Raw genomic sequence first — 288358 nt, 5'->3', positions numbered from 1 at the left:
CGCCACTGGAAAGCAACCCTGGACAGCATAATGTCTCTATTGGATGTATACTCTTAAGGGAAAACCACGTGACCTCCTTGGTTCTCGAAAAAGTTACTGCTACATCGAAATTTGAGGCTCCTGGCCTAAATGCTAAGTCATCAGTTAGGTTTTTATTTAATTGACAAAACTATGTGATAATTAATTTTAAAATGAAGCTATTTATTATCGCGACTATTTTTCAGTTTTCATTTCCTTTGGTTAACGATTGAGAGTTTTGAAATTGTAAACTGACTATATTATAAATTGTGTAAACTAAAAGGAAGGGAAGACACCAATATCTTTTCCTGAAAATACACTACTAATATCAGCAAAAAAAAAAAAGATGAAGGCCGGGTTGGTATTAACTCTTCGAAAATGAGAAAGTGAAGGGGAAAAAAAAGGTGAGGGGGGAAAAAATAAAACAGGTACTCAAAGCACTTATTTTCGCTAGCTGTAAATTTTGCGAAAATGAAGATATCATTGATTTCGTCAGCTGAAAATATCGCAAATTTTATACGAGCAGAGCCGAAAGTTGATCAGATGTATAACGTTCAAACATTTCGCGTCACCTAAATTTTCGCGATTTTGACAGGAACGCGAAAATTGCGAATAATAGTGCTTTCACAGTATATGAATCGTTTCAAAAAAAAAAAAAACAATTGGCAAGAAATAGTAGCTTTATACGTTTTCCAGAAATTTTTTTCAAATGCATGGAAGCATTAAAAAATAATCAGTAGTATTTCAGAAAATATGTATTGTTAGAAAAAAGGTTAAAAAACTATTTCAAAGTTGCTTACGTAATGGGGTCGTTTCCAAAATTTTAAAAGTATTTTTTTTCTGAAAGAACATGTTTAAAAACATCGGATTTGACCATTTTAAAATAATTTGTCAAAGTTTGCTATTTTAAAAAAAATATTTGAAATCGGTGCGCAGACTCAATTTTATTTTTTACGCTTTTGCGCATGACATCACAAACGATGAACTGCCATTCACTGTTCATCATTACACTGTTCATCATAGAAGTGAATTAAATATTGCGCAGAGCGCAATATTTAATTCACTTCTTTATTCTCGTGTACCGGCAACGATACGATTGATAGCAAGCGTAGAGCGTAATACTTAATTCGTTTCTGAATTACTATAACGTAGAAACGCGGTAGACAGCAAGCGTAAACATTCAGCTCGCCAGTGGAATGCACGCCAAATCACATTACTTGTGACGTCATAAAGACCACGCCTTGTTTAAAAAAATCGGCCATTTAAAAAAGTTAATTAAAAAGTAGCTGTTGAAAAAATAAAAGTATTTTCTGGGTCAATATTATTATTATTATTTTTTTTTTTTTTTTTTTTTTTTTTTTTTTGCGCATTCTATCAACTTCAGTGACTAAAAGTAGTATTTTTGATTGAAGAAAACAACTCCATTAGTTTGAATTTTTCTCTAAACGTGAATTTCTTCTTTTTTTTTCTAAGTAAGGATTTTGTGCCTCAATTCCCTGAAACTAAGGATTTTATTAACAAACAAACAATAATCCTACTACTAGTTACAACGAAACGACGATGCCTTGTATCCATCCACCTCTCAGGCCTATTCACAACTGAAACAGGATTGCCGGAACTACTTCGCGTATTTATTTGGATGTCAGTGATGGGACACTAAGCAGCCGTAAACAATCCATATTTAATATAATTACGGGCTTCAGTTCGGCATTTTCGGTGCTGTTTAAGTAATTACCGAACAAGATATTAATTGTAATGATGTCAGAGAATTATCTCTCCAGACAGACACATACATCAACTCTTAGCTGACAATATATGCGGGATCAAACTAAGCTAGATGAATAATGTATATTTTAGTCATATATATATATATATATATATATATATATATATATATATATATATATATATATATATATATATATATATATATATATATATATATATATATATATATATATATATATATATATATATATATATATATATATATATATATATATAGGTGTGTATGTGTGTGTGTGAGACGAAGTGAAATAACGGGGCAAAGTGAAATGGTGAAATATTTACTTTATTTTTAACGCCACCTATTTGGTAATAACTTAATGATGTAGTAACACAAGTCGGCTATTCAAGTCAGGAAAAAGTGACCTCCGAACATCAAAACATATGATAATAGAAGCAATTTTCAAAAATTGATACTCATATTGAAATATTTTGTTGCGAGTTTAAAAAATTGATTTTTAAAAAATAAAATGATCAAGTTTATTGTAATTAAAATTTCAAATATTAATTGTGATCTACTAATATCGGGTGCAGTATTTGTTTATTGAATATTAAGCTTATTTTTATTTTAAATTTTATGTACAATTAGTCAAATACATGCGGGGCAAAGTGAATGAGGTGAGCAGATCATTTTACTTACGCATTCATATATTTTACGTTATCACTTACGCATTCATTTACTAATTAATTTGTTTTCATTTCTTAATTGAATAATTCGTTCATTCATTCACTATTTTATTCAATAATTCACTAATTATCACATATTAATCAATGCATTATTTTCATTCGTTTATTTTTCAATTATCTATTCATTTATTTATTCGCTCATTCATTTGATGAAAAAAAAAATTGTAATGATCAAGCAGAAAGTATTTTATTAGAGAAAATATTTTATTTTCCACTTAGCACCGTAAATTCTTAAAGGAAAAATTTTCCACTTTTTCTCAAAGTACAAATTTACTGCCAACAATAAAAAATAATATTGTAATGCAAGTTTTATCATTAAATGTATTGTTTTTTCTTGATGCACAGTAATTTTCAAAACAAATTTTCAATTTTTTCATTTTGAAAAAAGTAAGTCATATTAACTATTTCACTTTGTCCCACATTCCCCTATTTCAGAGATTAAAACGTGGCTTAAATTTCTATCAAAAAAAAAGCTTACATTTCTATCTGTGACATGAAATTAGTCTGAATTCTGACTATTTAAGTGGAAAAAAAGAAATGCAAGAGCCAAGTTCCTCTGTGCCCAGGGGAGCACTCACAAATTTTTCAATTTAGGAATGTTCGAATTTACATTATAGAAGTCTAAAATAATATGGAAAATTCTGCAGGCAGCAAGCACTATGAAATATGCAAGCACATAAGTTTAATAACGTTCCTAATATAGCTAATCAATTATAGTTGGGGCAAAAACCTAACATGTCAGCCTCGTAATGATATGATTAGGATCTGCGTGACCTTCAAAATGCTGCCAGGTTAGGTTTGCCCCAAGTATAGTTTTTGATTTGACAGCAGCAAAGGGAAAAGATATATTTTTCGCGAACTTTTATATTGCAATTTCAATTAGAATCCTGACGCGGATATCAAAAATATGGGAAATTTGAAACAAGAGTTTCCTAAAATGTTCGAATTTTGAGCTCTAGGAAGTGTTCAATATATTTTAAAATAAGGAATAACTACTTGAAATTGCACAAAATTGCAGATCACAACTGACCGAGTTTCGGGATGACAAGGAACCCCTTTTTCAATGCAGAATAAGTGAGCTTATGGATGTGAAAACATCCGACAAAAGGTATTTGGTATTTATTCAACTTTATTTTTTTTGGCATTTTGTATTTTTGCTCCCCCCCCCCCCCCCCCCCCGTCATTCGAGATCATCATCTTTTTGTTGAACACTTTTAGACGGAAACTGAGTATGCATTCTTTCCTTTTTTTTTTCTTTTTCCGACATCTATCGCTACTTTCAGTTCCAGTTTTATTATAATTAAATATTAAGGCTGACTCTAAAAACTAAAAAATACATAATCATTATTTCACCATTCTTCTGAAAGCTGCATTTTTTTTTTTTTTTTTTTTTTGAAACACCTTTAAATACCACCCACTTGTTTGAAAACTCCTGTTAGGTTTTTGAAAGAAGATTTAAAGTAAAATATTGCATTCACACTTGACGAAAATATCTACTTGTCAACCCAAAATCCATCTCTACGTTTAACTGATGGAAGTACGCTTTACATATTTATTCAAAGTTCAGCAACGAATATTAAATAGTCATAAACTATGCATATTTAATATAATCGCTGGCTCAGTTCCAAGCATTCCCTGCATTATTAAAGTGCTTATAGGGACACTGTATTAATTCTAATGATGATATAGAAGGATTATCATTCGCGTCAGTCCTAAGACCGAAAGTTTATATCACTAGTAGGATAATTACGGGAGGCGGGCAGGACGTATTGAATGTAGCGTTCGAAATTAGCTTTATTTGTCCCCGGTGCTATAATTTAATGCAAATTACTTCAAATAATTTGATAAACTCAACGGATTGAGATTAATACGGCAGATATAGTAAGAAAGTTGTCATTTAAAAGACATTAATGTAAATACCAGGTTGAATGGCTTGTTTGAAATTTGTAGTTTGCTATTTTGCGACTGCCGAGAATATTTTCCATTATGTGTTTTCTATTTCATTAATATCTTGATGGGATTTTAAATAATTATATTCTGTACTTAGTAGCAACAACACCCAATGTCATAAACATTTTTACAAAAAGGGGCCGTAAAGTTTCTTAATTATTTTCTGGCTCGATCTAACTTTTATGCCCGAGTCCAATGAAATTTTGAACCTTTCAAAAGATTATGCTACCAAGGGCGCTCCAATGGGAGATCACGTGAGGTGAATCTGATCTCCCATAAATTTCCTTATTCGGCAAACTTTGACGTTTTGGCAAAATTATCATCCTTCGACAAATTGAGAAGTTCCGCTTTCCCAAAAATTTAAGTTCGGGTGCCCCTGCATGCTCCATTAAGAATGTAAACATAATTAATTTAAAACGATTTTAACTATGCTTGAATGGGATTGTTTCAATCAGTCAAAAGTACTACTTTTAGTCACTGATGTTGATAGAATGAGAAAAAATTAACATGGAGCGAAGAAAAACTTTTATTTTCAAAGCGTTTAATTTTTAATTATCTTTTTTAAGTGTCCGATTTTTCAAACAAGGCGTGGTCTTTATGACGTGACGTCAGAGTAATAAACTTTGGCGCGCTATTCCATCGGCGCACTAAATGCTTGCGCTTGCTGTCTACCGCGTTTCCAGGTTATAATAATACAGAAGCGAATTAAATATTGCGCTCTGCGCTTGCTATGAACCATATCAATGACAGTACATGTGAGTAAAGATGCAAATTAAAGATTGCGCTCTACGCTAACGGCATTAGTGAATGGCATTTCATCATTTGTGATGTCATGTGCTGAAGCGTAAAAAATAAAATTGAATCTGCGCACAGATTAAAAAAATTGATAAAAAATATTAAACGTTGTCAAATTATTATTTTAAAAATTTTCAAATCTTATGTTTTTAAACATGCTCTTTCAGAAAAAAAGTACTTTTAAAATTTTAGAAACGACCCCATTACAAGTGACATTGGTTGATTAAGCTCTAAATAGAAATACTGATTGCTTCAAAAACAAAGATTAAAGAACTTAGGTAAACGTGGTTACTATTACTCAATACCAGTGCATTGCATTACATTGGTTGCTGTTACACCGAAAAAAGTTATCTACTTCGTAGTCAGATGTCTATCACAAATTAATAATTGATCAAACTCTGACTTTTGCTGCTGTTGTTCCGAGGTACTGATATGTATGCTACATTATTTCTAACTAGCTGTAATATCCGGCGGAATTTGGCGGATTACTCAAATTCGAGAAATAATAGTGTTAAGGAAAAATGTGGGTTTAAAATTTCCTTGATACATTTCGTATTTTCGCAGAAAACTGGAAATATTTATTACTTTAATATAGTTCTCTCCCCCCACCCCTTGCTGCAGAGTGAGTTTAAAGCTTGACAACGGAGGACCACGGCGGATGACTTCGAAGTGGAAACATAATTTGTATCGTTTGTAATTGGTAGAATCAGTCAGAATGCGCCGAGTAGTAAGTGACGAATTCTCGCTCTATTACAAAATACAACCTACTATATTTTTGAAACATCCGCCATCTAACCGTGGTCAAGCTTTACCAGCTTTTTGCGAACGTTGCACATAGGAGTTTTTGGCCAGTAAAACTGGACAAAAACCAAAATCCAAAAGTTTGACGAAAATTGTTTTAAACCTACTTTACTACAAGTCAGATAACTGTTCCATCAAAGGTTAGCAGTAAAAATCTCACCAGCTGCATTTCCGTTGGTGTACGCTAGTCGGAACTTAGACATTGTTGGAACCTCTCGCTTTTGCTTTCGACGCTTTTCATGCTAAGTCTCTGTTTTATTGTTACTGTATTTGAATATGACGGGATTTAGTAAAACAAACTTTTAAATATGGAAAAGGGAGGTATGTAGCTCCATCTAAAATCCTGCTTCGTTGAATTATTTTAACATTTGTGATTTTCTTACTCTGTGAAATTAAGTCAAAATTGGGTGTTTATTTTTCACTGAAATTTTTAGAAATTAAAGTTTTTTTTAACTTTCCGGGTCGAGTCGGGCTGTACTTTTGTTATAGGCATAAAGTATACACTGCCTGCTATGATATTTTGTAAAAACATCTTCCGCCTATTTCCGCCATTTTGATTTTAAGGAGTTTAAAGTTGGTGAGTAAAAAAGGATTAACTATTTCAAGTTCGGAGATTTTTCTTATTTCTTTATAAATACTTCTGAAACTGTTAAGTCTTTTACTAGAATAGGCTTATATGATATTATGAAAGAATTCAAAGCCATCATACTGGATAAAAAGTTTACATTGTCGGAAGGAAAACTTGAAGAATTAGGGAAATAGGTAGATCATATTGAGTCGTGCTTTGAAGTATTTTTAAACCGAGTTCAATTGTAAAGAGGCATCTGAATTCTATATTGATGATCGTTTCTTGAAAAATAAAGAACAATGGCTAAGATATTTCATTACTGGTCTGCGCAAAAGCATCTGCGCAATTAGCATAAACCATCAAAGTCCTTTCGAAAACTAAATTGTAAAACTAAAGAACTGGAAATCAGGTACATGTTGAAGAGATGACAAGTGTAATTGGTATAAGTCAGTGCACTATAAAAACAGTGATAAATCCAAAATCATAAAATAACTAAATTCTTTACCAACCGGGATCAACCAAACTTCGAAAAAACTATGATTTCCTCTGTAATAATCTAACTGTTGTTATGGAACAGACACCTCAAGAGGCTCTCGCAATCTTTGCAGACAGAGACTTCCCTAGAGGGAAAAAATTAAAATGATAACAAAAGCAATTACTTCTAGATGTTCAATTGCAGAAAGTGTTTAGAAGGAATGTTACCCGATGAAAACCCAGTACGAGTAACAGATACCGTTTTTGAAATTCAACTTCACGTACTGCTTGACCACAACGGGTTATGACTGTATAAATATATTAGTACAGAGGAGGGGGGAGAAACGTTTTCAGAGGGAAAAAAGCAAACTATGGTACACTGATATAAAAAAAAAGGGATACGATGGGTGCCAGCAGACTCAGTATGAACAAAAATTTTAAAACATTACCGAAAACGATGCACATATTAAACAGAGCTCATACTACTAATTGTAATTATTGATGGTGAAGGAAACAAAATTACAAAATACTATTCCTTCCTCTGTTGGATTTTGTCGACCCATACGAGTATGATTATCATCCTATGCCTTTGATTATCAATTTTTGATGCCAGGTGCTGAAGTTTACCTATCAAGCGATCCAATCAATTAATTGCTCAGTTTTCAAGAAGGCAATTGTAACCCGCAATAAGCCCGCGTAGCATCACCGAGTGCATTTTTCACGGTAATTTTCACGAGTGGATTGTAACAGATGCAGACTAAACAGACACTTAGGAAATTCTAAACCCTACTAAAGAAGTGGTAGTAGACCCAGGCAGCTCTAAAGAACAAAGTCGTTTTCCATAGAAAGAGTATATATGATGATCGCAAGATGCAAGCACGCAGTAATAATACTAGATGAGCAACCATTTAATTGCAATAAGTCTATAGAAGAGAAAAAAAGATAATAATTTTCTAAGAAATATCTTTTTTCCTTTAGATAAACACCTTATTTTGATCGAGTAGCAAGTTTCAATGCATTATATGACAAAAAATTGCATCAAATAATTTTGTCCGGTTTTTTGATACAAATACTCCTATGTGCGTTGGAAGAAAACACCGTTTTCCATGGATGTTCACTCTAAAATTCTTATTAATGTTTCGAATTTTTATTAAACGTAACTAAGTCTCAAGAGAGTAACAAAAGAATCACATTTAGTCTGCTAAGAATAAAATACATTACACAAATTTTAACAGAAAACAAAACATTGCATTTGGAAAAATTAATCTAAAAAATATTTTTATTGACAAAATAGCTGTTTCGAAATCGTAATCCATTTTATCCATTGAACAGAAAACCAAACGCTTTTTGATTTAGAGCGAGAAATGTATTTAATAATGTATGCGATGTTGCATAACTTTTAAAATGGAAAAAAAAAAAAAAAAAAAAACGTACTAAAAAAAAATCGCAAACTTTTTTTTTTATTAAGTTTAAAAAATCGTAAGAAAGAACGAAAACAAACAAAAAAAAAATGCTTTGAAGATCTATGGAATGTTTCCAGCATTTGCCATTTAATTTGAAGAGGAAAAAATTACTTCTATTTTAAACAGTCGTAATGTATGTTTCTAAAACTGATGCATTAATGTAAAAACGTAATTTTTTAATTCCATAAAGTTTTTACGTCATAAAAATATGGACTGAGTAAAACAGAGCCAGAGACAGAGGGTGTAAATAAAAATATTTCATAATCTTATGTTAATTCAATTGCAACTATTCATTAATGTAACTTTTTCTTCTTCCCTTTTTTATCTTTTTTTTTTTTTTTTTTTTTTTGCCTTGTCTGCCTTGCTCTTGACTAGAAAAGGATTAATAATAAGAAAAAGAAGGCAAAAAGATTCGTCCTATCAGTTTAATGCATTTAGAGTTGAATTTCGTTTAATTATGTTCCATTAAACCTTTTGTTTCTTTTGAAATAATGATCTTTCAAATCGAAAAAGAGAAAAGGGAATTAAAATATTTTAAGGCTTTCATCTTGTCATTCCAATAGGTGAGAGGTTCTAAAATGTAAGTCATAAGTACCCGGAACGGTTAACTCTTATATTCTTTGATTCAAAAGTTAATAAAGAAAGATTATGTCACCTGTTTTCGTTAGAATTTAACAACTGATAAATTTCTTCACTCTTCAGAATCCGTTAAAATTAAGAATTAATTTTTATTTTCATTTATTTATTTCTATTGTTCCCATCAAATGTCAACATGCTATATTTCTTAGAACTACATTTCAATATTTTTTTTTAAATGCACAAAAATATAAATGCGGAAAAAGGACTTTGTTTTCGCTTTTAGCATGTTTTAAAACACATCAGACAATTTTTTCAATCATACTTCTCGAAAACAAATTCTGTTCGGATTAACCGGAATGGTGTCGTTTACGAAACTTTATAAGTACCTACTTTTTTCAAAAAAAAAAAAGCATGCTTAAAAACATAGGATTTGCCCATTTTTTAAATAATTTGAAACTTGAAGATTGTTTAACAATTATTTTAATCTGTGCTTAGATTCAGTTTCATTTTCTTCGCTTCTGCTCACGACATCACAAGTGGTGAAATGCCATTCACTGGTGCCATTAGCAATCTTTAATTCGCTTCTTTACTCACATGCACTGGCAACGATATGGTTGATAGCAAGCGTAGAGCTCAATATTTAATTCGTTTCTGAATAATCATAACGTGGAAACGCAGTAAACAGCAAGCGTAAGCATTCAGCGTGCCAGTGGAATGTGCGCCGAAGTTCATCACTTGTGACGTCACAAAGACCACGCCTTGTTTAAAAAATCGGACATTTTAAAAGAATAATTAAAAATTAAACGTTTTGAAAATGAAAATTTTTCCTCGCTGCATATTTTTTTTTTTTTTTTTGCTCATTCTATCAACTTCAGTGACTAAAAGTAGCACTTTTGACTGAAGGAAACAAACCCATTTCAGAAAAGCGGGGTTTGAATTAACATAGTTCTACAATACTAACGTCATAACGCGCCACATGAAAATCGAATTCCATCCATATGTTTCGATGTTATAAGAAACAAGTACTATTTTCTCTGTTCTATTCACTCGGTCACACCTTTTACACTGAAATGGTGACTTAATTTGCATGTGAAGAATTAATTCAGAATCCTTCAGTTTTTTTTTTTTTTTTTTTTTTTTTTTTGTGCTAAGATTCATAATTCTATAATTTTCACCATTAAAAAAAATCGTGGATAAAGAGCCTTTAATTTCTTTAATTTAATATTAAACATTTTTATCTTCTAATAACCTTAAAATGATGTGATCAGATTTTGTTTTCTTATATACACATAGTTTTCTTCATACGCTCTTTCTCCTAAAATAAATTATTACCCTTAGTTTTGAAGGTTTTCTTTAAGTCGTACTAGAAAATAATAGTTTCTATCAAGTCTTGAATCTTTATAAGCTTTAAAGAACTCAACACTTGAATCAATAATATAAACTCAAGAATTAAAAATTACTGTAAAAGCACTTATTTTCGTGAGCCCGTTAAAATCGCGAAAATTTAAGCTTCGCGAAAATTTTAAACTTTTGGTTCTGTTTGCATAAAATTCGCAAAATGTTCAACTCTCGAAATCACCGATATCTTTGTTTTCGCAAAAATAAATGCTTTTATAGTACTTTATAACGGAACTGCGCGTTACAGTCGGACATCAAAGGTAAGCTCTAAGCCTACAAAAATACAAAAAGGAAAACGATTATTTTGATTAGTTCTGAGTCTAGCACTACCCTTTAGATCATGCCGACTTTCTCGACCAAAAACACAAATTCGTGTGTTTAGAATGTCCGTTAGGGGTCGTCCACAAATGATGTCATGGTTTGAGGGAAGGATGGGGTTCATGATGTTACAACAGTGTGTGACAAGAGGGAGGTATAAGATTACAAGAAGTGTGATATGACACATTTTGGTTGAAACAAAAAGTTTTAAAAGTAGCAGATTTAATATTTCAATTTTTTAAAGTTTCTTGAGATTTTTTTTTTCATCTAACGTTTGTTTTTAAGAGGCAAAAACACTATTTTCTTCAGCTGATTTTGTTTTGTATTCTCATCGGTTTTATTTCCATCAATGCATGCTTAAGGTTTCAATTGATTCTTAGTTAAAAATTTAAATTTAAAAGATTGAATTGAGACCGGCGTTGCAAGGTCTAACTTGAAAATAAAAGTTGTGTAAAGTGACGCATCTTTAACAGTAAATAGATTTTATTATTATGTGTATTAAGTATTAGAGGGATACGCCGATAAACAAATTGGCTGATTACCGATTACTGCTTAATCAGCCGATTAATCGGCAGAACCGGTTAATGATCATAACGATTATTTTAACATTTCCATTTTCTCCATCATATTTTTTCAATTTCGACTTCAGAAATAGTTAATAGTTTAATTCTAAAGATGACTTATTTTTCTTCTCTTTTTTTAATTTTCCAAAAATAATTTCAAAATTTCATCCAAGTTTTTCAAGCCAATTTTCTTATTATTAATAACAAAATTGTCTTATGTTAACTACGCATGAACATTAAAAAGTATTAGGGGTAGCCTGTGGTCAGCAGACTAACTTAAGAGCCCTTTTAATTAGGGTCACCCGGGGTAAAATGGGTATAAAAAACAGCATTTTTGATTTCAGTGACCCATAGCAGAAATATCATGAAATATAATTGTGTTTTTGTTCAATATTCTATACATTGTGTATCTTAGGTCTAATTTGGACATAGTTTGTGTTAACTTTTTATTTTAAATTTAGTGTAAATGGGTATACCTATTTTACCCTGTGTATACCCATTTTACCCCGTGCTTCGGGGTAAAATGGGTATACACCGGGGTAAAATGGGTATATGCTGTTTGAAGTTGAAATACACTGTAACTAATGGAGATTTTTTTTTTTTTAAATTTGAGTATAATTTCATTGGAGGATAAAAACTTTAATCCAAAACAACCACAAAAAATATTTACAGAACCAAATTTATGAACAAAAGGCGCATCGGCATTGCGGTTTGGCTGAGGTAGTATTTTTACAGCTTTGTGATGCCTGCACAACATCAATGTCATCTTTCTTGAGGAGCACATAGGATAATTTGGCAGATGATTTTGTAGCAAACTTCTCAGTATATTTACCTTCAACTGACATTTCAGTGATTAAACCTATAAATTCCACAAATTTAACAACGGCCCTGTCGTCAATTGCTGGGATTAACAACTAGGAGAACCACTAGTTTTCACTTCTACTTCATTAGTTATTTTATCAAATACTGTTTATGTTTTTTTTAAATATCTTTATTTTATGTGTATTTATTTATTTTTTCTGCTTTTGTTTGTCTCTTGCCTGTTTGTGTACAATCTTGCAGCCACCTGCTCTGTAATTACAACATCTCCCACCTTTGTTTACTCTTTTTTTTTTTTTTTTTGGAAATTTTTCATTTCCTTACCAGTGTTAAAAAATGGCTGTGAACCAAGAGGTATAGCTGGAGGATTTAGTTATTCGGTACAACTTTGCTATGAGGCATAAGGATTCTGTTGTGATTGTATGTGAGGTTGTACTTAGACTATGTTCTGAAGCATGGGATTGGTGGTTTCAAAAGGTAATTTAAAAGACAGCATATTAGCTATCAATACTTACTGTGTTTTATAATGTATAGCAATGAACCATATACATAATAAACTTACAGTAAATTACTAACCTGCAGTAATCATGAATTATTATATCGATAATATTTGAAAAATATAATATCTTTCTGTACTAATTGGCATAAGTTATAGTAATTAAAATAAAACAAATAAATGCAGATTAATTATTTATAAAACTTTTTAAAAACATACTTTTAGTTTAAAAGATTAATAATATCTAACATTTGTCTTGCAAATATAATTTAAGTTTTTTAATCTTCATGCATTCTATATCTTTAACTCGAAAATGTTTGCTATACCCATTTTACCCCGTGCAACTAAAAGTACTATAAAATATTTGTAAATATTAAAATTTACTTATTTTTTGAGTTTTCTGTTAGAAAAATTCTTTTTCTATCAAATTCAAATAAAAAACTTACGAAACTCTTCCTGTAAATTTTTCTAGGAAGAAGTTTATCACTCACTATTAACGCATTGCTTTGTGTTCTGAAAAATAAAACTGTTGCTAAGCCTGGTAAATGAGTTGCTAGATTATTTTTCCTCAAGTGAAAATGTTGCCTGATATGTAAACATTTTCATCATATTTTTTTATTTTCAAAAAATGTTGTCCAGTAGAATAAAATCAAGAAAAATGCAACTATACCCATTTTACCCCGGCTACCCATTTTACCCCGGGTCCCCCTATTTATTTTTTAAAATTATTAGTAGCTATTTAATCCAAGACTTTTATGCTTAATAAAAATTATAAGGTTGTCTGGAAGTATTATGCAAAAAGGAAAAAGGTATCGACACATGAAAAATGCTGCAAATTGTACACGTGTTAATTAATTAAAAATAGAAACAATAAATTTGTAAAATGACATTACTTCAACCCTTTACATTACTTGTAATAATAATAATAATAACAGCAATAATGATAATAATAAGAAGAAGAATAAGAAGAAAATGTCCATATTGTTTTTTAAATAATATGATATTTAATAGCAATTAATGTTTTGTTGAATCAAAAATCAATAGTTCAAAGCGTAAGTTGTTAAATGTATGATGTGATCATATATGTAGTAAGAAGTAGCAAAATAACTGAACAAAAATTGTTATGTCATCAAAGGCTGGGGTGAGGGTGTCTTTACTAATAATAAGGCTGAATGTCCGGATGTCTGTGACGCGCATAGCGCACAGACCGTTCCGCCAATTTTCATGAAATTTGGCACAAAATTAGTTCGTAGCATGGGGGTGAGCACCTCGAAGCGACTTTTCAAAAATTCGATTTTGTTCTTTTTCTATTAAAAATGTAAGAACATTTTACCGAGTAAATTATCATAACGTGGACGAACAAATTACCATAATGTGGACTACCAAATTACCCTAACGTGGACGAGCAAACTACCATATGCTACCATGGGCGAGCAAATTAACATAGCAAATTGGTGAGAAATTCATCATCTATTATTTGTAAACTAGCTACGTCGCCCGGCTTTGCACGGTCTACCTCGAAAACAAAAGTTATATCAAGTGACGTGGGTTCAAAAATGAGGTTTGAACAAAAAAATAAAAACAGCAAAGTTTTGCCCCAGATTACGGAAAAATAATCAAAAAGTAAACATTTTAAATCCCCCGATTACAGGAAAAGCCTTTACAACCAAAGCCAGAATTTTACTTGTTCATGTTTCGATACAACTTTTATTGATATTATCTTTTTCTTTTTCTATCGATACAACTTGCTGTTCCATGTAGGACTCTTAGGAGTCGTTCTTCTTTTAAACATTTTTTTTTTACCAGAAGGAACTATGTAGATAATTTTTGTCTTTTTAAATTTCACAAACTTTTTAACATTCATTTTCGTAATTATATATTTTTAACTTGTCATTTTACAATTTTAAGTCTTTATGTTTTAATATTTTTAATCTACAATTTGTTTCTAGTGCTATTTTTATATTATTGTTGCCACTGTAACTGGATTTTTTCTGTAGTGTGCAACTCTTTTAATAAATAAATAAATATTCGAGAAAAAATGGCAACAGATCTATCTCAATAATTTTCTTTACGCTGCAAATTTTAATAAAAGCATTGTTACTGAAAGTTGAGATGAAGCACTATATAATAATTTGAATGGAGAAAAGCCTTCTAAAAATGGGGATTTTGTGTCGAAATCTAAGTATTACAATTAATAGTTTTTAATTGATATCTCCGTTAATTATTATAGGAGGATTGTGTTAAATGGCTAAACATAAGAGACGAGAAAATTAGAAACTATCGATACCTGGTTCGATGGTCAGTTCACTGGCGTTCGGGAGAAGTAACTTGAACGTAGACACATAGATACATAGGTACATACATAGATACACTCAGTTTTTAATTATATAAGATATACAGGCGAACTAAATGACCTTTTAATGTTCTTCTACGGGCAATACCGTGCGGGTACCGCTAGTCATAACATAAACTTAGGAAATGGTCCTTTAAAGTCCTTCAGTTTTTACGCACTTTCTGAACTATTTGTTTCGTTTTTACTTTGTTCAGTAATAAACTTTCATGCTACATGTTACAGGTTTTTTGCAGAAAGTTACATTTATTTATTGTTAACAAATGCATTTATCAGTTTCTCGTTGAAGGTATGATCAAAAAAAAAAAAATATTTTGGGATGTAATTTTTTCCGAAGTGGCCGATTATTCGGTATTACCGATTAATCAGCGCATCCCTATTGAGTATGTTGTGAACTTTAATCTTGTTTCATACAAAATAAGTACACATATTATTCTTACTATAGCTATACTCGCAAATGTGTGTGTGAGTTATTAAAATACACAGATTTGGCTCAAAAATTAAATTTGAAATATGATTCACAATAAAGTGCTTTCTTTCTGAACTGTCAAGTATAAAAAGAAATTTTAAATTACTTACCAGAAACTTTAACTAGACATTCAAAAGATAAAAGTTAACCTAAATATTATGTGCTGATAACGAGTTTATTGAAATTACAGTGTGTAACAAAAAAGAGATTTTTTGCTCTGTAAAAATACAAAGAGAAAACTTGATTTTGCTCTTGATTTTCTGGAAGTCATCAAACTAATTGGGAAAAACAGGTTAAGATTCAAGAAGTTCATTTATTTCTGAAGAGAATGGTACATAGCAAGTGACAGAATATTAAGTTTTAAAATTCAAGTGTCATGTCACCTTTTTCCTGGAATTCACTTACTGTTAAAAAAACGGTGTTTGAATTCCTGCTATCGAGCGCGAATACACCACAACTGGTCAGTAGGATGTCCCAAAAAAAAACGAAATTCAGTGTGACAAGTCGCACACCCTCTAATATTTTTCCTTATAGGTCAAGGCAATGGTAAAAAAAAGTTTCATATAATTTAAACAACGGCAACTCGCGTGCCGATTCGCGCCCGAAAGTGTAAACCAGCCCTGTTTACTAGGCGGTATAAAATTGTTTTTTTTTTTAATTGGAAGTTCAAAATTTCATTTTGATAAAACGTTGCTCCTATAGCCCCACATGTACCACAAAAATATTTATCCAAATTAAAAAATATTTAGGTGTCCATCGGGAGGCCTAAAATGTATGATTTTCTTCAAAAAATGGATATTTTCAATTTATCTTTTAAAAAATTATATATACATTTCAATAAAACATCAACAACAAAAATCATTAGCGAACACATTTTCAAATCAACATTTGCATATGAATAATAAGAATAATAATATGTTTAAAATGAAAAATTAAGCATAAACTTGAAAAAAATTATATTTTGAGCACTATGTGGGAGATTTCAATAGAGCAAAAATTTCTATTTGGGGCTAATCACCGAGTTTACTGTTTACATTTTTTCTTCTTAAAATATATCCCACATTTTCATAAAAAATTATAGAAAAAAAATCAAATGTTTGAATAAAATTACAAATTTTAGGCCTCCTGCTGAACATCAAATATTTTTCAATTTGGATAAATATTTTTGTGGTACACGTGAGGCTATAGGAACAACGTTTTATTAACATAAAATTTCAAACTTCCGAAAAAAAAAAAATTTTTTTTTCGATTCGTCGTAGTACACACATTTTCAGGCGCAAGTCGGCACGGGTTGCCGTAGTTCAAATTATATGAAACTTGTTTTTACAATTGTTTTGACCTATAAGGGAAAATATAAAAGGGTGTGCGACTTACGGTTTTTTTTTTTTTTTTTTGTACACCCTACAGGTCAGTTTTTAATGTACATGCAACCTACCATGTGACACGATAAGGGGAAGGTATGTCAAAAATATTGGAAACAAAAAGTGTGGCATCATTTATATATATCGTCGCCTCAAAGCAACACTAAGACATTTTCAAAAAACAAAAAAACAAAAATGGGTTTATGATCTTGTTTATATTACCAATGTGCCTTTATTTAGTGGAGTGTCAGAAATTTTTTTATGTATTCAAATCTTTTGTGTGCAAAACATAACTTTATGTTTCAGAAGTTCCAAAACTCATCTTAGTTTAGTTCAACACTAGGCTAAATCAGATATCCTTCTGTTTTACTAAAATACGAGCACCAAAATATTAAATTTGCTAATGTTGCTCTAACATATTATTGCACGATAACTTTAGTTTATTTTTTTCATGATTTAATAGTTTTTCTGCAGCAGGCAGGTGATAATTTTATTTTCAATTATAAAACGCTCTTAAAAGCGGTTCGAAGTTTTTCAGTATTGTTCCTCTGTTAGGCATGATAATATGTTAATGCTAGTCTCCAGTAGAAAAAATTCTATTTGATTGAAATACTGTCACGATTTAAAGCAAAATATATTTGAAGTTTATTTGCTATCTACAAATGATTGTTGCGTTCTAAAAATAGGAGAGAAAAAAAAATGCGGAGTTGGGGTGACACCATTATCAAAAGGTAAATATTTAGTTCAACTATAGCATTATTACAGAGTTGCATACTGCCGTAGGAAGGTAAAAAGCAGTGTCTGCAAATGTTTCATTGCTTTTTTTTTCATATTTGTCATCTATTGTACTTTAGTTTTATTGTGCAAGCTTGCTGACTTGGTTTCCATTGAAATAAAGCACAAAAAAACGTCAAAATCTAACAATTCCTTATTGTTAGTATGGAATTCAAAACACGTTTCTTCAAATATCTCAAAACCTCATTTCTGAAGATGCTTTCCTTTGTCACGGCAGTATAAAAATCTATACATTTTCTATAAGAATGTTCTTTGGAAAGTTTTCTATAGAATTCTATAGACGGTTTTATAGAAGAAATTATTTTTAAAAGTTTTTAACAGAATTAATTCTATTCACAATTTTATAGAAATGTATTTCTTTAGTGATAGAAAAAAAGGCATCATTTTGTTTTATGTAGGGATTTTCATTTATTTTTTTGTGTCTGCTTAGCGAATATTTTATTTAAATTGATATTGTTTAGTTAAAAAAATGCAAAACACTTTTTCTGGCAATTTTTATATGCATAATCTGTCCAATTAAAATATGTAGGCATCTGTCTTTGTGTCTGTCTGTCTGTTTGTCAGTGTGTCTGTTTGTAACTTCTTCTTCTAGAGTAAACTAAAGGTGAACAAATAGCTGAAATTCTTATTTAGCGCTCATTAGCAGTAATTTTGTTTTTTCGCAGGATTTCATTTTTCTTTTTCATTCTTTTTCGTGAATTCTGGATTTATGAATGCTTTAAAACGAATTTTAATTCTTTAGGATTTATAGCTAGAAATTCATTTTGCAGACGATCGAAAAAAGGGTCCTTGACGGTTTTTTAAATGTCAGTTTTCCTTTCATTCTTCATTTTCCCTAATCTTTTTTCTCTTTTTTTTTTCGTCATTCAATGCTTTTTCTGAAGTAGGAAGACTTTATTGTAGACTTTTACGATAATCAAAGTCCTTGATCTAATTTTCATAAGGACTGTTAGCTCTATAATGAGGGTTTTACGGAACTGCTGTTCTTATTCTAATCGGGGTTTTTAGAAATATTATCTGAATTCGAATGACGCTTTTTTTGAGGTGGGAAGGGGGCATTATTTAAAGTTTGATGGTATTTTTATGAAAATCTATTGACGTGATATTTGAAGTTTTTTTTTTTAGTCTGGAAAAGTTTTTTTTTTTTTTTTGGAATTATTTTACTAATCCTGTTTAGAAGGGATTCCCGAATTCAGTATTTTACAAGACTTCTTTTCCTGAAAACGAGTATAATGCTCGTATAATTGTCGTAGGAAGAAGAACTCACGCAAAAAGAGAACAAGTTCTACTAAATCCAGTTCATACAGAAAAATCATCCATTCCAATGAAAAAGAAGAATGATCTGGTCTCCGTGTGCGAACAGAATATGATTCCAAAGAAGCAATATTTCTTTACGTCTCTATAGGGATCCGCGACTAATGACAATGATAATAATTGTAATTCTGAATAATATCTGGTTTGGGTGTACTTCCAATAAAACTTTATAATAGCATTAGACTTTTTTTAATTTCTAAGCACAACCACAAAACCGCTTATTTCAGCATTACTGATGAGTTGGAAGCAGCAAAACAACAGCTTTACATTTATCTTAGCCAGGGCTGCGGAGTCGAACTCATTTTGTGGTAAATGAGTCGGAGTATGGCTGATTTTGTGGTAAAAGAGTTGAAGGTATTGAATTCAAAGACTCGGAGTCGGTCATTTCCCCCCAAAGTCCGCAACTCTGTCAGAATCGGAGTCGAAGGCTCTAAAATTCCCGGAGTCTGAGTCGGACCTTTTCTCTCCGACTCCGAAAGCCTGATCTTATCAGTCTCTTAACTGAAAATGATTTTTAAGTAAAACACTAGGATATCTTGCTATTCGCTTTTATATCCTAGTTGTCTTCAAGAGCAACAGTAGGACAAGTGAATTTAATTATTTTCCTATAAGATTAATTAATTTTTTCAGTATGCCCCTCAAAATGTACTCAAAAGCTAGGGGAGTTCCCAATTTTTCTTTTTTTGAGCAATCACGATTGCTTATTGTTCTCATTTGACTGTTTTGATGTCCTATCTTTCTATTTTCCCACCGCCACCCTCAGCACCCTGTCACCGTCGACCGGCTCCTCACGATGCTGCTCCTATAGCGAAAGCCGTCTCCAGGTTGCATCCATGTCCTACACCCAAGCACATACATACACAACTACACACACACACGCACACATATACACACAAACACATACACACATGCACCTACACACACGTACACACACACACAAACACATACAGACACCTACACATACACACACACACGCACAAACATACACACACACATACACACAACTACCCACACATTCATGCCTGCACACAGACACAAACACATATGCCTACACACATACACATACCCCCACACACAAACACACATACCCCACACACAAACACACACGCCTACATACACACACTTGTGATTGCGAAAAACATAATTTGAATTCAAGATGTCAAAATTCAAATTAATTTCTTTTTTTTTTTTTAAATCAATGAATTACAACCTCAGATATTCAGCATTGAAAAAAACCTCAAACTTTCAAATCAATTTTACTAGAAACTCTCTTTTTGAACATGTCCTACTCTTGCTCTTCTTACAGACAACCCCTAGCGTCAAATTCAAAAGGAAAAAAAATGTCACTTCCTGGCGGGAAAGCAACGCTAATGGGTTCCAAATTTCCAAATAACACACCACAGAAAATGAAGTTGAATGATTTCCTATCTACGCCACGACCACCCATGAAAAATAAATAAAATATAATTAGCATTTTCCAGATTCTGGAATGACAAAAAGAAATGGCACAAGGAATGAAACGCGGGGGTTGGTTTCCAACGTCCTTGAGCTCAGCTCATGCAAACAACAAATGCAATGGACGGGACCTATTTTCTTTCAGTGAGAGCAGAACCAAAAAATAATTGGAAGTGATTTTTGCTTCTGAGGGACTGGTTTTTGTGAGCATATGAAGACCGCAGAATGTTTATATCAACAGCACTTGCATGTTTGAAAAAAAAAAGAAATAGAAAAAGTAGTTCGAAGAAACTAGACTCCTTGATGATCGTTAAAAGAGACTTTTAAGTTTCAGATGAGCAGTCTAGTAAGTTGGGCCAAATGGTGAAGTTGAAATCCGCCCCCTCTCCTACCCCGCATATGAGTGAAGCGTACAACGAAGAATCGGGGACTTTTTAGCTATCATTTAGGAAGAGAAAACAAGTATTTGTGTGAAGAAAAATCTTTGGTGTTTATTTTATGAAAAATAAATGCTGAAGTTGCTTTACAATTGCAATGAAAGGGTGGTTTTTACTTTACAACGAAAATTGGTTCTTTTGTGGAAAAAAATCCTGCAATTCTTAAAATATTTGTATTATGTATTTGATTATGGTTTTACCTGCTTTACTACGAAAAGAAAGCACATATGAAGCAACAATCCTCTCTTCTAGCAGTTGATATTCAGAGCCCCCCCCCCCCCCTTAAAAAGCAGCAAAACACACATCAAAGGTTCGGCCTGCCTTTTTCAGCTATTATTTAGGAAGACATAACAAAGCTTTCTCAGAAGAAAAACCTTAGATGTTAATTTCTTCCTAGAAAAATTCTACTTTTGCCAGCCGAGTAGTTAAATCCGTGTTTGGAAATCTGTGGAGAGCACCTCTCTGGGGAAGATTGAATAATTATAAGGAGAGCGCGCAGCAGTAACTAAGATTTTTGAAAAAAATAAATAAATAAAATAAATTGGTGTCAGGGATGCCCTGACCTAAAATTTTTGAGAGGGCAGAAATTCTCAATTCGCCAAATAGAACTCCAAATATTGCCCAATGATAGTAATTTTTATGAATTTAACTCCAAATTTTGTCGAATGATGATAATATTGCCAAATTTAGCTCCAAATTTCGCCGCACGATAATAGTTTTGCCGAATCGTCAGACAAAATTTGCCAAATAAGGAAATTTTTGGAAGGTCACAGTGACCTCCCATCGATTGGTGTCAGACCCTGATTGGTGTCAAAAAGTAAGAACCAGCCAAATGGCATCACTATGTATGTATTCTAGTTCGGGGGCTCACAATAAGAATAGCGAATTCTTATCTATGGCAGCATGATTTGAGGACACTTGCGTTCAAAAGTAGCCCCCCCCCCCCCCCATTGGATTAACATTTCATTAAGGAGCTGTCCATAAATGATGTCACATTTTCTTTAAAAAAATTTGACCCACCCCCGTGTCACTTAGCATTACTCTTCACCATATCCCCCTCCCCTTCCCATATGACATGTCACGTTGTTTTTCACAAGCATTTTGTTATAAAAATGTGTGACGTCACATTCTTGTTGTCCCCTCACTTCCCTCTTGCCACAAAGTGTCACAATTTCCCGACCCCCCCCCCCCCCCCCCAAAGCGTGACATCATTTGTGGATGGACCCTAATGTTGCTGTCTTTATTGTTATTATTATTACTAATAATAAGGCTGAAAGTCTCTCTGTCTGGATGTCTAGATCTCTGTGACGCGCATAGCGCCTAGACCTTTCGGCTGATTTTCATGAAAATTGGCTTAAAGTTAGTTTGTAGCATGGGAGTATGCACCTCGAAGCGATTTTTCGAAAATTCGATGTGATTCTTTTTTATTCCAATTTTAAGAACAAAATTATCATAAGATGGACGAGTAAATTACGAAATTATCATAACGTGGAAACGTAATACGGGCACAAGCCAATTGGCAAGATACGAAATTATCGTAACGTGGAACTGTAACATGGATACAAGCCAATTGGCGAGAAGATTCACCATACATTATTTGTAAATAGACAGGCAAACCAAAAGACCTTTTACTTTTTCTATGACGGGCAAAGCCATGCGGATTTCACTAGTTTTAAATATAGCTATTTCAAACAGCTATTTTTCTGTAATTTTGTACAATTTGCTAACTGTAGTAAAGCAATTAATCCTCAGATTATAGTAATATGAAAATACCTAAATATGGTTTGCTGCACAAAAACTGCTTTATATTAGACATGGTGTTATGTATTCCTACCCTATTAAACAAAGTGAAACACCAGGATAGCTTTTGTGTTATAGGAATATTCCGAAAAATGAAGGGGGCAAAAAAAATTTTGTGTGATAAAGTGGGCGCAGATCTAAAAAGTTTGAAGTCCATGGCGAGATCTTTTCTGCTGAGCTAAAAATTATATCCTACTGATGTACTAATATTTTTGTGATTGTCTCTTAAAGTTGGTGCAATGTTTTGGGTTTAAGCAATATCAGTCGGATGAGTTTTTCGCAATAACTGTACGTCGCGGTATTTAAAAAAAATATATCTTTTCAAAGGTAGGTGAATAAAATTTATTGGATTTTAACGCCACTAAAATTTCATAATAGAATCAGTATTTGATAAAACTTTCGTTTATTAATGTGAAAGTATAAAATTTCTCATTCTTGAAAATTGGAGTACAGATAAGTTCTCGAAAAAATGTTGGATATACTTTGTTTTTTCTCCGGAGAGGTATAATTCAATATTTAAGTCTTGAAGAATTCCTGCTAATACGCTTAAGCTAGATTCTTTTTTTCTTTTTTTGAAAATGCTCTTACATATTTTCTTTTCTTTTTTTTTTTTTTTAATTTCTTTCTTTCTTTATACTTTTTTTTTTCGCAAAGCAATTTTTGTTTCTACTATGATATCTACACGGTAAAAATGTGGGCGCCTAAAATATAATTTTCCGACTACAGCAATGGATTTAAATGATTATTTAATGAAAAGAATGACAAGTTTCATTTGAAATTTCGTGTGTTTATTTGTGTGTGTGTGTGTGTGTTAAATTAAAAGCTAGTTAAGTGGTCTAAACTGATCATTTTTAGGTCTAACGAGATTTCGTCTACACAGTAAAAATGTGGTACAGTTCTTATTATTTTGTTATTGTTCATATTAATACTATTATTATTTTCTGTTTTTGATAGGCAACGATTAAGGAGTAAAAAAATAGATTGAGAACCTTTAAAAAACATTGTTTTTCCTTTCTTTCTTTCATTTATTTTACGCATTCCATTTTAAAGTTTTATCTTGGGCGAAACTTTTGGCGTTCTGTATTTTGTTTCTCATATGCATTAAAACACTGCTGAGTGATAAAATTTTCCCATTTTTAGCCCTGGTCCTTTCTAACATAAAAACAAAAAGAAGCTTCTAAAATCAAAGGAATTTTTCATTTATCGCGGGAGAATCACTTAGTTTTTAGAAGTCATCAAACAAAATAACCGTTTTTTGTATTGTGCTGGTACAATTTCCATAAAATTGCACACTTTCTATTTTGCAATAAAATTTAACAAAAAGCCGACGGAAAGATTAAAATATGAGCAAAATGCATCAGCCAAAGGCAGAAATCGTCAAGTAGAGTTTTGCTAAAAAATAAAAACAAGATATCCGACACCTGTAGGTGATAGAAGAGAGCACTATCTTCTGCGGTCACGGAGGCTCCCCTTTTCTGAGAAGAGTTTCCTGGAAGGGTTCTTTGATTTACTGTGGTCACTTGAAGTGACCTCCACTCACCGCTGTTCGAGCGATAGTCACTCAAAAGTCAAAGCACCGCACCGGAAATTGGGTTCAGAAAAACTCTTTTAGCTTTTAAAAAAAACGAAACATGGAATTAGAGCAAAAGCAATACGTTTGCCTATGGGGTTGTTTCCTTCAGGCAAAAGTGCTACCTATACTCACTGAAGTTGGTAGAATTAAAATAAAAAAAAAACATGGACCCCAAAAAAATACCTTCATTTTCCCAACATTTAGTTTTAAATTAATTTTTTAAAATGTTCGATTTTTCAAACAAGGCGCAGTCTTGATAACATCGCAAATGATGTGATTTAGCGCACATTCCACTGGCTTGCTGACTGCTTGCGCTTGCTGTCTACGGCATTTCCAGGCAGTGACGGATCCAGAACTCGAGCAAGGGGAGGGGGCTAACCTCGGTCCGAGGGGGGGTCATCGTTTTAAAGGGTCCTTTTCACGTTTTTGAGGATATTCTAAATCTCGGTGGGAGGGGGGGTACACGGACATACACCCTTGTTTAAACAATGAAATTTTCTCTACAAGGGTCCCTCTCCCGAAAAAATTAGGACTTTAAATACGGTTTTTACTTAAAATAAACTTATATAGTACACTGAAGAATATGAATAATTTCGCGAACATATTAAAGGTCTGAAAACACTATATGCACCTCAGTTCGATATAAAGCTACAAATTACCACCCCATGTTCAGAACTAAGACGGGATTGCAAGCAAACACCGAAAATGTCAGTTATGGCATCCAGAGATTGCAGTTGCGCTCTAGCTTTATGCTCATGAGTCTGGAGTAGCTAAAACCATGCTCAGGCAAAAACCTCTTATAAAGCTGAGTAGATTATCACATTGATAGATAAAATGCATTCGCAAAACAGAAAAAGGTGTGCAAACATGGTACGGCTCCCTATCGAAAAAATGGAGACAAAAGCTAGGGTATAAACAATATTACCCAGCTATTGCTAGAAAAGGTAGTAAAATGAAGCGGATGCGTGAAGGAAGTCAGGACCCTCCCGTAGAAATTTGAAAAATTGATGTCGAAAACGCAATTTTCGGAACGTTTTGGTGGTAAAGTTAGGTGAGATGGGGTTGAGGCTCCTTCTCGAGTATTTTCCCTTACTATAGCCAATTTCAAGCTTTCTTTATTGATATTAGGGAATCAAATGCTCTTTCCAGAATATTGCACAAATAAAAGGTTAAAAACGCAACTGTATACTGTCTGTGATGGTCCAGGGGAGGTCCGGATCTACGTACCAGCAAACCTTGCGATGCGGGGGGGGGGAGCGCACGTCCTTAAGGGGCCCAACGGCCTAAGAAATTGAATGAAGAAAAGTGAAAAGAAAAAAAAACTAGCATTAAAACTTATTAACATTACACATACACTGCTGGCCTCTGGGGAGGGGCTCTAGAGATTTTGTTGCAGGGGGGCCCAAAAGTTGTAGATACGGGTCTCGTCCAGGGGCTCTCTCTGAAAGTTTTTCCCTGTAGAACTATGGAAATCACGATTATAGGTTATCTTTGTGGACGTTAGGAGAGGAACTCTTTGGTGATTTACTTTGAAAATTTTTCTAAATTGGAATCTTTAAGAAGGAGTTTTACGCAACTTCTGGTGAATTTCCGTTTGTTACTAGGCGGTACTCCTCCGGAAGTTTTTCGACATTGAATACTCCAATTTAGGCTATGACAGGTGACGTTTAGGAAATGAGGATAGACCTTCTCTGGAAAAGTTTCTTCAGTGAAATCTAAAAGACGCAATTTTAATCGATGATTGGTTAAGTTTAGAAAATGGGAATGTTTGGAGGCTTTCTATGAAAATATTTTAACAAAGTCTTCAAAAGGCTGTCCTTGGTGGCGTTTCGTTTGGGAAATGGAAAAAGTTCACGTGCTGTCGCTGGAAGTATTTTGACCCTAAAGATCGAAAAAAACTCAACTGTACGCCTTCTTTGTCAACATTAAAAGGATCTCCTAACGTCACGACAGTGATGTCAAGTCTTTTTTCCGGATTTTTTTCCAAAATTGAAGTCCTAAAGATATGACTTAAGGTTTAGGTTTGGGAAAGATAGAGGAAAGAGGACCCCCTGCCTCCTCTTTAGTCTATTGGCCTCCCCCCCCCCGAAATCTCTTTCAAGAAGTTATTTTAGGTTGCATGTGAAGAAAAAAGGTTCGGGGATTCTCCCGAGGAATTTTCTAAAACGAAATTTAAAGCTATCTGTGCTGAAACTAGGGAGGAGGTGCTCGAGGGGACCCTCCGGAAATTTATAAAAGTTGCAATCTTAGAAGAGCAAATTTTGGCTCTGTTTAAAGACGTTTAGCGTGTAGAGAAGAACTTAGGTATCTTCCTCGGCCAAATTTAGAATTTGAAGTTTCAAAGACATAACTTATTCTATATTTTATAGTGATAATTAGGAAAAGAGTGAGTGTTCGTAGATCTTCTCCAAAACTTTTTCAAAATCAAAGTCTTTAAAACGCATTTCAGGCTCCCTTGGGCGATGTTAGAAGTCGCGTTGGGGTTCGGGGGCTGTCTTCTGAAATGTTTTGATATTAAAGTTCTGAAAACACAATTTTAATTTACGTTTTGATGGAATGGGTTGTCTCCAAAGGAAATGTTTCAAGCTTGAAGGCCTAAAAATGAATCTTTTTAGCCACAGTGTTTGAGACCTACTCTACATTAAAACTAGAAAAGTAATATTAAGCTTTTTTTATGGTATTATTAGGGGAAGGAAATTCGGGAGCCGTTCTCCATCCGAAAAACGTATTTTAAAGCTCACTTCGGCGACGATAAATATACATAAGAGCAGTTTCACACCTGAAGTAGTTTGAAATTGAAACAGCAAAACAAAATTTCATTCTATGTTTGTACAAAAAAGGGGTGAATAATATGTAAATTGGAAAAAAAGCTAGAAAATTTTATCCAGAAATATTCGAAAATAGTGTACTAAAAATACAATTTTAAGTAACCTTTGACGACATTAGAGGGAAGTGGGGGCTCACCCAACAAAACGTAATTAGAGGCCAAAAAACAGTTTTAGGCTCTCTTTGTAAAAATATTGCAGTATTTAAAATCTCAGAAAATTTGGTTTTATCCAGTGCAAGTTCTGACCTCATTGGGAGGGGGGTGTAGTTCCATTAGCCTGATAACGAAGTAAAATATATAACTGTGAATTTGAAACTGATAACTTCAGATTAAAAAACCTTGATAACATCAGGACGAAGCTACTTCCTACAAGCCTTCCCATGATATTGCAAATCACATTGTAATCTATTGTACTTTTGGGCCGAATAGGAGAAGGAGCTACAGCTCCTTTAGCCCTCCCCCCCCCCCCTCCAACTCACCGTCAATACGCCACAGTCTATAAATTATTTAAATATAATGCACATTTAAATTCGGAAAAGTATTGAAATAGTTGAAATCTTTGAAATTTCGGTTTTATTTAGAGTTATTTCTGACCTCATGGAGGGGGGGGGGTTAGAGCCCCCTTAACCTGGGGACGAAGTTAAATATATATGGCTGGTTTAGTTTAAAAGTTATAACTTACAAATTTGAAAAAAAAAAAAAACGATTGCAGAATGAAACTAGTTCTTCCAAGCCTTTGCATTATATTGCAGATCACATTTTAATCTGTTTTAACTTTTGACCAAATGAGAGAATGAGAGGGACTACAGTCTCCTATCCCCCCCCCCTCTAATAATATGCCACTATAAATAGTAGTTATATAGAAATGTAATGCATATTTAAATTCGCAAATGTATTGCAGTATTAAAAGTCTCTGAAATTTCGATTTTATCTAGTGTAAGTTCGGACCTCAAAGGGAGAACTATAGCCCCCTAGCCACCCCCCTTGGATCCGCCACTGTTTCTAGGTTATGATAATTCAGACGCGAATTAAATATTACGCTCCACGCTTGCTATCAACCATATCGTTGCCACTACACATGAGCAAACAAATGAATTAAATATTGCGCTCTGCGCTAATGGCAACAGTGAATGGCAGTTCATCACTTGTGACGTCATGCGCAGAAGCGTAAAAAATGAAAGCGCGCCGATTAAAATATTCTTTTAAATGATAAACTTTGTCAAATTATTTTAAAAAATGGTCAAATCCTATGTTTTTAAGCATGTTCTTTCATAAAAAAAAATACTTTTAAGATTTCGGATACGACCCCATCCACGATGATGACGTTGTTACTTTACTTTTGCTTTTTGAGCCAATATATTTCACTTTTATTTAATTTTTAATATGATCTGAGTCTTCTCGTAAAAATTTCATTTTTAACATTACTTTAATCGAACTGCGCTAGAGTTGTTCTTCATGTAGAATCATCTTGTTTCATTTTGACTTTTTCCTTTTTGTAGGTATCTTCCGAATCATTCTTAAATTCTTCTATGTGCTTCAGTTTAAGTATTGCCTTTTTTAAAATTGTTCCTAGCTTCTTTTTATGCATGCACTATAAAAAAATTCCGAAATGTCACGGATTATTTCTAGGCAACGTTCCGGATTTACAATAGTTCCCTGTGAAAAACAAGAAAATTGAGAAAAAGTTTCCTGAATTGCTTCAAGTTTCATGAATGCAGATTTCACATTGTCGTGAAAAACATTTTTAGCTACCAATGTGAAAATATGTTCAGCTTATTTATTAGATGCTTCACCTTCAGCTCAATTATGGCCCTCGCAGATGGACTGAGCTCCAAACTGGGGGGGAAAAGTCTGGATACGGCTAGAATTGTTTGCCAAAAGTCGTTCGGTACTTGTGTCAAATTCTTCCTTATTTATTTCATGATTTTCCCGTATTTATTTCAGGAACGTTCCTAATAAATCCGGAAGGTGCCAATCTTTTTATTGGAAACGTTTCTGAATTCTTCAGAAAGATTATAGGTAAAATTCAGGAAGGTTACCGACATTTAGCAGAAAACTTTCCTGTTTCTTTGATAGATATGTCACTGGTCGAAATTATGCACGCTATCTAGCTGCCTTTTTTTTCCAAGAATGTTTCAGGGGTTCCTTTTTTTTTTTTTTTCGGTGATGTTGGCTGATTCCATACAAAGTATTTCCCTCGAAACTTTATAAATACTACGAAATGTAAAAGCTTTTTGAGAACTGTCTTTTCCTCCACCCATTAATTCGCATATTTTTTAGATTGAATTGTTTCTTGTTACCCTAGATGTCAACTGTAAATGCTGTTTTTTATTCGGTTAGCAATCGCATCGAACAGGCCAGGCCCTTACTAAAAAAAAATTGTGACTCCACATTCGTAAACGAACTTTTAGAAACGGATTAAAGAAAACTGTCAGCTTTCAAATTTTACAAATTGTGTTGCTTTCGAATTTTACAAATTGTGTTGCAAAATGTATTTTCAAGTTATAATTCTTTGGATAGATTTTTATGAGGCTACTTTTTAAACCATATTGTTTCAGAGAAAAAAAATTAATTTATCTACGAATGGAATTTTTGTTATACATGTAATTATATGGAATACAATTTATTTTCCCTCAGCAATGAACATGTAATTTATAATATGTAAGTATGAGCGATATTAAAAAAATAAATTCCTTAACAATCTTCAATATTCTGATGCATTGGTTTTGATTAAACAATTAACAAATTTTTATTTAGTATGCTATCTATATGAGAGGGAGGAAGGGTAGAGAAATGCCTTTGCGCCAAGGAATAAAAGTTGGTTAAACAGCATTACAAATGCACAAATTTTCAAAAAATTGCAGCCATACATCAGCACGCATCTTTTTAATTGAAAAGAGGATTCCTTCCAAGGCTGTGGAGTCGGAGTCGGAAGTCGAAGTTTTAAAATTTCAAGAGTCAGAATTGGAGTCTGCCATTTCCTCTCAATGTCCGCAACTCTGAGAAGGCTTGCGGGGGTCGGAGTCAGAGTCGGACTGATTTTTGGATAAAGGAGTCGGAATCGGAGTCGGAGTTGCAGGCTCTGAAATTTCTGGAGTCGGAGTCGGTCATTTTTCCTCAACTCCGCAACCCTAATTCTTTCTAACTTCGAAACACAGGTGTGTTTTTTTTTTGCGAATTTGTACATTTACAATCATAACGATATTTAGTTTACTACTTAATGCTACCTTCAGTAAACTCCCGATTATCCGCGGAATAGGGTGGCACGGTTCCCGCGGAAAAGCGAAAACCGTGAATAATCCGAATAATAGGTAAGAAACGATACTTAGTGTATACAAGCTACAAAAAATTAACAACACTCTCTCATGCATTTAAATTATAACTGAAAACATTGATTCATTGCATTTACAAACATTGAATATGAAAAATACGAGTTAAATCTGAAAGGGAGCAATAACACAATCACAAAATCCAAAAAAAAAAAAAAGTGAAAAGATCTGCGAATAATCCGACTGTATACATTTAAATTTATAATCCATCTGATTTTTTCCCCTTAAATTTATTCATGCATACCATACCGAAATAAATCATATTTAATTTGACGATAGTTTCAAATTGAACTGATCTGGAACTCGTTTGAAATTTCATCACGGGAGGTTTCCATTTACAGTTACGTACATACATAATTCGGAAATATCTCCTGAGCAGTTATCTTAGTGTTATGTGTATGTATAATTCTCTGACGTATTGCAATATGTCGCAATCAATTATGAGATTTTATTGTAATTTATTCTGTACGCGACTTATTAATTCTATCATTTATATCTTCATAACAAGTAATTCATTCTTTTTTAATATTCTAATTATATTTGTTAATTTTTATTTCTCTCCGCTCATTTATTTATTAGTTTTATTACTTTACTTTAAATTATTTATTTACTAATTTACCTAATTTTGTTCTTACAAGGTGCACACATTAAATTGCGAAATATAAAATAATATTCTCTACTAGTAATAATTCAATCTTTTGCTTTTAAGCTTTTTTTTTTTTTTTTTTTTTTTTGAGCTTGCTGCTCTAAAAGTAATAATTCAATCTTTTGCTTTTTTTTCCTTAGTCATCCTAGCTTTGAACGTTATTGTCGAAAACTACCGACATCTTTCTTATAAACAAAAATATAATGATAATATTTTGTGAAATTATTTCTGCTTCATAAACTTTTCTGTTATGAAATATCTTCTTCTATTTTCAATAAAAAGACGAACCTAGGTGCAAATTTTCTGAATAATAAGAGTTTCCATTACATATCCAAATGTTTTTTTTAACGTATGACTCATCTAACGATATTTTATACATTACATTTTAAATCAGAAAATTCTGTTTTCTTCGTTTCATTGCTTGTGATCCGGAAGGAATAATAAGAAACAAAATTTGAGCACTTCCAAGAAATCCATTGCAAATCTCATAGCTGCCAGATTGTCCCATTTCATCTAGAGGAGAAAAAAAATGGTCTTTCTTTGTTTGGCAAAAATTCTTGGAAGAAAATCTTACGTGCTTACTAATTTTCTCAACACCGGTCTTTTTCCCTTTTGCAAATATAAAAAGAAAAAATTTAAATAAGAGAATCAAAATTATAGACTGCTACTGAAATGCCCCGCTGCATTTCAAGCTTTGGGAGGCGGAGTTTCCAAGATTCCATCAACCAATCCCCTTTCATCGGGACTAACTCTGAACTTCTCATCAAATAATGATTCGGTTTATTTTGCTTTACTCGTTCTTCTAATGCTTAAATTCGCTCCTCAACTCCACAACAGACGACAATAGAGCAAGTTTTATTCTGCGTTCTGCAATTTTACTTTACTCGTTCTTCAGATGCTTAATTTTGCTTCTCAACTCCATAATAGACGACAATAGACGGCGATGCGATGCCATGAAGAGTCCGCATGGAAATGTAGACAACAAAGTGGTGTCCATTCTTGTAGTCTGAAATTTTATTTTAAATAATGGGGCCACGCTGTGTTGCTCCTAATTGTGATAACAGCCCTGGAGTGTCGCTTCATGCCTTTCCGAAAGATCCAGAAATGCAGAAAAAATGGAAATACACGCTAAAAATCAACGAAAGAACGAGGAGGATTGCGGCCTCAATGAGAATTTGCTCCAAACATTTCAAGAATTCGGATTATAAAACCGCTGCCACCCGAAAGAAAAGAAAGTTGAAGGATGACGCCGTTCCAAGTATTTTTCATATTGAAGTAAGTAAAACTTTAAAAAATACTTCCTAAACATAGCTTTAAGGTCAGGTTTAATTTTAAAACAAATTATAAACTAAAAAAAAAAAAATCGTGATGACCGGTAAAACAATTAGAAATGGAAGATAAGTAGAATTTAGAGTTACAGAAGAAGAAGAAAAACATATCCATTCCCTGCGTTTCAATGTTTTTTACCATTATTGCGTTTTGCTCCATTATTGTGTAACGCTGATCGTTGACATGCAGACGAAAATTTTTATTTTTGTGTAGATAAATAAATCCTGACTTGAACACTGTCACATATTCGCAACTCCAACGAACTATAGGGGGCACTGTAGCCACTTTCTAATGGCGAACGAAAAAGGTACAACAAACGCACGTGGTAACGAAGAAAATGCTAATAAGCCTAGTAAATTTTGTTCGTATACATGATTTTTTCGCTTTATTCTTTTTAAATTAATTTTCAAAGTCTTGTTGATATTCTGTCCCACGTAGAAAGAAATGAGAATTCAAGAAGCATTACTAAACGTTAGAAATTAATGCAAATTACGCAGTTCGTAGTTCTAAGCAGCCATTTCCACGATGTTGAATTCGATATTTATCAATTCTTGATAAAACTAAATAATAATTGTGGCCTGACAAGAATTACAACTAATGCTCGAAAATTCAATTATATGACAATACGAATTATTATCAAAAGAAGATGATGCTTCTTTGCCTTGCTTGGCTAGCGCTAATCGTTTTGCATAATTGTAGCTGAGTTATTTTTCTCAAATTCCCGAATCGGATTTAAAAATTTTCTGTTTCGAATTTCTAATTTCTGAGTTATGATTTAATTATGTCATGCTATGCAAATCATCAACAAAATCCTCACGGATATATGGTGGTAGCTTTCTTTTCAATTGATCTACTATTATTTCTTTTTACTTATCGAATTCTGTAATCTTTCAGCCATTTTATTCTACTCATGATAAAAAAAATAAAAATGATTGAACGAACATGGGCGGAATCTCGCCAAGGGTACTTAGCTCGCACAATACTAAAACTACAACCCTAAAAAATTTGGCGAAACCTTTCAGCTGAGAATAAAAGCAATAAAATAAATTCTTTCTCGGTTAAACATTTTTCATTTCGTTCTACGATACTATATTCAAGAAAATATTTTGCATATTGTCTATTCCAACTAAATGCTGCTGTAAAATATGGTTAGTTAAATTAATTTAAGATTTAAAAAACCCATATTCTTAGAAATTCACACAAAACAATAAAAAAATTTACCTGGTATAACGTTATCCAAGTTTTCTTAAGTGTTAACGCTTTCACCATTTCTCAATCAACTCACTTTTTTAGAAGGAAATAAGGAAAACTAACATTATTTTGAGAAGCTCGAGAATACTACTAAGGGACGAAACAATTTATGTAGCTGAAAGCAATCTAAGACACTTCGATTGCGTTAATAAATACTCAGAACAAACTGCCTGTGTTTACGTCAACAGACACACGTGGAACGCAATGTGGCAATGTTTTAGTTTTTTCGTCACTTTTGTAAATCACCGCAAGGTAGCGTATTCGAGCGCTGGAGTTGCGAATAGTGATTGTTATACCGGTATATCGAGTACCTGTATTTCGAGCTATTTTGTAATTTCGTAGTACCGGTATTTGCTGAGGTAAAATACCGGTATTTTCGGTATTAGATGAAAATAATTTGTTTTTATCTAAAGAATTTAAAATTTAACTAATTTAAAATCTACTGTTATTTCAAATGTACATTTTTTTCCGACGAAACGTCCAAAATAAATCTATTGATGCAAAAATTTGACTTAAACACTGATAAAAAGAATATCACTAAATGAAAGTAGGGAAAATATTACAGAACGATATTTTCATCATTAGATGGTGTGATGAAGCGTATTTTCGCGCGCTTATGTATGCTACGTTCTTTTTTTTTTTTTTTTTTCTATTTCTTTGATCACTAACTTTCTCTTTTCTGTCTAATTTCAATTGTAATTTCGAAAATATTTGTAGTATGAATAATTTATTTCAACTGTCAATTGCAGCAATACTTTATGATATGTTTAAACAAACACTTGTTCCGAATTTTGAGTAACACTTTTTCTTATTAGTATAACAAATGATAACTTGTTGTCATCTTTATTGGTTTGTTGTCTTCACTATTTAGTTTTATTGTATTTAGAGATGAAATTTAGCAATTATATAAACTGCCTTGAAAATTTGCATTGAGGAATGGCAAAAGGACTGATATATCTTCATAATTGTAAAGAATATTCACTGGAAATCGAACACGAATTTAAAAAAAAAACTAACAAGATCGTATTTAAGTTCATTGTAAGTTTTAAACCAAAAGGCTAATAAAAAGCAAACACAAACCCATCCTGATAAAGAAGAAATCGTTGAAGAAAATGTTAATATTTGAAAAGAAGTACCTCTCGAAGAGAAATTACACCAAGCTGTAAATTAAATACACACACACACACACAAATAATTTTTCCAAAACCAACACTCAAGATACCAAATTAATTGAAAATGAGAACTTCGAGACAATTAGAGGAGGTGTATCACGCATTATTAACAGTACCTCCGACTTACGTGAATTCAGAAAGAAGATTTTCAACTGCAGGAAATTTGTACTAAAATGGCACGCTTGACTAATGCATCTATTGAGACAGTCCAATGGATGCATTAGGTTTATTATTACTATTGATTTTGTTAATATGACATTTCGTTCCTTCATTTTATATTGGTTCACAACAAGTTTGCTTCAACAATGCACTTTTAACACAAAATTATGAAATATGGCAACGAAACAATATGTTTTTGATCCTTTTTTTGAGAGATTTATAATACCGGTATTACGGAATCACGTTTAAAAAATACCGAATAGCGGTTGTATTTTTGGTCCTGTATTGCAATCACTAATCACATAAGGTTACATTTACGAGCACTTGAAACTTAAAACGAAGAAAAGCTTTTGATCCAATACAGTGGTGCCCAACCTTTTTTTTCCCCGAGGAACGCACCTAATATTAAGGTGAATCTCGCAATTCAGAACACATATGAGGCAGTGAGCAGTAAAGGAATGTAAGTGTACAGTTTTTCAAGTTTTGAGTAAAACGCGTTTAAAAATAACGTCTTAGGTAGGCTTTCATTGAAATTTTTTTCTAAATCCTGCGGTACAGCAGCACCTATCAGGGCTACTAATACTATCTCTTGCCCCAAGACAGAGGAGAGGTTCCTCTACTATTTGTACTGGTTATCTCCAAATTTTTAATTTTGCCACTTACAGAGGGTGGTCGAATTATTATACTCAAACAAACTTTTCTATATTTTTATTACTTTTTATTGTAATTACATAGTCTTATTATTTGAACACATTTTAAAGTTCATTTAAATGTTTAAAGTTTATTCTGGCAAAACTTTACTTCGTTTTTTTTAATTTTTTTAAATTTATTTATTTATTTATTTTTACTGTGATAAATGTCAGTGTCAGTGTCCGCTAAAATTTTAAGTTACAAGCTTCTTCTTGTAAGCGATTTTTGGAAAAAAATAACCGTTTTATCTGTAAGGGGAGATGGGGCACGTTGGTCCACTTTTTCACTTTTCATTTTTTCTCTTATCAAAAATTTTACCCGGAGTTTAATTTCTACAATAAGTTTCACTAAACACTTCTCAACACCACAGATTTTTTTGGAAATGTTGAATTGATAAACTTTTTTACATTAATTTTTCAATGGAACCTAGTAAAGTGGACCGACGTGCCCCACGGGTGGGGTACGTTGGTCCGCCTGGTGGGGCACATTGGACCGCATAACTCAAACAACATTTGTTATTATTTTAGTGACAAATACTGTTAAACGTAGTTCCTACCATTTTATCTTTTGCGTGTAGAGTGCAAACTATAAAGTTTAAAGATCAATATTACATATTAAATTGATTTTAATTGATGAATCATCTTTCATTTAAAACAGCATTAAGCATTCACTATTAGTACACAATTATTTTTTAAAAATCAAAAGAAAAATCAATTATTGAGTATTCATGGGACAATTAATGCATATTAAAGTTAACTAAAGATGCGTTCAATGATATCTGGGAACATAAAAGTGCTACTTCCAGAGCTTTGGAAGTATAGCACTCTTGTTGGACTGGGTTTTGGAAGGATAAATCATATGTCACTTTTATGCAAAGTAGCATCAATCTTTACTAGGGGGAAAAAACTCTTTTTTTCTTCATTGCATTCCATGAAACAACTCCAAAAAGAAAAGAATCCTGTTTTATTAATACCATATATTTCAAAGAAAAAGTACAATAAAATTGACTGCTTTAAGTTAGCATATCTTTGTGTTCTAAAAAAAAATGTAAAAAATGAAATTAGATAATCTTAAATAAAAGTATACGTTTTTATTCCTTAATCAATTATTTGCTTTGTTTTGTTTCTATGTAGAATGCTTGTTTAGCAAAGAAAAAAATTGTTTAATTGTAGGAACTTTATTATAGCATGTATTGCATATAGTACACTTAGAAAACAATTGTCTGCAAAAATTTAGAAGTATATTTGAAAACACAAACAGTAAAAAAGTGCAGACGTGAAATAGCTCTTTTGGTAAAACTAATTTAGTATAATTTTTGTTAAGTAATTATAAAATAAATCTTTGCTTTTTTTATCCTAAGTTATTGTTATTATTATTTCGAAACATGTGTAACATGAAATGAAATGAATGTATGATTACAAACACTTTAAATATTGTTATAATTATTGAGATTTAAGAGAAAAAAATTTTTTTTTTAATTATGTGGGGTAGGTTGGTCTGGTCTAACGTGACCCACAAAGAGTGAACCAACCTACCCCACGTTCTTGGTCTGAAAAAGAGATGTCATTTTTTTTTCTTTTTGACAAAAAATGAAAAAAAATGCCAATTATTGTGACCAAAAAGATCTTACTTCGAGAGAGGAGTTCAATTTTTTCCCCGCAAGCTTGATGAAAACCATTAAAAAAAAAAGTAATAAAGTCACAGTTCCCTGAAAATTACTCAGGACTACTGAAATAACACTTTCTGAAATAAAATTTGTTCAATATAACTGCACCATGTCATTTCATTATAGGTTTAGTAGGAACACAGGTGCTATTTGTTGGTCATAAAATAAAAAAATATATTAATAGTATTAAAATAATTGAGACCGGTCCAACACGCCCCACTGTCCAACGTACCACACCTCCCCTAATACAAGGTAATTCCAGTAGCCAGATCATGCATTGAAAGCATGCCACGTTGCATCCAAGCCTTGATAGCAGCAAAGGGTGGAATTACTAAATATTAAATAATTATTTTTTTCCTATTTATAATATCGATCAAAAGTTACTTTACGTTTAATATGTTTAATTAATGTTTTAAATAAACTTTAAAATGTGTTCAAATAATTTATTTATGTAACAACAATAAAAAACAATAAAAATACAGAACAGTTTGCTGGAGTATAACAATTTGGCCACCCTCTCTACATCCCTATGCTTCTCACTGCCTCATATAAAGTTCTAAGATAGTTAATTTTGTTTTCTGAATAGCGTCGGAAATCACGGAAAAGGAAAAAAAAAGTAATCAAGAATTGTTGTTATCTTTTACATGCTTATTTTATTAATAATGGATTCCATCAGTTTCTTAGAAGGCAATTTCCGATTATTTGACTCCAAACTTGCAACAGGGACATTTCATGTGACGAAACGGGACATTTGGAGTAATTTTGTTTGTAGATTTTGTTTCATAAATACTAGTAAAACAAGCAAGAACTTTTATTTTTGATAGCAACACTAAAGATTTAGCATAAGAATGGAGTTGTTTCCTTCAGTCAAAAGTACTACTTTTAGTCCCTGAAGTTGATGGAATAAGCAAAAAAAAATAATAATAATAATATGAACCCAGAAAATACTAATATTTTCCCAACAGTTACTTTTGCTTAATTTTTTCAAACGTCCGATTTTTCAAACGTAGTCTTTATGACGTCTCAAATGATGTTTTGACGCATTCCACTTTCGCGCTGAATATTTACGCTTGCTATCTATCTACCGCGTTTCCAGGTTATGATAATTCAAAAGCGAATTAAATATTGCTCTCTACGCTAGTAATCAACCATATCGTTGACACTACATGTGAGTAAAGAAGGTTTTTAAATAAAATAATTGAATTATATGATGGAACGGGACCCGCGTACGAGTCCCGTTCCGTCACAGACATTTTATTGCGTATCGGACATTTTTTTTTTTTTAAATCATTGTGTTACATTGTTCTTATGATTAAATCTTTACTGTTGCTATCAAAAATTAAATTTCTAGCTTGTTGTATTTGTATTTATGAGACAAAATCTACAAACAAATCTACTTCATATCATATATCCCGTTCCATCACATGGAATGGCCCACCAATCAGTCGGACGTTTCCAGAACATAGTTTTTGATTCGTAATATTTTTATTTGTTTTTTTTAACATTATTTTCATTAATTACTTTTATTAAATAAACTAGAAAATTGCCCGTCAAGATATGACGGATGAAAATTGCTTCTACATTTGAACGAAGCAATTGCCTGCTTGGTGATATTTTGATAGTTGAAATTTTAACCCTAGCTTCAGTGAATTAATCTTAAACTCCAGTGGATAGCGTTTATTGTTGACCGCTTTTAACTTTTTTCATTCCCTTGAAATGAAAATCAAGGCTTTTGAATGCATAAATGGATTTTTTAGTTTTCTCTCTTGATTCTGCTTTGGTGACTAAGAAAACTTAGTAGCTGTGATTGTCTTTCCCTCTCCGTTGTTTCTCCAGTTACCTAGAAAAATAGTAAATATATTTATTTTTTATGTGTTCTGGCCCACAGGCTCATTTTAATGTGAAGTGAGTCATTCGGAGTCTTTTTTTTTCTTAATTTCAATTTTCTTATTTAGAATGAAGTTGATTTCCTTTTTAAAATAAAAAACATGTTTTCTTGAAAAATTTTAGTTAAATGTGCATCAAGTGATAATTTAGACCAGAAATAAGCGAGCTACGGTAAGCGGGCCAGCTCTGACCTGCTTGCTTTATTCATACGGCCCTCATAAAGAAACTATACGACCCTCTGTAGTTAATCGAATATATATTACATGCCCTCCCACTCGACAACTCCCGTTTCTTGGACACGTGTATGCAATAATCGACAGTTTTTATGTTTCATTAACTTCACCCTTCCCCACTTTAATTTCATCACAAATGTGCAGTTTTATTTCTTAATGTTAGTTTGTTTTTCTATGGGTTAATCTTTTTCTCTTTTTTTTTAATGACAAATAGCAGAGATATAAATACGCATTTCTGCAAATTAAATTTAAAGATAACTCTAAAATAAATCCTAAATTCAAAAAAAAAAATTTACATGAAATTGCAAAATATTTAATAAAATTAAATTCATAAACCTCTGAGATTCTCCACAGCAAAAATAAATAAAGCAACGTTGATGTAAACTAATTTAATCAATGAATTTAATAAAATATAATTTCATGTAAGTAAATTCAAAATCTTGTTATAATAATTGTGCCGGCTTTTTTTTCTTCTTCTTTTCCTTCGCACAAAGTGCCTCGTTTTCAGACGAAAGGTTTTTCCCGTTTAATTAAATTTCCTGATCGTAATCCCCTTGACATTTTGTTCGAAAAACGTATTTGTTGAACATAACAGGTTAAAAATTTAAATGAGATGAAATTTAATTTTCCAGAAAAAAATCTTCTATCAGATAAATATTTTATCAGAAAATTAGTCAATGCGTTAAAACTGTTGGGAGAAATAAGAGATAGGTGACATCTCCCCCTCCTCTCCCCCATCCCAGAATTTTCTTATTTTCTTTATAACTGTTTAGAGTGCGATGAAGAGCGACATAAAAGTGGCAACACCGGGATATTCTTGATCATTTACTCAGTGGTCAGTAAAGAGGCGAAATTACTGGTTACCACCGGTCACAAGGGTGATTAAATGAAACAAAATGTAGGTTCAAAATTTTTTTTTTCATCATTTGTGCTATGTTAATGTGTTTTTTGCATGATTATATATTATTATTTTAAATTATTATCTTACGCTATAAACTAACCCTAATTATAGCTCCTTACTGAGTGGTGGGAGCTAGCCAGGCTATTGTTATAGCGTTTACTCCCATCTACTCAATCAGGGAGTTTCGAATAGACAGGGCAAAATATAATGATGCTTGCAAATTCTTTTATTTTATTTGTAAAATGAGTTTTTGTTAAAAAAAAAAAAACCTTGATCATAATATAAATTGAATTTTATTGAATTGAAACTGTCAATCCCCACTCGATTGGTGCATTAAAAATAAATTGATGGCCCAAACATACACAAAAAGCATGAAGTAACTGGTAACTTCTTTTCCACTAAAATCAAGAGCCAGCATTTATGAGCTAATTTATGAAAAATGTATTACTTACATTAATTTATTTATTTCGGATTATTAACTTCAGCAATTTCAAAAATGCAGTGAGACCCCGATTTTACGTTTCTCAAGGCACTGGGCAATAAAAACGTAAAATACGGAAAATGCATAGAAAGAAAAAATTAAAGATAAATAAACTTAAGGTAATGAAGATGACTCTTTTAAAAGGTATAATATCTATGTTTCGCTAAAAGAACGTTATTAGACATACCATTTTAAGATCATTTTAACACATTCAGTTTCGAATTTTGGTGTTTAGGATAAAAATAGTTCGAAATACTGGATTGTTTTTTAATCATTGAGTTCAAAGTTAATGCAGCATCATCAAAGATTGAAATAGTTTGACCAAAGAGAAGACGGGAGTTTTTGAAATGCTTTCCTGTGTGTGTGTTTTCATAATTAACTTTCAGCAACGTGGATTAGCATTTAAAAGACACAAAAGGAAAAATATTGCTCACCTTAGAACATTTTTTTTCCTTTTTTTATTTCCCAGAAAAAGCATAAAATGCGGGAAATTCCATAAAAAACAAACTTAGAATCCGGGTTAAATCAACATTATTATTACAATGAAACCTCGAATTTACGTTTTTCAAGGGACTGGGTTTAAAACGTAAAATACGAGGAAAACGTTAAATGCGGGAAAAAACGTAGATTCGGGGGGGCGTAAAATTGGAGTTCCGCTGTCAGAAAAACTACTTACGGGAAAAAGCAAAAAATGCGGTGGAAACGTAGATTCGATGGACGTAAAATCGAGATTTTACCGTATATACGCTGTAAATTCCCGGTATACATTAGAAACACGTTTGGAATTTTTTTAATTCAGAAAAAGTGCTCCATTTGCTAGAATGGGAATTGAAAAGCATTCCAATTGTATTACGTTGAAAAGAAAGAATACAAAAATGTGCAACGAATCTGTTACGAATGTGTCCCACTAGGGATATTCATTAAATTTAGACTTGGAAACACATTTGATAACAGGTTAGGAGTATATTAGGGCACACCTGTGAAATCGTCTCTCTCTCTCTTGGACAAATATAACTTCAACAATTTTATTCAACTAAAAGTCAATAGAATATCTCAATATAATACTACTAGAAAATTTGTTGCAATGAATTGCTGTTGGACGGTGTCGCAAAGACCGTCTATTCTGTACCGTCTAACGCTGTACTATGTGGGGGGGGAGGGGGGGGGTAATTCATTTATTCTCTTTATACCAAGTAACGAAAAAATATATAAAGCAGTTTTCTCCAAAAGGTTCATTGTAAAATTTTGGTTGATATCATTTTCTATTTTAAAGAAATACATTGTAATTAATTTATTCATGTTATACCAAGTATGAAAAAAATATGTAAAGCATTTTCTTCAAAAATTTTAATTGTCAAATGTTTGTGATCATATATATATTTTTTTAAATCTTTTGTTGACATTTTTTACATGTAATGAATAAAAATAAAAAGAAAGATTTTTTCAAACTGATATTTTACCCAAACTTTTAAATTGCTTCATTGGTCGAAGGTGGGTGAAAAAATTAATTTATTCTCCGCATACCAGGAAACAAAAGAATAAGTAAAGTGTTTACTCCAAAACTTAAATTAGAAAATATCTGATGATATATTTTTTCATTGAAAAATATATATATTTTTTTTTTGCATGCAATGGATAAAAAAATATATATGTTTTCAAATTGATAATACAAATCTAACTTTTAAGTTGGAAATGGATTTAAAAAAAAAGAGAGAGAGAGATTTTTTTTCAAACTGTTATTTTGATTTAACTTTTGAATGGAAATCCAGAAATCGTGTAAAATATCTGTATTGAGTTCGTCTAAAAAAAAATAATTTCAGGAGAAAGGACAAAATAAATGTAAAGCAACGCGTTGTTCTCAGTTCACGTTACTTGAAATGAAATGAAGCAATGTACATTAATTCGCCATGAATAACACGGAATGCGTCATTCCTTGCGTTTTATCTTCCCTCTCATAGTTTTATTTTTTTCTGTTTTGTTGTTGAAATATTCCTTACAGCCCTTCTGAAGAAAATATTCTTATTTCTTTCGCAAGAAAAAAAGCAACTCTTGATATTCCATATATATTTGAAAAACATTTTTTTTTCTTTTCGTGTTCTAAGGCAGATGATGAACATATTCTTTTCATACGACGATAAATTCGAAATTGCTTGATTTGTATTTTTCTCTTTTGTTGTTTCAATGCAGTTTATATTTGCCATTTTGAAATAGATCTTAGGAATAGTAAAATAAGAAATAACAACGTTTAATTGCACGACTTTCCAGATTGCTGCATACACGTGTTTCGGGCTTACAAGAAAGCCTTTTTTCAACGCAAAATAAGTGAGCATATGAATGGGACGTTTTTTCCTCCATAAGTTCATTTATTTTGCATTGAAAAATGTATTCCGTGTAACCAGGGCTGTGGAGTCAGAGTCGGAGTCAAAGAATGGGAGTCGAAATGATTTTAGGGTAAAAGAGTCGGAGTCGGGAGTCGAAGGTTTAAAATTTCAACGATCGAAGTCAGTCATTTTCCCCCAAAATTCGCAACTCTGACAGTGCTTGAGGAGTCAGAGTCGGAGTCTGACCGATTTTGATTTAAAGGAGTCGGATTCGGAGTCGAGGGCTCTAAAACTCTCGGAGTCGGAGTCAGTCATTTTTCCTCCGACTTCGCAACCCTGCTTGTTACCCCGAAACACGTGTGAGCAGTAATCTGAAAAAACAACAGCGTTTAATTGCACAATACTGCAGGTTACTGCGTACACGTGTTTCGGAGGAACAATGAACCCCTTTTTCAAAGCAAAATAAGTGTGCTTATGGATGAAAAGATCCTGTCCATGAGCTCACTTAGTTTGCATTGAAAGAGGGGTTCCTTGAGAGTTCCTCAGAAATGTTCCTGGGAAGTAATGGGCAACTAATGCACCTAATTTCTGCCAGTAACATATCTTGCAAAAAACAGGAAGGTTTTCCGCTAAAAGTCAGTAACCTTCCTGAAATTATCCCTAAATCGTTCTAAATAATACAGAAAAATCTCCGGTTAAGCTTGTCATGTTTTTGGAACCTTCAGAGAAAACTTAAATGAGCATTAAGTAGTAGCTTGGCGCCTTTCTGATTTACCAAGAAAGCTCCAAAAGCATTATTGGAACTAGGGCTTGCAATTCTTGTATAGCTGCGGAATCCAAAGACTTATTCGCTCTCATTGGGAGCTTAGGCAATCTGGATGGGCTGTAATCGTTCTTCGGCCGATATACTTATACTAACAGTTAAACTTTAAACTGGTAGCTAAAAATATTTTTCCCAACCGTGAGAAGTCTTCATTGGTGCAACTTGTAACAATTCAGGGAACTTTTTGACGAAAATACTTAATTTTCACAGGAAATTTGTGAAAAACTGTGAAATCCCGAAATATTCCATGGAAATTCCCATTATCGTTTCAGATATTTTTTACAGTATATGTTGGGTTATCTTGCAGACTATTTTTTGATTTTAAATATGCGTCGCATACTTTTGAAAACATTCTACTCCCGGGGTAACGTACTTAAGCCAGGTCTAAGACAGAACTACATATTAGTGTGTGAAATTAAGTTTAGCTACCAGTTTGAATGTAATCTAAGCTAGTGGCAAATGACATCTGCCACTTCCGCGGTTACTGACATTCCCAGTCTGATGAGTTCTTAAGAAGGACAAAACTGCAAGGACAAACTCTTGATAGTCTCCGGGATGTCATATTCAGACTGTCGATATTTTGCATACAAAAGATACTGATTTCATACAAAAAATTACTCCTCAAAATGCTAGCAGAATTGCTCAAAATTTTAAGGGGCGCTGTCTTATTATTAGAAAAAGTATTGAGAAATCTGTAAAAGTGTGGGAATGAAAAAAATCCTAAAATTTTACGCAAAATATCGCAGCAGCGAAAAAACATGTCATGTAAATGTAACTAGCGTACTTTCGTAATTATTATGTTTTTTGTTAGATTCTTTTGTATTTTAAAAAAGTATTTAATTTTTATGATACATTTTGAGTTAGGTTTTGTTTTGTTGTTGCAAAATAAGAATTATTTTCCGAAATATTGTTTCGACGTTCTTACAAAAGAAGTGTTCAACTCTTTATTATAAAATAACAGATTTTTTTATAAAATACCAACCACTTTTCATAATGCACTCAAAAGGACAGAATAACTTTTCTGGGTCAGAAAGGACAATTTAAGAATTCCTGCAGTTTTCGAAAATTCCATGAAAATGACACCACAAACGAAGAAAAGTGCAGCTCAAGTCATGAAGATAATTTCTTATCATTATCTAGCTTTCAATCCTAACTTTGAGTGTTGAAACATGCATATTTCTCTTATTGGGAAAGTTTGGTTTGAAATGACTAGAACCGCACTTTTCTTCGTTTGTGGTGGAATTTTCTTGGAATTTTCGAAAACTACAGGAATTCTTAAATTGTCCTTTCTACCCAGAAAAGTTATTTTGTCTTTTTGAGTGCACTATGAAAAGTGCTTGGTATTTTTTAAAAAATTCTGTTACTTTATTCTTTTTAGTGTAAATGTATTTCAGAAATAGAATAATTTTACCCTCACGAAACTTCACCTCATTTTTTCATATAAATGCTCGGTACTAAAAGGAAAAAAAACCCTATGTAAGTGTCTAAAACTTTAAGCAGTTGGCACTAAAATTTAATCCTTGTTCCTCTCTAGGATTTATGCTTGCTAATTTCAGAGAAGCCTTGATTCAAAATTTTCATTATGCTTGCTGTTGCAAGGCAACAAAATTCGTAACACTGGGTTTTATATTTAAACATTTTATAGGAAAATTACATAAAATTTGTTGTTTTCCATCCTAACTGAAATAATTATTTTATTTTAGAATTTTAATTTTTCAGCGCTAAGTTGTACCTTAAGATTAAGCAAATTATTTAGTGAAATCCCAAAGTCTCTAAGTGGTGTAATTGCAGAGATATAAGCAAAACCAGGCCTCAGATTTCTCCGTGACAATCAGGCCAAGTATAATAAAAGTGCTTAAATAGGCTACACGCGCGCGATTTATGTTTCTTCATTCATTCGATCACATTTCCTTGCGTCACCGCAACTAAGACGAAATATGTATTTCAAAATCATGATTCAGATGATGAAGAATATTGATCATATTCTTCGGGAGATCAACTGTGAAGACAGAAACAATAATTTTTTTGGAAAATATCAAACATATTCAATAGTTCGTGAAGTATTTTTCTGAGCATAAAAACATTTTACAGTAAACGGAGTTTCAAACAATAATAGAATCACTTGAAGAAATGGAACTAGAAGTGATTGAAATTAATGTACTTAACAGGGGTGCCCACAGGAGGGGGGGATTATGGCGCAAGTTGAGCCATAAAAATTTTTGGGAGGATTTTTAAAATTTTACTTATTGATTTATTTTTAATTTAAATTATCTAATAAAATAATAATAATTATTATTGTATTATCTTAAATAAATAAATAAAAAATATTTTTAAAAAGTAAATAAAATGAAAAAAAGACAACTAAAAAATAAGAAATCAAAAAACTATCTTTTTAAAGTAAATAAAAAATAGCTAAAAATGAAAATTTTAAAAAAGGGAAAGAGCGTTGAGAACATTTGGGGGGGGGGGGCTTGTGTCGTTGAACTAAGGGGGCATCCTTGTTATTTAAAACAGCGTAAAAGAGTAACTGACTGTAAGTTCTATTCAAATGATTAGACAATACGATTATCTTACACTGAATATCGTAAGATAAAAACAAATACTTCCGCTCTTACCAAAACTTTTGGCATAATTTCACTTTACTTTGAGAAAAATGTACTTGATGTTGCCAAAATGAAACTCAAGAAAAATGCATTAAAAATGATAGTTCAAGTTCAAAGAGTAATACAATAATTCACTCTTGAATGAAATCACTCTCTTCTTTAGAAATTAATTTAGATAACCAAAAAAATATTGAATTGAGCAAGAACATATGAATGTATTGAGTCGAAATTAAGTGAATGGACTGAGTATCTGTAGGCAGAGATTAATTTTAAACAAACAAAAAATGATGCGGCAGTCCTATAGTCTTTAGACATTACATATCGTCGCCTCAGAGCAACACTAAGGCATCTAACCCCAGGAATAAGTAACAGTATCCTACTGTTACTCTGAGGCGACGATATATAACTTACTGCGGACGGATTTTCATACGCAAATACTTTGAATTCCGTCAATCAGGTAAAAATTTGTATGAAATTTAAAATTTTCAAAAGCTGAGTTTCCTTGAGAACAGGTGAAAATTCAGTCACGCTTGAAAGAGATAAGAAAAAAAGCTGCATACAAAAGCTGCACACATAAAGTCTACCGCGTACCCATGTTATGATAATCAAGAAGCGAATTTAATATTGCGATCTATGCTTGCTATCAACCATATCGTTGCCAACACATGTGAGTAAAGAAGAGAATTAAATACAGCGCTCTGTGAATGACATTTCATCATTTGTGGTGTCATCGGCAGAAGCGTAAACAATGAAAGCGCACCGATTAAAATATTTTTTAAAAAATACTAAACATAGTCAAATTATTTAAAAAATGGTCAGATTCTATGTTTTTAAGCATGCTCTTTCAGAAAAAAATACTTTTAAAATTTCGGAAATGACCCCATTAGCAATGGATTAAAGTTTGTTTTGTTCTTTCATTCTTATAAGTAAATATTTAGTACATAAAAAGTAGTCAAAAACTTTGTACTGCATAGTGAATAAAATATGACAACGTATATAAAGTACAAATACAAAATGAACCTTTTTTAACCTTTTTTCATTTTGTATTTGTACTTTATATACGTTGTCATATTTTATTCACTAAATATTTAGTGTTCCAGAAATTTACTGGAGAAATTTTCTTTTTTTTTCGGATAAATTTCCGGTATTTTATAATATTTAATGAATGAAAAAAACAAAAATGTTCAATAAATAATGTAATGAGTCTGAAAAAAAGGAGAAGCGATTGAAATATTCGTTGGCCAAGAAATAAATAATTAATTAAAATTCACGGAAACTGACATCGGTTAAACGGGGGCACTGGTAAAAAGAGTTTCGAACAGACGAAGTTTAACTATACTGTTTGTTTTTTGTCATAAAAGTGTCTTTTCTTCTCAACGAAAGCATAAAAAGTGCATCAAGGTTTTTAGGAACATTCTACTAAATCAATGCCACAGCAAATCTTTTATTGATTCCTTTCTATGCTTCACCATAATTTCTGCAACAAAATACTATTATCTTATTTTCCAAGGAGCAAAATATTCGTATTTCATACTTTGACAATAAATAAGTAAATAAAATTTTCGGAAACCGGCATCGGTTAAACTAGATTCCGGTAAAATGAGTTTCGAGTAAACGAGGTTCAACTATACTGTTGATCTTTTGACATAAAAGTTCCTTTTCTTCCTAAAGAAAGCATCAAAAATATATTACGGTTTTTTTAGGAACGTTCAACAAAATCCCTGCTACTGCATTCCTTTCTGCTTCCCCATAATTTCTGCAACAAAATAGTATCGAATTTTCCAAGGAACAAAAGATTCGCATTTCATACTTTGAAAATAAATAAATTAATAAAATTTTCGGAAACCGGCATCTGTTATACGTGGTTCCGGTAAAAAGAGCTTCGAATCAACGAGATTCAAATATACTGTTGGTTTTCTGCCATAAAAGTGCCTTTTCTTCCTAAAGAAAGCATCAAAAATATATCAAGGTTCTTAGGAAAGTTCAACAAAATCACTGCTACTTCATTCCTTTCTATGCTTCTCCATATTCTCTGCATCAAAACATTATCTTATTTTCCAATTTTTATTAAGGATTCGTATTTCATACTTTATATTATATGCGACTTATTGATTAAAGGTAAACTTAGTTCCTGAAATGTTTACGACAACAGTTTTTTAGCTTGGAATTGCCTTGCGAAAATAATAATATTTCTTCTATACAGCGAAAGATAAACATCTCAGTCTCATCTTTCGAACTGATTCTTTTTCCATCTTCGTGTAATTATTGTACTTACTCATTTTAACATTCATTTTCTGAAGCTATTGAAAATAAAATGAATGTTTTTCACTTTTTTTTTTTTTTTTTTTGCTTTCCACTAGATTTGGTTCTTTTTATACGTCTTTACTTCTTCAACGCCTGCTCTAGGAGTTGGGGGGGGGGGGAATCGATTATGGAGTCTTTTTGAAAACGCGAAAAGCCTTTATGCATTCTTCAAGCGAAATAATTCGTATCTCTTTCTAAAAACATTTCGAACGCAGGTAAAACGTGCCTTTTCTATTTTTTAATTATTCGCTTTTGATGAAATATTGTTTTCAAGGATTCATATTACTAATATCTATAATTTTAACGTGGTTCTTCAGAAATCTAACTATAAATATGCCAAATAGCGAAACTGACCTCATTTCGTATTATTGCATTTTTGGCGATATATTACCAAGTTGAAGACAAAACTTGACGATGTATTGCCAAATGATTGCCAGAGTTTATAACATTACTTAAATCTACATTGAAATGAACAACGACGTTGTCACAAGAAGAAAACAATTGATTAAAGAGCCGACAACGAAGCTTCAAGTTGCAATCAAAAAGGGGATTGATTAACTAGTAGAGAATCTACATAAGAAATTTCAACGCTCTACGGCGTGTAGTTTTTGAGCTATGCGAGATACATATGCACGTACATATGAACGTACATACGCACATACTGACGTCACAAAAAAAACTGATGATAATGAATTCGGAGTTAGTCAAAATGGCTATTTTGGCTATCCATACGCTCCTTGTTAATTTTGCACGAAGGGCTGCCCTGGCAACTAAAAAAAAGTGAATATTGCAACTGTTTTAAAAAGTTGCAGACTATGACGACTATTTTAGTCTAAATTAAGACAAAAACGACTATTTTGTAAAAAAACTGATACGATTTCAGTCTAACAGCGACTAAAATGAAAAAAATACAACGGATGTAAAAAAAATAAAAAAAAATAAAATGATATAGTTGGGGGGAAAAAACACGCTTTTGTAGCAATGTGAACTAAAAAGTAAAAAATAAACTTGGGATGTTAAGTGTTATAAAACAATTGGTCAAACAATAAACTTGCAAAGACAACAAAGAAGAAATGTAAGGCAAGTGATATGAAGCGACTCACGCGTTTTCTTCTTTAAAGTTAATTTTTTGGTGAATCATATTTATCGCACTTAAAAAATAAAATGGAAATTTAGATCGAAATCTGAAGGATGTTTTTCCGTAAATACAATACAGGTCTTCTCTCCCTCATAGAAGTACAATTAACTTGTGGAAAGAAAAGACACCCGACAAAAGTACCTATAGAAATTCACCGCCTTTTCATCAAAAAGTGCTTTGATTTTTTTTCTTTTTTTTTGGGGGGGGGGAGGGGGCAAGAGAGACTGAAAAACAGGTTCTCTGTAATTCCAAGACACGAATCAGTAATTACAATACTATTTACATGATTTTGACGTTTTTTTTTAAATCTGTGATAATGGAACGTATTTCGCAACTACTCCACCAATATAAACCCCGTTCTAACGCATATCCCCGTTCGGGTTATAGTAAACACAAAACCGTTGGCGAATTTTGCATATCATTTCAAACGCTATTCTCTCAGAAATATGCTTCAAGTTTTTGCAATCATAATTCACAGCTCACAATTTCCTTGTTTTAAAATAAAATTAACTCTTTTGGGACAGCATAAAAGAGACAAGTCCAAATCCTGAATTATCTTCCACAACTGCTGACGAAGCCATTTTGACTAGGGAATACATTTTTGAATGAGAGCTTTGGAATTAATATGTGTTATAACTTCTCAAATCTGACGGCTTTCATGGGAATAAATTATGCATGCGCTTATCGATTTTCGAAATTTCGAAGCCATTTCTCTTGGAATGAAGATGTCAAGTGTGGCCACTCGCTGCAAAATTCGTTGGTATTCGCATTCCTAATTATTATTATTCGAAGTGTGGCTGTTTAATTTTCTTTTAATTTAACTCACACTTTTATTTACAGCCATTCAGGGTAACTTTGAGCCAAAATTTCTCTACTATAAATTTCACCATTCGTATTTTAGTAGTTTTATTGTATTTATTTTATTTTTAATTATTTTTTTGCTAGCAAAAATACCCGGCGTTGCCTGGGTCAGTAATAATTGTGATAAACAATCGTTACTTTCATTCGTTTTCTGTTTTTACTGAAAGAACTCAAAACACACCGCTTTGACGTGATTAAAAATCGAGCTTCTTCCATACAAATACAAGTAAAATAGCAAAAGAACAAAATAGTATTCAGTGAGAAATGAAAGCACGACATTTAAGCATATAAAAATTTGAAGAATTTCCAAAATCTTAAATTTCACTTGCTTAAAAAGATTTATCAGTTAATATTTGTTTCTTTCTTCTTCTTTTTTCTTTTTTCTTTTTTTTTTTTTTGAACATAGTCTAAAAAAAATTTCTATATGGATATTCGCAACTCCAGAGCTCGAATACGCTACCTTGCGGTGATTAACAATAATACCGTAAAAGGTAAAACATTCCATTCTACGTGCTTCCTTTAGGGTAAATTTCAGGCTTCTGATAGTTTATGGTGTATTGTAATTTCAAAGGAATAGAAAAGAAAGCTTGCCGCAAACAAGATGAAAAATTATTGTCATTCACAAAGCGTCAAAGCAAGTTATAAGTTACGGCTTTTGTATGTTTTACCTTTTTTATCCGCCATTAGACAGTGGCTGCAGCGCCCGCTATAGATTATTGGAGTTGCGAATTGAAATACAAACGGTTAAAAAAAAAGTAGCTGCCCGTGAAAGTACGGTTTGAGAGTGCGGTGTTTCAATGCATGAACTTGAACGTTAAATTGCAATTTAATTTCATAAGTTTATACGTTAAAAAAAATGCATTATTTATCTTTTTCATGAAAGGCATTTTATAATTTTAAAGAAATATTTTTGTTTCTAAAAGTTCTGTACAGCAGAGTGCGTCTTTTCCTATGAAGTCGAGTCGGGGTTGAACTGTCCCTGTGGCCCCATTTGTCCGAGTCATTTTGGGCATCTAAAACTGGTAAACTGCAAACGCGATAGGCACGGGCGGCTTCGGGGTGCAATGCAATGCAATGTACAGCAGAGTTTTAACTGCATGAGAAATAAATAAAAAAAAAAGTTAAAATTAAAACTTTAAAAAAAAAAAACATTTAGAAGCGAAGAGTCAAACATTTGAAGAAGAAAAAGATTTTAAAGTGCATGATACATGTGTATGTTCATTTCTGTTTATATATATATATATATATATATATATATATATATATATATATATATATATATATATATATATATATATATATATATATATATATATATATATTGCACCCCAAAATTTTTTAATTAATTAATTTAAATTAATTAATCGGTCGCACCCCCAAATTTTTTGAGAGGAATGATAAAAAACGAGCAAATTCAAATTACATAAATCGCAAACCAATATTCAGGAAAAAAGAATCTTGCTGTTTCTCCGTAATGGTTGAAGAAACTCGACATATTTTCAGACATGAGCAAGTGTTTTCCATTTTTTTAAATAATTAGAAATTCATCAAGCTTTTACCGGCCTTTTCAGAACAGAAAAAACTGATGAAGAATCATGGTTAATTTTAACTAAAGACGTAAACCTCATATCGGCTAAATATTTCTCTCTTGTGTGCTCTGTGTAGCGACGGATGAGAGGTCCGTGCAGTGGTGTGGCCGCATGATTTTCACTAAATGCCTTGGTATTTTACATTCATTGTTACGCTCACATTTTAAGTGTGTCTATTAAATGAGTGTTCATCACTTTCTTCTTCTAGAAACACATTTCAACTGCTCAATGCATAGTATACTTCCATAGATACGCCTTAAAAATACATACTATTTTTGAAAAAAATATCTCACCATCAACAAATATCTTTTCTGTGGGTTCTTTAACAATGCAATCTCAGGGTAACACAATAGAGCCTTCAAGAGGCAACACGAGATGGTCTTTTAAACCATAAAAACCGTTCTCGATAATTTCAAAGCAGTGATTTTGGAAAAAAAATTCTTTTAATAATGAAGAAGATAACGTCCTTTAACATGTCTTCATATGAATTTTTATAAGTTTTGTTTGTATTGCGGAGAGTTTTGGAACAATGCTTTACTCTATCGAAACATTTCCGATCATAACCTTAATTTTTGGACTGTTTAAGTTTCAGTTTAAGCTACAATTGAAGCTATTAATAAATTTTTGGTGGATGTATGTTTCAACAAAGCGTGGACCTTTTCAAAAAAAAAATCTTACTCCAGAAAATTTTAAAAAGGTGCAAAGAATATTCAAATGAATTTAGAAGAAGTGACTAAAATGCACATGATGATGTAAAATCAAACCTTGATTTAACATATTGTATAAAATAATAGATTCAGTTTCTAATGAAATTAACACAAGATTTGATGATAAATATTTTCCTCTATATTAGCTGGATTGAAAACAAAAAATAGTTTCAATTATGAGTAAAATTTATAGCATGAGGCGAGAAGAATTGCTTAGAGACTAGCCTAGAATAGACTATTCAATGATGAAAAATGAAGATCATCACAATTTTTAAAGTTACCTGGGTGATTTTGAAGAGCAAGATGTGAAAGGTGTGTTTTCATATACGTAACTTTGTTACTATAATTATTTTTCAAATATTCTAATCAGTTCAGCTTGTGTTTCAGGAGTTTAGAGAATTATTTTCAAAGCACAATGGGGGGAAAAAAACTTAGCTGAAAAAAGGGCATGACACTGGGCAAGGGCATTGCTGGATTAGTAACAAGATTTCCTGTTCTTCCGTATTTTAAAAATCAAGCATCAAAACTTTATTACAAGATGAAAACTGTAGTACCAAAACACTTGGTATGATAACATATTCTAAATCAAACTACGAATTTTGTCATAAAAGTTTAAATTTTTTTGAACGCTTATCTTTATTAATTCTAAACCCATATCATGATTACTTGCTGTTAGCCAATATGTGTTTTGGTTCCATACTGTGGTAATTCATATTTAAGAAACTCGACCCCCCAAATGAAATGCTGAATTGCCGCCCCTGATATATATATATATATATATATATATATATATATATATATATATATATATATATATATATATATATATATATATATATACATATATATATATATATATATATATATATATATATATATATATATATATATATATATATATATATATATATATATATATATATATATATATACATATATATATATGTATTAGGGTGGTCCTTATTTATATGGGAAAAAAATTTTTTCGGAATTCAACAAGTGACGCCCCCTAGTTTTCTGACACTATAATAAAAAGTAATTGGTGCAAAATTTGAACTCGATCGGTCAATAATAACACGTGCCCCTAGGACGTTGAACTTTAACACTTTTGATAATTTTCCCACAAATCTTCGAGTTTTTACTTCAGACCCCGTACATCGTTTCTCCTATGTTTGCAAAATATTTTTACAGCGAGGTAGCACTAAAATTAATTTTTTAATTACTTCATATCATCTAAAGATTTTACATTGAATAAGAATGAAATATTGCTTTAGAAACTTTACCTTAATCGTACGCTTTTCTCAATGTATCTCAATCGTGTGCATTTTTTTTCCGATAGTCTTGGAGTGTCTGTAAAATACTAAATTGCTTTTGTGACTCATATTTGGTAAATTGATTGTGAAATTCTTCGATCAATTGTGCTCCTCTATCAGTTGTATCATTTACAACTTTCAGCATTTTAACGATATCTCTTCCCTTTAAATAGCTTCCTTCATTTTGCCATGAATCAGGATCAAATAGGAAAACATCTTTTGGTGTTTGTAACTTATCAAACAGTTTTATTGACTTGCAATTGATTCTATAAAGAGGATGATCTTTACTAAGAAAGTATTCCAAACCATCTACTGTTATTTGAAATTTTTAATAGTCATCAGACACGTCTTCCTATTCAGCAAGCATTTTTTTTTTTTTTTTTTTTTGAAGTAGTCTTTTCCTATTTTCAAAGTTAATTCCTTCATCCAATACGGACAAAGTTATTGGTCCCCTAAGTGATTTATGAATTTTTCAATCACTGCTTCTGCTGCATGTTTGTCATCATTTTGTACGCTGCAGGTTTTTTAGACACTAGACTTTATATTAATTTAAAAGGCCTAGAATGGGTTGCGAAAAACTATATCTTCATAAAACATTTAACTGTAAAACAGCATTTACGGGCAATCTCTTCATGTAAGGTCAATTTAAATTGTTTCCTAAACATATAATATTAAAACAATAAATTCCTTTTGCCACCCATCCGGCTCACAGATAAGTTCCAGGTTGCCGAAAATATATCCCTGTAGGAGGGAGGCCTTCACCAAGAAATATTATTACACGTTATGAGAATTCTCTGTAATATTTCTTAATTCCGCTTTCCATGAACAATAATATGTCATCAAATTCTTCTTTTAGAATTTAAGTGGTATGTGTAATTTTTGAATTTTGAAGCGCTTAAATAATGGAATATCGAGTCTAGAACTAAGAAAGGCAAGAGCTTCTTTAAAGACACTCTGCAGGTGCATGATGATAGCAATACAAATGCAATATATCACCGTTCAGCTTTTGCTCTAAAAAATTACATGCACAATTTATACGGCCGATATTGTAAGCCGCTGTATAAAACACTACAGCTTGAACAGTTAGCAATAAAGAGCAATCATCTAAGATATCATATACAACTGAAGAAATATCTCAAAAATTCTGAGTAGCTGTTCAACATTGGAAGTTATCATGGTAAGCCTATCGACGTTTTTCTCCAGTTACCTCTGGATGTAGCTTTGTATCCCAGGGAAAAACTAAAAAACCTAAATTTAAATTCATGAAAACTGATTTTACCTCTCGAAGATTTTCTCTTGCTCTTTTAAGGGATGTACGATTTTTTATAAGGTTATTTGGATTTAAATTTACTGCATCTACATAGACTTTTAATAAATGAGTAGCATCTTTGTCCTTAATATGGCATTTGTCTAACATTGATGAAATGCGAGCAGATCTCAATAGTTGTCAAGCTTTTTTGCGTTGTGGTAGACCAGATATAGAAAAAAGGTTCAACAGGTTAGGATAGATACCCATTTCGGTTTCTAAATCTTGTGAATTGCAAAAGGAATTTGATGATAATAAAGGACTATGTACTGAAATAGAAGAGAGTTTAAAGTATAGATTTTTACATTATTCCGATCTGGAATTTTTTAAAATTTATATTTTAGATATGGAAAATAGAGTTTGTTTTTATGGTAGGGGTAATCGAGGATTTTTCAAAATTTAAATTATAAGAATGCATAAACATTTAAGTATATAACTAAAGAACAGCGAATTAAAATATAATTGTCATTACTTATATTTATAGCATGGAAACGTAGTGACCCTATTTGCCACACCTATTACATGCACAGAAAATTTTCTAAATCAACACCCCCAAAGCCTGCAGGAGGCAATTTGTTGCTGTGAAAAATCATTCATTAATGGCCTAGGCCATTCATTAATGGCCTTTAGAATACCTTGTGTCCATCTTGGTGGAAAGAAATGTTCCCCTGTCGCTTGGTTTGAAACGAGCGCGAATAGCGGAGTGCCTGTCCCAAGGCCATTGGTGTACATGTACCCTATGTAATATGTAAAATTTTGCAGAATGAATAGTTGGTCTGGAAGTAGCACCATCTATTGAGGTTCAAAATTACTTTAAATATGAAACCTAGGAACATTTTTACATAAAAATGAGAAAATTCGCATTTTTTTCTTCAAAACTCAAAAAAAGAAGGCCCTAGGGGCACGTGTTAATATTCATGGATTGCTTTAAAATTTTGCATGGATCATTTATTTGTATAATGGAACAAATTGAGGGGGCGTCGTGTAAAATATCTACAACTTCAAAAATAAGGACCACCCTAATATATATGTATAATATTATGTACCTGCTTTTTTTTTCCTTCAATAATGAAAATGTGCATTCGATATTATATTATAAAATGCCCGTGCGCTAAGAGCACTCACGCAGTACAAGTTCACTCATCTGTAATGGTGAAGTTGTGCTCGATTTTTACTTATTTGTTTTAACATCAAAAAGTTACTTTATTTTATTTATTTATTTATTATGTACTAATGTTTTGTGTTTCTGTTTCATTATTATTATGGTTGTTATTTGTTAGGTCAGATTGAAAATATAGCTTCTTTTGATGCTTTGTCGTTTTCTTCACCTTGAATTCAATCGCTATAAGCATTAAAATTGTTTTATCTATTTTTTCTTTTCATACAATCTATATAATTTTTATCATTTTATTTTTATTTATTGAGCAATCACGATTGCTTATTGCTTTCATTTGACTGTTTTGATGTCCTATGATTTTATTCCCCCCCCCCCCCCGCCACCCTCTGCAGCATCACTGTCGACCGGCTCCTCACGATGCTGCTCCTTTAGCGAAAACCGTCTCCAGGTTGCATCCATATCCTACACACACGCGCATACATACACAACTACACACACACAAACACATACACACACATACACAAACACATACACACACAAACACATACACACACGCATACATACAGACACCTACACATACACACAATTACCCACACATTCATGTCTGCACACAGACACTAACACATATGCCTACACACACATACACATACCCTGCCCCCACGCACACAAAGACTGATACACACAACTACCCACACACTCATGCCTGCACACAGACACAAACACACATGCCTACACACACACACACATACCCCCCACACACAAACACACACGCCTACATACACACACACACGCACACACACACACTCGTGATTGCGAAAAACATAATTTGAATTCAAGATGACAAAATTCAAACTAATTTTTCTTTTTTTCTTATTTATTTTGCATTCCACTTTCAAAAGATTTATAAAATGTTCCATGTTGCAATTTAGTTTATTTGTACTCCCTTTGCATCGAAATACTTTGTCTGAGAAGTATCGGTATAAAACTACTGCCCTTCTTATTCTTCTTTCCTACAAATCGCAGGCTTTTATGATTAAAAAACAAACTTTCAGAATAAATATTTTCTTTTGTTGACTTTAATTTTTTTGGAAAATAAAAAGCTATTTACATAATTCTTAACATAACGTTTCCCCAAAGTTCTTAATAGTATAAAAATAAAAATATATAAAAAACCTTAAATTTCTGAGCGTTTATGTTCGAAAAAGGCTATTTCCATTTTGCAGACGATCCATTATTCAGCACGTGAAGCAAGTTAATTCTGTACACTAGAGATCGGGGAAGCTTTCACCGATTTGTTATCCAGTGCTGAAGAATGAAGCTATTGCCATGAATTTTAAAACTAACTAATCGAAAAATTTATTTTTAGTGCTGGCAACACTTTATACATATGTGCTATTCCACCTTTTACTTTACATTGTTCTAACTGCTTTTATCTTTTCGTGCTTCTCGTGACTAGAAGAAGTAATACAACGTTTTCCTAATTTCGTAGCTTAAACTCGCGATTGTTTAGGTCAAAAGAGTGCTGAAGTCTCGGTTGAATATTTCTGAGTGGGATTTCATTCACCCTTGGGTGAGTTTATCGATCTGAACAAAACTTTTTGAATATAAAACGATGAATTAAAAGGAAGAAAAATATGTGGCTAATCTTCGATTTTCTAATTGAACATTAACAGAAATATTGGAAAATGTGAAAGTAGCATTGTCATTATTACTTAATATAATTTGAGAAAAGTAATCATTGTTCATTGTTGAATTTAATTATTGAAACATTAATTTCTATTTCTTTTACCTAATATAAACCAACATTTTCTGTATGTATTACCAGATAGCGGCTGCAGGGCCTGCGTTGTGTACTGAGCTTTTGGCACTGATGCTCCGTTGTAGCCTTGAAATAGCTATATGCTGCACTTTCTTGAGAATGTGTGCTTTATTTACGTTGGTTTTTCAATTTAATCATATTGTAGCACAATGCTGATTTGATCATTTTTCACTTAATCTTTGAATATTTTTTTATTTTTATTTATTTATATTTTTTTGGCAAATGCAAAGATTATATCTACATGAACCTACTTCCAGCGACCCCAGTTACCCTTCAATGGATAAAATTTTAGTCAGAGATACAAAACCAAAATATAACATTAGCAGTGCTCTGCTGGTGCTAAAAGTAGTTATCAATTTTCGAAACGTAAATTCGAATATCTACTAAAATTCAGTATACTATTCTCGTTTTAATAAATACCTCTCATAATCATTTGGTATTTCAGACCAATAATCAAAGAAGTTATACAGAATAATTAATAAATGTATATAGTATCGCTTGTGGTCAAAACACGACAAATCGTGTTTATACTTTTACTCAATTCCCTTCTTCTTGAAGGCACATCCCATATATATATGTTTACTTTCCGACAAGAATGTAGGCGTTTACTTTTTACTGGTATTTCGGTCGACGTGCAACATTAAAATGCCATTCCATTGGAAACGGTCATTTTCCCCACACGTGACGCCTCATGTATTTCATTAAAAATATTGCTTTAAAATATTAATGAACATATTTTTTTCTGCTTAACAAATTACAAACTTATGTGTGATTTCTTAAGCGAAAAATTTCGTCAACGCCCTTTAAAATTATTGCTTTTTATTGAAATATATGAACCGTTAGGTGCGGGACAAAGGGTTGACTACTTCGTGGAATGGCTCCAAAGCGTGTTAAGATTTTTTCATTTAAAATTTGGGAATTTCCGGCTAAGTTTCGCTCACAAATGAAATAAAAGGACAATATCGAATTTTTTCTTAACAGTCGCAGTAAGGTACACACCTCCGTGATCCTAACGAATTTCGTGCCAAATTTTGTGATTTTAATATTAGAAAATGAAAAGAAAGCCAAATTGGCCTATAATATAAAACATGAAATAAAATCGGAAGAAAATTGACAAAATATGCACCAAATGGGTGTTTGATAAATATATAATCCCTATTATTGAACTTATACAATTTTGAATAACTCATTGCAAAATCCTGCGTCTTATAGGACCAGCCAATGAAGAATTAACGGTCTTCCTTAGTATTTAATGATCGATTGAACCATCGCAGTATTGAATGATTTAAAAAATGTTTTGATCATTCAATAACGAGAGAAGTAACTCCTTTCAGATAACACAGAAGACAGCAATAAGGTTAAAAAGTACTGTAATCATTAAAACTAAACATTTGAGATCAAATCGTTCAAATTACAGTACAGGACATTGAAGGACAAGATTAAATTAAACTAGGAAAAAAAAATAATTTGAATTCTGAAATTTTGAATTCAAATTATGTTTTTCGCAATCACGAACTGAGACAGGACCCTACTCATTGGAGTTATTGTTTCTAGAAACGGCTCCTGTCCCCCCCCCCCCCCCCAAGTCTGCCTCTCCTCCTGGGCGGTTACTTGTGCATAGTTGTGTGTGTGCGTAGACCTGTGTGTATGCACGTAGGCGTGTGTGAGTGTATGTGTGTGAAGTCGTGTGAGTGTATGTGTGTGAAGTCGTGTGTGTGTATGTGTGTGAAGTCGTGTGTGTGTATGTGTGTGAACGTGCGTGTGTGTAGGACATGGACGCCTCCGACCAGGAGAAGCGGATAGCTCAAAACCGGAGCAGCCGCGCCGCGCCGCCAGCAGAGGACGGTGGGCGGTGGTGCTGCAAAGGCTTCTGGTCCAAGTTGAAAAAGGCACGGACACCAAAAACGGTCAAATGAGAACAATAAGCAATCGTGATTGCTCCAAAAAAAGAAACCCACACCGCACCTAAAAATTAACAACGGGTAAATCGAGGACCAACATGAAATTTAAAAAAATAATAATAATAAATAGGATTAAAAGCATTTACAAAATTTCCCGGAAATGCCTAAAAAATAGTCGAGCATTTTGCGAAAACGTGTTTTGACCAGTTCGGATGAACAAAAAATCCTATGAGTTCTGGTTCAATACAGAACGAAAATCTAAAAGGACTTGAACATTGAAACAAATGAAAAAAAATTAATTGGAGAGTCAAACATGAATTCGCAGAAAAATTCATGTAGTTGAAAAGCAGGCTGCAATCCAGAAAATATCAAAATGAAATCCCATAAATCGCAAAAAACATGTACCAAACGTGCAGGAGAAATGAAACGAAAACTGATAATCAAACAAATTAAGCCAATTCCATACAATGAGGAAAACATTTAAAACTGAGTGAAATTAAAACATTGGTTAAACTTATAATAATGTAAAGTTATGGGAGACTTTTTTTTTTTTTTTTTTTGACATAACTTGTAAATAAAATGAGCTTATAAAAGTCAGGATTAAATACATGGTGCGATCCAAAAGTAATGAGCTTTCGTTTAAAAAGAACGATTTATTGAGCTGATCGATACAATTTCCTAGTAGTCTTAAAAATAGGTACCTCCTGCAACAATGTACTTCTGCAGGCGATTTTTCCATGACTCAAAGACATCCCTGAAGTACTATTTCGATATACCTGCAAGGGCTGCCTTGACATGTGCTTGGATGTCCTCGATGGAGTTGAAACATTTCCTTTTCAGCGCGGATTTTGATAGTGGAAACAAGAAGAACTCAGGAGGCCACAAGCCCGGACTGTAGGAAGCCTAGGGCAACACGGGAGTGTTGATTCTGACCTTCTTCAGTCACAACTCTAGGCACAAATTTCGCGCAGACTTTCTGCATGTCCAGCTTCTCCGTAACAATGCGTTGCACCGGTGTTTCCGATAAGTCTAGGGCTTTTGCTACTTAGTAGAGACTTAAACACCAGTCCATGTTCAAAAATTCATACACTCGTTGCAGGGACACTCGTCGAGGATTGGCGTCCAGACTGGGGTTTGTCAGTCACCACTTCCCGACCTTACGAAAGGCCTCGTGCGACCTCTTTACTTGCGATTAGGACAGATACTCAGTCACTCAGTCCCAAACGCCTTTTAAGGCATTGTGAACGTTTGAGGAGAGAACTGGAAGCAAAATTTGATCTCTTTGCGTTACTCTGACGAACTTTCCATATCACCGTGTCACGCACCACCGTATAGGGGTTAATGTTAAAGCTAATGGTACCGCTCCGAAAGCTGGGAGGCAACTGACCTGCGTTGCGCTGTAAAGCCAACAACCCCCACCACCGTCGCTGTCAAGCGGAGCGAGCTGCAGTGCCTGCAGACCTGTACATGCGTCAGTATAATGTAAGACATATTTGGATCGTACCATGTAGTCCACATAACTACTCAGAAGCGCTTAAACAAGAACTATAAGTTAGAAACCTTCAAATAATAAATGAAAACACTTGGACAAAAGAATTCAGAATTCAGTAGAAATATTGCAGTTGTTAAAAACAATCAATAATCGCTAGTTTAAAAAATATCATTATTTTTTTAGGCGGGGGGGGGGGCAATCTGGTGGGTGGGAAGCCAAGGATGCCCACCCCCTAAGAGCAAGGGCGCATCCTCCTAAATATTGCGGAGACCCCCCAAAAAAGAGGGAATTACTCCTCAAAGCAACCCCTGTAAAAGTTTCCCCCTTCTAGATGGACACCCCTGGTGACAAGAGATCCTGTTGACTTTTTGTATGGGGGACCAAATAAGGGCAAGGCAATACAATTTTGAGGACAAAAACACTTTTTTAAAGTATTCGATCCGATAAATTTTCGCATCAAAATTTTGGATTCATGCCCATAAGGTGATTCGACAGTGTGAGTTTCAGCTTGTAATGCTTATGTTGTTTGACTTTGTAACTAGATGGCGCTGTTTCATTTGAGGGAAATTGATTGAAAATGAATGTGCGCGTAAAATAAAACCAAACCATTTGTCACAGTCGTTAGTTTAAAGTAAAAAAAAAAAGAAAATTAATTTGAATTCTGAAATTTTTAATTCAAATTATGTTTTTCGCAATCACGAACTGAGACAGGACCCTACTCGTGGAGTTATTGTTTCTAGAAACGGCTAGAAAACTTACTTACGGCAATTTAAATAGGTTTTTATCACAGTTAGAGCCCCAGGTGAATTCCAGCTAACATGAAACCAAGAGGTCAGAAAATAAATTTAAACAAATCCCTAAGAGTTATATATCATTGGAAAGCTTATAACCCCTAGAACAAGAATCTAGTGTTGCTTTGTTCTCATATTAGGTTTATATGGTGGAGGAAGAGATGGTAAAATGTCAATTTTTTGTGTTTTTTAGCAAGTAAAATGATTATTTTTGTAACTTATTAGTAATGCAAATTATGATTCTAAATTTAAATGGAGTAAATTTAATATTGATATAAAACTATAAAAGTAAAATAAAACCATGTTTGGGCTTGTTTCGAACATAAGTAGTCTAATTAGGGGCATAATTACAACATCATGTAGTATATGTAACGTCCGTTACAAAAAGGTAAATATAAAGGCATGTAACGGACGTTACATAAGTTTGTAACGGACGTTACAACTTGAATGTGACATCCGTTACACATTTTTAAATGCAATTATAAAAATGTATTCAACACATCAAACAATTCATAAAGTCCATGGTTGCCAACATGTAGCCAGGGTTGGACTGGGTTCTGAAAAAGGCACATGCGAATGAGGGGGGGGGGTATAGACAATTATTTTCGGGGAGCGAATGGCTAACGACAAATTAACATAAAACGATATATATATATATATATATATATATATATATATATATATATATATATATATATATATATATATATATAGAATTGAAGTAGGTCTAATTTTTTAAATCGTGATTAAAGGGGTTGTAATTAGAAGTGTTTCGAGTAAAAAGAATAGGGAAAAAAGAACTTTTATACCAGTGTTTTGGCTTTATTTAAATTGTTAACCAAATGATTCATTTGTGGACTCAAGAGCTATTCCTAACAATCATTTAGATCCTCAACTGTACTTTTTTTTCCAGGTAAGAAAATATGCAATATCAAGACGGCATCTCTTTTTACCAGTTTTCGTATCAAATGTATGAAATAAGCAGAGAGAGATCATTACAAAGATTAAAATTGTAAATACAGTTTGAAGATAAATAGTGACGTACTCAATATTTGATTAAGTGGTTTAATTTTCTTTCATAAATAGGGTGCTAAGGGGCTCTAAGCCTTAGCTAAATTTTGCAGAATTTTATTTCTGAGAACAGCTTGCGATGATCTTTGATGATATTAGGCGGGGGAAGAGAATTCTGGAGGCTGTTATCCGGAATTTTTTTTAAAACTGAAGTCTTTTAAATTATGATGGTTGGCCATCTTTGGTAGTGTTAAGGAGACGGATTCGTGATCTTTTCCTCAAGCACTTCTTGATATTGAAACAACAAAAACAAGATTTTAGACAATTTTAAACATGATGCCATGGAAAGGGAGGTGTGAGAGCTTTCCCCAAATCTTTAGAATTGAAGCTCTAAAAACGCAATTGTAGGGACCATCTTTGAGGTAGGAAAAGAACATCATTCAAAATTCTCTCTCCCTAAAAATGTTTTTACACTGAAATTCTGATCCTATATTAGACTATTTTTTTGGTAATGTTGGTTGTCAATGCTTAAAAACTCTGGTGACAGGGCTTGAAGAGTAGTGAAACTTAGTAGTACCATCCATGAATCTAGTCACATTGACTCAAGTTGGAAGGTTAGGAGATTGTTCAGTCCCTTCAAAGATGGAGAAACTCAAAACTACTGACCAGCAGGGACAGATTAAGAGGGGGTCCATGTCCCCCTCCCTCCAAACCTTATGAGCTTTGGAATTTTTTTCGGAGAGGAAAAAATAGATTTAAAAAAATGACGAAAACTTTAAAAAAATAGTGAATTTTATCAGATGTGTTTTATTTTAAATAAATTTAACTCCCAGTCAGGGCAGAACTATTTCCTTTCCCTTGAAACAGAAAAATTTATCTTTATTTTTAAAATGTTCTGACATTTTTTCATGATATTAATTTAGAGGCTCATTCAACTCAACTTCTGACCGGATGTTAATCTGGCCATGCGTGAGGGGTAGTTCAATGGTGCAGATTGTGCCATTGATTTTTTGGGGGGAAGGGTATTAATTATCTATTTTGGTTTGGGCTCTCTTGTGGGCCTCTCTTGGGAGGATGGACACCTGTGAGAATTGAACTAATTTGAGAATGCCCTCCCCCTCCCCCAAATGATCCTGCTAAATCCGCCACTGTCTACCAAACATCGGAAATAATTATATCATAAGAATTATATTTATAACAGTTATTTTTAATGGTGAGATATATCCTGGCCAAGCCCAAGAAATAATTGAGGGTACAGTCCTGGAACTTTTTTTCAGACGCTCATTTGAAGTCTGAAAAGAACTTCAAATGAGCAGGAAAAAGCAGATGCAGAATGGTACAAGGTAAATAAAGTTTTCCGGAAAAATCAGCACTCCAGTGAGGCTAGTTTCAAGCAAGTTTCAAGCTAGTCTCAAGGGTAATTTTCATTTGATGTGAATAAAATGCAAATATGATTTTAAATTCATGTAATGTAAACATTCTTTTTAATTAAGTAAATGTCACAAAAATATCATAGTGCGCAAAAGTGTTTGTCGAAGGTTTTTTTTTAACATTATACTAATTAAGTTATAGTTTTAACTTTTTACAAATATTGTATGAAATGATTGACTATGACTTTGTGATTTTATTGGTCTATAAGAAGTTAAGGTATCACCTTTCAACTATTAATTTATCATTCAGTACATGCATACAACATGTCCATGTCATACAGTGTAACATCCGTTACAGCCCGTAACGTCCGTTACAGAGATTTTAAAAATTTTTATCACAAAAGAGATTAATTGAATTTTAATACCAAGGTTCTGATATATTAGAGGCATGTTTTGTGATGTTAAATAAAAAAAAATTTTAACAAATTTACATCACAGATTCACAGACTTTTTAATCTTATCATGCCATAGCACAAATGATGTTCCACTTTATGTAACGTCCGTTACAGTTAAATATTATTTATTTTTTTCTCCTTAAATACAAAAATAAATTTTGAAACCTGGTTAAAGTAATCTTCGGTCTTGGTTTTATCAAGAAAAAATAACTTGCTCCTATTTGTAAGCATTTATATGCATCTCATAATCTTTTTATAATTGATTTTGTGTGTGAATGTAACGTCCGTTACAACGGAATTCACCCCCTTAGACATAAAACAGCACCCTTAGCCACCATTACATTTGTATTACTTAATATATTGCACAAAATATGAGAAAATTAGATATGTTAGACGTGTTATTAGATATGTTAGAGATCACATTGTTAATTATTGAGAAATAAACTACACACACACACACACGCACGCACGCAGTTCTTACACACTACTTCTAGTCTATGAAAAAACCTCAACTTGTTCGATGATGAATCAATTGCCCGTTAGTTACCGTAGGAGCACCCGTTCTTCCTCTACATTTACGTATACAACCTAAAAAGCTAGTACATTGTTGAACACCATTTACAGATGGTCCACTAGTAATAATACAGTGATTTATACTTTCCAGTAAGTGCTTAACGGTTAAAATGAGATAGCGATTCCCTACACTTTCTTCGGCGATTTTATACCTCCATTCCCTCAACCAGTACAGCTAACCCTTCAGACCTTACTTAAAAGCTTACCTTACTGAAAAGACATATACTTTGTTATTCTTTTATAGAAAAAAAAGTTACAAGAGCGCATAAAAAAGACTAACTACTATATTTGAAAAAAAAAAAAAAAAACCCAGAAAAAACCGCGATGTAGTGAAGCCGCGAAAGTCGAAGCGCGAAGTAGCGAGGGACGACTGTAAACATTTTATCTCTCATTTACCATAATCATTTCAAATGTGAAAAGATTTATTAATGACATTATAACACGGGGGTGTTGGCTGAATCAAAATGAGTAAAAGAACAAGTAGAACTTTAGAACAGGTTATTTAATCCTGATATCGCTTTATATGTATAAGATTGGTATTATGAGACATTTTTTTTTAATTTAATTTCATTTCATTTCAAGGTACATAAAATTAAACTAAAACTTAAATTTAGTAACCGATTTTTTTTTTTTTTTTTTTTTTTTTTTTGAGCAATCACGAATTGCTTTTATTATCCTCACTTAACCGTAGTAGATGTTTCTTTTATTTTTCAGATTACCTTGAGAACGAGTTCATTCATTTTTTACAAGGTTTTACTCATGCAGATTTTACATTAAAAAACTTTTTTTCTCTCTCTTTCTCTTTGTGAAAAATCACGTTTTTTCCCGAAAAAACACCTATATAGATGAACTCAAATATCATCTAAATACAAAATTTAAAGATTACTAATTCCCACACTTATGACTGATAAGAAATAAAAAATACGTCGTACGCTGTAAATAATCTTTATGATAAGTGTACTGATGAATATCGGCCATAAAATTTTTCCTTTATTACCACATTGCCACATCCCTGTACCATTTCTTTTTTTTATGGATATGCCTCGCATTACCTAATCTACAAAATCTCATTACCTAATGTACAAAATCACTATATCATGTTAATAACATGATGGGTGTAAATTTCTTCTAAATTTCCCTTCCATTCCATTCGTAGAAACAAGAAACCAAACGAGTAGGGTCCCATCGCAATTTGTGACTGCGAAAAACATAATTTGAATTCAGGAGTCCAAAACTCAAAGGAAATCATAGGGGCTGGGTGCTGGACGGTCCCCCCCCCCCCCTCTAAGTTTGAAACTTAGAAATTCCAAGGTTTTCAGGGCCACTAAATGACAGCTGGGCCATTCCATGTGCCGGAACAGTACATTTTGAGTAGATTTGTTACAAGATTTTGTTTTATTAATACAAATGATTCAAGCTAGAAATTTTATTTTTGATAGCAACAGTAAAGATTTGTCACAAGAACTATGCAGAACATCAAAAGTTAGTTCGAATAAAGTAATTGAAGGGCATGCAATAAAATGCCTGTGACGGAAGGGAACCCATAAGAGTCCCTTTCTGTCACAAGCATTTTATTGCGTACTAGCGGTACCCGCACGGCTTTGCCCGTAGAAGAAAATTAAAAGGTCATTTGGTTCGCCTGTATATTTACAATTAATGGATGATGAATTTCTCGCCAGTTTGCTATATTTATTTGATCGCTCATGTTACATTTCCACGTTATGATAATTTGGTAATTTATTTGTCCATGTTATGATAATTTGCTCGGTGAAATGCTCTTAAAAGTGGAACAGAAAAAAAGCAAAATCGAATTTTCTAAAAATGGCTTCGATTTGCTCACTCATATACTACGAACTAATTCTGTGCCAAGTTTCACGAAAATCGGTCGAACGTCTAGGCGCTATGCGCGTAACAGACATCCAGACTTTCAGCTTAAGTATTAGTAAAAATTCATCAATTATTTATTTATTTATTTATTTTTAACGATAAGTTTAAAGTTTTACGGAATTCTTACGACAAATCCTTACTTTTGCTATGAAAAATAAATTTTCTAGATTGTTTTATTTGTATTTATAAAACAAAATATATTGAAACTGTCCCGTTCTACCAAATGGAAAGGCCCAGCTTTGATGCTCACTTGAGCTCAAAGGTAAAAAAAGAAACAAATTAATCTATGAACTGCGTACTACTTTTTAACGTAATTTTTGAAGCACGCTTAAATATTGTACAACAATCATATTTAATCACAGCCATAACCGAACTACGAACATAAATTAAAATTGACCCTGAGTCTGAAAAAAAATCTTTCTTTGGTTTACAAAAAAAAAAAAAAAAACATTCATAATTTCATTGCTGACAAATTTTGGGGGAAACGGATAGTAGGGGAATGAGGGGCAAAGAGAAATGGTAAAATATTTTCAGTTTGTAGCGTTATCTATCAAACAACATTTAAATTAATTTCTAAAACATATAGTTGATTCCAGTCAAACAATAAAGAGCCCCTGAGGATCAAGAAAAATAATAATCTTTGTCATTTTCAAAATTTGGTACACGTATTGTAATTTGTTGCTTATCAACAGTAATTTTTATTTTAATAAAATAATAAAGTTTTTGTAATTTTTGACATTTTAAGTATTAATTGCGATTTCAGCGCCGTACTTATTTAGTTATTATTTGGCATTAAATGAAAAATACAATTTGTCAAGTGTGAGCAGGGCGAAGTGAAGCAGTTCATTCCGTCTATATACTCCTTCATTTCTTACCCTCATTTACATAGTCATTTATTAATTAAGTCATTTACATTTCTTCATTCATTAATTCATTCATTTGTTTTCTTATTCAATCACTATTTTATTCGCGCATTTATTTTTCCTCACGGGTTAATTTATTTATTTATTCGTCTAATTAATCAATGTTTACTAATTTATTCGTTTATTTGATGAAAAATATTTTTAACAATCAAATAAAAAATAAATATTTCATTTTTCTCTTTGCCACATGCGAAAAAATTAACATTTTGCACTTTTTATTTTAAGATTGCAAATACTACCAAAAATAAAAGTGATAAGCAAGTTTTATCATAAAGTAGATTGCATTTTCTTTATGTGCTGTAATTTTCAAAAGAAACTTTCCATTCATTCATTTTGAAAGAGATAAGATACCTATCTTCAATTTTCCTCACATTCCCCTACTTCATTTAGCACCGATTTATTTGAAAGGTAGTATCGATACAGCAAAACCATTTCATCAGTTTTGTTGAAAAAATCGTTTCTTTCTGTCTTTTTAGTTCCTCATTTGAGATAAATATTATTTTCAAAAAAAAAAAAAAACATCTTTACTATTTAAACTTTATTTCATTCGCATGTATTTAAGACCATAAGTGATGCCTTTTTCTTCTTTTATTAATATACCGCCATTAGTAAATTTATACTTTGTATATAAAAAATAACAGTAATAGCGAAAAATTATTACTATCATTATGTTAGCAATTTCTTTAAGATAATCAAATATTCTCCTTTCTCCTTCGGGAACATGATTTTTAACCGCTTAAAATAGTTTTCCCAGCAAACTTCCAATCATCGTTTCACGAAAAAGAAACGTCAAACAAATATTTTGTCAAAATAAATTTCTTTTCCCTTGAAAGCAAACCCATTAACTCAGTGTTGCTTCATTAATAGCAATAAGCGATGCTAGTGATTAATGTGCGTCAGTTAATTGTAAACAAAATAAACGGCATATAATCAAAGCCTGCTAACATTACAAGCACATTGATTGCAATTATTTCCGATTAGAAATACGGTTTACAAAGATCAGCGAGGCAATTTCAATAGGCCAGAGTCTCTTATAGAAAGAGATAATTTTGTAATAACATGAGAAATAAACCAGTGAATAAAATCGTCTGGGTTGCTTTTTTTTCTCTCTCTTTATGTACGTAGCTCGTAGCTTTTCTTTGTTGCTATGGATTTCTGTGACAGTTTCAGCAGGAGGATTTTGAATTTCGCCCAAGTGGTGGAGAACGCTTTTCCCCCCAAGGGTGATTTTTTTAACCTATTTTCTTTCTAAGCTTTTGCAAGACGCTTCTTTTTTTTCTCTCTTCTTTCTTTCTTAGTTTGGATGCGTATTTTTTTTCTCTATGCAGTGGTTAAGTGAAACTTTTGTATCGGCATACCTTCCCCAAATCTTGAAGCCAACCTAAAAAAAAACAACCCTTAAAAAATGAAGTTATTTACTTGTTCAGAGGGGATTATGTACAAATATAATATATATATATATTTATGAGCACAATTATTTGATGATAATTGGTTGTAAAAGACTGATACCTGGCAAATGTCGACATTCGCCCGTGTATATCGACAATGGCAAGGCACATACATCTGCAAAAGACCGAATAAATTGCTGGTGTTTTTTCACATTGTAGTGAATGCCGACATTCACCAGGTTCGATCTTTCACTGTAACATATACAGATTAAGATATTTTTCATTAACTATTTTCAAAATTAAGTAATTATTTTTGTAAAATATTCTTTTCTTTTTCTATGCAAACAATAGTGTCTTGGTTCCCCCCCCCCCCTTCAATTTTTAAACTCATTTATTCATGGATTCATGCATTTTATAAAACTTTGTTATTTATTCATCAAATGACTCCTATTTTTTCGCATGCATAAGTAACCGAAAACAATATAAACGCAAAAATAATACATGCTATAAGAAAAAATGCAAATAAGAAGGAAAAAAAAGAAACATTTAGTAGTTGATAAAGTTGAGTTATGCAAGTCTTTTTTTTATTACTGTGAAAAAATAACTAAATGGCAAAGAATTTCATTAATAGCACTCTTAGAAACGTACTGATACTCTTGTATCGAATGAATTGATATTAAGTAAATAAATAATAAGAAATAAAACAGAAGTTTGTCGCTTATTAATATCACTTTCAACAAAATCGTCAATTTCAAATTTGTTCAATAATTTATGACTGACAATTATAAGGAATAACAATCCTGAAATAATGGCTGTTCTTTCAGCTTACTGAACAACAGTTAACACAGAATAAATAATGTGTTGTACTTAAGAATATAAAAAAATTAATAACACACTAAACAATGATAATTACAATAAATTACTTGATTTTAATGTAAACAACTATTTTTTAATCGTTCAAGAGTTAGATACAAAATTCCTGCTGCTAAAAAATGTTCGTTCTTATTATTATAATATCCCATTATTATTCTTCTCATCTTCAGAATTTTAAAATTAATACTTAAACTTTTGGCATTCTGAATATGGAGGGAATTTTATTAACAAAATATTTGCATAAATCTTTAACTTTCTTAACCGTTGAAGAGAAAAAAAAAGCACCAAATATGCCGTAGAAAGATTGTGAAACTAATTAAATTGAGTAGTTCAATAAATACTAAAAAATAAAAAAAAATAATTGCAGGTCCAATTCTTAACCTATCTAGTTATTACTGCCATGAAAGTATGGCTGCGAGATGGAGTGTGTCTGTTAGTCTCTGGAACGCCCCCCCCCCCCCCCCCACACACACACTTTTTTTTTTTTTTTCCGAGGAATTGTTTGAGATTTTTTGTCCAAAATATCACATTTTTCTCAGTTTTCATTTTTTTAGGTAGAAATTTTTTGTTCAATTATGAAAAAGCTCAAAAAAGCTTGAGGTCAGCTCCTACAGGGAAGCTCGAAGCCTTTGTATATCCTTAATAAAAGAGCAAAATCACTTCAAACGTACCTTTATTGCAAAAAGCTTTAAACATAGGATATGTACAAAGAAGGATTTTTTTAAAAAAGTTATTTGGTTATGTTAGGAATCTGGGCCGTATTTATGGAGTGGGTTTTTGAGGCTCAAACCCCCTCCATAGTTCTTCAAAGCTGATCCAAAAACTGTTTTTTAATATATATTATTTTCCCTGTAAAAAATATTACTACTATTTTATTTTTATTCATTTATTTATTTCTCTGTTTCACTTGGAAAACGAAATCATTATTATTATTGAAGAACTGTGCAAACTGGACTGCTTTATCTTCAGTATTTATTATTTTTATTGTAATTATTGCAAACATTCTTTCGAACAAAAAAATACAGCGTTTTCCTTCAAACTTTAATGCCTGACTGAGGCCAACAAAAACCTCAACATTCTTTAAAGTTGAAAGTTCAAAATTCTGTACTTAACCTACCTTACAAATATAAATTGAAGAAGTAACACTTCAAATGTGCGGTCGAATATTTAACAGGGGTGAAGCTGTGTAGTGTACACATCAGATTTTTTTTCCCCTCCATTTAAAAGATGCGTCATTTTTATTTATTTATTTTTTTTTTAATTTGTTTTTTACATTTGCTCATGTTAGTGCCCTTAAAGCAGCACTCCTAATTCAAACAACCTATTGTAGCAAAAATCAATGGACTATGCAAATGAAATCAAATTTTAATGATCATATAAATTTCACAAGAAATGTATTTGGTAAAACCCTCCCTGAAACAATGGTCTGATTACGTCCGTGTTATGAATATTTTTTTGTACAATTCAAAACTTTTTAACACACCGCCTTCGAGAGAACTTCTAACCTTTTTCGTCGAAAACAACTAGTGACACTAAAACAAGTATTTCGTCTCAAAAAAAAAAAAAAGTTGCAGGTTGCGAGATTTTGAATTTTTATATTTTTCGCATTATTGTTTCGTAAAATCGGAAAAATGGCATTAACAAAAATCGAAATGCGTTTATCCGTAGACATGAATGACATCTGCAGACATGAGTTAGAAACTAATTAAATCAAAGTATAATAATTTCAAAGTGCTTTTTTTTTAAAATTCATTCATTAATGAAAAGCGCCACAAAAGATTTTATTTTTTATATAAATGTTAATGACCGATTTTTTTTTCTCTTTTAATAAGCTTCTTTATAACTTTTTATGCAACTAATAAATTCAAAAGCTTTTTTTTTTTTTTTTTTTTTTTTTTGTGCTTAACATTGACGAAGTTGAGAAATTAAAAGCGCTTTGAAAAACTCAAAGCGCGTTATTTTTTCTCACAAACGAAAGAGCTACAAACCATTTTCTTCGTTTTTGATGCGAATGATTATTGAAATTATTTCGTTATCATTTTCTACCGTCATCAACTTTTCATTATTGAAATTATTTCGTTATCATTTTCTACCGTCATCAACTTTTCATTTTTTACTTTCATCATATCATCATCTTCACTGTTATTTTTACAATGAATGTTTTTTGTTTTTACTATCATCATCATCTTCTTCATTTTTATTATTAATTATCATCATCATCATCAACTGTATTAATACATTGTTATAACTAGTACCATCTTCACAACAGCTACTATTATTTTAATCATAATCTTCAGCATCTTAATTACCATCATCATCATCATCTTTATTGCTACTATTGTAATAATGATCGTCGCTATCATCATTACAATCACTATTGCTATTATAATCAGCATTATTGTCACCACTATCATCATCGTCGTTGTCATTATTATTACGATCACCATCTTTATAATTGCTTTTATTATTTCAATCGCCATCATAACTACCTTTATTACTGTCTTCATCATCAGCTTCGTTGTTTTTATCGACATCACCTTTATTATTTCAATCGCCATCAGCACTACCTTTATTACTATCCTAGTCATCATCTTCGCTATTTGAATCGCCATTATATTTATTATTTCAATCGCCATCATCACTACCTTTATTACTGTCCGCATCATCAGCTTCGTTATTTTTATAGACACCATCTTTATTATTTCAATCGCTATCACCCCTACCTTTATTACTGTTCTCATCATCATCTTCGTTAATTTTACAGGCTTTAGTTTTACAATTGTCATCACCACCATCTTTATTATTAGAACTGTCATTCACCATCGTCTTTAATACTTTATACTTGGTGTCAAGTCTTTTGCTATCTGTATCCTGTTTATATTTTTAGTTTGAAATACAAACTATTTTAGGAATTAAATTTGAAAGTAATTTCGATTCTTATAATTTAAGTGTCATTCACCATCACCTCTATTATTATTTTCTTGATATCACGCATGTATTTGTTTATTTATACACTGTTTTACCTTAATCTGCAACATTCAACAAATCATATTTATTAATATAAGATCATACTTTAAAATTATAATATATTGCGTACACCCATCTTTAATAGGTGGGAATCGAACCCGCGCCCTACGAATCACGAGTCCCGCGTCTTATCGACTGCGCCATCAAACTACTGCTGACATAAGTTAAATAACGGTATATAACTTTAGCAATCAACCTAGTGAATTTAGAAAGATGGGCAGGGCAGAATTATTATTATTAGAGAATCACCTTTATTATGTTAATGATTAATATTGATATCAATTTTTATTCATTATTATTTTGTTCAGGAGCGATTAAAGGAATAAAAATTTAGTTTTTCTGAAATCGAAGAAAACTATTGATAATTTTATATCTTGTTTGAAAGTTATAATTAGCTCCATAATATGTTCCAAAAATCGTTTTTTCCAAAATGTCCCTTAGTTTGCTTAGTTGAGATATTTTGCGACAGGAGGTATTTTTTATTAAGATTCAGTTCAATATTTTCCTTCTCATATTTTCCTATTTAAAGCATTGATACACTTTAAAAACATTGAAAATTGATCTCTTTCAGTTAGAAAGAACACATTTTGTGGAATCTACATTTTTAAATGGGTTGTTTCTTTTCTCCATTTATGAGTTAATTTAAAATAATAATAATAATAAGCATACTTTTTGAATTTATTTGGGGAAATATGTATAACGAAGTCTTTTAAATGCGTTGTTGTGACACGAGAAAATAGACTCGTTCAGTTCTGAACAAACTTTGTGTGATAACATTTTCTTTTTCTTTAAAAAAAAAACATTAATATCTAAAGCACCCGGATGAAAGATGAAGACAGCTATTTTGTAATCAAAGGATAAAATCCCTACTCTTTCAATCCGCCTGAGCAGGGAGAAAACGCAGTTCTTATTTTTTTTTTTTTTTTTTATTCAACCTCACCTCTTTTGTTTGGATACAATTCTGCACAAAAGAAGCTGAAAAGTTCCTTTCTGTCTCTCTTTGGCGAGCGATAAAGCCGCCATCTCTGGCACACGACCCAGGTCCCTTCAGCTATCTTGCACGATGCAAGATTTCGTCTGCGCAAAGCATCTTGGGATTGATAACTGACAGAACGAACGAACGGGGCGCTCCTCTCGGCCAGTGTAGAATATTGTTTGCAATTTGTTTTTATTTATACCGTGGTCTTTTAGCGCTGCGAAGTGGTTATGTCAATGCTTCTTTTGCGCCAGTTTCCGTGCGGATACGCGGCGAAGCGCAATATTGTGCTGTTGTTCCGCGATATTGTGATATTCTAATTTGAAGATCGGGAGTTTATTTAAAGAGATCTTTCGTGTGGGCTAGTATGTGTTTAGGTTTGTTTAAATACTGCTGGATTTCATAAATGCGTCAATAGCTTTTTTGGCGCCAATGGAGAATCAGTCACAGCAGGTAAATAGATCGCTCTTTCCTCAAAATATTTATCGATCCTTAGGGCGTTTTTAAATCTTCTCGCGTTTTTAAATATTGAATGTTTTATTAATTTCGTTTGCATTTATTACATTTAATTGTAGCGGAATAATTATTTATGTTTTTAATCTTAAATTCTAAGTTTATTATTACTAATATTTTCTTATTTTTTAAAGTTTTTAAAAATTCTTCTAAAAAAGTTGAAAAATATTTTTACCAGTTTTGTGTATTGTTTTCACTTTTTTTAATAGCATAACGTGTTTCTATTCAAATATTTTTAGAAATTTATGATACAATTTGCATAATTTCATGTGAAATCCATTACTTTGTTATTTTAAAATCCAGGTCACTTGTAAAAATAAATAAATAAATAAATCTACAAGTATTTGATTTTATAATTAAAATCAAATACTAGTAGATTTATTTATTTATTTATTTTATAAAATTATTTATTTTATAAAATTATTTATTTTATAATTAAAATCAAAAACTTACTTTTTATTTATTTATTAATTTTTCCTGTTCATATTTTCAGTTAAAATGTAAAATATTTCATAATTAAATCTAAACAGCATGATTTTATGTTAAAATATTATCATTTTACTTTTCTTTAATTTTTAATCGTGGTCAATTAAAGAGTTCAAGATAAACTATTTTATGCAAAAATTGATGCATTATTGTAGTATTTTCTTTTTAATTTATTTTTTTCATCAAAATATTTTTATGTCTCCCAAAATGTAATTCTTAATTTAATGCAAAAAAAAAAAAAAAAAAAAAAAAACTTTATAAATATGTCCTGACGGCTGTTAGCTATGAATATTCTGCAGAAAACTATATCGGATTCTCAATTTAACAACTTAAATTAATGCAAATTTGACTAATTGCGTCTAGATTTTGATCACTGTAAATGTTGTTTTTGATTTCAAAATAAAATAAAATTGAAATAATTATTGATGTAAAATAGTATTTCACTTCGAAGATTAATCATTTCTTTTCTTTGTTTAAATTTAATTGCTGAGCTTAATCTTTCATTCTCGTTAATTTACCTATTTTATAATAGCGTAAACGATGAATCGATTTGGATTCATTTTAATCTTTTCCCTTTATGGCCGACTAACGGAAAAATCATTACTGTAATGAATCTCTTAATAATATTTCTTTAAGAATTCACGTAGTCAAATGATTATTAGCTCTGCAAGAAAAAGAAATTCTCCTCTTTAACATTTATTAAATTTTACACAAGGAAGTGTGGAGATATTGCCTTTTTCACTTTTTAGTTAATTATGCTTCGGGGAACGTGGAATATGGTATTATAATTTATGTAACTAAGCCATTTATTCGCGCGGGTAGGAAGATGGGTAAATAATGATTAGGAACAAATGCAGTTGCAGATAAAAGGAGTGTACATCGTTTGTGTTTGGAAATATGTTTACGTTATTACTTGTTCATTTTCTGAAACGATTTTAATTTCTAGTTTCATATTTCAAATACTTGGTTATTTTTCTTTAAAACACAGTTGGAAATAACTAGTTGTCGCATAATTGGTTTTCTTTAAAAAATTTATTATGTTTAAGTTTTGATTATTTTTATTAACTTCATGCAACACCAATCTGCTCAAAATTCTAATTTGTTTTATGCATGGCTAAATAAATTAAGGGACTTTAATTAAATAATGAGGTTGTAATTGTTACTATTAGAATATAATTTAAAATCTAATTAGATGTGAGGAATCAAATTTTTAATTAACAAATATTTTCCGAGCCGCCATAGTTCAACCATTTCTGATAGCTAATGGAGTGTTTCCTAAATAATCTAGTTGATTAATTTATTGTACTTGAATAACAGTTTTTAATAATTTTGTTTTGTAAGTTCTATTAAATATAATCAAATGTTTGTGGATCACATTTCAACATTTAGTTGCTTAATTTTCATGTTAACCAATTTGGATAGCAAATTGAGTGCTCGCAAAATCATCTAGTTGATTATTATATTATGTTTGAATAACAGTTTGGAGCAATTAATTTTGCAATTTTTATAGATATTTTCAAACATTTATTTGGTTGCTTGTTTTTTGTCAACCAATTCTAATAGCTTCCTAAACCATTCAGGTGATTAATTTATCATGCCTGAATAAAAGTTCGGAGTAATTTTATTTTGCAAGTTCTATGGAGATTTTCAAATGTTTATAGATTAGTGTAACATTTGGTTGTTCAACGAGGCATAATTAATCTATCGATTTTTTCCCCACAGCAATATTTAAAAACTTAATGCCGAATGATTTAGTGAAAATGAACTCTCTTGATACGTATTTTGTGAGAAGAAAAAAAAACATGCCATTGATGGACTTGTATCAATTAATTTTGTACTTATCGTATCGATTTCTTTTGTAAACGGAAGCATGAACGCAAGCATGAGTGTGGAAAGCTAGCTGAGTGTGCGATTGTGTGTTGTCGCGGGGTGGGGAAGGGGGTTAGGAGATTATGTTAGGGTGGACACGGGAGGGAGGAAGAAATGAAACTGCCACGGCAGAGTGGAGGTGAGGAGAGGGGGGAGGAGGCGCGTGAGGGTTGCTTCAGTAGTTGAAGAGGGAAATTGCCGTTCAGTCGACTGGCGGATTGTGCAGCATGTGCATGTGTTTTTCATTGTTGACATTTTGTTTTATTCTCAAATGCGGATTTTTCAGTTTGTAGGTGCTCCGTGCGGACAATTTGGACCATACACGTTCTACAGTGGATTCAAGTATTGCAAGAATGGCAAACCCAAGGAACTAAATCTCGGGGATTTTTTTTTCGTGCGGATTTCTCGGGAGGAGGACCCGTGCATCGGAGAGTTGCAATTTTTGAGTACTAACAGGAATAATGATCACCAATTATCGTCCTTGAGGCTCTATTTTTTACCGGAGCAAACGCCGGAGGGGAGGCTACCCCACCATGGAGAGGTAAGTCACTTTGTTTGACTTATTAATTATATTTCAATTACTGGCTATTTTTTGAAGCGTGTTTATCGTATTATTTTATTCTTGATGAGAACTGAGAATTATTGGAATGACCACGAGGTTAGGCTTTAGTGTATAAATATATCACTTTAATTTAATTCATGCATTGTGAATTGAAACATAAATTGCAAATAAAAAAATAATAAATTTATAAATGCTTAAATAAAAATAAATAATCAAATAAAGCAAAATTAATTGATTGAATGAAATAGTTTTATTCGTGAGTTGTTAATGAAAATATGGACAGTAAATTGTTTCACAGATAAGTAGATAAATAAATAACAAGCAAGACTAATTGGTTGCATGAATAAATGAAATTAATGAATTGTGGTAATCTGAACTGTGAATTAAAAAGTGAATAAATGAATTGATTGAATGAATTGTTAATTTGTAAGGTCTGAATTTACCATGCTTTTAAATAATATAGTCTTTTAAAGTATATGAAATTTAATGTAGTCAATTATTTAACTGAATTAGAAAAAAACACGATGTACCTATATATTATTTTCAGTAATAATAGACTTAATTTGGCATTTGTGTTTTTTAAGTGTCCTAAAGCTACTAGTTTCCCAAATTACAATATTTATAAAAATAGGAGTTAAAAAGTTCAATGACTTGTTTCAGGGCAACTAAAAATAAAGAAACATAATATGAAATATTTAGAGAAAGAAATATATTGAGGCGAAAAATTTAAGAAAAAAACTCCCCACTTGAATAGGGGAAACATTCAAGGAAATTATGTTATTCATCGTTAAATTTCGCTTGGTAACAAAAAAAATTAAATGAAATGATTTTTTTTTATCAATAAATTACTTTTTATTTAATTTCTTTGTTGCATGTTACATTTTTGTAAGTAATGTAATTTTATGCATATTACGTGCCGTTGTATAATGTAATTTTGTCTGAAAATGTTCAAAACTTTGTAGTGGGTAAATAATGGTATGTTTTTAAAGGATTTTAAAATAATAAATTTAAAGTTTGTTGTTACAAACAAAAACAATCATAAAGGTAACATAAGGTTTCAGAATATTTCTAAATTTGATTCATTCTTTAACAATTAGGTTAGATAATATTTCTATTTGAAATGAAATTACTACGTATAAATCCAAGATTGAATTTATGCTTATTTATTACGCAATGTTTTCTCCACTTATTGAATATTAGATACAAAAATGTATTTTATTGAAAATTTGGTTATCATTTCGATAAATATCTTAATCTTTTGTTCGCAAAAGAAATAGCAAATATTCTTCGCGTGTTGTAAAACACTTCCATCTTTAAATATCTTTCCTTTTCCCTAATAGTAGGGGATTCATTTGAAGAGCATTCTGTTTTTTATGTTTATAAGAATAACTGCTTGTTCGCCGAAGTTGTTCAACATATGTTGTGCTCCGTATTCGATGCGATAAAAATACATTTCGCAACATTTTCGTCATCATGGCGGTTTTAAGTGAACTACGAGAAGAGAATTCAAAGCCTGAGTATCAAAAAATCAATAAAGCTGAATCAGGTGGATAGAGCAATATATTAGAAATTTTCCTCGCGTATATTTATATTATCTGCAATATTGATTATTCGACTCTGCATTATTGAGCGTTTGTGTATTATCGCGCTGTAATACGTTGTTCCATCTTGTTAGTTTTTTTTCTTGCTGTAGGGTTGCTATAATAGACTAACAACTTGGCAGATCGCAGCGCTTTCCATTTACTTTCATTAAATGATTTAATTTAACTTGAGCTAAGCGTCATTGTGGCATGTAAAGAAGATTATGGTTTTACTTTGGATTTTTTTTAAAAATCAATGTTTGGATTAATTTATTTTTGACACTTGAAATGTTTTTGAAAGTAGTGATTAAAAGATATTTGAGTTAAATATGTGTTTGATTTTTATGGAAAAGTTTTTTCTCTTGGAATTCGTCGTAGGAAGTTTTTTTAATCATTTATTATATTTTTGACAGAAATTATGAAGAAATAATAGCTTCATTGTAATATTTTTTAGCAACATAAACGTTTTAGGGACTGATATGTTTTGTATTGTATATTTGTTAATGTATTAGCCACATATTGTGCGATAGTTAAGTAAGAAGAATAATTTAAATTCACTTATTACGAAATGAAAGTATATCATAAATAATTTTTATGTGCACTGTTTATTAATTTTCAGCCCTGACTACTTGCGACTAGGAATACAAGTTGTTATTTTTTGCATCAACTTAGAACTCAAAAGTTCAGGATGACCTTATTTAAAGTTAGAGTTTTCCGGACTACCCCCCCCCCTTATTGATTTCTGTTAATGTATTAATTGGGCATAAAACGTCGTCATATTACTAAGTTTTCAGAGTGCATCTTACGAATTCTACTCATATATCTTTGCAGAATAAGAACAAAAGTTGTTTTTTTTTTTTTTTCAAATATTTTCTTTGGTTCGTAGCTGTTACAATTGTTGAGAAATAAAGATGATCCAAAGCATTTCTTTTTCCAACTTCAATAAAAATAAATAATGTGAAAATGATTTTGTAATTGCTTTATTATCAAATCAATTATCGACCATGGTATTTTTTTCAAATAGCATTGTTATCTACTTTCATTTCCGCTTCCGTTTAAAAAAATTTCTTTCACCATTGACTACTTCCTTTCAATCTTTAAAAAAGTTAAACACTATTTGCATAGAATGATTAGAACAACTTTATTTTAATCCCCTTATGAAAGACACAGGCGCTGTTAATCCCTTCGAAACAACAAAAAAGCTTCAAAATCGCATATTACCGCGGATAAAGAGCAAGGATAAAAAAAAAAAAGTAATGTACAAAAAGTTCAGACGAAAAGGGGAAGAACTGGAAACGAGACCCATCAAAGCCATCATAATACACGCTGACTCCGCCCACATTTGGGGTGCACCTATGTTGATAAATGCATTCTACGTGCACTCGTCGTGTTGGATGGGCTGCCATGCCACATGTGGGGTCAACACTGCCTATGGGTATAACATTTCTTCTCGCTTTTTTTTTTACAGTTTTTCGTTTCACTGGAAGCTAGGAAAGTTACCCTTCTTTTTTTTCTCTTTTCAGTAATCATTATACCCCATTCTATTCATTATGCTTTTTTTTTACTATTTTTTTAAACACATTTTCGTACTTTATTTTTTTAATCCTATGCTAGATGTCTGATTGGAAATCAAACAAGAATATGATGGTGAACAATGAATTTAAATTAGAGTTGCTGCAATTCACAAATTAAATTTCCAAGGAATTAGAATTTCTGTTTGAATGTTACATTGCGCGTTTGATAAATGAATTAATATGGGTAAGATTCAAAAAAAAAAAAAAAAAAAAAGATAGTTAAATCAACTACGCTATTTTCTTTATTGAGATTGTTCCACTAGTTGAAAACATTTTATTTCGTTACAAAATAAAATTCTGTGGTACTAATGTCAAAATCATTTTAGCCAAATGGATTATAACCTAATACATTAATCCCCATCGCTGTGTTCAATACTTTATTCAAAATACCATGCATTCGGTGTCCTCCCCCCCCCCCCTCCCCCCAGGATTAAATACATACAAGCGTAAACAAAATTAAGATGCGATAGTATTTGCCAAGACGCTATATTCAGTTTAATAAAAATTATTGTAGCGTGTACAGTTGTTGATTCTAAAATTAATATACTTTTTAAAACAGAAAAGAAGAAAAAAGTTCAGCTTCCAGACAATTCAAATTACTTTATTGATGCTTAATAGTCAAACACATCATTGAATAATGTGATATACTTCATTCAAATTGTGTCAACAGCACGAAGGAGGAAAATGGAGAACATTTTTCGACCGAACAGGTTTTTATCTTTAATCGGCTGAATCTACTCAAGAGTAGTCAGAAAGAAAAAGCTGGAAACTTATTTACACATTCCTTATTTCCTTTGTAACTTTGTTCTGTTTTGAGTTTTCGTGTTCTAGCAGGTTCAAGGTTAGGATTAATCTTAGTAAGTAGCTGGATAAATGATATGATTTTGTAGTATGGTTTATCCTCAATGGGTGCTTTTGTTTCAAAAAAAAAAAATCCTGTTTTTTTTTTTCTTTCTCTTCCTCTCTATGTCTTTGACAGGGGTGCCCACCGGAGGGGGGGGGGGTCTGCTCAGACTGCGCCATTGAAATTTTAGGGGATGGGTGTTTTAAAGGATATTTTTCTCTTTTGGGGGGAAGGGGTCTTTGCAGTAATTAGGGGATGGATGAGCCCTTGCCCTTTTGGGAAGTGGGCACACCTGTCCTTGATGGTGTTAAATCACTCATTGATTTTGGTAAAAAAGATACAAATGTTTTATTCAGTAGTGTTAATGTTCATCAATGTATGTTTAAAATATTTTTCGTTGTAATTTACATACATTTTCAAAGCATATTATCTATCGTGAAAGTAAACGTAATCGTTTGGAGAAAAAAATGTTTGGTTTTAGTACAACTTAAAACAATTACGAATAAGTTCTTGAGTGCTACTAAGATTAACAAATCTAAAGTAAAAAAAAAAAAGGAATGCCGTTTTTATTTAATTTTTATCAAAAATATGCTTCTAAAATTCTAACCCTATTAAATTTAGGGAATAGTTCAAGCCATAAATATCAACCAGGATTTCCGGCCTGTATATTCCTTCGCCTATTTATTTTGTTCTCTAGGTGAATAGCTTTAACAATCAGTATGAACCGTTTTCCGTGTTTATTTCACTCTCTTGGTGAATAGTTCAATAAATTAGCATCAACAAAGAATTAGTCCTGTAAATTCATTCGCCAATTTAATTCGTTTCCCTTGGCGATTTATTCAAAAAATTATCGTCGGCCAGAATTCGTCCTGTTAAATTATTCGCCTATTTATTCCGTTCCCGTGGTGAATTGTTCCAAAAAATTATGATCAACCAGAATTACAGTCCTGTTAATTTATTTCGTTTTCTAGGTGAATAATTGAAAAAAATATCATCAACCAGAATTACAATCCTGTTAAATTCATTCGCATATTTAATGCCTTCCCTTGGTGAATAGTTAAACAAAATAGCATCAATCAGAATTACAGTCCTGTAAATTAATTCGCCTATTTATTTCATTCTCTAGGTGAATTATTCATAAAAATATCATCAACCAGAATTACAATCCTGTTAAATTCATTCGCCTATTTAATGCCTTCCCTTGGTGAATAGTTAAACAAAATAGCATCAATCAGAATTATAGTCCTGTAAATTAATTCGCCTATTTATTTCATTCTCTAGGTGAATTATTCATAAAAATATCATCAACCAGAATTACGATCCTGTTAAATTCATTCGCCTATTTAATGCCTTCCCTTGGTGAATAGTTAAACAAAATAGCATCAATCAGAATTACAGTCCTGTAAATTAATTCGCCTATTTATTTCATTCTCTAGGTGAATTATTCATAAAAATATCATCAACCAGAATTACAATCCTGTTAAATTCATTCGCCTATTTAATGCCTTCCCTTGGTGAATAGTTAAACAAAATAGTATCAATCAGAATTACCAGGGGCGTAGCTAAGGGGGGGTTTTGGGGACAACCCCCCCCCCCCCCCGAAAAGTTAGTCACAAAAAAAGAGAGAAAGAAGAGAGAAGAGAAAGGAAAAAAAAGAAGAAAAGGAAAAAATTCCAAGCGATTATATATATATATATATATATATATATATATATATATATATATATATATATATATATATATATATATATATATATATATATATATATAAAAGAAGTAACCCCCCCCCCCCGAATGTCGGGTCTAGCTACGCCACTGAGAATTACAGTCCTGAAAATTCATTCGCCTGTAAACTATTCATTTCGTTTCCTTATCTTTACCATGTCCTTACATTTCATTCGACAAGATCTGTTCCTATTTGTATCGTCTGTAAATCCTTTATTGGTCTGTTCGGGGTTGCTCTCAGGGGGGTTGAGTGTACGAAGGAAGAATTCCCTCTCTGCAGATTGCCAGAAGGAAGGGACCTCCCCTTCTTCCCAGGGGTTGTTTGTCTAGTTTTGTATTTTCGTTCGAATAAATCTGACGTGCTGTTTTTATCCTCATGCTCGATTACTATGGGAGAAAAATAGCTCAGGAAGTTTCGAATTAGACTCGGGTGTTCATTTTTGTTTCTGTGCTTAAAACATACATACACAAAGCAGAGCCTGGTTTGCATTACGTATGTTTTGGAGCCCCACACATAATAAAGATCCCCCCCCCCCCATAACATATTAAAGTGTGTCCGAGTGGTTTATCATGTGGCGAATGCATTCTTCAAACATGTTATTGATAATTGATTACTTTATTGGCATTACATAATAAATTTGATCACTTTTAATTATTTTTATTGCTTTGTTTAATAAGTTTTTACTATCTATCACAACTTTCGCATATTGTGATTGTTCAGAAGGGTTCCTGAGCTAGTACACCTGTCCCTGAGCCTCAATTAAATAGAGAAGGGCAATATTTTCGTGGAAAATTGTGCGTGAAGAAAACAAAATTAAGAAGTATAAAATAAATCTACAAAACAAATAGAAAAGAAAAAGAGAGGAAGGGGGGGGGGGGAATCACACATTTTATTTATTTATTTAAGAACATTTATTACAAAGTTTAAAAGCGTGGATGACATTACACTGTTTAAAATTGTAGCCAAAAATTAAATTGTAGTAAACATCACTTTTGGGAAGTGGCCTGTAGTCTGTTTTACATAAATACAAAAATACATTTTGCTATTCAATAGATCACAATCTAAAAAATGAGCAGCAATAAAAATGTATAAGTAAATATTAGTGATCAGTATTTGTTAGAATGAAAAATGTTTAAAAACTGTTTCTTTCTTTAAATTTAAGTTATATTTTAAAAAAACTCTGAGTTTTTAGTGTTTTTTAAATATGACAATGTATTTTACTGTACTCAATATTCCAGTAACTGCTATTATAATTTATTTAATTTCTAGCGTTCAAACCGTTATCAGATCTTTAGTGTTAGAGAATGTCTTAGTTCATAATTTAAAATTATTAAAAATTATTAATTTCCGGTAAAAATAAATAAATTGTGATGTAAAACCTCACTTAGTATCTATCAACATTAAAACATAATATTTTTTGGTAGCTTAGACAAAAGCATACATTTGTTACATGGAGCAAACGACTGCAAGCCGGATACGCAATTATTCCTATTTATAACATATCGTTGAAACGTTTTTGAAAGAAACCAATTCTTAACTACCATTTGTGAAAAGCGACGAATTTTGAAGTGCTTAAAATTTAAATTTTTAAATAATCATTTTAATGCAAAAATTCATAACAAAGAGTGCAACAATTGGGTTGTTTCCGAAATTTTAAAAGTATTTTTTTCTGAAAGAGTAGGCTTAAAAATATAAGATTTAATCATTAAAAAAAATATTTGGCAAAGTTTAATATTTTTAAAAATTGTTTTAATTGGTACGCAGATTCAATTTCATTTTTTACGCTTCTACTTATCACAAGTGATGAAATGCCATTCACTGATGCGCAATGTTTTGGCAAAAGACAAAGATAATTATTTGCATTAGATAAAGATAAAAATATTACAGCTCAATGATAGTAATGAATTTCATGTTTGCTTCAAAAAAAGCATTCATTCAAAATTATCATAACGATTGCTTTTTTCTATTTAATGGAAACCTTTTTTTTTCCTAACAATGGGTGAACATTCAGTACGCCAATGGAGTTATGCGCCAACGTATATAACTTGTGACATCATAAAGACAACGCCTTATTCCCAAAATCGGGCATTTAAAAAGTGAAATATAAAATAACTGTTGGGCAAATTAAAGTTTTTTCTGGCTCCATGTTTTTTTTCTGTCTTTTCTATCGATTTCAATGACTAAAAGCAGCACTTTTCACCGAAGGAAACAACCCCATTGAAAAACGGAATGGTATCCTATAGTTGTAAATATTGTTTCTTTTCCGGACAACAAATCTTGTACAAAAGCGTGAAGCTCTTTTCCGAAGAGTTTCAAAATTTAATTCCCGCTCGTAAGTTGTGACTGGAGAAAATCATTTTATGTATTAAAACTCCTTGACCAAGTCATCCTGTGATTCCTCTTCCATGTAATCTCGACGCTGCGGTAGAATATAGTCCTTCTTACTACACGCACAACTCTTTTAGGCACACGTCCTATTCTGTCTTTTCCCCCCTCCAATGATCTATTTCTCCCTGTTGATTACATTCGAATTTCCCCTTTTCGCGAAGTGAGAGAAGGGGGGGGGCGATGGAACGCCGTTTCTCCCTCCCCAACTTTCGTATCCACTCCCTTCTGCTTCTTAGCTTGCAACTGTGTTTCATGATCGATCCAAAGAGTAGTATAAAGCTTTAATATGTTCTCTTCGCAAATTTTATTCCAAGTTGCTGTTTTCACTTTTTCATTTCTTGCGTTTAATTTTTAAAATGCAGTTGGCAGCACCAATTTGAGTTGGGATTTTTGATATCATGTTGAATGCAATGGATTTGATGATTTCTGACGCTGTTTGAGAGTTAGCAATGAATTAAAATATTTTTATTCACTTTAAGTTCCATTTTAGCTTTCTTTTTGTTGTGCTATAGTAAATATTCGACTTACATTTTCCTACCTGGGCTCTCTGACTTGTAGATTAATCACGATAAATTTTATTTTAGTATGCTCATGCTTTATATATGCATTCAATAAGCGCAGTTATGGATGAAAAAAATTCTTTTTGAATTCCTTTTTGTCATTTTTTCCTCTACTGAAAATGTTCATATTTAATGTGCATCCTGTATTTTCCGTGCAGAGTTTCGTGTCTAAATGCAGAATGGGACTGTGGTAGGCATACCTGCCGAATCTATTGTTTTTCACCAGAGTTTTCTGCTTTTTAAGCATGTCTCCCGATTTTCCGCTTTGGTACAATTTTTCTCCGATTTAAAAAATAATTTGGCTAAAACTATTTCAACTGCAAATTACTAAAAACTTAATTTAAAATATTTTTATATTAAAAGATTAAACTTAAAATATTTTCAATACATAATTTACTGTTTTTTTTTTTTTTTTTCACTTCTCTTGTGTGAAACTTGTTTTTTGAAGTAAAACTTACTGCTACGATTTCTTTTAAAAACGGCAGATTTCGTTCATAACATAATATCGAGTAATTGAAGGTTTTGTAAAACATAAATAAATAAATAAATAAAGGATTACATAAATTTTACTTTCAAGAGAAGGATTTGTATTTTAACCAATTTAATTTAACTAACATTCATCAACTTGTGTAAAATGATTCTTGTAACTTGTTTTAAAGTATAGCTTCGTTCGCTCTAAGAGGGTAACTTTAATTATAATCACCTTCTACGTATAAATTAGAGTTAATGTGGCTATTCATATTATTTTTATTTTATTTATTTATTTATTTTATTTACTATTTAAAAACTATGTTACAATGAATGTAATGAAAATATTTATGGATTGCTGCACGTTTCGTAAAAACTGCATTTTTAATATCGAGTTCTGTATAAAGGATTCATATCTCTTTCTCTCCTGAAGTAGTGAGTTATCTGTAGTTTAATTATCAGTAGTTATCTGATTATCTCTTGTCTGCAATAAGTTTCAGGATAAACTTCTGAATACGTTGCTTTCATGAAATCCAAAAATTGTGATGACTCTCCGCGATGTTGAATTTGCTTTCCCCTCTGAAGCGATAAATTGCCAAATGTGCGAGATCTTAAAACTTGGTTATTTCTAACTCCCGAGCTATTCACCGCGGCATCAAATCATGCATTCTGTTTGGAACAACGCCAAAACGTTGCTTTCTTTGTCTTTAGCGCGAAGATTTTTTACGCTTTTTATCTGTTTATTTAATGTTTGCTCTCAAAGTCTTACGACATCAGTTTTGCGAAAAAACTTTCTGCACATGAAAAAACTTGAGACAAAAATTAATTTGACGTTTTGAATATTTTAATAAATTTATTTGTTACAGTTATTATTATTATTATTATTGAGCTCTATTTATTACGTACAATCGCAATTTAACTGGAACTTCAAAAGTTTGCTAATCACAGGAAAATACTTCGTATAAAACTTTTCTATTGTTTTACACGTTTTGATTTAAATCTTTATAACTGTTCGAAATTACTGCACTTGTAGTTTTTTCGATATTTTCCCCTTCGTTCTTTTTAGAAATCATGAAATTTTTCTCCGTTCATTATTTTACGAATAGATGACTTTATTTCCTCTTTTTCTTTGCAAAAATATGTTTAAGAAAAGTTATTTTCATTCTTTTTTTTTTATTATTATTAATGTGAGCAGGAGAAAAAAATATCAATGTTATCTGCGAAATGTTATTTTGTATGTTATCAAAATTGTTGCCTTATCTAAATGTAACAGTTTCTTTTAACTTCCCTCTTAAATTTATCACGAAGATTCGCATCAGTTATGTTTTATCAGCTTAAAATGTCATTTTGACAAGAAGTATGATAAGACGTTAATACCTCTGCATTATAATGGAAATGATCTTTTAATGTTGAACAGTTTCTTTTCTTTTCTCATGGATCTCATTAACAAAGTATTGCTTGGCTTCAGCTGCAAAATGTCCAGAGGTATTCAACTTTTAACACTTTGGGAACCCTTTAGCTTACCCTTTTCTTGAAAGATCAGAAAATGGGATATCAAAGATTAATTTCGTATTCAAATTAACAAAATTATTAATTTTGCATCTTTACTTTTCACAATACAAACATCTTAGTAATATTATAAATGGTAAGGAAACAAATAGATTTTTTTTTTTAAATATATTATCTGAAAGCAAAATCAACGATTAAAAAAAATAATAATAATAAATTAATTAAAAGATTTTTTTGTCGTCTTGCCTGTATTTTTACGCCTGGAATAATTTTATTTCATCCTTAAAATATTATTTTGTATTTAACTTTACAAACAAACCGCCTTTAAGAATTCAATGTTTTACCCAAAAAAAAAAAAAAAACTGAAATTGTGGCACCTTGATTAAGCAAATATTGATCACTTGCGGTACCCCCATCAAACTTCGAAGGAACCCTAAGCTTTCGTGGAGCCCAAGTGGAAAACTCCTGCCCCGTTACTTTAGTGCATTCAATGTCGAGATTCTGAACAAGACAAAATAATGTTTCGTTTTTCAGTTCTTAAAATAGTTTCCAATTTTTTTTAAAGTTAGAATTATCTTAACAAACCAAATAACTTACACGTTTTACGAAAACGATGTGTAACATGAAAACAACATTTAGGTAAGACTGAGACTGATTTATTTACTGTAATTTCGTATCGTGTATTGTCTCTATCATCTTGTTCCTTCTTCAATTTCACGTAATTCTTATTTCTAAAGTTATTTTTGTGCCCAGTTTCTTTTGACTGTCAGAACTTTTAAAAAGTGGGGATATTTTTTACAATTCTTTGCATTTATTCAAAAAACAGTGGCACATCTGAAAGTTAACCACTTGCTAGGGATATCCATTCCCCCCCTCCCCAAGTTCAATGGCGCAAATTCCCCCCCCCCCCAGAAAAAAAAGATATCAACCATCTATTCTTTTATTTTTTGTAATTTAGCTCCCTTTTTTATTTTACTAATTTTTTTTTCAATATTTTTATTTATTTTTTTTTTTTGTTTTAAATTGTTATTGTTAGTATTTTTTGTCAGAAACGTTCTGTGCTATACCAATGACATACCACACACACACAAACTGAATAAATAATAAAAATAAAATTTAAACAGAATAAAATAAAATAAATAATCTAAATTATAAAATAAATCAACAAATAAATTTTAAAAAAATTAAAAAAATCTCCCCCAAAGATTTCGATGGCGTAACTTGCGTCATAATCCCATTTTGTGGGCGCCCCTGCCGCTTGTGGTGAACTACTTAAGCCGTCAACTAAAACCAGATGATCAACATGGGCCTAATTTTGTGCCTGAAAACATCCCCCCCCCCCCCCGGAACTTACGGCATGCCACACATTTGAATTTACCATCCCTGCAAACTACAAAGTACTTCGTCGACCTGTGCTCTTTAAAATAAAAAACTGAGTCCCAAACAATATTTTATACATTAACTCTAGTCGTATGATAAATATTTATATTGTAATTTGGAACTTATTTCCTAATTATATTGATTAAAGACCTTCAAATTTTAAACAATAATCAAACTTCGAAGTGTTGCAGTTCTTTTTGCATCATTTCCTAATCAAATTCTTCAAAACTCACAATATCCCTCATGTTCGATTTCAAAGAGTTCAGCGTAGCGACCACCTTGCATGGCTGAACACGAGATCAGTGAAGTCAGTTCTTTGATTCATGACTCTCTCTTTCTCGCCGTTTTGATTTTCTATGGTCGATAATTGAAATGAAATGGAGCATGGCTTGTTCTAGATGTAAGCAGACGATTTTGGAGGAAGGGAATTCCTACCTAATATGATAAAAGCGTCACAAATTGATAGATTTGTTAAAACCCATCAGATTTTCAAAAATACATTGAATTTGTGACTCATACTCTTAGAGAAAAATGTTAAGAAAGTAAGTTTGATATTTAAAACTTTTTGCTTTTGTAACAGATATGATACAATAGCACATTAATTCAATTAAACGACACACACACACGACAATGTATGTATCATATGTTTTTTTTTTTTTTTTTGCTTTGCGATTTAATAATTTAGTGTGCGTTTTGTGAACAAATTGCATACTTCTACTTGCAGTTACAAGATTTTAAACGAGTGGTTATTGATATATCAATGCTTGTATGTCCCATGCATTTTCCATGTTTTGTTAAATTTAAACCTTAAATTCCGCAGTATTTTTCTTTTTCACTAACGAATAAAAAAATTCCGTTTAAAATATTTTAATAAGTACCTTATTAATTATAACCACATTGTATTCAGTTATTTATTTACTTGTATGTTTTTATTGCATTGATTTCATCAATGAAAAAGTACTTCTTTGAACTAGCATCAAATATTATTATTTGTTAGCCTGAAAATGCGACAGCTTTTTTTCATGGCTGTAAATATCACTACCAATAACTTAAATAATTCTTTAGAATAACTTCACATCACTTGCTTTAGTTCTGTTTTGCATCTTCAAGTTTAACTCACGGACTACAAGCATTTTCTTCCTAGAAAAAGGAGTAGAAAGGAATAATCCATTTTAAGAAATTTCATAGCAATACGATAAATTCTTAAAAATGGCATCTATTTGGCGGAACCATAACATTTCTTTCTAAAAACTGGCAACCCCTGGCCAGTGAATCAAAATTCAACCAACTCGCTCTTAACTTGCTTTCTGCTTCAAGGAAATGGCGGCGATTAATTTTGTGCTAAAAGGAAATGTTTTCTTTTATTATTCTTTTAAAGAGCTTTCTCGATGCGCTTGTACAACAGCTATTTATTTTGATAGACTGCTATATGTATCTTTTTCAGAAATACAGACTGAAAAAACGCGTTTGTGACTTGTGTTATAAAATTGCAATTGCTAATAAATAATTTTGTCTGTTTACACTTTGGAAGTATCGAATTTGCATTTAAATCAGTTCCTTCACCCTAAAAATATGACGTGAATTTATATGTGATCCGTTGATGCTATTCCCTTTCCATTTTTTTTTAATTGTAATGTAGTATGTAATAGAGGGGGGGGGGGAAACATATTTCCTGCATTATTCCGGATTACGTTGCAGACAGAATATCTTGTTAATAATAATCTAAAATAATCGTATTACGAACAGTTTAGTTATTGATATTTAAGTCTACAATCTTGTTAATAAAATATATTTCGCATAAAGGGCATTATAGAATTCTTAATAAAAAGATAATAGTTACTATTTATAACCTATTATACGATTTTGAAAGTAATGAATAGATAAAGGATAAACTTTCACACAAAAAAAAGCAAAGAAGGGGGGAGGACACCTTGTTAAAGAATAGGATAAGTTAAAAGAAAATAATTTAGAAAGAATGAATAGCAATCAATCAATCTCCAATTCATTGGGAGATACATAGTAGTTTGAAAAGTTGAGACAGTTAATTTTGAAATTCCATGTTGCTTTTAAATTTAGAAGTTAGGCTAATTTTTGCAATAAAATTTTGCTTCATTATTCGGTAAAATCTTCCTTTTATTAAATGTAATAAGACTACTTGGATAACCGACAATGGCACCAAATATCTTGTATACCTACATAGAAAAAATAGCTTAACATTTTCTGAAAACTTATTGAGCTATCTCTGCCGTTTTTTGTATTTTGTTTATCACAGTTATATTTTAAATGTGTTTTTGTACACGCAGTGTTCAGCAGAGAACTTATTTTTCTAACATTTTTACTAATATCTGCCTTCATTGACATGAGAAATGGCATTTTAAACCCTTTTCATAACGCTTTTGTTATGTTTAATGATCTAATCATCTTCAATAAGACTACTCAGGATCAGTTCTACTTCCGTCCAAATGAATTTAAGCTGATTCCCACCACCAGTAATGAATTAATTGTATTACTTGACATCAAAACTAGTTTATTATTGGACAATCGCATATTTGGTGAAATTTTTGATGAAATTGGAAATTTCATTTTGACGTAATTAAACTCTTTTGGAATTCAGGCATTTGAAAAAAATATTGAGAAAAACATTGTTTTCGTCAACGATGTTTTAGTTTTAAAAAAAGATCACTCGTCTTTTTTTTTTTTTTTTTTTTTTTTGTACATTTATTTTATTGCATTTGTCATTTCACGCTTTTGCCACTTGCTATTGGCTTTTAAATTTTGATTTTCTCTTTTAAACCAATATTGTTTTTGATTTTAGACATCATTTTTGTTGAAATATGCTTAGTCCCTTCCGCACATATTTCATTAAAATGACAAAAATCAATGACATTTGTAGTCGCTGCCAGTTAATAATAATGATAATAATAATAAAGTAATACTATTGAGGTAATATAATAAAAGATAAAAATAATAAAGTACTATAATAATAATAATAATAATAATAAATAATAATAATAATAATAAATTAATATAGTAATAATAATAATAAATTAATATAATAATAATATTAATAATAATAAAGAAAAAAATGATAAAGTAGAAAACTATTCTAATGCCTTGTGATAGATGAATTTTGAAAACATCCTTCTTGATTTAATCGCTAAGATATTAACATAAGACCTAAAAGTGAACGGATATCCGTTGGACTACAAACACAAACATGTAGAACTGGTGAACATCAAATACTCTTTTGTTTAATCGCTTGTGAGGAAAAGCGATAAACTTCTTACTTTGACAGTCTTGGAATGGCTCTCTTTGAATCTCTTTTTCCAGGGTTGCCAGAGGGTGAAAGAAGGAACACGCTCTTATTTTATTTTTTCTCTCTAATAACTTGTTTCTTTTCTTTGTTCCTCCAATAAAAAAGGTAATCTATTTCGTGTATTTTTATGCGAAAAACGGGCTGTTTCCAATTACTGCTGTTTCTTAGGAGAAGGAAGGATGAGAGGTTCTTGCGCAACCTTGATCTCAAGTACTGTTGGTGAATTTAAAACGAAAGGCGACGTTGCTTTCAATTTGTTTGTTGAAAATTTAACTTTTTTGGTTCTTCCAAAAATAAGTTAACTTCTCATTCTAATGGGGTTGCTTCCTTCAGTAAAAAGTACTACTTTTAGTCACTGAAATTAATAGAATAAGCGAAAAAAAAAATAATAATAAATAAATAAATAATAGCATGGAGATCGGAAAAATTTTCATTTTCCCAACGCTTTTGTTTCTAAATGTCCGATTTTGAAAATAAGGCATGGTCTTTATGACGTCACAAATGATGAACTTTGGCGCATCTGTCTGCCGCGTTCCACGAAATGATAATCAAGAAGCGAGTTAAATATTGCCCTCTACGCTTGCTATCAACCATATCATTGCCAGTACACGTGAGTAAAGATGCGAGTTAAATATTGCGCTCTGCGAATGGAAACATTGAATGGCACTTCACCATCTGTGATGTCATCGGCAAAAGCGTAAACAATAAAAGCGCGCCGATTAAAATAATTTTTTTTTTTAACATAAACTTCGTCAAATTATTTTAAAAATGGTCAGATCCTGCGTTTTTAGGCATGCTCTTTCAGAAAAAAAATACTTTTAAAAAATTTCGGGATCTACCCCGTTCGTTCGGCAAGAACATCCTTTACTTTTATTAATTACAAATATGATTTTCGTTTGAAATGTAAAAATAGCGATAACCTCGTAAAATTCAATGAATTATTTTTTTTAAATCAATTTATTTTGTCATTGAAAATTTCTTTGCTACCTATTAGATCTCTCCAGCTTTCATTATATTTAATACTAATTATGGATTTAATCTAATACAGAGTTCGGCAAATGTTTTGACTGCAGATCAAAATCAACGAAAATGTATTAAGATGCTTGGAGTAAATGTTTTTATATGCGTCACCAAATTAGTGGTACTTTCATGCCATTTTACCCAAAATTCGATTTCTTCTTCAAATTGTAACAATTTTTATTCGATAAAAAGAAAAAAAAATCCATGTTCATTGCCACGACTTTGTAATCTGACAAAAATGTAAAATGTTATTATTTATTCATTTATTTTTATGTATTCTTCAAATGTTCGTTTAATATTTATGTTAAGGTGTCCGTTGTTGAGTTGGCTCTCTCATCCTTTACCTTCATTCATCCTTTCCTAATTAAAATTTCTCTTTAAAATTGTTTCATTCTTTAAGAAGTATTTATATTTTTGCTGTACAAGAACAAGACATTTACATTGGTCTTTTATGTTTTTTATTGAATTTTTATTTGGGGGGGGGGGGGAGCTCATGTTTTTTAGTTTATAAGTTTATCTTTTTTTTTACAATCTTTTTCAGAAACCTATCTGTGAATGCTCATATGTATTATAAACATATGAAACACTACTTTTAAAATCCGTAAAATAACTAAAAAATAATAAATATTATATTATCATTTTCAGAATTATCAAGCTTTAAAAATCAGTGGTCATTTTCATCAATTTGTTTAAATTAAATTGTTGAGAAATTGCTATGCCTTTCTCGTATTTTATTTCGCCATTCGTAACTCATACATTGGCATGTATCTGATTGTGAAGCATTTACTCTTATCAAAGAAAAACAAGCTATTCAAACGCTTTTCTGTCAACTCAATAATCTTAAATAGATGTGATAAACGCGTTGTCTCTTGCTCATGGTAAACAAGAATGATTTCAACATATTGTTTAACAAAATTTTAAAATTCAAGTGGTTTTTTTTTTTTTTTTTTTGTAGAATTTTTAATTATAATAATATTTTTGATCTCTGTAAAAATATTGAATGGATGTCCATATTTTTAGATCAAAACGTTTATAGAATACTTTCAAAAATGTTTTCACGTTTTTTTAATAGCTGGTATAAACAAGTTCTGTACATGATAGGTAAGGGGCAGTAAGTCAATTTTTTCCCTTCAAAACCAGGATTTAAGTACCATCTTACGCCACTTTTTATACATACTCTGCTCAGAAGTACGAAGTTCTAAGATTTTGATCTAAAAAATATCCATTTTATAAGGAAATAAATGGCAATCCAGTGACACAAATCATCACAAAAGAAAAACTTTAAACTTATCTTCTAGAAAAATGTGTTTTGTAACTTAGTGCCCCTTGCCCCCAAGGTACAGAACAGTACTCTTTCAAAAAAGTTTGAAATTTAACAATAGTTTCGTCTTATCTATTTCATTATAATTATTCATTTTAACAATTTTTAAACTTAGCATTTGGTCTGCCCTTTTAAAATTCAAATAAACAAACTGCTGCTAGCATAATTAAAAATTATGAACATAAATGAAGATTTCTTTATTTTATTGTATAACTGGATTTTATTGATAATTAATTACTATATTGATTTAAATAATTACATTATTCAGTGATTTTTTTTTTCTTTTTGTTAGATTTTGTTTTAATCGTTGATTTCTCGTCAATCGAGTCTGAGTATTGTTTATTTCTTTTACTATAGATCGAATTTTTGAATAACTCATAATTACACTCATTAAAAAATTTCATTATTCGGTGATTTTTTCTCATTTTTATTTGGGATTTATTTTAATTTCCATTGAATTCTCGGCAATCGAGCCGGGGTTGTTTGTTTACCTGAGATCGATTTTTTAATAACTCATAACTATATTGATTGAAATAATTTCATTATTGAATGACTTTCTCACCTTATTATTTTTTATGCTTTCATTTTAATTTTCATTGAATGCGTGTCAATTGAACTTGAATTGTTTATTTACTCTAATTTGAATCGAATATATGAATCACAATATGACTTCTTAACTTGTAAAACACTCTGAAATGTTTTATGTTGTAGCTTGGGTTCAACGATTATTTTCCTTAAACTTTTCGATTCAGCTTTTTATTATTAAATTAATTTTACAAAAAATGTCGAAAATAAATAATTTAAAACGATTAGGGAAAAATTAATGATTTCAACATTTATTGTAAGGAAATTACTTAAGCATATTCAAATAATTTTATTAGATTAAATTGATTTTAATTGAATGAAATTTCTTGATTTCTTTCTTTTCATAACAACTTAGGCAAAAAAACACACAACACACGTAAAAAAAAGGTTAGAGAGAGTTTAGAAAGAGAGAGAATGTTTTGAATTTTTTAAGGGTGGAGGAAAAATAACTTATGTTCTTTCTCAACGAATTTGATTCATACTCATGTATAAAATATGTTCAGAATATCTCTTCCACATTTACTTTGTGCTAGAAAAACCCGCTTTCGTCACCAAAACTATAAACCACACCCATGTGCCTGCAATCAGGTTCGATTAGTTTTCCAACTTATTTATTTGATCGTCTGTAGAATCAATTTCCGAAAGTAGAAATAAAAATAGTTGCACTTAATTCTAAGAAAATATTAACCCAATAAATTACAACCGTTAACGATACTATTCTTTATAAAATGTGTGAAATAATTTTTCTGTATTTTGCTTACATTAGCAGTAAACTTTTTGCTACCGAAGAGTATGTTCTTCAACATCTGGCAATAACAAAAAATAACTTTAAAGTTACTTCTTAATATGTAATCAATCGCCTGTAATTAGAAAGCAAGTGGACATTATTTTCTTTTCCAACAGCCAGCATGACGCTCTAAAATATATCGTTAGCTGATTTTTCCGACCCGCATGTTTAATTATTCAGAACATTTCGTAACAAGCGTATTATCAGTGACATTGGCAGCTTAATGGTGCCCTTAATGTTCATCATGCGTCGAATATAAGGCCGTGATAATGTATGAAGCATTCGTTCTATCTTAGACTAGGAAAGATAACGTAATTTTAAACCTTCAGTTTTTATACTACACAATAGTATACTAATGTGTAGCATTTTATATTTTATTAAATTCAGTTGACTTCAGACTTTCTAACATAAGTTAATGTCAACTACATAAATTAAATGAAGTGTAAAAGTCCCTACCATGTACTTCACGGATCGTGTACTTTTATTTTCAGTTGAAGTTGAAGTTATTTCTTTATTTCTTTAGCATTAAAAAAAAATCGCTAATAACTTTCATGATAATGAAGGATAGTTGAATCTAAAGTATTTTGAATTGCATTAGTTCACGTTTATTATTTTTACGGTCCCTAAGCATGACCAGTAAGCATCAAGACCAAATATGTTTAATGAAAAAGCTAATGAAGTTACATAAATTAAGAGTTAAATAAAATAAAAAGAATAATCAAATTAGTAAACATTTCTTCTCAATTTTATCATTCTCTGTTTGAGGCTTTAAAACTTCTTTTTTTAACTCTCCTCTTTATGAAAGCTTCTTTTCCTCTTTCTGCTGAAAATATCAAATAAGCTCCAAGGGCGTCCTTAAATTGCATTTTTGAAAAAAAGGGAAATTCTCAATTTTTCGACTGAAACTTGGAATTTTTCCGAATGATAAAGTACGAACCTGCACAAAGATTAGGCATCATTTTTTTTTTTTTTTTTTTGCGGGGGGGGGGGGGGGGACCACATCTCCAAATTGGCTCAATAGACAGTAAAACTGTGCAACATTCCGAATTTTTTTGGGAGGTCACGGTGACCTCCCGTGACCTTAAATAGGGGCGCCGTTGACTAGCACATTTAGTTTCATCACAAGTTGCAGCAGAAAAGTATTAAAATAGATTCATTCTTTTATTTACTGTTGATGCTGCGATTTAAATCTCTGGTTAGAAGTGACCTTTTATTTATTCAGTCTATTCAAAGGCAATAAATGGCCTCTATTTCTTAGCCCGAATCGGCACGCCATCAAGGAGCAACAATAGGAAGTCAGTGAGCGGGTCGGTTTAGCATTTGTTAACTCATTTACTGGCCCAGCTTAAATGTTAAAGGAATATAATTTTCCGTGCACTTCTACTTGGAAAATGTAATTTCCATTAAGCTTTTGGACCAATCGAAGCATAGTGTGTTTCTGTGCTTCCTAATTTAAGTCAACTGGACGGTTATTAATTTTCAAATGTTACTTCATTATATCACTAATGTACAAAACAGCCGGTAATTTACTGTAGTTCTACCTACGCCAACGTCGCCATTCAGACTATTGTATTGTAGGATGGAGATCCACCAATTGATAGATGCTGCTGTTTAAGTACAGAGTATTTACTGAACACAGTGATAAATTTTTGCTTTTCTGAACAATGTTTTAAAACTTTTGTTAGTTAGCAAGCTGTAAATATTATTTTACGAACGGGACAACTTACCTTTTTCCTGAGTTGAGAGATAAGTATCAAAAGCTGATTTTTAGTTGCAGGCAGATGTTTGTTTTCCTCAAGCATATGTTTGTTTTTCTCAGCATATTATGTTTTACTAATTCTATTTCCATTAAATATAATAGCCGGTTTTCAGAAGAGGCTTTTTTGAGGTGAAAGCATTTTGTTTTTGACACCGACTTAACCTTCTCTGCTCCTTTTTTTTCTTTTTCTTTTTCTTTTTCTTTAACTATATGTATTATTATTAATGGAACTAATTTATACATTCTCTTTTGTAAGTGTGTGGTAAAGTCTCTTATTAAAAATTAATATTATACTTAAAATAGTATTAAATATTCGGAGATAAACTTAATAATTTCAAAATTTAGAATTAAATGAAGACAAATTTAAAAAAAAAATTGTACTTTTCTTAGTTATGATATTCATTTTGACTCTTAAAATGGACTTTTAAAGGTCCTGAAGTGTAATTAAGTTATTTAGAAAATGGAAATATAGTTTGGCAAAATTGGATATCATACATTATTGTTCGTCCATCCGTTAATGTATGCATACGCTAAAAATACGTCCAACCTTACATTAATTATTATTTTACAATAAATTTAAAACGGGAGGGGGGAGGATGGGAAAAAATTAAAAATCTGGAATAGATGAATTTTTCTGAAAATAATATTATTTTAGTTAATAATTTTCATGATAAGCACATATTACTTTTCATTTGAAATTAATTTTATGATCATTTAATATTCGAGCTTGCTAATAATGAATTGAAAGTTATTTCAACTAAGCAACTGATACATCTAGATGAGTTTTTCTTTGTTATTTTAAATTTTAAAAATCACAAGAAGCTTGTCAATATTGGTATTAGTCATTGTTTTGAAAAACCACGTGAAATTTTTGTTTTGCTTCATACGAAACTGAAACATTCTGTCATAAATAGATAAAAACAGCGTTAATGACTCACAAAAATTGTATCCGATAAGCTCACTTCCACTGTATCAAAAACGGGGCTTCTTTATGTCCCAGAAACACATCTATGCAATAACTTGCAATTTCTGTACGTCATTAAAGTTGTTTTTATCTGTTTATTTATACTGAGCCATTGTTTTATTCCTTCTTTTGTTATAGCTTAAGCGTGAAAGGAATACGAAAAACAAAATAAGGGAAGAGGAAAAAATAATGTTTTTCATTATTTAATATTCATTTAGAATCATAAAATATAGTTTTAGAGCAATTCATTATTTAATAAAATTGTATTTATTAGAGACGTACCGAGTACTCGGTAATTACTCGGTACTCGGCATACTCGGCCAATTTGCCGAGTACTCGGTACTCGGCCAAATTCTGATCAGATACTCGGCCAATACCGAGTAGTTGCAAAAAATTGAATATTGTCCAAGACAGATACCAAAATTTATATTAAAAAAAAGCAAGCATTATATTCTGCAATAATTTACAATTAAAATTTATAAGTCAAATTTAAATTTTGAGAATAATGAAGTTTGTAATGCTTCAATGGTATAAATCTTTCTTTTAATGTCCCCAAAGTTTATTAAACTTGTTTATTAAAAATTATGCAAAAAAGGCAAATATAGAAAATATGGAATTTTTGTATTAAAAATGGATATTTGATACAAACAAAAATTAGTTATAAAAAATATAAAAATACCTTTGCTTAAAAAATTAAAGGAAATAAAACAATGTTAAAAGCACAGTGTAGGAACACTGCAGATACGTGTTTTGGAAGTTACAAGGAATTCCTTTTTCTATGCACAAAATGGGAGCTCGTGGATTTAAAGGCATCCGACAAAAGTTGGATTTTTTTGTTGAATGTCTTTACCTTCTCTAGCTCACATGTTATGCACTGAAAAAGACATTCCTTGTAAGGGGGGGGGGGATGAAAACATGTGTCTGCAGTGTTCTTGCACATTTGTTTTATCTGCTTTAAAAAAATATTTATGTTTGGCGGACTAGAACTATAATTGATTAGTATACAGTGAAACCCCTCCTAACGGACACCCCTCTTATGCGGACAATTTTTAATTCCCCAGTTCCAATGCAAATAACATTATTAAACCCCTGTCCTGCAGACACCTCTCTATTGCGGACAAAAAAAATTGTCCTGTTAGTGTCCGCATTAGAGGGATTTTACTGTAATTTGTTTTAATTCCAACTTGATTAATCATACCTTTTATTTATTTATTTTTAATTTTAAAAATCATTTTTTGGTAAAATTTTTGACAAACGAAATTGTTTATATAATGCATAATTAAATTTCACCAGGAATATAGTTTTAAAAACTATTATATGGAGAAGGAGGTCTATACTACTATTCCAATAAGTTGAAAATTCATCACATGTGTGTCGGTGGTTCTTGTTAAAACATAATTGGTACTTGGTAACTCGGCCGAGTTGTGAAAGGCCGAGTACTCGGTAACTCGGTACTCGGCCGAGTAGTGAAAGGCCGAGTACTCAGTACTCGGCTACTCGGCCAAAGTGCTACTCGGTACGTCTCTAGTATTTATTTAATAATCCTTCAAATATAACTTTTTTTAAATGCTCGGTATTTTCCTTTATTTCTAGGAGTCTTTTTTTTTTCGTAAAACGATTTTTATTTCTGTCACTTATCAGAAGGCGAAACATTCATCAAAAAATATTTTTAGGAGCTTTCCAACCATCTTTTGAATCGATACTATGAAATAATTGCTCATTTCATTCATATTACAAAATCAACTACTTTAATTGCTGCTTGCAAAATATGCATTTGGCACTGACTCAAAAGTGAAGCACCGAAGCATGTGCCGTTTTAGAATTTTATTTGGTATCAATACATGTAAAAAAAGAACTTGTTTTCCTTCTCACAGAAAATAGGCGACTTCCCTATAATAGAAATGCGTTTTACTTTGATGGTGCTAAAACATCATTTTAATGCGGTTTCAGAATTATTAAAATAATTAATTCAATATTTCTGTGTAAAAATAATTAATGAAAAAAATTCTCTACTCAGAAATTAAATTTTGGCGTTTAAACTACTGATTATGATCCCTTGAAAGAATGAATGAACGGATTGAGTTTTTTTTCTTTTCATTCTTGGTAATCAGAAAAGAAAAACATATGTGCAGTAAGAAAAGTATATATATATATATATATAATTTGCACTTTTTAATTTTATTATGAATTTCAACACATTAGAAAGAATTCAAGCTTTTTACGCATTAAAATAAGTTTTGAAGATCCCGCTCTTTCTTTTTTTTTTGTTTGTTAGAAATCCTTGTTTTAAAACTATGTTTGATGATCAAATTTCCACATGCAACGATATTGTTAAAAAAAAAAAAAAAATGAGTAACTCGATGTGTGTACATTGAAATTATGCGCTAATATTAAACAGCTACAAACTTGGTGCTTATATTACCTTCATGTATCTCATATTGTTTTTCGACAAGAGATTTTAAAAAACCTGATGAATAAAAGCGGAATTCAAAATTATTGGTTGCGCAACTGAATATTTTTAATTATTTCTTCAAGCAATCATTAAAACTAAAGCTAAAATTTAAGTATAAAATTGAAAATTATTCATTAGTAATGTTACTCATCATCTGATATTTTAAATTATGGCGGCATAAATATTTCGTTGAAAAATTATAATTTGCTACAATTAAACCGCTATTTTTTTCTAGTCATCTATTTAATAAAAAATAATGCATCGCAAAAAAAGTATGCCTCCTCTTTGCATCGTTGTGAACTTGGGCCACAAGTGAACAAGCTCTTCCAATGCGTGCGTGTTGCCAATCCTAAATTAAAAAAACTTTTTGATTGGTCGTCGGTCGTCACAGCTTTGCGTAAGCAGCTGCTCATTTCGGTCGTTTAGTTCGCTCAGTATGGCTTTGTTTTCTTTTTCTATTTCGCCTGAGGCTATCATTGTTTGGAACCCCAATCCGTGCACAAGGTGTACTATTTCCTGTGTGACATGCTTTTCCTGTTCATCACTGATTAAAGTTAACGAAAGATTTAGTAAAATGAATAAATTTATTATGGTATCAAAAAGCTACAAACTTCATAAATTTTTTGATATACTATATATATATATATATTTTTGAGTTGAAAAAACTTCGAACGCATTTGTATTTTTTCATACCTGAGTTTATTTTAATCTTACTTTTATGGCAATTTATTTTCGAAACAAAATACTTATATTGTTATAAAAAGGTTAGTAAAAAATAACCAAGTAATTAAATGCACAAAAGAGCAATTAACTTTGATTTTGTATCTTGTTGAAAGGTGAACTTTTTACTCTTTAATTACTAGAACTGTATTTTGCAAATGGAAAAAATATGTTTCAGCATTTTATATACGCTTCAAAAAGTATGCATTTGTGTAAAAGCTTTCAAAACATTTTACTGAAATTAGAAAATAACGCCCCCTCTCCCTCCCACGATCATGTCTCTGAATCGGAAATTCGGAAAAATAAATATGATTTCATGCAAATAACAGACTTAGTTTTTGAAAATAATGGACTGTTAAAATTCTTAGAATAATTTACGCTTGTGTGATGTTTTTCTGATAATATTTCAATTTCAAAATAAAAGTTTAAAATTAAAAAAAAAAAAACGATGTTGACTTTTTAATATGTCTATTTCGATTTCGTTTAACTCTGATAATTTATTCTCAAAAGAAAGGAGTTTCACTTCAGTAATTATATCTATTTTTCTCTAAGTTTTTTTTTTTTTTTTGTTTTTTTTTTTTTTTTGTTTTTTCATGCACATGCTGGAAACGTCAATGGAATATTAAAATCGTATTGACTTTTTCGAAACGTATTACACTAAATTGTAATGTTCATAACTTGTCAAGTATTTGAAAAGCAAGATGTTCTTTCATATTTGCAAACAATACTTTTAAAAAATATAACTATTAAGTATCTTTCTCTAAAAATATTTAACTGTTTTGCACTACGCAATATAAAAAGGATAATATTTGTCTCTTCATAAACGTTTCGCTTTTTCAACTATCGGTCAAACTTTCTTGATGGAATTGAAAAAGAAAAAGGAAGAGAGTTAAGAAAATTAAAACTCTTACTTCCGCTTGTAACCTTGACTTATTCGGGGACGATTTAGCAGTATCAGTGACATGGTCATGCTTGTTATCATGAAAAAATAAGTGAATAAATAAATAAAGAGATAAATATAAATGTGGTGGTTAACTTATACTCTTTCTTAATGTGTGCTCAAAAACTCATGAATTTCTTTTCGTATTTATTGAGCATTTTATTTTTATTTTCATTTTTTTTCCCATTCTTATAATAAAAACACGCACACACGAAAAAAAAAAAAGAGAAGAAAAGATAAATAAAAGAAAAAAAATTGAAAATAGCAGATAGTCCAGAAAAAGTTTTGCAAGTATTTTTTTCTGTAAGCAATGACACATTTTTGAAAATTATTTAATTTCATCAGTCGTAAAAAAAAATAAAAAAAAAAGTTTCAAATCATTAAACAAGGTAGGATTTCAAATAATTAACCCCGAATATCAACACTGCCCTGCAGGTCTATCTGACCAAATAATATCAGACAACAGACATCCTTAGCACGAATTTTACAAAGCATCAAAATTGAACTTAAACGCCCTTTTTGGCGACATATGAAGATTTTAAAAGCTGTTAAAAATAATGAATCGTGCAGTTTAGTTACATGAATCTCTAATGTAGAAGGAATAATTGTTTTTGTTTACTGTAACCTACAAGCACAGTGTAAAACTCTTCATCCTCATAAAATATCAACAGCGGTAATTTTTAATCACTTAGATGAATAAAAACCCATCGAAAGATTAAATTACCCTAAAATCGCTGTTAAATCTCCTACACCTTGTTAAACATACTCATTTTATTTTCATTTCTTACATTTATCCTACGCTTGGTTTGAAACGACTCTGAATGGCACTTTGCCAAGAAGAGCAGTTATCATTTACGGTATGAATTTATGGCAACCCGTCTTTTTAGTATTGCTGAGTGTGACTCATGTGTTTGACCGCTGATGGCATTTTCAGATTTTCTTTGTTCCTTCATTCGTATTATGTGTTAAACATTAGGACTTTCTATTCATTCTTCGTTTTAGATTTTTATTTTATGCTCCTTCTATTTTTGCTGTTCAATATTTCCTTTGATGTTGTTCTATTGCTGAATAATTTAAAATGGAGAGCTCTCGATGCTAATGATAAGCGAATTAAATGTTCTTGAAAAACTAGAAAATTGCGAAATTTACTGCTGATCTGAATTTTTTGTGTGATATTTCAGATATGCGTCGGAAAATAAATGTGATACTTTTTTTTTCGCTTCAAATTGATAACGCGCTAGCATTCCAGAAATTTGAGTTAGGGAATGTTCATAAATGATGTCACACTTTTCTCTAAGTATTTGGTTTCCCCCCCCCCTCCTTGTCTTATGTAACGCTATATTACGCAAACATTTTGCTATAAAAATGATTACATTTCAACCAAAATGTATGATATCACACTTGTTTCCCCCTGTCCACCCCCTTGTCACAATCTGCCACAATTTCACGAACCTTCCTGCCCCTCAAAGCGCGACATCATTTACCCTTTTCGTTTTTCGTGCTTGGGGGGGAAAAAAAAAGACTAGAAATGGGGAAAACATACACAACACACGCAAACTTATTACTATTTTTCATATCATTCAGCGCGGTTATCGTGCTGTATTTTGATTTCAGAGGAAAAAGAGAGAAAGAGAGTGGAGATTTATTGTTTTTGTTATACGAATGCCTCAGTTGCCAAATCGATTAACTCCGCTTAAGAAAAAAAAAAAATTCTTATTTCTGCTTTAATAGAGCTTAATCAATGCTTATAATGTGAATTTATATTAAACTTTTGATTCAGTACATTTCTGGCAGAAAATGTAACATGAGGGCCTATTCACTCCTATAGATAACACTATCTTCTTCCTCACTTTTCTCGACTTTTTGCTTTATGGAGTTGATCGATTTGGCAAGTGAAGCATCCATATGTCTCATCTGTTCCCCCCCTCTAATTTAACTTTCAACAAAAATAAATAAATAAATAATTTGACAAATAAAGCAAATATAATAAATAAATGAAGAAAAAGTAAATTTAGTTTATTGTACTTCAAATCTTTTATAAAATTGCTTGTGAAAATTTAATAACTTAGTTCTAAATTATTACTATTTTAGTGAAAACACATTAACTATCATCGCATGCGTTTTATTTTCATACCTCACAACAACAGTATTTTCTAGATAGTAATTCCCCTTTTACGTTTATTAGAACAGAAAAAGTAGGACACGTAAGGAATAAAATTGGCTAAACACCAGGCGTTAATAGCTCTTTTTAATCATCTATTGTGAAGAAAAAAAAATCAACTAGTGTTTTTTATCCTCCAAGAAAAACAATGTCATGAGTGACATTTGGCGACGTTGAGCGCTAATGTTTGTAAGTATCCATGTTCCGTTAGGTGTACATACCTCCGTTTATTATTCTTCACATGCTTCGAAGCGTGGCGAAAATATGGCAACCCATTATTCCTTCCCGCGTCATTGACTTAGCTCGTGACTCAATGCTGTGTATTACAGATTTCCAAATAACGCCAACAATTGTATTCTGCGTGTCGAATGGAATTATGAACATTATTACAGCATACAGTTGAAATTTCACTCCAGTTTTCTTTTCTTTCCTTTTTTGAAAATTTAAAGGTAAAAATAATGTTAAAAAATTAGTCTTTTATCCTAACGTTAGAAGCGATCGATTTTGTTCTTGAAAGCGCGAAAAATATTGATCGCTTTCAACATTAATTAATCATGTTGTTTGAGTCTCTAATGGTATGAAAAATCTGCGAATCTTTTAAACGGTACTTTTAATTTTTTTGTTTTCAGTCATATTAAATTTTCGTGCTTGGAAAAAACTTTAATCTTTTTTTATCTTTTTATTATTTATTTATTTCTTGCTGTTGCTGTTAAAAGTAAAATCAGAAGGAAATAACCAAAAAAAAAAAAAAAAACACACACACACACACACACAGATGAGAGAGAACAAAAACAATAAATCTTCATCATATGAGGCAGTGAGAAGCAAAGGGATGCAGTGAACATTTTCAAGTTTTGAGTAAAACGCGTTAAAAGAGATGATGTCCGAGGTAGGCTTTAATTGATTTTTTTTCTAAATCATGCTGTATAGCAGCAACTACCAGGGCCACTAGTACCAGGGCCACTAGTACTACCCCAAGACAGAGGAGAGGTTCACCTACCATGTGTACTGGTTCTCTCCAAATTTTTAATTTTGCCACTTACATCTCTTTGCTTCTCACTGCCTCATATGTTTTCAACTACGATTGTAAAGTTTTTCTTTTTTCTTTAGTTATTTGAACAAAAGTAAACTGTATTTTCTGATTCACGTTCTGCAAGCACTTTTGCATTCTTATTTATTTTCATAAACAAATCGGATACTCAAAATACATCTTCACCTTTTTTTTTTTTGCCATCTCCCCCAAACTAAAAGCAGTATACTTTTCAGTTTATATTCTAGTGTTCATAAAATTGTATACAAAAACATAAAAAATGCATTTTCATAAAAAAAATTAATAAAAATGAGGGATTTTGAAAATACGAAGAAGACTCGGTGAAAGACACTAACAAACACACACACATATATGCACGAACACACACACACGCTTGAGCGCACACTCACTTTGTGTTTTCAAAAAAAGTCGGCATTCTACATTAAATTATTTATTAGTTCTTCTATAATATTGAAACGTAATATTTGATATTTTCGTGTTAAAAAAGTATTTCGACTTAAATTCTATAATTTCGTCAACATGATGTGGATTAATCATATGATTTCGAAAGCAATATTTCTGGTGATTAAAATCGTTTATATAAATTAGAATTTGAATTGTTATTATGGAAAATCAGTTAATCACAAGGCAGTTTAAAATTTTTAAATACATCAAATCACATTACGGACGAAAATAATATTCCTTTGAGAAAGAGCAGCGAAAAGCAGAATGTTTAAAAGTCAAAAAACATTTTCTGTATGGAAGCATGGTAAAACCTCAAATGTGTTTAATGGAAATCTTTTCTTCTTTGCTTTTTTTTATCCCAGTTTTTGCTTAATTAATTGCTTTAATTTCCCTCGACACTTACTTTGAACTTGCTTCAAAAAAACTACGTAAAAAAAGAAAAGAGTGCGATATCTGCTTCGGGGTTAAGAAATACTAAATTGATGCTGAAAATTAAACAAAAACAGAACACACGTTACATGAAAACGATTTTAATCCTGAAAGATTTTTTGCATTCATTTTTTAAATCCTTGCTTTTTCCGATTCTTTATTGAAATGACGAAAAACGGGGGAAAAAAAGGAACAAAAACATTTTTCCTCGTACTAGATTCTGAAAGCGTTTTTTCTTTCTTTGATTCTTTTTTCTTTTTTCACTTGATCCTCTTTTCCCGAATGCTTGTTGTAATCTAATTTGTTTAGCACAGTAACGAAATTCTTTCATTTCTTTTCAATTTTCTACCCGCTTTCACATTTTTCGAAATGTTATTTATTTTCTTTACATTTCAAAAACTTCTCTTTTTTTTTGGATCAAAATGGTTTTTGTTTTGCTCATCAATATTAACTGCATTTCACATTAAATTAAATATTGTTTGAAAAACCATAACTTTGTGTTTTCGTGATAAAAAAAAAAAAGAAAAAAAAATCACGTTGTCTCAAATTCCATCAAATAATATGAACTGATGAAATAAAGAGCAAAACTGGGAAAATTCTTCAGTCGCCACTAGCCAGTACGTAGAACCAATTTCATTAGTAGCCGCTTTAAAAAAAAAATTTTTTTTGAAATAGTGGCCACATTTTTTTTTACTCAAATACTAAACGATATTTTCTTTTTATTTGTAGAAATTAATTATTCTAAATACACCAATTAATGAAAAACAAAACTTTCTATATGTTAGGTTTTTTGTGGTTGAATTTCGATTTTGGCAAAAACAATTTCACCAACTACTTAATGCCTTTTTCACACTTCAAGTTCATTAATTATGTTACGAAGCATCGCTCAGGTAGCGATTGACCAAACATTTTTTAATCGCCATTTTTCATTATTATTATTGTTATTATTATTATCTATTTTTTCCATGTCCAGTGATTTTCTTCTCGAGTGAGATTTCGGCTAATCGATGCGGATAGGAATATTACTAAGATTGTCGAGAAAATTTATACATTAACATAAGGTCCTCTGGGAATCTGACCTATTCCTAAGATTTTTTTTTGTTATCATTACTCGATTAATTTTCTTCAAGAAAGTTACTCAGAGCAAAGCACTTTCTTCAAAATAGATATGACCTCTGATTTCTAATTTCAAGCCTCAAAAATGTGTGCGATAAGCAAGAAGGATTGTTTTACTTATCTGCAGATATCATCTCAAGAGAAAAGCAGATGTCTCAAACGTGCTGATATAAAGGTCAGCATCTGCGGTCTTGTTGAATGAGAAATACAAGACGATAATAATAAATTCACCAGCTTTTAATGATTATCCCACGTTTCATCAAGCCACTGAGAGAAATAATAAACCAAAACAAAGAAATTTGGTCCGGCGAAATCGATCGTACTGTAAAATCCGACTGTTTTTATTATAAATTAAGTACAGTGAAGCACCGTTTATTCGTTTCTCTTTTATGCGTTTTTATCAATTATACGTTTTTTAATTTTGTCCCTGCAAAGTCTAATAGTACATATTAAGGTATACCTATTGTACGTTTCTTCATTTATACGCTTTTTTTCATGCAGTCCCTTTAAAATCGTATAAACGGGGCTTCGTTGTAGTTTTGCTTGATTTATTATACGGTTACAAATTTCTTTCTGCGCTCCCTCTCCAACAATCTACCCTACATTTGTGACCTTAGTATTTATTAGGTACTATTACATCATCACCTAATGATAATAAAATCACTCTTGTAGAGATGGGGAAGGGAAAAAAAAACTAACTTTGAGGAACCAGCACTTTTGCTGTTTTTCTCAAAATAATTATAAAACATTGCTCTTTTTTCTCAATGTTATTTATTAATCATATTTATTGGAACTCGGTATTCTAAAAGAATAAATTTTGTATTTAAACTAATGATCTATGTAATAATTAGCGAAAGAATACGATCCAAAAAAACCAGTTTATAGTCACTTCGTTTTCTTTTCTTCGTTGAAATCAAGTTTGTTGTGCCGAAGTTCAATGAAGATTGATGATAGAAAACCTTTTTCTTTATTACATCAAGAATAAAAACTTAGAATATCGTGTGAAAATGCATTTATTTTTAACAATTTTTTTACATCCTTTGTAATTATTTCATTCACTTTGCTAGTAAAAATTTCAGTTATTAATAACTTGTTTCCATATGGGAAAAAAAGAAAGAAAAATAAGACTTCTGCAGCAAGCGAAAGTATCTAACAACGCATGTCACTAAATGCTTTTGATGTTTCAAAAATTTTAAAGTGTCAAATAAAATTAAACTATTTTTGCTCAGCTAAAAATAAAGTTTTTGTGGCTCAGATAATACCTTTGCTTCTTTACTTTTAAAAAACTGTTCGATCTTAATTGTAAAACTAGTGGTACCCGCACGGCTTTGCCCGTAGTAGAAAAGTAAAAGGCCATTTGGTTCGCTTGTATATTTACAAAAAATGAATGATGAATTTCTCGCCATTTTGCTATGTTCATTTGCTCGCCCATGTTACGGTTTCACGTTATGATAATTTCGTAATTTACTCTTCCACGTTATGATAATTTGCTCGGATTTTTTTTTTTTTTTAACTTGGAACAGAAAAAGAACAAAATCAAATTTTCGAAAAATTGCTTTGAGGTGCACATCCCCATGCTAAAAATTAATTTTGTGCCAAATTTCATGAAAATCGGCGGAACGGTCTAGGCGCTATGCGCGTCACAGAGATCCTGACAGACAGAAATCCAGACAGAGAGAGATCCCGACAGGGAGATTTTCAGCTTTAAAATTAGTAATGAAGATTAAGGAAAAAAAATAAATAAACCAAGAGGAAATAGTCATCACTTTTTGGAAAATTTTATCGCTTAATATTCACTTACTCAATTTCAAGCATCAGCATATTGAAAATGTATGCTTTCACAAAAAATCGAACGAGGAAAAATCATTGGAATAAAACGCGGAAAATGATAAGTAATTTTAAAACTATATAAAAATAATCATATGTACGGGAAACTAGATTTCTGTTTTGATTGCTACTTACATTCCCCAAAGGTAAAGAGGCTATTACATTTGGAAGTCTTTGTTGCTCCATATATTGGCAGTTATCGCTCTCCTGGCGCTCGTGCTCTTTTCCCCCTCTTTTTCGCTGCTCTGCTCTTTATTTCTTCCACGCTTGACATGTTGACATAGCTGCTGACTCTTTCTGCTGACGTCATGCTTTTGGAGTTATCTGTTCGCTAATAGCTTTCTTTTTAGAATTACCTTTCCATTTCTTCAAACCGGTTTTAGTTTTTGTCCACTTATTTTTGTTTACAATTTGTTTTGCTAATTTTTTTTTTCTCTACAGTTTCATCCACGTGATTTATGTTAATGATTTTTTTTTCATTGATACATCTAGAAACGCACCGTCATTAAATTCTATTTCAGCTAATTATTTTTGCTAAAAATCATCGATGAAAGTTTCCACAGTTTTAATTTTTAATTCATGCAAGACTTCAAAAATTTTAATATGCATGGAAAGTTTTTTTTCGTCATGTTTAATTTTATACGCTTTTTTAAATTAAAGTATTTGAAATAATTAATACCCACTGTAGTTTTCTATCAATCTGATAGTAGTCATATTTATGGATGAACTAGACAGTTGCGTAGCCAGAAATTTTCATTGTACATTTTCACAGATAGACAGCTGGACACACACACACGCACACAAAAAAAAAAAAAGATAAATAAGTAGCTAGATATAGATAGGTGTAAAAATAAATAAATATGTATAGATAGATAGATATAAATCGATTGATTGGTAGGTAGATAGATAAATATGGATGGATAGATGCAAAAAGATAGATACAAATAGATAAATACAATTAGAAGTAAACAAATAGATAGATATAATTAGATAGATACAAAAAAGATAGATCAATAGATATAGATAGGCGTAAAAATAAAAATATATATAGATAGATATAAATCGTTTGATAGGTATACAGACATAACTGTGCCGTTAGTTTTGTGCAGTAGAAGCAATCAAAAGGAAAACTTTTCCTTTATTTATGTATTTATCTAATATAAACTTTATTTGAAAGAAATTAAAATATAAAATTGTGAATGTTCTTTATTTCTGATTGTTTGATTCTATGAAGTATAAACGAAAAGAAAGAAAGAAATTTAACATTAGTGGGCTAAATGGCTAAATTTAGTTAATGTACTCTTGCACTTAAGATGTTTTGAAACATCCAGCGAACGATTATTTATTTATTTATTTATTTATTTTCTTCTTTTGTAATTTCAATTAATACTGAACTGTAAATACTTAAAAAGTTTTGATTTAGACTTTTAAGGTAAGCAATATTTTAGGCAGTCATTGAAGGAAAAAATGTTATACATCAATTCTGTTTAGTTATTTTAATTACAGTTCTAGTGTGGCTAAAACATTGTTCTTTCAACAAATTTTATGTTTGACAGTCATGTTGCGTGGATAGTGTTTTATTTTTGCATTCCTTGATTTATTATGTATTATTTTTCATAGACCGATTGTGTCATACGTAGCTAGGTAGATGAAAAAAAGTGACGCTTGATAAATAAATAGATGTTAGACACATAAAGAAATATAATATTAGTACTATTTTGAAAAGAAGTTTTTGATTGGAGTTGTAGTTATGTTTCTTCATGTGAGGGTTATGCCACTGGAACTGGCGGTTCGAATGACACTCTGAATCCTCTCTTGTGTACTTTCATCAACAAGCATAATTTTGGTAGTGCCACTTGTGACATTATTCTAATAAAATAAAAATTTTGTTGTGTCTCAGTGTGGAAAAACAGCTTTGTTGCCTGTGTCTGTCCGAAAAATAATTTTTCATTTCTGCTCTGTGAGTCAGCTTTATTATGCAGCTTCTTTTCAACTGTTTATCGGTCCAATTGGCGTACGTCCAAGAAAAGACTGAATAATTTTTACACTTGCAACTGCAATGCAGAATATTTTTGGATTTGTCAACAGGCTTTTGAATTAAACAGAAATAAAAAACTCGGAGCATTTTTGCGCTTGTTAATTTCTTGAACGGAACTCTCAATTCATCATCAATAACTAAAGCCTGAATGGGGTTGTTTCCTTTAGTCAAAAGTACTAATTTTAGTAACTGAAATTAATAGAATAAGCAAAAAAAAAAAAAAAAAAGCAATAACATGGAGCGAGAAAAAACTTTCATTTTCCCAACGCTTAATTTTCAATTAATTTTTTAAATGTCCGATTTTGAAAATAAGGCGTGGTCTTTTGCCGTCACAAATGATATACTTTGGCGCATCTGTCTACCGCGTTTCCACGTTATGATAATCAAGCTAGCAAATTAAATATTGCGCTCTACGCTTGCCATCCATATCGTTGCCAACACATGTGAGTAAAGAAGCGAATTTATTATCGTGCTGTGTGAATGGCATTTCATCATTTGTGATGCCATCGGCAGAAGCGTAAACTATAAAAGCGCACCGATTAAAATCATTTTTATAAAATACTAAACTTAGTCAAATTGTTATTCATATTTTTCCCACTTTCTGTGCAAATATTTACTTTAATGTGCATTTGTTATCTTTGTAACAAAATGAAAGATAAAGAAGCTATATTTTATTCAGATGTGGTAACTTTCTTGGTGTTAGTAAAAGTATATTCGTGAATATTTTTTAGTTTTTAGCGCACATTTTAGGCAATTTTAGTGCACATACGCATGCATGTTTTCATGATTTTTAGTGCATATTATCCGGTTTTTATGCATATCCAATGTTGTAGTGCAAATTTGTTTCTTTCCGGAGTGTAAAAATGGAGCGTTGTTGTTGTGCTTTGTTCATCGATCAAAAAGAGGGTGGGTGGATTCTTAAGAAAAATAATTCAATCATATACAATATTACTGTTTAAAATTGTTACGCACTAACAATGCTTTTAACATTGACACATTAAGAAATTATGCGCTATTGGTTGGTTGCTAAAACGTTATTGAAATTTGAAAATAATGCACAAAAAAAAATCGTGAGAAAACACATGTTCAGTCTTGACTTTTTTTCCTTTTTTTCTTGCTATATGTTGATTTCTTTTGCATTGATGAAGAAGCTGTATTGTAGCCTTGAAATAGCTACTGTCTAACCACGGATTGTATGGAAAGGCAAACATCCGGTTTACACGCGGAAATGGAAGCATCTATTAGTTTTCAGGGATGTCAGATTTTGCAGATATATGTTAGCCTTTAAATTAAGCAGAGTCTCATTCAAATGAGCAGAATACGCGCATAAAATTTTTATTTTTCCCCTCATTCAGATGGAGTCGCCTTAGCTGGATGTTTGCCAATTCCATACAATCCATGGTCAAACAGTATATCTAGTATTTCACTTGACAATCTGTGCTTTATTTTCATTGTTTTTTTTTTTTTTTTATCATTTCAATCACATTTTTGCACAAAGCATTTCAGTCATTTTTCATTTGAAATATCGATTAACCAAGTTTCCAACTCTACAATAAGAATTGTTTGATGTGTTTTACGGTTTGCTTTACCTCATAGTGCTTCGGCTTTTTTCAATCGTAGAATCTTCTACTCTGATAAGCAATGAAGTGCATTTCTAAGTGATTGCATTCTAAATTTTTGCTATTTTGTTAGCCAGAAACAGGTTTTTAAACTGAAACAGATGTTTCCCTTCCAAGTATTCCGTGCTTGGATACTCTTTTCATTGACTGTTATCTTGTTGAAGCAGTAGCCTAAAGCAAAAGGGGAGAGAAGTCATCTTTGGTCTTCTTTTTCTTTTTGTTAGCGGTGCGATTTTCTGCCGTAATGGGGCAATTTGAAGTGTCGTAAATTTTCCGCTTCTTCCCGTTGGTGATGAGAATGATAAAGCAAAGGTCAAATTATGCTATTAATAGAGCCCAGATTATATGCACTAAAAATAATTAAAAGATGCATGCACATATGCACTTAAGATGCATCAAATACGCACTAAAAAGTAAAAAAATATGCACTAGTAATTCTTTAACAAAAGCGGAGGAAAGTTCTCAAATCTGAATGATTAGCTTCTCTAATTTTGCATATTGTTATTGAGGCAATATGCAATAATTATAAATACTTATTCAGGGTCGTCTTTTGAGATCCCCCCCCCTCCTCCTCCCTCAGAGATTCTTTTTTCTTTGTTTCTGGGTGGGATAGAATTCATTTCCACGATGTGACTTTCCGTGAGGCCTTCGATTTCCAGCTCGTTGTGAAGAAAAAAAATATTTATTTTCAATTTATATCTTTGTTTCGTTCTCTATGAAAAAGGAAATCTAATATTAATGGTCATAGTGCCAAATAAACTTCATGAAATATTTATACATTTGAGATGTTTTGAATAAACAAGCGAACGATAATTCCAATCGCTTTCCAGTCTTTCCGATTTTTCTCCTCCTTTTCCAATTTTTAATGACATGTTATACTATAACTTTAGACTCCATTTTAAGTATTTAAGTACAAATAGATTAAAGACTACTGGGTTCCAACACTTCTTTTGTTAGACATGTATGTAAACTTGGTTTGTACATATAAATGATTTTTCTTTTGGTGAGACCTACCGGAAGTGAGCTCCACTTCCACCAATTTTTTTTTTTTCTAATTACAGCACTGCAAATAGTAAAGTAAAAAGATTTATTGTTATTATTATTTTTTACCTTTAAATTTATTTCAAAAATTATCCCAGAAAACTGAAATGCTACGAAGCGTTTATAAAAAACAGACGCTAACTGAATAAAATCGCATTCCTCTCCAGCATTTTTGGATATTCCTAGCGTAAAACAATTCAACCTGGAAACATGCCAATAAGAGACAGACAGTTAAGAAAATAGCTCAGTAGGAGACTTTAATCGTTTTTTAAAAGAAGAACAACGCTATCAAATTTTATGATGATAGCAAGATGCATGATATTAATTATTCTCTTTATTCGAGGGCAAATTCATTTACCCCCATCTTTCGATACTATAGTTAGCAAAAATTAAATTTCATTCACACGCACTTTTAACACCATGTCTGCAAAATACTCCACTCCGATATTAAGTTATTTGGCATTATGCAAATAATACGGTGAAGATAGCTTTTAAAAACTCGTTTAAACTGATGACGTAAATCTAGAAAAGCCCTCCCCCCCCCCTTTTTTTAATGCCTTAAAAGTCAAAAATTCACAAACCTATGCTTGCTTTAGTTTCGCCTTGAAATTAATTTGCTAACTTTATTTAACAACAATTTTCTATATTACTATTATTCATAATTGTTTTTGGCAACGATTAAAAAGCTCGTATCACCAGCCAACGACAGATCGACAGAGCAAGTGAGCGAAAAGCTAATAATAGAATTGAAATAGTGCAACAATGTCCGATTCTGATCACGTTCATTAATTGTAACTGTATTTTCACATCAAAAAAGTGCTGGGTCATAAAATCGCAAAACAGATGCAAATAAAGGTCCAATTATAAAAATGTCCCCAAGAAAAAGAATGCAAATTATCATATGAATCGAAAGTTTAATTTACTAACAAACCCATCTCTTACCTTAATGTCGAAAAGCGAGTCGAACGATAAAGATATATCATGATTACATCGGCCTATAGAAGATAATAATAAAGATAAAACTCCCATGCGCAAGGCCATCTTATGTATCTATCAATGGATGTGTTAGTTTAGTATCTCTTTGGAAATATATTCTGCTCACGACACTCATACACCTATTCATCCATCTGTTCGAATGGCGAATGCAGGTCCGAAAGGAAAGACGCCATCTTTGCTCGTGGGACAGTTAATATTCAGTAGCCATTTTAAGAGGATTATTTTCGTCCATGACGTAAATTCTTTGAGCCGTAAAAAATGGAAACGTCGCTGCATGATTGAGCTGCAGAATGCTGTATACGTAATTGAAGTCGTCAAGAAAATAATTGCTTCCTAGATATTGTTGAGTTTCAATAAATATAACCGATGCAGCTTGTTTTTCTTGTTTGTTTATATGATTTCTTTTTCCTAGCTGTTCTTTCGTGATAGAAGTTTTAAAGAAATACATATTGATCTTCATTTATTGAAAATCATTCTTTTGAAACTGAAATGATTTTATCTAGTTATTAAAATGGAAGAGTGTTTTACAGCTTATTAGTTGTCTAAAGTTTATTGAAATGTAAGGAAAAAAAGTTCGAAGTAAGATTTTTCTCACCGCTTTTTTTCATTTGCTATTTTCTTTAGTATTTTTTCTTTAAAAAACTTTTATTTGTCTAGAAAAAACATGAAATTTCAATTTTTGAGAAAGGACAAAATAAAAATATGAACGATTTGATCTGTTTTTTATTTAAAATTTTTTGTTTGCTGTGTTGTATTGAAGACAGCCTTAACTGGGTTAAATTATAGACTTTCAGCATTGTTTATTTTAGTTTCTGTTTATTATTTTCGTTTAAAATTTATTTTACTTTGTCAAGAAAAGGAAATGAGGGAAAAATCAGCGGTTCATCATTTAAGAAAAACGAAATAAAAATGAATTATTTATGGTCTTATGTTTTTTTTTTCGAAATATATTTGAATTTTTAGTATTATACGCATAACTGGAGTAAAATTTAAATTTTCATTAGATAATTGTAATTGATTCGCAACACAATATTAAAAACTGAAATTTTTTACTGCCAGGGAAAATGTTAGTATGAAGAATGGTTCGCCAAAATATATATGAAAAATGATTGTTAAATTCACTTTTCTAACTCGGAAAAGATTTCCTTGAGGGCAATTTTTCAAAGCACGTTTTTGAAAATCCCTTTGAATTGATTTAAGAGGAAAATATTGATTTTTTTTATTTCTATGTGTGTGTACTACTACCCATTTCATTCCTTCTCTTATAAACTTTATTTTTTTGATGGATTGAATTCATTATTTACAAGAGCGTTGCCTGGAATTCAACTTCGTAAATCAAACTTTTGATTATAATCCGTCATTGATAAAATTGGCATGTCTGGTATGTTTAAAGTTTAAGCAGCGACAAAGAATGAGTGAAAAGCTCTCTTTTCAGACGTGCTCCACATCCATGTACAGTGAAATCCCGTTACAAAGAATATCAATACAGTGTAATATCTGTTTCAACGAAATGAATATCCAATACCGTTTTAATTGTCAATACATTGTCAGAATTCCTTTACAACGAAAATCCCATTGCAGCGAACAAAATTTGAAATCCCTTCAGTTCGTTATGATTTCACTATATTTTGTAATTCAGAGTGGTAAAATTTGAATCGTTAAATTAAATAATTAGCTGAAGGACTTTATTTGGATGTCAAAATTTTTCTTTTTTATTGGATAGTTATCTAACAAAAAATATACCATTTCTTAGTCTTAGTGTTACTTTGTCTTTCTGTCTGAATTGTTCAGTCGCTTTACATTTTTAAAATTATATTTTAATATAAATTTATTTTCGCAAAGCTACAAGATAGTTTTCAAATTAATGCAAGAAATTTTTTTAAAAACTCAAAAATATAAAACCAATTATTGATTATCTATTCAAAAGTGTGTTTGAAGTATGGTGTTTCAAGTAATTTGTTACTTTTGTCTTACTTTGCTGTTAAACTTTATTAAGTTTAATAAGCATGTCGTTTGTCCTGTAAAATACGAAGTACCAGGGTTGCTAACTGCTCCGCATTTTGCGAAGTTGCTCTTCGAAAATGGCGAAACTCCGCGGCTCCGCAAAGTAGTTATTTTGCTCCGCATTTCCCGCCCGAACGTTTTCAAGCTTATATTTTCTGTTTTATCATGACAAACATGTAAATATGGGAAATTAAAGATGCTTATACTCAAAGATTGAAATATTGTTTAAAGCTGTTTTATTAATTTAAAAATAATTATTTCTTACCAGAGCTTAAAACGATTATTAAAGCTCAAAAGCAATTTTAGTTGAAAGGTTTTAGTTATTTTCATTGATTTTTATACAAAACACTGAACTGCTCCGCAAAGTTATAAATTGCTCCTCAAAATCACCACAGATGCTCCTCAAATTGTTTGTCCAAGGTTGGCAACCCTGAAAGTACGTATTCGGTTGAAAAGATTACATTTGCTCCTTTTAAAGAACTTTCTTAGCTCAAGAAGAAAGCCTTTCTTTTCGGACATTCCTCTTCTGTATGCTGTTCTTTTAAAACCGAAAAGTTGTATCATTGCTGGAAACAAATTTAGAAAGTAATGAAAATAAACTAATAGGTGACTCAAGTTAATATTTGCTGTTTGATAACTAATTCTCTTGAAAACTTAATTTTGAAAACATCAAATGAAATGTATTTTTAAATGTGCTAGCTACATATGCAAGTATCCATACACCAGTATTTTTTTTCTTTTCAATTAGCTTTATTTTAGATAAAAAATAATTCTGTTAGCTATTTGTATCCTGCACTGATTAATATACAATCGTGTTATCAGTTACGGCTAAAATTAAATATAGAACTGAATTGATCACGGAATTATGCAAGATTAATTAGCTTATGCATGTCAAATTCCTCTTTAAAATTTATTTTTTAGCTACATAGTTTCACTCATATTTATTTAGAAATTTTTTCGCAATAAACAATTGTTTCGATTAGGTATTCAGCCACATCAGCAGTGAAATTCAAATTGTATCGGAAAGATGTATTTGATGTAATGTTTCAGTTGACAATAGATGAAAATTTTATGTTACATTGATTAAGAGATTTTTTTTTAAATTGCTCTTATAAACACTTGTTTTCAATACCTTTAGTATACGAAATATTTGAGGACATAAATGTACTATTACAACTCCTTTTCACTCAAAAGACATGAATAATAACTTGTTTTTTAGTTTTTTTCCCCCGTTCTGCCCCGATGCCCGGGTCGCTGATTAATCGATATCAAAAGTGAATGTCAATGAGTAGGGTGCAGAGGAGATATTTCTTCCTCCCTCTTTCTTCTCTTTTAGAATATATACAGTAATACCCCGCGTTATACGGCATGCCGGAAAAAGGCGAGGTTGACCAGCATGCCGTTAAATTCGAATTTTCCGGCATGCCGGATAATTCGAGGTTTATTTTGCGACAAAACAAAAGTAAATTTCCCCATTCCGTTCCAATCAGAAAGCAAACCATTGTAAGGAAAAAAAATAATAACAAATCCCGAATAATTTTTTTAAACAAATTATTTTAGATTCCTTTTAGAGAGGTTAGTTTAATTTTATTTGTTGAATAGCTATGTAAATTCGTTACCGCTGGTTTAGGTGCGTAAATGTTTGCTTACATAGTTTAATTTAATTTTCATAAAATTATTCGTTATTAAACAATATTTTTCTTGTTAAAATAAAAAATGACATTGTTAGTAAATATGATTACAAAATTAAACAGTTTGTTATTACTTATAAAATATGTATAGATCTTATATTGATTTTTAAGCTGAACTTATAATTTTCATGGTATTATTATTTTTTTCCTAACCTCGATTTTTTCGACATGCCGGAAAGGACCAGGCAAGTGTTATTGAAAATCTGCTGACTCCCGCAGAATTATAATTTCTCTACTGTCATTATTATTTTTAAATTTTCATTCCCTTTGTAAGTATGTATATTTTTTTTTATTCAAGTATAACATTATTACCGAGAAGGTCTTGTTACCATTCGGGGGAGAAGTGGATGAGTTGTCTTCAGTAGTCAAGTATAACATTATTTTTTTTTTTTTGTAACTGCTATTTTTATTTGAAAAAACTCTGAAAATGTAATTTTATCAAAAGGAAAACGAATAAGAAAGATTTTTTTGTTTAGAGAGTATTTCTTAAAGGAAATGGTAAATAAATAAAACTGCTCGAAAATATTCCAGCGTAGAAAAATATTCGATTAACGCTCTTCGGAATTTGTAACAGAAGCTTCGAGAAAACCTTGAACAAAGATGGAAAAAGGACCTGACACTGCTTCCGTTTAGGGAAAAAGTTCCCTACTCTTTCCCTTCTACGAGGGAAATCAATAATGAATAAATAAATAAACCAAAGGACTAGAAAAGAAAGAATGCTGAACAAATAAAAATAAAACATCTCGGGAATAACTCCCGAAAAAAGTAGAACCTCTCGCGATCTTGCTTTCATATACAATATCACAAGTAGAGTCCATCAAGGGATAAAAGGAAATACAAAAAATATAAATGTCTTTTAGAAACTAGCGGAATAGAATACCGTTCAAAAGCAAGCTAAGGTGAAGTAATGCTGATGGCCGAAAAGGGTATGTGATGTTTTTATATTATGCAGCTCTTTTGGTCTGGTAAAGAACTTCTTTTTTTCCCCGCTGCAGCATGATTAGATCTTTACACAAAGCGACTTGATTCTTTTCGCTTCAATCACCGTTTCTACAACTATTTAGCTCTGAAGAGGGAGTGCCTACTCCATTGTATAATGCTTGAGTAAATTACTTCTCAGTTTGGTGGCAATAAGGAGTCGGGTCTCGTTATTATTTTTTTCAAACTATTAAATGCATAAAAGGTGGAGTTGCTTTATTTGCTGTCTAGAAGGTAGTTTTTATTTGGGATTGATTTATCCTTAAGCGCTGATTTTTTAAATTTAAGATGTGGTTTTATGATTACAGCTGATGTTAATGGATAGCTCTATTCTTATTGTACTTAAATGTACAAATTATGTGTTTAAAAATTGATGCTTTGAAAGATATAAACGAGAAAAATTACAAATAGTTTTAGTTTATCCATTGATGAAAACCAATAACTAAATCAGCTATTCCATTATTCGATGTTATCAAATTCACTCTGAGTTGTGTTGTTTCTCCTTGTATTACTGTTAGTGTCTAAACAATACTTTTGCAACAGCGTGTAGTTTTATATATTTACGTTGCACAAAACTTGAGTTTCAGGAAAATGTCTCGGACGTTTAGGCTTGAAGTTTAACTACTAAGATTTTAAAATTTCGTGGCGTAATCAATCTGCGTACAATAATAACTTTCAGAAAATGATCTCCTGATGTTATTTCAGTCTTAGATTCAGTCTTAGATTTTAACTTCTAAGATTTAAAAATTCGTGGCGTAATTAATTTATAACAAGCTAGATTATTGTGTATAATAGTTCTAAAAACAAGCTCTTTTAAATACGTCACTTGGTTTCTGAGTTTTTTTGCATTCATAACAAAACATTTGAAACATTTTACTTCGTATATTATGTACGATCTTTCATTTGTCAATTTTTGTTGCACATTTTTTATCAACTAATTTACTCGTTCATTGGTGCTACTCATTTATAGCATTAACCATTTGAAAATGAGTGCTAAATTATGCGGGATTATCTGTATTAAATGGGAGATCAAATTTGGATGTAATTAAGGCATTAAATGAATAATAATAATTAAAAAAAATTCCAATTTGTAATATTAATGCGACAAACTAAAGAAGATAGAACACACAAAAAAAAAACAATGAATTAAATTATGAAAGTTCTTCGACGCAATTCTGAACTTTTTCTTAATTTTTCTTTTTAAAATGTTTTGTATTTCTATCCCCCCCCCTCCCCTTCAACAATTCGATTCGGTTGATTGAAGCAGTACCGGCTGTTTAGAACTTGGATGATTGGACCTATCCTATGTTTAAAGGAATTTAAGTTTAATCCACAACAGCAGTTTCCTTTTTTTTCCTTAAAAATTCAATAATATTTTATTTCTTTGCAATCAAAAATAACTTATCAGTTTTAAAAACATTAAGGATTGTTCTTCTTTGGGTACAAAATTAAAATCATCCTGTAAATCTTTAAAAAAATTCCATACTGCTGAAAAAAAAAAAAAAAAAAAAAAATCCATACCACTTTTGAAATGGTTCTTAGCATTGCAAATAATTTAATGATTCATATTTTCCATCTCGTTTTATTTATGTAAACTTAAAGTCAAGCACTTTACTTCGTTGCATGTATTTTCATCTGGTAAAATTGAAAAAAAAAAAAAAAGAGTCTAGTTGGTAACAAAATAACCCGATTCGTCGATAAACGTTATCCAGCTCCAAAAGATTAAAATGAGAAAAGCTGCCATTCGCGAGAAAATCAAAAATGTAGCGGTAAAAGTAATCACCAAGAACAAATCCGGTTCGCAATGCATCATCCACAATTAAATCGAAATGTGCTAACTTCTTTCAAAACGATTCCTTCGGCAGTTCTTTCTCTGCTAGGACTTAAAAATGTAAATCGACGATAATGATTCCTTTGTGACGGCGAGTTATCGCAGTTTATGATCTCAGTAGGCAGTAGGACCTGCGCAATGGAAAAAGACCGGCAATCTCATCAAGCGAGAACTAAATAAAAACATTCCTCCCTTCACTTCATCTCCCTTTCCCTTCTGTGTCGGATCAATAAAAGCCTCTACCCCGTAACTTAATACCGTATTAACGGCAGAAAGAAGGCCGAAGTAGAAAGAGGTAAGGAAGGATGTATTTATTGATTGTGAACACAGGAATGGAAATGATCCTCCTTCAAGCAACAGCTTAACAATAATGGAGATTTGTCCATTGCATTTTGCTTTTTGGCAGCTTTTGTTTTTGTTTCCTGCGCCTCGTGAAGTCTTTTGTTGACAAACTGCAGAAGATTTTTATTTGCCTTGGAAAATGGCGTGCTTCGTGTTTGATTGGAGTAAAAATCAACACTGCGTGTTACTTTTCATTCTGTGTCTTTTTTGAGTCAAACGATATGTATTGAAACGCGTTGTATTTTCATTTTAAATAAATATCTTCTGGAAAATTTATTTATTTGTTTTTAGTATTTACTCATCTACTAAGCGGAATCGCTTCCCTACGTAAGAAAATACCCTGCAGTATTTTTTTAGGAGTAAAATATGCAAAATCAGAAATAAAGAGAAATTCCAAAAGAAAACCAATTTTCTAACAATGAAACCGAAGGTACAGTGTAAGTTGACCACTTGCGGTGCAATACTTTAGTGATCAACTTAAACAGGTGGTTAACTTACAGAGGTTGATTTATATGATAAGGGCTAATTCCGTGCCTGAAAAATGCGGTCAACTTAGACAGGTGGTCAACTTACAGGGGTGGTCAACTTCACAGGTTTTGCACTGCGGAAAAAAAGAGATGCTACTATTTTGATTTTTTACACACAGAACGTTGGACAATTTGTACTTAAAAAGTAAGAACTCATTCAAATGAAATATTTTTTAATTCCATTTTTTTCCAAGATGCTAATTTTTTATTAATATACAAAGAGTAGAAATACGCTTGACTACATTCGAGAAATATAACTTCTTATTATAAAAAGGAAATAAAGAAATATGTCAAACAAAAACCGAACTACAATCCTTGTTTCTGAGAACTTGTTTGTCAGACGCTTTTTTATTATTAACAATACACTTTTATTTATTTATTTATTATTATTTTTTTAAAAGTTTGTGTGGTGTTTGTGTGTTTGTTTATCATCAGGAATAGTACGATTTTTTTTTCAATTTAATTTTATTTTATTTAATCCACCGTTTTTTTTTTTTTTTTTTTTTTACATTTTGTTTGTCAAGCATATTGTAATTTAGGAAAAGTGTTTATCAAAAAATAAAAATCAATTAAAAATAAAACTATCTTTTCATCAGTAACGAAATACAGACCATATAATACGAATTTTCTGCTTATCATGGTAGTTGTCACCTATCACCTGCACTGATTTATGAAGAAATTCTAACCCGTTTTCCAACCAGCTGGAGTTGGTACCGTTTCATATAAAATGTTCCGTTTCTTTGTCCAGTATTAATAAGCAGAAAACGTATCGTCGATTGATTTTTTAGGATAGTCTTTCGGATTCTTTCTTTGTTCCTTTCTCTCCCCCTCCCCTCCTTCCCCTCACTCGCGCCATCTATCAGGATGAAATGTGATCTTTCGAGTTCGCTTATTGTGCTCCGAAAAAGAAAATGGCTTTAGTGTTGGGTGTTTCACCGCATTGTATCGTGGCACTAATAAATATTTCCTTTTTTCGGAGGAGATGGAGTTTTATTATTATTTATTGTCAAAAAGTGTTGTTTTTCTTTATTCTTGGTGTTTTCATCTTTGTTGTATCGTTGAATCCATCACCAACTTGTATTAAATAATTGTTTTACTTCTCTTCGCAGTAGACTTTCGCTGAATTTCTTTCGAGTTAAATCACGGTTTAGATAGATCTTTCGGAATCTCAGTTGAACTTAGACAGGCTACTATTTCTATATTGTAGATTTTTAATTATTGCTTTCCGGTTTTAACCATGGGAATCGGCGTCAAATGGATTAGGAACTTCTGTGTAAAAAGAACCTAAAAACACCTGTTTAAAGTTCACATTTGAAGTTGAAGTCTGAATAAGGGTCAGCATCATATCTGAGCCTTAAAAATAATTCAAGTTTTTTTTTAAATCATTTTTTCACCCCCTCCCCCCCTTCAAATGAAAGAGATAAACACAGATAAATAGCGAGATATGCAGGAAGATAAGGTTTCGTTACAAGTCAACAGTATTTGTTGAATGAAAAAAACGTTCAACGAATCAACTGCTCGAAACTATTTTTTGACATGCTATTTCAAAAACAAAAGTTTCAATTGGAATACATTAAAACTTTATTTTTCGTTTTTTCCGCTTGCTTTCTCTTTATTTCAAATCTTTGCAAGGGTCAGAAAACGAAAAGTTCTCAACATCAAGCCTTTCATCCCCAAAATTTTGCGTAGAATTTCGGTAGAAAAATAAATAATAAAATAGGATTAAAATTTTAGGAATTGCCACTACATCGTTTTAAAATGTTTCTCACGCGCATTAAAAGAACGTAGTAAATGAAATATTGTTGAACACAAATGCTTTCAACATTTTCTGATTTATAGCAGTATTTTTAAAAATAATGTAGAGGGGAAAAAAATAACGCGATGATTTTTCCTCTCGTTCAAATCTTCAGCTCTAAATTGCAAACAAAGCCCAGGAACATTGATAAGTTTCATTCAATTCAAGATTAATTCGCGTTTTCACAACAAATGAATAATGATGCAACAACAAAAGCAATAAAAGAGAGAATACATGACGAAGTTCTGTGTAGTCATTTATTCTTTAAGTTATTAAAATTAGATTATTATCTGCATTTTGGCCTGGAGCCAAATTTAACAGGTTGGGAGGAGTTAAATAACTCCAAGGTCAGCCAGAGCAGTTATCCTCAGCGTCACGTATCTTTGCGTCCTCAATAATATAAACGGATACACTTCTATGAATTCAATGCGCGAAGAAAAATAAACAAGCATGTCATTTCCGAGCACAATAAAACGCGGTGCCAGAATTACGAATAAGTCTAATCCAATGGTATTTAAGACGAAATAATTCGGATTCGCGCTAGAGGAAAACCGCGGTTTTTTTGTTTTCCAGCATTCGGCGAAGCGATTATTCAAAGAATTCGCAGGGACAGTTGTTCAAATAGAACGGGCAAATCATCTTCCATTTCTGCGGCGAAATTCACTCCCAAGTAAATATGCCAGAAAATATCTCATGAATATTCAATGGCGCTTCGGCAAAAGCGCGGAAACGCGGGATGCATTCAATTACAATGCAGCCTTAATAATCTATTTACCTGCTCATTCACGATGCCCGTCTAAATCGCGAAATACAAAATATTCATTTGAGAATCAAGTCGTTTATTCCCTTCATTAATACGATTAGGGATTTGTCTGTGCTGGGTGGCATCACTCCGAACGAAGGAGTTAATAAAATATTATGCTTTCATAAATATTAGAGTAATTTACGTCAGCACTTTCGGGTATAGATATGGAATCATACATATTTGTTTTTATTCCTCCATTACAACTTATTTCATGCTACAGGTATAAATGCATTTGAATTATTTGTTGTATTAGATTAAACACATCCCTGTGCTATTTGCAGTAATGTTAAATTTAGTTTTGCCTTGAGTAGTAACTCACCGGAAGTCGTCAACAAAAATGGCGCAAGATAAAGAATGGGAAAAGGAATTAGTTCCCGTTAAATATTTGAGTAGTTTACGTCAGCACTTTCGGTTATGGAATCAAACTTTTTTTTATATAATCTTTCACAAAGATCTATTTTGAATAGAATAGTGAGCATAAAGATATTTGAATTAAAGGATCACTAGTAGCAAGAAGTAATGGAAGCAACAGGGTACATGCTGCTGGAAAATTGGTTTTAAGAAAAGTGAATTTCAGAGAAATTGGTTCAAGAAATAGTTTAAGGACCCTCCTTACATTTTAAGAAAATAAGAACATTTTGTTTTAATTCTTTACATCTTCAAAATAAGAAAGGAGAAAAAAAAAACATTATTTGGCAATAAAACACAATTTTTAATGCAAGTTTGAATAAATGTTTAATCATTTAATAGTTTTATCTTTTCCCAATATTATAACCAATAACAAGCATACTTTTTACAACAAATTTTGTATTTATATCAATTATGGGAATTCAGTTAAACAATCAAAGATGTTTTAAATTTTGTATAAATTAATTTGTGATAAATTTTAACCGCGATAAAAATGAGACATTTTTCCTTTAACGTGACTTTTTTCTGAAAAAGAAACAAAACTAGAAAGAATAGTTTACAGGACATATATGCTGGGAAAGATCATGTATTTAAAAAATATTTTTTCCGACTTCGTCATTACTAGAAATGCCCGGTAATGAATTTCACAACCATTAAAAAATTTCCGAGTCACTATGTGGACAGATCCAATATCAAAATTATATTCTGGATCGAGCCATTCGCTTTCGCCCATTCTTCTTTTATTTTAGAATCGATTTAAAGTAAAAATAAACATTTACATCGCAAATAGAACTTATTAAACATGTACAAACAAAACTAACTCGCCTATTTTCATACCTAAACAATCAATAATACAATCCTGTCCTTGAACTGGTTTTATAATGCAACCACTTCTGGATTGCTAGAGATATCGAAAAGAAGTTATAAAAAGTTAAAAAAAAAAAAAAAAAAAAAAGAAGAAGAAGAAGTCGGGCAAATCAGTGGATAGATGAAGGAACATGCAATGCCCGAGAGGTAGCAATTGGAGAAACATTTGTTTTGGAAATGTGTGAGAAGTAAAATATCCCGTGGGGGGGGGGGGGGGGATCATTGTAATGGTGGAACTTAAAATTTTAAACAAAACAATCTAATTGATACTAAAAGTTCCTTTGAAATAAAATAATGCGCCAAATAATTGAATTAAGCCAACAAAAATTAAGTACTTCGCCTCAATAAACAATGCGAAAGGTTCCATTGAAAAGTAAAGTTAAAGCATGAGGAACAAGAATAGCAATTTCAGTAATGGGAATTCATTCGCCCATTTAGCTAGTTTCACGTTATCATAATTTCCCCAAACCTCCCTTTGGTCACACTGTCCTCTTGGTTGTTTAAAAGTTCGCATTCATGGGCTTTGATTTTGTTTTCACGGCATTCAAATATCAAGATTACTGCAACTTGACCTAAAAGAAGATTTAATCCACACAACAATACCCTGTGAGACATGAAACAATGCCGAATTTCAAGAGCTACATTTTCTCCTTTTTCATTCTTTTCGTAACGTCGTGAACAAAGAAAACTTTTGAAGGAAAAAATGTCAACGTCTCTCTCTAAAAATGAAAACTTATTGTAGTTACTGTTTTGATATCTTAATAACTTTTTGTGATAAATCTCTTAATAGGGCACACTGTTCCTGGAAAAATTGACTAAAGCAAGAAAAGTAGTAGTAATAACATAAAAAATGAAATTATGTAAAGGAAGAACTAATTAATGAAGTAAATAAATAAATAAATAAAAGTAATTAATGAAAAAAAATAAGCAAAAACTATAAATAAATTATCGGATCATTTATTTCAGTCTTACATTTGTTTATACATTTTAATTTTGTCAGTTATACATTTAAACGAAGGATTTTAATCACGCGCACAAGAACAAAACAGATTTCGGAACACATTTATCCGAAATTAATCGAATTTAATCATAAGCAAAAGTATAAGTCGAGTATACATGACATTTTGTCACATGAAATTTAATTTGTGTACTTTTCCGTTTACATCAGTTAACGGCCATCCTTCTTTGAATTTGCAATTAATGTTTATTACTTCACTAGTGGCGATATTTTTGCTGCATTGCATTTCCGTGGCGTAAGTTGTCGTGCTTGGTAGTTTCCTCAAAATTAATAGTTTTACATGTCCGGTCGTACTTTAAGTTTAAGAAATGATTTTAAAAGCCGGTCTGTAAAGCATAGTATCGATAAAATTAGTAGTTGAAGACATTAGTCAAAACTGTCCAAAAAAGGAATTAAGTTTGCAGTAGGCTAGTAAACTAGTGGAAGAAATGGTCTGCTAGTTAAAAGTAATTTTGTTTTTTAATTAATTAAATATTATTCTGTTTCACATTTTTGTATTTATCATCTACCAAACTTTGCTTACGACTGTGTTATTTTTTAATTCATTTTACAATCATGAGTACTTTTTTGAATTGAAATATGATTGTGGCACAGAACTGTAGATTATGATTCCTAAATAATAGTTTTAAGCTTTTAAGTATCCCTTGCTTCTGGGCTTTAATGGAAAATTACCTGATGTATCACAACAACGAGCTAAGGCAGATTTTAAACACATGAAAATGCTTTTTCTTCTACAGTCTAGCAATCTCGACAAGCTGCTCGCTCTCGAAATTGATCGATTCCTTTTCCAGAAATTATACGTTCGGCCCTTTCCAATCCGCATCTGTTATTTGAGTTTAGCATTTAAGTACCGGCTAATGTAATTTCCAGCTAGAAGTCTCCTGGTTCCGGAAGCAGCGGAATGGCTTTAAATTGACATGCATAACCTTCGCCGTTGTATGGAGTTATTGCAGCTCTCATTATGTTTGAAATACAGTTATGCGTATGCTAATTACTGGCCCCGAGTTTTGACGCGACTCATCGAATCGCAGTTCAGATTTGATGAACGCTTGCAAAGAGATCGCACTGAAAAGCAGGAATAGATCGGGAAATCTTGAAGTAGATAGAAATTTACATTTGTGTATTATAATAGTTAAATATTTTTATTTCTTTTAGGTTTTTCTCTAAAGTGAGCAAGATTCTTAATTGCTTTCACTATACCATGGCGGGTTTTTGCTCCTTTTATTCGTTTTGTGAATGGTTGATAGTGAGTCACCTGATCCATCTTTGATCACTCGCGACGAATGAAACTCAAAAAAGCTAAGCTATTGAAAGAACAAATATCGATGATGAATATTATCGTCTGATTTTTTCCGCATGTAAAAATAAGAGTTTATTCTTTCCTTTGGATTGGACATTCCTTCTTATTTTATTTCTGCACATTTTCTAACTTTATTTGACTTTTATTGCTTAGATATGATAATTGTGAATGATCATTCTTTAAATGATGTATAACTTAAGAATGTATCATATCAAAGGTATTTAAATGAATTCATTAGAACAGTGGTGCCCAACCTTTATATTTTATCAGTGCCACGCCTCATTTTAAGATAACTCTCGCGGCCGGAACGCATGTAAAATGTATGTATGTTTGACTTTTTTGGAAAGCACGGAGAGAAAGGAAAACTACCAACCAAAAATTGTTGTCATCATAAGGATATTCTTACTTAATCAGTACGAAGGTTTTATCTGCCTTTTAGAATCCAATTTCTGACCATTTGGCTCCAATTTTGTAGCAATCATACTAAATTCCAAATGAAGATGATTGTTTGCTTTGTAAGTTTCCGAAACATTTTTTTTTCAATTCGTAATGTTGAACAGACACAAGGGGCCATATGGATCAGCTTCGTGGGACACATGTGGCCCGCGGCCCGTTGGTTGTGTACCCCACTGCATTAGAACACATAGAAATCGTCTCAATCGATTCAAAATCACATATGTAATTCTGAGCGCAACTCCGCATAAAATATTTCGCAATATCCAATCAATTTCACAACACAAGGTATCTTTTTAAAAAGGAGCAAAACAAATAAAAACACAATGAGTAATAATTTATTTCTAATAGAAACTCGGTTAAGTTCTTTATTTCTTAAAGCATCGCAACTGGAAAATATGATCAGAATTAATGAGCACATATTTTAACGTAATTAGGTTTAGTGACGAAAAATGCGGGGCGTAAAAGCAAAGAAAGTTAGGCCCCCCCCCCTTTTCCCTCCCCGTTTAAACTACTTCCACATCTATATAAGTTGCATGTTTACGGTTACGGATAGTTCGTTCTTCCTGAGTGAGCTGCTACCCGTCGCCAAGGCAACGTAAAATGGATTTGGGTTAATAATGGACTGTTATTTTTCATCAACGTTTGCGGCACTCAAAAATGCATAAGTAAAAGACAGTTATTCGGGAAAATTTTTAATGCATTCATCGACCGAATTACATGTGTTTCAAGATTTTTTTTTCTTCTCTTTTTCTCTGCATGGTTTCGATTAATTATGTAAGTAGAGTTTTACATTTGCCACTTAGAAAGAACAAGACTGTAAAAGTAGTAAACTTGTTTAATTGTTTTGTTCGTCGCAGGAAACATGAAATACTTTTGAACTTCCTCTTGGGATTTATTTCATTTGAGTAGATTATGTCGCTGATATTCAAAACGAATTATATTAATAACGATTATGTATTATTTTCTGTGATACTTAACAGTCGAAATAGTTGTGGTAATAGTTATTCATTTATTGTGTATGAATTCAATTTTTAAAGAGCCTACCAGACTAAAAATAAGATCATGTTTGTGGGTTTACTATTGATGGATTTTACCAATACAGTGAAACCTGTGTAAGTTGACCACTTGCGGTGCACTCCTTTAGTGGTCAACTTAAGCAGATGGTCAACATACAGAGGTTGATTTATATGATAAAAGGCTAATTCCGTGCCTGAAAAAAGTGGTCAAATTACAAGGGTGGTCGACTTCACAGGTTTTACTGTATCAACTGCATGCTAAAGATTACAAAAGAACCTCTGATTTAGTAAAATTCAAAAAGCAGAAGAAAAAAAAAAGGTATTATAATTTCACTTCTAAAAGACACGAAAATCGACCTACACAGGTTACAGAATTTGTTCGATTGAGTTCCATCAATGAAACTATTCAAATCACTAATTGAATTAGCTTTGAGCGAATTAAATCCTTTGAACATCCTTTAATGTTTGAAATATTACGTAAGAGATATATTACGTACATTTTTGCTTTTGATGGGAGAAAAATCGATTACAAAAGGAAGAATAAGAAATTAAATAATTTTAATACAATAATAATAATCATGAGAATAAAATAAAAAACAAAATCATTCGTTTTTCTAATCTCAATTCTCTGGCAATAATTGTGCATTCGGCCTGTCATAATGTCGCCACTTGTCTCGTTAAATGTTGCATCTAGTTGCATTAGAGGAGAAGAATTTGGAGAAGTCAATTTTGTATACGTTTGGTAATAATAGGTTTTGAAGTATTAATTTTTAAATTTGTTAAAATTATAACTCATAACACTACTCTTAATTAGAGTTAATGTATTGATCGTTCATAAGAACTATTATTTTTCTCATTCTTTACAGCTTTTAAACGGTGTAAAATTATATAATTCTTCTAAGAGTATTAAAAGTATTTTATTTATCCAAGATAATAATAATAATAATAATAATAATAATTAAAAATTAAGTTAAAATATTTCGTTCAATTTCTAGATTTTCCTCTGTAGCTATTTTGTTAAATTACTGTTTAATTGTAAAATTATTGTATTAATCAATTATTGTTTCATTTTTTCCATGTTCTTCCTCTCGACTAAGGCATTTTGCATTACGTTTATGAGACAATTTCGAGATTAAGGAGTAAAAAAAAATTGCAATTTTGAGGTGTAAACGCTATTTGCAATAGCAAAGTGCGGCACAAATGTTTTAGATAATTTCAACCGCCCATTTACATTTACCTTCATCTCAATGGCATTGTTCATAAGCGACAAATATTTCAGCTTTTGTATTGTTTCGTATGATGACATCCTACGAGTAATTGTTCTCCTTCTTATATGAAATTCTCAATTAACCTACATTCTTCTGAAAAAATACTTTAAGAAAGCGAATTTCCTTATTTTAATCGATTAAAAATAAACAATTCCCACTTATTTCGCTGACAAAAATTAAATATAAAACCCCAACAGAACTGTGAACTTACTGAAAACAATTAAAAACATCCGCTTTCGATACATCTAAAGAATAACAAAACAAATAATAATAATGTCATTGAATAATCTAAGATACTTTGAGGGAAAGGAGTGGGGGAAGGGAATGTCGAGAGTTGCCTTTCATGTATCACTGAATGACCCATTTAAAGCCTAATAGCTTTTAGGATAAGCATTGTGTTATCGAATCATTACCAAAAGATTACTCAAACCAGTTTTTCCGAGAAACAGTTCTGCGGAGGCAGGAGAGGAGAGGAGGGAGAAAGGAAGGAAGGAAAAAGGTAGAAAACGAACACCGAAGAGAAACTAGTAGCAAAGCCAGAGCCAAAGATGGCCGTGACCTAAACTACATGAGTCAGCAAACGATATTGTCCAAAAACGAGGTTGATAGATGAAAATAGGTTTATTATTATTGATGGCTGGGCGGTGGAAATATTTTAAAAACAGATTATCAATAGATAGGAATTTCTTTCCGGATACTTTTATTTTTTTATCGCTTAGTTTATCTTTTATCTTGGGGTACCTTGAAAGTATTAACTCCTACATGGACGGGAGGAGCAAAATTCTTTTAAATGATAAGAAAGTTAGAAAAGAGAATAGTTGAAATTCTAGTAAAAGAAGTTAGAGACGTTGAAAAAAGTGTTGAAGTAAAAATTTGTTTTATAATAATTGATGAGAACCGTCGTCGGTTCAGCTCTCTCCCGCATAAGAGGATCTTTTGTTTGTTTTAGTTGTTCTAGTGAAAGTGAACATATGTCTGCAAAATTTAATTACTTTCCCATAAAAGAATAATCGCAAAAGAGGAATTACAAATAAAGAAATAAATGGAAAAATATTGAATAAATAAAAAAATATTAGTTAAATATGAAGTCGAAATTTAAATGAACACATAAAAGAAATTCACTTGTAAGTCACAATATTATGGGCTAAAAACTCCAAGAAAGGTGTGTTTAAGTTATCTCGCTTTTTTAATCATTATTTTTACTTATATTTTATTGAAGAGTTCGTTCTCGGATCTAAAAAATATTCTAAATATTTTCAGATAACTTTTATTGACAAAAAGTTAAAATTTTATTGAATGAAAAAAAGAGTGAAATAATGATGCGTTTTCAGCGTACAAAAACAATGCTATTTATCGAGATTTCAAAGCATTATTCAAAACAAAAAGCACTTGTAAAACGTTCAAGTTCACATGTTGAAGTGAATTTCAACGAGAATTTAAACGGTTGTTAGCAACCAAAGCATTTAGGTGGACCACAGAAAATGAAAAACAAGCAACAAAATGAAAAAAAAAAAAAAAAAAGCTTTGTTCGCCCGCTAATCACAAGTCTCGTTATTTTCCCTGCATGGTTGTTCTGCATGAAAAGGAACAAAACTTGGAAGAGAGGTCATAGAAGAGGAAATCTCTCAAATGATATTTGTTATGTCATGCTGCTTTTTCTAGAGCAGTAATCAGAGAAATAAAACTTAGGTATACTTCAAATCCTAAGATTTATTCTATGCTAAATGCTTATCTTCTTTTTCTGTTTTTTTTTCATTATATACATATATATATTCAAATTTCTATGCTCTGTTGTTGATTACTTCATGCTTCTTGAAGTTATAATTTTATTTAAAATTCAGCCTATCTTTTCGGATTTTTATTTATACTAAATAGCGTACTGAAAAAATACTTATAAAACGTAATATTTTAAAAGCTATACTAGAAAACTTAAATTTTATGACAAAGCTATAAGCAAAAAATGAAGTATTTTTCTATGCTATAAGAAATGGGCGCAATTGTAATATTAAATTCAATATTTTTGAAGAAAATATGATACATTAAGAAAATATATTTATTTTAAAACAGACAAAATGAAGATAGAAAGAATTTTGAACGATTAGTAAAATGAAATAAAACTCATTTAACGAATCGTTTGCTCATTGGTTGATTTTTATTTTAGCTTTAAAAATTACCTTTTAAATAATTAGTTGAAGCGAAACTGTTCTCGCTATGACTATTAAGCTCTTTCGTACTTTTCCCGCCATCCATTGAAATAGATTGTTTGTTCAAAAAAAAATAATAATAAATAAAAAATAAAAATAAAGAAAGAAAAAAAGAAAAAAGGGGGGGAAAAAGCGAATGGGCGAATTTTTCATGAAATCATTCAGGTGTTTAAAATAATCTAGAAGTGTATCATATTAAAGAAATTATGTTTAAACATACTGTTTATTGCATTTCTTCTCAAATAAATAGATAGATAAATAAATAATAAAAAATAAATCCATTAATAAATAAGTACTTCACTTGATGCCTTTAGCATTAAAAGGATTTTCTGCGACTCGGAATTAGCTTCATAAATTTAGGTACTTACTTTTTGCTCTTGCTTTTCATAAAATTTCATTAATTAGTATTTTTAGAATCTTTTTCTTGTTTAGTAGTTAGCGAATAAAAACGAAATGGTGAAATAAATGCAATATTAGTTGGACAAACTTCAATGAATGTTTTTTTTTTTTTTTTTTTTTGACACAACAATTGAGAAATTAACTATCAACAAGTCAAAAAATGTCTTTTACTTAGGATTTGGGAGAAAAAATTCCTTTTGATTTTTTACTCTTTTCTGTACGCTTTACTATTTTAAAAATTCATAAAACATTCAACCCTTTAAAACTTCGGGCAACGAAAGACTAAATCTTAAAGCAACGCTTACGTCTTATTTTTACGTCTGTTTAAAATCTTTTTCCACTACAAGCACGCTCTTAAACTTTTGATATGTTGCCAAAAAACGCAAAAACCTTGATAAACAAAAGGACAAACATTACTTAACAATTTTAACGCAATGCCATTTAGTAAAAGTTTTTCATGAACGCTGTAACACTCAAATTGTCGGCTTAAATGTTTTGTAGTGCCTCCTAGCGGGGGGAGGGGGGGTTAAGTAGTCATTTGAAGTTTTGCACTAATTTCGGCAACAGCCCTGTAACTAATTGCGCCGACGAATGCAAAAAAAAAAAGAAAACTTTTTTTTTCTTCTGAATCTTAGTTTTACATAACAATGTAGCATTTTGTTTTATTTAGAAGTTTAGAAGCCCTTTCCCCCAACATCTTTTATTTTTTCTATTCCAATGTGTGGGATGAATAAATTCCAATGTGATGTAAATTTTAGTTTTCAACTTTATTTACAAAATGCATGACGCAAACATTTCTTTTTAAATTAAGGTAGAGGGGGATGTTTAAAACATTAGTTATGGAAATTAAACTTTGAAGTGAATGAACTACGACTGTATTTATGTGCATAGCTGATTTATAATAAGTTACCTTGATATTTTTGATTTAATAAGTGGTATTTTGTTTTCTCATTAAACACGCTATCAGAAAAATATGTATGAAAAGTATTTAGATAAAATTTATGTCATATTATAGTTTAATAAAATAAATCTATGGTATTACGCTTTGAACAGTGTAAAGTAGTCTAAAGTAAGGTATATACTTATTTTTAATAATTAAGCATGTAATGATTGTCTTGTGATTTTGATGTATCAAAGTGAAAATAAAAGGAAAAATGTTTTAAATTGTTAACCTGATTGTTGTTTAAAACATAATTTAGGTAATTTGCACATTCTTTCGAACCAAAAGAAGGGGGAGAAGGTGAAAGAGTTATGTTTGCGTAAGTTTTCAAAAATCTTAAGTTTCCAAAAAAAAAAGCACTTTTACTATCAATAAGCAATTTTACGACAATGACTTGTATATAGCATCTGAGAGGAAGCAGTTTTTGCTAGTTTTGTCTTTAAGTAATAAATATTTTGCTTAAGATTTTTTTAAGGCTAAGTTCGTACAAAATTCTGTTGCCAAAACGATTCTTTTAAATTTCTTAAATCCGGTTATCGTTAGAATGTTACCGTGCAAAAATTACAATAAAAAGTTTCAGCGAAATTTATGTTATTTAAAAATTTAAAGAATTAAAGAAAATAGCATTTAAAAGAATATTTGAATGAAGCTTAAATATTTTGAAACACAGTGAAGAATATTATGACCAGATTTACAAAAACGTTTGAATCAATTTTGTTTGAATTTTACAACGATCTTTTTTGTTATTTAGTATTTCTGTAGATGTTTTATGTTAAAACTGAGTGCTTAAAATTGTTTTCATAAAAAGTGATATTAACTCTCAAGCAAACTGATTGAGTTTTTTGATATCTTTGATTATTAAAATACTATGGCAAAATCGTTTTCAAAAATCTGTACATAGATGAATATTTGAAATTCATTATATATAAAAAAAATGGTTTCATTCACAAACAGAAGAACATTTTTTGTGGTAAAATAATTGGTACTGGTACTTAATTTCTGAGATTTTATTGCGTTCTGTGACCCATTGCTACAGCTGTTTTGATCTTTGATTGTACAGAGGTGAGCTTTCATTTCTCTCTTTGGCCATCCCAGATCTACCCTCTAACTAGTATATATCAGATTTGCGATCTTCACTTATCTAGGTCTAAGTATTTCTTCAATTATCTGCAACTCATTAATTTAAATCCGAATGCTTTAGCGTTGGCTTCTAAACGAACGAATGAATCAAAATGACTTTTTGCCTCACACGTTTCATACCTTTTACATAAATAGCTCTATTTCAATCGTTGGCATAAGATCCTTTATGCTCGGAGGGGGAAGAAAAAAAAGAACAAACCGGATTGCTTGGCGGGAAATCTCTACTTGCTTGCCACAATAAAATGGCATTGACATGAAAAGTAGATAAAAGAAAAAAGAGTTAATGAAAGAACGAACTAGAATGAAATGAAAACGATGCAGTAATGCATCACTTACTTCTGTATGAATACCTTTCGCTGCTTCTTTAACCTATTAAATGCGGTAGGAAGTAGTTTGAATTGTGCGATATTTTGTAAAAATTAGAATATACTTTTGTTTGAGGATGTGATTAAAAGTGGGCGCAGTTTTTTTGAACTCAAAGAGCAGGGTTTATATCGTTGCTTTTTGCTCAATGATTTTATTTTTTAATAATTTGCTGTTTTGTTCTTAAAATGGAACACTAAAATGATTAGCTTGTATATTTGCTACCGTATGGCGTCGTAAGTCGTATGTTAGTTTTGAAGGAGAAAAACTTAGCTTAGCTGTTTCCATCCATACGTAAAACATATTTGAATGCCATAAACTCGGCAGTATAAGCAGTCATCCGTTTATAAAAGGATCATTCGGGAAGTTATTTGCTAACACGATTTATGTAGGTAACAGTAATTGTTTTCACATTGACAAGTGACTGTATAATAAATCGCATTGAAAGTGCAGTTTAATTTTTGTATTGAAAAATCGACTGTTGATCGAGTTTTTAAGGTTAGTTAGCAAATTAAGATTTTTCTATGTATCACAAAAAAAAAAAAAAAAAAAAAAAAAATGCTTGAAGGAGGGTTAATTCGCCGAAATTATCTGACAAGCCATTAGTAAAAAATACTTCTTTCTGGTATCATATCACTTTCATTCAGACACTCGATGTGTCAAAATTTTTTTTCGCTTTGTTAAACAAGTCTTTTTTGTTTTCAACTGATGCAATATTTATGTACAGTGCTCAATTTTTATTAATGTACAGTGCTCAATTGCTATTTAAGATGACAGAAGGCAATATTTATCTTTTCGGACTTTAAGAGCAAAGTCCCCTGAAACATCTGTACAACAAACGATTTGTGCGATTTTCTCTCTATGTAACAATTACTTCGTCCCACAGTGAACAAGAATGTATTTTGAAGTATATCGATTAGATTGCAGAAGACATTTTGAAAAGGTCTTTTATGCTGAAGAAAACTGCTGCTTCAACTTTTAAAATAACTTGCAGCTTCTGTGTTTTAGTTTTTTATCTTTTTAAACTTTTTTCTGAATTTAATAATTTTTGTGGGGAAAAAAAGATTGCATTGAGAAGCATAAATATCATATTTTTAATAAATTTCCGAACTAGTTGTTTTAAAAAATAAATCCTCGAATAAAGACTGTCTGACAATTAGTACTTTATTTACTTAACTTCTGATCAGAGAAGCATTTTTCATTTTTCAGAGCTTCTTAATTACACGTGATGCTCCAACCACGTCCAACCTATTTTTATTTTAAGCATTTTGGGAGGTACTTCAAACAGATTAGATCTGAGTATAATGAGAAAAAACGATAATAAAAATTCTACCCTTTCAATCTATTTCACCCCGCTATTAGCGGCTGTCCCCCCACCCATCACCTACCCACTACTCTCTGAAGTGCGTGAAATGCTGGGAAGTTGTATCCCTACATTTCCTGCTACACTTTTAAGAGCTGTTCCGTATCTAGTTAATGCTTTTTTCCCCCCGTTCCAAAGCTTTTTTTTTTTTTTTTTTAACATTTTTTATTCGTTTTTTCGAAAACAGCTGTACTTTTTTCAAATCCAGCTAAAGATAAATATTTGTCCCAACACATATTTTTCTACAAGAATTAATTTTAAAAGTTTTTTTTTCCAAGAGCTTAGCAATTTTTAATGAGCAGTTTTATTAGTGAAAATGTTTTCATGAATTTATTTTAATTCGTTTTATTTATGAGATAATAAATTTGAATATTTTATTTTAATGTTTGGAAAACGGTTAGTAGAAGTTTAATGAAATTGAATACCTTTTTCAAAAAATTGAATTTGCTGATTAATAATGAACGACATTTGAAATAATAATAATAATAATAATAATAATAATAATAATAATAATAATAATAATATTTAATAAAAGGAAGGAAAAATAAAATCTGTCTTGTGTAAAAAATGTAACAAAATTGTTTGAGCAAAAATTTGAAATTCTGTTTAAAAATTGGGAACGTCACCAAACATGTGTTTATATCAAAATGCAAATAATTTATTACATTTGCTGCACGGTTTACGAATAAATATTAAATATCGATGATTAGACGTTAATGATAACTTCTTAAAGCTGCATTGAAATTTTTAAAACCTACATGTGTATGAAATTTGATTATTAGATCTTGTTATTGAAAAAAAATATTTTACTAATATCTTTGACATTTTTCATTGTTTATTACCTACTGCAAAGTGAAGAAACTGAATATTCAGATAGAAATAAATGCAACTGAGTTACATGCAAAAGTTGAAATCTAACTTGTGATTTCGTAGTTAATTAGCAATTTTTTAGTAATTTATGTTTTTAGCTTCGATGTAAGAATAAATAAATCTAATTTGAAACATTTTTCACAGCGCACATGAAATGTAAAGTATCCATCTAGATTTCTAAAGCCTATTCAGTTCCATCTCCTATGCTCAAACTAAAGTTAAATTTATTTATAAAAACATTCATATTATAAACATTTTTAACAATTGACTTGAAATGTAGTGTACTCGTCTCGATTTCCAAAGCGCGTTTAGTTCTATCTTTTATGCTCGAACAAAAGTTTAATTTATTTTAGAAATGCCTTTTCAGACAGCTCTCTTCAAAATTTGGCGCCTCGAAAATGATTATGGTGAGCGATAAAGACGCCAATTTGTCTTCCTTCGCTATTTCCTCTCCCTTTTCAAAACATTCACCTGATAGATTACAAAATCAATAAAAATGTCTTCCATCATAGTTGAAACGTTCTTTATGGTACCATCCAGTTTTAGCTGCCGGATCAACCTTAGTTCCAATCGCCGCTATCTGATTTATTTATTCTTTTAAAACAAAAGGAGCATAGATTTTAGAGTCTTTTCGGATGGCGTTAGTCGTGATTGATTTGATACACACTCAATAGTAGTATCAGAAAAAGTTTTTTTTTAAACTTCGAATGTATGTATAATTGTTATATTTATTGGTTTACGTGCAATGCAAAACCATCTTTAATATTATTTCTCTTACAATGCCCATGAGAGATTTTTAATTTATGAAAGGGTTGTTCAGGGGAGGGGGGGGGGGAGAAGTGTCTTTTTTTTTTTTTTTTGCAATTAATAAAGCTACTTTTAACGTTATTTTTCTTACGATACACAAGTGAGATTTGTATTATTAATGCTGTTGCCACATTAAAAAAAAAGAAAAAAAGAAAAAGAAAGTTGTGTCAGTAATTAAGATGCCGGATAAAATAACATTTTTCAACCTGTTTCAATTGTCACCCCATTTTTTTTTTTTTTTTCCGTTTTGTCCCTTTTTCATCATCATTATTTTAAACCAGCTAATAATTTTAAAGAATGATAAATTATTTCTAAAAAAATATTTTTCGAACATGTAAGATAAAATATGTTATGAGTGTTCAGTATCTAGTAGTCTTCTAGTTATAGTTAAGAGTATTCTATATCCAACTTACACTGAAGAGGATAAAAAATAGTAAGTTGGATAAAATAGGGGAAAATATTTATTTATAAAAATAAATGAATAAACAATTAAATAGGAGCTAAAAGGAAAAATAAAAAAAGAGAAAAGAGAAAGAAATGCAGCAATTCGTAAGTTTTTTTTTTTTTTCAATTTAATGTTTTCGCTTAAAATTTTTCAAAGTTAATTGATGCATTGTGTTTCTTTTTTACGAAATACTAATTTATCAGCGCTTTTTTTAATTTTTAATTGAAAAGGAATTTAGGAAAATATTTTTGCATGCCTGTTTTATAGTGAAAATGTTTTAAAATTTCTTGAAAATGAAAAAAAAAATCTATAAAAAAAGCATATGCGTACTTGGAAAGTTTATGAGAAAACTGTCGTCAGGATTTATATATCTCTCTCTCTATAAACAAATGTTTACTTCTGACAGACTGTTTTAATTTACAACAGAGTGATGAATTTATTCTAAAATATGTTAAACGTTGTTATGTGAGATAAATTAAAGGTTAAAGCAAAACTATTTCAAGCGTTTGTTTGCTGATTATGCTGCATAAGAATTTTTTTAAAGCTTAAATATAAACTCAAGTTCAATTTACACAAAATTTTACTACATTTAATTACTTCCTGCACGAATGCGTTTATAAAGCTTTAAGCAATCTTAAAATCATGAAACATGTATGAGTTTGAATAAATATGATGAATTATGCTTATGTTTGCCGGTAATACCTTTAAGTGTTACCTGACAATAATTTATGATTTCAATTGCGAGCACATAGCTAAATGAATTATTTAAGATTCTCAACAATACAAAATATATAAAATATTACTATTTATCTCACGACAATGTATATACATACATTTTTTATGTTATATTTCAATAATACGTTAGCGTTGATATATACAGGTTTTAAACAAAGAAAATGATTAACTATGAAATAAATTTAACCGACGCGACGTTAACAGAATTAAAGAGATTCACTTATTCATCAGTTTGAATCCAAACGTATTTTCAAAAAAGTTTTTTTTTTAAATTAATGTTATTAATACAGAAGTATTACTGGAAAGAATTAATTAATTAATCTTGGAGAATTACGTTCAACACAAACTAGCATGGGGATGATGACGTTAGGAATTGTTTTAAGCGTTTTTATTTTCTTTCTTTCTTCTTTCTCTGGGCAATTTCTTTCCGATTGAATTTTTTGAATTCTAATTACTGCTCTATGTTTAAACTTTAAATTTTTAGATACGGTTATTATGAATGATTATTTTTTTAAAATCATGTTTAATTTTTAAAAAATCAAAAACCAAAAATATAAATAAATTCATTTTTGGTATATTTCTCATTTTCATTTAAAAAATAAATATTTTTGCTTGCTTTATAAATTTCATATGCATTACCTTTTTATATTTTTAGTCGATACAGCATTTTAACAGCATCGTTTATTTACCATTACAGTTGTGCACGCGCCTTTATGTGTAGGTACTTATTCTTTCATGATAGTTTTATGTAGTAAAGCGAAACTTTTAAAACATTGCAATTTATGAGTGCTTAAAAAAAATAATAATGATGTTTGTTTTGAATAAAAAATCTGGAAAGATTACCTGAAATTTATGTAAAATTACTACCTTTAGAAACTTTGAGAAATCAATTCAGCTAAAAAGAACAGAAATTCGCCATTCAAAAAAAAAAAAAGAATGTTTCAGTACCTAGCTGCAATTTTTGGTTGCAAAAACGTATTGGAAAAGAGTTCATTTTTTATTGTCATAAACTCATAGGAGATAAATTGAAATTGATTGTCTCATGTAAAAACATAAATGATCTGTTATTAAAATTTAAAAGCTTCCATCTTTGCAACCTACGTTCTCCGATCAAAGTTCATCCGTATCAGGAGCTATGAAAATTGAAATGCGCTGCGAGTCAAGAATCCGAGCCGAAGTGGACGGGGAAACAAAATGTGTGCATGAAGGGAATGTACTTCCCGAATAAAAAGTGCTTTGAAATGCAGCGGCGAAGGCTAAAAAGGTATTTATTGATTAAACTGCAGACGATGTGGAACTTTGGAGAGACGGGAAAGTCAAAGAGGAATAAAAATGGAGGAAAAAGATGGGAGAAGGGAAAAGTTGAAGTTATTTTTTTCTTTTCTGATTTGTTTCTGCAGTGGAATCTAATTTCCTGTTTCATTATTTCACGGCTAAATTCCCTGAGCACCTTGAGAAATAGATCTTATCTTGGACAGCGTTCATCTCATAAATGTAAAGAATGTTTTATTTCAACCTTTTGTTTTACGTACTGCGACTCTGATTTTGAAATAATATTATGTTTCATGAATTGAATTTTTTTGGAAAGCATTGTGTTATTAGAACTTTGGGATATTTCCTTTTTCATAATCAATGAGAGCCAAAAAAAAAAAAAAGTAAAGGAAATTTAAAAGGAGACAAAAAAAGAACACAATTTACACCAGATATGTATGTATATATATACATATCTATGTATATATATATATATATATATATATATATATATATATATATATATATATATATATATATATATATATATATATATATATATATATATATATATATATATATATATATATATATATATATATATATGAAGTTAGTAAAAAAAAATGAAAGTTACGAAAAGGGAAAAAAAGAAAAACTAAAAGTACGAAAAGAAAATTGCCTTCAAAAACATCTCACTTTCCTAAACCAATTTGAATAACTTTTAGGACACGCCAACAAATATTAATGCTATTCAATCTTTTTTTCAAAAAAATAATTAAAAGCTATCTTTTCATAATGTACAATAAATTTTTTGTGTTTTAGTTATTTTTAATGCAAATTAAGTAAACAGTGTTTTTTTTTTTTTTTTGAAGTTGTAAATTAAGTTCATAACAATGTGCAATTTGAAAAGGAATTCATGTTTTACTCTTTTTTATATGCATATGTTTAACTTTGCATGTACACTTCATTCGGTTTTTGATATCGACTATTACCACTTCTCTTATTCACTAGTGGCTTCATTAAGAATTTTCAAAATAATTCAGCAATCTAAGCTTTTTATTAGAAATGTTTTTTTTTAAATCATTTTGAGCTTATAATACAAATGAAACCTGAATGAAAAAATAGCTTCAACAAACCTCACCCAACGTTAATAATGCACACATTATTAATAATGCAAACATTGTTAAGGCACACATTATTAATAATGCACACATTATTAAGGCACACATTATTTTCATGTACAGTGAAACTGGCTGACTTTTTTTTTTTTTTTTAAAGGAAAAAGCGTGCAGCAGTTTTAGTTAATTGACAAAGCACCATTTCTTAACTATGTAATTCTGAACTGTATTTTACAGAACTTCTTTAATTAGTGAAATCGTTTTCGAAAAAATGGCGAAAGAATTTGAATTTAATGACTCTTCCAACAACAGTCCACCATCTGTATTTATTTCCGTTTTCGCATTGAGCACATAATAAAAATCTACATAAATCAAAATAACAAGAAAGAAGAGCAGGCTTCAAAGGACATTTCTCGTTCTACACTGTTTCGAAACAAATAAATCTGTAAAAAAAAAAAAGTAAAAAATTTCCCAGAATTCTGTTTTAGTAATGTAGCGGTAGAAGAGCGAAAGAAGAACAAAGATAGGCGAAGGGAGGGAACGAAGTCAGATTTCCCCGCAAGCAACGTTTCAGGAAGCCATCTATGCAAAAATAAAAATAATCAGCTGCTAAAGTATTCTTATTTTCTGTACCTTGATAATCATATTTTTATGCTGGAATATTTTCAGGCAGCCTTTGCGATTTATTGGTAACTTTCTTTGCTGTCTTTTTAAAGCCTTTTTTTTCTTTGTGGATTGATGTTAAAATTCATGTTGCATTGAATATTTTTTGTGTCCTTCACGTATTTTTGTAATTGTGAGCTAATTTATTATTACGAAACATTTTCCACTGTTTTTGGCAACAATTAAAAAGTGAATTTCGAGTATTGCTTAGTTTTCTCGTTGTTTATAATCTATTTTCTTCACTAAAATGTACAATTTTGTTGTGAGTATAACTAAGTCATTAGCAGAAAAAAAAGAACGTGGCGCGAGAGAAAACATGCAGGTGAAGTGGCAGTTCAGAATGTTTTAAAAAAAAGTTTAAAGGTTTCATTTCTGTCGTGTGTCTTTACGACACACAATTTTGTATAGTAAAAAGTAGAAAATTTGTTTCATAACTTTACCGAGAAGTTTTTTTTTTTTTCTAGTTTTAAAAGTGCAGTACACTATAAAATTCGAAGTGCTGCAAAGTTAACCGACATGGTTCAAAGCTACCCCCAAATGACTGTATTTCGTTCAATGCGCATATTTATCTGGTGCTCATTACAACCAAATACCCGTTGTAATTGTTTGGTTCTCATTTGTTTTAAAAATACACATTTTGCAGTTCTGCTATTAATGACAATATTGATGTGGAATGCAAAACAACAGTTGACACTTGACATAAATTTGCAATGCATGAGCTCGCTTGAGGAATTTTCCTATGTAGGAAAATCGTCATTTTCAAAACTTTTTCCTTATATGTCATCTCATACAACATGTTATTGTTTGGCATTTCGCTTTGTTTTGTTTATTAGAAATATCGAAAGCACACTTGTGCTTTAACTGGTCTCATATTTCACTTCGAACAATTGTTAAGAGCGATTAACGACGTGTCCACTCACCTGAAAATGCAAGTCAACTTGGTAAAACAAGGACATTTTTCAGACATCTGGAAATCCTTTAAAAGTCGGGGAAATTTTTGATTTCTAACTAATGAATAACATTTTTTCTCCTTAAGAAGTGATTAGACAAATGAATGTCTTTATTTTATAGATTATTTTTGAAATATTTCCATTTTAATTTTACAATATCAATTTATATTTTGCAATTTATGGTTTTTATGCTAAAAAAGTAAACATACTTCGTAGAAACTGCATTTTAGTTTTTTTCCTTTGTTTTTAAAGGAATATAAGTAACTGTTCAAATATAAATGTTTTACTTTTGTATAATATGTATGTACTTTTATTTTTAGTTTTGTTTGAAAAAAGCTTTTCTTAAATCTCTTGAGAGACTTCTTTATACTATAAATATGAAAAATTAAAATTTTAAAAACAGAATAGACGAGTACTCTATGAATAGAATTTGATGGTAAAAAAAAGAACGTAAAACGAACAGTATAAATCAATGATAAGTAATATTACGTACAAAAAATAAGCATTTAGTGCCTTTTTAATGATATTTTTAAAACTCCATCAACAGTGTATGCATTACTTATCATCATCATCATTAATGTCATGTTTATGTTGTGTAAAACAGTGGTCGATGGTTTATTGAATCAGTGTTCAATTTAATCAATCATTTTACTGGATCAAATCGTCAAAGGCAGAACAAAATCCAGCTTAATTGAATTTGCCGATTTATTGAATCAGCCGCTTTCTGGAATCAAAATATTTAGAACAAACGTGATTCATATAAGCGGCGGCCACTGAAATCACATATGTATTTATCCCTTTGTCTAGAACTTGTTTTAAACACACTGAAAAATGAGCAGGAATGCAAGAACTTTTAATTCTCGAAACTCCAAAAATAAAAATGTTGAAATAAAACTTCTTCGAAAGAAAATAAACAAGAGGTGCTCATAATTTATTTAGCGCATTCCTACATTGTTGGTAGTCACAAATCTTGTTGAACTTCAAAAGCAAGAAAATAAGTTTTCCATCTCTAGCATTAATATTTTGTTTCATTGCAAACGTTGTAATTCAGATTCGCAGTTACCGTGAAGCGAGGCTGAAATACATAGAGCTAGCTCCATGATGGATCAAATCCATAAAAGTGTTCTACAAGCAGGAGAATATTTGAAAGCAGCTTTTAAGGGAAACAATAAACTACTTTCCTTTCCCCATTCTTCGTAACCATGGTAACCGGCAGACGATTCTTTTCTTTCATTACCAAATCGAATTCATTTCGAAGAGAGTAGTTTTTTACAGAGAGCTCGTTACAAATGAATTCTAACAAGTTCCTACGTAATTGAAGCATAAGGTTTAGTTTTGATAGCGACTACGTTCTTTAAACATTGTTTAATTAAGGATTTTCCATGAGACATTGATTTAACAAGAGTAATTTTCTGCATTTCTTTTGTTGCATATATTATCACTTTATGTTCATTTTCCTTCTATAGTTTGGAAATGATGACTTATATTATGAACTCTTATTTCAATTTTTTTTTTTTTTCACCGAGTTGATTCTGCCTATTGTTGATATGCTTTTTCTATCGAATACATAATTTCTTTGCTCAGATATATTTTCAACGCCTCTACAGTTCACGCATTAAGAATCGGAAACAAGCGTAAAAAATTTTTCCAAGCGTATTTTCAGAGGAAAAAAAAATAATAACATCGCGTGGAAAATGGGGGAAAAAATGCAATTTTACAAAATATTGGATTTGAATGTTTTATTTTATTAAATTCAAAACATCGAACATTCTAAATGTTAGAAATGAAAATTTCTTTCCCGAGCATCTTCCATTTCAGACTTAAGAAAATTAGCTTTTTTATGAAATTGATTGCTATTGTAATCTCCAACTGTTTTCGTATATTTCACTCCTCTAAAAATGTCTAGGGTTTTTTTCACACTTTGAAAAGAAAAGTGCTTTCATTTTTATGTAAGTTATTTCTCAAAATTTCTGTGATGCATTTAAAACGAAACGTTATACTGAATTCTAAAAAAAAAAAAGCATGGTTTACCTTCTTTTAACTTTATTTTCTATTTTTAAGCGTATGTATCAATTAATTTTTGGTAAATCGGTAACTATTTTCGAATTAAAAACCTTTTATCCTTTCTAAAAATGAAAAAAAAAAAAAAAAAAATATATATATATATATATATATATATATATATATATATATATATTTGTTTAGTTATTTATTTTATATATATATATATATATATATATATATATATATATATATATATATATATATATATATATATATATATATATATATATATATATATATATATATATATATATATATATATATATAAAATAAATAACTAAACAAATCAATAAATAAATAAAATAGAAACAAGAAATCCTAAAATTTTCTGGGCTAAAAACTGAGTTTTCTCCTGTGTACCTATGTGTTTCAGGTGTTTCAGATGCGTTAATAAATTATCTGTTATTTTTTTTTAAATATATTAACTTAAAATATCGACAAAATAAAAGTATTTGATAAACCTTTTAATTTTCAAAAATTAGCGTAAGAACATTTGCAATTTATGAGGTTAAATTTACATTTTACTTATAAGAAATTGTATCTTTAATATATTCATTATAATAATTTATATTGTCTATTTCCCCTTGAGTTGACAGTAGTACACTTGTTCAGCCTTATACATTAAACACTAAAGTAGCGTTAAATCATTATTTTTCTGTTTAGGTCCTAGCAAGAAATTCATGTGTTTGCTTCCAAAATTTGCCCAATTTGGACAAAATTTGCGTATAATTTCCAAATCATTTAAATACATAGTTCCCACGATTCTGATGTTCCTTTTTTGTTATGTAACACTTAAATGTGTGAACGCTTCTTTTAGAGGGGGAAGAAAAAAAAAGCTTGTTAATTGTTGGATTTCTCAATCCTGTCATGTTATCACATTGATAGATTGAAGATTAACACTTTTCATAAATATTAACACCGTCACTCCGCTTTATTCTTTATTTTTAGTAAAAAAGAGAGACGTCAAATTAGTTTTTTTTATTGTATGAAGATCTTTATCCTGCCCTAAAACTTCTTCCTGACGACTGCGTTTTTTGTACAATTTTAATACAAAGTTGTTTTTCTTGGCTGCTGATTTCAATTACTGCTGCACACGCAACATGCAGTTGACCGTGTAAAAAAATGGCGCGAGGGAAATAATTGCAGTTTTCCTTGTCATATTCCTTACTAGAGACCGGTTTTTGATGTATTTAATTAGCAATATTATGCGTTGTTCAAAACGTTACCTTTTATTTCTATTTAACTGCATCTGCAACTGAGTCATGTTCATTTTCTCATTGTTAGTATGGGGCATGGCCAGCTTGGAGTAATGATGTAGTTTTTCACTACGGGTTTTCTTCATTACATCTGGTGAAATCTTTGCTAAAAGAATCTGGGGCAGAATTTTATTTCAAACATGCATATTACTAATATGAATTTCAATAAAATGAAAAGAAAAAAAAAACTAATAACAAGAATAATTGAATGATTAAAAAAATTATTTTCGTGACCGAAATCATTTTAACACTCAAATCAGTAATTATCCTGATTTCAGCCCAAAGTAGTTAATTTACGCAAGTTTTTTTAAGTCAACGTAATGTTAAATAAAAGATGTAGCGCCAAATAAGTTTTTTGAACGAACGTTTTTAATGTTGACGGTATTTTAACGTACAAGTTTTGTTCATGTACATGTATTTCTCCCCCCCCCCCCTTATCGAAAATAAATTAGCATTAACTATCCAGTGAAAGAATTATTAAGATTATTTTTTATAACGTCCGTGTTGCAACTTTAATTTAAACTATGCCACAGTAATTCTTTTTCCTCTTTTCGAATTCCAGATATGAGAGTTTTATTGCTTGGATGGATAGCAAAGATGTTATTTTTTAAAGACACTTTTCAATCATTATTTTCAATTATTAGTAATTTTTTATCATATTAATTAATAAACAGTTCTCTAATGTATTCAATACGAAATAGGAACAGTTCACAGGAGGTCACTGTGACCTTCCAATAATTTCCTTGTTCGGCAAATTTTTTTCTGACTGTTCGGCAAAATTTGGAGCTCTCTCCTGCAAAATTATTATCATTCGACGAAATTTGGAGTTCTATTCGGCAAAATTATCATCTTTCGACAAGATTTGGAGTTCCATTCGACAAATTCAGAAATTTCCGCCGTCCCAAAAATGTAAGTTAATTAATTAAGTTCTGGAATTAGGAATTAAGTTCTGGTTGCCCCTGAATGGAATTTGTATTCGGATGATGTGAAAAATACGTATCCTGAGAGTATAAAGATTTTTTTTTCTAGTTTTTCACTGAATAAAATTTTATTTCCTCTTAATTCGTTTCGAGTGTATTCTCTCTTTATATGTCGCCAAGTCCGGTTCAGCTGAATGCAAGTCATCCAGTGTTAAAAGGTGTTGATCTGACGCCATTGAAATTACTGAATCGAGACTGCTTTGTGCTCGTGGAGGGGAAAAAAAAAAAAAAAAAGCTGCGATGCTAAAATAAAGATCATAAACTTTTCAGAACAACTGCTACGAGCATTTGGGCGTAAAATTATCAAGCGCATCGGTGCCCTGGAGGAAAAACAAAAACCTGTTTCCTCTTTATCGGGTGGAAGAAGCAAGTGCGGTCGAGATGAATTAGAAAGCAGCTGAGAGGGGGGGGGGGGACATTTGAGTACCGTTTGTTTCTGCTCAGATTTGGGAAGGGAGAAAATCAGGTACAGAATAGCTTTCTCGCCATGAAATTAATAATCTTTTCTAGTGGTATATTTGCCAAGCATGTCTTGCTTCATATCGATTCCAATCCCAACATTTATTTTTATGAATTAAATGGATTGCACAATGAAATGTAATATAAATACTACTTAAAATGCATTGTATGAAATAAAATTGAATGTTAAGAATCAGTGTGAAACTTCTTTGCAATAATTTGAAAGGTAGATCTCCGAATTAGGCGTTTCAAAATTTAATATACTGGATTGTTTTATACATAATGTCACTACTCGAAAGATGATTTATGAGCAGAGAAAATTTTTTGGCAATATGATATAACGTAATAATGAAAATTTTCGATTCGGTGTTCGGTATTACTAAGAATTGCTCCGAAATAATTGTTTTGTTATGTCAATGCTTTCTCAATATTCACGAATCTCGCAATTATAATTTTTGTGCCCCACTTCTTCTAGGAGTGCGTTATATGTTTAAAAAAAAAAAAAAAAAAAAAAAAAAAAAAAAAAAAAAAAAAAAAAAAAAAACTGCTGATTTAGTTAGTATTTAGATTCTCGAGATCGATGGAAATATTTTATTTATTGATTTCTATTTTGTCACTGATTATGCGATGCATTTTCTCTCAGTGATATAGGGAATGTTAATGATTTTGTCTTCTCTGTACTGCTCTAAACTAATTCTGAATTAGATATTCAAATATGACGTTAACGGAATGGTCTTGGTCTATCAAAAAACTGCTAAGTCAACTGTTAAGTTTTAAAGAAACCATTTTCTTTTAACAAATTGGATATATGTAAGTTAATTCTGCAAATACTGTGTAACAAGTGGCTATGGCACTTAAAGTTAAAAGTATTCATTTATTTATTTATTTCATTTATTTAATTAGTTTGCATACGTTTGGCTTTTTTTTTCTTGTTACCTGCCTCATTGCATTTAACAGTTCACTTTTTTTTTTAGGAAAATTGCAATTCAGTTCCGGCAATTTTTTCGTTGCCCTGAATTATGCTTTTAAAATATTTATTTTGCGATTTCCAATGAAATGGTCCTTTCATAAGACCGCGGCAAACCGATAAGTCGTGGGAAAATGACAATATAATCGTGATTTTTTTGAGGGGGGGGGGGTAGCTGTTTTCAAACTTTTTTGCCTGGCATTTACCTTTTAATGAATTGGTAAACCACTGGTGCAAATTAACGATTTCATTTAGTTTCACGAAATTAGAGTATGAATGTAAAATGTCGTCGCATCAAAGCAAAAGTAGGACATCTTACTTTTATTCCTGGGACCATTCTTTGGGTTTTAATGTTGCTCAGAGGTGACGATGTATAAAAAACCAAACCTAAATAAATAATCAAAATATATATTCGTGTAAATCATACATAAAGCTTTATTCAAAAGGTTAATCGTAGAATGTATGCATTTGTTTACATGCACATGCAATTCCATGTCCATTCAGTTTAACTGTTTGTTTTCTTTCACATAAAACTCTGTATCTTAACTCTAATGCGTAAGCACCTATATTTCGGTTTTAATGCGAGTGAATTTATTTAAGTAATTTTTTTTTTTTTTTTTTCAATATTTATCTCGGCACTTCCAAATAATACAGGAAGAACAAACAAAATAACAACAATTATGATAGTAATAATAACAACAATAAAAGACATAATAATAACAACAATAATGATAACAATAGCAACAACAATAATAATAATAATGAATAATAATAATAATAATAACAACAATAATAAATAATAACAACAATGTTAATTTATCAATGTGATAAATGATTTTAAAATTATTTTTCTTTTCCCACAAATTTCTTAAATGTTTTGATTGTTTTAGAAAGGGTTTAGGTAACCACTCCCTCATCAAATTCCATATCAAACAAGAAAACTCGAAAACCAGCGGCCTCTTGTTCAAACTTTCCTAGCGCCAGATTATCGTTTTCTTGAGAAACAATAGGAAACAATTTTTTGCCACTCTTCGGGCTGCACTCTATTAGCTTTTATTGTTAATGCAATCACGTCCCATTCCCCTCTTTTTTTAGACATTGTTCCGAGCATTTTGTTGACCCTCCTAGTTTTTGGACTTTCCCCCGTTTCTTCCCCCCTCCGAGTTGTAAGCGAATCTCCTCGCTTGAAACGCTTGACTGAATTTTAACCTTAATCGAAAACACCGAGGGGAAAAGAATGCCTTTCTAGTTATTATTATATTATTTGGTTTTTTTTAAAAGACGGTAATATATTTTTCCTTTATTTGCTTTTTTAGCATTATATGACCTCGAAAATAGATGGTTATGTTCAGTTCCTGATTCTTTCTTCTATCAATAAATTTCTGAGCGTTAAATTTAACCTTACCCTTTTGTCCTTAATTCATTTCTTTTCCCACTTACGTTTTTTAAAAAAGGAAAATTACACCATTTCTTTTCGAAATGCAGCGTATTTTACCAGTATAAAACAACACCTAAATAAAGGGCGAAATTGAGGAAATTCTTTTGTCTCCCCCAATGGCCTGTAGTTACAATTTCATTACCAGCCACTTTTTTTCCCTCCAGGGGTCCCCCCCCCCACAAGTGCAATGGCGCAAATTCCCCCCTCCAGCCATCCAAGAAAAATTTTTTCAACCCTCTTTCCTATTTTTATTTTTTTAGCTCTCTCTCTCTCTCTTTTTTTAAATATTTTTTATTTATTTATAAAATAATAATAATTATCATTTGAATAGAAAAGTTCTGTACTACGCCAATGATATATAAATACACACACACACGCCAACTGAATAAAGTAATGGAATAAAATGTAAACAGAAAAAATATAATCAAATAAAATAAATAATTTAAAACTAAAAATATATAAACTAATAAATTTAAAAATTTTAAAGAATCCCCCTCCTCCATTTTGTTTCTTTTTATGGCATAACTTGTGGTGCCATAATTCTCTCCTGTGGGCATCCCTGTTTCTCTCTCAAATTGCACACAAATATATTTTTTTTATTAATTAAAAGTCCTCAATACATTAAATAGTGTAAGTAACTTAGTACTCAACGTTTGCCTCTTGAGTTTGTTTTAAAAGCTTTACACAGATATATAATGCCATAGGGAGCTCGCGCAAGTAGGAGGGGGGGGGGCAACTGTCCCCTCACTTTTCAGAGTTAAAAACTTAGGACCGATTGAGGAATAATTTTTTTTACAGGTAGATTGATTTATTTCAAGATTCCAAACATGTATTGCTCAATTTTTTTCGTTTAGCCGCTGTTTGGCCGGTGGTAACTGCTAATTTTTCCTTCTACAACTAAATTACAAAAATTCCTTGATCTTTCCTGTATCCAACTCCAAACACACACTATGAAAACGGAAATATGTTTTATAATTCATTTATACGGAGTATTTTACATTTCTGTTTTTCAATTTTTTCGCGTTAAAATAACATTTGGTCGTGAATTCGTAAAATAAAGATGATGGTGGTGAAAATAATCTTGTAAGCTAGGAAGTAATAATAAAGCGAAAAAAGCAGTATGTACCAACTCATTTAAGATATCACGAAAGAAGCTCATCAATGGTAATGATCTAATTTTGATGAATTATTTTGAAGTATTTTCTTCACAAAGAGGGAACAAAAATCGTTCTCGTAGAAAAAACTGCATTTGACAGTGAATAAATATCGTAAAGAGAGACGATGATAATCCGTGAAATATGTTCGCTTGAACCATCAAGTCATATAAAAAATACAGAAAAAAATGTATGCACAAACTGATTTAGGATTTCAAATCGATGTTTTAAAATAAAAACAATAGATAAATATATAAATAAAATCATATGTGTAATTATTTTATTCCATGATTAAAGTTTAAAACAAATATTCGAATTGTAAAGCATGAACAAGTCGTAATTGTGTGAATAATTTGATTCATTTTTACTTTTATATCATTTTCTAAACTTTTATTGCGTTATCAACTAATTTGTATAGTTTATCACTTTATCAACATCAAATATGCACAATTTATCGGAGTTGATGATTTCAGAATATTACTGAATTTTTACCCGATTATTTATCATATTTTTAATTATGTAAATGAGCAATTCATAATTCATTCGAAAGCTAATATAATGCTCTTCTTGATCAGTAATGTAAGCGCCAAAATGACTTTTCAATATAACTGAAAGATTTATCACAATCTCAAATGGAGACCGACAAGAAAAAAGGAAGTAAAAAATTATTTACTTGAGCTTCGAAGCTCAATCTTTTCCCCCTTCTCCTTCTTATCTGCTGTATAGTTGAAAATATGTGTACGTTGCGCCATCTATTGGCGGATTCTGGAAAATAATTTCCTTGGTTCTTCTTGAAAATAAATAAAAAGAAAAAGGTTAAACATGTTTCGCCATTCCGTGTATTTTCAGCTGAGTTCTTTGTTCAGTAATTTTTAACCTTGCTTTTATTTACCATTATGCATAATATTATTGCTCCTTGCAAGATATAAAGGAATTTAATGATCTTAAAATGCTAATGGTCGTGTTTCATTATATTAATTGAAAATAACAGAAAAATCAATCTTTATTTCAGAGGATTCCTGTATTTAAGATAGTAAAAAACGGCGCGTCTCACCAGAAATACTTTTGGTATTTATTCTTCAAGTGTTGTACAAGCTAGGAGGGTGCAGGTAGCTTCACTTGCATCATTTCATAATAAGTTTTCTAAATTAATATATCAAAAGAGAGATAAACCCTTGGAATTAAATTACCTGTAGTCACGTACTGGTTTAGTAAGTTATTAAAGAGAAGAAAAATGTAACAGATTACGCCATCACCGACGTGTTGCTCTCGACTTAAATTTAATTTTTATGTCTTGAAAGATAACAGAAATTCTGGTAGATTTTAGCATATAAATCAAGTTTTCATGATAATTTTGGTAAAAGTTACTCCATGACATAAAAGAACAAATTTCAGGGATCGATTTTCAAATCGATTGACTCACCACTTCCACTCTTCACTTATTTTCATCGACAATTTATTAATATTCTTTTCATCGGCGAATGACAATGATTTTTTTTTCAATTAAAAGTTGAGATTAACCAATGAAGGTGAAAAATCCCCTTTTTGCAAAATGAAAACTTCAGCCCAAATGATAACCTACATTTTGGAAACTTATTTAAAAACATTTATCTCGACTGACTGGCACATTTGGAAAACTTCCGAAAATAATATTTATCAGTGCACGATTATCAGGAATGAGATATGTTTCTAGGAAATGACTCGACTTATACTTGTTGGCGATTTTTTCTTCTTTATGCGTCTGTATATTTATGGCAACCTTCAACGCTTTATGTTTGAAAAAGAAAGCGGAAATGGTTTTCGTCCATTCATAGCTGTTTGGATTTTATCTCTTTGTAAAGTGGTTGTGTAAACAGCTTGTGACTTAATTCGAAAAATATAATATTCGTATACGAGAATCATACTTTTGGTGTTCTGCAGATTTATTGATTTTTTTCCGCTGCACAAAAATACTTACATTATCTCGGTATGTCACAAGTTGGTCAATATATATTTGATTAAAACTCATGGTTTTATAAACAAATTAATATTGAAAAAAATAATGAAAGAACGAAAGTATATTCTTTCACTTTTAATTTTAATTTCATGTATTTATTTATTTTTTAAATTTCCTAACATGCATGTACTGAAAAGAAAATATAAAGAAGAAAACTGTCTTGCATGGTTCGCCAAACACTAGTATTTGTACGGAATGAAAAACCATTCTGGACTGGAGAATTTTTTAATTTTCTTCGCTTTCGCACTTAGATTTTTTTAAATGTACATTTTGTGAAATATTCTTCATTATACCGTGCAAATGCCCCTCACGTGAAATGGTAAGGGGGGGGGGCTTTCCTTGTATCGAATATATGTTTCATTTAAATTAAAAAAAAATCGGGTCATAGAATAAACATAAATTGCTATTTAATTTGAATGATTATTCACTATTTTGATAATTAGTACTTCAAAATGACTCTCAAAATCTGAAGAAAATTTGTGTATCTTTTTCAAAGTACTTTTCTCCTTTTGGTAGACATTTTTGCAATACCTTGTGTATAAAAGTAATAAATCCCAAAGAGAAAGAAAGTGGAGAAAAAAAATCTTTTACAGATACATAAAGAAATATCTATATGCAATCTCTTCCGTCTATCTTGAGAATGAATTGACGAAGCTTATTATTATATTTTAAAATATATTTATTCTTATAAGCATTAACGGGGGAAAAAAATCTTCATCGTCATTCATTTTTATATTATAAGATTCATTTTTATACCTTTAAATTTTCCCTCTTTTTCTCTGTCTTTTTTAACACTTTGTTTTAGAAGCACAAAGCGTATTTCTCTCCCCTCTTCCATTCCCGAAAGCCTTTATCTCTGAATATTGATTTTTAAAATCAGAGGGTGGTCGAAGAGGGAAAGTGCAGCGATCCGATCCAACTCTCGATTACTGTTACTTATTCTAATTTTCTTCGCCTTATTTTGAGGTTCATTACAAGGAATATTTCGCATTATGTGAAATTTAAGGGGGTCCGGGACACATTTTGAAAATTTTTTTATTAAATATTTTAGAATTTTGAAGTTTTTTGCACTGATTCACCATCTATTTAATAAGCAAAATCATAACATTAATGTTAATTTTTTTTTAAATTATTATTATTTTTTTTGCTGGGGTTGCTTTAAATTGTTATAACTCAAAATATTCTTGGTCAATTTTCAATTTTTTTTTCAAAAAATTATGCACAAATATCTAAGCTTTAATTTTTAATCGGCGATTTTAAAAATATTGATTCAATAAAAAAGTAAAATATATTTGAAGAAAAATTTCGAAAAATTCGAAGATACTTTTTTTTAAAAATCATATCTTTTACACTAAACTTTTTTTTTTTTTTTCAAATTCGCCGAATAAAAATTAAAGTAAACTGCTTGAAAAAGATATGCTTTAAATTTCATTACTTTATCGGTTTCTGACTTATAAGAGTTTTAATGCAAGAAATCGGGAAAAATTGCATCATGGAGAAAAACGCGTGTAAAGTTTTAAAGTTAAATACACATTAGTTAGGTGCATGCAACAAAAATAATTATATCTTCCGTTCTAATAAAGATAGATATAAGATTCGAACGTCCTTTTAAGCAGAAGACGGAGTAATTTTTCAAATAATAAAAAAGTAATTACAAAATTTGACGATTTTTGTGTCCCGGACCCCTTTAAATCGTGAAAAAAAAAAAGGAATTTCACTTGTTGGGTGCTAAATGCATAAATTAATCAATAAAACAAGTTATAAATGATTATTAATTTCACGTTGTGCATTCATACATGCTTCATTCGTTTGAGTCACATAATTTTAATTTTATCAGATAAGTAAAATTCATTGCTTTAAAAATTCGTTCATTTTCTCGGATGTTGTTGATCCATGAGTTTCAATTCTTTTTGCGTTGAAAATGGCGTATCCAGTGCGATTATTGATATCTGTTCTTATGTTCTCCGCTTTATTTTGAGATTCGTTGCAATGAATATTTCGCATTTTATGTGGTTTAAATCATGAAACGAAGGGCTTTTCACTTTTTTTGTGAAAATATTTAAAAATAATCAAAACTAAATTATTAATGATTATTATTTTTACGTATGTGCAGTCACGTTTTTCGTGTTCCGTTGTTTCAGTCACATATTTTTTGTTATTAAAATTAAACTTTGTCGGATTAGCTGAAATTCGTTGAATTGCAAAGTTGTCCCTTTTCTTGGATCTTCTTTGCTTCACAAGCTCAACTATTTTGCTTTGAAAAGGGGATTCCTTGAAACTACACTAACCTGTGCATTAATAAGTTATTTTTCTCATCTGTGTTCTCAGATCAAAAGTATTGTTTGTATTTGTAAAAGGTATAGTCCACATTCAAGGAATTATAATTGAATTATAACTTGCGTCGGAGGAAAAAAGAAATGTTACGCAAAGAAAGAACACGTCTTTTCTGCTTTGAATAAAAACATTAAACCAAGTTTTTACTTCAATCTCTAAGGCGAATAATATTACGAGTAAATTCTAGCTATGGACAAGAAACAATTGAGAGGAGTGATGTAGATTCGTCTGTTTTCTCTCAAATCATACTAATTTGTATTGTAAAATATCATCGTTCAAAAGAACTTAATTTCTTTCTGATTCGAAGCATTATTTTTCAGTGTCAACGACGCAGCAACATCAAATTTATTAATTTCAACTCAAAATGTGTAATATTTTCAGCTATCTTTTTTTCGAAATTGCGTTTATTACATATGTGTGTTTGTGTTTATTGCATGGCAGAACGAAAAACAGTCAAGTGTAATTTATTTTACTTAAATTTCTTTACTTTTTCATTTTTTCTTCTTTTTCTTTTTTAAATTTGAATTTCGTCCAAAAAATTAAATATTCGTAATTTAAATGGTTTATTTTAGGATTTAAGGCATTTAAAGAAAAAAGAAAATGGTAGTTTAAATTGATGTAAACACGATAAAACTAATATTTTGTAATATGAGAATCTAATCTAATAAAAATATGCATTTAAGTCCTTTTTAACGAACATGAACCGTATCTATAAACGAAAGGTTTTTTTTTTAAATAATAAAAAATGAAGTAGGTTTCTAAAAATCAACTTTTGTACGAAAGCTTTATTCGGGTTTATATATCATTTTTTTTCTTTTCCTTAATTGTTTTGACAAAAGAAAAAGAACATCTCTCAAGCTATCCATTCCTCGGCCAGAATATTTGAGATTTTTTATTTAAATAAATGTATACTATACTCCATTTTTTAAATGTTCAAATAAAATTTTATGATTATAATTATAAAACTCATATTTTCTTGTTAATCCATCTTCCCTATCCTTACACTGTCGTGTTATCATTTTTTTTCCTGCATAAAATAATGCTCAATAAAAAATAATAATAATAATAAAAAAAAATTAAAAAAAAAGATTTATGTTCGGAAGGAACACTTAAAAATGCAGGCAATGAATATTAAGATATGAGATTTTTAAAAAAAAAAGTGATCAAAGATGTTTAAAAAGTCGTCGCACTTTAAATGATAAAATAAAATCCCCTTCAAAAGAAGTCAACACTTAAGTCGTCAAGAAAATGCCTTGTAAACATTTTTTTTCTCTTTCCATCCCTGTTACATTGCGGGGAGGGGGAAAAATCCGTCCTGACTGCCTCCTAACGGCTTTTCTATACTATGGCTTTTGGTGAAAACTAACATCGTGACTGTCAAGACAAGCTTCATCGTTGCTATGGCAACCTTGGCGCATTGCCAGAGTTGGGAATCAAATCTTCTCTGGAGGAGAATATGGTAAAAATACATATATAAATAAAGTCTGAGAATAAACAAAAAATATACTATGAGCGTTTGGGGAAATATTTTTCTTCCCATGTTTATTCATTGAAAGACAAATTTATCATAGTTACGGTGAAGGATATTTGAGCAAGTTGATATTATGTTTAATAATAAATATTGTCTGTTTTGAGTTTAATTTTTATTACAAGCGAATGCGAAATATTCCAAAACTAAATTAATGATGTACACTATAAATACCTTCTTGCATTTCGTATTAATTAAGTGTTTATGTAAGTTTTGAGCGTGGTAGTTATGCTGTGATTATTTTTAATGACAATATTTTCTCAATCATTTTTTCCTTAGAGTCATGAAGTTACACCAATTTTAAATGCCAACATTTGTTTTCTCAATTTTTTAACTCTTTATTCTCAATTTAAGTTTGATTTAAAGTGTTTGGTAAATTTGGGCTTAAATAGACAAAAAAATTCTTTGGGTCTGTGTTTGTGCTCAACAACTCGTACTTTTCTATCATTTTTAAATTAAAACTAACAATGATTCGTGTTGCAAATTTTTGAATTTGGAGTTGAAAATCATTTTTTAATTATCAGTTCATCATTAGTTATCAGTTCATTTACAGTTTACTTCTTGCTTCCTTTTCTAATTTTTTTAACTTATTTTCTTAACCACAGAAGATATTTTCTGGAAATTTCGCTTTTCTGTTTATTATTTTACAAGAAATTACCCATTTTCAGTGAAATTATCTTTAATATGATATAAATATAAACATTTTCGTTTTCATTTTAGCTACATATTCTCTTTTCTATATATTTTCTGCAATAGTTTAATTTTTAATGTATTAGATTTTCGCAGATTATATTTGAATAATCTCATATTTATCACAACTATTTTTATTTTCTTCTCTTTCTGATTTTCTTTTTTTTCTCTCTTCTTTTTTCCTTTCCTTTTCTTTCTCTTCTTCCTTTTTTATTTTCTCGTTTTTAATTTTTCTTTTGCCTTTTCTTTTTCTTTCTTTCTTTTTTTTTGGGGGGGGGGGACCTTATTTTTAAATCTTACTGGTAAAAATAAACACGAATAGGAACACAAACTAAAATAAATTAATTAAAATCTCTTACAAATAGAAGACAATCGACATCTTAATATACTCTGCATGAATCAGGTAAAACCGCCTGATTCCTGGAACATTATGGGCATATTTTATTTACCCGGCATTAAAATATTTACTACTCTTCTCGTCTACTTGTTTGTTAAAACGGTTTTAAAGATTATGAAAGATTCTTTCTCGTAGATTAAATTCTCTTGTGCTCAGTATTTTGTAATTAATTTGGCATTATCTGCATCGCTACCATTAACATGCATGGCCGTGCTCCGCACTGTAGTTGATAACAGCTAAAACTAATTACTTATTGTTTAATGCGTCAAAAGATAATTATAAAGTTCTTGAAAGGGTTTTTTAAAACTTCTCCGGAGGGATTTTAAATCTCTCTGTGATATATGCATATTTTGTAATTAACCATGCTGAAGGAGAAGGAGCTTTCGCGAAGAAGAAAGGAAAACGGTTTTATTAAAACGTAAAAAGAAGTTTCATTATGTTTGAGTCTTTGTTTTTAGTTTGCTGGCTCTGAGGATTTTACTCTTTATTCTTTTTGTGACTCCGATTATACGGTTTTAATTTATTTTTTCCCCCCTTAGCTGAATTCTTTCTGTAAACGAATATTTGATTTCTTTTTTCGTGTCTTCTTTTTATAAAGTACTTTTTCTTAAACATTTCCTAATAAATTACTGTTGCACTTTTTTAAAGAGTTTTTTTTAGTATAAAATTAATTAATAAAAGAAGTACTATGCACTTTTTTATTTTATTTATTTTTTTAAATTTTCATACTAATTTTGCCTTTTTTTTCCTCTGTTAAATTTTTGGCGTTTTTAGAAGAAAAAAAGCGAGTGAGTTATTGTGTTCTAAAATTAATTACTGCACTGTGCATAATGGGAAAATAATGCATTTTTAATCGAAAAGGCACTAATAATATTAACTGGAATTCATTCCATATTTGAGTGCATGTTCGATTTATAAATTATATTTTAATTTTGCTTTTGATAGTTTAGTTTCAGTTAAGTCATCAAAAAAATAAATAAATAATTACATTTTAAAACGCATATTACATAGCAGTTTAATGAACTAGAAAGGAATATATTTGTCGTCATAATAAATAGAGATTTAATTCCAGGTTTTGCACGACAGACTCGATTAGTAACTGTCAGAAAAAAGCTTAAATTCTTTTCAAAAACTAAACTGCCTTCAAAAATAAATAAATAAATGCAAATAAGTAAATAAATAAATGAAATGAAACAAATATAGTATGTGTAACAACGGGAAAATATTATAAACGATTTTCGATAGTCTATCCTTTAAATGTTTCATTTATGAAACGTTGGTGATTTTAAAAATTATTACTTAGCATTTCATCATGCAAAAGGGCCATTTCACGGAAAACGATCACTTTGTCCTGCACGTGACGCCTCATATATTTCATCAAAAATAAAAAAAACTTGAAAATATTAATGAACAATTTTTTTTTCTGCTTAGCAAATTACAAACTTATGCGCGATTTCTTAAGCAAAAAATTTCGTCATTACCCGTTAAAACTTACTTTTTAATGAAATATATGAACCGTCACGTGCGGGACAATGGTTGACTTTTTCATGGCCCAATATACGTTTTTATGTAGAGAATTTCGACTTCTTTGTCATTTTAGTTCTTTCGTAGGGATGTTGTAAAACATTAAAATCATTTCGGACTGCAATTTGTTACATAAAAAACCAGTACGATTCTCTTGTCGTGTTTATTTTCTGGAACTGCAATCTTTGAGCATAAAATATCATGCTAAAATTTGCAACAAATGTAAAATAAAGTCTTTAGTGTAACAAAAATCATATTAAATGCTTAATCTAATCATTATTGGATAACTTTGAATTAAAACTGGCTAGTGTTCTTTTATAATCAATGGCTTTCGTTGATAGCAGTAAAATAGTTATTTTTATTTGAATGTAATAGACCATCATAATGTAATTTTATTACATTCTCACACTGATTATTACGTAAAAATATTTTTAACTGCTCTTTCATTTTCCAGCTGAAAGATTTATTACGTTCACATGGACTGTGAGCTTTCTCTCATAAACTTTATTTATGGGTCTTTTTTCCCATGTGAACTTTATTTATTTATGTAGTACATTTGCTTTTTTTACGATGTAAAATGTACTTTAAAAAGATTCACGTGTTACTTTTTATAATGTTAGATTTGTTTCTTTAACTACGCATAGATGCTATTTTCGGTTAGAGATCGGAATAAGGGGGGGGGGTACATTTTATTGTCTTAACTATGTCCAAATATTATCGACTGATTTTCCGTCCTTTATTTCATGATGTTACGTATTATTTGACCAATTTTATTCATGAAATAAACATCTTGTTGAATCTTCCAACTATAGGGGTTGACGTTTTACAATGACATGTTTGTTAATTTGTGCAAAATCCTTAACTAAACTCTCACTTCCGTGTATATCAAACAGCTAAGCAAAATAATGGTTTCTTTACGTAAAATTCGATAATGATTCATCCAAGATAAATCAAGAGGCATTCAATAACATCAGGTCGCGAGGTCGCTTCACTAGCGCAGCCTGAATTCTCCTTCAGGAAGGTGTCATATCAGCCCTTACATGTACATTATGATTAGAATATTAGTTATTTATTTTAGGAGGGGATTCTTAATGCAGCAGATTTTCTTTCTTTCTTTTTTTTTCTTTTTTTTTTAACTTCATGATTTAACCTAACAATGGTTGTTCACAAACGCTTCTTCACAACCTAACGCTCAATTACCTTTGGGACTTACCCGATCGGAGTTATTTATTTATTTATTTTAAGAAGGGATTGTCAATGCAACAGATTATATTTCCCATATGATTTAACCTAAAAATTATTGTTCACAAACGCTTCTTCATAACCTAACGATCAACTACTTTTGTTTTAAACCTGCGGTTCCTTTATTTACTCATTTTTAATTTTATTGTTATTATTATTATTATTATTGAGCAATCACGATTGCTTATTGTTCTCACTTGACTGTTTTTGACGTTCCTTTGGTTTTTCCCACCGCCACCCTCCGCATCATCACCGTCGACCGGCTCCTCACAATGCTGCACCTCTAGCGAAAGCCATCTCCAGGTTGCATTGATGTCCTACATACATGCGCATACATACACAACTACACACACAAACACATACATACACACACATACACCTACACACACATACACAAACACATCCAAACACATACGCACACGCATACATACAGACACCCACACATACACACACAAAAACATACACACAACTGCCAACACAATCATACCTGCACACAGACACAAACACATATGCCTACACACACATACACATACTTTCCCCCACACACATTCATACACACAACTACCCACACACTTATGCCTGCACATAGACACAAACACACAAGCCTACACACACATGCACATACCCCCCCACACACATACACCTACCCCCCACACACAAACACACATACCCCCCCACACACAAACACACATACCCCCCCACACACACAAACACACACGCCTACATACACACACTCGTGATTGCGAAAAACATAATTTGAATTCAAGATGTCAAAATTCAAATTAATTTTTTTCTTTTTATTATTATTATTATTATTATTACTTCGGCATTATTTTTTGCAAATATTTCTGTTGTTATTGCTATTATCATCGTTGTTGTTTTCTTCCAAAAACCTTCAGGTCTTCCTTTTTCTTTCCCAGGACGAGGTGCTCGTGGTCGCCGATCGCATTGTTTTAAAACTAGACGATCTAGTCAGTTGGATCACGGAAGAAGTAGAATGGAACCATGGCAACATTGCACCCTGCTGCCCCAACACCCCACAAATCACCGCCAAGAAAGAGATAAAAGAGGAGAGTCCCGAAACAGATACCTCTGCAACCACGAACGGCAGCGGAGATGACAGTCAGAAGAATCAGATTGAAATCAAAGAAGAAAAGAAGAACGAGATCACGGTTAAAGGTAAGGATGCAGGTTATATTTCTAACCAAAATATTCTCGTCCAGGGGTTGCCACGCCGCAAAGGAACCATGAAAAAACAAGGAAAATGCAGGGAATTATAAAAAAAAGGGGGGGGGGGGGAATCCAGGGAATTTTGAAAGTTTTGTTAAAAACGTGGAAATTGCAGGGAATTTTATTATTTTTTTTTCCAAATTGAAGATACAAAATTCATTGCTCAAATATATAAACTACCAAATAATAATAATAATAATATTTTTTTTTTAAATCACTAATGAAATAAAATAAAAAAAATGGTAATTTTACTTCAAATTTTTTAATTTTGTTTTAGTAAATATTAAAAAGTCTAACGGCAAGAATTATTTATTGTTTTATTTTTATTCGACATGAATCTTGAATTTTATGCTAGTTCAAATTAGAGGGCATGAAATTAATGACCAATATTTATTGTTCTGCTTAACTTTTGCATTTTTCTTTTTTATCTTTTAAGGTCCAAGTAATAAATGATAAAGAGAAGTCTTTCTTTCTTTTTTTTTTCGATAAAAAGTTAAATAAATCCAATCACCATGCTATTATCTCAATTTTGATGAATTCTTCTTTATTTCTCATTATTTGATTAATTAATTTATTTTATTTTACTCTCCCCCCTGTGATGAAACTTAAGATATAAATCTTCTTTTTCAAATGTCAGTATTCGCTTGTTTGTAATGCTGCATACAGGGAAACCTGTGTGTGTGTGTGTGTATGTTTTTTTTTTTTTTTCAAGAATTGAGTGGCAACCCTATCTTTCCTCCAGTAAATTTATGTCATCAAAACCGACCGTGCTTTACCGAAGTATGATGATACAGTAGAATACTGGGATACTTTCGAATTTTGCTGCCTTCTCCTGAACTTCCTAATGAAGTATATATCTCCCGAATTTTCATCGAAACGAAATCTTCCCAAAATGAGATTTTCTAGTAATTCGTGTTTCGCGGAAAATCCCTATAGTGAAACGATTGCGATAGCAAAAACGAAATATTCTCACGCACCAACATGGAAATTGGAAATTGTATGAAAATGTCCTATCGTTTTTTCACATTAAAATTCCATTTGCCTTCTTTTTAAAAATTTTATCCCCCAAAAATGTGACAAAACGTTCCCGATTTTTTCTGATCTTCCTAAAACTTTCCCAGCTTCAAGGAATGTTCATCATCATTTATGAGAGAAAACAAACGAAAAACATCTTTTTAAAACATTTTTTTAACTTTAAGACTGCTGATTTCGGTGATTTACTTAGTCCATGTTTTATGTATTTTTTGAAAAAAGTATAAACATTTCTACGGTTAGTGTTTTTTTTTTTTTTTTCAATTTCTATTCAGACAATATATTGTTGTCAATTAAGTTAAAACTATCGACGAGCAGTTAATAAGATATTTTTAAAACTTAATTGTATCACCATTTAGACAAATATTCTGCTATCATTGAATAAACATATTTTTGTTTTTGTTTAATTTTCGCAATGTGCCTAATTTTCCAATTCACATTTTTGAAGGCCATAATACAATAGTTACAATGGAGGGAAAATTTAAATAAAAATATCTCGTCTTGTTAATTAAAAAAATTGGGTAATCTTAATTTAAGAGAAACACTATATATGTATGAGAGAAAAGTTAATGTTTTGGATTTTTATTGTAATATATTTGATACATTTTATTTCTTCTTAGAAAAATACAGTTGTTCCAACTATTAAAGGAAAGAAATCATTCATCCAAACACACACACATACGTATGCACAAAACTTTACACCCTGAGACCCTGAACTGTTCATACACATTTCCGTATGGTTTCAAGTGTTCTTCGTCTTTTTTCAGTGCTTTTTCTGCAATTTTGTTGTTATGTGTATCAACAGAGTGGTAACCTTTTGAGTCATGTCACGTAATAAATTGCACGCTCTTTCGTTGAGTAATGCAATCGGTACGGCGAAATGACGAATTGAACGATTAGTGTTACATTTGTCGAGCGCTACACGCTTCGGAAAAAGATCCGAAAACTAACTTCAATGACAGTTTTCTTTTTCCTTTTAAGTTCATTTCAAGCCTCAACCGCAAAGATTCATCCAAGCAAGCAAAAAGAAAAAGGATCAAAATGGAAGGAAGAATTTATTTTTTATCGTGTTCGCGATTGGCTAAAAGTTTAATTATGATTTCCTACTACCGCGAAGAGTTGTACGTGATGAGACTTCGCATGCAGCCCCCCCCCCCCCCCTTCTGCGTCTATTCATACTCGTTTTGCTTTCCCCCTTTTCTCGAGAACTGCCCTGTCTTGATACCTGTTAACATTCAAATCGGCCTTGATGTCTTATGAGAAGCGAATTATGTGAGATTACGCCTAAACACGTAAGGCTTTCTTTTCAAGGGAAGGAATAAATAAGATAATAATTCGAAAGTGCTTAGCGATACATGAAACATATTGGATAAATGACAGCAGATACATTTTAAAATATTGTCCAAATGACAACTTTTTTTTTTTTTTTGCATTTCAGTCAACTAAGAATATATTCATGAGTTTTGAAATTTTTTCTAAATGAAAGTTTTTCAGCATCTTTTGCATTTCACCCAACAAAGAATGCGTTAATGATTTTTTAACTATTGTTCAAATGACGGTTTCCCAATATTTTTTTTCATGTCACTCGACTGACAATATATTTATAAATCTTACAATCTTTTTTTCCTAAATGAGGGTTTTTCAACATGTTTTGCGTTTCACCCAACAAAGAATGTGTTAATGAATTTCTAAATATTCTCAAAATGAGGATTTTCCAATATTTTATCCTTTTATACCTAACAATTAATGTGTTAATGAAGTTTAAAATTTTGTCTAAATTTGGGTTTTGCCATATTTTTCCTCCTTTTACTCAACTAAAAAGTCTGAAATGATTTTAAAAACATTTCTAAACAAGCGCGTGTTGTTATAATTATCATTTATTTATTTTCATTTATTTTTTTTCGTGTCTTTTTCATGTCCACATATTTTTTGTGTTTTATTCAACTAAAAATTTATTAATTAATTTTAAAAGAGTGTCTGAATGAGGGTTTTCCATTTCACTCAACTATAAGTCTACAAATTAATTAAAGTTTTTTTTTTTTTTTTTTTTTTTTTATTCACTCCACAAATTTTTAATAATTCTTTACTCACCCAACAATGTCATCTAAATTTCAAAAAAAATCTTTTTTCCATTTCACTAAATTTTACAAAGAGCTGTATATTACTCATCACCCGGATTTAAAAACCATTATCTAAAAATTGATTTGTGTGCAATATTTTTCACTCACAATTTTTTTGCTCTGTTAGTTTAACTCAAAATGTATGCTTTTGCTTTTATAAATAAATAAAAGCTTATAAAAGTTTTATGCAATTTTGCTTCGTTTATAAATGTATGCCATACGCACGTATAGTTGTCCTAAAAATGTGTGGGCAATTTTTGTACGTATATTTAGAGATGAGCAGATGTTTTTTTTTTTTTTTTTTTTTTTTTTTTGTTTGTTTGTTTGTTTGTTTGTTTGTTTGAGTGTTGAAAATGTTGGAAAGGCAGTTATATATAGAGAGCATTTAAATAAACCCATTCCGTTCTTAGAATTGCTTCTTTTACAAATTATTTTAAAATAGACTCCAATTGATCATTAATATTGTCATTTCTATTTCGTTTAACTCAAGTATTCTTTTATCTGAAAGTTTCTGCCAACTGCACTCAAAATTCCAAGTAATCTTTTTTGTACCAGACTGCTGACAAATTTTGTTCTATAACATTGGTAACAATTGAAATGCAGTAACATATAAACCTTGTTTATAATATAACACTTAGCTTTGTTACTGTGTTTTATAGTGGTTGTTTAAATTCATGGACAGTATAAAGCTACAAACTGTTAAAAACATTTTCGTGATAAAATGTATTACATTTTTCCTTGCGTTATTCGTTGATAAATATTGCGTCGTAATTTGCATCAGTGACAAAATTTCTTTTGATAATTCTATACATTGATATGTTTTTCTTGAAAGAATGATCAACTTTGCCAGTTTAGTGGTTTCTGTAGGACAGTAAACTCCTGATTATCCGTGGAATAGGGTGGCACGGTAACCGCGGATAAGCGAAAACCGCGGATATTCCGAATAATGGGTAAAAACGATACTTTGTGTATACAATTGCTAAAAAATATTGGTAACACTCTCACATGCATTTAAATCATAACTAAAAACATTGCTACATTGCATCTACTAACATTGAATGTAAAAAATATATGTAAAATCTAAAAGCGAACAATAACACAATCATAAGTTAAAAAAAAAAAAAAGAAAATGTAAAAAGACCCGGGAATAATCCGACCGTCAATAATCGGAGTTTATTTTCTCCCATTTATGCTGAATTTATCCAACAAAATTTTTGTAGCTTCTGCAGCGTCAATGTATGAAAATACACAGAAAATGTTTGTTGAATGTAGAGGATTCCTCCAACTTTAAGTGATACACTGTTGGGCTACTTTCACCTATAGTATTCTTTTTTTCCTTCTGAAATTTCCGTATTGTTATTATTATTTTACTTTATTTATTTATTTTATTTATTTATTTATTTTATTTTTATTTTATTTATTTATTTATTTTTTGCAGCACAATACGTCCACCCTATTATTTGTAACATTTCAGAAAATTCAAGAGAGCAGAAAATTTTTTTTTTCTAAATTTCGTTTCTTTGTTTTTGCTCGATTTGTGATTTATCTCGGATTTGGACACCAATTTTCCCACAAATGGTGTCTCAGTTTTTTTTTTTTTTTTTTCAAGCGGGCGTAGGTTGACTTGGTTCTTTCAAATGTATTGATTGAAATTATCAGGAACAGTTTGGAGGGTTAGTTGATTGCTTCGTAGTAAATTTTTGTGTTTTAATATTACAAAAAATCGTTGAGTTTAGTAAACATCGCTAAGACTATTTTAAGTCTCACCTGAATATTTGAATAGATGCATGTGCGGAACCTAAAAAATACTCCTGAATTTGTTACGCACATAAACTAATTCACGATTTTGTTATCAAAAATTACTTCTTCTATCTTTTGCTTCAGTAGAAACAATAACCTTTATGATAACCCTGACTATAATACTTTCGTCTCCTATTTCTTTAATCCAACAAATCATAAATAACAGTAAAAAAGAAGAAGAGGAAGAAAAATAAGAAAGACATAACTTATAAATATAATTACCGAAAGAATTTTTCTGAGAATCATCTCTAGATTTTTTTTTTTTTTTTTTTCATTTTTTTCGCAAGCTATTACTGCGATAAAATCTTAGCTTTCATAGATTGCCGCTTGTGCGCTCAGCAGTCGAATAATTGATTACCTTTTTAACATTCCATGATTTAGTACAGTACAGTCACGGCGTTTCTTCTCATTTCCAAACATCAATGAAACCGGTTTATTGGCAGCGACTGCATATGTAAAAATAAAAGATTCCGCTTAAAATTTATTCGCAGTTGCTAGGATTTTCCGCTGAGCTTTTCTTTGTGGTACTTGAAGGCTTCTTTCCCAATCTTTCGGTGAAAAATGTGTGTTGACAGATTCCATCTAAAATAAGGACCTGCTCTGCGATTTATGATTTATTCTCGATGCGTTAGTTTGGATTTTTGAAGATAGATTTTTTTTTTTTTTTTTTTTGAAGAAGAAGAAGAAGTTTATGTTGAAAATATTGTCTTTGTGCTTTGTTTAGTATTTTTATAATGTCGTCTGTAGTTTTGTGACACAGTAACGTGATGATTATTTGATGTTTTTCCCCACGTGTAACTGTTCAAAAAGAAAGAAAAGAAAGAATTTGTGGGGCATTGAAAAAAAAAAGCCTGGTTGTTTAATTTTTGAAATTATTTTTTACCTCTATTACGCTACCTGCTTGAATTTTTCATATGATTTGATTTGTCCATGGTGTTAAAAAAAGATGAATTAATTAGCCATATAACATTTCTTCTGTGTTAAGAAATCAACGACATATTTTAAAATATTCTTTGCCAATAGAGTTATTACCCTACATTTCCCTGCCCCTTTATTTCTCTCATTTCATATCCTTCATTTTCTATAATACTGAACAACTTGTTACATTTCCTATCATTTTAGTACATTTAACTAAATTTTTTAATTTAAAAGCAAAACCCTCTTTCTTTCATGGAATTTTTCTTAAATTTGAAATGACACAAAATATTTTTTCGTGTGATTCCACTGTTACTTATGGACAAGTTGAACTAAATTTTTTCTTACATTTTCATACACAAATTAATAAGAACTGAAATTTAAAAATTTGTTGACCGAGCGAAAGTAAAGGGATGTTTGACGAAGTGAAACACTTAAGATACCTTTCCTTCTTCAAAATGAACAAATTGGAAAATAGTTTTGAAAATTGCAGTACATAAAAAAAGAACAATGTACTAACAAAACTTGCATTGAAACATTATTTTTATTTCTGGCAGTAAATTTCTACTTTCAAAAAAAGAAGAAAAACATGGAAAAATTTCACCTTGTTTTAACGGGACAAAGTGAAAAATAAAATATCTTTCTTATGAAATATTTTCTATTTGATAATAAAAAATATTTTTGATCAGATGAATGAGTAAATAAAAGAGTTAATGAATAAATGAAAGATAATGAAACAATAAACGAATAAATTATTGATGATGTGAGAAAAAGTGATGGAGGAAATAAATAAGAAAAAAAAAGTGAATGAATGAATAAATAAATACATAAGTGATTTAGAAAATGGTTAAATATGTAAACGAAATGAACTATATCCTCTCATGCACTTGAAAAATTGTACAAAACATTTTAAGCACAAATAAGTTTAATATTCAATAAATAAACACTGCACCGAAAGTTACTAGGCTTCAATTAATATTTTAAATGTTGAAAACGGGAACTTTATCATTTTATAATAATAATAATAATAATAAAATGTTTTGACTTGCAGCTAAAAATTAAAATATGAGTATCAATTTTTGAAAATTGCTTGCGTTATCATATGTTTTGATCAGATATTATCAAATTGATGGTGCCGAAAACAGAGTAAATGTTTCACCATTTCACTTTGCCTCACTTTCCCCTACTTTACCCGTGATTTGTTTAAAAAATATTATTTTTTTTTAAATTGTTATATATTAGTAAAACTTTAACGTGCAGAACACACTTTGTACACCACCTCAGTTCTAGATAAATATCCTCCGAATCTATTGTTGCAATTTTTTCCAATATATATTTTCCTTTCCTGCTAATTAATTTTTAGTGTTAGTTTGAAAAAGAAACAAGTAGTAGATCATTGCACAAAAAATTACATTTTGCCCCGCATGGGATGGTTCAATATTTCGTTTCAAACGTAATATCAAAATAAATATATTTTTACCTAAACAATTATGCATAGAGTTATTTCAAATGCAAAAATTAATAAATCACGTTTTAAAAGGATACATAGAGATAACACGTGCGGGGCAAAATGTTTGATTTTTCGTAGAATGTCCTTTTATTGAGTAGAGGACATTTTTCTAAATTTGCTCATCCTGATTTTTGAATGTATGTATTATTTGAGGGAAAAACACCTTTTTTCTCATGACAAGAAATGTATCGAAATTTATTATTTGGATAGATTAAAATCTCTTTGGTTGTTTAAAAAGTTTCTTTATTCGAACTAGCTTCTTCTGAAACTCTTCAACATATTACGACAAAATCATTAACTAGAAATTCATCTCGAAAGCTTCCTTTGTTTCTTTGACACAATAAAGCTTCTTTTGTTAAAGCTGCAATGAAATTCAATTGGTATCTTCAAAATAGAAATGTAATTACGACTTGTGTTCAACTTCATTATACTCGTTTATGTTTCAAGGAATTAGTTTAAAATCTCTATACGCTTCCTTCAGCGCAGTTCATCATTCATATTTGCATAATACTTGAAAAGAAAAGACTTTCATTTTCAAACAAACCTGCTGAAAGAGATTAACTTACGCAACGAGGAAAACGGCCATTAGGAGGCGCTGTAGTTTGGCGATCCTGCCTGTAAAACTATATTTATAAAATCGCACGATAATTTATCAACGTTAATGACATATTTCGGCGGAAAATGCAACAAACTGGTGTATTATTCATGAACGCTGGGTGCATTTGTTTAATGAATGAAACGTTGTTTACACTTCTTGACGGTCACAGTTAATGAGGTTAAGTGTAATCGCAGTGGACATAAAAAGCTTTATTATAATAATGCAGCATTCTCCTTCGACTCGTGACGATTCTTACAGCGCTTCGAATTTTGTTGCATTTGAATGTAGTTATAATATTTGTTGTGATTTATATCATTGTTTCTTATTATATGCAGGAAATGTTTTCAATTTAAAGAAACAAACAAAAATATCTCTTTAAAAATTGAGAAAATGTTGAATTTCTGAACATACAAGTGCATCAACTGTTCTTACTTTAATTGTAATAACATTTTGAGCAAACGTTAGAAGTAGAACGTATGACTTGTGTTCATGAATTCTCTCTTTGTTTTGTAAATTTACTTGTGGTTCAATTGTTTTTACTTCAATTGTGTAATTTAGTTGGAAAGTGTTAAAGCAATTTTTTCTTTGTTTTTATTTTACTGTTATTGAACAGTGAACGAAATAAAAGAACGAATAATAAAACGACAAAAGAAAAGAAATGCTTTCTTTACTAACTGTTTAGTTTGATGCGATACATTTTTTTTTTCAATTCATTATGAATTTACTGCATTATCAATTGTTGGAACTCAAATAAAGCAAGCTAATTAACAAGCAAAATCGACGCCTCATTCTTTGAAAAGTATACGATCCTAAAATCGAAAATTTTAAAATTAAAAAAATACAGTGTACGAATGACAAGTTGTAGAAGTAAAAAATCAAAATAGTTATATAGCTTTCATTGCTGTTGAAAAATAAATGCAAGTGCTGTGCTATCATACGTAAAAACACACTACAAAAGCTCGTACAATTTGAAGAAAAAACTCTCCAGATGCATACATATAATTTTTAACTTTTGTTAGCAGCTATATATTCCCTCAAAAGGTGTTATTTATTGATTGTGAGTGTAAAGTAGTGTAAGTCATGAAGCACTGCGTTTCATATCTCGGTGAATGTTGGTTGTACAAATGTCGACTTTGTGATAGAATTGTTTTTTCATGCTCTTGATTTCCCTAAATGCAACGCAGGGGATTTGGAAATTTAAAAAAAAGTTAGATTTCGTATATTTTTGCTTTGAACTTTTCATATCATAACTCAGTATCCAGCGTCATATTTTGACCATTTTTGTCGTTGGAAATATGCATCTAGACCACTAGCGTTTCCAAGGATACCTTCTGGAGGGGTTTTTCGATCAAAAATCACCTTCTGAAGGGGATTTTTTGATTTAAAAAAATACCTTTTAAAGGGTTTTTTTTTTAAAATCAAAACAGCCATTTCATGTGCATAAACTACTGTATTAGAATTTGCATTTATGTTAAAACCAATAGCTCTGGGAGGTATGTTCACCCCTAACCCCCCCCCCCCCCCCCCCCCCCTCTCGCTGCGCCAGACTAGATTGTGAAAATAGAGGTCTTGCAGGTTAAACGATGACACGCTGAAATATATTTTTATACATACCTTTTATTTTAAAAAATATATTTTTAAAGTATTTTTTTCAATCTTATAAAAGATCATTTAATAATTAGTGTGTCAGGTAGTAACTTATTATTATTTTTAATTAAAAAAATACATTCTTCTTCGTGATATCGGCATGGGTTTATTTTTAAAAAGACATCTTCCATTTCCCCATTATTATTTTTTTTTCCCAACAATGGTACGATGGTAAAATTATATCATATCAAACGAATTTCTTAATTCACTCTTTCACTGAACATTCACGGCAGGTGTCATGATGGTGAAAATAATCCACGCATACGGAATTAACTGGCAACCATAAAAATGCAGTCCACATTTCAGATCCCCCCCCCCCCCCTTTTTTTTTTTTGTTCTCTTCTCATGCAGGGAGGGGAGGAAATAGTTGAAACTCTGCGAAACCAAACAGTGCTGCTCGCACAAAGAGGACGTTTTCAGATCTAGTTTTACGGTTGGCGGGCACGCTATGTTTATTCGCACCCCCCCCCCTCCCGTCTCTACTTTAGAACTAACGTTTAGAGTGACGTGAATGTGTAATAGACATGAATAATGTGTTCTTGACATGTTTGGCCGTGAGTGTATACGAAGTGTATGTCAAGAAGGGAGGGGAAACCGAACGACGAAAGAAAGAATCTGTCATAGGCGATTAAGCATTATGTATTTTTACAGCTAAAACTTCATGAAGAGGAAAATATTGTGTCCCAAACAATACCTTATGGTAGCATACCTCCATAATAAATTTTGGACTTGTACCTCACTTTAAATAACTTCTTATTAAGGATGTTTTTTCATCATTCTTTGTAGTTCACTTTGATGAAACAACAACAAGGCAAGTAAAGTAGCAATCGGACGTACTGTCCAACCACGGATTGTATGGAATTTTCAAACGTCCAGATGAGACGAATCTGTCTGAATGAGGGGGAAAAGTAAAAATTCGATGTGCGTATTCCGCTCATTTGAATGAGACTCTGCTTCTGCAAAAGCTGACATCGATAAAAATAATAGATTTGTCCATTTCTGGCTTTCCATACAATCCGTGCTCAGACTTATTGGTATGCGGCAGTGTTGGGCATCAACTAAAAAAATCAACTAAATTTGTAATTGATTGATTAGTTGACTAAAGTAATCTGACTCCCATTTAGTTCAGACTAATATTTTAAAAATTTAATTCAATTGCAGACGAAGATTAACGTTAGTTTAAACTAACTCGTTAGTTGACTAAAAAAACTAATTTAGTTCAGATTGATTTAGTTCAGATTAAATTAATCAGATTGAATTTAATCAAACTAAAAGTAATCAGATTAAAAGTAATCAAATTGATTTGATTACTTTTTTAATTCAGATTAAATTTGTAAAATATAAATATCACATGAACAGAGGCACATTTGTATTTCTACGTGTATATATATATTTATGCAAGCATACACGAGTTAATGCGTGTACATACGACTACGTGCGGGTATATACGTATATAAACGTGTTACCCCGCGTATGTTCGTGTACGGAGGTATATTTGAAATTTTAAGTAAATATACATATTTATGTGTGCATACACCAGTAAATACGTGTATATACGAGTATGTACGTGTATATAAGAGTATGTACGTGTACACATAAGAATATGCGTCTAGATACGTGTTACCCCGAGTATACTCGTGTAAAATGGTACATTTGTATTTCTACGTCATATTCCAGTGTGCGTATACGAGAAAGTACGTGTATATACAAGTATGTTCGTGCACACACGAGAATATGCTCATAGATATGTGTTACCCCGAATTTACTCGTGTAAAGAGGTACATTTCTATTTAAACGTGTATATACATATTTATGCAGGCATATACGAGAAAATACGTGTATATACGAGTAAGTACGTGCACACACGACCATAGGCTTATAGATACGTGTTTAACCCGAGTATACTCGTGTAAGACGGCACATTTGTATTTCTACGTGTATGTGCATATTTATGCGTTTATAAGCGAGTAAATACGTGTATATACGAGTATGTACGTGCACACACGATTATGCGTATAGATACGTGTTACCCCGAGAATACTCGTGTACAGAGGTAAATTTGCTTTTAATTGTGTATATACATATTTATGCGTACACACAAGCTAAGATACGTGTATATACGTGTACACATGAGAATATGCGTATAGATACCTGTTACTCCGAGTATACTCGTGTAAAGAGGTACATGTGTATTTCTACGTTTTATATACATATTTAAGCGTGCATATACGAGAAGGTACGTGTATATACCAGTATGTTCATGTACACACGAGAATATACTTATACATACGTGTTACCCCCGAGTATACTCGTGTACAGAGGTAAATTTCTATTTAAACGTGTATATACATATTTATGCAGGCATATACGAGAAAATACGTGTATATACGAGTAAGTACGTGCACAAATGATAATAGGCTTATAGATACGTGTTTAACCCGAGTATACTCGTGTAACATGGCACATTTGTATTTCTACGTGTATGTGCATATTTATGCGTTTATAAACGAGTAAAATACGTGTATATACGAGTATGTACGTGTACACACGATTATGCGTATAGATACGTGTTACCCCGAGTATACTCGTGTACAGAGGTAAATTTGCTTTTAATTGTGTATATACATATTTATGCGTGCACACAAGCTAAGATACGTGTATATACGTGTACACATGAGAATATGCGTATAGATACGTGTTACTCCGAGTATACTCGTGTAAAGAGGTACATGTGTATTTCTACGTTTATATACATATTTAAGCGTGCATATACGAGAAGGTACGTGTATATACAAGTATGTTCATGTACACACGAGAATATACTTATACATACGTGTTACCCAGAGTATACTCGTGTACAGAGGTAAATTTCTATTTAAACGTGTATATACATATTTATGCAGGCATATACGAGAAAATACGTGTATATACGAGTAAGTACGTGCACAAATGATAATAGGCTTATAGATACGTGTTTAACCCGAGTATACTCGTTTAACATGGCACATTTGTATTCCTACGTGTATGTGCATATTTATGCGTTTATAAACGAGTAAAATACGTGTATATACGAGTATGTACGTGTACACACGATTATGCGTATAGATACGTGTTACCCCGAGTATACTCGTGTACAGAGGTAAATTTGCTTTTAATTGTGTATATACATATTTAAGCGTGCACACAAGCGAAGATACGTGTATATACGTGTACACATGAGACTATGCGTATAGATATGTGTTACCCCGAGTATACTCGTGTAAAGAGGTACATTTGTATTTCTACGTTTATATACATATTTAAGCGTGCATATACGAGAAAGTACGTGTATATACAAGTATGTTCGAGTACACACGAGAATATGCATATAGATACGCGTTAACCCGAGTATACTCGTGCACAGAGGTGAATTCGTATTTAATCTAGTACATGCACTTTTATGCGTGCATATACGAGAAAATACAAGTATATACGAGTAAGTTCATGTACGCACGGGAATATGCGTATAGATACGTGTTTAACCCGAGTATACTCGTGTACAGAGGTAAATTTGTACTTGTACGTTAAAATACATATTTATGCGTGCATACACGAGTTATTCGTGTATATACGAGTATTTTTGTGCATATACGTGTATATATGTGTTGACTCGACGATATTCGTATATACAGGAATTTTACAAGTACGTGTGAACACAAGTAAATATGTGTATATACGATACATATTTGTAAACACGAGTTTATACGTATAAATACGTGTTATTCCGAGTATATTCGTGCACGGAGATATGTTTAATGTCTAAGTGTATGTACAAATTTATTTGTGCATACACGAGTAAATACATGTATATACGAGTATATACGTGTACACAAAGGAATATACGTATGGATACGTGTTAATCCGAGTATACTCGTGAACAGAGGTAAATTTGTATTTAAACGTATATATACATATTTATGCATGCATATACGAGAAAATACGTGTATATTCGAGTAAGTTCGTGTACAAGTAAGAATAGATGTCTAGGTTCTTTTTTTAGCCCGAGTATACTCGTGTACAATGGTACATTTGTATTTCTATGTGTATATGCATATTTGTGCGTTTATACATAAATAAATGCGTGTATAAACGAGTATGTACGTGAACACACGAGAGAATATGTGTATAGATATTTGTTACTCCGAATATACTCGTGTACGGAGAAATTTGCTTTGTATATACATATTTATGAGTTCATATAAGAGAATACGAGTGTGTAAGTATTCACACGAGTATATGCATATAGATAAATGTTACACCGCGTATACTCGTGTGTAGAGGTCGTTGTATTTACACGAGAATATGCGTATAGATAAATGTTACACCGAGTATACTCGTGTGTAGAGGTACATTTGTATGTAAGATTGCATATACATTTTTATGCGTGCATACATGAGAAAATACAAGTATATACGAGTATGTATGTGCACACACAAGAATATGCGTATAGATACGTGTTTAACCCGAGTATACTCGAGTAGAGAGGTACATTTGTAGTTTTGGTTAAAACACATATTTATGCGTGCATACACGAGTTAGTACGTGTATATACGAGTAAGTACGTGTATATACGAGTGTGTACGTGTATATACGGAGCTGTACGTGTTAACCTGAGTATATTCGTGTCTACAGGAATTTTGTATCTCTACGTGCAAACAGAAGTAAATACGTGTATATACGAGTTCGTAAGTGCAAACACGAAATTTTACGTATAAATACGTATTTCCCGAGTCTATTAGTGCACGGATTTATATTCAAACTTCTAAGTGTACACAATGTTTATCAGTACAGCGTTTACAGACTTTCAGGGCAGATAGAGTACACCTAGACGAGGGGAAACACATAGCAATGCATGGTCGGAAACACTTTCCTGGCGCGGTAGTGACAACACCAATCACCAAAAAGACAAAACACGAATAAGAGAAGAGAACATGTTCAGAATCTTTAGTACAGCAAAAAACTAAGGAAAAAAAAAATTAAGGGGCCAACGATCATCATCAAAGAAGGTGTTCGAAATTACGACCCCGCCCGTAATATCGAAATTTAGCAAAAATACCGGGCGGGTCCCGGACTTCCTGGTGGAACAAAAACCACGTGTGCGCCTGCACCGTCATCTGATGCTTCGGTTTACGTAGCAACATCTGTTGTATGTACCAGACAAATCTTACCAGTATTTTTGCTGTATTAAAAAACTTAACCTTTTTTTTTTTTCTCTTAATCGTGCCCTGTCTTACGCTTTGTATCGTCACTATCGCGTCTAGGTGCACTGTATCTGCCCTGAAAGTATGTAAACGCTGTACTGATACATCCTGTATACTTATTTATGTGTGCAAACACGAGTAAATACTTGTATACACGAGTATGTTCGTGTACATACTAGAATTTGTGTATGGATACGTGTTAACCCGACTAAACTCGCGTACAAAGGTAAATTTGTATTTAAACGTTTATATACATATTTATGCATGCATATACAAGAAAATACGTGTACGAACGAGTAAGTGCGATTCCACACGAGAAAAGACGTATAGATACGTGTTTAATCTGAGTATACTCGTGTACAATGGTACATTTGTATTTCTACGCGTATATGCATATTTATGCATTTTTGCACGAGTAAATACGTGTATATACGAGTGTGTACTTGTACACACGAGAATATGCTTTAGATACGTGTTCTCCCAAGTGTACTCGTGTACAGAGGTAAATTAGCTTTTAAACGTGTATATATATATTCATGCGTGCATATAAGAAAAAAAACTTGTATTTTCGAGTATGTACGTGTACAGACGAGAATATGCGTGTAGATACATGTTTAACCCGAGTATACTCGTATACAGACGTACATTTGTATTTGTAAGTTAAAATACATATTTATGATGCATACACGAGTTTATGCGTGTATATACGAGTATGTGCGTAAACGTGTTAATCGGAGTAGATACGTTTACACACTAATTTTGTATTTGCCACGTGTATGTACATCAAAGTACGTGCAAACACAAGTAAATACGTTTATATACGAGTATATAAGTGTAACTTGTTATCCCGAGCATATTGTTGTACAGATGTATATTTTTATGTCCAAGTGTATGTCAATTGCAGATACAAAGAGGGGTCGTGAAGGTCAGGACCCCGCCCTCCCCCCCCCCCCACACACCGCGGGGAATATTTTGAACGTTTGCTTGAAAAATACAAAAAAAGTATCGAAACCATGAGAAAATGTAATAATCTTTTTGAATTTTTTTTTTTTTTTTTGGGGGGGGGGCATTACAGTAGAACCTCGACAATTCGAATTAATTGGAATCCGACCCACTCCGGAATATCAAAAATCCGGAGAATGAAAAAAACAAAACAAAATAAAACATACTCACTGAAAATCACCTTAAAAGGAAACACATAGAATTACAAATAAACAGTAAACATATCTACAAAGTCTGTAATCTTCTCCTGTGACAGTTCAATTTTTTTCCCTATCGAGTAAAACAAATTGATTCTAAGTTGCATTGCGAAGAAAAGGGAACTCAATCAACGACATAACACGGTCTTGCCCGTGAGAGGGTTAAATAAATAATTATTATGGAATTTTGACGATCGCTCTTTAAATGTAAAGGGAAATCGGTCAAATCGATCGAGCCGGATTATCCGGTGATCCAGACTAATGGGGTCCGTGGCGCCGACATCAAATTTGAAAGGCTTGTTTTTGAAAAAGTTTCGTGTTTTTAATAGGTTTTTGAAGGTGGGGGAGCCCCCCAGAATATGAGGGACTTTCTTATTTAAGGACGGGTATCCCCTTACGTAAGTTACTCAGAAACAGACCATGCATCAGCCATCTGGATTTAAAAAATTCAAGCATTTTATTCCAATAAAACCAGAAGCAGTGTGGTCTCCGGGGGGGGGGGGGGGGGGGCGTGGTCAGTATAGCGGGTGGCGTAAAATTTTTAGGGCTTGTTTTTGAAAAATTTTAGCGTTTACAATGTTTTTGGGGGGGAGAATCCCCCACCCCCCATAACTTGAGGGCAGTTTCTATTTAAGGGAGGTATCTCCTTACTTAAGTTACTCTGAAACAGAACAGGCATTGGCCATCTGGATAAAAAAAATTCAAACATTTTATTCTAATAAGATCAGAAGCAGTGTCACCTCCGGGGGGGGGGGGGGGTAGTGGGGGCGTCGTGCGCAAACTTCGAATTTTTAAGGTTTGTTTTTTAAAAATTTTCGTGTTTTAATGAGTTTTTTGGGGGTGGGGGGAACCCCCCGTAATTTGTGGGGGTTTCTATTTAAAAGGGTGTATCCCCTTACGCAAGTTACTCTGAAAGAGAACATGCATAAGCCGTCTGGATAAAAAAAATTCAAGCACTTTATTCCAATACTAGTGGCACCCGCACGGCTTCGCCCGTAATAGAAAAATTAAAGGTCTTTTGGTTCGCCTGTATATTTACAAATAATGTATGGTGAATTTTCTTGCCAATTGGCTTGTACCGACGTTACAGTTCCACGTTATGATAATTTCGTATCTCGCCAATTGGCTTGTGCCCATGTTACGGTTCCACGTTAGGATAATTTCGTAATTTATGATAGTTTTTTTTCTTAAAATTGGAATAAAAAAAGAACCACATCGAATTTTCGAAAAATCGCTTCGAGGTGCACACCCCCGTGCTACATACTAACTTTGTGCCAAATTTCATGAAAATCGGCCGAACGGTTTAGGCGCTATGCGCGTCACAGACATCCAATCCTCCGGACAGAGAGACTTTCTGCTTTATTATTAGTAACTAGTGGTACCCGCACGGCTTCGCCCGTAATCGAAAAATTAAAAGGTCTTTTGGTTCGCCTGTATTTACAAATAATGTATTGTGAATTTTCTCGTCAATTGACTTGTACTCATGTTACGGTAACACGTTATGATAACTTCGTATCTCGCCAATTGGCTTGTACTCATGTTACGGTTACACGTTATGATAATTTCGTAATTTATGATAGTTTTTTTTCTTAAAATTGGAATAAAAAAAGAACCACATCGAATTTTCGAAAAATCGCTTCGAGGTGCACACCCCATGCTACATACTAACTTCGTGCCAAATTTCATGAAAATCGGCCGAACGGTTTAGACGCTATGCGCGTCACAGACATCCTACAGACATCCTACAGATATCCTACAGACATCCAGACATCCTCCGGACAGAGAGACATTCAGCTTTGTTATTAGTAAAGAAGATCAGAAGCAGTGTGGTCTATGGGGGGGGGGCGTGGTCAGTGGAGAGGTTGGTTCAAACTTAAAATTTCTAGCGCTTGTTTTTGAAAAAAAAATTGTACTTATGTTTTTTTGGGGGAGCCCCCTTCCCCCGTAATTTGAGGGGGGTTCAATCTAAGGGGGGTATCCCCTTAAATAAGTTACTTTGGAACAGAACAAGCATCGGCCATCTGGATAAAAAATTCAAGCATTTTATTCGAATAAGATCAGAAGCGGTGTGGCCTACAGCGGGGGGGGGGGGGGGTGTTAGTGGGGTGGGTGGCGCAGACTTCAAAATTTTAAGGTTTGTTTTTGGAAAATTTTCGCGTTTTTAACCACCCCCCATAATTTGAGTGGAGTGAATTTCTTTTTGAGAGGGGGGGGGGCATCCCCTCATATAAGTAACTGCAATAGGGAATAGGCATCGGCTATCTGGATATGAAAAAAATCAAGCCTTTCTTCCAGTACTAGTGGTACCCGCACGGCTTTGCCCGTAATAGAAAATTAAAAGGTCTTTTGGTCCGCCTGCATATTTACAAATAATGTATGGTGAATTTTATCGCCAATTGGCTTATGCCCATGTTATGGTTCCACGTTATGGTAATCTCGTCCATCTTATGATAATTTTGTTCCTAAAATCGGAATAGAAAAAGAACCACATCGAATTTTCGAAAAATCGCTTCGAGGTGCACACCCCCATGATACAAACTAACTTTGCCAAATTTCATGAAAATCGGCCGAATAGTCTCAGCGCTATGCGCGTCACAGAGATTCAGACATCCAAACATCCTCCAGACAAAGAGACTTTCAGCTTTATCATTAGTAAAGATTATGTGAAAAAAGGGCTTAAAATTTTAATAGAAAATTAATAAAATCGAATTTTCGAAAAATCGCTTCGAGGTGCACACCCCCATGCTTCAAACTAATTGTGTGTCAAATTTCATGAAAATTGGCTGAACGGTCTAGGCGCTATGCGCGTCACAGAGATCCAAACATTCATACAGAGAGACTTTCAGGTTTGTTGCTTAAAAAGAAAGGAAAAGGAGAAAGATAAAGAAGTAAAGAAAAGAAAGATAAAGAAAGATAATTTTCAGAACAAATTCTTTCCCATTTCATTAAATTTCTGTGAAAAATGGGCTTAAAATTGGAATAGAAAAAGAACAAAATCGAATTTTCGAAAAATCGCTTCGAGGTGCACACCACTATGCAACAAACTAACTTTGGGCCAAATTTCATGAAAATCGGCCGAACGGTCTAGGCGCTATGCGCGTCACAGAGATCCAGACATCCTACAGACATCCAGACATCCTCCGGACAGAGAGAATTTCAGCTTTATTATTAGTAGAGATTATGTGTAAAGGGCTTAAAATTTTAATAGAAAATTTATAAAATCGAATTTTCGAAAAATCGCTTCGAGGTGCACACCCCCATGCTACAAACTAACTTTGTGCCAAATTCAATGAAAATCGGCCGAACGGTCTAGGCGCTATGCGCGTCACAGAGATCCAGACATCCTACAGACATCCTCCCGACAGAGAGACTTTCAGCTTTATTATTAGTAAAGATAAAGAAGATAAAGATAAGGAAGACCAAAAGCAGTATTGTGTACCAAATGGGGGGGGGGGTAGTGTGGGTCATGTCGCAAACTGCGTCAGTCCAAAGGGGGTGTTTTTAAAAATTATTGATTTTTAAAGGTCTTAAATCGGTAAGGGGGGCAGCCCCCCAACCCCCAATGTCCCCCCCGTAACACATTAGGAGCTTCTTAATATTTATTGGGGGGGGGGAGAAGAGAAAGGAACCCCTTAAGGAATCCAAGCGCAATCTGTAGTTTTAACAGTAGATTTATTTCAGTCTGATTAGATTTAGTATAAATTTTAATCTGACGAAATTTAATCTGATTACTTTAGTTGACTAAATCAATCTGATTAAATTAGTTTGACTAAATTCAATCTGATTACTTTAATCTGAACTAAATCAATCTGAACTAAATTAGTTTTTTTAGTCAACTAACGAGTTAGTTTAAACTAACGTTAATCTTCGTCTGCAATTGAATTAAATTTTTAAAATATTAGTCTGAACTAAATGGGAGTCAGATTACTTTAGTCGATAGAGGATTTAGTTGATTAATGCCCAACACTGGTATGCGGTATATACTTCTACTTCATAATGTGTCAGTGTGTTGAAAAATAAAAGATTGAATGCATTTTATTGTAGTTTTCAAGATTGAATTTGAAACGTTTTATCATCCACTACGAAAATTAAGCGTATAAATTGCATTTAAGTTTTAAAAAAAAACTTGATTTTTGTTGTCCTAAAAATGTCCTAAAATTTTATCAAAATGTGTCCTAATTTTTTTGAAATCACCGCTCCGACCCCTGATATTTAGATAAATGACTCAATTGTTATTCTTAATGAAATGAGATGGAATAAAAAACAAAAGCAGCATTACATTTCAATTGCTTCTATTCACTATCGCTTTTGATCATCTAAAACAGTAAAAAGCTATATTTCGACAAAAAAAAAAAAAAAAAAAAAACATCGACTTTTTAACGGGGTTTCTTAGTTTAAAAATCAAGACTTTCTGGTTGTCGTTCTTTAAATAATTAAAAACCATCGTTATCATCATCACAGTTGACCAGGTAGCTCAATGTGGGCCAATACCACCCTTAGAAGATTTTTCCGCGAGGACTTCCGAATAAAGAAAGAAAACCGTTTTACAGTGGGTGAAACGATGTGCATGGTTGCTGGATAAAAATAGGGAGACAGTTAGGATTTAGATAAATGACTCATTTATTAGTGAAATGAGTTGGAATTAAAAACAAATACCTTTCAATTGAAGATAAAACTAGATGCTATGTGCGTTTTATGAATTTTTGTTCTGAATTTAAAACATATATTGTTAGATTTTCTTTCCAAGTTTTCTTTCATTGGTAGAAGGAAGACAAAGAGCAGATTAAGGGAAATATTGCTCACTGCAGGTTTAGGAAGGTGTTTGTTTTGCAAAAACAGAAGGGGTGGGGGAATGATAATAATAATATTAATAATAGCAAGCATAATTATTATTTTTTCTTTTTTTCACCTGGAAAGCTGCAACTAGCCTCGAGGCAAAAGCTAAATATTTATATGAAGGTGGTGAATGAGATTTATTTGAACATCTATGCATTCTCTGAATTTCTTCATTTATTCACTTGAATTAATTTTTAATGAAAACATATTTAATATACGAACTCACTCACTCCCTTCCTTTATTATTGCTGTTTTAAGGTACAAAAATAAACTTAATTTCTTTGAAGCTCTAAATTGCGTTTTAATCAGGATGATATGAATTACAAAATCTAGTTGTAGCATGGATAATTAATAGTAGAAAATGATATTCGATAATACCTAACTTCATTTGCAGCTGCACTAGTTCCTATATTTTAATTAACTCTGCTGCATAGAAAACGAGCAGAGGAAAATTAATAGAATGGTTTTAATTAAGGGCATGATGATAAAAGCACTATTTTTCGCTCACTTTGAACTGTATTTTACTTCTACGCGTATTAATTTGAGTTGAATAATAAGTATGAGTCAAAAATGTTTTCCTTGAGCGTTCTGTCGGAAAAAAACAAACAAACAAACAAGCATAAAAGAAAGCAGTTGGGAAGGGATGAGAGAAAAAAAATGAATGTACACTTGAAGCGTTTAGTATCAAAACGAACTCAGTCCCTTTTTTTCAAAAACATTTTTCAAAGGAGAGACGAAAAAAAAAAAAAGAAAAGAAAGAAAGAAAGAAAACATTTCCCACTCTGCTCATTTACATTTTTACGACAGAGTTTTTTCGTTTGGAAAACATTCAGTGCATGAACTCTTTTTTTTTTTAATTAACAATATTGTCTAATTATTTATAGAAAAGTATGATTTGGATTGAGCTACTTTCAAAGCAGGGTTTGTTGGTTTAAATCAATTAATTTGAATCAAGTGATTTTTAAACAAAATCATTGATTAAAAATCAGTTGATTTTATTTTTATAAATTAATTTAGCATTTTTAAAATGTGTTGCCCTGAATTTAACTACACTGCATTCTACAATCTTAACTTCAACTGGTAAAACTACTTAGATCCCTCTTTCTGTGTGTGTTGCAGGTTGTCAGACTCTTGCAAAATTGTTTTTACCCCAAAATTACTGCTCGAACAAAATAAAGATTTGGAGTTTTTCTTTTGCACAATGAATAATATAGTTAAGAAAAGTAATTGTTCAGCATATTATTTGTACTAAAAACATGCATGATGATAGAAGCCTTTACTAAGGAAAAATCTCTGGCCACCGGTCGAGGATTGCAGGTATAGACAACGACAACGTATCAAATTATGAAAAAAAAAGTGCCAGTATTTCCCCTTATAACGCACACAGTTATAATTTTGTTACCTAGGTTAACTAAAATTTAAGAATAAAAATGCAACAGTTAAATATGACGTTGAATCATATTTGCCAAAAAAATTAGTATAAAATCATGCTGCTGCAACTTTTATCAAGGAAAATGTTTCAAGGCACAAATGCTATGCATAAGAAATCGATAAATAAATAACAAAAAAGAAAGGAAAAAAAGAAGGAAAAATCATTAAGCAAGGAAGTTAAAATATTTGTTTCATTAAAAGGGATGATATGTTTTTATGCTTAACGAAATAAAAGGTTTTTGCTCAAACACGCATTAGTGCAATAATTATTATTACTTTATTGAGTAAACATGTTATTCTATATTTAAAAAAAAAAGAAGACAATAATGTTTTACAAATAAAGCATTAACTTAAAAAACTATTTAAGTATTATTATTTAATCGCCGTTTAAAGCTCGATAGTGAGAAGAAAGAAAAAAAAATGGGAAGGGGGCTTGGAAAAACTGCCATAATTCTTGTATTTATACAATTCATCAATCCTCCAGCTTCAAGAAGAAAAACCCCGCGACATTAATTCAATTTTTATGATAAATTTAAAAATTTTACGCAAAATTCTTGCGCCCAGAAACTATAAATTTCTTTTCTTCGGTGATATTTTGTTTAAAAAGAACGCTGCACCTCATGAATAATTAATTATTTTCCCTACACTTTTCCCTTTCCCCCCAACCCAGAGCGGTAGCATTTCGTTTGCAAAGAATCGATTACGCCGCTGTGTCGGCGGTCCGAATTATTTAACATCTGTTTCTCCAGCCAGTTTCTATTTGATGAATCGAAATTTATTTAAGCAAAAGTAAATCTTGTTCCAAGAAAATTAAATAAAGAAATGATTTAGCAGTCCTTAGGTCGATGAATAAATGGGAGGGATTTTATTTTTGAAAAAAAATCGTCTGCTGAACCTGCTGACGATGTAGAGGTTGCCTAAATGAGTTGTGAATTTTAAGGGCACGGCATCAAGTGCTCCTGGTTGATAGAAAGGATGAGAGAGGAGCCTTGACATTGATAAATGAGTTCTAATAAGTGGAGACATAAAGCAGGAATCCTGCTCTTTTTAAAGTTGTTACTGTAATTTGTTTTGTTTGAGTTTCATGTCATCGATGTGACAAGATACTACCAGTGGCGTAACGAAGGGGTTATAGGGAAGTTAAAAATCCCCGTCCTCCCTCCTTTGAAGAAACATATTTTTTACAGTGCAATACCAGTGCCAAATTTATTTTAAAAAATTATCATTAAATGATATTTCACAGTCTGCTGTATATTCAAAGACTGAATTTATACCACTGTATCTCTCTATCCATTTATTTATATTTATATATTTTCTATCTATCTATCGATTTATCCATCTATATTTATATGTCTCTATTTGATCTGCAAATCTTCCGACACTTTTTAAACATGGACGCATGTCCCCATTTTTAGAACACTTTTTTGAAACACTTTTTGGAACAGCTTTCGAAGCATTTCTGAGAACACTTTCCGGAACACTTATTTGGCTCATCACACTCTTAGGGACACTTTTTGCAGCACTTATAGAGCACTCCTTTGTTTATAACAGAGTTAGTATTGTCAATTTTTGCCAAAGCCTTTGTATACTAACATTACTTATTTGACTTTTGCTGAGCAAAATGAGAAATCTACTAAGGAGATCTTACTCCATAAAATTTTTCAATAAGTTCGTTAATAGATAATTTTTACTTAGATAAAACACTTTTTAATAAATATTTTACTTTCCAATCTGTGTTTCTCAAACTTATTCAAGCCATCTCTCTGTTTTAATATTAGTTTAATTTGAATCAACTTGGTCAGAAGACCCTCGAATTTATTTTTCATCCTTGTTCAGTTGATCCAAATTTTCATAATTTGACTTCTGACAAATGGGGTTATTTACATCAGTCAAAAGTACTACTTTTAGTCTCTGAAATTGATAGAATAAGCAAATAATGATGATAATAAAAATAATGATAATAATAGCATGGAGTCAAAAGAAAACTTATTTTCCCAATAGTTTCTAATTTTTTTAAATGTCCGATTTTGAAAATAAGGCATGTCTTATGACGTCACAAGTGATGTACTTTGGTGCGCTAAATGTTTACGCTGTCAACCGCGTTACTAGGACATGATAATTTGCGCTGTGCGCTAATGGCATCAGTGGATGGCATTTCATCACTTGTGATGTCATATGCAGTAGCGTAAAAAATGAATTTCAATCTGCGCACCGATTAAAGTAATTGTTAAAAAATATTAAACTTTGTCAAATCATTTAAAAAATGGTTAACTCCTATTTTTTTAAGCATGCTCTTTCAAAAAAATATATTTTCAAAATTTCGAAAACAACCCAATTCTCTCGTCATCACTTACTCCACTACTTTTGTTTTACTTTAATTCTAATTGAAAGGGAGTGAATAAATATTATTAAAATTTTATTTATTTATTTTTTTCCAGTTGAGCTTGATCAGCCCAAAGGAACCAGGGTAGTAATTTTCTCGTACGCATCATACTGCCGATATCGCTGCATGTTGAAGAGATTGGAAGGAAGTCCTGACTTTGATACACTGCTGAGGGACCCCATAGTTATTGCTCTCGGAGGATTTTCCCCAACCAACAAGAAAACCAGAGTGCTGTTCTGCCGCGACTCGTTTGAGCATGATGAGCTAGCTCATCACGAATTGAACGTTGAATACCTAGGTAAGTATGAAACCTTTTCTTAGGCTAGATCAAAATGCTTTTATGTGTCTTGATTTAAACGAAACGTATTGCTTTGAATGTTTTTTAACATATCCCAATTAAACATTTAATCATTTTGTTCTTAGCTCCAACTCTAAAGGGAAAACGCAGAAAAAGGAGAACGAAGAATACGCGAAGTATTTCTCCCGAATCCATCACATCCGAAGACTGTAAAGATGTAGTAGTAAAGGTATAAAACTCTTCTGTTGTTGAATGTTCATATTATCTATGTATTGATATATGTGTACATAAGTGGAATCAAATTTTTACTTTACGCAATAATTTAATATCATATATTTTTAAAGTCAAAAATTCTAAAAGCCTGAACTTATTTTAGCGGTACTTTTGTCTGTTTATTATCAATATGTTTAAATATAGTGCAGTGTTAACTGCACAATTAATATATTGCTGCCTTATAAGTGCGGTTAAACTTTTGCAGTGTTTAAAATTTGCAAAAAATAATAGTTTTTTTCTGGGGGGGGGGGGGGGGAGAGGCAATCACAAATTGCTTTTTACCTACACTTGACCTTTTTTGATGTTCCTTTGATTTTCAATATTACCATGACGAGAGAATAAATCTAGCTCGTTGTTTTTAATATTTATTTAGAGACTAATTTTCATTGTCTCGGTTACAAATAGTCTGCGGTTTGCGTTCATTTAAGGCTTAGCAAATTTTAAATTGAAAAACAGGTTTTTTTTTTTTTTTTTTTTGTATGTGTAAAATCGCGTTTTTTTGAGGAAAAACACATATTTTGATGAATTTAAATTGCAAAACTTCAACTAAATAGAAAAATTTCCAGATTACCAAATCCCATCATTTAAGATAAATAAAAAATAAAATACCATACGGATATACATTGTAAATATAATCTTTATGATAGGTTCACTGGTGCAAATTGGCCATAACAACCATATCTGTATCACCACATCTTAACTATCATTTCTTTTTTTAATACATATGCCTCCTGTTACCTAATCCATACTTGCCAACTCTACTGTTTTTAACGGGAGACTCCCGTTTTTTGTTTCCATCTCCCGATTTCCCGTTTCTTACGATTTTCTCCCGTTTTTTCAGTCAATCTTCTCAATAGATGGCGCCCTTTTCTAGTCTACCAATGTCAGGGAAAAAGAATTTTTCCAATTAATAACTCATTTAGTAAAAATTTATTTTTTGGAAGCTTTCCACATTCCATGTTCAACGAAACACGTGCTTTGCCGAAAATTGCAGCAGATTTCAATCCTTTTGCATCTTGAAAATATTTCAATTGTTTTGAAAGTTTGAAGTTATTTTAACATGTGCTGCCCTATACCTACTTATTTTATATTTTATTTTCATTATATATTGATTTTTTTTTTCTTTTTTGGATTTTAGTAATTAAATTTTTGTAGCTACTTTTTTGGTAGACTAGAGAATGTACGAAACTTTAAACAAATTCACTTCTTATTGTTTAGTTTTTCCTTTGCAGTATAATTTTCTTGCTACTACCAATTAGCTTACATCTGCGAAAAATCCCCATTTCACTTTAAATTTAGTATTCATGTTATTTAAAAGCATAATTTAATAATTTTGTTGTGAAAATATGTCGCTGGTGAATCACCTATATACCTCTAGTGGAATCTCCTGTTTTTTTCCCTTCAAAGGTTGGCAAGTATGCATCTAGAAAATCACCAATCATAATATGAAGGGTGCGAATTTCTTCTCCATTTCCATTTGATTCCATTTGCAGAAACAAGATACCCAACGAGTCGGGTAATACCGCAATTCGTGATTGCAAAAAACGTAACTTCAAGATGTCAAAATTCAAATAAATGCCAGGGGCTGGATGATTTGATTTTTTTTTCAAACTATTTATTGATAACTTCGTCTAACTAATGAATGTCCTTCTTCATATTAGTTGATCAAAATTGAACAGAATATTCTAATTGAATCCTTAATCAAGCTTTTTTTTTTTTTTTTTTTTTGACTTGTAGAATTTGTAAGGGTTATTTGAAAGTTACCTTTTCACCAGTAAAGTTTGGGTAATAATGATTAATTGTAGTGAATCAGGCAAGATTTGTTTCTCTTTTATGTTAAGCTAAAGAAATATCTTGAAATTCAATTACTTTATATTTGCTACATTTAATTTACCAAGCTGTAGTGTTTTAAAAATTCGTGCATTTTTTGAGATAAATTTCATGTTTGATAATTATAATTTTATAAAAGTATTGTACACAAGGAAAAACTTTTTCAAATTAAATTTCAGTTACTTCAAGGCGAAAGGTGGTTCTTTGTTTCTGTGCCATAATAGTCTTGTTTTGAAATTATCTTTTCGAAAAAAAAAATGTAAATATTTACTAAGGCTTGATAAAAATTTTGAGATATTCTTGCTTTTTCATGACGATATAGAAGCGCCCAATATACCTCTATTAGGCTTGTCATTCTAAAAGTTTTCTTTTTTTTTTTTTTTTTGTGACCCTACCCATTATTTCACTAAACGTAGATAACTATATCAGAAGCAGGATGTGATTATTTTATATATGTTAAGTTTGACATCCTTGTACATGCACTTACATTTTAAGTTCTTAAAAAAATAAAATTTCCTTGTTATTATTAAATCTGAATGCAGATGAAAAATGTGCAGGTGAACATATTTGGATTATTATGAATAGCTTTGCGCTAGAACCGTTCATTTTATTGTGTGACATAATAAATTTGTTTGAAATCCTTTTTCACTGTTTAAAACTTCATTTTTTAAATATTTTATTAGAATGTAAAAACAAATGGTTTGAAGCAGCCTCCTGTTAAGAATGAACAAGAATTTTTACAAAGGTTGTTCAAATTTATGAAAAAGAGAAACACACCTATACATAGAGTGCCACACTTAGGGTTCAAACAAAGTGAGTAATTTCAGTTGTCTCTATATAAAATAATCTTAATAGAATATTAAGATTATTTAATACATAGTGCATATTTTATGTTTATCAAAATATGTATTGTAGTACCCATGTTGAAATATGTTTATTTATTTTATTAATATGTATTTGGCAATTTTACTAGAGTACTTTCAAACAATTTATAAATTATTTAAATAAATAATAAAGTTAATAAAATAATGTATAGTTGGCCTTGTGTAATAATAAAGATCAGATGATGAAAAAATATATATGCTGTATTGGAAATCTTCTCAATAAAGTTAATTTAATACCAGAAATAAATATGTGACTTTCGATATGATAGTTAACGGTAGATAGCTGTCAAATATGCAATTTGAAATCCTCTGAATTTTCAATTGTTTGGAAAAATATTGCACTGGAAATATTAATAGATTAAATGAAAAATATATTTATTAATTTAAATTTTTGACATGAAATACAGCTTCTTTAATACAATAATAATATTTCTTAACTAAACATAAACTAATCAGGTGAATGTAAGGCAAAGTAAAATAGTCAAGATAACTTACTTTTTTCAAATTGAACAAAATTCAAATTTATTTTGAAAATTACAGTACATTAAGAAAGAACAACAGCAAAACTTTCATAGAGACATCATTTTTTAATTTTTGTAGAACATTTGTTTCAAAAAAAAGGGAGGGGGGGGAATGGACACATTCCTTTTTTTTTTCATTCGACAAAGTGCAAACAAAATATTTTCCAATTGGAATATTTTCTATTTGATTATTAAAAATATTTTTCATCAAATGAATGAATAAAGAAATAAACGAATTAATGAATAGAAGAGATTATTATAGTACCTCAAAACTGATTGTACCTGAACATCATTGTGCATCATATCTTAGTTCAAAAAATATTGGTTGTTTTTTATAAATGTAAATAATACTTTATCTTGCATTTCTAAACTAGAAAAAGTTCAAGCTATATTTCAACATTTTAAACAGCTCTTTGTGACTGAATTGATTGAAATATGTGTGTGAACAATTTACAATGTTTATGATCAATAGAATGCTTTCTTTTTCAGTTGATTTGTATCTTTTCTACAATTTTGCCAAAAAGTTAGGTGGATATGATAAAGTAAGATTTAGTTTTTTTGTGTGTGTGTGTGTTTGTATCTTTTATCTTATTAGTTTTTAATTATAACAGCTTGTTAGTTTTTTTTATTAATGCACTGCTTTCTATTTGTTATAATTGCAGTTTTACACAGCACTTCTAAAAACTATACTGCATTTTTCTTTTATATTGGGTTCAGCAGCAATAGCATATTGACACACAATATTTTTCCTTATCAATTGTTTTAATTTTATTAGCAATTAATTTTTATTTGTGTTGCTGAATGATTTGTTCACTCACTTTTTGGACATGTGCTGCATAGTTTGGGTTGCCCCCCCCCCCTACGATCGATAGTGCGCCTAACTTTTATATTTTAGGAGCATCCCTCCAAAATAGAAGGAAAAAACCCTCTAACCCCCACTCTTAACAGTTCAATGGTGCGCGTTTGTGGGATGAATTTATGGGAGATTAGTCTATTACTTAACGTCTGAAATAACTCCATTGATACTCTGGTTATTTATATGACTTTATTAAAATTAATTCTTAATATGATTAGATAGACAAACTTTTAATGCAGAAACGACGGCGACCTTATAACTGTAAGTTTGTCTTGCATATTCAATCACATATGTTCCAAGAAATCAGGCTTGTTGAATTGTATGTGATAATGTATTCACCAAATTGTTCTATAAATAACACAGGGGAACAAAAAAAGGTTTTTTCTTTGGTGTCTAGAGTTTGAGAACTGATTTTAGATATGTTTGGGGCTCTTAATCGAAATATTAAATTAGTTTTTCTCTGACAGCTCTACTTTTTTAGATCATTGCTGCTGTTTTACCCAAAATGTGCAATTTTAACTCCATTTTCCGCACTTCTAAAGCAAGTGTAGACTTCTTAAACAAGGATTGTTTCTGGCATATTTACCTTATTGTCAGCCTGCAGTCTAGTAACTTAAAGGAAAATTCACCAGATGCAGTAAAAGTTTGACAAGTTTAGTAATAACGATTCAACAAGTTAAGGTCAATGTGTAAGTTCTTGGTTTGCATATATTCGCATCGCGCGATGTGCTGGATCTTTGTATACAATATTTTTCAGGGCCCGATTAATACAGTGGATCACCCGAAATAAACATTTTTTGGGGGTACTCTGAAGTCAAACCTTATAAACATAAACCTTAATGGGGAACTACCATTTCAGGGGTGTTGAAGTGTTTTACTACTCATTCAAAATATTTGTTGGGAAGCAGAGTATCCTACACTTAAGTACACGTAAAAAAGGTAAATAAATAAAAGAGAAAACTTAAGAAAACTTAAGAAAATTAAGGTAAAGTTTTCTTAAGTAAGACTACTATAATTTTAGTCATTTTGAGGCTCTTAAAAATTAGGGACCCATGTCCAAGAGCCTAATTAGGACTGTTTGGTAATCAGTCTCTTATTATTTGTACAATACATCGGAATAAAAAACCCCTGTTTTGTGTTTTATTTGATCTATACATGTGACATAAACCCATTTTATGTATATTTTAATGTTATATCTTAGAAATGTGAGCTTCTGGGCAAAAACTGATGTCATATTTGAACTCAGGGTACCAAGTTCATACGAAATCAGTTTCAAAACCCCCACCACCGAAATCACTGTTCCCCTGTGTAATTTGTCTTGACAATGTTTAAGTGTCACATTCAAAAGTATTTGAAGAAATTTTTGTCTTATTTTGAACCTTTTGATAGTGTAGCATACCTGAAAAGTCAATTTGACTATCCAAAATCATTTTTCAAGATAAAAGTCATTTAGCATTAGTAAACATACTACGGAAGTTAGAAATCTGCAAAATAATTTTACCGTAAAACATTTTGCATCTAAATTGACTTTAATACCACTTAGAACTAACTGTAGCTTTGGACAAACACAGAGACCCTAAACTTCAATGCTGATCCTTCACAAACTTTTAATGCTACACTTAAAATTAAGAAAATTTCATAGTTACATCAAAAGGTTTTCTCATCATTACTGTTTACATGTGTTTTATTTTCATAATTGATTCATGATATTTTTCTATGAAATCTATTTATTGTGTGCATAAATCAAGTGTTGTAATTAAGGAATGTTTAAAAATACTTTCTCTTTGAATAGATCACTACCAAAAAGCTGTGGAAGCAAGTGTATGATGAGCTTGGGGGCAATCCTAGTAGTACTAGTGCTGCTACTTGTACCCGGAGACATTATGAAAAGTATGTAAGAAACACTGAGTTTGCTAGTTTTTCAGTATTTATCTGTATGTTTCATTAATCATTGACACATATAAATTGATTAAAAAAATAACAAAGTAAGGGACAGAGTTCTTAATCAAGTTAGTATGCTAGTCTCTGACATATGCACTGAAAACATACGGGATTTTCGTTAAACTTATTCAAGTTCAAAAGGAAAATGTAACTTATTTTTTTATGTTTGCATATTTTCGCATCAGGGTTAATTACCAAAATTGAATATTTTTAGCTAGAACCATTTTATGCCATGTAAATATACCTGAGAACTTGAGCGTGTTGGAGCATTATGAACAAACCAGGGGCAGATCCAGAAATTTTTGTAAGGGGGTCAATTTTCAATGGCAAGCGCAGTACCTCCTACGTAAAAAAGTATCAATTAAGCCCATCCACCCAAGATTGATCGCGCATCCCCCCCTCGCTTCAAACGAGATTAAAACCTGTAGAGATTTACGCAGTGGAAAAATGAAACAGGGCAGAAATTTAAAAGCATTTAGTTTTATTTGTAAATTCAAATTTAAAATCATGTTCAATATGAACTTCATGCACAAACATGTTACTTAAATGGTCAACTCGCCATTATAACTAAAGACACTAGCTTTTATAAGAAAAGAAAATGATAGCGCTGCAGCAAAACGTGTGTGAGGTCACACTGACAAATCGGCAAGAAAACGTCATTGCCGATTCGTCCCCCGCATTTGCATGAGAAAACATCGGAAACAAATTAAAATCTCAACAAAACCCTTTATTATTATCCTCTCTCCTTTAATTTTTTCAGTTGCGCAGCCTGCGCTATGGATCATATTCTTTCAAATTTATATTATATATTTATATATAATATATATTATATATAAATATATATTCTAATATATATTTTTTCAATATCATATTTCTTATAGCAAGACAGGCTGGTCACGTTGCCATAAGCTTTGAATATGTAAGATTACAGTTACAAAATAGTTGGAAAAGCATAAACAATACACAAATACACACATGTAGTTTGAGGTGGAAGAGTGCTCTGAAAAAACATTTAACTCATTAGACATGATTCTCACTTTGAAAGAACAAAAAAACTCACATTTGCAATAATAGCCCATTAAACAAACACAGTCAATCCTTTGAATTTTGACGCTTTGAGAAAAAATAAACTACAGAACCAAGCCAAAAAAAAAATATTACTATTAATTCCACTACATTTTTGGATCTAAAAAGTAGAATAAGCATAGTGAAATTCTTTTCACAGAGGGTCTGCTGGCCCTTTGACCCACCCTTGAATTCGCCTAGCTTTTGCTCTTTTTTAAAGCAATTAATCATTCACCTATGCAAGATGCATCCAGCAGTCCAGATTGAGCTGTGCTCATGTTTAGACAGTTTAGAGTAGAGGGCACCAAGAAACTCTTGAACACTATGATTAATGTTTTAAGCTATGAGTATCACAACCAAAGAGATAAGGGAGTTTCTCTAGATTCTATAATTGTCATTCATATGTTTTATGCTCATCCTTTATTTCTATTTAGCTATTTTGTGCTGAGTCGATAGCTATATTCGGATGTATTCATGCAGCTTTCTTTTTTTTTTTTTTTTTTCATGGTTCTGTAGATTCAATCTTTCTTGTGGACAATCACTATGAATTCCATAAGTTCTTCAGTACACATAATGTATGGAATATGCTGATATGGGAAGGCAACTTTTTTCATTTCTCATTAATTTTTTTGCATTTTTGTTATCTATTGTACATTAGATTTACTGTACAAGCTTGTTTATATGGTTTCCGTTGAAAATAAAGCTCTAAAAAAACGTCAAATTTCATCATTTCCCTATTGTTAGTATGGATCCAAAGTGCATTTCTTCACATATGAGGCAATGAGAAGCAAAGGGATGTAAGTGCCAAAATTAAAAAATTTGGAGATAACCAGTGCACATGGTTGGTGAACCTCTCCTCTGTCTTGGGGCAAGATATGGTACTAGTAGCCCTAGTAGGTGCTGTTATGCAGCAGGATTTAGGAAAACTTTTCAATGAAAGTCTATCAAGGATCTTATCTTTAAGTGCATTTTACTCAAAACTTGAAAATGTCCACTTACATCCCCTTGCTTCTCACTGTCTCATATGAGGCAGTGAGAAGCAAAGTGGACGTTTTTAAGTTTTGAGTAAAACACATTAAAAGATAAGGTCCTAGGTAGGCTTTCATTGAAAAGTTTTCCCAAATCCTGCTGCATAACAGCACCTACCAGGACTACGAGTACTATCTCTTGTCCAAAAAAAAAGGAGAGGTTCACCAACCATGTGTACTGGTTATCTCCAAATATCTAATTCTGTCACTTACATCCCTTTGCTTCTCACCAGGGCCTGATTACTGCACAGGCCTACTAGGCCTGGGCCTGGGGCCCCCTCTTTTAAAGGGGCCCCAAATTACTTAAAGAATTATGCATATCATTACAACTATACAAAAAATACACACATTTTTAAAATAATAGCCTTCAGCGGGCCTCCAAATTATTGTGGGCCTTGGGCCTCACTTTTAGTCAGTTGGGCCCTGCTTCTCACTGCCTCATATCTCAAAAACTCATTTCTGAAAGATACTGCTTTTTACCTTCCCACGGCAATATGACACTCAATGGATGTTCTGAGTTTGATAAAAGCATTAATAAGATTAAAAGTTATTTATTTATTTATCCGTTTAACATTGCCTCCACAGGCTGCTGCTACCATTTGAACGCCACATGGAAGGAATTGTGTACAAACCAAACAACCGAGGGAAAAAGTCACAGAAAAAGAAACAGCAAGAGAAGGAGAAAGAAACGCCAGAAATTGCTGCAGTACCACCTGCTAAAGCCGAACCTGTTCCAAGCACCAGCGCTGAGGCCGAAGATGCTTACGCGTTCACAGACTCCAATCATGAAAACAGCAACAGCAAAGACAGCAACTCCAATGAATTCCACTCCGTTGCAGATGAACAGGCCGTTGCTAATGAGGTACCTTTCTCTGATGAAGATAGTAAAACTGTTTGGAGCATACAGAAGCAACCAGAAAATAAGGATGAAGCTGACAAAGATGAAACCAAATCCATTAAACCACTCATTATCCAGGTATTAGAAGATGTTAATGTTTCTTGTTAATAAGGTAGTATTCAATTTATAACCTGATGCGCTGATTTATTCTTATTTTGTACAATTTTATGCCAAAAATGTTGAGTTCTAGTGTGATGCGCCAGATCTGGTTTTCTCATTGTAATTTCTTATATTTCCTTTCGTTTAAATTTTTCTTTGGTCGGCTGAAAATCTAAGGAAAACGTGAAAAAGTCGGAGAAATATACCCTCCACAATGTCTAGAAAACTTGTTTCAACAAGTAGAGGAAATATATACTGGAAGAAAGAAAAAGCAATTTTCTATTTCAATTTATTTTGAACTCTTCTGTATCATTTACTTTAACATTTTTTGAATTTAAGCAAGACAGCTTCATGTCTTTGGCATCAACTGATTAATTACTGTGCTTTCAAAAGCTTTCTCTCAATAGTCTTTGGCTTTCTCATTTTTGAACACACAATATATAGGTATAAGATTACAACTTCCAAGTATATAAATGCTATAGTAGTGCATAGTTAAACTGATATAATAGTGTTGAGTGCAGAGCTTGAAACTGTTTTATATGAGAAATTTGCAACTAACAACGTTTTGCTTACAAACTTGTGGCTTTCTCAAATACTTGAGTTGCTCAGAATATTCAAGAAATTTCATCACTGCTAGTATTATATTCTAAGGATGAGAGTTTCGGAATATCTGCATGCGAGAATCAAAATAAAAAGTTTCAATAGTTATCACTTTTGTTTAAAACATATTCTTGTTTCACTTAATTTTTTTCATTTGTTTTCATTATTTCAGAAAGGACAAGGTGAATCTTTCGCTGAAAAAGAAAGAAAATGGGATGAGATTCGTCGTAAGAGTGCCGAGGCCAGGAAATGGGTACGTAGCCATACATATTTTTAATAGTGAACTAAAATTCGTTTTGTTTCATGCATCTATTAAAATTGGAACTTAGCCCCTTTATCATAAAACAAAATATTCTTGATAAAGAAAAAGTTAAATACATTTTATGATCATTCATTTTTTATACTTTATTTTATGTTCCTTACTTTTTTGTAAATCTAGTCTATAAATCTGCCTCATATCATTAAAGAAATTTCTGATTCTGTAAAATGCCAATTTAGTCATCAGGTAAATGTTTTAAGGCTTATATTAAATTTACTAAAAACTATATTTGGGGCAAACTTAACTTCTCAGGGTAGTAATGCTGTAATTAGAATCTGCATAGCCTTCACAATACTGCCAGGTTAGGTTTGCCCCAACTGTTGTTTCTAAGATTTGTTGCTAATTACAGATAAGATTTTTTTTTATCAAATAAAACTATTATCACATTCTAGCTCATACTCAAAAAACCTGTTGATTTCACATTTATTTTATATGCATATTTCATGAATAATGCGCCAAAAAAATTAAAACAATAGTGATATTATAACCTGAAATAATTAAAGCAAAAAATTTGTAATTCCTGTTTGGTTTTTCCCCCAATGCCTTGTCATTGAGATGCCAGCCTAATTTTTGGTGTAGCGGGAAAATAGTGCCAGAGCAATAAAATATATTTTTTTCGAAAGTTTCAGAGGTGGGGGGGGGGGCATATTTCGACATATTCAAGGCCAAGAGCTAAGTTGAATGACCTTAAATCTTAATTTTTCGTCAGAAAGTCCTGTTATATATCAATAGAGAGCTTTGTTTCTTAGCATTGCAACGGTTTTTGAATTTTGGTTCTGCCTCATTAGCTGCCTCATTAGAACTGTGCACAAACTTTTCTGTTACTGCAAAAAATATTTACAAAAGCATTACATGACATCCAAAGTCTAAAAAAAAAAAAAAAAATCTGTTTGGCTTAAGCTTTACTCAGTAGCAAAAGCTTTCATCTTTTTTCAAAGGAGTACAAAAGAGTGAGGCAGCAAAGCAGAAACGAGTGTTCTGCTGCCTGGTATTCAAAATTGAAATGCTTAAAATGGAAACTTTTTTAAAAATATTTTATACTTGGTTGGACTACATTTCTTTATGCATCCTAACTGTCCACAGAAAAAATAAATGTTTTCATTTTTAGTCTACTCATTGCTAGTTTTCATGTAAACTCACTTTCGTAAGCTAATTCTGATGAACATTTTTCAGGTTCGCCAGTCTCGCTCGAATTCTCAAGGTTCTAAGAATGTGTTATCCAAAGTTTCATCAGAGAAATCTTCCAGCATCAATTCAGACACATCAGAAGCTATTAGTGCTGTTCCTGAAACTGTAAAAGTTAAATCAGAAACAACAGAACAAGCACCTGTTCCAAATGTGCCTCCTTTCCCCGCTTCTGTGTCGGTCGACGCCAAACGTAATGCTTTACCACAGGCAATCGATCAAGGTGCTCCAAAGCTTCACCCTCCTCTTGGAAACGCTGAGAACCTCCATAATGTGATTAGTAAAATTGAAAACAAGAAGAGACTTCAGCTACAAGCTCTTGAACAGCAGTCAAAAATTTCTCCAGAAAAAAAGCACCCTCCATCCCATACAAAAGCAGAACCCACAGAAAAATATGCAAAAAGCTGGTGTGGCTATTCTGCCAGCTCAGATCATTCATCCATGCATTCTGGTACTGATAGTATTGCTACTGGTGCAGGTAAAACCCAACCACCTGCAGGTTACAAAGCAGGTCCTCGGTCCGAACCAGATGTGAATAGAGACTATTTGATGCATCACACTGGTAGGCAATCTGTTGGATCTGTATCTGCATCTAGTGCAGTGTCTGTTGAAGCCTCCACAAATGAAGAAAAGCCTCTTGTTCCCCAGAGGAGACCTTCTGTCATACAACATACAGAGTATGCAGCTACATCCCCATCTCCATCTGTGTCACCAATGCAAAACAATTCAGACATTTGTAGAAATGTATCACCCAAAGACATTTCTCAATCTGCAACATTTTCAAGTCCCAAAATAAGTCTTCTTCCAAATCAGTTAAGTGGTTATTCTATGACTGGAAAGGTTGCTGAGTGGTTGACAAAAGGTGTTCATGAAGTAGTGGCCTGCAAAACACCTTCAGCTGTTGTAGAAAAAACTGTTGAACTTCATGATCAAGTGATGATGCCTTCAAGTTGTAAAACTCCTGGAGCAGTTGGAAGCAGCAAAATATCTAACAGTAATGCTAAGAACAAGCATAACACATCTGCAACAAAATCTCAAAGATCAAAGTATTCAACCTCTCATCGTCATCGAAATAGTGATAACCATCCTAATGGAAATTCTAATACAACTAAAAATGACGCAAGAAATAATGCAATATACCAAAAAACATTCCATCCAACACCTTCAACTTATAATTCTGTGATGACAAATGCAGCTCCAGGATCCAAATATCTACCATCAATCAATCCAAGTGCAAAACCAGAGTTTTATCCTCACAGTCCATATTATAATCAAACAAAACGATTTAAATGCAACAATGTACTACCTACTGCACTTCCCCCCATGAATATAAGACCATCATTGACACCATTCATCAGGCAGCAGGTTTACCGCACTTCTCCTTTAAGTGACATACCCAAGACAACAGCAACTACGCACAATGATTATGAAGCTGTTGTTCTTGATCTTAGCCTGAAGAAGAAGCCCGCACACAGTGCTCCAACCCGAACTGCAGCACCTGTGGTGGCTGTTGGTGCTTCTGCAGTACCTGAGGAGGGTGTGTGTCTGGACCTTTCCATTAAAAAATCAAACGCTAACAATGACAATGGCATAGAAAACATTACACCTCCTCTCCCACTCTCGCCCAACCCACCGTCTCAAACTTCCTCATCGTCATATCTGCATCCATCATTGAAATCACTGCCCACCCTCATCTCTCTCCAAGACTTTCGTCCCTCATCGGAAGCAGCTGGAGGACATGGTTACCCTTCTGGAACGAACAGAATACCCCCGATCATGACCAGCTCAGCGACTGTCACTGCTTCGGGGGCTCCCCTGATGCATCCAAGCAATGCCATGTTCCCTATGGGCACGCACAGTAAACTGCCACCTGGCATGATAAACACAATGCCGCCAGTGGCATACTCAAAAGACATTGCCAAAAATCTGTACATGCCAAGTACTACTCGCCATTCTCAATTCTCCCCCTATGTGATACCTCCATTTTTCCCAACGAACTGGACTTCTGTTGTGAGTGCTGCACCTACAAATACAAAGCAAATGAATAATTCTCAAACTAGTCCAGTGACTTATAAAGGAATGATAAACCACAGTGTCTTCCCAAAAGATTATCCATCACAATACAAATCACAATTTCATCCAGTGCTGTGTAAAGATAACGGGCATTATCCATCCAGTGGTAAATGATCAATGTTCAATGATGTATATTTAGAGCTTTATGTAGTGTTTGGAGACTGTTGTGAAAATAAGAGTGCATTAATTCATATTTTGCAAAAAATATAAAAATAATTTTTGCTGGCATGTGTTCTTTGAAAAAGAAAAAATAATAACAGACAATACTATTTTGTGCTTTGTAACAAAATATTATAAAGCATATTATGGATGTATGAAACATATTATTGCAGTGTCTTTAAAAATGTTTCATTCACTTTCAGAATTTTATTTGACACGACTGTGATCTTTTTTGTTGTTTTTCATCGATTCTAGCACTTTAAAAGACTGTGCAAGTATTTTTCAAAGTTTCTAAAATTGAAAGCTATTCACCAGAATTGTTCTAAACAAATGACTTATTTTGTTTCAATTTATCTGTTAGTTTATTGTAAATTATAAATATATTTTTATTTAGATTTTCTTGTGAAATTTCAGGCTGTGTGAGGAATTCTAACTTTGCTTTATTAAATATAGTCACCAACTCTAAATGTATCTTCTAAAAATAGAGCACAAGGAAATTTAATTTTGTAATAGCATCAAGACATCTTCACCCTCCCTTAAAAAAAATTAAGCATTTATTTATCATTCATATTGCAGCCCAACTAGAAATATCACAACTTGAAATGCAATGAGCATTAATATATAACTGATGAATGAATAAAGGGAAAAAAATTATTTTTGTTTTAAGAATTTATACATTAGCCTTCTCAATAAAGAGTAGCATGCTCTAGTCGTAACTGGTTTGATTTCCATCAATATCAGTTCTAAATAAAGATCTACTCCTGTTTCAAAACTAGTAACTCAACTGTAATTTATTATTTTGTGCAAACAACTTCATGTAATTACAAAATAATTCACATGCTCCTTTTCAGGTAAATTTTCTACCCTGTATATTCGTGTTGAGTCGGCTCTTCTACTTTCTGAGCAAAATGTTTAAAAAAAAGGGGGGGGGGGGGTAAAACTAAAACGGTTTCAGGGCACAAGCACTTTAAAAAAGGAAATATCTTAAGCATAATTATTACATAACGTAATAAACATGTTTTGATTGGAAATGTGGTTTTCGTTTATGAAAAGGTTTCGTTTTTGGTATCATTTTTGTATAGGATTCATTTTTGCAATTATGATTTACGATAATTGTTCCTTTTCTTTTGAAAAATGTCAGTAAAATTTTACTTTTTAAATTCTTATAGTCTTATTACATTCTTCTTATTTTATTTTATTTTTTTTTTTTTTGTTGTACAATGAGTTGTAATTCACACGCGTTCAACTATGGAATTTGCGAAACCAAAATTTGGCGCTTCCCGCAATTTCCGTATAACCAGGATTTTACTGTCTGTAAACTCTTAAATAAACGGTAATACAACACAAAATTATATCAGAATGCGTCAGTATTTATTTCTTTAATGATTAGTAAAAAGAATTCAACTTAAATTAGGAAAATATGCATATTTTTGAGCGTTGTTGAAATGTGCTTGAACATACTCCAAAAAATGTCCGATTACTTTTTTCTCCTTACAAAGGCTATAGTGTTGTTTCTCTAGATGGGATGCAATGTGTGAAAAAATATTTTATAACAAACTAAAATTTACTTTCCCTTTTTAGTAGCATTTAGGACTAAAGCATGCAAAAATTAAGTTTGAGATTTTTTTGCTTAAAGGAAACTATCGAATTGTTTAATAGTATTGTAAATTTTTATTGTACATTGTTGTATATTTTTTGTTTATATTTGTACTTTTATACTTTTTGTTTGTTGTTGTTGAGAACAATTTGTTACATTCTTTGATATTGTTTTTTAAGCTTACAAGGGAACTATGATGTTGAATTAAAGTTTACATGTGAGCAAATTATGATTGAGCAAAATTAAAAATTCAAATAGAATTTCTTTGATAAAAAGTAAAAGTTTTTTTTTTCCAGATACTTATATCTTTTCTTCACTTATGTTGGCTGAATTGTTGTTTTTGTCATTAGAAATGATTTTTAATATTATTTTGGAAAAATTAATTCCCATTGGGCATTACTGAAAAATTTTCAAAAGTTGCTAAGTATCCCATTTTTATAAAACTAGCATTTTGTATTAAATATGTTAAAATTTCAATATACTTTAGGTTGCTAATTTTATTTTAAACAGCTTTATATGCAATGATTATTACTATTAATGTGAAAGCAAGTCTTTATAGAAAATAACTTTAAAGATATATTTTTATTCAAGAATAGTGTAACTAAGCAGAATTTTTCTTTTTACAAACCTTTTACCTGTATTTAAAGCTTGTTTGTCATTTAATGATCTCATCAATGTGCTATTAACAGCTATGTGATATTGCAGTGATTGTATTGAATCGCACGTGCAGAGAAAAAAAAATCACTTTTGCTGTTTGAAAACATGGGGAAAAATGCATTGTATAAATTCATCTTGTTGCAATGTTTTGTTTGTTTTTTTAGGATGTGCTACCTCCTTTTATCTTGATGCTTTTATGTACATGTAAACTCATAAAATGGATTGGATTTTGTGAAAAATGATTAAAAATTCAAATGTTTCTTTGCCTTGTTTATATTTATAATTTTCTACACTTTACTACAGTAGAATGTCAGAAATCCGAGCGTCAAAATTCCAAAACGTCTAACACCCTAGCGTCAAAAATCCGAAACGTTGAAATTGGATCATTTCCAAAATTTAAAAGTATTTTTTTCAGAAAGAGCATGCATAAAAACAAAGGATATGACCATTTTTTAAATAATTTGACAAAGTGTAGTATTTTTTAAAGGAAATTTTAATCGGGGGCATATTTAATTTCCCTTTTTTACTTTTCGGAACATGACATCACAAGTGATGAAATGCCATTCACTGAGCGCAATATTTAATTTGCATCTTTTCCCACATGTACTAGCAACGATATGGTTGATAGCAAGCGTAGAACGCAATATTTAATCTGCTTTTGAATCATCATCACATGGAAATACGGTAGACAGCAAGGGTAAGCATTCAGCGCGCCAAAGATCATCCCTTGCGACATCATGAAGACCACGCTTGTTTTAAAAAAATCGAACATTTAAAAAATTTAATCTAAAATTAACCGTTTTGAAGATAAAAGTTTTCCCTTGCTCCATGTTTTTTATTTTTGCTTATTCTATCAATTTCAGTGACTAAAAGTAGTACTTTTCAGTGGCGGCGCTAGGCGTCGGCGATGTCGGCGACTGCCGACGGCCTCGCGTAGATAGGGCCTCGCAAAACTCTCAGAAGTTTTAAGAAATTTCCATGTTTTCAATTGAAGCTCTTATTAAATACAACAGACACAAAAGTAATCAAAATAGTGCGTGCAGGGGAGACTGCACAGAGCCAGCCTTAGCAAATGCGGGGACCAATTCTGTCGGGGCCTGAATTAAAAATATTCAATAGCTACAACTTATTGATCAGCCAACTCTATTCCCCCCACCCCCATCCTATTTCTTTTCTTTTTTCTATTGTTTTCTACGTTCGTCTAAAAATAAGAAAATATTCAAAATGCTGCTCTTCTGAACCCCCTCCCTCCTCCATACACACACACACACAAACCGAAAGCATTATGAGGCATCTGAAATTTCGTTTCCAGGTCTTTAATTTCGCTATATTTCCAGCTTAAAGCCCCCATATATTCAACAACATCGAAAATTGCTTAAAATTGCGTTTTGTGGCTTGAATTTCAAAAATTACCGAGTCTAATATTACAAAATATGGCCTTACAATCGCATTTTGAAGGCTTGAATTTCAGAAAATATTCGGGCAAGGGTCCCCCCATACTGCCTTTCTTTTATATCATAAGCAATTGGGTTTTTTAAACTACATTAACAAAAAGTTTAAGTGGAATGGCTCCTAAATATAAAATATTGCTAAAGTTTTTAAGACCGTAATTTTCAAAATTTTTCGAGGGAAGAGCTCCCTTCCTTGTCTAAAACTCTGTTTTTGAAACTTCAATTTCGAGAATTTGCAGGGGATTGATTATTGATCTGGGACAGTCTCTGACCCTAAAGTCAATAAATATGACCTATAATTGCGTTTTTAAGGCTTCAATTTCTAGAAATTTCCACCGAGACCTCTGTACCTCTTTTCCCCTAACATCAGCAAACAAAGCTTAAAACGGCATTTTTAAACTACAAATTTCAAAATTTTCCCCCCGGACCCCCCTTTCTATCAGGTCATTTTTTTCCCTTCAATGTGTCGTCCCCCCCCCCCCACCAAAAAAACTTCTTTTTGATTGCGCTAGTGGTCATAAAATGTTTTTGTCCTAGCAATTAAGTGGATTAGGTATTCAAGTGCCAATAGTTAGTACAAAAATTAATTCCATGAATTCAATTATTTGTCTGAGAATATTTTATGATTAAAAAGGCATCGCAAAACTGCATCGCCGACGTCTTTTTTTGCTCTCGCGCCGCCACTGGTACTTTTGACTGATGGAAACAATCCCATTTTGAACGTCAAAAACCTGAACGCATATTTAAAAGCTCTCTCAGATGAAAATTAGTGATTTTTTTAAAAAAATGAGTTGAAATCAGTCTCTCCTTACAGAGATTAATTTAATTTTCTTAGTGAAAGTCGATGGGTGAAGTCGATGTATTTCCCAGAAGTTAATTTAATTTTCTTTGTTTAATTACTATAATATTAATTCTTCCCAGAGCACAGAGTCCATACAGTACTCTAAATTTTTTTCAATTCTCCTTTGTAGTTCAGTAAACAATGAGAGTTTATTTTTATTGAATTTTGCCAATCACCTATTGGAACTTTTGTTTTTCTTTTCAAAATCGTTATGTTCATATATATCGTATAACTATTGACTAAATGACATACTATTTGCCTGAACGGTATTTTCTTGGTTATTTTTGAAAATTCGAACCAGTGGCGCACACAGGAATAAGTGATATGCAATAAGATTAATGAAAATGAAACGGCCGAATAGTGGGCTCATACATGGCCGAGCACTGGATCTCTATGGCCGATTACTGGAACATTTTCTCAAGTTAACAATAGGTTATTTTTTTAAATAAAAATGTGTTTATTTCTGAAACAATTTAGTGAATCATTATCAGAAAGGTATAGCCTAAACGTGCCTTACAGAGGGTAGGTCAGGTATAGCCTTACAGAGTCTCTAGATTCCCTAGGTTTTACAGTTCTCAGAAAGGTTACAATGTTTTTGTCGTTGTATTGATTGCTGAAATTTATAGGTTAACAAAAAACAGCAATCGCTGTCTTAAATGGCCGACTACTGGAGCTCTTACCCTACTTAAATAAATAACGAGTAAGTAAAATAATTTACACTTTTACTTTTCACATAATGAAGTAATGGATTCAAGTTCATAGAATTTCATTTTAATTTGTAATTACAAAACTATAAAAACATGGTTAATACAAAGTGCATTCATTGATAATCACCATTCTGCTTCTTATAGGCAATTCGTTGTTGGAAAAGTGCACAATATTTAAAAAAATCTTTTAACATGAGATATTTTATTTTTTCACTTATTACAACTGAAATTATTGTTACCGTTGTTTGAAATTGTTCTTCGTACAAAATAAGTAGAATCGTAATCAATCGGTAAAAAAAGCAAGAGATATGGTCCGGACCCCCTGGACCCCTTCCTTGTGTGCGCCACTAATCCGAACTACCTATGGTCCCAATGGGGTCGTTTCCAAAATTTTAAAAGTATTTTTTTCTGAAAGAACATGCTTAAAAACATAGGATCTAAACATTTTTTAAATAATTTGATTAAGTTTAATAGTTATAAAAAATTACTTAAATCGGTGCGCTTTCATTGTTTACATTTCTTGCCGATGACATCACAAATGATGAAATGCCATTCTGTGTTGCCATTCACAGAGCAAAATAATTTAATTCGCATCTTTACTCACGTGTATTGGCAACGATATGGTTGATAGCAAGCGCAGAGGTGCAAGGAGCCCAATTTTAATTCGCTTCTTGATTATCATAACGTAGAAACGCGGTACAAAGATGCGCCAAAGAGCATCATTTGTGACGGCATCAAGACCACGACTTGTTTAAAAAATAGACATTTTAAAAAATTAATTAAAAAATAACTTTTGGGAAAATTAAAGAATTTTCTTGGTCCATGTTATTATTTTTTGCTTATTCTATCAATTTCAGTGGCTAAAAGTACTACTTTTGACTGAAAGAAACAACCCCGTTATTCAGTAAGTTAACGCCTTATAGCCAGGGCTAAGGCAGAAATACGTGAAATACACCGCCAGCTCAGTCATTTCCAGCCGAGGACTGCAGTTTCGTGCTTATTAGCACTCATCAGCCCGGCATAGGAAGTGACTGAGCTGGAGATGGAAAACCTCTTAAGGAAGCCAAGAGTGCCAAACAAACTAGTAGCTAATACAGAATTAGCACTGACCAGACGAGTGACCGAAGCCATGGTTCGGTTCAACTCGAATTTTGAAGGCAAGGCAGGTATATTCAGTAAGTTAACGCCCTATAGCCAGGGCTAAGGCAGAAATACGTGAAATACACCGCCAGCTCAGTCATTTCCAGCCGAGGACTGCTGTTTCGTGCTTATTAGCACTCATCAGCCCGGATTAGGAAAGTGACTGAGCTGGAGATGGAAAATCTCTTAAGGAAGCCATTTTGGGGGGAGATCAACATTCGGCTCCATATTCCTGGCACCCAAAATGCTCGGCGGCCAATGTTCCCGGCGCCCAATCTTCCCATTTCGATAAAGGCCTACTAATAAAAAAATAACAGTCATTGGCAACTAGCTGGATTCATTATTTATCGAATTTTCTTAAATAGCTACTTCCGCCGCGCCGATTCACTAGTTTGCTTGTTAAGCACTTTTATTATACTTGGCCTGATTGTCAAGGAGTAATTTTGCTTATATTTCAGCAACTAGATCACTTAGAGACTTCTAGATTTCACTAAATGATTTGCTTAATCTTAAGGTACAATTTAACGCTGAAAAATTAAAATTCTGAAATAAAATTATTATTTCAGTTAGGATGAAAAATAGCAAATTTCATGTAATTTCCCCGTTAAATGTTTAAATATAAAACCCATTGTTACAAATTTTGCTGGCTTGCAACAGTAATGTTAATGTTGTTTTTTCATAATGAAAATTTTGAATCAAGGTTTCTCTGAAGCAAGGATGAAATTAGCAAGCATAAACCTTAGAGAGGAACAAGGATTAAATTTTAGTGCCAACTGCTTAAAGTTTAGACACGTATATAGCTTTTAGTCTACTTTCCCAGTAAAAGTCAGAGAAAGAAAAAAAAAAAAGCATGAAAGAAGGCTTAATGCATCTTGAAAATATTACAAAAAACAAAAAAAAGTCCAAAATAAAAAAATAATAATTAAATAAATATCGAAAAATTGGAAAGTAGGATATTGAGATGGGGGAAAATGTCTGTCGGTCTGTCAGTCGGTCTGTCTGCCCCCCCCCCCCCCAATAACTTTTTAAGTAAATAGTCCGATTCGAACATTTTTTTTTTTTCGAGAGATCTCGGCGAGGACACCTCGTTCCTGTATTTCACTTTTTGATTTGAACTATTTTTTGTTCAATATTGAACAGTTCAAAAAAACTTAACATTAGCGCCTACGGGGAAATTCAAGGCAATTGCGAAATGTGAGGCGAATTTGCTTCAAACAAACTTTGTAGGAAAAAACTTTTGATGAAAAACTTGTACTGTCTAACCACGGATTGTATGGAAAGGTAAACATCCGGTTTACACGCGAAAATGGAAGCATCTATTAGTTTTCAGGGATGTCAGATTTTGCAGATGTATGTTAGCCTCTAAATTAAGCTGAGTCTCGTTCAAATGAGTGGAATACGCGCATAATATTTTTATTTTCCCCCTCATTCAGATGGAGTCGCCCCAACTGGATGTTTACCAATTCCATACAATCCGTGGTCAAACAGTATATAAAATATCTTTTTGATTTGAACAATTTTCCGTTCAATTTTGAACACTTCAAATCCCTTAACATTAACGCCTTCGGGGGAACTGAAAGTCAATGTGGATTCCGTACTTGAAGGCGGATTTACTTCAAACAAATTTTGTTGGAAATAGCTCTTGACGACAAACTTCACACTCCAACTGCGAGAATTCAGGGACACCTGACTCCAACTCCTGTGCCCGACAATTAGTCGGACTTCGACTAGGACTTCGTAGCTTTGCCAAAAATTTATACACGGAAGAAAAATGACTAACTCCGACTCTTGGATATTCGACTCCGACTCCTCCCCTCCATTTTTTATACTATAAGGCTTTTAAAAGGATTTTCAATTTTCCCTCTTGATTCTACAGTAGTGATTCAGTCGGGGGGTTTTAAAATTTTTAATTTTGTTGTTGCTTGTGGCAAGTGCATTAATTCATTTAAAAAATTATTTTTGGCAACAGGGGAAAAAGAGACGATTTTTTTTTTTTTTTTTTTGATATGGTGTATTTAATTTAATGAGCTTGTTATTGTTTTTTTTTTTTCGTTTTGAAAGCGGTTAAAGAATTTTTTTTTTAAATGGAAAAAAGTGTATTAGCTGCTTTGTTTAAAAGGTGCTGCTATTTTATTTATTCGTTTATCTATTTATTTATTTATTTTTTACGCATCTAATTTTTTAGATGAATAAGGAATATTTTATTCATAGAAATCAACTTAAAATATTTAAAAAATATGTTCGAAATAATTTGCGATTTTAGCTATTTTTGAGAATATTGATCATGTACTAGAAAGTAGTATGGGTATACGGGAAAGTAGGCTCGTTTAGTTCTAGACTTAATTTCATGTGTTCACTTTCAGTATCGAGCATTTATATGAAAAAATAAGGTGAAGTTTCGTGATGGTGAAATTATTTATTTTGAATTCTATTTCAGAATAAATAATTCTATTTCTGAAATACATTTATACTAAAAAGAATAAAATAACATAAAAATAAAATAAGAATTTTTTAAGAAATACTAAGCACTTTTCATAACACACTCAAAAGGACAAAATAACCTCTCTGGGTCAGAAAGGACATTTTAAGCATTCCTGTAGTTTTCGAAAATTCCAAGAAAATGACACCACATATGAAGAAAAAATGCGGTTCTAGTCATTTCAAGCCAAACTTTCCCAATAAGAACGAGCTGATGTGTGCATCACATGACTTCCTTTTATTCCAATTTATTGTAATTTCCCCGTTACTGGCAATTTTTTAATGTGATTGAATAGTTACTCTCTAAATATCACCATGAAGTGGTCAAATTGAAACAGATTTAAGAAAAAGAAAAAAAAATCGCCGAATTTGTTGCCAAGTTGGCGACAAAACTTGGCAACCAAAAGACTGGCGATATATCGCCAAGTGTCCGCCAAATTTTAACACCACTTGAGTTTACACGAAATTAACAATGATTTCTCCCCAAAAAGGGGGCAAAAGACTCCTTTAGAAACACCCGAATGCAACCAAAAGGGGAGGTGCACAACTAGACCCCACTAGGAGTCTACGTACCAAATTTCAACTTTCTAGGACTTACCGTTCTTGAGTGATGTGACATACATACGCACATACATACATACTTCCATACAGACGTCACGAGAAAATTCACTGTAATTTTCTCCGGAATTATCATTATGGATATTTCGCTTGTCTATACGTTCTTAGGCACTTATCTACGTGTGATCGAGTCGAAAAAAAAACTCAATATTCATTCGGGGGTGAGTGAAATGGAAATTAAGGTCGATTTTTGAATGAAATTTTTTCTTTTTACTTCCTTTTACAAAAAAGGAAGTATTGTATTCGCGAAAAAAATTTCACTCAAAAATCGGCCTTAATTTCCGTTTTACTCACCCCCAAATGAATGTTGAGTTTTTTTTTTTTTTTCGACCCGACCGCACGTACATATGTATTTAAGAACGTATAGACGCCCGAAATATCCATTTTGAAGTTTCCCGAGTTAATTACTACGAGTTATCTCGTGACGTCTGTATGTACGTATGTATGTGCGTTTGTGTGTATGTGTGTATGTATGTCGCATAACTCAAGAACGGTATGTCTTAGAAAGTTGAAATTTGGTACGTAGATTCCTAGTGGGGTTAGTTGTGCACCTTCCATTTTGGTTGCATTCGGGTGTTTCTAAAGGGGTTTTTTGCCCCCTTTTTGGGGAGAAATCATTGTTATATCGGCAGTCTTTTGGTCACCAAGTTTTGTCGCCAATTTGGCGACAAATTTGGCGGATTTTTTTTCTGGTTTCAATGTGGCCATTGTTGGTGATATTTAGAGAGTTCGAGAGAGAATCACATTAAAATTGCAATAATAGGGAAATAACATTAAATTGGTGTAAAAGGAAGTCATGTGATGCACACATCAGCTAGTTTGTAAAAGGAAGTAGAAATATGCATGTTTGAACACTCAAAATTATGATTGAAAGCTAGATAATGATAAGAGAAATTCTCTTCGTGACTTGAGCCGCACTTTTCTTCGTTTGTGGTGTCATTTTCTTGGAATTTTCGTAAAAGCTATTCGTAGTAAAAGCTGTTCGTACAAAGCTGTATTTATACTGCCGCATTTTCTGTAAAATCCTGCTCCAGACGCATGCACCCAGCCTATCCTCGCAATATAGTGCCCTAGTTTCTTTGAAATTTAATTTAAGATGAAATGGGTAAAAAAATCAGAATTAAAGTACTTATGTTTTTTTATTAACTTGGGGTGTCACCCCCCCCCCCTTCCCTGATAAATGTCGCCCGGTGCAGACCGTCCCCTCTCGCAAGAAATGTTTTTTGACTTGGCAAGAAAGCATTTTTTCTCCAAAGCTACTGTTTTCAAAAACTGAAAGCACTCGATTTGATCAACATCAATTTCTTAAAACATTAGAAAGGGAGCAAATTATTATTATTTTTTTTTTAAATATGATTATTGAGTAATCTTACTTAAAATTCGCAACAGTGGGAAAATTGGATTTTCAAATCGAATTTCTAACGTTGTATGCATCTTATGTTTACAATAAAATAGGACACAAAAAATTCATGAAAAGGAATTACATTCGACCAATGAATTAGAAACCCAAGATCAATATTTTATTGGACCACCTTTTGCACTTATAACTGTTCTGATTCGTTTGCCCATCGAGTCTACAAGCTTCTGGAGTGCATTTATATCCAGAGAATACTATGTCTTGGCTATGCAGCTTTTTTGCTTCCAATGGGGCTGTATAAGAGACCCACCTCAAGAGGCGTCTGAGCCATTACCAGACCTAGTGCGCTCCCCTACAATGCATCAGTCTTTCATGAGTCACCATTTAAAGCGCTGATGCATGACACAGTAGTTTTTGGACGCCCAGTTTCCACCAGATGGGGGCACCTGGGCTCTCATTTGATGCGAAATTGCACTAGGATTTTAATTTTGCCTAAGGAATTCTAAACCAAACGAATACCCCTAGGGATGTTTTACATGCCGCATAATCATACGACATGGGCGCTGATGATTTTCTGCATCTTGAAAATCCACCGACTGGCCACCTCAGGTGGGCTATGCAGCTTTTTAGATCTTGTAGATTGGATAGAAGAGGAGAGAGCTGTCGGATGCGTCTTTCCACCACATCCAACACATTTTCTGTGGGGTTAAGATCCGGGCTATGTGGTGGCCATCGAAGTTGTTGGAAGTCAGACTAATGCTCAGCGAATCAATTTTCAACACTACTGGCAGATCCGTGCCCAGGATTTCATGAAAGTGAGGGGCTTTGGTTTCGATGTTTTTTTTTCATTTTTACCAGCACTGTCGGGGGCGGGGGGGGGGGGAGGAACTGTGCGAAGGAATTCATTTCTGTTTAATGTTCAGGGTGAGGGGCGTAGGGGTGGAGGGGGATGCCCCAAATTCTCAGTAGCCCTGGTTTTAAGTAATATTACCGATTCTATTGTATCATGTCAGGATCGTTATGAACCTCACCTCCCAGAAGGTGAATTCTGGCTGCGCTAGTTAACTCAATATTTATTAATTTTACTGCTTGTTTAGATTCAAACCGTATTATCTGTTTACTGCGCGGTATATTGTAACAAGTATACTAAAAAAGAAAAAAAAAAATAGGCTGTAAATCGCTGATAACTCTCTGAATTTTGAAGATATTGAACTGAAATTTTAGTATAAGTTAAGTTGAAGGATCTAATTGGTGAAATAAATTGCTATCGTTCGCGTAGGCGCAGTAAAAAAACTTATTGCTTTAAAGGTTCATACTTCATGGAATTTTCAATATTTTAATTTCAAATTTTAGTATTATACTTTTCTTGTTTGTTGTCAAGTTTTTTGGGAGTTTGTTAATGTTTGATGGAAAACTCTGCGTGTTATGAGCTAAAACCTCCCTTACGTCCAAAACAAAAACTCCTTTCAGAGTTTTTACAATGATCAATCAAAAAACGATTTTTTACTCGGTGGATTGATTTATTTCTCGAGAAAAGCTAATGTTTCCACGTAATTGACTTTCTCATGTCATTATATAAAAACGCAGCTTCAATTTGGAAGGGGAGAGTCTACGGTGGCCCTAACTCTGTTTGAGGCTATTTTCTATTTTTTAGAGGTCAATTTATCTTTAATCAGTAATGTTAAAATTCAATAATATGTTCTAAAAGTTACAAAATAATAATAATAACAATAAGCGTTTAGGGGCTCCGCTCAATAACCCTTCACACCTCTTTTACCCCCACCCCTACCCCCACACACTTTTTTGTTGCACCAGCTGCCAACGAGAAGAGAACTGAAAATAGTTTTTTTAAAGAAAGTTTTGGACAAAAAAGTGCCAACTGACCCTCTGCCGTGCTTTTGCTGACGTATTTTGTCGTCTACCTCTTCTTATTAAGCTTGTGTGCTAGCAAGGCTATGTCCGGGGGGAGGGGGAACCCCCCCCCCCCGAAACCCGAAATGTTTTGCAACATAAAACAGAAAAAAAGTTTTTTTTTTTTTTAATTCTTATTCTAGATAGGAAAATAACAAAGTTTTATAAATTTTTAATTGTGTAACTAAAAAGCGAGTGAAAATGAAGAAATACAGAAAAAGCAATTTTAGTTCTCATTACCTGCAAAGCATACTTGAAATTTATACACTTATTAGGACTTCCTGCTCTCTTTCCCAATTCAATTCAGGGCCGTCCAAGGTCAAGGCAAGTCTCTTGTCAGTTTGGTACACTTCCCCTCCTCCCCCGCAAAACTCTTATAAAATTTACACCGATTTGGGACGCCCCAAGAGTCGGGCCACTAGTTTCCGATTTGTCGTGTATCTGATTACCAAGATGTGCCTAATTCAGCTCTTATTCATTTGGCGTAAAAAAATGCAAAAATCACGATTCTCGCGTTTTTGCAACATATTTTTCAAGATAAATTTTTGTGATCTAACTTTTCTTGTGTGCATAACTTTTAAAAGATTTTGTTTGCTTATTCTTTTTCATATTTTTGTATTATCAATTACCCCCATATAAGGCCCCCAAATTACAGATTTTTATATCGATTTTTTAAAAAATTTCATTATGGATATCCTACATGCCACTTAAATGGGCACTCTCCTGTTAACCTTCTCACTACAAGGTGAATCTTACTACTATTATATATGTGAAAGTTTGTAAAATGTATAATAAGAAATTAAAACGAGCTGATGTGTTTCTCGCATAACTTAATTTTATTCCAATTTAATGTCATTTTCCCATTATTGGTAATTTTAATGTGATTCAATAGCTTTCTCTCTAAATATCACCAACAGTGGCCAAATTGAAGTCAGATTCAAAAAAAAAAAAAAAAAAAAAAAATCGCCAAATTTATCGCCAAGTTGACGACAAAACTTAGCGACCAAAAGACTGGCGATATATCGCCAAGTGTCCGCCAAATTGTAACACCACTTGAGTTTATTTCGAAATTAAAAATGATTTTCCCCAAAAAGGGGCAAAAGACCCCCTTAGAAACATCCGAATGCAACCAAAAGGGGAGGTGCACAACTAGACCTCACTAGAAGTCTACGTACCAAATTTCAACTTTCTGGGACATATACCGTTCTTGAGTTATGCGACATACATACGCACATACGCATATCCGCACATACATACATACGTACATACAGACGTCACGAGAAAACTCGTTGTAACTAACTCGGGAATCGTCAAAATGGATATTTTGCGTGTCTATACGTTCTTAGGCACTTATCCACGTGTGGTCGAGTCGGAAAAAAAAAACCTCAACATTCATTCGGGGGTGAGCAAAATGGAAATTAAGGTCGATTTTTGAGTGAAAATTTTTTCGTGAATACAATATTTCTTTTTTGTAAAAGGAAGTAATAAAAAAGCAGGAGCATTAAAACACGAGACAAAATACGTGTGAATGTATGTATGTGTGTGTGAAACCGGACCCCTCCCGAAAGAACATCTGGATACTGCCGTGCGCGCTAGCTGTTCTCAATCGGGGTTCTTTTTATAGCTTGGTGAAACATGGATAGTCAAAATTTCATCATTTACGTTACATTTTCGCATAACTGCTTCGAAAAAAAAATTCCATTGTTCAAATTTATGTTCAGTGAATCAGAAACTGCCCCCTCTCCCCCGCGATATCCTCGGGAAGGTGAACTTGGCTTTCTTAGGAGCCTCGGAAAACATTGATATCGATGACTCGTGGCAATATTTTTCGACGATGCTCAACTTATCAGGGCCGTGGTAACCCGATCGGTAGAGTGTCGGATTCGGGGCCGGAGGGTCCTGAGTTCGAACCTCGATGGTCGAAGACCCACCGTCGTCATTAAAGGGGACTGGGCGACGTTAAATATGCTCGTGGTCTCAATGTCCTCCAAGTGAAACGATACCTCTGGGGGTGCTAGCACCAGGTAGCTATTAGCTCCTGGTCTAGTTCAAAATTCTCATTAACTGTTCGATCCGGTGATGGTGCTGCCATCTATCGGTATAAAAAAATAATGGAGGCAAGGCACTTAGTATGCAGTCCTCGACATAAATACAGTTGTAGTCAGTTGTGACTCGGAATCGAAATCAACTTATCAGACTGGATAGCTGTTATTAACTTCGCCAGTCTCTACCTTTGGGGTGAGAGATTCAATGTCGCAGACTGAGCAATTGAACTTTGTAGGAGAAGGGAGGCTTAAAGGGCATTGTTCTTTTTTTTTTTTTTTTTTTTTTTTGTGGGAGGAATTTCCAATTTGGGGGATCTTTGTGGCATTTGCTGGGTGCGTCTTTGCTCTTGAGGGGAGAAATGGGCACCCCTGCGTCAGAGTTTTTCCTAGTCATCAAAAAAGCTGTAGTCCGTCATTTCAGAAATTTCCGGTGGGAGGAGGGAAAAAGGGTTTGTCGCTAAAACGTTTCATATTGAAAAACAGCAAGAGACGTACAAAATACATAATTTAATTTTAAGTTTCAAACATCCGGGGGGGGGGGCTATTGACCTTCCTACTCCCTGGGTGCAGAGGCTGTTTTATGTGCATTTTAACTCTAATTTTGAATATTTACTCCCGGGCTTCGGTGTGTATACTTGCGACACTTCTTCTTTTGAGGTCTCGAGTCGAAGTTTCAAGCTCATTTCCCCTTATTGTATAGAGTAGAAGTCTCAAGTTGGTCAACTGTTCGAGAATGGAGAATCGCTCTTTTCTGGTAGTTTTTTGGGCCTCGAAGGAGTCTCATGTTTAGACATATCCAATGTATGGTCTGCGAATTTTTTTTCGAAATCGGGTTTTCTGCCTGACTTTTTCTCAGTCGGCACCCTCCAATTTCGGGACTACAGGTGACGCATGCGCAAACTGGCGGTATGTCTCAGCTAAGGAAGACAAGCAGTATCATATATAGTATATAAATATCTAACAACATGCACACAAAACTCAAAATACAAATTTTCAATTCAACAGTTAGAGCAGTCCTACTCTATGGCAGCAATACATGGAAGCTAACTAGACAGCAAGAAATAGAGCTTGATGCCTTTCAAACTAAAAGCCAGAGAAAAATATTGAACATATACTGGCCAAATAAAATATCGAATACAGACCTATACAAACGTACAAATTGCAAGCCGATAACCACACTGGTAAAAAAGCACAGATTGTCATGGATAGGACATGTTCTCAGAATGCAGGCAACAGACCCAACAAGAACTGATCTCACGTGGACCCCTCGTGGACTCCCGTGGACCCAACTCGAAGATTGAACGCGAGGCAAGGTATACTCAGTTGAACCGAACCATTGCTTCGGTCACTCGTCTGGTCTGCTAATTCTATATTGGCTACCAGTTTGTTTCGCACTCTTGGCTTCCTTAAGAGGTTTTCCACCTCCAGCTCAGTTAGTCCTATGCCGGGCCAGGGGCGTAGATAAGGTTTGGGGACAACCCCCCCCCCCCCGAAACGTTAGTCTCAAAAAAAAAGTGAGAAAGAAGAGGGAAGAGAAAGGAAGAAAAAAAAATCAAAACGACTTTTTTCTGAGTAACAAAGGTCAAAAATTCACTTCGCTCCCCCCCCCTCAATGGCATTGAAAATCTGTTCCATGTGTGACCCTCAAGCATAAACACGTCTCCCTCTGCTGCGAATTTTTTGATAATTGAGTGAAATTTGACACTTTGCTTTAGAAATGAGATTGATTTGTTAAATCCACGTATATGCAGCCTTTCTTTGTCATAGATTCCGCAAATTGTTAAATATATTTAATTGAATGAGCCGCGCAGTGGGAATATTGCATACAGTCGAATCTGTATATTTCGAATTTCACATTTAGGAAAAAAATAGAGATAAAGAGTTTTGAAATGCGGGGGCTTAAGAAACTTTTTATAGAAATTTGAAATATGAAAAATAATGGTGAAAATTTGAAATCGATACTAAAGACAATATGGGCTCTTGATTAAAATTCCTCTTTATTAGTTTTGTTAGGTATTCATTCTATTATTACATTATTGAGTGCTTTATTGCGAGTTTAAGGAATCATTTTGACAGTAAAAGAAACTTTAAGCATATCTTTTTCAAGAAAAAGTCTTTTATTGCTTTTTGGTCCCTGATTTTTTTTTTTTTTTTTTTGGGATTCATTATTTATCCTCTTGAGGTTAGCAATTGCAGCAAATCTAACTTGGCCAGTAATCTACGATTTTCCTTTTTTCATCACTTGAAAAAAACTTATACTTTCTTTTCACTCCTAGCATTTCGGTTTTCTGAGGAATCGCAATTTTAAGAAAGAGAGCAACCAAAGAACACTACTAATCCAGATAACAGCGAAATGGCTTTTAACTTGAAGAACCTTTAACCATGAACTTGAAATGTTCATCTTACATATGTCAAACCTGTGAATTTCACCCCTTTACTCTTCTTCCAAGAAAGTGCGCGAAACGACTGTCCTTTGGTTAATCTTCCTGGAAAGCCTATTCGTGGAACGCATTTCTAACTTTTTTCCACTGCCTCCTCAGTTCGTGAAGACAATTCCTCTGTTTCTGAGTTGAAGAAAATGTTTTTGTTTGCTGCTCATTGGGCTTCGAGTCCGAAAATGATAGCATAACCGGAATTCGAGACGATAGAGGTTTTTGTTGGTCTGGTCTCGTGTGTGTCATAGGTCATAGTCAAAACGACCTTTGCTAACCAGAGTATACATTGCAATCCCATTGATTTTTCAGCCAGTATTTACTGCGTTTTCTTTTGGAAACGTACAGTCTGTTTAAAATAGTACATTCTAAGTGAAAGTTGTTGCATAATGAAGCGAAAAAAACCGATAACAAGCTTTTTTTCAATTCAAAGAAAAAAATTAAAATGACGAAAAGGATTGCTCTAAAAAGAGAAAGTTAACATCGTGTGAAGAAAACGAAGTACAGTCTGCAAAGCAGCATTAGTCCCATCGGACCCTTCTGAAGGTAATTTTATTTTAATTCAAAAGAAAAACTGCATAACATTACATGAATAAAATGTTTAAAAACGAAGTGAATCTAGATTATTTCTATTAGCTTGGTTCGGATTAAAAAGTAGAAAATAAAAAAGACTTCTGTTTATAATACCCGAAATTGCTGTTGCTCTCTCAAAAGATATTTATGTAAATTCTAAAGCAGCTAATAAAATTAAAAATAAAGACTTGAAAGGAGAACTGATGGTATGATGTTGTGCGAATAACTTTCTACCGCCAACATTTCTTCCCCAAACTTTTTTTATTCAAATTTTATTAACTGCTTTAGAATTAGCATAAATGTAAATACATAAAAAGCAACATATAAATATAACGATATGAAAAGCAATTTCATTTTTTGCGGGTTATAATTCAAGAAGTCTTTTTTTATTTTGTTTCATACTTTTAGTGCAAACCAAGTTAGTAAAAATAGTCTTTATAGTCTGACCATCGATGAGATAGAAAGACAAACATCCAGTTTACAGGCGGAAATGGAAGTATCTATTAGCTTTCAGGGATGCCAGCTTTTGTAGATGTGTGTTAGCCTCTAAATTAAGCAGTCACACTGAAATGAACGGAACACGTTCATCAGATATTTGATTTCCCCCTGATTTGGATAGACTGGTTTTGACAAGACATTGCTAGAAAATTTCACTTTAAATGAAATGGAGGGAAAAGAAAAAAATTTTGAATTTTCCACAACATTAACCCATTCTTTGCCCCGGCCGATACAGGATCGGCCGCGCAGTTTGTGTTAATACTGCCCCGGCCGATTCAGGCTCGTCGCAAGAAAATGGTCCCTAACTGCCTTCGACGAACCTGTGTCGTCACGGCGTTTCTAGCAGTTTTTGCCTCGGCCGAACATGTGTCGGCGATCCTTCCAGGGGCAGAACCCTGTTATTGCGCTTCTCTGTTGGGTTCTGGTGCTTTTATGGGAGCGGTAATCAAGTTCTTTTCCTTAGACAAAAGGGATGTAACTTACAGTATTTCACGAAACTTGTTGTAATTTATTTTATTTTACTAAGATATTAACCTTTCAAGTACTCCTGGATGGGACACGTATAATGCTTCAAATAATCAGGCATTATATTTTTATCTTTTCGTGGAAGCTTTGTTTCTTAGCATTCTGGCATTTGAACTCCTGATGAACAAGTGTGAAAATATTTCCTTACACATTTAACAATATTTCTATGCCTGAATAAAGCAAATAAACAGTTTTTTTTTTTCTTGTTATCAAAAATCCACCTTCTTATACAAACAACCTTCACTAAATCGTTCAAGATCCTCAAATTTTATAATTTATTTTACACAACATTTTAAAAAAATTATCTTACACATCTTAATTTTATACGAGTATGTTTTTTTTTAATTATAACGTGTTTACTACGCTTTTTATTTATTTGTATACTATTATTATTTTTTATTATTTATTTATTTTTAAATCGTGATATTTTCAAACTTAAATTTTAACTTTTTATATTCGCGGCATCCTTTGATGGATTTTTATTGATATAGTTTTGAATATTTTCAATTTCACAAACAAAAATTATGAAAACCGCATTGTTTATACGTAATAGTTGACCATGCAAAACATAAAATATATACTACAGTACAAATGAAATTATAATATCTTGAGTTCTTTTCGCTTTACTCATACGAAACGAAACATTCCTTTTATCCCTTTCTTTTTCAGATTTTATTTATTGTTTTAAAATAGGTCCAATGTTTTAATTGCACCTTCTTTTATGAGATTTTAAAAATAGAAATAAAATATTTGGTTTCTTTTCAATAATCAAGTTGCTTTAATTAGTAAATAATTTTATGAAACTAACTAAAATTTATCCAAATATTTTTTAAAATAAGGAAAATAATCCGACTCGATTTCAAGCAAGATTTTCCTTTTTTTTCTTCTGAATACATGTTCTCAAATACAAGCAGTAAAGCTTGCTTTGAAATTACTTCCTGATTCAAACCGTTTTGTTGTAAGAAAATAATGTGGAAGGGTTGACCGCAAGACACCAAGGGGGACATCTCCTTAGGGAATCCGGCCAGGCAGTCTCTGTTATTCCTCTCTCAGCTGGGGGCTTTTAGTTGCATGCACAAAAGAATCCTTTAGGGAAATAGGGGATTAGCCGCAAGTTTTGATCTTTTGTTATCATTTATCTTTAAAATACTTCCCACGCTTGAGCAACTGATATCTGGACACTCAGAAAGGATTTAAAAGTCATCGCAATTACGATAAAAGAAACGAAAAGCAAAGAGATGTCTTTGTGTTTATTGGTCGTTTTGAATGGTCACAATGTATCAAAAAGCACCGAAGAATACTTTTTATCCGCTTAGAAAATCATTCACACAGTTAAAGCGTTTTTGTCGATTCAAACCCCTTGCTCACAGGTGGGATCGATCAGTCAATTGTTTGAAGAATGTTTTGTTGAGCTCTTTTGAAAGGTAGATCATCCTACATTTAACAGTTTTGATTTCTTAAGTGTATAAAAAGAAAAGAATGATATACTGAGATAAAAGCAAAAAGAAGAATAAATCAATAAAATAATTAGTGTTATAAAAATAATTGCTTTTCGTCCTATCCTCTAATGTTTATTATTTTCCCGTTATGCACTGTGTAAATATTTCAGCACATTTTAGCAACCTGTTATTTTATTGAACTATTTAATTCAGTGCCAAAAAACTAATAAAGCGAAGCGATTTTCGAATGCAAGCTGAACAGCAAAAACAACATTAAAATCCCGAGAGCAAAATGGGGAGAAAAGCGTTATTACAACGTAGCAAAAAGCAACTCCGTTCGTTATCTGCGGCATGCGCGTTAAGGGGTTTCTAGCTGATCATTGAATGGGTTAAAAAAATAAAAAATTCTTTGCTTTTGTTTTGTTTGACACAAGTATCGGAATTGGAGCACCACATTCCAAAGTATGTAAGATTCATCTCCCTCTTATTTTTTTTGATACTAAAAAAATTTACATATATATATATATATATATATATATATATATATATATATATATATATATATATATATATATATATATATATATATATATGTATATATAGAAATGAAGAAACCCCCCTCCCCGAAAGTCGGGTCTAGCTACGCCTCTGTGCCGGGCTGATGAGTGCTAATAAGCACGAAACTGCAGTCCTCGGCTGGAAATGACTGAGCTGGCGGTGTATTTCATGCTTTAAAGTGTTTAAATGAAAGTTAAAAGAGTTTCGAGTACCAAAAATAAAAAATTTTAAATTAAAAAAAAAGGAAGAATTTCCACTTGTATTCTGGATATCTAAGTTAAGCCCTTCAACTTTTGATTCGTTTGAGGACTCGTGAAGTATTTTCAGTAACCTATTAGGTCCTCAATTGTACTTTTTTCCTTTTAAAAGAAAGGTTGCAGAATCAAAACGGCACCTCTCTCTTCCTGTTTTCACATACCGAAAATAATGAAACACAAAAATTGTATTTACAGGGATTCCCACTCAGAGGAGGGGGGGGGGGGTCATGGCGCAGACTGCGCCATTGAAATTTTTAGGGGGGGGGTGGAGAGGTATTTTTTCATTTTTCGGGAGAGGGGGTTTGTTTTTTTTTGAGGGGGGCGGGTCCGCATGGGCGGATTTATGCGGGGAGGGGCGAGGGGGGGGGGCAATGCCCTCCCAGTCTTGGAAGGGTTTTATACATAATAACAACACACCTTCCAAAATCTTAAAACAAAAAATCATAATTTCTTCCCTTTTTCTTTTTTTTGAATAGTGCAGTAGTGAAAATGGAGAGAATAGCGAATATGCTTTTTTAATGGAAGGGGGGGGGGACGACACCGTACACTGTATTACAAGTAGTAAAGCTGTCATTTGGCTGCTGAAAATGTGTTGAAAACGGCTATTTTGAACTGAAAACCATTCAAGTATATAAATCAGAGGTACCCACCTAGGAATAAAGCCCCTAGAGTGGATTCTACCTAGGAAGGTCATGGCGCAGACCGCGTGATTGAAATTTTTAGGAGGGGGAAGCTTCGTGATATTTAGGTGGGGTTCGTCCTTGCTCTTAGAGGGGGAACCCCTGTATAAATGAAAATATCCACTGAACAAGCTATGCATTCAGCTGAAATGCGTTTAAATAATCGAAGATTATTTTCAACAAATTAAAACCTAAAACAAAGAACACCCCTAAAAATTATTTATTGCATTATTTGTCTAAAAATTGCATTATTTGTTCCTGAAGAAAATGAACTGAACTTGAAAAAATAAATTTCATTTTAAAATGCTTGAAAACCTAAAAACTTTTTTGTGCAAACCTGAAATTTTACGATTTATAACAAATGGGAGGGGGGAGGGAGAGAGGGGGAACAAATTCAGCTTCTTGCCACATCCTGCATCAAAAATGTAAAAATCATGGTTCTCACTTTTCTGTAGCATATTACTTGAGATAAATTTTTGTGACCCAGGGTCGGCTCTAGCAGTTTTGCCGCCCCGGACAAATCTGCAAAAATGCCGCCCCTCCCCACGGTAAACAAAATAAAGAAAATAAAAAAGTTGAAACATTACAAGTTTTCAGTTTTGCGTTAAAAATATAGTTTATTTTCCTTCCTTTTGGTAATTTTATCTTTATAATATGAAACGTCCTTCCAAAAATAAAACCTCGTCCCTCCCCTTGCACCCCCTAAAATGGTTATGATTGAAAGCAGTTGTTTCGCCGTTGTCTTCACCTATTCAACAATATTCATCAATTTATCGGTCCTAAGTACGACCACAGCTTTCTACACTGTCCGACAATAACATAACCAGAAAATATTTTTAGGGGCGGGGGCACGCATAAAATTTCATGTACTAAGGGGGGGGTCCAGGGGTTGTCTCCTGGAGAAATTTTTTAAATTGAAGTCATAAGAACGCAGTTTTAGACGGTCTCCGGCAGTTTAGACGGCGGAAAGTTTCAGTGGAGCTTCTGGCGTCTTCAAATTTTAAGAAACTGAAGTCTTAAAAACGAGACTATAGGCGACTAGCAGTACCCGCACGGCGATGCCCGTGCTAAGAAGTTAAAGGAAGTCCGTTGAACAGAAAAAATTCACTCCCCCCTTCTGATGTTAAATGATCATATTTCTTCAACTAAAATGCGTATATACCTATTCAAAAAACCTATTAAAGTCTCTTTGGAGTTTAAAAACTATTCGCCAAAACACATAAAAAGATTTGCAGTAGCTTTAAAACTCAAAATAATCATTCAACTACATAGTTTATCGCCTAACGCGCCAAGCAACCACGCTACCGTAACCCTGCCCTTTAGCGAGTGAAGCGATTTTTTTCCGTGCAATTTAAAATGTTTCGCCAAATAAACTATGCTATAATAAAAACGTTATAAAGAACCATCACAATTGAATAATACGACAAATCAAATTACTTATTTAGATATGTAACTATCTTCAACTATAAAAACAAGAACAAACGTTGAAGAAGTAAAGAAAACAAAACCCAATAGAAAAGTCCTACAAAAACAAATTATGTACCTGAACAACGAAGAAGAAGAAAAAAAAAAAAACGCATTCAAAAATCTGTTTGCTGATTACAACAGCGTAGCATGGACATGGTTCCTAGCAGCTATCGACACTGTCGGCCAGCGCCCTCTCGAAGAGTTAACTTACCCCACCATCTGTTAGGAAATCATAGAATTAAACTTACACCGCCATCTATTAGGAAATCATAGAACTAAACAATTAATTGAACATTTTATTTGCAATAACAAATATTTCGGTCAATCTGGTTTAACCAAATAGCCTATAGCCTTCTTCAATAAATGAACTATTCAACGCAAAAAGAATTTTTCAATTAGTACCAGTAGTTCCCGAGATTAGTACGTTCAAAGAGACAAGCTCTTCAGCTTTATAATATTAGTATAGAAATAAATTTTCTCGTTTTCATAACATTTTTTTTGCTGCTCCATTCCTATTAGTCATAGCGTAATGTTATATAGCCTATAGCCTTCCTCAATGAAGGGACTATTCAACACAAAAATACTTTTTTAATTCGAACCAATATTGTTCCTGATATGAGCGCGTTCAAACAAACCAACTGCTCAGCTTTTTTAATTAAATAATTAATAGGAAAAATAAGACAGCGATACGTCATGTAATTTCTTCTTCTTCTTTTTTTTTTTTTTTTACAAACCATTTTTAGCATTTTTTAAGATGTTCTCTACAAAGGACCCTTGGGATTTGCCTCGTGGTTGAGTCGAACCTACACTCACTGGAATCACGAAGCCCTAACTTTCAGGTGGAGTCACCGTGGCTACGCATGTTTTGCGTTCCAAGCATTTTATATCATAATTTAAATTTTCCCTTTTTCATAATATTTTTTTGCTGCTCCATTCCTATTGGTCATAGCGTGATGTTATATTGCCTATAGCCTTCCTCAATGAATAAACTATTCAACACAAAAAGAATTTTTAATTTGAACCAATTGTTCCTGAGATTAGTGCGCTCAAACAAACAAACTGTACTGCTTTGTATTATTAGTATAGATATAGATATGTGTTGTCACTAGAGTAAGAGATGGAAACTTCGGTGCTGTCTTCGATCTTTTTTTTTTTTTTTTTTTGAAAATAGAGTGACATTGATCACTTCTCATCCCAATTTTTCAACATTGAAGTTCCAAAACGCAGCTACCAACAATCTTTAATGATTACGGAAAGGTGGGCTCTTTGGTTCTCCCAAAAAAAGTTTTCGAATTTTCGAAATAGAAGTCCTAAAAATCGAAGTTTTTAAGCGATATTCAGGGACTGAGGTAAGGGTTTAAAGGTCTCACCTGAATATTTTTGAAATTATAGTTTTTTTTTATTTTCAAATTTCATACGGGAGCATCTTCTCACTCTATTAAAAGAGGACTGCGTGCTAAGCATCTCAACAAATTGTCATTTCTAAAAATCCATTGTTTGTCGTTTTGGATGATATTGGAAGGAGGAATTTGAGACGTGAGGCCTTTGTCCGGAAGTTTTCCGAAATGGAGTGTTAGAAACGAGACTGTACACTATATTTGGTAACGTTAGAGGCTCTGCAATTTTTTTAAATTGTAGTTTTAAAAAAGCTGTCTTAAACAACTTTCCATGTAGCTAGAAGGTGAGGTGTTTAGCAGGACTGTGGAGTCGGAGTCGGAGTCGGAATCGAAGAGTCGGAGTTGGACTGATTTTTGGGTAAAGGAGTCGGAGTCGGAGTTGTTAGAAAACATGCCGGCTCCGACTCCGGACTTCTTTTTTTTCTTTTCTTTACACTGACTTTCCTTGCATTTTTTAAAAACTGACTACCTATTTGTTCGATTACATGTATTAAAAGATACTAATGAGAAAATAACTGCCGTTATGGCAATCAGCTAGCTTGAGTGCTTAGCGAACTTTCTGTAGTCGTCCACTAGTTTGCTTGCTTTTCGACTTAACTAATAGCAACTGTCAGCAAACGGTTTTGTTGCCTAACGTTTTCAAGTAATTACTTTTAAATAAAAATAGAAATATAGTGTTTTGTTCGATCTCTGTAATAAAATAGAAAAGAAACGTTACAAATTAGTAAGTCGAGGCCCGTAGCTAAGGGTGAAACGTTTAAGGGTTATCGGCAATTCTGGCGCGAAAGCACGAATCCAAATGATCCGATGAAATAATCTAATGTTTTTTTCTTTATTAAGACTATTTCTGTAAGCTTGGTTCTCACTAAAAAGTATGGAACAAAATAAGTGTAAATGATTTCTTGATTACAACTCTTAATTAATTGCAGTTAATCTTAAAATCTTTATATTAAGGTTAATTCTAAAGCAGTCAATAAAATTTAAATTAAAAATTTAGCGAAGAAGAAATATAGGTAAAATAAAAGCTATTCGTACAAATTTGTATACCGCCGCATTTTGTGTAAAATTAGCTCCTGACGTATATGTGCCCGATTTTCGTTGAAATTTTATTGATGAAATATAATTTAAAATATATTCACGAAAATTTTCTGAATTAAAATATTTATATTTTTTATAACTCTGAAATTGGTGTCATCTACCAGATGGGTGTCACCCGGAGCAAACCAACCCCTCTCAATAACTTGGATTTAGAAAAAAAGCTTTTTTTTCTCTCAAGTTACAGCTTTCAAAAATTGAAAGCACACGATTTGATCAATATTTATTTACAAATACAAATACAAATGTGACGACCAGCAACAGGCTCTGAGCCCAGCTAGGCTGGTCCTAGTCAATTAATTAGTCCCCAATGTAGATCAATGGCCCTCTTAAAGCTATCCACTCCCTTGCTCATTACCGCCTCTTCCGGTAAACTATTCCAAATGCCCACGACCCTGCTAAAGTAGTAGTTTTTCCTGATTTCCAAGTTAGCCTGAGATTTAAATAGCTTAAAACAATGACCTCTTGTCCTGCTTTCCCCGCAAAAATTTAATCCATTTACATCTTTCATTTTGATAAATTTAAATAACTGAATCATGTTCCCTCTGACTCTCCTTTGCTTCAGGCTATACATGTTAAGCCTATTAAGTCTGGTATCATAATCTAAATCTGAGAGTCCCCTTACTAATTTAGTTACCCTTCTTTGAACCCTTTCCAATATAAAAATATCTTTCTTCAGATAAGGCGACCAAAACTGAACAGCATACTCCAAATGAGGTCTTACTAAACTCCTATATAAAGGCAGAAGAACTTTCTTAGATTTGTTTGAAATAGATCTATTGATGAACCCAAGCATTTTGTTGGCTTTGTTACTAGCAATACTGCACTGTTGACTAAACTTGAAGTCCTGATCAATAAAGATATCCAGATCCATAACATTTTCTGCCTGATTTATGACTGAACCCTGTAAACGATATCTCATACGCTTATTTCCATGACCTAAGTGTAGCACTTGACATTTCCCTACATTAACTGCCATACCCCATTTATCTGCCCACTTAGTAATATGATCTAAATCCTCTTGCAGCTGTTTTACTTGTTCTTCATTTTCGACAATCCCCATAACTTTTACATCGTCAGCAAAACAATTCATGCTTCCAGAAATATTTTCATTGATGTCATTCATAAATATAATAAACAAAAGAGGCCCTAACACTGATCCCTGAGGAACCCCACGTAAAACATCACTCCAATTGGAATGATTTCCTCTCACAACTACTCTTTGCTTCCTACCAGTAAGCCAATTTCTAACCCAAAGTAAAGTTTTTCCTCCTATTCCAATGTCAGCTAACTTGCTGGGAAGAGCAACATGCGGTACCTTGTCAAAAGCTTTTTGAAAATCAATATAAACAACATCCACACATTTTTTGTTATCTAAAGCTGAGGTAACCTTGTCGTAGAAATGCAATAAATTAGTAGTACAGGATTTACCTTTCCTGAAACTAAACTGCAAACTAGTCAACAGACTATTAGTCTCTAAGAACTTCATGATCTTAATTTTGATCAAAGTTTCAAAAATCTTACAAATCACCGAAGTCAAACTTACAGGTCTATAATTCCCAGCAATACCTTTAGACCCCTTCTTGAAGAGTGGCGTTATGTTAGCCAGCTTCCAGTCCTCTGGCACCGTCCCCGAGTTATAAGAAGCATTGAAAATATTCAAAATAACATCCACTAATTCCTCTGCACATTCAACTAAAATTTTTGGATAAATATTATCTGGTCCCGGAGCTTTAGTTGCTTTAATCTTTTTCAAATGAAATAAAACCTCCTCCCTGGAAAATACAAAATCTTCAAGCTGTATAATAGCTTGTGTCTTGTTAGTGTCAACTGTTGAGATACAGTTATCGTTAAACACACTGGAAAAAAAGTTGTTTAGAACATTTGCAATATCCCTATCGTTTTGGATTAAATTTCCATACTCATCAACCAAAGGCCCAATTTGACTGTTTCGAGCTTTCCTAGAATTAGCGTAAGCAGAAAACCTCTTAGGGTTCCCATCAATGTCATCTGCCAGCCTTTGCTCCAATTCCCTTTTCTGAATCCGTACCAAATACTTAAAATTTCGCCTTGCCTTACCATACTGGAGTCTCTCCGCACTCTGACCAGTTGCTTTAAACTGACGAAAAGTGGCTTGCTTATAATTAAGAGCTTCTTTTGTCTCCCTGGAGAACTACATGGGCCAAATTTTGGTACTAACACCTTTTTTCCTAAATGGAACATAGTCCCCAACCGTTTTAGCAAGTTTATCCTTAAATTCCGTCCACTGCTGATTTACGTCGCTATTTTTCAATCCTGATGAAAAAACCTCTTTCAAGCTCTGCCTAAGTGCAACAAAATCAGTGTTTCTGAAATTGGGCACAAACCTAAAATTATCATCTTTGCACACTTCAAATTTAAGCCGGAACCTAATGCTGTTATGATCACTATCTCCAATATGCTCCCCTACACACAACCCCTGAACAAAACTACCTATGTCACAAAAAACTAGATCCAAAATCGCCTCCTCTCGAGTTCCCTGAGTTACAACTTGATCTAAGAAACAGTTCCAATTACTTTCAAAAATTCCTCTTCTTTGCCATTACCAGGATAAAAATTACTCCAATCAATACCGGAAAATTGAAATCCCCCATTATGATAACGGATCCCTTACTGGACATGTCACTAATAATACGGTACATCTGTTCATCTTGTCCCTGGTTTGAATCAGATGGCCTATAAATGTTTCCAAAGCGTAGCTTATTGCCCTTACTGCTCATCAACTCCAGCCAAACCATATCAATATCAGTAGGCTTATCATTTATGATCAATTCATTGCAAATAAAATTGTCTCTAACATAAAATAAAACCCCACCACCTCTTTTACCTACTCTATCCTGTCTGAACAAATTATACCCAGCAATATGTAAAAACTCTGCATCAGATTCGGTAGCCCCTGTCTCTGTAATTCCAACAACATCCAACTTCTCATCCATAACTACGCTTTTCAATTCATCCATCTCGTTCCTAATACTGCGAGCATTGGTATAGAAAACTTTAAGCATGCTGAAGTTGCTTTTATTTAACACCCTGAAATTTCCTAAATTACAATTGTTAACATTACTACTCTTGTTCGTCACTTTATTTCCATTTTTAGCAATACCGAAAAAAATTTCATTCTCTCGATACCATGCTTGAACCATGCCCCCCATTCCAACTTAGTTTTTTGACTCCGAAGCCCCTAAAATTAATCCACTAACCATTTTGACCCCTGTAGAGCTCAGATGCAGGCCATCCCTAGCAATCCAATCCCGTTTACAATGACTTCATACATCAATGAACCTGATACTGCGCTTTATTTATTAAACATTAAACGGGGGCAAATTACAGATAATCCTTTTTAAATTTTTTAAAAGGGATTTTTAAGTCATCTCACTTTTTAACTCGTAACTATTGGAAAATTTGATTTTTAAATTGAATTTCTAACGTTGTATGCGTCTTGGGTTTACATTAAAAAACAAAATGCGAAATTCTCATAAAAAGGAATTAATATTTCAATCTCTGCTTAGAGGTTTTCCCCCTTCCCCTGAAGAGAGAGAGAGAGAGAAAGTTGAAAAAAAAAATAAAAAAAAAAAAATCTGGAGTCGGAGCTGGAGTCGGAGTCAGGCATTTCAAAATCCAGGAGTCGAAGTCGGGGTCGGAGTGGGCCATTTTCCTTCCGACTCCGCAGCCCTGGTGTTTAGTAGTTCTTCCACTGGAAATGTGGCAAAATTAAAACCTAGGAAACGAGATTTGAAGTGTCCTTTAATGATTTTGGCTGAGACCTGAGGGAGGAGGCTCCCAAATCGTAGCATTTTAAGGATTTTCCAATTTTTGAACCGTCTAGGAAAAAGAAAAAAGAAAAGGAGAAGTGGGCACGAAAGAAAATATGAAGTGTGGGACATGATTAACTGAGCTATAATCTGATACTATCGAAAAATTAATTTTAAGGTTCTTTTTTTAAAAAAATTAAGATTTTTCACAACATTCTATTTTTTTTTCCTATTAAAATTACTTCGTTTTCCCGAGGAACGTTCGTTTCTTCTCTTTAATAATATGCAATATTTTTGAAAAAATATCATACTCAGCCCTCTGTGTGGGGGGGGGGGGAGGGCGAGCCTTGCGAGGGATCCCAGTCAAAACAGCAGAATGTCAAAAACTGGACCACCAAAAATGTATAATTATTTAAAACGTCGTAAATAATAATTACATGCTACGCTATTGCCAGGGGTGTCCACATGGGGGGGGGGGGGGCGCACACTGCAGCATTAAAATTTTAGGGGGGTAATTTTGAGGGGTATTTTTCTGTTTTTTTTTTGGGAGGGCTATTGCTTCTTTTGGGGGGAGGAGTCTTTGCAATATTTAAGGGGTTGCACCCTTGCTTTTAAAGGGGGGGGGGCACTCCTGTTACTACAATTTCCAACAGCTCCCCTGCAGATTAAATTTATGGCTCTTCGGGGAGGCACACATTTTGGGAGAAATTGCCTGTCGAGTCACTAAATAAATTTAATATTTGACTAAATTAGTTGGTTGACCTCTTGTCCTAGCTGTACAAAATCAGTACCTTCTATCCGTAGAACTTATGTGCGGTGCGCCGGACCATATGTCCGCTGGATCTTATGTCCGTTGGACCTTCTGGATGTACATGGATAATAATTATAATATTATTCAACCTCATGAATACAACACAAAAAAGCAGAAACGAATAATTATTTAAAAACATAAAACTTACTTCAGAAAGTTCCTTTCCTGTTTCCTTCAGAAACCTTTCCTGTTTAATATATATTTATATTCTTTAACTTTTTCCTTTGATTAATGGCGCTGATGGCAACGACTTTTGAGCTAAATTGGAATGGTAACAAATCATATTCAGTTCTTCGACTGCAAAGATACAGAGCGGGCTTCCAAAAATCACTTTATTGGTTGAAAATTCTCTGCTCGAGTGTCTGGTTAATTTGTCGGGGAACACTCTCAACTCAGATAGAAAATACCATTTTATGGAAGGATGGCGGCAAGGCAACAGTGGCCCACATTTTTTTTTCTTTTTTACTGGTACGAAAGAGAAATACAACCCTTCCAAAACGAACACGAAAAAATTGACAAGAAGAGCGCAACATGGATGATAGGGCTGTAAAGCACATGGCCTAGTGTCCAGAATCAGGCGGAGGATTCTGATGGGAATCGGATTCCACTCATTCTGTCTCGCTTTTTGCAAACTAGACTCACTTAATTTGTACAAGTTTCTCCCTAATGCGAAATATGTTTTAGACATTCGAACCAAAATGCCGCCTCTAAAATTTGCCGCCCCGGGCAGGGGTCCGGTTTGTCCAGCGTTACAGCCGCCGCCCTAGTGACCCACATGTGTCATTGCTGTTCATTTAATCTCGAATGCAGTATTTTGGAAATTCTTTTGTATTGCTTCCTTATTTTATCTTACTTCTACTGCTAGTGTTAATCTATTTAGCCCGGATACATAGTGTGTGTGTGTGGGGGGGGGGACATAAAAATGGTCATTTTCACCTTTGACAAGAATGTTGTCCGGACTACCAAAAGAGATCCTCAAACCTACTGAAATAGCTTAGAATCACATTTAATCTAAATCCGGACTTGATTTCAACTACTGTTGCTAAAGAAAAAAAAAAAAACTTGCCCCTCCTCCCTCTAGGAAACTTAGTCCAAAATCCACTTTTATAGGTTTCCGTGATATTGGGGGGGGGGGGGGGGAGTGCGCCTTTGCCCTTCTTTTAATTAATATTCGCGTATAAGTAGGGACGCATTTTTCGACGTTCTCAGGTGGTTAATAAGAGGAGGAGTCTCTTTTGAGAATTTTTGCATGTTAAAGGTATATTTTCAAACACAAAATTGTTTGCCATCTTTGGTGGATTGAAGGAAAACGGAGAGATTTAAGTATTCTTCCCAGTCATTTTTTGCTATTAGAGCTCCAAAAACGCAATTTCAGAGACCTTTAATGATGCTAAAAACAAGGAGGTTAGGGGGTTTCCGCCCCGAAAATTTTTCGGAATTGAAGTCCTAAAAACGAAATTGTAGGTTACCTTTGATGACGTAACAGAAGACATGGGGTTCAGAACTTTTCTCCAGAAATGTGTCGATGCAGGAGTTCCAAAAACACAGTTTTTTAGGCGATCTTTGAATGATGTTGAAAGATGAGGAACGATGGACTCGGTGGCTCCTCTCCGCAAATTTCTCGAAATTGGAGTCTTGAAAACGCAGTTGTATGACGTTGGGGGACGGAATGGGGTTCAAAACTTTCCAACGGAAAGTGTTTGAATTTTGAGTCTTGAAAATGCGATTGCTGAACACCATTGGTAGCGTTAAGGGAAGGGATAGGGGCAGGAGATGTCCCCTACTTTTTAATGTTGAAGCTTCAAAAACACAATGCTGACGTCATTATTTATCATGTGGTCAACTGACTAGTAAGCTACCGGTCGCTCAACGAACGCAACTCTAGTGTCATATATTTCTTAGTGGATGTTTCTTTGTAAAACTTTTCGGTGGATAGCGGAATGTGTTGTCAGAATGAATTTTCCAAAAAATAAATAGTTTTATAAAAATGGTTTTAATAAACTTAAAATTGTGATTACAGCTTTGGCAGCATAGTTAATGTTGTAGAAGCGATTCACCATTCACGGTGAAGAGAAGTAGCCGCAAGTACTTTTGTGTATCATTTAAAATTATTTTTCATTTTACGATTGAATGTACGAACTGAATTTTTATTTCATTATAAACTAATAGTGTGAATAAAAATCATGTCTCGCAAGAAAACAAGAATTGATCTGGAAGATACCCATGTTGTCAGAAAGTAAGTACTTTTTTTGGATACATTAATGACAAGGCTTAGGTATTTAGGTATCTTTTAAAAATAACTAAATAATACTTTTGAAAGTGAAAAATTATAATTCTTTCTTCAATGAAAATAATTTGTTGTGCAGTTTATAGATCGTACTGTGTGTAAGATAGAAAATGTGACATTTCAATTTAATCATTTTTCTAATCTGAACCAGTCGTTTCGTTGAAGTGAAATATTGTGAAACACTGATTCATGTAATGATCAGTTTTTTTCATTTTCTCCATTTCTAAATTGAGGGCTAAATTAATCATGTTTGTTTTGGCTGAATTGTATTATTTTGTGTTTAAAACAGTAATATAGGTTGTTTACTATGTTAGTTAAAAACTTCATGATGTCACCAAATATTTTAAGATTGTTTTTTTGACTCGGAGGTTTTTGATTTGTTACGTTAAAGCGGAGTTACCAAAACATTTTGTAAGAATTGGAAAAAATTCCAAAATTGAAGGCTGGGGGAAGATGTCCAATTATAATTCCTGGAATTTTAAAGCTCTCAGCTCAAACTCCTCTACTCGAAAATCATTCTGCTTTCAACTCTTCTGCAGCCATGGAACAGCTGCAGTCGCAGAGGAGAAATGACTGACTTGAACTTTTAAAAGTTTAAAACCTCTAACTCCTCCCCTCCGACTGCAGTTCTCATCAAACTCTCCAAGTGTTCCGACTCTGCAACCCTGAAAAGCTTTGCTTTGGAACCATGACTAGTCCAGGACTTCCCAAACTGTGGTCTGCGATCCCCTTGGGAGTCTGCCAACTGTTAATAGCTGATGCGAGGTAAACTGCAGGGAAAAAAAAAGAACTAAAAACTTTATGACCTAAATATTTACTTTGAAACTATGCACTAGTACCGTGAAACCTCCGAATAGCGGACAGTCAAGGGACCAGAAGTTTTGTCCGTTATTGGGAGGAACTACTTAATTTACCTTTTTCAAAATGGGCTGTTGTTCCCTTTGTAGAAAATAATCAAAACAATTGCAAAAGATTAACTACATTTTACGTCAAGTTTAATTAATCTGTTTTTTCTTAATAAAGGTATACTGACAGCACACACTTGTCTTAAAAAGCATTTAATCAATTAAAGTAATCAGTTAAAACAGTTTGACATCTCTTTTTTTGCATTACAAACCTGTTTCTCAGTATATTTAAATCATTTACCTTAGCAAGTCCTTCAGTGTCCCCTCTGCTCAGGGAAAAGTTTTTCAATTCTTCACTGTATTTCAGTGCTTCCGAAAAGTCTCTAATTGTGCACAATTTTCTAATTTCGTCTTTATCTTTTAAAATTTCGCTGATTTGAGTTTTCCCAACTTGAAAACGATCGGCAAAACAACGCACACTTATTTTTTCTTTTTCAGCAACATCGCAAAACAATTTTTTCTTTCAATGTCAGTCTCTTTCTTTTAGTTGCCGTTTTAAAACTCAAATAATATTGTCACACAAAAAAAATCAACTGCAAAGCTACAGTTGCTGCATGAAAATTAGGTTCGCTTGCCTCTCACTTCATCTCAGGGTATGAATATCCCATTACCAACGGCGGTGATTTGGCGGAGCAACCCCCCTCCCCCCCACACACATTTTTTTATGGTTAATGTACTTATTTTATCTCGAGTATCACTATTGCATGATTGACAGTTTGCAATATGACCTTGAATATAGACAAATCTTTTTCATGTCTAAAAATTAAACAACCCAATGAAACTACAGCGCCATAAAAGCCGACTACTACCGGCGCCGGTCTGCTCAATTGCATCTCCCGAGAGCCCCAGTTAGAAAAAGCGCCCAGTTTCCTCTTTTTTATCTTAACTTTTGAATAGTAATTGTGTACAAAATTCATTAAAATCTTAAGAAAAAGGTACGTTAATTGTTAGACTGACATCAGTTTTCACTTATCTGCTTCAATACCCTCAAAATTAGCCGTAACAAAATTATGACTTTTTTTTTTTCTTTTTCAATTTTTGCTGCAGTTGTGGAGGATGAAAAGCTTTGTAAGGCAAGCAAGTTACTAAGATATTCTGTAAAAAGAAAAAAAACCGGGAAGTGCTACGATCGCAAGGGAACTTTTTGGTGAAATAACTGTCCGTTATTCGGAGTGTCCGTTATTCAGAGTGAATTACATGGAATGGCCTATATTGAGGGACTGGGACTTGCACAAATGTCTGTTAATTAGAGGTGTCCGTTATTCGGGAGTGTCCGTTAAGGGAGGTTTCACTGTTTTTCTTAACATATGGAAATACTATGCTGCAAGATCGTGCATTCATGTTCAAACTGTCTCCTACTTCAAGAAAACCATTAAGCCTGTTGCCATGTGAGTAGGAATGTTTGACTGAAGCTTCAGACTGTACGTTCAAATCGACCTACCAGGACACTTACTTCCATCCATCTGGAAAATAAAAAATACCAATTGCTCATTGGAGGAGTGAACCATGTTCTTCTATTTTTCATAACCTTACCTATGCAAATCCAGATTTTCAATCTATTCAATCACATAAACTGAATTCTGGAGCTGAACATGATATTTGACTCCGGCTAAAACAACCGTCTCCAAAAAACCAATGCAGCTTTCCATTTTTGGAAGGTGCCTGAAGGGTGGCATGAGAATGACAGACACCCTTCAGGTCAAATGGAGCCATAAGTCGTTTTTTGCTCATAAATTTGGTGTTTGGATCGATTCTTTCAAACTGTGTTAATCCCCAACACACAGCTTTAAGCTCTCTTTGGTTGCTTAAAAATTATCCCCATTTAATTAGATGCTCAGTTTGAATATCAATCATTTTTTACCGATTGAGGCAGTTCTCAAAAGGTGGGAGCAAACACAGAACTCAACTTTGAAGCTTCAACACCAAATAACTTTCACTTTAACTCAAAAATTTTTGAGTTAAATCATAATACTGTATAGAGACAAGAATTGACATAAATTATGGAAAAAGTGCTCTTCAAATGCACTTAAAAAAATATTTTCTTTGCTAAAAGGCACAATTTCGGACATACCAACCAAAACGTTAACTGAGCAAATGTACCATTAAAAATTTTTTTTTAAAAATTATTTCCATACATTTCAGAAAAAAATTAAAGGTATGAATCTTACACTGAATAATTTTTGTTAATATTTTACACAAATAACAAAAGTAAAGACAGATTATTTACTTTGCAAACGATTTTAGAAAAAAGTAAGTTTGAAATTTGATGCATGTCCAAAAGTTACGATCTTTACGATGCTATTATTTGAGAAGTAAGTATGTGATGTTTTCGCTTTAAAGGTATTTATCGATCCTCAGAATCAATTTTTAATTGTTTAAAAGTGTTTTCATAAGCTTTTATGCAATATCTTAGAAGAAAAATGATTTTTCTTAAACATACATGTGAGATGTCCAAATGGCGTTGCGATCTTGATGCCGATAATTCTGTCCGTTTATTCATAATTTTTGATGATTCACTGTCTTCTAACCTCAATAAAAAAGGTTATTATAATGTTATCTTCTTTAATCCATTAGTATTTTGCATAATTAATACGTTACATATTGAACAATACATAAATTACAGTAGAAGCATGGCTGGTTGTGATCATAACGGAAGCCATTTTGCGCTAAAATCGCCAAGCAAACCTCCGTTGGCGACAACACAGTATACGATAAGCTAAAGGTTACCAGAGAATTCCAGTTTGACAAATGTTGTTTATCGTCAGCTGCACCAGTTTTGGCGACTTTATCACCTGCGCTAGCAATTTTTTCCCCCCCGCTTTTATTATTTTATGATTTTTTTTCCTCTCCTTTCTTTTGGAAACATAATTTAACGATCTCCAAATAGAAATACGAATTTCTTTTTTCAATAATTTTGTTTTAGACATTGTTTTAATTCTTATGACATAAAAAATATTCATTATTAAAACTGATGTCACTTTTTACATTTGTATTATTTTTAATTTAAATAATTGTTTTAATTCTCGAATTTTTTTAGAGTGTAAAAAAAATAGTCTGCAGTTGATTTGTGAACAAATATCAGTTGGTAATTTTCTTTCTATCTTGAGATTTGAGAGATAGTAAGTCTTTTGAATTAACATGTTTTGAAAAAGTGCTTTAAACAATTTAAGTTCTTTTATGGAATTTGTGCTGTATTTATATGGTTTTTGAAGTCATTATTGATTTTTAATACCTATTTGCAAAAGGATTTATTGCAAAGTTTAATGCTCACACGAGATTGTCTCCTAGAAATAGAGCAAAAGGTTCTGGTAGAAGCATATTCCAAGTTTGGAAAATATGTGCAGAAAATGAAAGTTAATAATCCAGAGAAATACAAATGTTATTTAATGAGAGAAGCTACGAGTTTGTATAGTTATTTCCATGGAGCTTTTTTTTACCTTTCATCAACTTCTTCAAAATCATTCCAAAACTTTATTATATGTAAAGAGCAGTATGTATGGCCATTCAAGTACTTCATTAATATCCTCTTTATTATTAAATTGCAAAATTCAAAAAATAGTAAATAAAATTTTCATTGGAAAAGTTTAAAATCAGATTAACAATTGTCAAAAATGGTGAAACTTACATCATGATGTTGTCCAAAATCCGTTACCTACAGGACAACAATGTCCAAAATCTGTTACCTACAGACTGCTGATTTAATTTGCTAATTAACAATTTTTTCTGCTGTCTTTTCATGTTCATATATTGTGTTCTAGGTATGCATACTATAGAATAAAAGCAAAATTGATGTGAAATTTGAAAATTTTTGAAATTGCTCAAAGTTAACTTTTTTGTTCCTACCTTTTGAGAACTGCCCATTGGTTTCCGTGTTTAATTTGATTTCTGTACCTCTGAATTTGTAAATAAAGGTAAGCATTGTCATAAGCAACTTGCCTAGTGTTTTTTTTTCAAACAATAACATTTTCCTTTAATTAGTTATGGTTAATTTATTTCAGTTCATTCAACTAAAAACTAAACGTGTCGATTCATTCTAGTGTTCTAGTGACAGGGGTCAGTGGTGCAGTGAGGGGGGTTTGGGGGTTGAAACACCACCAGAGGCATTGAATTTAACATAAATACATATTCTAATACAGTAGTATAAAATTACAGTAGTAGAAAGTACTGTTTTGATCAAGAAACCCCATCCATAAGGTGTTTTTTGATCAAAAAACCCCCTTCTGAAGGTTTTTCTGGCTGCTCTAGTGACACGGGTTCATACTGAATATTGGTCAATGAAAGGGGTCCGTTGGGTATCAAAGTTTGGGAAGCCCCGGACTAGACAATACATCCATGCACTACAAAATATTGCTGTCATGCAATCTAAGTCTGCTAGTGACCAAACGAGTGAGGGATTTAGATTTGGAAAATGGGGCTAAATTATTGGATTTCAAACCTCATTGTTGATCAAATGACTTTCTCTAAAAATCTTTTCGTTTGGAGTGACGGAGCAGTTCCCTGTATGAGCCTCCCATACATACAATCTTTACCACCTGTAACTATAAAACCTGTTCTCGTGATAAATAGCACAATAGTTGCAGTCACATGAAACTTTTGTAACCTATTTCCTTGTTCCAGCTTCAAAAATTCACCGCTCACCTGCGAAAAGAGCTTGTACCCTGTACTCGAAAAAAAAAAGGATAAAAAGCGATTTTATCCAGCTAGTCGAGGAGCAAACGGTCAAATTTTAGCTCCCGTGCGATTTTTGTGATACAATTATAGCAGTTAGTTTTTCTGAAAGGTATTTGCATGAGGAAAACGAATTCAGATGTTGCCACCCCCCAAAATGGTGCAGGGGGGCTGGGGGGCAGCTATAACTGCCGTGGGGGGCAAGTGATTTCCCGTTCAATTTTTGTGATACAATTGTGTGACTTAGCTTTTCTGAAAGGTATTGGTACGAGAAAACCAAATTTCGATAATGCCAACCCCGAAAATGGTTCAGGGGGGCAGGGGGGCGGCTATAACTACATTTGGGGGGGCAAGCTGTTTCCCGTTCAATTTTTGTGATACAATTATGGGAGTTAGTTTTTCTGAAAGGTATTGACACGAGGAAACCGAATTCGGATGATGCTACCCCCGTAAATGCTGCAGGGGGGCGGAGGGGGGAAGGGATTATAACTGCATTTGGGGGGCAAGCTGTTTCCCGTTCAAATTTTATGATATAATTATGCGAGTTAGTTCTCCTGAAACGTATTGGCACGAGGAAACCGAATTTAGATGCTGCTAACTCCGAAATTGGTGCTGGGGGGCAGGGGGGGCGGTTATAACTGCGTTGGGGGCATGTAATTTTTCGTTTAATTTTTGTGATACAATTATGGGAGTTAGTTTTTCTGAAAGGTATTGTCACGAGGAAAACAAATTTGGATGTTGTCAACCCCGAAAATGGGGCAGGGGGGCGGGGGGGCGGTTATAAATGTGCAGGGGGGCAAGAGGTATTCTGTTCAATTTTTGTGATGCAATCATGGGAGTTGGTTCTGCTGAAAGGTATTGGCACGAGGAAAATGAATTTGGATGTTGCTATCCCCTAAAATGCTGATGGGGGGCAGGGGGGGGTATGACTGCAAACATAACACACTTATATATTCAAAATTTCTCGGTTTACAACAAGTTTTCAAAGTTTAATATGCTTAAATCCACTAATAATAACATTAAATGCAAAAAACTCCGAATTAAATTGCTGACACGTGTTTCGAAGCTATTAAGAGCTCCTTTTTCATTGTAAAAGATGTGAGTTTATGAATGAAAATTCATCCGACTAAAGACGATCTTTCCATCGATAATGGGTTCCTGGTAACAAAGTTTATCATTTCAGTAAAAAATATTAGGAGGAAGGGGAGGTCCCCCCCCCCCCCCCCCGTTGATTAAAAAAATGCAAAATTGTATTTGTGTACTTTATTATTCTTTGTATATATTTCCTCTTCCGAAATAAATTTGTACCCTTTACCCAGGCCTATCATTTTGGGGGGGGGCAGTGTTAAGCCCCCCCCCCCCAAATGACGGCTTTGACAGCCCCAGCTCTGAAAGAATAATGTTTTTTCGTTTGAGTTTTTCTCCTTTTTTTTAAAGTAAATTTTAACTAAGTGGTGGGAGCGCTTGGATGAAATTTCCAACACCATGGTGGTCGTACATTAAAGAAACAAACATATGTCGAAGGAGGTCTTTTTTCTCCTTTCTCCTTTGTACTTATAGAAGCGGAGGACAAAGGCATTGTTACGAGAGCTTAACATGAGTTCCTTGCCGCCGCCTTTAATTTTGCTTATCTCTTCCTTCCCTTTGTATTGCGGCCTAGTGTATCTTCAATTCTTGGTTGGCGGTCAGTTTTTCCAAAAGCAACAATGTCAAAATCTGATCCAGTTCTCACGGAATCGGCATGTCCAGTTTTACAACCTATATGTCTCTAGTTATTCTACAAAGCAACTTGATGGGTCTCATTTTCCTAATCAGATCGTGATAGTATTGGTTTTTTACAATATCTCTTTTCTCTATGAAGCACACCGTACCTTTTTATTCTTCTGAAAGAAAATTCTCACGAACAAGTTTCAGAGAGGGAAGAGCAGATCTCTTTAAATGGTCAAAACAGAAATTTATTGCTGTCACCAGTATTATCTATTTTATTGGACATTTTAATTGGCCACTTTTTCTCTGGAGTCACATGAAATGGAAATTCGTCAACAAGGGAACGTTGTACCATTTATTTTTAAGAAAGAGAGGAGAAGGGATTCTTATTTTAGTCTAGCTCATTTAAAATAAAAATATTGTATGCAGAAGTTTGACGCACGTCGTTTATTAGTTTAGTAAGCAATTAGTCACTTTCAGATGGATCTCACTGAACCAAATACAAAGCTAAAAATAGGAATTAATTATACATTATGTATTATATGTCAAGAGAAATCCACCGAAGGACTAATCATTAACCCTACCACACATGAAAAGGTTTTAAAGAGTGTGCTAGAAAATGCTAAATATGAAAACGTCAAGTATGTTTCATCTAATATCCGTTTGCGTGGAACGACTGCAAAAATACTGGCTGACAACAAGGCATCATGGCATCGAAGTTGTTACCAAGATGTCACTCATAAGGGACATTTTGAACGCATAAAAAAGCGATATGAAAGTCAAGCTCAGCATACATCACCTGTTACAAATAGTAGCACATCGAGACTGACACGTTCACATTGCATTCCATTCAATAAAGAGAAATGCTTTTTCTGTGACAAAGGTCAGACACGTGCAAAGTCCCTCAGAAAACTGTCGGTTGATCATGCTCAAAAAAGTCTGAGTGATGCTATTGCTAAAAGTGGAAATGAAGCCCTCCAGATAAAACTTAATACAGCAATAAACCCTGAAGATGGTCACGCTATCGACATTCGATACCATTTACAATGTTTTGCGAAGAATGTGACAAATGTACTACGATGTCCTAATGCCAGTGCACCCAACACTTCTAGAGCCCCTGAGAGTGCGTCAGAGATTGAATTTACTTGTATGATTCAAGAATGTTTAAAAACAGGTACATTGAGTATGGCTGATGTACAAACCACGTATGAAAACATTCGTGCTATGAATAACGTCCCTTATCCATCCATTACAAGGAAAGAAACAAAAGAATTGCTACAGAAATCTGTTGCAGATATTGAATTTCACCGTCCGCAGAAAAGAAGTCAAGCAGAAATTGTTAGTATGAAGCATGCACGAGACAATAACATGATATCCCAGAATGATGATGAAGATTTAAACATGACCATGAGGAGTTTGTATGATGCTGCTAATTATCTCCGTAAATCTATTATGAATTCACGGTTATGAAAGTCACGGTTTCAATAAATGTTTTGTTTTGTTCAAAAATACTCTTTATATTCTGAAACCGAAAGAAACACCTGTACAAAAAATTTGGGGGGGGGGGGGACCCCCCCCTTCCTCCTAATATTTTTTACTGAAATGATAAACTTTGTTACCAGGAACCCATTATCAATGGAAAGATCGTCTTTAGTCGGATGAATTTTCATTCATAAACTCACATCTTTTACAATGAAAAAGGAGCTCTTAATAGCTTCGAAACACGTGTCAGCAATTTAATTCGGAGTTTTTTGCATTTAATGTTGTTATTAGTGGATTTAAGCATATTAAACTTTGAAAACTTGTTGTAAACCGAGAAATTTTGAATATATAAGTGTGTTATGTTTGCAGTCATACCCCCCCTGCCCCCCATCAGCATTTTAGGGGATAGCAACATCCAAATTCGTTTTCCTCGTGCCAATACCTTTCAGCAGAACCAACTCCCATGATTGCATCACAAAAATTGAACATACCTCTTGCCCCCCTGCACATTTATAACCGCCCCCCCGCCCCCCTGCCCCATTTTCGGGGTTGACAACATCCAAATTTGTTTTCCTCGTGACAATACCTTTCAGAAAAACTAACTCCCATAATTGTATCACAAAAATTAAACGAAAAATTACATGCCCCCAACGCAGTTATAACCCCCCCCCCCCTGCCCCCCAGCACCAATTTCGGAGTTAGCAGCATCTAAATTCGGTTTCCTCGTGCCAATACGTTTCAGGAGAACTAACTCGCATAATTATATCATAAAACTTGAACGGGAAACAGCTTGCCCCCCAAATGCAGTTATAATCCCTTCCCCCCTCCGCCCCCCTGCAGCATTTACGGGGGGTAACATCATCCAAATTCAGTTTCCTCGTGTCAATACCTTTCAGAAAAACTAACTCCCATAATTGTATCACAAAAATTGAACGGGAAACAGCTTGCCTCCCCCAAATGTAGTTATAGCCGCCCCCCCTGCCCCCCTGAACCATTTTCGGGGTTGGCATTATCGAAATTTGGTTTTCTCGTACCAATACCTTTCAGAAAAGCTAAGTCACAGAATTGTATCACAAAAATTGAACGGGAAATCACTTGCCCCCCACGGCAGTTATAGCTGCCCCCCAGCCCCCTGCACCATTTTGGGGGGTGGCAACATCTGAATTCGTTTTCCTCATGCAAATACCTTTCAGAAAAACTAACTCCCATAATTGTATCACAAAAATTAAACCAAAAATTACATGCCCCCAACGCAGTTATAACCGCCCCCCCCCTGCCCCCCAGCACCAATTTCGGAGTTAGCAGCATCTAAATTCGGTTTCCTCGTGCCAATACGTTTCAGGAGAACTAACTCGCATAATTATATCATAAAATTTGAACGGGAAACAGCTTGCCCCCCAAATGCAGTTATAATCCCTTCCCCCCTCCGCCCCCCTGCAGCATTTACGGGGGTAGCATCCTCCAAATTCGGTTTCCTCGTGTCAATACCTTTCAGAAAAACTAACTCCCATAATTGTATCACAAAAATTGAACGGGAAACAGCTTGCCCCCCCAAATGTAGTTATAGCCGCCCCCCTGCCCCCCTGAACCATTTTCGGGGTTGGCATTATCGAAATTTGGTTTTCTCGTACCAATACCTTTCAGAAAAGCTAAGTCACACAATTGTATCACAAAAATTGAACGGGAAATCACTTGCCCCCCACGGCAGTTATAGGTGCCCCCCAGCCCCCCTGCACCATTTTGGGGGGGTGGCAACATCTGAATTCGTTTTCCTCATGCAAATACCTTTCAGAAAAACTAACTGCTATAATTGTATCACAAAAATCGCACGGGAAACCATTTGCTCCCGGACTAAGCATCTTCAGCTGCAATACCCAGCTAGTAAACAAACTTGTTTCTCAAAGTGCGTTCTGGATTAAAGCTCCACATTTACTCCAGTCAAAAACAGGAGGAAGAAAGATCCACATTCAAGCCCAGATCTGCGTACCCACAGACCCCGCAGTGCAGGGTTGCTCACGGCCTTAGGAGGCCCAACCAGGGTTCGAAAGTATCATGATATTTTCGAAAATATCCGATATTTTCAATCAGCACAAACTTAAGTCTTCAAAATAGAAAATGCATTTCAAAACACTCTTTATTTTCTTATATTGTTATTACAATATGTAGACTTAAGATTAAGGTTTCTTTTATTATTTTATATCTAACATTTCATTTCACATCTTAATCAATTTTAATGGAATTAATTTAAATTAGTTATTTTACTCGTTTTTCTTCTGTTAGCTGGTTTTACAGTTATATGATTCAGAAATAAGAAATATGCTTTAGTTGGTGCACAGTCATAAGACATTTTCTTTTTTTCTGACCAACGTTTAACATTAAATTAGGCACTTTTAATCTGAATTAAAATTGTTAGATTAATTACTGAATTAAAATTGTTATGTAATTTTATGGATATAAAATGAGAAAGGAATACTATATTGCTTTGTTATATTAATGATGTATTAATATATCATAAAAATATAGTACACAACTTTTTGGTTACTTGCAAAAATAAACAATAGTACTATGAAAGAATAGTACTATGAAAATACCATGGTTAAAAAATTAAATATTGAAAATCTCAAAATATCATGATATTTTCAAAATAAATATTGGATATATATCGTGATATGTATCATGATAAGTATCGACTGATATATATATACAGGGCTCCCAAATGGTCCGCTTTTCCCGCCTAAGTCCGCTTTTTAGGGTTAAGTCCGCTTTAGACCGCTTTTTAACATTTTGGTCCGATTAGTCCGCTTTTTTATTGTTTTTACTTAAAAATCCGATTTTAAAAAAGTTTTCCATAACGTTAAAAGATACTGTACACTCAAACACGCGGCCGCGGCTCCTTAACCTGACTTTCCCTATTATTTCGCTTCAGATTGACGTCATTACTCCTTCAGCCGCTGCAACATGGAAATTCATAAAAAAGAGGTTTGGGGGAGGAGTTAATGACGTCGAATCGCGGAGCAGGGTGCTACCGATATTTCTCGGAATTTCAGCCTCAAGTTTGCAATAACGAATGAACTTTCCGATCTCGGGTCTCGATAACTCGAATATTCCTTTATCTCAAAGTTTTCATTTTGATCCCAAGCTCTTGAGACTGCTGTGGAAACTTCCCATAGCTCGGAAAGCCGGTCCCTTGGGACTTTTAGAGTTGTCGCGCGTTGACTGTAATAGTAACGCTGTTATGAACCACCCCTTTTGCAAATGAATTCAAAAGTAACCTCGTAGCGCATGCGCCATTTTTTTTTACAGGCGCATATGTTCGTAAACGCCCTTGAAAAACCTTGAAAAATTCCTGAAAAAAAAAAAAAAAAAACAGTTTATTTTCCAAGTGCTTGAAAGCCTTGATAAAGTATGAAAAGTGTATTGCTTGAATTCTTTCAAAAATCATTACAAGCAATCTACAGCATACTTTAGATTGGATGTAATTCTTTTAAAAATATATCATCATTGCAATTTTCTGAACATTGGTTCGATATGCAGTATCGCGAAAAACTGCTTTCGTGTTTGAGTTTTCAATCCTTTTGCATCTTGTGAATATTTTGATGTTTTTTTACAATCGGAAGTTATTTTGACATGTGCCGACATAAAATTAGCTTATTTTAAGTTTAATTTCAATAATGAACTAAGGAATTAGTTTGGAAACCATGACAACATTGAACTTACTCGAACTTCGCGGAAAACTGCTTCTCGCGTTTGAAATTTCAATCCTTTTGCATCTTGTAAATATTTTGATGTTTATGACAAAAGGAAGTTATTTTGACATATACTACTTTAGATTAGCTTATTTTTTGTTTAATTTCAATAATTAACGAAGGAATTCATTTGGAAATAACTTACTCGGACTTCGTTGAAAACTGCTTCTCGCGTGTGAAATTTCAATCCTTATGCATCTTGTAAATATTTTGATGTTTTTGACAGCAGGAAGTTATTTTGACATACTACTTTAGATTAGCTTATTTTTCGTTTGATTTCAATAATTAACGAAGGAATTAGTTTGGAAACCATGACAACATTGAACTTACTCGGACTTCGCGGAAAACTGCTTCTCTCGTGTGAAATTCAATCCTTTTGCATCTTGTAAATATTTTGATGTTTATGACAATAGGAAGTTATTTTGACATATACTACTTTAGATTAGCTTATTTTTCGTTTAATTTCAATAATTAACGAAGTAAATATTTTGGAAACCATTGCAACATTGAACTTACTCGGACTTCGCGGAAAATGAGTTTTAGTGTTTGAAATTTCAATCTTTTTGCATCATGAAAAGATTAAAATATTTTGCCCAATCGAATGTTTTTTTTCCCGAAGTGCTACCTTAGATTAGCATGTTTTATGTTTAAGTTAGTAGAAAATAAATAAATTTATTTTATGGGAAATATGCCAAAATTGAACTTGGTTCGTGAAAATTTGCTTATCTGAGGTTTCAATCGTTTTGTATCTGATAAATATTTTTATATTTTTGGACATTTAAAGTTATTTTGACATGCTACATTAGATTAACTCGTTTTAATTTTTATTTAAATAACTAAAAAATTAATATTTTTTTAAATTCAAATTTCTAATTTTGCAAACTTAATTTTAATTATTATTAGCTTATTTTCGGTTATTACTGTTTTTTTATAGGGTTGGGGGATATTAAATGTAAACAAAATTGAGTGCATACCATTTTAACTTAATGTTTGTATTTAAAACCAAGTTGAATTATAAAATTTTATAAAGTTGAATTTATGTACATCGTTTCATTGTCATGATGCCTGCTAAAGAGGGGAATTAGTCCCCCCCCCCATAAAAGTTCAAAGCACTCATGGCCTTGCAATCATGTTTTTTTTTTTTTTTTTTAAATCTATTATATGTTAGTATTAAATGAAATCTGCATGTAATATTTATAGCGCGAATTTTGGGTAGTACCTTGAAATTTTTTTTTTTACTTTTGAAAAGTTCATAAATTTTTTTCTCCCAATAAGGTATAAACCCTGTGATAAGAGATTAAATTTAAAATTCAAATGTAAAATAATTTTACTATAAACTCAGTTGTAGCTTTGTTGAAAATCAAAACAATATTTTTTAGGTTTCAGTGTGAGTCATGAGGAGGTGCAAATTTCTCAGCAAATAGTTAGATGAAACTGATGAAGATGGGAACAAAATTAGAGACTGGGGAAAACAAGAGAATAACGTTTTTTTTTTTTTTTTTTTTTTTTTTTTTTTTTTTTTTTTTTTTGCTGTATGATAACGTTACATTAAGAAGCATTAAAAGACAGAAAAACATAAAAAAAAATAATTTTAAACTAAATAAAGATGAAGCGCTCCTTCATCTGTCCTTCAGCGAGACTACCAGCATCACTGGTTCAAGTCAAAATGTATCATTATGCCATTTAATTCTAAAGAGGCTGCCTTAAGTGCTGAACTAAGTGCCCCCCCCCCCATCCAAATATTTGTGTAAATAATATTATTCAATGGATAAAAAGATCAGTTTCACATGCAGGTGATAAAAGAATTGTATTTCATTATTATAGTTAATTAACAAATTATCTTCACGAATTTAGCAGCTAGCAACTAATTTGCCTTTTGGTGCTTCCCTGAGTTTAACTATGAGTGGTCCTCCCAAGGTACTCTTTTTGATCCTAACTGGTCCTCTTTAGTCCCCTTTTTGATTGAAAATGGTCCTCTTTTACCCTTTCCTGAAGCTAAAATGTGTTGGGAGCCCTGTATATATCGACAAACCCTGGGCCCAACGGCCCATGAAATTAAAAACAAAGCTAAGACGTATTAATGTTGCAAATATACATTGCTGGCCTCTGGGGAAGGGGCCCTACAGATTTTTGTGAGGGGGGGGAGCAAAATTAATAGATCTGAGCCTACTCACATTTACCGTGGAAATAATCGGAATGTTGTTTAAAGCAGGTTTTTTCTGGAGTAGAACAGGTCCATGTGAAGGGTTATTTTGCGCTAGGTTTGGATTCCTCCCGGAGCAAAATATCTCTCCTCATCCTTATTTCGATAATCAAACGCAAATGCATCAGGTTTTTGAAATGAAATTTCACAATCAAATTCACATTTTTTTTCAAAAGATAGATTGTGTATATTTGTATTGTTTCTCCAAGGTCAGATTACGATCTGAATTATTAAATTTTCATTAAAGTAAACATATGTTAATGTACATAGGCTATGAATTTTTTAGCTAGAAATTTTCTGTTTTCTTGATAGGGACTATGATGCTTCAGTTAAGAATAAAAGGAATGACATAGATGATTTTAAAAGGTATGGTATTTTTAATGGTTAAATTATTGAAACTATTTTTAGGTAAGTTCTTCCTATATCTTAGTAAATGTTTACATTCTTGAAGAGTCTAATGAAGTTCCTCAAGTGATCTTGAGGAATCCCTCTGATTTATGCTAACAGGAAAAATAAGAGAGCCAATTACAATTTAAAAAATTTGTCTTCTCTGTTTCGGGCAATAAAGATATGAATTGATAATTTGAAAAACTTAAGGGTTTCAAATGAGAAAAAACTGCCTTAGCCTTTTGCGGCTTCTTCTGTCAAATATTTAGAAAATAAAGAAATATGCCAAGCCAAAACCATATCATATGCTAATGATTACTTTGAAAGTGAAGCTATGGGCTAAAATTAAGTAGGCATTTTTTTCCTCTAGAAAGGAAAAAAAAAGAAATAAAATTGAAATGTTACCTGTAATTGCTAAAAATAAGTGTTTAATTGTAGATATTTCAATTAGGTGATAAATTGAAGAAAATAAAATTTTGCAAAATAGTTTTAGATTTATTAAGTAACTTTTATTTACTCAAAATTACTTGTAAACTGTTCCTTTTATTCTGTAAAACTGTATATTGCAGTTATTTAAAAGAAAAATGGGGGGAAAAAAACTTTTATGATGTATGTCTCAAGCTGGAGCTAAAGGGACATTTTAGAAAGAAATCAAATTATGGTATAAAGTAGTGGCCAATTTTAAATTCAAAATTGGTCATAACTGCTACTGTGCGATTTATTTTAGTGTCTTTATTGACCGCTTTTGTTTGCTACCATTTCACAAATGGATAGGACCCGCTTGGGAATGTATCTGGCGCTTCATTGAGTGCTTCTTAGGTGGAGAGGTACAGGAATGCCGTAGGCCAAATAATGAGAAGTTGACTTTTTATGTTTTATTTCTGTCGTGTTCTCTGCCACACACACACACACAAAAAAAAAAAAGCTTTACTAGCCATGAATGACTAAAATTAGATGATTTATAAAAGTAATATGAAAGAGTCGAATCTTGAACACATATAAGTAATGAAGGTGCAAGAAATGTTAGTAGAAATACCAACTAAGAAGTTCTCTGGTCTTTTCATCAAAAATAGGTTTAACCTGTAGATTAAGGACATCACCTAATTTTTTCGGTATATTGCAAAAGACAACTTTTACAGACATTCACCATTTTTTGCTAAAACTTGTCTGCTTTGTTAAGCTTTTGAAACTTGTAGGCCTCAAAACAGAATACTGAAAAGTGATACATATGTCGCAGAACCGCAGCTCTGCCTCAGAATCACTAAATGGCTTGAAATTGATAAAGATGAGTCAAAGTACTTCTGGGAAGGAAATATCTTTGCACAAAGTGAAGGACGAACATATGCAACTGATTTGAAGTTATCACTCCAAATAACTACACATTTCATTGAATTATGTGTTTTGCACAAAAAACCTAGCAGCTGCAAAGCATATGCCCTGTAGAACAGCAAACAGCTGCAAGTCTGTCATAGAAGATCGCAAGACATCTTGCTATTGTGTTTACTGGTGAAGCTGCTTGCTTATTTATCAAACTAAACTAACTTGCACAACATACAGAATGCTGCTGTTAACGTGCTAAGCACCAAAGTTGTATTTGCAGCTGGGCTCAAAACAAAATGTTGTTTTTTAAAGTTTTATGCTTCCATATGCTTTATTCAAATACTACTTTAAAAAAAAATTAAAAAGATTTTCCTTTCACAACTGACCATAAACCATTGTATACTTTTAAATTATGTTATGAAAAAAGTGCAGGTACCTTTGTGCTTAGCACAGGAAAATAGTTTTTCATGCTTCTTTTGTTAGTATTGTTCCATGTCACCCAAAACTTAATAATCATCCCATAATTTTATTAGGAAAAACTTATTTGAGTACAAAACTTTTATTTTTTTTATTCAGATTTAAAAAAAAAAGCATTTCATTCTTTTTTCTAAGTAGACTAAGTGTTGCATATCTGCTGATTGTTAAATTGTGAAATATTTTATGGTACATGAAGAGAATGAAGTTACTGAAATTTTCTCTTTATTTTGAAAAAAAAAAAAATAAAATAAATAAATCCATTATTTGTATATATTATTTCAGAAAATCCAAGGAGTTTGATGATTCATCTCCTAAAAGAACAAGGTAAGTTAAATTGGAAGAATATTTTTGTTTAATTTATTTGAAAATCCTTTCTGGGTGTTCTTTTTGTACTTTGTGCTTTTTAGGGGTACAATATTACAATGGAATGAACTGGAATTATTTGTGAAGTTCTTTCATTGAATTTAAAAAAAAAATAATAACTTTGTGTTTTTGCTCAGCCCTGCATGGATAATAACCAAGTGTTCTATTTTTAACCAAACGGGTCTAAATAAAAAATTAAATTTTCCTGCGTAGCTTCATTAACCCCTTCCCTCACGCTCCCTTGAAAAATAACAGGCTAGGGTTTCGACCTCCATTTCTTGTGCCTGTGATATTGCCATGCTGGGGTGTGCAGTATTAACGCGACAAAATTATTAAAACCAATTCATTTCTTTTGCCCGAAATACATTTCCTTTCTCTTTTTATACACCCGATGGCAGCACCAGTCCATTTTAAATGTAATTGCAGCGATGCAGAAAGGAAATTCGATACTACTGTCCAGATTGTGATATTGATCTCTGTATCTCATGCTTTGAAATTTAGCACACAAGAAAAATTTACTCATCTTTACTTATATTACAAAAGATTAATGAAATTATCTTTTAATGTTTAAAAGACGTATTTCTTAAATTTTCGCTGCTTGCTTGTTGGCTTTTCATAAAACTTTTAAAATCACAATCAAAAAAAAAAAAAGAATGTACATATTATTTGTAGATTTATTTTTATATAATTTTCTTAAATAAAAAAAGATACTTTCATGACTTTTCTTTAAAATTATTCGATTGTTTAAGAATGTTTAATCTTCTCTCAATAGATTACAATTGACGCAATAATTTAATATAACAATTAAACTTGACCCTGACTTAACTTTAAATAAATAGGAATTTTGGCAGTAAGTTACACTACACTAGAACAAGAAGGAAACTGATATTCACCAGTTACTACAAAAGCTGTTCTAATGAGCAGTAACTTGTGCTCATGGGCATAGCCAGGGTTCAGGTAGAGGGGTCAAGCAAGAGTTCCCCAAAGGAAGATCAGTGTGACCTCCCAAAAGGTTTTTGACCGACAAATATTGACTGATGATTCAAAATATTTGGAAACAGTGAGACATTATTGCATTGCTGCAGTCAAATGCCTAATGCGTCTTTTCATAGATGTAGGAATGTATGCATCCTTGAATTTTATTTATTTTTTACTCATTCAGTAAAATTCAGAGGCAAGGTCCGTCTTCTAAAAAGTCATTAATATAATATAAAATAATGCAATATATGCAAAAGGCCCAAAAATAAGCATAAAAGTCATTTGTTTAAAAAAAAAAAAAGAAAAGCTTGAAACTGAGTTTGCGTAAAAATGGCAAAACTAGTGTAAGATAACGAATTCAGCGTGTTTTGGTCAGGGGTGCCCAAAACTTAAAATTAGGGGGAAGGGAGGATTCTCAATTCGCACTTGCTCGCATGGACCATCATGTGATGAGACAATACATCAAACATCTTTTTTTAAGAAAAAGAAAGGAAAAACAAAATTACAAATAAGAAATTTTTTTGGGAGGTCACAGTAACATCCCATCGAGGTGCCTGTGACTCAGATCTAGGGAGGGGCAGTTGCCCCCCCCCCCCCGGCTACACCCATGCTTGTGCTGTATAATATTGTTCGGAGGCTTAGGGGCATTTTGACTACTATTCATTTTACTTCATTCCAGTAATGTTGGAAAGTGGCAACTATTTTGCATACACAGAAAAAGTGTCACTGAGTTATAAGTTCAATTCTGTTAAACAATAATCCTTTTAAATTACATATATCATTTTCAACTGGAAAGCATATCAGTCCGGAAAAATGTTTGGCACTAAAAGTTTTGCTTGTGTGTAGATTATGCAGTTTTGAAGTCAAGATTAGCAACTGAATCTTGCTGTGTATTGAAACTATATGCTCCTGTTCTAATTGTTTCTTTTTGTGATAACTTCATAAGTATGTTAATTTTTTTAAAAAAAATTCTTTTAGAGTGGAGAATAATGGAGATGACGTGGAAAGAAAAAAAGACAAAGAAAATTTCAACAATCTTCCATATCTAGAAACTGCAATAGTTCCAGCTGCTTCCACAGGAACTGTTAAAGTAAATTTATACTTCAATTGATAAGATTGTATCAGATCTTCCCCATTGTTTAAACAAAAAGTTCGATTTATTTAGTTTTGATGTTTTGTTAAAAAGAATTATTATTTAAGCTCCTTATAGGATCAGTTACCTAAATTAATTAATATTCGTTGCTTGCTTGTTTTCAACTGAAGGTTATTGATTCCAGCATTGATGAGTTATTTTTCTGATAAATGGTTTAAAAAATGTTCATTTGAAAAAATGGATACAGTGTCACTTTAAGTGATCACATTTTCGCACTCTTATATTGTTAATCATTTAATGTTATCAAAAAATTTCTCTCTGCTTCAGCAAAACATATTAAAAAATCACGTTTTTTGTAATCAAAACTTATTAAATTACTTCAGTTATTTTCTTTAAAACGGATAAAAACTTTTTGGGACAAATGATAAATTAAGGCCTAATTTTTTTAATTTAGTATTTTCTTTAAAAAAGCAAGTGTACTAATATTTTAGTAATAACACAAATCAAGTTAAACAGCAAAATAATTATTAAAATTAAAAGAAACTAAGTCAGCTTAAAATTATAGTACTAAGCTCATGCTCATGCAATTCTCAGCAAAGCACATGCTCAATGTTTCTTTGCTTAATGGCCCCCAAACTTAAGATTTTACTTGTGTGTCATAGAATTAAGAAAATTCAACTCAAATGCTTGAAATCTTTAAAGATTCAAAAGATCATTTCAAACTGCAATATAGATGAAAACTTTGTTGACCAAAATATATTAGTGAAAGAAGTAATTTCTTGTAACACTTTACTTGTTTCAAAATTGCTCTCTAATGCAGTAGTAATAGTTCAATTCCTTTTTTTTTTGACTGGATGATTGAAATGAACGGAAATTTAGGAAAAGGGTATGTTTTAAATAATGGTCAATTCCTCCAATTTTCTGAATTAGGTGCGAATTTCACAGTAAAAATTAAAAGGGATACAAAATTTTTTAATCAATACAATGATTAGTGAGAGAAAGAAGGGGAATTGGAGTCAGGAGGGGGGGGGGGGGGAGGCTCTTATCTAATTAGCTCACATAATAAACTTCTGTAAAAAACAGTCAAAAAGCACAGAAAAGACTTGAATATGTAAACATTAAGTTAAATTATAAAAAAAGGTTTTTTGAAAAGTTTTTAAAACTAGGAAAAATAAACTAAAGCAAGAGAAGGAAATTCTGCTGAAAAGTATCTCTCCAAAGTTTGGAGAGTGAACAATTCTGATTAAATAAATACTTGTCATTTAATTAGTTAAGTTAGTAAAATCTTTTACTTAAATGGTATTTATGTTCATTATATTTGTAAGGTACTTCTATGAATTATGTTTTTGAAAGGATTTTATAAGCTTACTTTTAGCTGAATGTTGAATTAGTTTAAATTTTAACACTATTCTATGCAGAAAATTCTTAAAAATACTTTAAAATTTATTAGAAATAAATTTATTTAAAAGAAAAATTAATACTCATTATATTGTTACTTAGAATTATTATACATTACTTAATGAAAATGCATGTATTTTTAAAAATTTTGCACACTAATTAAGCAAATGTCGTTTTTAGTCAATCAACCAGTTTAATGGTTTGCCTCACACTGCACACTATTATGAGCTCTTCAAGAAAAGGATAACTTTGCCTGTATGGGAATATAAGCCAAAATTCTTTGATATGTTGAAAAAGAATCAAATTATGGTACTTGTTGGTGAAACTGGTTCTGGAAAGACTACACAAGTAAGTTCCATGTTGGTTTATTTTTAACTAGTGATACCCGCACGGCTTTGCCCGTAATAGAAAAATCAAAAGGTCTTTTGGTTCGCCTGTACATTTACAAATAATGTATGGTGAATTTTCTCGCCAGTTGGCTTGTACCCATCTTACGGTTCCACGTTATGATAATTTCGTATCTCGCCAATTGGCTTCGGCCCATGTTACGGTTCCACATTATGATAATTTCGTAATTTACTCGTCCATCTTATGATATTTTTTTTCTTAAAATTGGAATAGAAAAAGAACCACATTGAATTTTCGAAAAATCGCTTCGAGGTGCACACCCCCATGCTACATACTAACTTTGTGCCAAATTTCATGAAAATCAGCCGAACGGTTTAGGCGCTATGCGTGTCACAGACATCCTACAGATATCCTACAGACATCCAGACATCCTCCGGACAGATAGACTTTCAGCTTTATTATTAGTAAAGATGGTGATTTGTTCTTATTTGGAAATATAGCAAAACCTGTGTAATGTTGACCACCTATGGTGCATGATTCGGTGTCCAACTTAGAAAAGTGATTAACTTATGAAGGTTGATATATATGACTCAGAACCAGGGGCGTAGCTAAAGGGGGTTTTGGGGACAAACCCCCCCCCCCCCGAAACGTTAGTCTCAAAAAAAAAGGGGAAAAGAAGAGAGAAAAGAAAGGAAAAAAAGAAAAAGAAAAAAAATCAAAACGACTTTTTTCTGAGTAACAAAGATAAAAAATTCACTTTGCTCCCCCCCCCCCCCAATGCCATTGAAAATTTGCTCCATGTGTGACCCTCAAGCATAAAGACGCTTCCCTCTGCTGCGACAATTTTTTGATAATTGAGTGAAATTTGACACTTCGCTTTAGAAATGAGATTGATTTATTAAATCCACGTATATGCAGCCTTTCTTTGTCATAGATTCTGCAAATTGTTAAATATGTTTAATTTTATGAGCCGCGCAGTGGGGATATTGCATACAGTCGAATCTATATATATCGAATTTCACATTAAAGAAAAAAAATCGAGATAAAGAGATTTTGAGATACGGGGCATTAAGAAACTTTTTATAGAAGTTTGAAATATGAAAAATGATGGTGAAAATTTGAAATCGATACTAAAGACAATATGGGCTATTGATTAAAGTTCCTCTTTATTAGTTTTGTTAGGTATTTATTCTATTTTTACATTATTAAGTGCTTTATTGCGAGTTTAAGGAATCATTTTGACAGTAAAAGAAACTTTAAGCATACCTTTTTCAAGAAAAAGTCTTTCATTGCTTTTTGGTCTCTGATTTTTTTTTGGATTCATTATTTATCCTTTTGAGGTTAGTAATTGCTGCAAATCTAACTTGGCCAGTGTTCTACGATTTTCCTTTTTTTCATCACTTGAAAAAAACTTAAACTTTCTTTTCACTCCAATCATTTCGGTTTTCTAAGGAATCACAATTTTAAGAAAGAGAGCAACCAAAGAACAGTACTAATCCAAATAACAGAGCGAAATGGCTTTTAACTTGAATGACCTTTAACCATGAACTTGAAATGTTCATTTTTTTACATATCAAGCCTGTGAATTTCACCCCTTTACTCTACTGCCAAGAAAGTGCGCGAAACCACTGTCCTTTGGTTAATCTTCCTGGAAAGCCTATTCGTGGAATGAATTTCTCCCTTTTTTCCATGCCTCCTCAGCTCTTGAAGACAATTCCTCTGTTTCTGAGTTGAAGAAAATGTTTTTGTTTGCTGCTTTAAAGATCATTGGGTTTCGAATTCAAAAATGATAGCATAACCGGAATTCGAAGCGATAGAGATTTTTGTTGGTCTGGTCTCGTGTGTGTCATAGGTCATAGTCAAAACGACCTTTGCTAACTAGAGTATCCATTGCAATTACATTAATTTTTCAGCCAGTATTTACTGCATATTCTTTTGGAAACGTACAGTCTGGTTAAAATAGTACATTCTAAGTGAAATTTGTTGCATAATGAAGCGAGCAAAACCGATAACAAGCTTTTTTAAACCCAAAGAAAAAAATTAAAATGACAAAAAGGATTGCTCTAAAAAGAGAAAGTTAACGTTATCTGAAGAAAACGAAGTACAGTCTGCAAAGCAGCATTAGTCCCATCGGACCCTTCTGAAGGTAATTTTATTTTAATTCAAAAGAAAAACTGCATAGCATTACATGAATAAAATGTTTAAAAACGAAATGAATCTAGATTATTTTTATTAGCTTGGTTCGCATTAAAAAGTAGAAAATAAAAAAGACTTCTGTTTATAATACACGAAAATTGCTGTTGCTCTCCCAAATAGATATTTATGTAAATTCTAAAGCAGCTAATAAAATTAAAAATAAAGACTTGAGAGGAGAACAGATGGTATGCATTTGAGCGAATAACTTTCTACCGCCTATATTTCTTCCCTAACTTTTTTCATTCAAATTTTATTAGCTGCTTTAGAATTAGCATAAATGTAAATACATAAAAAGCAACATATAAATATAACGATATGAAAAGCAATTTCATTTTTTGCGGGTTATAATTCAAGAAGTCTTTTTTTATTTTATTTCATACTTTTAGTGCAAACCAAGTTAGTAAAAATAGTCTTTATAGTCTGACCACGGATGAGATTGAAAGTCAAACATCCAGTTTACAGGCGGAAATGAAAGTATCTATTAGTTTTCAGGGTTGCCAGCTTTTGTAGATGTGTGTTAGCCTCTAAATTAAGCAGTCACACTGAAATGAACGGAACACGCTCATCAGATATTTGATTTTCCGCCTGGTTTGGATAGACTGGTTTTGACAAGAGCGTTGCTAGAAAATTTCACTTCAAATTAAATGGAGGAAAAAGAGAAAAAAGTTGAATTTTCCGTAACATTAAAAAAAAAAATCTTTGCTTTTGTTTTGTTTGACACAAATATTGGAATTGGGGCACTCCATTCCAAAGTATGTAAGATTCACCTCCCTCTTATTTTTTTTAACACTAAAAAAATGTACACACACACACACATATATAAATATATATATATATATATATATATATATATAAAAGAAGTAACCCCCCCCCCCCCCCCCCCCGAAAGTTGGGTCTAGCTACGCCTCTGCTCAGAACCAATGCAATTTCCTGAGATTAGTGATTAACTTATACTGTTTTGCAGTTTTACTGTATTGCCCTTTTAAATGATGTTTTGTAATGTATTTTATGCTTTTGTCAGTATTTTTGGGGGCCTAGTTGCAGTTCCTTTGTCACAAGAGAAAATGTCACTTAATATTATGGAAACGAGTGTTTGATTATAAAGGCTAGATTTGATTGATTGTAAATTTAATTTCATTTAATGTTATAACACCCCACTACCTGGGTTTTTATATTTTCCGTAATTTTTTAAATGGAAATGACGGCCTTATAAATTTTCTTTGTCTACATATAAGCTTCAGTATAGAAGAGTTTGTTTCATTTTAACTGGCAATGTTGTTTTCTATTTCATGATGTCTCTATAAAGTATATATATATATATATATATATATATATATATATATATATATATATATATATATATATATATATATATATATATATATATATATATATATATTTCTTTTTGGTATCAACTTTGTTATTGATAGTTAGCATTAATATTCTCACTCTGTCTCCTTAGATTCCTCAGTGGTGTGTAGAATTTTTGAGAGAAAGTGGTATTAGAAGAGGTGTAGCCTGTACTCAACCCAGAAGAGTGGCTGCAATGAGTGTAGCTGCTCGTGTAGCAGAGGAAATGGATGTCATGCTTGGACAAGAAGTTGGCTACAGCATTCGTTTTGAAGACTGTTCTTCTATGAAAACAATCCTAAAGTAAGGCTGTGGCTAACCATCGTTGTTTGTGTTATTATTAAAGCTGTCTAATTACACTGAAGAACAAATTTTAACGAATTTTCTGTTCCTCAATGTACTTAGGGTGCTTCTTATAGATTCCAAGGCGCTGAAAAAAAATATGTTTGCATAAATTTTCTATCACCCTCCAATTTTCAGAAATTTCATGTATACGTTTTGAATTACATAGGTTTATCTTATAGCAGTAATAAGTTTACTACATTTTTGTACAGATGCATTTGATCCAAAGACTACTCATTACAGCAACAGAGCATGTAACAAGAGAGTAGAAACCGAATTCACTTTGATAAGTTTTATATTTGAACTTGAGCAGACTGCTCTACGCGTTCCGTATCATTTTACTTTCATACAAGATCACAGTGGTGGAAGTTGTCTTTTGGCACGTAGAAATGCTCTGCCATCGGTTCCTATAGCTTATTCTTGCATAATGAAGGAATCCTATGAAAATATGAAGTTATTGGTACATGAAATTGACTATTCACATCATAATTAGAGCATATGGGCAGTTTTTTTAAAAAGTAATTACCGTTCTCATTGGTCTGCAACTTTGCTAATACAATATACTGCTAGTTTTTGTGTGAGTGGGAGAGCAGGGCAATACACGAACATTATATCAAAAAAGAAATGGCTGGAGAGCAAATAACATATTGCAGGTGAAAAAGAATATGCAAAACGTACCTCTATTTCATTAAAAGAAATATTCCCTCGCCTTCACACAAAAAGTTAGGATTGATGAAAAATTGCGTTTAATCAATGGTTAAAAAGTGTGTAGATTTCAAAATTTGTAGGAACAGTTCCCATCACTCATTTATGCAAAAATGAAGTAGCGTTTTTACATTGAACCACAAGTAAAAAAGCTTATGCAGGACAAAATTTTGAAGCTAGTTTAGGTGATTTAGGAAAAACAGCATGGATTGATTTTAAAAATGTTGTGACACAGTTCTTAGGAAATAATAAAAGTCCTAAATATGAAAAATTAATTAAAGACGTGTTAAAAAATTACAAATAATTAGGATGTTCAATGTCACTGAATCCCCCCCCCCCCAAAAAAAAAAGTATGGGAGCTGTGAGAGACGAGCATGAGGAACGCTTCCACCAGGATATTTCTGCAGTTTAAGAGGAATATCACGGACAGTTTACTCCAAATATGCTCGGGATTACTGTTGGAATTTTATATGAATATTCTATCTTATTTAAGTTTGTGTTAGTGCCAGTAATAAAGCATCCGCAGTTGAATCGATTATTTCAGAAAGGGCATAAGTGCTACGGAAATCCATCGGATTTACACCCTTTCTAAAATAATCAATTCAGTTAAGGCATTTACAGCTACATAAAGTATGAAATTTAGGATTTTTTTTCCGTCAAAAATATCTCTTTCATTCTTCTGCAACTTTTTAAACAATATATATTTTTTGTGTTTTATACTAGTTTTAAGCTTTGTAATTGCTTATAAAATGGTAAATGACAAAAATATTGCACATGTATTGAATAAATGTCATTAAATTAAGATTTTAAAGGTTTTGGATTTTTCAAAAATCTGTGGGTGATGGAATATTTTTATTGTCATATTCTTTTTCAGCACCCCCTAAAATAGTATAGCCACCACTTACTTAATGAGAAACAGAAACCTTGTTGACCTGTGTTATTCTAATACTAGCAGCATATAAATTGAATGCAAAAATGAAACAAATATTTAAAAACTAATAATCTCTCTTGCTTTCGTATCAGAAGCATTAGAAATGCTGTCAGTTTCAATTTGCAGTATGGTAGAGTGCCAAAAATCCGCAACATCCGAAATCTGCGTTGATTTTGTCCAAACCAGTTAATGCAGTCAAGTTACTTTTGCAAACGTATGAGTACAACACAGTTCTGGTGATAATTAGCTGACGTAAACTTCAACTTGTTAAGCCCTCTACCATAAAAAAAATTAAAAATGTGTTTACTTGCCACATTGTGTGTTCACAGAAACAGTGGTGATTGAAAAAATAAATTAATAACATGGCATTTTTTTCCCGATATTTAAAAAAAATTAACTCTTTTCTCTGTGAATTTAAATTTCCATGTGTATTTTCTTTTGTTTGTAATCTGCAATGGTTATTTGCCACAAACTATTCTTTGAACATATTCAATTTCATGGGCAATTATTATTGAATTTTAAGTCCTCAGTTGCACTTTACTTGACTTGAATCTTTTTGAGATAATGCAAAATAGGCAAAGAATTTAAATTCCAAGAAACTGATTTCTTACTAATTTTTAGATACATGACAGATGGTATGTTGCTGAGAGAAGCAATGAGTGACCCTCTGCTGGAAGCATATGGAGTTGTACTACTTGATGAAGCCCATGAGCGTACTCTTGCCACAGATATACTCATGGGCGTTTTAAAGCAAGTAGTTTCCAGAAGAGCTGACATGAAAATTGTTGTTATGAGTGCCACCCTTGATGCTGGAAAATTTCAAGTAAGTTTATTGAGGTATCTAGGTTCCTTTTAAAATGTCACATTCAAGCCAAGTATTTTAGTTTCAATTCACAAAATAATATGAAATACCATAGCGACAATATTTGCAATCAAACATCATTTTGGAGAACTTATGTCTGCGATCTACACCCATTTTTTAAAGTTTGATTCAGGCAGGGGCAGGGCTAGTTAGGCAAAGTGTCTTCAAGGTGGGTAGCCATTAATTTTGAGCTATATTTGTTCTTCAAAAGATTAATTTTCCAAAATAAAGTTTCAAATATTTGTGGTGTCAAACGTAGCCGCCTGTTAAAATACTAGTTTTGTTTGTGATTTCCGTTTTTCGGAAAGGTGTTTACTTTAAAATTCTTCAGCAGATGCCATTTTATACATTTGCCAGAAAATATTCAACTGTAAGATGATTACCCACATTTGGATTAAAGGCTGAAATGTGGGACAAGATTTTATAATGATAACCTCTCTGTCTCTGCAAAATGGCCATGGTGGCCTCATCTGTAAGGTGTTGGATTCATAACTGGAGGGCCCTGGTTTAATCCCAGCTGGACAAAGATCTTCCGTATTTGCTACTGGTGACTGGGGAGGGTTAAGTATGTTCATGGTCACAAGGTCCTTCAATTTTCCCTTCCAAGCCAGTACCTATGGTTAAGCTGGATCAAGGGTTGTTCAGCTTCTGATCTGGATCAAAAACAAAACCGTGTGTAGTGTTAGGTATGGGGGATCATGGAATGTTGTGTAGTGGCTCTTCAAATTCTTGAAATTTTGCTGCTAACTCTGTTTTCAGATTTGGAAGTACTGCAACGTCTGTTTCAGAACTGTTTTTATACTCAAACATTGTTTCTTGACTTACGTAGTCTTTTAAAAAGATATCCGGTTTGTGGCTGAAAGAAGACATTTGGTTTCATATCACTTATTAATTTACCATTTCCTTTTTAAGGCAGTATTGAGCCACAAGAAAATGGTAATTTAATATGCAACACTGAGCACATTTAAATATTTCTTTTCTAGGAACTCCAATTTTTCTGAGAAGGAAGTTGTTTCTTTTATTTGCCAGAAAAGTTCAGTCGGTCTTTACTGGGTTTTACCACCGAAGGTGTCAGGAAAATACACCTGCATTATTATTTTATCCAAAGAAAATATTTTTCAAATTATTTATTTCAGTAATTTATACTTTCAAACACATTTTCATTGTACAGTTTTTGACCTTTTGCTTTTCCGACATCAACTGCCATAACAAGTTACCAACCTTTGACAGTAATTATAGAGACAAACGGTTTAATAAAAATGATAGTTTGCTAGATATTTTGATATAAAAGTAATTTTATTATTGCTTAGTAAGTGTTTTAAAATTATATGTATATTTTTTGTTTTTATTCCTTATTTAGAATTATTTTGATAATGCTCCTTTAATGACTGTTCCTGGAAGAACCCATCCAGTTGAAATTTTCTACACGCCAGAGCCTGAAAGGGATTATTTAGAAGCTGCTATTAGAACAGTTATTCAAATTCATATGTGTGAAGAAACAGAGGGAGATATATTATTATTTTTAACTGGTCAAGAGGTAATTTATTACTTCTTTCTCTCTCTCTTTTTTTGTGAATTAAAAAAGGTATGTTGCAAGAGAGTCCGAGGTTTGTTTGCTTAAATTACTCTATGCACTAGCTTCAGTTTCTTAGTGTATTGTATTGGTAAAATTTTAAAAATCTAAATTTTACCCCATAGCAAAATGTTATTTTGAAGAAAATAAATCTCATTTTTGTATCAAATGTATTATTCATTAAAAGTCAATTTATAGCTTTTACTTCATTGTAGACACCTATTTTGTATTTTCTTCAGTGAAAAAACATATTTAATGAAGCTGTTTCTATTAATTTTTTTTCTTCAATATTTTGCATAGTAAATGTTTTCTACTATGTATATCTTTTTGTAATTAAAAAATGCTAAATAAATAAAGATAAAAAATTGTATATTCCTTAAATTTCTTTGAAACTGTTGAGGAGCAATTTATGGATTCCTCTTTCTATTATTATTCATTGCATCTGTAGTTACTTAGTCAGTATGTGTTTCACACTGGCAGTTTGTTTCTTATAAAAGTAAAGAATTAGTAATTGTGGTTAATTACTAAAGAATTTTTTTAACTTTCAATGTGTAATTTAATGAGTAATTAATGTAACCCTATAGCTCAAAAGATATAATTCCTTTTGAATAAAGTAATAAGACTAATTTTCATTTTGAGATATAATTTAAGCATTTAAGTTTCCCTTCTTCCAAAAAAAGAATTGGAAAAACTATTTTTGTGATAGTTTATGTTGGAGACAGTTTTTTTTAAAATATCAGACTACGTTTAGATGATGGATACTGTTAGGTGGTGACATTGTATTTTCTGTATTTAAACAAAGAACATTTGAATTTTTCAAAATATTTTATCTTGCTGCAAACTGTTCAATGTTATGAAGTTATTTTTTTTTGTTACAAAAATGCTTAATTTGATACATAATCATTAACAAAGTTTAGCTAAATCCTTTAAGATCTGGGTAGGTGAAATGACTGTTAGAAGTTATTTCATCGAGCTATCCATAGAAAATGTTGCTGTGCTTTCATCTTATTCAGTACATAGAAGCAAAGCAGCCGCCCTCAAAAGAAGACAGCTTCTCCCATTTGTATTCTGTTTTCCAAATTATGAGATAAACTAAGTTTGATTCATTAAAATTCATTGATCTATTCTATGACATTTTTTAATTCTGACATTAAACCCAATAACTCCATTGGACTGATTTTCAAATTCTTAAATTAATAGTACTTGCTCATATGCAAAAAAAAAAAAAAAAAAAAAAAGACATGACTTGAAGTGTTTTAATGGTTTCTGTTACTTCTATATCCTTCTGCATACAGTTTTTTAAGCTTTTGATGATTTTTTTTATATATGCTTGTTATCATGCATTCGCAACTTAGTAATTATCATTTTGTCTTGTGCTTTTTTTTTATGTTAAAAAATCATTTTAACTTCAGAAATTAAATTACCACATTTTCTCATGCATAAGTCAACCCCCCTTCTTTTTGGAGGGAAATCAGGGGAAATGTCTAGCCCTACTTTCTGAAACAATCATGAACCTTTTGCATGATTTTCTAACATAAACATTTTAAAAAGAAGGAAAATGAAAAGTTATGAAAATGTACTTATGTTTAAAAATGTCAGATTTTTATTCTTTTACACAAGAAGAGTTCACTTTTGTGATCAAAATTTTTGTTGCTTTTATTTTGAATTAATATTGATAAAATCTTGAGCTGTAGCCATGTTGCATTAATTAAAAAATACTAATAATTCACAACTTTTGAGGAAATTTGCGAATACTTCAATTTCCAGCACTTTTCACGTAGTATGGTTGTTTACTGTAATTATTTAGTCTTTTTTTACAGTCAGATAATTTAAAATTATACCAGAATGTGTAAGTATTTACATCTTAAGCATCTGTTAAAGGGTTGGACTAAGATCGGAAAAAATGGGTATGTTTTTGAATGGTTTTCTCCCATGAATTGTTTGGCGAAATTTTTTGGAAATTCTGCCCTTCGTATAAATGCAGGGTGCTCAACTTTAAATACCAATTTTAGTACTAAATTTCTTTACTTATACTTGAGTATATACAGTATTTCAATGATTGAAATAAAATCACTGTATTTGTAATAGACTTAAAGTAAAATTTCTGCTGTCAGATTCGGGCATAAAATTTAGAATAATGTAATTAAGATTTGCGATTCCCGTAAATAAATGAAAAAAAAATCTTGTTTTCTTTTGTATTGTCTGTGACTCACATGTCAATTTAAGAACATAAATTTCTGAATGCATTTAAGAACATATTTATTAATTTTAGGAAATTGAAGAAGCTTGCAAAAGAATAAAAAGAGAGCTTGATAACCTTGGTCCTGATGTTGGTGACTTGAAGTGTATTCCATTGTATTCAACATTACCACCAAATCTTCAGCAGAAAATTTTTGAGGCTCCACCCCCAAATAAGCCAAATGGTGCAATTGGTAGAAAAGTTGTTGTTTCAACAAATATTGCTGAAACATCTCTGACCATAGATGGTGTTGTTTTTGTCATAGATCCCGGTTTTGCAAAACAAAAGGTTTGTTAATACTATCAATTTTTGTGTATCATAATGTTAGAAAATTTTTCTTCATTCCCTCTTTATAAATGTGGTGGAACCTCAATAACTCAGCACGTTGAGGGAACATGAAAACATGTCGACTGAAGCGGATGTCAAGTTACTGAGGTTCCATAACTTGAATTCCTAATGAGTTTCTGTATCATTTACTTACTAATGCTTAACATGTACGCTATGAAAATTAATTCCTGTAATTTAATTTTCTTTTTTATGAAAAGTACATAATAAAATCACTAACATATGAGTACCTCATGAGTAATAAATCCATAATTTTTGAAAAGAGATAAAAGCTCTTTGTAACTTGTTTGAAAAACATATCATTGTGCCTTCTTTCTCTAAAACACTCCCTTGGTACATTTTACCTACCCACCTACCCTTTCCTTGCTTTTTACAGTTGCACTAACAGCACAAAATGTGGTAGCTTACTCCCCTGGATAAAAGATGGAATTCTTTCTAAATGAGCTTTCCAGAGGGAATAATTGACAAGAAACTTCAGCATAAAATTTTGATAGGTCAATGAAAGAATGTTGTTGGTAAAAGTATAAATTGGGTTACAATAGCAGTTAAATGTCGACTTATTAGAGTTCCTGATAATGTGTGTCAAGTAAGAGAGGTTTTCACAAATTGAAATTAGCATTGGGCTAACCATTAGAAAAATATGTGTCGAGTTACTGGAATAGTCGAGTTATCCGCATGTCGTGTTACCGAAGTTTCACTGTATTTCGCACTTAACCTATTATGCTTTAGAGATTATTGAGTTATTTGACTTTTGAAACTATTTGATTAAAATTTATGTAATCTATAAGAAGTTGTGTGTAATTTTCAGTTCCAAATGTATTGATAACATGGAATACTTTCTTTCCTTTAGGTATATAATCCAAGAATCAGGGTGGAATCTTTATTGGTATCGCCCATAAGTAAAGCTAGTGCTCAACAACGAGCTGGCCGTGCTGGTAGAACTCGTCCTGGAAAATGCTTCAGGTTATATACTGAAAAAGCATACAAAACAGAAATGCAGGATCAAACATACCCGGAAATATTACGCTCAAATCTTGGGACTGTTGTTTTGCAGTTGAAAAAACTTGGCATTGATGATTTAGTTCACTTTGATTTCATGGATCCACCTGGTAATTTTACAAACAAGTATTTTTTACTGATTATCTAGTGAAATAATATTTAGTGAAATAATATAAGACGGCTCTGTATTAACAAGTCATTTTCAAAATTTGCTTTCATATGTTGTCCGAGAAGAAAAATGATTAAATTGAAGTATAATTTACATTTTAAATTTTATGAAAAGAAGTCGATGAAAATGAATAATTTCAATGATTATTTACTGCTATTATTAGAAAATGTTTACTTGCAAAATTTTACAAGTGATTGAAATTGAGCGTTATTTAAATGTTTTTTATTTAAATTCAATTCAAGGATTGATCACAAACATCATTTCAAGTTTCAGGGACATAATTTCAAATAATGTAATTTAAAGGTGAGAATTTTTATCAATTTTGTATGGTAACAGACTTAACAATTCCCCTTGGTACTTAACATTATAACAATATTTCTGCATTGATTTCTGCATCAAAGTACATAACCAATTACTTTTTCATGTATCTTAAACATGTGACTTAACACCTATTTGAAAAGAAATTATCAAGACAAAAACAATAAATTAATAATTCTGAAATGTAAGCATATAGTGAAAATGGCCCTAACATTTCTTTAATTAATTAGGAGGAAAATATTTCAAATGTTCTAAATTTTCTTTAAATTTATAAGGTGCTTGGTTTTACTTAGTTGTGCTTAAAACTTCTGAATTTTATTAAATGTCAGAAATCCAAATTCACATCTTTTCAGACTGGAAACACAAAGTGCGCAATTTAATAAAAATATAAGTGCTCTAAAAAATTATACTGAAAGAGATGAAGAGTCTACCAAAGTTTTAAAAAGTCCTGAAAATTGCTTATTTGTCGGAGAAATGTTTTATCTGAAAAGGACCTTATAATGAGGATGAAAATTTGAATTAAAATGTAGAACAATTTTTGCTGGGAGTAGAGATGAAAACAGTCGGGGGAAAAAACTGACCGGACGATTATTGTCACTAGAGACGTACCGAGTACTCGGTAACTACTCGGTACTCGGCCAATTTGCCGAGTACTCGGTACTCGGCCAAATTTTGATCCGATACTCGGCCAATACCGAGTAGTTGCAAAAAATTGAATATTGTCCAAGACAGATATTAAAATTTATAAAAAAGTGCAAGCATATATAATATTTTGCAATCATTTATAGAAGTCAAATTTAAATTTTGAGAATAATGAAGTTTGTAATGCTTCAATGGAATAAATCTCTATTTTAATGTCCCCAAAGTAAATAAAACTTATTTATTAAAAATTGTGCAAAAAAAGTAAGTATTGAAAATATGGAATTTTTATATTAAAAATGGATTTTTGCTACAAACAAAAATTAGTTATAAGAATTATAAAAATACCTTTGCTTAAAAAATAAAAGGAAATAAAACAACGTTAAAAGCACATTACAGACATGTGTTATAGCATTACAAGGAATTCCTTTTTCAATGCACAAAGTGTGAGCTCGTGGCTTTAAAGGCATCCGACAAAAGTCGGATTCTTTTGTCAAATGTCTTTACATTCTTTAGCTCACATTTTATGCACTGAAAAAGACGTTCCTTATATCGCAGAAACACGTGTCTGCAGTGTTCCTGCACATTTGTTTTATTTGCTTTTAAAAATTGTTTATGTTTGGCAGACTATAACTATAATTGGTATAATTTGTTTTAATTCCAACTTGATTCATACCTTTTATTTATGTATTTTTAATTTTAAATATAATTTTTTTGTAAAATTTTTGGCATAAACAAAATTTTTTAAATAATGCGTAATTAAATTTCAGCAGGAATTTAATTTTAAAAACTATTATATATACAAGGAGGTCTATACAACTATTCCAATAAGTTCAAAATTCATCATGTGTGTCGGTGGTCGTTCTGAAAACTTAATTAGTACTTGGTAACTCAGCCGAGTAGTGAAAGGCCGAGTACTCGGTAACTCGGTACTCGGCCGAGTAATGAAAGGCCGAGTACTCGACTACTCGGCCAAAGTGCTACTCGGTACGTCTCTAATTGTCACTGTCCGTTTTTGTACACTTTACAGACATCGACTATCATTTCTAAGCCACTAGAAGCGGCATACCACATCAAATACTGTTTGCGTGTTTACCGAAGCTCAACAAGTAATGTCGTTCTACTTCGTTGCACAACTTTAAAATAGTAGCTTTTTTGCCCAAAATTGCAAGAAAACTGAAAAACAATACACAAACTAGGAGCTATATTGTAAATTATTTTCTAATTAAGTGAGAGACAAAAATAAATAAGACAGTCATTAAAATGAAACTACTATACTTCTATTCAATGATATAATCTTTGTCCAACTTTTTTTTTTTTTTTTTTGCAGCACCTTGTATACTGCCGTGCTAAGCACAAAAGTGGAATCTGCATTTGAGTTCAAGCTGAAATATTGCGTTTTAATTTTTTGCTCTTCCACTTGATTCAGATTTTTTTTCCGGATTTTTTAAAAAAAATTGATCTTGACCCTAAAACATTTAATTTATTAAGTAAAATACGAAACAGAGAAAAACTTGGTAGTAATAACTCAATTTTGTTAAACAGTGCAGGTATGACTACTTTTACTACTGTGCTTAGCAAGGCATTATTAATAAACTGAAACTTCAGTTTCAGCAGATTTGGTTTGGGGTTTCTGTTGGAAAGAAAGAAAGGAAAAAAAAAAACAATTTAGTTTTGATTTGGACTTAGACTGGATTGGAAAAAATCAAAACTCAATAGCTTTCATTTTCAGACTGTAAAGTTACATTGTAAGGAAGGGAAATCATATTTATTTTTCTTTCAAACAATATCAATCATGTTTGAAAGTCGAAAATTACAATTATTATTTTGAGTTTCAAAGGCAATCTAAAATAGAAAATGTAGTTGTTTGATTAGACACATTACCCAATATTATTGGTTGAACGACGACTTGACTTATTTCTGGTGTTTGACAAAGAAAGCTCTCAGTTATAAAACAAAAACATGTTGTTTTTTTTTAATTAACCTTGGCTTTATGTGTTCTTCTGTCAAGGCAGAAAAAAGAAGATGTGTGAATTGCATATATTTTTTAACGCTTAAACCTTTCTATGTTTGAAGAAACAGAGCAAATAAGAAATCCTATTTTTATTTATGGAAAAATATATTTTTCCAGAAAAACCCCCTGTAAAAAACCGTTTTTTTCCCACTACTTCAAAATTTCTGGAAATTTTACATTTCTAGCTAGGAGGGACATGCTCCCAGAAGCCTGTGAACCAGAGGAGCATGCATTATAAGCATAGAAAAATGAAATCAAAGGAACATGAACTACGGTCAAGTGAGAGCAATTAGAATTTGTGATTGCTCAAAAAAAAAGTTTTTTTAATTAGATCTAGTTTTACCCCAGACTTGTAATTTTTTTCTGACTTTAAATGTCACATTTCCCTTTAATTTAAACGAGGTAGTTTATCAAATTGAAATTTAAAAATTCAGTTCTGTACTTCTCATCATTAATTAAAATGATTTTTTAATGAGTTTCCTTTTGGTTTTTTGAGTCGAAAAATTCTCAATTAAAAATCGTTTTGTAAAGGAAAAAAGAAGAGAAGCATAGTAAACTGCTATTTCATTAAGACTTGCTGTCTCTGAAATGTAACATCACATTCACTGTTTATTTATCTTCTAATGAAACATTTCAGTCATGAAAATTGTATTTAAAGAAAAAAATATAAAAAGTTTTACCATTATTCTTGTAAAACTGGAACTGACTGAAAACATATATTTTTTAAAGAGTTATGTTGAAGCAACTAAAAAGTAAGTGCTGTAATATTTTTCGTCAAAGTTGAAGAGAAAATTTTGCTTTAAAATGACTTATGGCTGATATTAACTCTCAATTGAGATTATATCTACATCTAGTATTTTAATTCTCTTAAGTTTGAAGCTTTGCTGTGTTGCAGCTTCTCTATTTTAAAAATGAAAGCTGTAAATATGTAAATCTTCAATTTTTTAAAGGATATTACAGAAAAGTTGGGAAATTTCTATGAGGAAAAGGACTAACCACCCTGTTGTAAGTGTATTTTGCACATGGCTACAAAGTTTGTTCGTTGTTTTTAGTTAACAACTTATTATATAGTTGTCCATTTGAGTGGTTAATTTTGATTTTCAAAGTGTAAGCCTTTAGTGGGTGCTTTATTCACTTACCTAGAAATACTTTGATAACACTTTTAATAAACAAAAACATCTATAAAATATTTATATTTGTACCTATAAAATTGGTTCAGGAAGCATCTGTTGACTTATGCTTTAATTCAATAAATTTTGAATTAAAAAAGTATTATTTTCTAAATTCAATGTTTCATTTTATATAAAAATATTTAATGTTTTTTGCGCTAAATGGATCTTTAAAATTTTGTAGCAAGATAAACTAAAGTCATATTTACTGTGCTCCACTTTCATGTGAAATTTTTTTTTTCCAGCTCCTGAAACATTGATGAGAGCTTTAGAATTGCTAAACTATTTACAAAGTTTAAATGACGAAGGTGATATCACAGATCTTGGAGCAGTTATGGCAGAATTTCCCTTGGATCCACAACTAGCTAAAATGCTCATTTCGTCATGTGATTATAACTGTTCTAATGAGATTTTGTCTATAACTGCCATGTTATCAGGTATTGTGGTTTTTATTTGCTAGGATTTTTAAACTGTATATTTTTCTGCTTGCGTTCTTGAATAAATGCTAAAGGTATGATAGAAATCATAAATTATAATTCAAAAAAAAAAAAAAAAAGGTTTTTCTGAATCTTTTTTCTTTTCAAGTATATTTAATGTAAATTCAAAACATATTTTTAAAATGTGACTGCTTAGCTTAATAAAAATTCTTAAAAGAATAACTCTTCAGAAATATTTATGTAGATTATGTTAAATATTATGATTGGTGTCTTAAAAGCCACAGTTGTAAAAAGTCTTGCTTGCTTTGTGACATGAAAAGGAAAATAATTACCTTTCATTCATCATAGGTTGCCAAAATTGTCCTATGAAATTTTATGCTTAGGATTTATGTCATAGAGCAAATCACTACAATTGTGCCAACTATGGTGTTTCGCTCATTCTCTTGTACATAGTGGGGTAAAATAGAAAAAGGCAGAAACAAAATATTTATAAGTTGCAATTAAAAAATCAAGGATTACTTAAATTTTAATCATTTTGTACATTAAGTACATTTTCATTATTTCTTGCATTTCTAGTTATTGCTTTCAAAATTTCCAAATTCTCTTCATGAACCCTGAATAACACATTACTTGATTGAGGTATCTTTCTGAAATTAGTTTAAGGTATTTGATATTAATTCATGATTTCTATCATGTATTTGAAACTTAATATTAATAGAGTAACAAAATGTTATTATTAACTTAATATTGCGGAGATAATTCTATGAAAATTAGCATCCGAATTTGTATTTAACTAACAATTTAGTCCTGGAGTTTTTGGGTGTGGTACATGTGATTAAGTTAATGTGAATTCAAGCTTTAATACAATAGCTATACGCTGAGTGGAGAGGAATTTTCAATTAAGTGCATAGATGGCTAGCAGTGGAGAAACTAGAATAATTTATGAGAATAATTGTAAAAAGACATTAAGTGGGATAAATATGTGTCACCATTAAAAATTGATACTTGGTTCCTTGATGGCAAAAAATTATTTTGAAGTATCTTTCAATGGTAGTGATCATTAATAAGTTAAAAATAAGTTCACTTAACAAGCAAATTAAAAAGATGCAAAAAAAAAAGTAAACAAACAAAATTATATTGATTATAAACTTTTCTGAATTACATTGATTGTTCACTATCAATTTATTACCTTTATTTTCTTCCTCTGAATTGGTGTTATTAAGGGCCGAAAGTAAGAATGTCAAAACTGTTGCAGCAATGATAATTATTCTTTCTTTTTCCTTTGAAATTATTATTAAAAAAATGCTTTCGAAAGCAAGAATACACGAAAAAGAATAAATTATGTCCTAATCTAATATCTTAATATATAAAAATCAATGTCCTGAGATAAAATATATATATATACATATATATATCAACGCACAGCCGAAACCGCTGAAGCTTCAGACTTGAAATTTGGCTGGCATGTCCGCATGATTACAAAAGTAACCACTAATAAAGGATTTTTCGAAATCTCAATTAGTTCGGGAGAAAATAATTAAAACCCCTTAATTTCTGCGAAATTAAAAACCTGTCATTGAAATTCAAATCCCTTATTTTCGAAGGCTTTCCTCCATTCCAATCATTATTCAGTACTTCATCTCAACTTTTGGTCGATAGCGAACTATAAATTTGATATTGTTTTTGTTTCTCACGTAATTCTTCGAGGCTTTTCTCAAGTCAAATCATAATGTTTCCGTCTTTTGCTTTTATTTTTTCAAAACTAGAAACGAAGTTTTTAAGAACATCATCACAGGCGGACTATCCTTTTGAATTTAGAAGAGTGCAGTTTCCTGTTAAAGTTTGCTTTGCAATAACCATTAATAAGTCACAAGGACAGACATTAAAAGTAGCAGGGATCGATTTAAGAGAAGACCTTTTTTTCACACGACCAATGTTATGTAGCTTGCTCCAAAGCCATTTCATCAAGCAGTTTAATAATTTTAGCACCAGAGAAAAAACTAAAAATGAAAAAAAGAACTACAAAGAAGTTCTAGCTTAAACATAGGTATAACAATAAAATGTGGATGACCTGTGTTTGCAAAGATAATCAATACTTTAAAAGGATCGTTAATAACAGTTAAAGATCAGTTAAGGACAAGGGCATATATATATAAGGAGTTCAGGGTCCCCAGGATCCTCCCCAAATTAGAAAAAGTTATAGGTAATAAGTAATTATTATAGGGGATTTTCGAAACTAGGTGCACCAAGCACTGTTAACCCCTGCTAATTCCATTATCCGAGCAATGCCAGGTACGGGAATGCTAGTAATCATTAAAATGCAAGTAGTGATTTAAAAAAAAATGATTTATACGAGGATAGTAAACGCAATTTCAAACCAAGGAGGTAAAGATCTACACTAAGTTTAAGAATTTAAATACCTTTCTTGATTGATTTAGTCATAAGATTGAAAGATCTATTCCTACAGTTCAGAGTTGTTTTATACTTATATAGATTAGTATGTACATTATTGAATTTTTTCTGAAAAAAGCTGTAAAACTAATATCGATATTAGAAACAAGTATTGCTGGGTTTATCTTTTGTATCAAAAAAGATGCATGTGTTGCACCTTTTTCTGTGAACCTTAAATAAGCATGGGGGCTTGTTTAAGGTGTAAAATTACTTTGCATTCACATTAAGTTTAGTGGATGTGGGGTTGCTGATTATTTTGCGGCCCCCCCACCCAACACTATTTAGTTCCACAGTGCTTTGTGAGACCAAATGAAGCCAAGAAAGCTGCAGATGATGCTAAGATGAGATTTGCGCACATTGATGGAGATCACTTGACGCTACTCAATGTATACCATGCCTTCAAGCAAAGTAAGCCAATGAATTTTTTTTCTTTCATGCATGCTGAAACATTTATGATCTGTTAACTTCAAATACATAGTTGCCAACCTTTCCACATTTTGCAGAAGTTTTCCGTATTTCAAATTTAAGCTCCTCTCTTTTCAAACATAAAGTAACGTCAGTAAATTCAAGCAGTTTCAACAGCCAGAATGGTTCATCTTAATGAAGAAAATGCTTCTCTGTGATGTAATTTGTTCCTCACCAATCAGTTCTTACTTTGATATTCTAAAGTGCCACTTTATCTAATACATTACACCCTATTTGCAAAATATAGTAAAACTCCAATTATCTTGAGACAGGACCCAATATGGATAATAGGATTTTTCCAAAAAGGGATATATTTTAATTAATTGCTGTATGTATGTGAAAAGTGGGAGAAAATAAATCATGAAAGAAAAAGCTGTAATATAAATGAATAAAAAGACAACACTTTTACATGTCAAGTGTACTTACAAGGGCTGTACATTAGAAATCAATAATAGAACTCTCTCTCTGTCTCTGCACTATGAGATGGCGAGTCTCACATTCCAATGATAATCTTGCTGCACCTATCCTAGCTTTGTAGACGGGGAGTAAACAATGCTCATGGACAGAATCATAATTTTGCAAATTGCAATAGGTGTTTTATCCCCCCCCCCCTGTAATTCTGAAAATGATTCGGATAGATGGAGTTCAAAGTCTTGGAGTTCTACTATACTGCCTTGCTAGCGCAAAATCATATCTGCATACGAGTTTAAAATGAGAAATTGCAGTTTAAAGTTGTGTTCCTGCATGTATTCGATACATATAAAACATTGTCAGACTAGTTAAAAAAATATTTCTTATTCTCAAATGACCATAAAACACTGTATTAGGTAAAATATGTAACAAAGAATCGCTTGGCGACCGTAAGTTAAATTTGATAAAAAGTGCGGATACGACTTTTGTGCTTAGCGCGGCAGTATAGTCATCAAATATTGTCAACCTGGATGGTATGTTTATTTGTAATTTCGGCGACATTGATCTAGCTGTATGCAATTTTCATTGGATAAAACATACATTAGTAGCTCTGATGAATTAGTGGTAGTATAGCTAGGAGTGCCACTTTTCTGTCCTGAGGATTTTTTTATTGCCTGACAGGTAATTAAAGTGTTAATGACGCTGAAATTCCAACTTTATCAGACGTGCTTTAAATACCTAATTCTGGGTCTGCAAATTTTCTGTATAGTTAATTGCCTGTAAATCAGAGCACATTAAAGAGAATTCGGTTTGACGTAATAAGAATGCAAGAAATTGGAAAACAAGGGTGGTCTGCTGTATTTTTTCCTCAAAAATTGAGGATAAATATCTTCCCAGTGAATTTTTCTTATTTTTTGTAAAATTAATAGAAATTTTATATTTTAAAATTTAAAAAATACCAATGGTATTCTGCTGTTTTTGTATTTGAGTGTTATCTACTATTGTTTTTTTTCTGATAAACAAAATAACAATGTTTAAATTTTCAAAACCGTAAAGTTAACATCCTGTATTTGACATCCATGGGCAACAAGGAAAGACTTCTGCTTTTTACCACCAAGTATTACTTCAATAAGTATTTTGTAATTATCTATCAGCTGCTTTAATACTATCAATTTGAAGGGCTCAGACATTCAGTTTGTCAAAATGTTCTTGAATAAATATGATATTTTGATAGCGAAATTATGCTGTTTGGCTTAAATAAATGTTATTTTTCATTTTAAGTTAATGTTCTTGTACCTTATGTGTTTTAGTAAAAAGTACTGCAAAGAATAAAAATTTAAATTAAATTTTTGATTTGACTTGATTCTCTTAACGCCTAGTGGCGCATGAGGCCGCTAGCGTGACATTCCATCCTGACCAGTTAAATGTCGCATCCCTGGCACTCCCCCAGCTTGGCCAATCAAATTCATTTATTTCTTGTATGGCCATCTGACACCAGGTAAGTTTTGGACGCCCGCGCTTCCTCTTGCCATCAGGGGTCCACTTGATAGCAGTTCCTGTAGGATCTATTGCCTGCATTCTGGGAATATGTTCTATCCATGACCATCTGTGCTTTTTTATGAGTGTGGTTATCGGCTTGCAATTTGTACGTTTGTACAGCTCTGAATTCGATATTTTATTTAGCCAGTATATGTTCAATACAATATCATCAAGCTGTTTTTCTTGCTGTCTAGTTAGCTTCCATGTATTGCTGCCAGAGTACTACTGCTCTAACTGTAGAATTGAAAATTTGTATTTTGAGTTTTGTGTGTATGTTGTTAGATCTTCATATTTTATATAAAGATTTAAAGGTGCATTGAGCTTTTTAAATTCTTATTAATATATTATTATTCGTTAATTCTTATTAATATATCATTATTAAATTTGTGAGCAATTGTGTATTTGATTAAGAATTATGAGTTTTAGTTTTTTTTTGTAATTTAAATCTCGCATTATCAAGTATTGCCAAAAAAATAAATAAAATAAAGTTTTTACCAACATACAGGAAGATATTAAAAATTTTGATGCAGCTCATTTTTGTAGTTTTAAACTTTTTAGTCTTGTACTGTACTTAGAGAAATGTAAAAGAAATCATTTCATCTCCATTGCTATTAGATAATTTTTAGTTTTTTTACTTCAGCCATAATTCCTGTTAATTATGGTTCTACATTTTTACAGAACCTATAATTGCAAAAAAAAAAAAAAAAAAAACCCCTGAGGGTCATATATATATATATATATATATATATATATGTTATTATTATTTTTTTCTTTTTTTTTTGAGACTACATGCTGCTATTATAAAGATGCCCCATAAATCTGCCTCCAATGATGTACACATACTGCTTATTTTGATATCATTCAGTCAATTAAGACTCGGAATTGTTTGATATGTTGGTCTTAAAAATCAGTCCAGAAGTTCCAAAGCAGTTATACTAAAAATACAACAATCTTAAATCTTTTTTTATTTTTTCCTTTGGACATGCGAGATCATTAAGTGTTGTTTGATTGTGTTTTATGATACCTTTACATTCATGATTTTTTAGGCTATAAGTAAGGAAAATTAGGGATGGGGGTTATCAAGATTCTGCATGGATATTTTGTTCATTAGAGAGATAGATATCTTATTATAAGAAAAAACCCCAAGATTGTTAAAAAAATAAATTCAGAAATTAGAAGGAAAAAAAAAAGTTTTGTAGATTAATTGCTAATATCAAAAATCTACCAAATCTGCCAACGAAAATTGAAATATATTTTAGTCATTTAAAAAAAAAATTCTTTTCGTTCACTAAAAAATCCTCTTGGTAAATATCTAGATAAAATATTGTAACACTCACGAAATGTAATTTCTTTGACAGACCATGAAGATCCTCAATGGTGCTATGATAACTTTGTCAACTACCGTTCTCTTAAAAGTGCGGATAATGTAAGACAACAATTGTCCAGAATCATGGATAGATTCAGCTTGAAAAGGACTTCAACTGAATTTAGCAGCAAAGATTATTATATAAATATAAGAAAAGCTTTAGTAGCTGGTTTCTTCATGCAGGTTAGTATATTATGGTTGATCCAGCTTTTGATGATATTATTTTCGCCATTTGAACTCAATTTTTTAGTTTCATATAAAACTGAATACTTTTCTTAAATCTTATTATGGTTCAAAAAACACACAGACACAGGGTTCGAAAATATCATGATATTTTGGTATGTATCCGATATTTTCAACTACCACAAACTAAAGTCTTCAAAATAGTAAATGCATCTGCAAATCACTCGTTATTTTGTTATATTATTATTACAATATGTCAACTTAAAATTTTCTTTCATTATTTATATCTAATTTTTCATTTTACATTTCTATCAAATTTTACTTGAGTTAATTTAGCATTAGCTGTTTTACTCTTTTTTCTTCTATTAGCTACTTTTAGAGTTATATGACTCAGAAATAAATGATATACATTAGTTAGTGCACAGTCATAAGACTAAGACATTTTCATTTTTTCTGAGCAATGTTTAATATTAAATTAGGCACTTTTAATCTGAATTACAAATTTTAGATTACTAATAATTTTATGAATATAAAATACAAGTAAAAAAGGAGTATTATGTTACTTTGTTACATTAATGATGTATCAATGGATCATAAAAATATATTACATAACTTTTTGGTTATGTTTAATAATAAATAAACAATATTACTATGATTAACATACTCTTTATATTGAAAATACCATAGTTGAAAAATAAAAATAGAAAATATCAAAATATCATATTTTCAAAATAAATATCGGATATATATCGGCAAACCCTGTGTACCCATAATCCAACTTTTTAGATCGACATGGTGTCGGTATCAATTTGGATTGTTGATACTCAACTTTTTTTTTTTGTTAGTATGAAACTCTTCATCTAGCAACCACAGAAGCAGCATAAAACTCGATTGAAGAAACAGTCAACTATCATATCGCTGCCGTAACTTTTAACATGGCAGATGTAAAAACTTATAAAGCAAAAGTCGTACTGAGTGTTTTAGTTTATGAATTTTCATTTAAGGAATTATCTAATATACAATGCGAAATTGTCGATTTTAGTTCAAAAAACTAGGTTCAAAATTGAAGTGTTGACTTGTACATGATTAGCAAAAGTTCTGAAATATTTTCCAGAACAATGACCGACATTTTCTTAATTTTACTTCAATGCTTTCAAATCAAGTCTACATAAAACTATTCTGGCATATTTTTAAATAATTTTACATTGTCATCTGACAGTCTGAAGAATTTTAGAGTAATATGTATTAAGTATTATATGCAGTGGCGTAGCTAGGGTGGGGCAGAGGAGGCGGTCCGCCCCGGGCAACACTTTTTTTTTAGGGTGGCAAATTGACACTTTTGTTGTGGGAAAAATAAAAATATTTTTTCAATGTTTTGAATCAATTATCTGCAAGCAAATTGAAAATCTCTTCGAAATGTAAGACTTTTGTTTCAGCAGTAAAATAAAATTATTTTGAAACCAAGCAAGAGTTTTTCTTGATAGCATATCAATACAATTCCTTGTTTTTCTTTGAAAGGGGTGGCAGTGGAAAGTCATGCAGTCATGCGACCATTGTGTTTTTACACCGTAGAGGTTAACTCCAAGAGGAAGTGAACAACAGGGATGAGATTTTTCCGGCTTTTTCTGTTGGATTTTAAAACCTTTCCTCCTTTTTTTGCCTCTTTTAAGCCTTTATTTTTCTCAAAAATCAGAAAAAAATACGATTTTTTGAAATTTTCGGTCTCCGATTTCTTATTTGTTCTAATTTTTCCCCGTGAATCTTAATCCTCCTCGATATCTGTCAAAAACGTACGTTTTGGAATCATGCCAACGACGTCAAACACGTGCTGTGCCGAAAGTTGCATGCCTCGTTTTAGATTTCAATCTTTTTGCATCCTGAAAGTATTTCAATTATTTTTGTTGTTGGGTGGTTTTTTTTACTATGTACTACCTTATATCTGCTTATTTTATTCATCATTTCAATAATATTTTTATTTCTTTAATTTATTTTAGAAAAAAAAATGCAAAACTCAATCAAAAAATGTGGCTTAGTACCCACAGTCTCGATTTTTTTTGTAACTTGGCATGGTTACTTTTTTTTGTGTATTTAAGAAAGGGTAAAAAATATTTATGGTGAATCTCAAATGGTTTAGGCTTTACAACCTGTTAAAAGTTTTAAAATTTCATGATTAAATGAGGCTGCTGCAAGTTGTTCTTTTTATTCCAAAATTAGGAAGTTTTCAAAAGCAAATTTTGGGTTCCAATGCAAGGAAAAAGATAACCAATTGTTTATATACATATATATTTATTTATTTTCAATTCTTACTATGAAAAGTATTTTCTCCCACATAAAGAAACTTTAGATTTTTCTCTCTGTTGTAAATTTTTACTTTACAAACAGATCTAATTTTAAAATTTATGTTCTCACTCGTTTAACACTATAAACTCAAATGTTTTTAATGAAAAAAATGTATTTTTCTCTAAAAAATATGAAAAGTTGACACTATTGTGTGATGCAGCCAAGATTGACCTCTGGCTCCCCCAACGCCCAACCCTTTGTTCAAGGACTCAGGAGTTAGAAATTGTTGCCTCTTTTTCAAAATTTAGATTTATTTAGGAATAAACACCCTTGCAAAAAATGGTACAATTATACAAAATTATTACTCATACTTAATTAAATACGAATTACCTTTAAAACTGGTAAATTATACATTTTTTGTTTTTTTTGAATATCATGGCTTTCAGGTTTTATTTTGATGCGGTTTTGGATGTCATCCCTTTCACGAAATTTTTTTTGGATATCATCCCTTTTACGATTTTTTTTTGATTTCCAATTTTCATTTGGGAAACAAAAACTTCCCTTTTTTAACTTCAGGAAAATGGTGATGAGAGTAAGAAAGGGAGGAAGCAGACGTAAAATGGTACAAAAAACAATTTATTGCATCTTGCAGGAGCGGCTTTCCACGTTTCAGAGTTGGCTTTGAATCCTCATTCATTACAAGAGTTCTCTACTTTCTCATTTTTAAGAGTATAAAATTTATCTGACAACTTTGAATCATACGTTAGTCAATTCCTTTTGGAAGACAAGCTAATTTCAATTTTCAGCATTTGCTTTGGTCCCTCAGCTTGGTCAAACACAGTTTAATATAAAGTTTTAGCATATTCAGTTTCAAATTATTTCCAGTTTGGAACCTCTCCCACCTCCTATTTGGTGTCTAACATTGAGAAAGAGAGCTTCAAAATATGATTTTAGGCCGGAGAGGTATCAAATTGCTCATCCCTTTCCCTGATATTACCATAGATATCAATACATTTATAGACCTCAATGTCTAAAAATTTCCGTGCAGTGCCCCAAACCCTGCCTTGGAACTTCAGAAACCACAGAATAACAGTACATATTTAGGTCTTCAACTCCAAAGATTAAAACTACTGCGTTTTTAAAACTTTAATTCTGGAAATTTTTGGAGGAAGGGATCCCAACTCTCCTTTCCTAACGTCTCCAAAGAAAACCTAAAATTTCGTTTGTTGAAATTTCCGTGGGAGAACCCACTAACATTTTCCTCTCAAAGATAGCCTAAAATAGACTTCAACTTCAAGAAAGATTTTGGGAGGTAAATTCCTTCTGCCCCCTTTTCCTCCTAACATGATCAAACAAAGCCTAAAGTACGATGTTAATTATTGAACATCTCCAAGAGAGAACACTCTGACTTCACAACTTTTTGTTGCAAAGATAGCCTACAAATGAGATTATGAGAATTCAATGTCGAAAATATTAAGAATGCACCTGAACCTTCCTCATTCCACCAAATTATCAAAGATACCCTTAAAATTATTTCAACTTCGAAAATATTTCAATAAAAAAACACAGGGACCCCCTTTCCCCCCAACGCATACAACTGTGTTAGAATATGCGTATATTTACGTTCCCAATGATAGCTTAAAATTGCATGTTTCAGAGTTCAAAGTTTTCGAATTGAAGATCCAAACATTCTAGAGTTCCTTAATGTCTCTAAAATAGCCTAAATATAAGCTTGCATTTTAAAATTTTAATTTCAGAAAATTTTCTTGCCGTGCATCCAATCCCTTAACGTTAACAAATACACACTAAAGGATACTTTAATTTTGAAAATTATCAGGAGCTAACCCCAACCTAAGCCTTTCCCTAAAGTTCCAAAAAATTGCCTAAGCTTGTGATTTTTGACACCAATTTTGCAATTTTTCCAAGTGTGGTCTCTGACCCCCCCCCCCCCCCCAACCTTTTTTCTTTTGCAAGAATAAAGAATTTAATGACTTCATTTTTCTTAAATTAAGTTGTCAAAGGCGTTTAACTTAAACACCTTTGACAGTTTATACGTATTACTCATTTCACAACAGAAAAAACAGCAAACGTAGTAGCTACGCCACTGACTATATGAGAAGTGAAGAAAACATTTCATTCCAGAATGTGAGTTTGCAGATCTTGTGCATAGTTTGTGTGGAAATTAGAGCTTATCAACCCCCAGTGTTTGAAATACCTGGTGGTTGGCTGGTCCCAGACCAGTGAAAACTGCTTTGGACCACCATTAAAAAAAAAAACACACACACACACACAAGACTAGTGTTTATCTTACTTTGAGATTTTACATTTTGAAATAAAATCAATTAGCCACGTTATGCAGATTACATGAAAAAATAACTAAGATGTAATAGAGAATGCTAATAAATTTATGTAGAAGAATATTTTATTTTTTTTTACATCTTGTGTTGTATTTACTAAATTATTGCTAGCCAGATTTTTTAGAAAACAATTAGCTTTAAAAAAAAGTTTTATATTAATAATTTATTTATAAAATAAAATCTTAATTTTAAAAGATGTAAGCGGAAAAAAAGAAGAAAAAAGATCAAGCTTAAATCAGTAACACTTCACCTTCACTCAGTTATTCTTTCGAACAATTTCTAGCGCTGACCCCCTCGTAATGCAATTTTTTTTTTTTTTTTTTGGAACAACTGGCAAAGTTTTTGAAAATGTTCATTTTATTTCATTTTCTTGTTGTACAACATTTATTTCCCCACAAATAAGATAAAAATGTCTTAACTTGAATTTCCCCTGCCACAAAGAATGTAATCATTTAAAAGGGAAACCAGCAAAAATTATTTTAAAAAATGTAAAATCAAGTTAGTATTAAAAAAAAAAAAACTCAGATGATTTCAGTGCAAACATTTTGGTTTTTGGTGTGAATGTAAAAAAAGCTTACTTTAACTAGATAAAACCAATCACAATTATAATTCCAACTTAGCTTCAGTTGGGTCAAAAATATTTTTACATGGAAACATAAATTTTAACTTTATGAAATATATTTTTTAGGTTGCTCATTTGGAACGAACCGGTCATTATTTAACTATTAAAGATAATCAAGTAGTGCAACTTCATCCCTCCACATGCCTAGATCATAAACCAGAGTGGGTTGTCTACAATGAGTTTGTGTTAACAACCAAAAATTACATCAGAACTGTGACAGACATTAAGCCAGAATGGTAAGTTGTGTAGATTTCATTTGCTTTTTAATTTATCGATATAGCTAGATAATGTAGATGCGCACACGCCTTGCATGGATGCAATTGCTGCTATGCAGAGACATTTGTAGATAGTGCATTGTCTCGTAATTTCGAATTAATATGAATATCACTCAAAAGGTAGATAAATTAATGAAAAAGTTCATATTTCGCTTTTATAGATTAAAAGCAAAAGACATTCTTACTAGAAAATTTTAGCCTGCCAACTGTATATTGATCTTCATACTTGTACATAATTTTGAGTTATGTGCGCAGATACTTCATAAATTTGTCTTACAATATTTATAAATAATACTTATATATATATAATATAAATACTTAATATAAATAATGCATCAATGGGTATAAACGAAAAAAAAAGGAAACAGAGACCACTTTGTTTGGAAAACTCATTATTTCGAGCATTTAAATTTAGTACAATTTGAAAGAGACATTTGGAAATAAACCATCCTCAGGATCAATTGTTTTTTGCCATACTTCCAGGCCCGGATTTATAAATTTTGGGCCTCCTCCCCAGAGGTGAGCAGTATATATTTGCAATGTTAATACAAGTCCTAGTGCTAGTTTTTTAAAAATTTTTGGGTCGTTGGGCCTTTTAAGGATACCCCCCCCCCTCACTGCGAGTATGCAGATCTGAGCCTGCACATTTCCAATCCTACTATGGCTATAGATGCAAGCCTCGATGGCACACGCATTCTCAGTAATAAACTTCACAAACCACCTATTTGCATGTGATCAACCACAGCCTCTTATGGCCATTTCTCCCTTCGTAGCAGCAGCTGCAAACTATGCTGCCACAGTCTGCATTATGCAAATTGATAGCATGGATTATTTGGAACCCAATTTGAATAGAACCCGGAATAGGATATTATTTCCCCTATGGGAATGCAATCTTTGGTTCCACAGAAAATATTAATGCTAAAAGCATTGATTAAACATTTTGTTTGTAAAATCGACCATTCTCTTTTACCATGATTGGAAATGTTGCTTCCCTTTTTTTTATGCTTATAGTTTCCTATCTTTTACGTCAATAATAAACTTAACTTTAAGGTTAAATACTATCTAATGTTTAAAAGAATATTGTCAATTGAAGGACACTTAAATATATATTTTTTCTTTTTTTTTAGGTTACTCAAAATTGCTCATAATTATTATGACATCACTAACTTTCCTGCCTGTGAAGCAAAGAGACAACTTGAATTTCTTGCGAACAAAATGCAATCTCGTCAGTACCAAGAAGGATTTTAAAAATTATCAGCCATTGCATCTTCGCTGACATTTTGCTTTGTAAATTATTTATTGCCTTTATGTGATGTAACTGGGATCATTTTATATTTAAAAGAGCATTTGTTAAAATTATTTCATTTTTATTTCACTTATTCTACTGAATAAATGCATTTTTGTACAGTTTTTAATTGATTGCGTTTAG

The 288358-nt window shown here is 32.0% G+C and overlaps 2 protein-coding genes across 3 annotated transcripts; both read left to right on the top strand.

Moving 5' to 3' along the window:
• Nucleotides 1-75673: 75673 nt before the first annotated feature.
• Nucleotides 75674-207518, top strand: LOC129230112 (uncharacterized). Its single transcript, XM_054864515.1, has 11 exons — nt 75674-75860; nt 78562-78816; nt 165956-166214; nt 191032-191274; nt 191400-191503; nt 194061-194190; nt 195272-195324; nt 197431-197528; nt 200258-200648; nt 201442-201522; nt 202762-207518. The coding sequence occupies exons 1-11, from the start codon at nt 75840-75842 to the stop codon at nt 204958-204960; spliced, it is 3834 nt and encodes a 1277-aa protein (XP_054720490.1). The 5' UTR covers nt 75674-75839; the 3' UTR covers nt 204961-207518.
• Nucleotides 207519-237384: 29866 nt separating this feature from the next.
• On the top strand, nt 237385-288339 carry LOC129230723 (putative pre-mRNA-splicing factor ATP-dependent RNA helicase PRP1). 2 transcript variants are annotated; one of them, XM_054865143.1, is made up of 15 exons: nt 237385-237566; nt 252641-252694; nt 254795-254836; nt 256832-256943; nt 258525-258692; nt 262351-262541; nt 264838-265039; nt 266439-266615; nt 268924-269178; nt 270086-270344; nt 274789-274980; nt 277717-277839; nt 281205-281395; nt 286721-286890; nt 288057-288339. In XM_054865143.1, the coding sequence occupies exons 1-15, from the start codon at nt 237514-237516 to the stop codon at nt 288175-288177; spliced, it is 2310 nt and encodes a 769-aa protein (XP_054721118.1). In that variant the 5' UTR covers nt 237385-237513; the 3' UTR covers nt 288178-288339. The 2 variants fall into 2 exon arrangements, with proteins under 2 accessions (XP_054721118.1, XP_054721119.1); XM_054865144.1 differs by lacking the exon at nt 277717-277839.
• Nucleotides 288340-288358: the final 19 nt, after the last annotated feature.

This window comes from Uloborus diversus, chromosome 9 (assembly GCF_026930045.1).
Source record: "Uloborus diversus isolate 005 chromosome 9, Udiv.v.3.1, whole genome shotgun sequence".
NCBI classification, from domain to species: domain Eukaryota; kingdom Metazoa; phylum Arthropoda; class Arachnida; order Araneae; family Uloboridae; genus Uloborus; species Uloborus diversus.
The sequence above is the reverse complement of the archived record's forward strand: the minus strand, read 5'-3'. Positions and strand labels throughout refer to the sequence as shown.

Coding starts and splice junctions, on each gene's coding strand:
- LOC129230112 (XM_054864515.1), top strand. CDS start 75,840: ATGGAGAATCAGTCACAGCAG. Junction 78,817..165,955: donor GGCTACCCCACCATGGAGAG/GTAAGTCACTTT, acceptor TTTCTTTCCCAG/GACGAGGTGCTCGTGGTCGC. Junction 195,325..197,430: donor AGTTAGGTGGATATGATAAA/GTAAGATTTAGT, acceptor CTCTTTGAATAG/ATCACTACCAAAAAGCTGTG.
- LOC129230723 (XM_054865143.1), top strand. CDS start 237,514: ATGTCTCGCAAGAAAACAAGAATTGATCTGGAAGATACCCATGTTGTC. Junction 256,944..258,524: donor CTTCCACAGGAACTGTTAAA/GTAAATTTATAC, acceptor TGTCGTTTTTAG/TCAATCAACCAGTTTAATGG. Junction 281,396..286,720: donor TAGCTGGTTTCTTCATGCAG/GTTAGTATATTA, acceptor TATATTTTTTAG/GTTGCTCATTTGGAACGAAC.